Source organism: Odocoileus virginianus, chromosome X, assembly GCF_023699985.2.
Source record: "Odocoileus virginianus isolate 20LAN1187 ecotype Illinois chromosome X, Ovbor_1.2, whole genome shotgun sequence".
Classification (NCBI taxonomy): domain Eukaryota; kingdom Metazoa; phylum Chordata; class Mammalia; order Artiodactyla; family Cervidae; genus Odocoileus; species Odocoileus virginianus.
The window spans coordinates 11,257,953-11,546,310 of NC_069708.1; the positions used below are offsets into that span (position 1 = coordinate 11,257,953).

A 288,358-nucleotide genomic window follows, 5' to 3' on the forward strand; every position below is an offset into this window, starting at 1 on the left:
CTGCTATCCCTGGCCTAAAATCAAGGCAAGCCCAAAGCTAGGAATGGATACTAGGCAGGGACAGAGAAAAGCCCTCTAGTTCTGTCTGGAAGGCCAGGAAAGAGATCTCCTGAGGCTCAGAGAGAAACAGAGGAAATCTCCTGGAGGAAACCATAATTCAAAAAGATACATGCACCTCCACCTCACTGTTTATTGCAGCACTATTTACAATAGCCAGGACATGGAAACAATCTAGATGTCCACTGACAGAGGAGTGGATAATGAATGTGGTACATGTATACAATGGAATATTACTCAGTCATAAGAAAAAGAACAAAATAATGCCATTTGCAGCAACATGGATGGACTTATAGTTGATTATACTAAGTCAGAGAAAGACAAATATCATATGATATCACCTATATGTGGAATCTAAAATATGGCAGAGATGAATTTATTTACAAAACAGAAACAGACTCACATTTTGAAAACAAACTATGCTTACCAAACGTGAAAGGGAGGGATAAATTAGGAGTTTGGGACTAACATGTACACACTACTATATATAAAATAGATAATCAACAAGGACCTATTGTATAGCACAGGGAACTCTAAATACTCTGTAATAACCTATATGAAAAAAGAAGCTGAGAAAGAATAGATGTATGTATATGTATAACTGACTCACTTTGCTGTTACACCTGAAACTAACACAACACTGGAGTCAACTATACTCCAGTATAGAATAAAAAGTAAGAACAGTTCTTTAGAAGAATAATTTTCTACCTTTTATATATCACAGCACACATAGATAAGTGATAAAATTTGTAAGACATTTTGGGACAAGAACAGTAGAGTGCTCCTGGCCAGAGGGGTTTTAGTTCTTCTATGTTGCACTGAGCTAACCTGAAGGCCATGGGGAACCAATATATTTCCACACCTGTAACTCACTTGTGGAAAGCTGCAATAAGAAGGATGGGAACGATTTTACACAAAATGTAAGTTCTTGTTATAGCAGACACTGTGAGTTTTCCTTTGAGTTTCTATAATTCTCTGCTTAATTGTACTTAATCCCTTTCACTTTTTAACACTTCAAAAATGTAAAGTAAAAGCAAATATTATATACAGGGATTTACTCACAAATAAATATCAGTATAGAGCTATGTATTTTAACTTCCCATAGGAATGATAGACAGAGAAATGATATGGATTTGGGACCCAGTTTCCAAAATTTTCGAAAGTTACAGACCCTTTATGACTTCGGTTTTCCCTTATATAATGGAGATAATATCACCTATGTGATATGGTTGTTGTGAATATTAAGATACCTTATGAAGATGCAAACTTGTACATATAGGATGGATAAACAACAAAGTCCTACTGTATAGCAGAGGGAACTATATTCAATATCCAGTGATAAACTATAATGGAAAATAATATGAAAAAGAATATATATGTGTACAACTGAGTCACTTTGCTGTACAACAGAAATTAACACAACATTGTAAATCAACTATATACTTCAATTAAATTTTTAAAAAAAGATACCTTATGAGATGTGCTTAGCATAGTGCCTGGCCCATAGTGAGTACTCAATGAACATAGGTTGCTTCCTCTTCATTTTCATTCCTTAGAGTTATTTTTCCTAAAGAAATTGAGAGTAAGGAGATACCATGTCAGCTTTGAAGTTCCAGGGAAGGCTTTATGGTGGGTATGTAATGATCTTGGCTTTGAGGGGAAGCTGAGATTTGACAGACAGTAAAAAAGAAGAAAGGCCTCCCAGGGCCTGGTAATAAGATGGGATGAAGATAATCTTTGAAGTCTCAGGCAACCAAAGGTAGGATTAATGAATAAAGAACACTGGATAAGGAGGAGAGATACTGATTTGAAACCTAGCCTTAAGGAAACACAATGAAAACATCTTACTTGTGTTGGTGTGAGAGCTGACTTCAGGTTAGCCCACAACTACGTGGTGAAGCAGGCAGAATTTTCCTTTGGTGATTTTCCAACATGGCATTTCTGCCTCTCCTTCCCTTTCAGCATCACACCTTCCAAAGACTCCATTATACTAGTTATGCTCACCTATTTGGGAAGGAAGTAGGTTACAAAAGACCCAATTCATACTTAAGGGTTTTTGACCTAATGGGTTAATCCTCCTAGGTCATCATTAATAGAGAGTCTTGGATTGCCTTAGGATTAATCAAGAGAAAAGCTCTCCAGTGATTGAATTTCCAGCACTTTTCCTGAGTAGGGAAGATAGCTTTGATTACTGAGGCTACTCACTCAAATCATACCACAAAGATAACGTCCCACTCCATCTATGAGTGATAAGGACCCTAATTAATAGACCTGGGCATGCACAGTCTAGACATAATCATGCTTTAATGTCAACATTCTAAACGAAGCTCTGGAAGAATTTCTCTGAATCACCCCCTATTTGAATATCAGGGTTGAATAACAGGGAGAAGCACTGCAGGGATTCTGGGCCAAAGCAGCCCTTGGGGACAAAGAAATGAAGGCACAAGTAAGGGAAAAAAGGCCAAGTCTCAACGTAACAATATTAAATCCAAGCTATGGCTCAAATGGTAAAGCGTCTGTCTGCAGTGCGATAGACCGGGGTTCCATCCCTGGGTTGGGAAGATCCCCTGGAGAAGGAAATGGCAGGCTACTTCAGTTCTCTTGCCTGGAAAATCCCATGGATGGAGGAGCCTGATCCTTTACAGTCCACGGGGTTGCAAAGAGTTGGATACAGCTGAGTGACATCATTTCTATAAGGATGTGAGAGTCAGACCATCAAGAAAGCTGAGCACCAAAGAATTGATGCTTTCAAACTGTGGTGCTGGAGAAGACTCTTGAGAGTCCCTTGGACTGCAGGGAGATCCAATCAGTCAATCCTAAAGGAAATCAACCCTGAATATTCATTGGAAGGACTGATGCTGAAGATCCAATACTTTGGCCACCTGATGTGAAGAACTGACTCATTGGAAAAGACCCTGATGCTGGAAAGATTGAGGGCAGGAGGAGAAGGGAGTGGCAGAGGATGAGATGGTTAGATAGCATCACCGACTCAATGGACATGAGTTTGAGCAAGCTCCGGGAAATAGTGGAGGACAGAAGAGCCTGGTGTGCTGCAGTCCACGGGGCTGCAATAAGTCAAACTCGACTTAGCGACTGAGCAACAACAATTGAATCCAAAGGGCCGGATGCATGATTGCCAATTATCCTCCAAGTTTTGGGAGTTAGCGGAGGTGGGGTGCAAAAATGGGAACTGGTCAGGAACAAATATTAAGTCCAAGGGGATTGTGGTGACCAGTCTGTCCATAACATCCATGGCTCATGTTTCTTATTCAGTAGCTGCCAGCTGTGATTGGCTACTGGATGAGCTTAAAAGGTTAAAAGCATAATGAGTATAGAGGATGCAGCAATGGACTTGTGATGCTATGGGACAATTTTTAAATAAATATTAGAGAAGAATTAGTAGCTATTAAAATACAGAAGCTAAGAAGCTATTAGAATACAGAAGTTATAGCACATGCATCCAGAGAAGGTAGTAAAATCACTACTTAAAGACTCATTAGATGCCCATTTATTTTTAAGACAGGATTTAAGAAAAATAATGAGATCTATCTTCTGGTTGTGCTGAGATATGAGCTAAATGACCCATGAGAGGTTTCTTCAAACCCAAGAGATTCTGTTTAAACGTTAGAATCCATCTGCTGGAATGGAAATTAAATCCGATAAGCATTCTCCTCGGAAAAACATTGCTTTATATGAGCAGTGCTCTATTTGCTCTTCCCTTTCTTTCTTTTCATCCCTTCCAAATTAAAAACTGGCTCAAACCTATCTCAAAAGTAATTTTCTTGACATTAACCCCAAAGAACAGGATTCATAGCTTAATATACCAAGAATGGCAAATAGACTTCATCTTGATAGAGGTTTCCTGAACTTTGTGTTGGGAAATATTCTGAAGCTGCATTCAGAGGGCTGCATCTGATTAGCAATGCCTGCCCTGTGCAGGAAGCAGGGATTAGAGCATGCTTTCCAAGTGTTTGCTACTCCTGCTTTATAACAACCCAAGCAATCTTTATAATTAAAAGCAATAAAAAGGCAATCTAATATTTTAATATTCAAGGCATATACAATCTCACAGGTATCAGTGAGATTTAGTGCATGATATTAATATAATGGACCCCTTCCAAGAATATGGAAATAAGGGGCTAGTTATTGTTCAAAAGAAAAAGACCTGGCAGAAGAGGGAAAGACCTAATACTGGTACATTAAGAATAGGTAGTTTGTTTGCTTTTTTCAAATCCACTGGCCTAAGGTTAGAACCCTAAGGAAAATATTTAGGTGTGATTTAAAGGAGAGAGGAAACAGAATTGATATTGTTATGACCATAATGAACACATAGGTAATATTCTCCTAATATTGATTACAAAGCCGATTTTATAAGCAAAGAGATGAACTGCAAGTATCATTCACTTCCAGAGCCATCTTGTTAACCAGAACTATACTGCCTAAATTGTTGCTGCAACTCTGATCCCTTCGCCATGCTTAATAACTTTTATTTCTTTTGATAGCCAAACTTACTCAGCTGCCTAATAGCCTTTAGGGTCCAGAAGGTAAATCTTTCTGGTGAAATCACTTTGGTTTCCTGAAAGAGTTCTTTCAAGGGATTCAACCCAGAATTTCACAACCCTGGAGTCAATCCCTACCGTACCATCTTAAGTTGTGGCAATCTGTCATGTGGTCTGGTAGCTGGGGTAACATGGAAGATCCCAGCACAGTACATACATTCCTCCAGCCTTCTATCAGCTTTACCTGAGGTGAGTCAAAGGGATATGTGTGTGGTAGTTGGGGGTGTTGGGACAGGGGGACTTGAGGGAATATTGCCTGATATATTGTTGGAACTCAAAGATTTATCAAATGAATAAACACAATGAATGAATGGAATTTGGGGGGAAAGTGTCTTCTGGCTTTGGAAAAATAAATACAGCAAGCCAGAAAAATAAATGCAGGCCACTGTATTTAAGATCAGTGTTTTCTTATCCTGCTATCACGAAACATTCTCTTCCTAATAAAGGAAAACTAGGATAGCTTTGCACTGAAGGCTTGTCTGTCAGTGGGAGAATCCCAAGACAGGAGGTTAACCTTCCAATGAGCAGGGGGAGGTTCATGCAGGCATGATGAAATCTGGCAGCACTTAATCTTCGAGTTCTCTAGAAATATAAGGGTCATGCACAGGATCATTAAAGTGTACAGTTTGTTCTAATTTCAAATCTGGGAATGGATAAATAGGCTTTTCCCTCTTTAACAATACACTGGTATGCTGGGAGATAAACAACATCTAAAATTCTGCACCCTTTAACAAGTCTATTGAAGGAAACAATTGTGCTTAGTTTTAGTAAGCAGAGATGAACTTGAAATAGTTTCTCAATAAAAACTTGAGTTTTGTTTTCAATTTCAATCTTTTCTGAATGGTTTGTTTTGGATTTTAAGCCGTGCTGCTATTGTCACTTTTAAAGAGAGAGAGTTTGGTGATGTTTGACCATCTAAGAAAATTAGTGCATAAGGCTATATGGGATTGGCTATGAAAAGTTAGTGCATAGAGTCGTATGAAATTGGTATGTTTAGGCTTCATTTTATATATAAATATACATATTTATATAATATATTTATTAAGTAAGTAAGTGAAAGTTGCTCAGTCATGTCTGACTCTTTGTGACCCTATGGACTATACAGTCTATGGAAATCTCTAGGCTAGAATACTGGATTGGGTAGCCTTTCCTTTCTCCAGGGGATATTTCCAACCCAGGAATCGAACCCAGGTCTCCCACATTGCAGGTGGATTCTTTACCAGCTGAGCCACAAGGGAAGCCCATAATATTTATTACATTATATATATCTATAGCAACTTTGCAGAGGATATACAGGACAGTCTTGGTAAAATTGGTGCCTAGAATCCAAGTTTTACCTTGACAAGAGCAAGTTTTGCTTTACGACTACTTGGACAATGCTTCTTCCTTTTACGTTTCATCAGTTTCAGTTATTTACAAGCAAAATATTAATTATGGAGTTAAATATATACCTTAATCTCCATTTAGGTTTTCATACCATTCTAACTGAAATAACTAGCTACTTGGTGGGGGTGTATAGAAGAAAAACGCATTCTCAGCTCCAACTTACCCATTAGCATGAGTTGTTGTCAACTGAGAAAACCACTTCATGCCCCCAGCTCTGTTCCACAAAGACAACGTATTTTGAGCCTAATGCTCTCCTATATAACTTAGATTATATAGACTGCTTCATTCAATCCATTGGAACAGAGGTAGAAACATTTCATTTATTCTGCACTCTTGGGCTCAAAATGGAACTGAGTTTTCTCATGAATATAGAAAACTAGGAATTGGTAAAATCAGGAAACTATGTACTTATGTCATTTGGAGTTGAGAATGAACTAGCACAGAATTCTGAACACTTGAATGTTCTGCAGGGCAGGATATAGGTGCTGGGAAATGAAAGCCCTGCAAGATCAGCCCTTGTGCACTGACAGTGGGACTTGGTGGATAAGGATGCCAGCTCTCAAGCCTCTGAGGTGAGATACCTCAGAGGTGCTTTCTACATCATGGGTAGCAAACCACTTCTGTAAAGAGCCAGAGAGTAAACATTTTAGACTTGGCCACCACATGGTTTCTACTGCAACTATTTTTATTTTTAAACATTTTAATTTATGTATTTATGTTTCTTTTTGGCTGTGCTGCGTCTTCATTGCTGCGTGGGCTTTCCTCTAGTTGCAGAGAGTAGGGGGCTACTCTCTAGTGGCGGCGCACAGGCTTCTTGATGCAGTAGCTTCTCTTGCTGTGGACCGCGGACTCTAGGGTGTGTGGGCTTCAGCAGTTGTGGCTCCTGGGCTCTAGAGCATGGTTGTGGTGCATGGGCTTAGTTGCTCCATGGCATGTGGGACCTTCCAGATCAGGAACCGAACCCGTGTCTCCTGCTTTGGCAGGCAGATTCTTTACCACTGAGCCAGCAGGGAGGCCCCCTCTACGGCAGCTATTCAACTCTGCTCTTGTGGAGTGAAAGCAGTCATAAACAATTCGTAAATGAATGAGCATGGCTATGTTCCACTAAAACTTTACTTATGGACACAGAAATTTGAATTTCACAATATTTTATGTGTCTTCTTTTGATGCTTGTGACCATTAAAACACATAAAAAACCATTTGGAGCTCATGGGCTGTATAAAACCAGGCTGGATTTGGCTCATGGGTTATAGAGTGCTAATCCCTGGTGCTATAGTTGTTGCAGTTTCCCTTGGGGATTCCATAGTGACATCTTGCTGGGAAATTCACCCTATATTGCTTTCCTTATCTTCCCTGTCTCACTCCTGCATTCACTTAACCGTCTTCCCAGGAATCATCTCCAAATGAGCTACTTGCATTTGGATACTTGTCTGCAGGTTTGCTTCTGGGGGAAGCAAAACTGAGACAACCAGCTTGGCCGATTAATCACTGACTTGAACACTCATTGCTTTGACATCATGAAGATCCTGCAGAAAGACTCCTGGGATCCTAAGAGTAGAGTCAATAAAAGGCTCATTTCATTATATTCTCAGACTGACAGTGCAGTGGGTTAAATGTGTAAACTTTACCATTCCAGTCTTCTGACTTGCACCAGGGTAAAACCAAGAGTGGTAACACCTGCAGTGAGCCCAAGGTAGCCATTCTGTCTCAGATCCATCACTCTCGAAGCCTCATGTATCTACAACGAGGACATCAAGATGCTTTACGGCAGTGTGTGCTGGGGAATCAGAGTCAACTGAACCATGTAACAGTGCACAGGGCGGATTCATGTCAATGTATGACAAGAACCACTACAATATTGTAAAGTAATTAGCCTCCAACTAATAAAAATAAATGAAAAAAAAAACTAAAACAGTCCACAGGAACCCAGAGGCATGGGGAGGGGGTGGTGGGTGGTGATGAGCAATCTTTGTAGCCATGTGGATTTGTGAAATGGGTTTTCTTCCCAATGCTCCTTGACAATAACCAAAGGACTGCATAATTTCTAGATCAAGAACAGTAGGTGTGTAGACGCGGCATTCGTTTTTTGGTCCCATCTTGCTCATTTTACGCAGTCATTTCTTTCTTGGCAAATTGAAAAAGCTTTCCTCACTCTGTTCCAAGCTGTCCCAGGTGGCTGTGCCCTCTCAACCCGGCAGGTGCCTGTACATTGGCAGTGAGGCGGTGAACTAAGTACAGCAATTTCTGATCTTCAGACACAAATGATGCAAAGTAGATTCATTATGAATGACAAGCTTTTCTAATAGAAGGCTAGGCCCTGATATGTGGGCTACAAAGAAATTGTGTTTCCCTGTCTGGCTCTGATGTGCTAGAGTCTTATGCACTGTCCCAAAATTGATTAATAGACAGAGGGTTCTCCAGCCCTACTTGGTATGCAACATGCAATAAAAACATAATTGTAAACTTAAAAGGGAAAAAAAAAGCTGACATTCTAGAACTAGCTCTGGGATGTTTATAAGTTCTAACAAAATCCTTCAAAAATGTGTTTTAATTGGGTTCCTATTAGCAAGTCTGATCCATTGGGACTCCCTAATTAATAAGGTAAGTCTTAACTTGTTTTTATCATTATTTTCTCTCTTTCAGTCCAAAACAGAAAGGAAGACGTTTTCTTTATTAACATGTGAATTTTAAATTGAACTTGAGTCCAGCAAAGTAAGCCATCACTGTTTTTTTCTGACCTAACCCTCTGGAGGGCTTCATTTTAAATTTCAAATACGGGGAGATTATTTATCACTGTGGTTTTTGCACTAACATAATTGCCCCTTGAAGAACACAAATTGGCAGACTTGCAAAAGAGGAAGTGATTTTTATTTATTTATTTATTTTGTACAGGAATTAAGTTCTGCAAACAAATACCTCTGGCTACTGGGGCTTAAAACATGCTGTATGGTGTTCAAATAAAAAAGCAACATGAAGCCAGTAAATGCCTATGGTCACAGGGTGTGGGAGGTGTTACCATACTAATAATAACCAGGTGTCAGGGAGTAGCAAACCAATGCCCGGATCTATAAGCCAGCTGAAATTTCTACCCCAGGCGCCACATTCTTGCTTGAAAAAAAAAATCTTCATTTAAAAAAAAATTGTATCTCATATTTTATTTGTATATTGAGAAATACTAAAATTAAATTAAAAGGACTCAAGTAATTATTCAGATATTTGAATATATCCAGACTTAGAACTATCCAAAGAGAATTAGCAGCATTTTTATGATATTCCTTACCTTGTAAACATGTCCCTAGAGGCTGCCTTTACATTAAATTAATGAAACAAATTAAAGCAGCACAGATATTTAAGGCGTTATAATTTTAAATGGTTGTAGTGGCTGGATTTTAATAATTAAAGATTTCCCATCAGAAACCTTTCCTAAAAGATTTCAACAAAAATGAATCAACACTGAGCATCACACGTTCCTGAAGGGACACAGGAAGGCCTGTGTTTCTGTGATGTAAGATTCAGCTAGGGTAGAAAAGAGGGAGAACTGGCTTCTTTCTGTCCATCATAGCCTCTCCATCCATATGCTGCAGGCTAAGCTGGAGGAGAGAGAGGAGCTATTTCTTACCATCCACCAGCTTCCCAGCTCTGGCCTTTTTTCATCAATTTGCATAACTAGGAACAGCAGGTATATTTCAGAAGCATATGGGCCACTGCCCCACTTCCCCATTGCACACATACCTTCACCTAGGTCTCCCTCCAGGCACACTCTATCATGTACACTCCCATCTGCTTTTTAATGCTGAAAAGTTCACAACTAGGGATCTATTCCTTGGATGTAAGGCCGTGTTTCTTAGCAATATGCATATAATCCTGGGATGTATCACCCCTTAACCCCTTAGTTTTGGAATTTAAACAAACCCATGATGTTACTTGAAATTACTTTAAAATAATCACAAAATTAAAATGAGTAAGGTCTATTAATTGCTTACATGTTACTGAACACACACACAGGGAGGATTAGGCAAAGAAGGATACAGAAAGGGGAGATTGTGTGACCTTCATCATGATCAGGTAAATGGAAATGAAAACTGCCGTTATTCCATTCAATCCAACCTCTCACTGACATAAGGAAAGAAGATTCTATATAGGTGTTCACTTTTTATACTTTCTAAGGTGTACTCTCTTCTGTGGATGAAATACATAGTAAATATACATTAAAAATAAAATTCTGCTCAAATCCCCTGTTTGGAAGCTAGAAATGAAATTCATTGGAAAAACTCTTCATGATTTGATTTTATCCATTTGGCTAACAGAGATATTGTTATATGGCATTTCTCCAACTCCCCAAGCTTATTTATATCACTGTGCTATCCTCATAACACCTGTGCTCTTAGGAGAGTAGGCATATACTTCCCTGAATATGTTTCTGTGCAGCTGGGAGAAGCAGCAGTAAAAATGTGGAAACCTCATAAACAGTTGGTGAGAGCATAAGTTGGAGGAGAAATTTGACCATTTCATCAAACCATCATGTGATATAATTTAATGTAGTGGTATTTTTTTTCCAGAAAGTTATTGTATAGAAACACCCTAACAAACAAGTGAACCAAGGTATAAAATATATGTGAGAATAAGAAATATTCACTGTAACATTGTAAATGAGGCAAAGGCTGGAAACATCCTAACTGTTTGCTAGTAGGTTAAATAAACTATGGTTTATTCACACAATGGAATATTATGCAGCCAAAGTGCTCGGGCCTGGTGCACTGGGAAGACCCAGAGGGATCGGGTGGAGAGGGAGGTGGGAGGGGGGACTGGGATGGGGAATACATGTATATCCATGGCTGATTCATGTCAATGTATGCCAAAAACCACTGCAATGTTGTAATTAGCCTCCAACTAATAAAAATAAATGAAAAATAAATAAATAAAAGCACATGGAAAAAAAAAGTTAATAATGCTAAAAGTAAACTGTATACACACACACACACACACACTCTTTGGCTACATGATGTGAAGAGCTGACTCATTGGAAAAGACCCTGATGCTGGGAAAACTTGAAGGCAAAGGAAGAAGGGAGTGGCAAAGGATAAGATGGTTAGATAGCATCACTGACTCAATGGACATGAATTTGAGCAAACTCTGGGAGATAGTGGAGGACAGAGTAGCCATGGGGTCACAAAAAGTCAGACACGACTTAGCAACTGAACAACATATATATATACACACACACACACTATCACTATATATATGCATATGTATATATATATTTTTTAACAAGGGGAAATGGACTGACAGCTATTCATGTGATTGCTTGTAAGGAGAAGGATGTTGGCAGGAGAAATTTTACTTTACTTTTCATAGTCTTCTGAACTGTTTGAATTTCCTTTTTGAAAGTGCCCATTCATTACTTCTCTAAAACAATTACAACAAAATAGTGAAAATTAAAAAAGGGAAAAAAGATGAAGTGAATTGTCCTTCTGGAAGCCTATCTCTGTGTCATTTGAGCTTACATTCTCTGTGTGACAGTGGCCATACTGGGTTAGAAGAGGTCAGACTTTACTTGCCATGTGTAGCTTGAGTATCAGTGTTCTACATAGGTTATAGATTTGTTACCAGGAAAGAATACCTATCCTGCTTGAATCAATATAAATTGCTCATAGCACTGCTTGGGAGTGACATGTTTCATAAACTCATCACTCCCACTTTACATTCCTAGCATGGGTACAGAGGGGAGAGGCCTCTAAATTTAGTCCTTTGAATCTTCAAGAGCTGCTTAGAATAGGTTTGATGAATAAGCTGGTGTTCATCACTCCATGTCTCAGAAATGTATAGATTTTGACTCTATCTCCCCCTCCAGCTTGCTTTTCCAGGCAGAAGAGTAAGAAATCTTTTCATTTGCCTTCAAATAGACCTTCTGTTCTTCTGGTCATTTTAGCTGCTGTTTTCCGGGCACTTTCTAGCTCCAGTATGAATTTTTTTGAGAAGTTTCAGAATGAGAATTGCAAATGGTTTACTCAGCAGGGTTGTTCAGGGATCTTTTCCAGTGTTCACTGTGTCATTCCCACTGCTAGGCCAGCCTTCTGGAACAAGCTATCCAACTCCTTTTAGCCATTCTTCTCCCCCTGCAAGACCCCAGACCTCTAAGATGAAAATCGAAAACATTCAGATGTTTCTAAATCATAGAATCCCAGAATAGAACTCAAAGGGTCATTAGCTATAGTCTTGGCTACACTGCCCATTTCATAAATGGGGGAAACTGAGGCTCAGAGAGGTTAAGCAAGGACCCTGCCTGAAATCTCCCAATGTCGATGTCAGCCCCCTCTCCATTCCATCTGTGTGCATGAGAGATACTAGAAAGATTTCACAGCTGTACATACTTCAGGCACCAGACTGAAAGCCCACCCAAGTGTTTGCATTGAGTCCTGAAGATACCCGATTGTGGTGGGTGATAATCCCTTATTTGCTGCATCAATGAATGGTGTTTAGGGTTCTGGAGGGTTCTGGACAGAGGTGACTGGGGTGGCAGGTAGGGGGAGCTTGTGGAGCTCAGAACAGCATCTCTTCACTAACCAATATGGAAGTTTTTTAATATGTTAACAACTGGGACAGTCATCCAAGTATGTCCCACTTGTGTAGCACTTGCATTTATACAGTTCTTTGGTCTAATTTAGATAAAATGAAGGTATAGTTCTTTTCTTTATTGGAATCCTCTGATGTGTGAAAACTCATGAGTCTCTGGCAAAGTGATGTGCTTTAAATCTTTAAATTTAGGCATCACGAAATTACTTCCAGGTATACTCATAATTAACCAAATTCTAGGGGTCTCACACCTCCAGTGGCATTACAGCACTTTTAATATCAGTCATAAAAATGAAATATTTAAATTGCAAAATAGAAATATCAACACAGAAATGCGAGCTCTCTAAAAATGCATGTATCAACACAGAAATGTGAGCTCTGTAAAAATGCATGAGCTGATGCTTATCCATCTTCAAGGAAAAATGAGTCACTGTAATGTTTCCCTCTGTGCAACAGATTTTAAATTGTGATTTATGCAGTTGAAAAGCAGCTAAGTATACCTTGTCAGGAAGACTCTCACGAGGTTGTTTGATGGAGACCACTTTGTACAAATTACCTAATCAACTCAATTCCCCTTCCTCAGAGCAGAAGAGTAAAGAATATCCAACCCCAGGAGTGGGTGAGGGGGGCTGTGTGTATGAAGAGGCTTTTTGTTCTCTTACTCTGTTTTTCTCCCTCAAGCTCCTCAGGAGGTAGTGCCTGAGACACAGCATATGTGAAAGCTAAACAATACAATGTATAGAAGTGTTCCTCCCCTGATCCCTAAGACCAAAACATCTCTCCTACAGCTTGAAATCCCAACATTCCTTTTTGTCTTTAAGAGTCTCCAAATAAACAACATTATTGCTGATGAGCCATAAATACTTCTTTCTCTGGTAACCTTTTCCCCTACAAAAAAAAAAAAAAAAAAAGGAGATCTGGGTTCTCACAAGAATTTATTTTCTCATCTATTTATTTAACAGGTCTTTCCAGAACGTCAAACGTTTAATTTTACTTAGTCATACTTTTAAAGAAATAGTCTTTGTTGAAAATAAAAAGATTAGATGAATAGCAGTATAGAAGAGGCTCAACAGAATATCCGTTGAATGCTGGATGAGTGAAAAACGAATATGTTTGTCAATTACACCTCAATATACCATTTAAAGCTTCCCTGGTGGCCCAGACGGTAAAGAATCCACCTGCAATGCAGGAGACCTGGGTTTAATCCCTGGGTTGGGAAAATCCCCTGCAGGAGGGCATGGCAAGCCATTCCAGTATTCTTGTCTGAAGAATTCCATGGACAGAGGAGCCTGGCGGGCTACAGTCCATGGGGTCGCAAAGAGTCAGACATGACTGAGTGACTAAGCACACACATATTGTTTAAAAGATCAATTCATAGGAACTTGCATGTTTGAACTGGAAATTTCTGATTTCAAATTCTGTATCATATAGGTTTCAATCAGAGAAGCAAAACCACTACACACACAAAAGGGATTTGTTAGAGGGATCTGACCTTACACAATTGTGGAAGCTAGTTAAGCAGTCTCTGTAAGGATGTTGTCTTTGCTTCTGATGCTGGAGCTTAAAGCCCACAGAGCAGGCAGTGGGGGTAGGGAAAGGGAAGAAAAGCAAGAATGAACTGGAACCCACAAGCACCAGCTGAAGACCACAAGGATGGGTTGAAACCCGTTGCCTCTGACCTTGTAGGGTGGTTGTCTTATAGAATCTTGGGACAGTTCATCACAGAGCTAAACCCCACACACCTAGCCAAGGAGAAGAAGCAGCTGGAGGAGGAGCTGGGGGAAGGTAGAGCAGGAAAACCCAGCTGCTGTCTCACTCCCAGGAGGCAAGAGAACAAATGAGTGACAATATGTGTGAGCTACAAAATGACTGCTGTTTTCTTCTCCCTCCAAGTCTCATATCAAAATCTCTCTTGTGTTCCACCATAATCAGAGACATAAAGGAAAGGAATATGGAGCTCAGCCTAGGCAGGTTGACACATTGCAAAGCCATCATTGTTGTTGTTTAGTTGCTCAGTCATGTCCAACTCTTTGTGACTCTATGGACTGTAGCCAGCCAGGTTCCTCTGTCCATGAAGTTCTCCAGTCAAGAATACCGGAGTGGATAGTTTGCTAAGAATCTACAGGAAACTAATGACCTCAGTATGTTCAACACTTGCAATCTCCATTCCCTCCATCATTTTTATCCTAGTGATTAGAAAAACAGACTAACTTCAGCTTTATCACCATTAGTTTTACTTACCTATTTTTTTGGCAAGCAGCTAATGAAAGTGTTTTTTTGAATAAGTCAGCAAATTGCTTCAATCCCCAAAGGAGCCTCTCAAACCCAGGAAAGAGAATTAAGTGTACTCTTCATAGAAAAAACAGGTTAGAAAATAATTGAGAACCTAAGAATTTGTATTTACTTGCTTATAAAACTAATTATTATTATTAGCATTACTTTAAAGATGCCAGAATACAATTTAATAAAATAGTTTGTCTTGGGCAAATTCTGTTTTTATGTTTTTGTTTAGTCACTAATTCATGTCCAACTCTTTGCAACTCCATGGAGTGTAGCCCTCCAGGCTCCTCTGTCCATGGCATTTCCCAGGCAAGAATACTGGAACAGGTTGCTATTTCCTACTCCAGGGGATCTTCCCGACCTAGGGAGCAAACCCACATCTCCTGCATTGCAGGTGGATTCTTTACCGTTGAGCCACCTGGGAAGCCCTTAGTCTTCAAGTATCATCCCCCAAATTGATGCCAAAATGGAGCAGAGAGATGAATCTCACTCAAATTGCAGATTTGAGGCAAAATAAATGTCATTATTTCAAGCCACCCATGATTGGGGGTAATTTGTTATACAGCCTTAGTAACCGAAACAGGCTCTGTGCCAGACCGATAGGGGATATGATTACATTATTATATCCTAAATCCTTTTGCTATAATATCAGATCCATCAGCTTGAAGCTAAGTTTTTAATCAGTGAAAAGTGAAAGTGTTAGTAGCTCAGTCGTGTCTGAATCTTTGCAACCCTATGGACTGTAGCCCACCAGGCTTCTCTGTCAATGGAATTCTCCAGGCAAGAATACTGAAGTGGGTAGCCATTCCCTTTCTCCAGGGGATCTTCGTGACCCAGGGATCAAAGCCAGGTTTCCTGCATTGCAGGCAGACTCTTTACCATCTGAGCCGCCAGAAAAGCCCCTTGTAATCAGTTCAGTTCAGTCCAGTCCAGTCACTCAGAGTGTCTGACTTTTTGCGACCCCATGAATCGCAGCACGCCAGGCCTCCCTGTCCATCACAAACTCCCAGAGTTTACTCAAACTCATGTCCATCGAGTCAGTGAATAAATAAGGGTATGTTTTAAACTTTTTATCCTGAAGTAATTGTATATTTGCCTGAAATTTTAAGAAATAATACAGAGGGATCACAGATACTCTTCATCTAGTTTATCCCAATGGTGGTAACATTTTCCCTAACTAGAGTACAATATCACAACCAGGAAATTGAGATTGATGCAACTGACTGATTTTCTTCAGGTTTCACCAGTTTTATACATAATGTGTGTGTGTATTTAGTTCCATGCAATTTTATCACACATATAGTTCCATGTGACACTCATTAGAGTCAAGATACAGAACAACTTCATCACAGGAATCTCTTCCCCACCCTTCATAGCAACAACCACCTCCCTCCTACCCCACCACCCCACTCAATCCCTGGCAACCATTAATCTGTTCTCCATTTCTATGATTTTTGTCATTTCAAGAATGTTATATAAATTAAATCATATAGTATGTAAACTTTTGAGATTATCTTTTTTTCACTCAGCATAATTCCCTAGAAATCCATCCAGCTTGTTATGCATATCATTAGCTTATTCCTTTTTGTAGCCAAGTTGTGTTTCATGGTATGGATGTCACTTTAAGTTCTTTAAGCATTCACTCATTAAAGAACAATTGGGGAGATTATGTTTGGGGAAATTATAGTTCTTGAACATCAACGTACAGTTTTTTTATGTGAACATACATTTTCATTGTTCTGGGATGAACGTACAAGAATGAAACTGGTGGGTTGTATGGTAAGCATATGTTTAGTTTTGTAAGAGACTGTCAGACTCTTTTCTAGAGTGGCTCTATCATACATTTCCATCAGCAGTCTGAGTGATCCAGTTCCTTTGCATCCTCACTAGAATTTGGTGTTATCACTATTTTGAATTTTAGTTATTCGATAGGTGTGATATAGTGATATAATAACATATTTTATAATATGATTTGGCCAGATGTACATGAACTCTTGTCCCCTCCTGTTTACACCCATGTTAAATGGTGGGAGAAGACTCTCTTTTTTCACTACCACTTCTTCCCTCTTGATCATCCTCTCTGAAATGGACAGAACAATGAGTTACTTGGGGTCTGTAGCTAATGGCTGGTTTTATTTTCTTAGAAGTCATCCCTAATACCAATGCAGAGGCGGAATTCATCACTTAAAAAAAAAGATTTAAATAAACTTTCTACAACAAGATATTTTAAGTTGCTGAGGAAAGTGAAAGTGAAGTCACTAAGTCGTGTCCAACTCTTTGTGACCCCATGGACTGTAGCCTACCCGGCTCCTCCGTTCAGGGATTATCCAGGCAAGAATACTGGAGTGGGTTGCCATTTCCTTCTCCAGGAGATCTTCCCAACCCAGGGATTGAACCTGGGTCTCCCACATTGTAGACAGATGCTTTACCATCTGAGCCACCAGGGAAGTTAAAGATAAAGAAAGATAAGCTTGGGAAAAGAGTACATCTGGAATAAGGTTAAATATACAAAGTGCATAAGGTTCCTTGAAACTGAGCCACAGGTTCGCCTGTGCATTTACAGAGGGAGATGCATTTAGAGGGAGACGCAGGAAGTGATCTAGTTTACAACAATCCTAAGGAATTAATAAACTGGTAGCTCAGAAGAGGCAAGCCTGGTTCTGAGGCCAGGATGAAAATTCACCCATGCTTACAGAGGCCACATAGGTGCTGTAAGTGAGTGAAACAACTTGGGACTAAGATAACAAGGGAGGATGGTGCTGAGGCTGTGCTAAACTGGAAAGCACGTGCTTCATCTAAGAGGGCAGCTACTGCTCAGTTTTAGCTGTTGTTTGCCAAAAGGGTAAAGTCCCAATGTACTCAGATTTTCCAATTTCTTAAGAGAGGCAATAAAGTCAGATTTTCTGGAGTTATCGCCTCATAAAAAATTAGCAACTGTGTCAGTTAAAATACTGGCTTAGCAAGCAGTTCTGCTTGTTAAAATTGGCCTACCACTGTCAATTGAAAACCTGTGGCCTTGATACATAGGCAGGAACATGTAATGCGAGATAATCTTTATAAATATGACTTTTCTCTATATCAAAGCTCAGCTTTGTCACTTTTGGGTAAACAGTGAATGTCACTGAGTTGGTGGTTATGTTCTCTGACATGGGTATAGAATCACAGATTTTCTGTGTAGTCAGTCAAGTATGGTGTCACAGATTTTCATAGTCAGCCAACAACAATAAAGTGAACAAAAGACTTAATAGGCACTTCACAAAAGGTATCCAAATTGCCAACAAGCATTTGAAAAGGTTCTCAACATTATTAATCATTGGGGAAAGAGATAAAACTATATACCCACTAGAATGGAAAAGATAAAAAATACCAAGTGTGGGTGAATATGTGGAACTGAAACTCTCAAACATTACTGATAGAATGCAAAATTGTACATCCTAGTTTCTAATAAAATTTAGTATATTCCTTCCTCATGACCCAGCCATTCCACTTCTAAATATATGTTTACTGTAAGAAAGGAATGCATACATCTATAGAAAGACCTGTACAAGAATGTTCAGAACACCTTTATTCAGACTAGCCATTAACAAAATATCCTGACAGGAAAATGAATCAGCGAAAAACTTCATGGTATATTCATATAGTTAATGAGCAATAAAAGAATGAATTAGGATGTATCTAATAAAATGGATTAATCTCAAAAACATTAGGCTGAGTAAAAGGAGACTTAAACAAATAGCATAGATTCAAATTCTGGCTCCCCCACATATTACCTGGTGGTGGTGGTTTAGTCGCTAAGCCATGTCCGACTCTTGCGACCTCATGGACTGTAGCCCTCCAGGCCCCTCTGTCCTTGAGATTTTCTAGGCAAGAATACTGGAGTGGTTGCCATTTCTTTCTCCAGGGGATCCTCCCAACCCAAGGATTGAACCCAGGTCTCCTGCACTGCAGGCAGATTCTTTACTGACCGAGCTACCAGGGAAGCCCAAATATTACCTGGTGACCTTAGATTCATTTACTGTTCTAACCTTTCATTTCACATCTATAAAACAGGCATAATAATATCTTCTTGGAGGTGTTGTCATGGGGATTCTTTATAAGGTGCTTACCTAGCACAATGATACGCACATGGCAAAGTATTCAATAAACAGTAGCATTTCATTCTATACTGCTACTGCTGCTAAGTCACTTCAGTCATGTCCGACTCTGTGCGACCCCATCCCTGGGATTCTCCAGGCTAGAACACTGGAGTGGGTTGCCATTCCTTCTCCAATGCATAAAAGTGAAAAGTGAAAGTGAAGTCGCTCAGTCATGTCTGACTCTTCGCGACCCCATGGACTGCAGCCTACCAGGCTCTTCCGTCCATGGGATTTTCCAGGCAAGAGTACTGGAGTGGGGTGCCATTGCCTTCTGCAATAGGCTTACAGAAATCGAATGTCAGAACATCTATCCTTCAAGGCTTGTCTACTGCCTTCTCCGTAAAGATCCTTTCACCATTCTGAGACTCTTAGGAAGAGTAACACACTAAGTCCTTAACACCTTCATGCAAATTACCTTTAGGAAGAAATGTCTTCCTTACAGACAAGCAGGGTGGGCAGGTTATAGAGTAATTCACTTGCAGTGGATATAAGAAAAAGCATTGCTAAAGGAGGATGTGTCCATCAGAGTTCTCTGCTGACTAGTAACCCACACAAACTCTGCTTAACTGAAGATAGAGGTTGGAAAGTCAGGTCTGGGAGTCTGTAGAAACCAGGGTCACTATAGACACAGGCCTTGCATTCTATAGCCACTGACACAAAGCAGGAAGTGGCTAATTAGTGGATGATCTCAAATTGTTTTTGTGCATCATTTGTTCAAGATTCAAGTTTAGGAGACAACATCATGTTAGCCAAGCTCAGATCAACTTCTCCATCCTGGCTGTTAAAAGTAGGCAAGACAAGGAAGGATCAGATGCCTTTGGTTTCCAAACAGTGAGGCAGAAACCTGGAATTATATTACACCAAGACCACCTTGGGCTTCTCTGGTGGCTCAGTGCCAAATAATCCACCTGCCAATGCAGGAGATGAGGATTCAATCCCTGGCTTGGGAAGATCCCTTGGAGAAGGAAATGGCAACCTATTCCAGTATTCTTGCCTGGGAATCTCATGGACAGAGGAGCCTGGTGGGCTAGAATCCATGGAGTCACCAAGAGTCGGACACAGTTTAGTGACTAAAAACAAAGACCAAACAAAACAAAACAAACAAAACAAAAAAACAAAGGGAGAGATATTCCCCAAAAGAAAACTGGGGAACTCTTGGGAATTGGCAGTGGATATTGGGCATTGAAAACAACAAATGTCTACCAGAGAGAACACAGGACAGAGTAGTGAAGGGCCAGGAGAGGTCCCATTTCCCTTCTTGGCAGATTCTTAATTGAGTGTATTTGGAGCTTAATGACCTTTTCAGTGATCCCATTGTTAAATTCATATCAACAACAGCTCTGAGCAGCAGAGAGGGACCACTAATTTCTCTTATTACTGACCTGTTCAGTATCTCACTGTATTTCTTAAGAGTCTAAGTGCTTTGTGTGGAGATTAGCAAGATACCTAGAACAATGTTGAAGAGTGTTACATTGTGGTACATATTTTACACATATGAATGTTAAAAAATAGGGCAACTTCTTGCCCAAATTACAGGAAAGCAAGGTACTAGTAAGATACACATTTTAGTCATCAGTAGAAAGAAATACAGAGAAATTTAATTTTCAGTTCACGTACATGTCACAAATAAATGTTTTACTTCCATAGAAATATTACTTTGGTGTTGCCTACTACTTGAATGGTCTAGTGGTTTTCCATACTTTCTTCAATTTAAGTCTGAATTTGGCAGTAAGGAGTTCATGATCTGAGCCACAGTCAGCTCCCGGTCTTGTTTTTGCTAATTGTATAGAGCTTCTCCATCTTTGGCTGCAAAGAATATAATCAATCTGATTTCAGTGTTGGCCATCTGATGATGTCCATGTGTAGAGTCTTCTCTTGTGTTGTTGGAAGAGGGTGTTTGCTATGACCAGTGCATTCTCTCGGCAGAACTCTATTAACCTTTGCCCTGTTTCATTCTGCTCTCCAAGGCCAAATTTGCCTTTTACTCTAGGTGTCTCTTGACTTCCTACTTTTCCATTCCAGACCCCTATAATGAAAAGGACATCTTTTTGGGGTGTTAGTTCTAGAAGGTCTTGTAGGTCTTCATGGAACCATTCAACTTCAGCTTCTTCAGCATTAGTGGTTGGGGCATAAGACTTGGATTACCGTGATACTGAATGGTTTGCCTTGGAAATGAACAGAGATCATTCTGTCATTTTTGAGATTGCATCCAAGTACTGCATTTCAGACACTTTTGTTGACTATCATGGCTACTCCATTTCTTCTAAGGGATTCTTGCCCTCAGTAGTAGATATAATGGTCATCTGAGTTAAATTCACCCATTCCAGTCCATTTTAGTTCACTGATTTCTAAAATGTCAATGTCACTCTTGCCATCACCTGTTTGACCACTTCCAGTTTGCCTTGATTCACGGACCTAACATTCCAGGTTCCTATGCAATATTGCTCTTTACAGCATTGAACCTTGCTTCTATCACCAGTCACATCCACAACTGAGTGGTGTTGTTGCTTTGGCTCCATCTCTTCATTCTTTCTGGAGTTATTTCTCCACTGATCTCCAGTAGCATATTGGGCACCTACCGACCTGGGGAGTTCATCTTTCTATGTCCCATCTTTTTGCCTTTTCATACTGTTCATGGGATTCTCAAGGCAAGAATACTGAAGTGGTTTGCCATTCCCTTCTCTAGTGGACCACATTTTGTCAACTTGCCACCATGATCCATCCATCTTGGGTGGCCCTGCATGGCATGGCTCAGTTTCACTGAGTTAGACAAGGCTGTGGTCCATGTGATCAGATTGATTAGTTTTCTATGATTGTGGTTTTCAGTTTGTCTGCCCTCTGATGGAGAAGGATAGGAGGCTTATGGAAGCTTCCTGATGGGAGAGACTGACTGAGGGGGAAACTGGGTCTTCTTCTGATGTGCAGGGCCATGCTCAGTAAATCTTTAATCCAATTTTCTGTTGATGGGCAGGGCTGTGTTCCCTTCCTGTTATTTCAGTTCAGTTCAGTTCAGTTCAGTCGCTCAGTCCTGTCCAAATCTTTGTGACCCCATGAATTGCAACACGCCAGGCCTCCCTGTACATCACGAACTCCCAGAGTTGACTCAAACTCATGCCCATCGAGTTGGTGATGCCATCCAGCCATCTCATCCTCTGTCATTCCCTCCTCCTCCTGCCCCCAATCCCTCCCAGCATCAGGGTCTTTTCCAATGAGTCAACTCTTCGCATGAGGTGGCCAAAGTATTGGAGTTTTAGCTTCAGCATCAGTCCTTCCAATGAATACCCAGGACTGATCTCCTTTAGGATGGACTGGTTGGATCTCCTTGCAGTCCAAGGGACTCTCAAGAGTCTTCTCCAACACCACAGTTCAAAAGCATCAATTTTTCGGTGCTCAGCTTTCTTTATAGTCCAACTCTCACATCCATACCTGACCACTGGAAAAACCATAGCCTTGACTAGATGGACCTTTGTTGGCAAAGTAATGTCTCTGCTTTTCAATATGCTATCTAGGTTGGTCATAACTTTCCTTCCAAGGAGTAAGCGTCTTTTAATTTCATGGCTGCAATAACCATATGCAGTAATTTTGGAGCCCGGAAAAATAAAAGTCAGCCACTGTTTCCACTGTTTCCCCATCTATTTGCCATGGATGTGAGAGTTGGACTATATAGAAAGCTGAGCGCCGAAGAATTGATGCTTTTGAACTGTGGTGTTGGAGAAGATTCTTGAGAGTCTCTTGGACTGCAAGGAGATCCAACCAGTCCATCCTAAAGGAGATCAGTCCTGAATATTCATTGGAAGGACTGATGCTGAAGCTGAAACTCCAATACTTTGGCCACCTGATGTGAAGAACTGACTCATTGGAAAAGACCCTGATGCTGGGAAAGATTGAAGGTGGGAGGAGAAGAGGATGACAGAGGATGAGATGGTTGGATGGCATCACCGACTCAATGGACATGAGTTTGAGCAATCTCCAGGAGTTGGTGATGGACAGGGAGGCCTGGCGTGCTGTAGTCCATGGGGTCACAAAGAGTCAGACACGAATGAGCAACTGAACTAACTGAACTGATGCCCACTACAGCCTTCTAAGGAAAGAGACCAAAATATCAGTTTGAAAATTGCAATATATCCAAAGTTTATTTTAATTAAAAAAATTTTACCAGTCTTTCCTATATGAATTTTCCTCAGCTTGAGAAAAACCATGTACAGCCATGCTAAAATATTTTTATATTCAGTATGAACTTAATTGCAATAGTTTTTTTTAGTTCAGTTAATGTGTGCATGTATAAAGTCTTTGTGAATTTTGACAAATGCCTTTTAATTTTTGAAGATTATAATATCACAGCTTTTTAGGCTCAGTTTTGTGTCATTCGTGCATGTCAACCAATTCCAAGTACACTTCTGCTCCATCTTCACTTTGTAAAAATCTTTTTGCCATGACACTGAGCTTCACAAAGTGTTGTTTTCATTCTGTATCATAAAAGAGAACCATGTCGTCAATGCTGAACTTTTAAACTGAATTTTCAATTGAATTAATAATAATGCCATATTTTCCCCTTTGACAGAATGAACTTCTAAAAGCTTCACTTTGATTCCATGAACTGAGTAAAAAGAAAATTAAACCATCATTGAGATTACCAGATTTTCCATTTGAAATTTCCAATATTACTGATGTAAAACTGACCTCATTTAATTCTTTTCTGCAGTTCTTCTTTCTGCTAATGGTGTTAACACAGTAGTATCTATCATTTCACTTTTAATATGTGCACATGAAAACTTGGAGTAGAAATGAATGGCATTAATTTAGTAAATGACTGATCAAAATTAAAAGTCATACTTCACAGTGTGTGTAGAAATACACCTTCTGACATGATGCACATGTTAAACTGCTGACCTCAGGCTCAGGCTTTTTAAATAAATTGCTAAGTTTCAAAACAGATATGTATTCCTCACAGATTTATGTCTCAGGATTTTACATAATTGATTATATTATTTTGGCTCCCAGGGTGGATGGTAAATGTCTCCAAAAATTTTGTGCAATTTACATGTCCATGATCAACTTTCTTGAGAAGTGGAAATTCAATAGTTCATCTGCCATTAATAATCACACTTTATTTTTTAAAGCTTATTATAACTGAAAGGATTTATTACAAAATAAAAAGCATCACTAAACAAGAGAGCTGTTGATCAGCATCATAAAATAAAGGACAAAACAACTGTAGCTGTAATGTTTAGGCTATTCCTCTGTATCTGTGGACCAAATCCAACTTACAACCTGTTTGTGAAATAAAGCTGTATTGGAACATAGACTTTCCCTTTCATTTCTGAGTATTGTCTACGGTTGAAACAGAGACTATGTGATCCACAAAGCCTAAAATATTTACTACCTGGCCCGCTAAAGAAAATGTTTACCAATCTCTATACACAACACAGCAGAGTTAGTTTGTATTTCCTGTACATATTTTAAGTATTTGTTGTTGTTCAGTCAGTCAGTGGTGTCCAACTCTTTGTGGACACCCCCATGGACTGCAGCATGCCAGGCTTCCTTGTCCTTTACCATCTCCTGGAGCTTGCTCAAACTTATGTCAGTGATGCCATCCAACCATCTCGTCCTCTGTCCCCTTCTCCTCCTGCCTTCAATCTTTCCCAGCATCAGGGTCTTTTCCAATGAATCAGCTCTAGCATCAGGTGGCCAAAGTATTGATGCTTCAGCTTCAGCATCAATCCTTCCAATGAATATTTAGGATTGATTTCCTTTAGGACTTACTGGTTTGATCTCTTTGCTGTCCAAGGGACTCTCAAGAGTCTTCTTCAACACCATAGTTTGAAAGCATTGGCGCTTTGGCACTCAGCCTTCTTTATGGTTCAACTCTCACACCCATACATGACTACTGGAAAAACCAAAGCTTTGACTTTATGGACTTGTTGTTGGCAAAGTAATATCTCTGCTTTATATATATATTCTAAGTGTACCTAACCCCAAGTTTCTCAACCTTGAGACTATTGCTATTTGTGGCTGGATAATACTTTGTTGAGGAAGTGGGGATTGTCTTGTATGCTATGGGATGTTTAGCTGCATCCTTGGTCTCCCTGGATGCCAGTAGCACCCTCCCATTTGCAGCAACCCAAAATATCTATAGACATTGCCAAATACCCTCTAGTGGGCAAAAATCACTGACCTAACCTATAATTTCCCACTGATTAGGACCTGCCAGTTTCCTGCACCTTGCAAGGTATGGATTAACACATACCACAACTGGCTGGTACTCCTAGTGGCCACCAGGGGCAAAGCAGTGTCAAATACTTTTCCCACCGCCACCCAAGACCAGTGGGCATTAGCTGTCTACTCACTGATGAAGCACACTTCTTCAGTGTGTGAGTTCTGTTCTTGGAAAGGATGTGTTAGTTACTTTGTGTATGAAAAAGGTCAGAAAAATGAGTCCTGGGTTATTGCTAATCATTTTTCAAATTTAACATTGAATGTTAAACCGAGAATATGGTGTACTTCCTATGTTTGTATGGTTCAGTTCACTTCTCACACTACTGGAAGAAAATATGGCAGAAGTTCTAAGTGTAAAGTACCAAGAATGAGGTGAATAGGTAATGTATAACCAATCCACTACAAAATTTCTACCTTCCTATCTTTGGATTCCTTCATCTGTATCAAACTAACAAACTTTTAGCATCTCAGCTTCTTTTACTTGTGCGTGTGTGCTAAGTCACTCAGTCATGTCAGACTCTTTGCGACCCTATGGACTACAGCCTGCCTGGCTCCTCTGTTCATGGGATTCTCCAGGCAAGTACTCCAGGCACCTTGAGTCCAGCTGAACAAACCACTGAATTCCCTTCCAGCATCCTAAGCTGGCACAATGAAATCAGAATCTCCTCATAGTGTAGCACTCAGTGAACCTATTCCGATTTTTGCCAATATACATTAGTAAATTCGCAGTTTGCCAACTGGAGCCTGTCATGACTTGATTCTAGTTTAGGTGTGGCAATAGTCAGAAGGAGTGGGCTAAGAGTCAGAAGAATTTTCTCTCCTTTTCAAACACTCTCCCAAGGCTGTTGCATTCTCTTCAAGGGATGAACAGCCTCATCAACCAGGAGAGGAAAGAAAACTCTATGGGGTTTCAAGTACTGAGTTACCTGAGTCCCACCTGTTTCCATTCCAATGATTTTTTAGAGTATTTTTAATGTGGACCATTTTTAAAGTCTTTGTTGAGTTTGTTACAATATTACTTTTGTTTTATATTCCGTTTTTTTGGCTGTGAGGCATATAGGATCTTAGCTCCCCGACCAGGTATTGAACCCTCACCCTGTCCATTGGAAGGCAAAGTCCTAACCACTGGACTGCCAGGGAAGTCCCTCCATTCCCATTCTTGGGATCCCAATCTCTCTCAATGAAATCTACCTTTTATGTAAAATATCTGGTAAATCAATGTTTTTATACAACAGCCTGAGAATCAAAATTTGAGTTTTGTTTTAGCTATGTCAGACCAGTGGCTACAAGTGATAGGAGATTCTTTGAGTAAAATCATAGAAATTCCACAAATTTCTGCTTTTTCTTTGATATGAGCTCTCATCTTGTTTTAAACTGTGACGTTCAGGTAGAAGCAATTACCTTCCACCACAAATTTTGCATTTCTTAAGCTTTGCATATTATTCTATGACAACTGCCTCTGCATACCTTAGAACCTTACCCCAAATGAGCATGTTATCCCTAGTGAGAACAGGTAATAGTTTAATTAGCTATTTGATTGATGCATGCCTTGGACTGACTCAGTACCAGTCAGGTTTTCAGAGACATCAGCAACAACAAAAAGAGATAATCAACCTGAGATTTCCCCCTACTTTCCTGAGGATCCTTTGCTGGAACCATTTCTTGTACCATTTTCTTGATCAAGTTGATTATTAAGCATAAAAGTCACTCATCCACAGTTATCCCAGTTGCCTGGAGGGCTGCAGAATTGTCCAGGAAAAGAACTTGCAACTATACCTCAAAGCAGACTTGGTAAACTACTGCCACTGATCCCTAGAGGAAGTTCTCATTGCTGCTATCCTGATGCCAGATCTGTGGCAGGAACTCAATTTTGCAACCACCAAGAAACTACTGTCGTTGCCACCGCTAGAGGCTAGACATGTCTCCAGAAGAAATGGAAGCATCAGATTGTTCACTTCTAAACAGATGTCTCACATGGGTGCCTCTGATTGAAGGGGTCTAGGTCCCATCTCTATATCCTAGATACAAATAGGGTTGTAAACTTGAGTGTTTACTCCTATGTTGGAAAAGTTGGGCTCAGATATGGTAATTTCCTCATTCTGGTTATGCTTGGGTACGTGTAAACCATCCAAAAATTCAGTGGTTTAAAGCAACAACATTTATTTTGCTCACAAATCTGCAACGTGGGTAAGGTCTGTTTGACTCAGTGTAACTGTAGGCTAGAATCATCTGATGGCTCACTCACAAGTCTCTTGACTGATGATGGCTTTCAGGCTGTGACTTTACCTGGGGCACTGGCCAGACAGCTACATATCTCCTCTCCATAAAGAACCAAACTATTTACCCCTACACAGCTTACTTTCTACATTCAACTGATTTTGCTATTCCATTGTAATTGTTAGCTTAACTTCCTGTTACTCAGGAAGATAAAAGTTGCAGATAAAATCACTGTTCTTTATAGGAACTTCCTGAAAGACTTACCACTTTTCAGTGGAAGAGTTTACATGCCAAGAGTCTTTGAGCCTCTAACCTCAAAATACTCAGCTTGTGGCCACCAATCCTAAGATCCTTACCCAAACAGAATCAAGCCCCTATATGGAAAGATCCAGTTTAACACCAACCTGTCAACTCTCAAGATAGTACCAGACGTATTGTGTTCGTTCTGAGGCTCTCTCAGATTCCATGAGGCAGTGTTTTAAGCAAATACTCAGCTTTCTCTTATCAATGTGATACCTAGAAAGCTAGTATTTGATATGATGGAGCTTGGGCTTGGTTATAACATGATGATTAGGTTTCAGGTGTGAGCATCCCCAAAGAGAGAGTTATGTAGAAGTGATATGGCCTTTTATAATATAGGTCCAAAATCACACAGCATCATTTCTGCCACATTCTAGTCATTGAGATAACTATAAATGCTCACCCAGGTTCAAGAATCAGGGGGAGAGACTCCATCTTTTGATGGGAGAGAGGAATCAAAAACTTTCAGGTAGGTTTTAAAATCATCATATTCTCCAACTATAGAAAGACTATCCAGCCTGCATCCCTATGTTCACAGCAGCACTATTCGCAGTAGCCAAGACATGGCAACAACCTAAATGTCCATTGACAGATGAGTGAATAAAGAAGCTGTGGTACATACAATATATACAATAGAATACTACTCAGCCATGAAAAAGAATGAAATAATGCCATTTGCAGCAACATGGTTGGATCTAGAGATAATCATACTAAGTGAAATAAGTTGACAGAGAAAGACAAATATCATTTTGTAGTTGTACTTTGGTAGAGCTCTTTTTCTAAGGCTTGAAATTGAAAAGGCCTTGTTGTCCAATAGCTGGCAATAATTTAGTTACTTTAGAAACCTTGTAAATTACATCCTGACCACCAACTTGGATCAGGAGAAAAAGAAACAACATACAAGAGGACTAAATATATTCTGGGGAAAAAAACAAATCAATACATTTAATACATGTCTTTACCACTGGTTTAAATTCCAGTAGCATTGAATACTGTTTGCCTCAATTATCTAGGGATTGGGAATCAAGGTACAAGAGCATATTTTCCAAAATGATAGACAAAGGGTTTTTATGAGATAAGCAATTTGTATTTCAAAAGGAAGGTCATGGTTTTGGATTTTAATTTCACAACCAAAATGCAAGTCATTTTAACATTTTCCCTGCATGTGGGTGATTTTATCAATGTAAAATAAAACAGGTGGCTTAATTCAGCAAACATTTACTGAGCATCTGTTAAATGAGGCCCTGTGCTAGGTGAGGCAGGGAATATCAGGACAAGAATAATTGTTCAATTGTGGTTTATTAAATAAGGTAACAGATAGCACAAGTGTTGAGACATGCAGGAAAATTTTAGGAGTTACTACTGATAAGCTCAATTCTGTATTCTGCTGGTGAAGAGTAAAATTGTATAAGAAGATATAAAAATGAAAGTCTTTCTGCCTCAGTTTCGGCTGAGTCCCCAAAGGAGGAGAAAAACAATATTCCAAATACATTCCTGTGCCCGAGGACTTGCAAAGAGGATGGAACAAAAACAACATTTTTCGATCCTTAGCACATCATCTTTTTTGAAGACATATAAGTGCTTCGAGGGGCCCACTTGGCTTCACACTTGCCTCTGGGTTTGGGAGACTGATGTCTGACCCTCTCAGAGACAAGTTCAAATGCTGAGAAACCATTTTTTCAATTATTGGTACATTTCCTTATGCAAAGGGGAGGACTGAACATATGCATTTTATCTCTACTTTTGAGAAAGTGGGTATTCTGTTTGCTTGTTTATCCTACCAGTGTTTGAACATAAATAATAATATTTCTTCCATTTTTACATAAAAGTTAGCATATGTACTGCATTGCATCTTGACATTTTTACTTAATGATATATTTTAGAATTTGTACTACATCAGCACATAAAAAGCAACCTCAGTCTTTTCATAATGGCATAGCATTTTACCATGTGGGTGTATCATAATTTCTTAAACCAATCCTAAATTGACAGACATTGGATGGCTTCCAAACTTTCATCTATTACCAAAGTTTAAAAAAAACACTATAATGAACAACATCGCATATAAATTTTCTTATATATGTGTGTGCACACAAACGGTAAGTAAATGTTCATTTTGATGCCTGTAAAAATTTTCTAAGTCTCCCTAGGTCTGTTTAGAGATCCTGTATTATCTATATAATCTATTCAACTACAAAAGAAACACTTGACAGAATAAGTGACACATATGTGCACACATGTACATGCCCAGAAGAATTTCCAGGTCCAAACTGCATATGGAATTTTGATGAATACTGCCAAATTGCCTTTCATAAAAGATATACTATTTTCCACAAGAAAGTACATGAGTGCTTATTTCTTTACAGAGAAGGCCACAGTTTTCAATGAACTCAGTTGTTTTTTTTTTTAACTAAAAAAAATTAAAATAAAAACTAGGTTTACAGTCCCTTGGCCAGAATCAGGCTTTATTTTTTCCCTATGTAGGCAAATTCATTCTTCTAATCTACAGAGAGGCTAACCCAAGTGAAAATAGGTTCTTTTCTAAATATAGGCTTCAAGTTTTTATATTTTAAAACATCCTTTCTTCTGGTTTCTGCTAAAATTTCTGTTTACATGATCCATTTAACTGTTTCTCCTTAAAATTTTGAAATATTTGATCCATCAAGACAGAGTGGTAGCAGCTCCAAATGGAGATACAGACTCATGTTAATACAGACTATAAAGTCACTACACTTCTCTCCTCAAAGAAGAAATGTCCCTGGAGGCTAAACATCATCAAATTCTCCCTTACTGTCAGAAATATTACCAGATTGTGACATACAAAGAACTAAAACCTCTCACTTATTTATAATTTATCTTTTTATGTTTTTCCACATACCTAAAAGTTACTTAAAAATATTAAATCACTCATTTAGAAAAAGATCTTTCGATAATTTTCCCACAAGGAAAAATCGATTTTTTTCAGAGGAAAAAAAATAAAAACAAGCCTGGTGATACTATTAATTTTAAAATAATGACATGAGGTTGATCAAAAATTCATAATGCTTTGATATATAACCCTATATGAATAAGCAGGTCCTAATAATAATAAGGTCCTATTAATGTGTAGTGCTAAAACAATAGCCACAATGGCTCACATTTTTATGGTTTACAAAGCACTTCCATGTACATGACAGTGATTCCAGCTGCTGTTGATCATATGGGTGCTCAGTTGCTCAGTCATGTCCGACTCTTTGCGACCCCATGGACTGTAGCCCGCCAGGCTCCTCTGTCCATGGGATTCTCCAAGCAAGAATACTGGAGTGGGTTGCCATACCCTCCCCTTCAGGGGATCTTTCCAACCCAGGGATTGAAACCAGGTCTCCCGAATTGCAAGTGGATTCTTTCCCATCTGCGCCACCAGGGAAGCCCACTGATGATTATATAAACCAGGTATTTTGATAAACTGTACCCTAGAATGGGACCTCCCTAGCTTCCCAGGTGGCGCTAGGGGTAAAGAACCTGCCTGTCAATGCAGGATATGTAAGAGACATGAGTTCAATCCCTGGGTTGGGAAGATTCCCTGGAGGAGGGCATGGCAACCTACTCTAGTATTCTTGCCTGGAGAATCCCATGGACAGAAGAGCCTGGCTGGCTACAGTCCATAGGATCACAAAGAATCAGACATGACTGAAGTGACTTAACACGCACGTACACTAGAAAGTATTAGTTTCTTTTCATTCAAGATGAGGGAAATGAAAATGCATTGTTTGCTCAAGGTCAAAAAGCCAATGAGTGGTAAATCTTAGAGATGGGAAGTTGAATGGTGATTCTGAGCAGCTAGGTAGGGAGGAGATGGGGAACTATTGTTTAATGGGCACAGAATTTTATTTTTGCAAAGCTGTAGAGTTCTTTAGATGGATGGTGGTGATGGTTGCACAACGTTATGAATGTACCTAATACTACGGAGGGCTTCCCATGTGGCTCAGCAGTAAAGAATCCACCTGCCAATGCAGGAGATGTGAGTTCGATCCCTGGGTTTGGAAGACCCCCTGGGAAAGGAAACAGCAACCCACTCTAGTGTTCTTGCCTGGAAAATCCCATAGGGAGAGGAGCCTGGCGGCCTACAGTCCACGGGGTTGTAAAGAGTAGAGCATGCCCACGTGCTCATGAACTATACTTAAAATGGTTAAGGTGGTACATTGTTATTTGTATTTCATCACACACACACAAAAAAAAACTGCAGGGAAAAAGCCAGTGAATTGTGAAGCCTGAATTTGATTTCATTTTGATCCAACCTTTTTTTATGACTCAGAGCCATTATTACTCTCATGTTGCAGATCAGGGGACTAAAGCCCAGAAGGACTGAACTGTCTTATGTCACACAATTATCAAGTAGCAGAGTTGAAGTTCAATCCAATGGAAGTGATTTTATAGCCAGAGGGCTAAGCATAGGAATAAATAAAACTAAGGGCTCATCTAACTGCTAAGAGTTGGGTAATACTGAGTTAATGACTTTACCTGCTTGGGCTATAGTTTACTCAGTTGTAAAATGAAGGAATGGATATAGATCAAACTTAAAAAATTTCAACATTTTTGACCATGACTTACAGTAAGAAATGTTTTATATTGACCCATTCTGCAAACACACATACACACATACATACACCATGGTTTCCCAGAATCACACCTTGAGATAAGGATTTGAGTGTGAGTGATTAATTAAAGATGCTTTCAGGAGAAAGTGGTATGGGACTAGAAGAAGCAGAGCAAGAAAGGTGCAGAAATCAACCAAGGGTCAGATTTCAGGTAAAGTCTCAGCCCCAGTCTAATCTCATGGGGAGCTCTGAAGCATAAAATACACCTAAGACTGACTCGCCCTGAGGCAAGAGAGCTGATTACAGGCCACCCCAGCAGGTGTAACCTCCCAGGAACTGAAGCTCATGGTACCTATGGTAGCCAGTCCTCAAAGATGGCCTCCAGTGATCCCTGCCTTGTACAATTCACGCCTTTGTGTAGTTTCCACCTATGCTGTTCCATGGTTGGTCACTGCAACCAATGAAATACAGCAGAAGTAATGGTATGTCACTTCTCAGATTAAAATATGAAAGACTGTGGCCTCCATCTCGGACTCTCTCTTCCCTGTCTCTGGAGAAAGCAAGGTCTCATTTTATGAGCAATCCTATAAAGAGCCCCATGACATGGACTCTTAATAACAAGGACCTGAGGCCATCAGCTGACAGCCAGCAAGGAACTGAGGCCTGCCAACAAGCACAGGAGTGAATCTGAAGGCAGATCCCGCAGCCCTAGCTAGCAACTTTACTTAAATCTTATGAAACTCCCTGAGCCAGAATCACTCAGATAAGTTACTTCTGGATTCCTGACCCTCAGAAATCGTGTAACATAACAAATGCTGTCATTTTAAGTCACTAGGTTTTTGAAAAATTTGCCATGCGGCAACAGATAGACAATACAAATACATTAGGCTACGGTGTTTCCAGTAGCTGAAGGGAAGTTTTATGAAAAACTACAGGGAAGATTCTTTAGGAGAGCAGTGCAAAAACACTGGAGGATGGGCAGAACCAGCAAGAGACCTGAAGGTGATGTGAGCAGGGGATCAATCATGTCTGCTCTCTCTCCAAAACAAATGTTTCATGAAACAACACTTACTCTTACTACAGGCAATGCACTTTGATAATTTCTATTTGATTACACTCTTATTTGGTTTATGAAGTGCTGGAAATGAGCCCTTAAACTGATTTCACAATTCACTAACAAGTTGTGACCTGCAGTTGAAAAATAGTGAACTTAATCATCTTTGAGGTTCCTTTTAGATCAAAACTTTTGTAACTAGGAGACTGCACAGTGTTATTACAATGATAACTAACATTTACTGAACACCCACTATGCCATAACTATTCCAAATAAGTTAGTAACTATTGATAGTCCCATTTTACAGATGTGAAGACTGGTAAGTGGCAGAGGCCAGGAGGAAACCCAGGCAGTCTGACTTCAAAACCAGTTGTCAAGAGTGCAGGCTTCTAAGTGTGACTGGCTTCAAATCCTGATGCCAGTGGTTGATCAATAATACTTGCAATGATGATCATGATATACTACAATCATTGGCAGCCATCAGCTCACTGATAGGGATAGTTTTAACAAAAGGAAGTTTAGGATCAAGGTCCTGTATATTGACTGAATTTAGAAGTTAGTCATTGATAATCAGCTCAATATTCTGCTCTGTTTCAGCCACACTGGCCTAGTCTTCATCTTAAATTTAGCCACTTATACCAGATGGGGCTCTGGCCTGGGTTATATAACATCTGCATACTTGAATGTCTAGAGTTTATCTCCCTGTAACTAGATAGAAGGAATTTCAACATACTCATTTTTATGTTTTATTAAAGTACTCCTCTAATAAATGAATCTAACTAAAACACATTAGTCACCATTATGTATAGGATATTCCTACTGAAGTCAGTGAACAGTAATCAATCTCTGGATTTTAAAAATAGGGTCAATAAACGTTATGATATAAATGATTAAAATGGTAAAAAAAAAAAAAGAAAGAAAGAAAAAAAACTGCACAGAATCTGGATACCTGCAACTATTATCTTTTTGGCTGAATTCCTCTGAGCCATGTCTCCATCAATCATATCTTTCATGTCACAGGATAAATACAGCATTTATCACAGGTAGCGAAGTCAGTATAGAAGCATAGCATCCTTTTAATAAAAGATTATCAGTGATCAAAGATTTATACACCTGCTGAGTGAATTATCTAGAGCTGGACACATGTAGAGGATACATGTCAGGAAGGTATTTCAGCAGCTGCTTTGTTGTCAGGTGACTTACAGGATTTAAAAAGAAAGAAGCAAGAAAAATTGGTTTATGCTCCAATTCATATGCCACTATGTGATGAGAAATTACAGGGCAATAACAGTGACTGCAACCTAGCTTGGGATACTGTTAGCAGATATTAAACACTGTTCTCCTGCCACCTATTTTTTAAAAGTCATTTTGTATATATTGCTAAACAGAGAGTTACATAAAACACCATGACTCCTCCAAACCAAATATCAATCCAGATGTCCTTAAAAATTAACAATCTAAGATTATTTCTGGACAGAAGACCTAGGTAGATGTTTCTTCAAAGAAAACATACAGATAGCCAACAGGCACATGAAAGGATGCTCAACATTGCTAATTATTAGAGAAATGCAAATCAAGGGCCATGAGGTACGACCTCACACCAGTCAGAATGGTCATCATTTAAAAATCTACAAATAACAAATGATGGAGAGGGTGTGGAGAAAAAAGAACCCTCCTACATTGTTGGTGGGGATGTAAATTGGTACAGTCACTGTGGAAAACAGTATGGAGGTATCTCAAAAAACTAAAAATACAGTTGCCATATGACCCAGCAATCCCAATCATGGGAATCTACCCAGACAAAACTACAATTTGAAAAGGTAAATGCACCCCTATGTTCACAGCATCACTATTTACAATAATAGCCAAGACAAGGGAACAACCTAAGTGTCAACTGACAGAGGAATGGATAAAGAAGATATAGTACCTATATATATATAATGAAATACTACTGAACCATCAAAAGAATGAAATAATGCCATTTGCGGCAACGTGGATGCAACTAGAGATTATCATACTAAGTGAAGTAAGTCAGAAAGAGAAAGACGAATATCATATATTATTTCTATGTGGAATCTAAAATATGGCACAAATGAACCTGTCTACAAAAACAGAAGGCGACTCACAGACATAGAGCAGAGACTTGTGGTTGCTGGTGCAGGGGGAGTGGGAGAGGGATAGACTGGGAGTTTGGGATTGGTAGATGCAAACGATTACATTTAGAATGGATAAACAACAAGGTCCTAATCCATAGCATAGGGAACTATATGGAGTATCCTGTGATAAATCATAATGGAAAAGATATTAAAAAGAATGTATATATGTGCATAACTGAGTTACTTTGCTGTACAACAAATCAAGACAACATTGTATATCAAGTATACTTCAATTAAAATTTTTTAAAAAGGTCTACAAATAACCAACACTGGAGAGGCTATGGAGAAAAGGGAACCCTCACACTCTTGGTAGGAATGTAAATTGGTGCAGCCACTGTGAAAAACAGTATGGAGGTTCCTCAGAAAACTAAAAATAGAGTTGCTTTTTATACTAAGCAAAGCAAGTCAGAAAGAGAAAGACAAATACCCTATGATGTCACTTATATGTGGACTCTAAAATAGGACACAAATGAATCTATTTATGAAACAGAAACAGTCTCACATACATAGAGAACAGACTTGTGGTTGTCAAGGGGTGGGGGATGCAGTGGAAGTTTGGGATTAGCAGAAGTTTGGGATTTTAGATGGATAAACAGCAAGGTCCTATTGTATAGCACAGGGAACTATATTCAATATCCTGTGATAAACCATAATGGAAAAGAATAGGAAAAAGAATATATATATATATATATATAACTGAATCACTTTGCTATACAGCAGAAATTAACATTGTAAATCAATGATATTTCAATAATGGAAATTAAAATGAAAATTTTTTCTAATTATAAAGGAAACAGACGCTTTTATAAAACATTTAGTAAATGCAGAAAATGTAAGAGTAAAGGGAAAGAAATCACAAAGTGATCAGATATCAGATCACGTGAGGTAATAATGATCACTATTAATATGTGATATGTTATCTTTAAATTAGCATCATACTATATGTACTTTTTATAATTTCATATTTTCACTTAAAAATATACTACAGGAATTTTCCTGTGTCAACATATTCTACTTGAACATTACTCTGATGACTGCACAGAATTCCAGTCTATGGACACAGCATTTTAACAGTCACTATCCAGCAGGCAAACAGAAACCACTCTATACATTTAATACAGAAACAGACTTAATGCTAGTATTTGCTATAAAGTTATAAAAAGTGCTGAAGAAGAAAAAAGGAGAAAGGTGTGTCTTAGTGAGCTATCACTGTGTGACAAACCACTTCAAACTTACTTGTGTAAAACCAGAATTTAAGAAAAATTCTGTGGCTAACAATTTAGGCTGGGTTCATCTCAGCACTTCTGTAGTCTCAGTTGAGGGCTCTCATGAATCTATGGTTGGCTGTGGGCTGGCTTTGCTGATCTTGGCTGGGCTCCTTTTACATGTTTGGGGATTTCAGCTGGCACAAGGTGACTGGCTAGACTCAGACCCACATGGTTTGTCATTCTCTGGCAGGCCAGCGTGGGCTTATTCCATGGCAGTCAAGGGGCTCCAAGAGAAAGAGCAGAAGCCAGAGGGTCCTTCTGGGGCCTAGGCTTGGGACTACCACAGTGCCTTTTTCTCTGCCTTCTATTATTCCAAGTAAGGAACAAGGCCAACCCAGATTCGAAGAGTAGAGAAATAGATTCCACTTTTTATGTGGAAAGTTGCATTGCACAAGGGCATGGAAACGGGGAGAGAAAGAGTTCAGGCCAGTTTTGCAAATGACTAATGACTGTGTCTTACCTAGGAAACCTGAAAGCTGCCACCATCCCTGGGGCTGGAGCCCATAAGTGGGTGATGGCACTTGTGGCACTTAATATTGATCTGTGAGAGGTACTGCTATCACTGAGTACAAAGTTAAAAGTGCCACAGATGTTTTGGGGACAAACAGTTGCCTGTAGTTGTTGTTGCTGCCTCTAGAGGACCCCTTGAGACAGACTAAAAGGCTATTCTCTTTTTCACCTTACAGTCTCCCCACCAGTGCCTCCCAGTAGCAAGCCTAATGGGACGCAAGCTGAAAGGGACCCTGCAAAATGGAGTTTACTGGTTTCTAACCACCTGTGATACAGAGAAGAGCATCAAAAGTATAGCTGAGACTCAAGTGAAAAGTGACTGTACAATAATATCATCCATTTAATGAATCCCCCATTGCTGGATATTTAGATTATTTCTTTGGAAATACAATATAAACGTGGAGAGCAAAGCCATCAATGGGATAGTTTCTGAACCCAATGGACAATGATATTTAATTTCTAAGAAAGGCATTCAAGAAAGGATGTATCCTCCTTGAGATCAGCAATAAACAAATGATACATAAAACAGAATGGCTCAAAGTAGCTCTGCTCTGTCCCTCCAAGGGTAGATTTATGTCTTCGAGACAGGATGAACACCAGAGTTCTGTCCATGTGGAGCTATCATCACACAATTTACCTCCAAAATTATTTCCTTCACATTGCATTGCCATTTGGTTGAGGTATAAAGGAAATATTCTGAAGTTATAATTATAATTTTTGTGTCCAAAAAACACCATTGTATGCAAAAGCTTTACCTGCATTTCCCTATGTCCAATAGTCACAGGATAAACATAAAATCCCAATGGCAATGTTGCAAACAGCATTTCTAAGGTTTAGCCTCTGTACACAGTGTTTCATTTTACTAACTTATTTTTTTTATTATAAATGTAATACTGCTTGTAAAAAAAATCAAACATTTTCAGGGGTGAAGTTCCATCCTAATAGCATTCAAAGATTTATCATATATATTTCATCTTGAGTCTTTCCTATGAACACTCTAATACATTTTATTATTATAGTCATAGGTTACAATTCTCTTCTACAAATTGCCTTTGTAAGTAAAAGATTATATATTATGTATTATATTTTGATGAACCTTTTGTTTTAATACAGTTAAATATACATAATATATAAAAACCATATCACAGCATTCTATAGGATGGATATGCTAAAATTCATGTTATTGTTCATTTTCCTCAGTAGACTACAAGCTCCCTGAGGACAGGAACCTGGTTTGGCTTGGTCGCTGAATCTCTAATGCTTAGACAAGCACCTGGCAAATAGCAGATGTTTCAGAATTGTATAGAACGAATGACTAAATGGCAAAACACTACAGATGAGTATTAGTATTGTTCTCCATCTTTCACTATTCCAATAATGAATTTGGCAATTAGCAATCTTATATGTTGAATGCATTGCCAAGACCAAAACAAACAAACAAACAAACAAAAACAAAAAAAAACTGAAGCACTTCAACCCCTCTCAAATTCATCCCAATATTTTCAGGAAGTCCCCACTGAGAAGGGAGATGGCACTTGTATTTACAAGTCTGGTCTTCCTAGCTATTACTTAGACCTGCCAGTATGATTTCACAAATGTTAGTCCTGTTACAAAGTAGCATGGGCCTCTTCCTTCTTCTTAAATTGTGTTGCTTGGGGAAGTCATCTGGGTCTCTTATGTTTCTACCCCATGTTCTGAGACATCCAGCTGTCATTCTGTGAAAATGAGAACAGTACCCTTTGTCCCTGCAATTTTTTGTTAAGCAGGCTATACTGGCTGTAAAACTTTGTGATCTCGATATCTCTATGAAATTTTTTTCTTATCTAGTTTTTATTTTTTTTAATTTTTGGAACATTTGCTTTCCCCCAAGGCTCAGGGGTAAATTCCCAATGAAGACATACAAGGGCCTGCCTCATTCATTCCGTGTATAATACATATTGAGCTGTCCTCAGAACAACCCTCTGATGCTCACATTAAAGCTCCTTAGACTAAATTTGCAAACCTTAGTTCTCTCCTCTCTTTGGTTGCGTGCTTTCCTGAGTGACTTTCACAGACATACCTTCAGCAGGTCCAGTCTCTGTTCTGTAGACGTTTCTGAATCCCAGGGTAAAAGTCATCTGTGGTGTTCAGGTGGGAATTCCTGGAAACACACAGATATATTAATAAATACAGAAATTTAGATGAATGGACAAATGCTCAAAATTCACTTCAGCAAATTCTCAAAAACAGTTAGATGAATGGACAAATGCTCAAAATTCACTTCAGCAAATTCTCAAAACAAAATCCCTCTAAGCCCTCAAATTTTTAATACTTTAACCTTTTATGTAGAGGGCTTCCTTTATAAAAATATCCTTTTTATGATAATTGTTATATATGATCATTTAGAAATTTGGGGAAAGGAAGTAAATACAAAACATAAGAAATAAAATCACCTATAACCCCCGAGCCCAGAGTTACCAGTGTGAAAATTTTATACATATGTTCTTCCAATTTCTTTTCTATATGTTCTTACCTGGTTCAGATCATAGTACATATATATTTTTCTACTTTTATATTTTTCCTTAATATTATAACAAAAATGTCCCTTTGCTACTAAAAAATTTCTTCATCTACATACCTGTTAACAACCGTAAACAAGTCCCTTGTTTGGATGTACGATTTATTGAGATCATGTAAAAGCCGTCCTCCAAGTTTACCCATACCAGAAGCCAGTCACATTCAATTCCTCCTTTTCCTTCATTACCCAAAGCCACTTAGTCTCGAGGGCTGTCTATTCTATTACTGAACAATTTCTTTTACCTGTCCCAGTGGTTTCAATCCCAGCTAGAACATATAGGGAGCTTTAAAAAATAATGATTGCTGGAGCCCCACCAAAGACTGAGCTAATCAGAATCTCTGGGGGATGGAGACCAGGTATCCACAAGTCTAAAAGCTTCCCAGTGAATTTTTAGAGGAGGACAACACATTTAGTTTTATTTCAATCAAACCACACTTTCTTTTCCAACTATTGCAAAGTGTATCTACAATTTTCTATTACAGATCCACTTTTAAAGGGTTTTTTGTGACATTACAGCAAGCTTTTCTTTTTCTTTTTTTTTTTTCTTCAAGCTTTTCTTTTTCAAACTGAGGAATATTCCCAAATTTTTCCTCAAGTAAAAATAAAAACTCCATTCTAGTAAATGGCAATACATGAAATTACAGTAAACCAGACACTTGAAAGGATAGCCAAGAAGTCTTCCAACAGTTTATTAGAAAGAATGTAGACATTTTTTAAAAATTCCCCACTGCCAAAACATATATTGAGGTTTTCAGCCCAGGTACAAGCTGAATTGAAAAAAAAAAGAAAGAAAGGAATGAAAAAAATTCAATAGTGCATTAACATTTTTTCCCACTCATTTGTCTTAATGACAGGACAAATACAAATTTGGTCTAAAACTACAGACTGTCAAGCCACAATGTACAGCCTTTCTTCATCCTCTGTGCTAAGAAATGTAGAAGTTTAAGGATCAAGCAATACCAAATGTATAGGCTTCAAAACCATCTAAGTTACAGCATTCGCTAGTTTTAGTCAAGATACATCTGGAACACTGACAAATGGTCACTTATGTACAATAATGTGAAGGAAATTTTTTGAAAAATAAAACTTTAGTGAAATAATTCTGAAAGATATACCAGAGGAACAACATATTACTAGTTTAAAGTATCAACCAATTGTTTCAGCCACTTTGAGTCCATGTTCTAAAATCTAAAATTTAGTTCCTTTCCCTAAGCTAAGTGCTTCCTATCATGTCAGTATCTAGGTTGTGAAGTAAAGGAGACTTTGGTGAAATGTTTTTATCACAACTGCTTTATCAATTGCCTAGGACCTCAACAGCATCATGGAAAAAATGGTGGTGGCGGTTTAGTCACTCGTTGTCTCCGACTCTTGCGACCTCACGGACTGCTGCCAGGATCACCTGTCAATGGGATTCTCCAGGCAAGAATACTGGAGTGGGTTCCCACGCCCTCCTCCAGGGGATCTTCCTGATCCAGGGATCGAACCCAAGTCTCCTGCATTGCAGGCAGATGCTTTACCAACTGAGTCACCAGGAATGCCCCCAAATTGCCCAGTACAATGTTACATATCGATCCTTAGTGAAACCTTTAAAAAAGCAAACAGGTTGAAAAATGGGTTATAGGAGGTAAATATAGTATCTGCCTTTAGAGCTGTCAACTCAGGAATTCTCTCAATTACAGAATCTTGCAGAGAAGTGGTTTTTCTTTCTCAAAATCCAGTGATGACAACATTCCTTACTCCAGATCAGGCATTTTTTCTTCATCACTGTCTTGTGAATCATCACCTGCTCCATCTACTTCTGGTAAATCTACATTCTCATCACCACTCATGTTGTTCATCATCTCAGAGGAACAATCAAAATTAGACATGTCTGCAACTGAATCATCTTCACAGTCTATCCAATTATTGAAGTTCGCACTAAGCCAATTAAGCTCTGCCCTCTCTTTTGTTAACCTTGGCCATAACTGGCCAGATTCTCCTTTTCATAAACAATATAAAATTGATCTGTCCATTCTTTTATGCTTGGAATCATTTGGATCAATACAGTGAAGAAGATCAATGTCATTTAAATGTTTAAAATGATCAATTCCTCCAAGACAACTGAATGTAAGTTTGGAGTTCTCAAAATTTACATTAACATCTTGACTGTCTTCAAGACAAAATTCAGTGAAGACATAGTCCCTTTGATGTTACCATTTTGCAGGAGCAGGCTGTATTGTGAACGGGGCAGGGGGCCTGGCTAAAGGATGGGTGGACCTCTCCAGTGGCCTGGATGTGGAGGTTTTTCTCCTCAGTGAATTTTAATACATCCAGAGTTGAGATGCACTACCCCAGCCCCTCCTCCAGCCCCATGCCACTTCCCAAGGCCCAGCCCTGATCAACTCCCAATCAGGTTATTGCAGTTACCTTCTAACTCTTTTCTTGTTTCTGTTTTGTACATTATTTTCTTTATTTATCTAGGCTGTGCTGGGTCTTCATCGCTGTGCAGGCTTTTCTTCTTTTTTTTTTGCTAATGGCAAAATGGTATATTCTTAGCTTCCTCGAGTTGTAGTGCATGAGCCTCTCATTGCAGTGGCTTCTCGTGTTGAGGATCACCGGCCCTAGGGTGTGTGAACTCAGTAGCTGCAGCACATGGGGTCGATAGTTGAGGTTCCTGGGCTCTATAGCATGGGCTCAGTAGTTGTGGCGCATGGGCCTAGTTGTTCCATGGCATGTGAGAGATTCTTCCTGGACCAGGGATCGAACCCTTATCTGCTACACTGGCAGACAGATTCTTTACCATCGAGCCACCCGGGAAGTCCCTCTCTTCCTGTTTCTAGTCTCTCTTCTGCAACCTCCACTCCTGCATACTGCTTCCCAAATTTCTTTGGGAAGTAACTGCTAAAACATGGGTCAGATCACGTCATTCCCCAACTGCCTAAACAAGAGAGTCAAACTTGGCCTGAGCAAGATCCTCCTCCGACCAACATTTCTGCATCCTTTCCTTCTCTGGGTCTTCCACTGCTCAAAGACCACCACTATCCTCTTCTTACTTCAAGGTTTATTTCACATACCAAATCCTTCTTCTATCAGTCAACAATTGTCTATTGAGTGGCTACTATGCACCTATCTACTCAGTAGGTTTTTTGAAATGCTACTGTATCTAGGTATTGGGGATATGGCAGTGAATAAGACAGACAAAATTACCTGCTTGGTGGAGCTTAGTGGGAGAGGCAGACAACAGAACAAGTGCACAAATAAGAAAATGTTAGGTAAGTGTGTTGCAGAGAATTGGAATATATAGTGACTAGGTGGCTATTTTTGACTGGGTGGCTATTTCCATCTGAAATGGCCTTTCCGAGGAGGTGACATCTATACTGAGATCTAAATGACAGGAAGGGAGGGACCAGCTATTCAGAGTTTAAGGGGCAAAGCATTCTAAAGATAGGACCAGCCACTGTGAAGGCTTTCAGGCGAAATGAAGTCTGATTGAAGGGCCAGAAGAAGGCAGGGGTGAAGGGGGAGCCATGGGAGATGAAGTTGGAGTCAGCTCACATATGCTTTCTAAGTCAGGGTGTAGAGTTGGAATTTGATTCTTTGGGCAATGGATGGGAAGCCACTGGAGGGCTTTAAATGAGAGAGTGACATGATCTCACTTGTGTTTGAACAAGATCACTCTGGTTGCTGTGGGAACAACACATTGGGGGTGACAGTTAGAGCAGGGACCAGATAGGTGCTTTGGTGGCAGTCTGGTTTTCCTTGAAGTACTTGCTCCCGACAAATAACAAATCGAAAGCTCCCCTTGTTTTTAAGCAAAATATTAAAATTCTTATTATCATCTAACAGGACCTGGATGGGCTGACCTCTCTCCAGCCTCCTGTACACCATCTTTGCCCCTGCTATTGAGCCTTGCTGACCTTCTGTCAGTTCTTCAAATGTAGCGGGCCACAGGACCTTTGGACTTGCTGTGGTTATATGTTATTTGCATGTGTGACAAAATATACATACCATAAAATTTACCATGTTAACCATTTAAAAGTATACAACTCAGTGGCATTAAGGATATTCACAATGTTGTCATCATCGCTCTCTAGCTCCAGAATTTTTCATCATCTCAGGAGGAAACACTGGACTATTAAGCAGTCACCTCTCATTCCCTCCTGCCTCAGCCCCTGGGAGACCATAAATCTGCTGTCTCTATGGATTTGCCTGTTCTGGACAGTTCACAAAAATGAGTACAATATGTGGTATTTGTGTGGCTTCTTTCACTCAGTATAAAGTTTCCAAGATTCATTCATATGGTAGCATGTGTCAGTACTTCATTCCTTTTTATGACTGAATAATATTCCATTGCATGGATTTATCACATTTTGTTTATCCATTCCTTAGTTGATGGACATTTGTTTAGGTTGTCTCCACCCTTCAATTAATGTGACTAGTGCTGCTGTGAACACTCACGTACACGTTTTTGTTAGAATCCCTGCTTTCAATTCTTGGGGGTGTATACCTAGCAGTGAACTGCTACGTGATATGGTAGCTGTGGTCATATTTTGAGGAACAAGATCAGTGAATCTTTGACATGGATTAGTTTCCTGTGGCTGTGGTAACAAAGTACAATTAAAATAATTGCAGAAAATTTCTTTTCTCCCAGTTCTGAAGGCCAGAAGTCTGAAATCAAAGTGTCAGGAGGGCCAGGCTTCCTCTGAGACCAGGTATAATCCTTGTTTGCTTCTTCCTAGCTTCTAGTGGTGACAATCAATCCTTGGCACTTTTGGTTTGCAGCTACATCATTTCAATCAGTCTTATGGCCTTTACCCTGTGTGTGTTTGCATCTTCACGTGGCCCTCTTCCTGGGTCTTATCTTCTTTTAAGGACACCAGTCATATTGGACTAAGGGCCACCTTACTCCAGTATGATCTCCTCTTAAATAATTACATCTGCAACAACACTATTTCCAAATAAAGTCACATTCTGAGGTAAAGGGGGTAAGGACTTCAACATATCGTTTTGGGGGACACAGTTCAATCCATGTCAAACTGACAGACATTACTGTGCTTCTGAATCCCCTGGGGGATCTTGTTAACACGGGCTTGGTGTGAGGCCTGAGGTTATGCATTTTCAATCAGCTCTCCCAGCTGCTAGCAGTGCTGCTGGTTCACTGATATGGTGGCCAGCTAGTCTGGGTTTTACCAATAAAACTCCAGAGTGAAAGGAAACCTTTCAGTCCTGGGAAAACTAGAATGTTTGTCACCCTATTATATCACAGACCATATTTTGAGTAGCAAGTCTCTAGTTATGAAATATGGTGATTTACCCACTAATTACATTACTGAATACTCTTATCTTTACATTTAAATAAATTATTTTTTTGCTAGAATAGCCCAAGATTTCAAGAATCTTACCCCAGAAAGCTTCAGACAAACTGTGAAATGGTGACTTAGTTGAGTTCATGGGCGCCATATGTGAATATCATATATTAACTCATGAAATTATCTATGATGCTCAGCCTTGGCCCAGTTGGGTTGAAAACTGAGATTTTTGACCCCTTTACAGAGTAATTATGCATGGGAAAGATCTTTTTGGATAAGAACACTCACTGGGTTTGAAGTCTTCAGTATCCTTTTCTTGTGCCGCCCAGGGACTGTGAAAGTGGAGGTGAAGGTGCCTTTCTGAGGGTGGGTTTGAGCATGTTGTGGTTTGAGCTCTTGATTCCCATTAGGACCACCTGAAAAACTTTGAAAACTGCCATGCCCTCACTCCAAATCAAATGATTCAGGCTACCTGGGATTGGGCACAGGCAGTCAAGGCTTTGTTGTTAGTGATTAAGCTCTCCAGGTGATGCAAATAAGCAACCAGAGTAGAAAATCACTCTGCAAGATCTTCCTTTATAAGAGAAACACTGCCAAGCTGTCCCTAGTCTTTTTTTCCACCTGTATCCATATTCCGCTCCACTCCCCTCTATGCCCGCTTACCTCTCTTCCTCACGTTTGTGTCCTGTTTCTACAATGACCTCACTGACCTGGGACCAAGTAGAACCCACTGGCGGTAATAATTACTCTTGCAACTGACTTGGCAGGCTTTCTTCAAGCTTTATTGACTTTGTTTTTCATTCTTTCACAAAAGGCATCCTTAGCATCATCCACAATTAAGTTAGCCTGTGATATTGTCGCTGTTTTGACTGCAGAGTCTCTTAGGAATCCAGCGAAATCTCCCACAGAATCTGTACTGTGTGTTCCTCTGCAAACCAGCCACAGGAAATCTGGGTGGAGTGTACATTGCTTTTTTATTGGGATATAATTCATGTACTATAAAATTCACCCTTTTAAAGTGTCCAATTCGGTGGTTTTTAGTATATTCATGAAATTATGCAGCCATCACCACAATATAATTCCAGAGCATTTTTGTCACTCCCCAAAGAAACCCCCTACTCATCAACAGTCCCTCCTCATTCCTGTTGCCCCCTGCAACTACTAATCTATTTCTGTCTCTATGGATCTGTCTATTCTGGACATTGCCTATAAATGGAACATTCAGTATGTGGTCTTTTGTGTCTGGCTTCTTTCACTTAGCATATTTTCAAGGCTCAAACATATTACAGCAAATATCAGTGCTTTGTTGTTTTTGTGTGTGTGTGTGACCAAATAATTTTCCATTGTATGGATGTGCTACATTATGTTCATCTATTCACAAGTGATGGACATTGGGGTGCTGTGAACATTCATGGGCAGGCTTTTGTGTGGACATGTTTTCATTTCTCTTGGGAGCGGAACCACTGGGTCATATGGTAACTTTGTGTTTAATGTTTTGAGGAACTTCTGAATTGTTTTCCAACCTTATTTTTTGACCTTAAAACAGTTCTTTCCTGAGTGTGAGCTGGTCTGTACTTGTTAGGGTGGGGAATATGAGTCTCAGGGACTTTAAACATTTTTTTTTCCTGTTACACATTTTATGTGAAGAATGAATGGTACTTTCATATAGAACCTTGTCATTCGGCTTCATCATTTCAAAATGTCAAGAAAGCATGGACTGCCTGTGGTGGCAAGGATTGGGGGTGTCTGTCTGAGCTCCCGTGTTCCTAACCATCCCTCCAGCTGTATCTCCGGCCACCTGTCACAGTCTGTTACTGGCACAGACAAGGCCAGCTTGTTCCAAGGACACGACTACTGGGCCACTTCCATCTCAGATGGCCTTGTGGGCCGTCCAAATGTAGGAATCCGATTGCTTTCCGGGGATGGCAATAAACCAGGTGCAGACGATCCTGCCAATGGAAAGCCCTACTGCGTACAAAGCAGAAACTCTCCTACTCACTCCCGGAGGCCCTGCCCCACTCCTCGGCTGGCTGGCTGAGCCGGTGCGGACTCGCGCATGCGCAGTTTCCGCCGCTCGGTTCCTTAAGTGGGCGCTCTGCCGGGTGCGCGCTCAAGCACGCGCGCAGTCTCGCGTGCACGCGCGCACGGGGCCTCTAGCCGCACGCGCGCACGGGGCCTCTAGCCGCACGCGCCCCTGCCCCGCCCCGCCCCGCCCCCTCCCCCTCCCCCCTCCCGCGCGCCCGCCCGCCTCCAGCCGCCGCCGCCGCCGCCGGAGCTCTGTAGTATGGCATCGAGGAGAATGGAGACCAAACCTGTGATAACCTGTCTCAAAACCCTCCTCATCATCTACTCCTTCGTCTTCTGGGTGAGTGGCCACGCCGGACCGGCGGCTGCGCTGCCGTCCATCGGTCAGTGGAGTGATGCTCCGGGAAGAAAAGGGGGAGGAAAAAAGCCAAAGCAAAAATCAAATCTTGTGAGCCCTCCTTACGGAGACAGGCGCAGGGCTGGGGCTGTAGGATGGCAGGGTGCAGCCTTGGGGCTGCTCGGACCCTGCACCCCGCCCGGTGTAGGTTGCAAGGGGCTGCGTGGTGGCGATGACTGCAGGTTGTCGACCTTTCCAAAATATTTTAATGTATTGACTTGTTCTTTTAAGCTCGCGGGTTAGGGTCAGCCTCTGGGGAAAGTTGCGGTTTTATTCGGCGGTTTTCCTCTCTGGATCCCCCTCCCCATCCTCCCTTACCAGCCGGTTCGCGGCGCCTCTTGGCGCTAACCTGTGGCCGGCTGGGAGCAGGCGCGAGAGCGCAGGGTTTGATCCCAGATTCCCGGTTATCCCCGCGGGGCTGCGAGAGGCAGGCGCCGGGAGCCGTGAGCTGCTTGGCTGGGCAAGGGAGATCAAAGGCCCCCCCAAGCGCACTGAGAGTGGGTGGGCGCCGCCGCCGCGCCGAAACGCACGAAGGGAAGAGGGTCTTACATAAACCAGTGGCATCTTTGCGCTTTCTCGGAGACCCAGGTCTTAGGACCTTTTGCCCACTCGCCTGCACCCTTACACTCATCTTTCTGTCGTTGCGTGAACCCATTCCGCAGAGCCCCAGGGAAGGACCCCCACCACTTGGCGACAGCAATAGCGCCCCAACTCTACTCCCCATCTAACTGGTGCTGCTCTCGGTCCTTGAACCTCAATGCAGAAGGGTGACGTCAGCCCCTCAGCAGAAGCCTCTGCGCGCTGGAGGAGTGGGGGGGCGGACTCCAGGCTTGTGCCTTACCTCATCCTGTTTGGCAATTCGTGGAATCAGTGCAGGGCTGACACTGCAGTGATTCATTTGAAGTAGGTGGTACCTAAAGACCATTCCCCGTTATTTCTCTATCCGTGTAGATGACTCCCTTCTCCCCAAGTTTTCCTTTCCTGAACCAAGCCACAGCCACCCTACAGGAGAGTGAATGTCACTACCCACCCCCCCAATAATCTGGGTCACTTCAGCTTTCAAGGCAGTCGTTTTGAAACCTGAGGCTTTGCAGAAAAAGCCAATCCCCGTCTTTGGTGGTTTTTCTCTTTGCCTTTCCCCCCGCCCCCCCAATTAGCCCTAATTTTGGTTTGAAAGTGGGGCACAGTGCTTTATGAGGTACTCAGACTCGGCCTGATGGTGAAACAGGCTGTTTGTAATGACCAAGGCAGGAACTGAGATTTATTAAGGATAAAAAAAAAAATTCCTAATGCGCCCCCCCGCCCCCCGCGGACATTCCTTGTCATTGGCGATTCTTCAGGTCGGGAAACTGGACTCTGGGGATCAGGCATACCAAGAACTCTGCAATGAGATAAGATAGATTAACTGGTATATCACACAGGCAACCACAGAAATGGACTTTACTTGGGCTGAAATTTCAGTAGTGGAATTGTGAGCTCTGCCCAGATCCTATATTATGTTCTTGGAAAAAGCAAGAATGCATGCTGGTTGCTGAAACTTCCCAGTAAGCTTTCCTGGTAACTGGTTTAGCTTTTTTGTTTGTTTGTTTCATTATATCTCTTTGCGTTTGGCCCTTCCTATTTACTTGACTTCCTATTTGTTCCTGGAGTAAATCATATGGGTAATTATTTTTAGCTTCCTGAAAAATCTTCCAGCATCTCTGCTTGCTGGTAAAGAAGGGAGCCTTCTAGAGGAAGACTTTTCATGGGAGCTTTTTAACTCTTCTTGTTTACTCCCTCCCCTCCCCAACCTCCTGAATCCAATTACTTAATGCACCCTAATACATCTTAAGCACAACATTTTATGCCCTCTGAAGTTCCTTGATGCCTGCATTTTCATTTTTTTCCTACTTTCAAGATTTCTGTAGTCTCTTAAATGTTTACCTGATGAATTTAATAGTTTAAATAGCATTCAGTAATCACTTCATACTTCACAACCAACGAATGAGATCTCTCCAGATGCAAGGGTATTTTTAAATGAGACATTTTCGTGAATAAACCATGGTACAAATGCTGTGTTTTCCATTATACCTTAAATGGCAAGGAAAAAAAAAACAGCTTTATTGAGATCTAATTCACATACTTCACCCCTTTTAAAGTGTACAAATTAATGGTTTTTAGTGTATTCACAGATACGTGTAACCGTCACCCAGTCAATTTTAGAACATTTTCATTACCTGAAAAAGAAACCCCATACCTTTTAGCTATCATTCTCTTTTCTGCTCTCAATAACCCTCACCACCCTAACCAGTCACTAACCTACTTTTTGTATAGATTTCCCTTTTCTGGACATTTCATCTAAATGAAATCATATAGTATGTGGTCTTTTGTGAATGGCTTCTTTTGCTTAGCATAATGTTCTCATTCATGTTTATTCCTTTTAATGGCCAAATAATACTCCACTGCATGCTTTTATACACTGTATTGCATTTTGTTCATTCACTTGTCCACTGATAGACATTTGGGTTATTTCTATCTTGTGGCTATTATGAGTCAGTGCTGTAAACATTTATGTGCAAGTTTTTGTGTGAACATATGTCTTCGTTTCTCTTGGTTATACACCTAGGAGTGGATTTGCTGGGTCATATGGTAACTCTGATTAATCATTTGAAGACCTGCCAGACTGTTTACCAAAGTGACTGCACCATTTTACATTCCTTCCAGCAGTGTATGAGTACTGTGATTTAAAGTATTTCTTTACTTTCTTGCCAACATTTGTTATTATCTGACTTTTAAAATTCTAGCCATGCTAGTAGATATCTCATTGTGGTTTTGATTTGAATTTCCTTGATGAGCAGTGATACCCAGAATCTTTTTATGTACTTATTGGTCATTTGTATATCTGCCTTAAAGAAATGTCTGTTTATGTCTTTTGCCCAATTATTATTTCAGTTATTTTTTAAACATTGTTGTATGTGTTGTATGTGTCCTTTATATATTCTTGATTCAAGTCTCTTATCAGATACATCATTTGCAAATATTTTCTCCTGTTGTTCAGTTGCCCAGTCATGTCCAATTATTCGTGACCCCATGGACTGCAGCGCGCCAGGTCTCCCTGATTCTATGGGTTGTTTATTCACTTTTCTTGGTGGTGTCCCTTGATGTACAAAGGTTTTTTTTTTATTTTGATAAAGTCCAATCTACCTATTTTTTGTTGCTTGTGCTTTTAGTATATTTAAGAATTTTTCACCAAATGAAGAGTTTATGAAGAAAATACTGTCTATAAGAGTGATTTCTCTGTTCAGTAAATGCAGTTGATAAATGTATCTTTCTCTGGCATGTAGTAGGTACTCAAATACTTGTCAAAATTTCTGGGATTATGTTAGGTAATTTACAAGAAGGATGATCTTGGTGTTCTTTTAAGTGGAAGATGGACAAAAGATTAGGCAGAATTTTTTCCTTCCTGTTTTCTTTGAATCATTTTAATGTGACTGCTTCTCTTCCCATACCTCGGATTTAGGACTAGAAGACATTTGAGCTTAAAACAGTGGTAGACCAGTAGCATCAAGAGATGGATGTACCTACAGATATGAGAGATCTCATATATGCATTAATATACTCTATTGGTATTTTCTTTCTGACTTACTTTAGAAAGGTGGTAATGATGAGCCTATATGCGAGACAGCAAAAGAGACACAGATGTAAAGAACAGACTTTTGGACTCTGTGGGAGAAGGCAAGGGTGGGATGATTTGAGAGAGTAGCATTGAAACATGTATATTATCATATATGAAATAGATCGCCAGTCCAGGTTCGATGCATGAGACAGGGCGCTCAGGGCTGGTGCACTGGGATGATCCAGAGGGATGGGATGGGGAGGGAGGGGGGTTCAGGATGGGGAACACATGTATACCCATGGCTGATTCATGTCAATGTATGGCAAAAACCACTACAATATTGTAAAGTAATTGGCCTTCAATTAAAATAAATAAAAAAAAGAAAGATCTTATTTTATCTGGCCTCCTCTTCTATCTATAGTCACTCTCCCTCTCTGAGATGTTCCTCTAAAGCAGTGGTTCTCAGCAGCAAACAGTTTTGCCTCTCCCCCCACCAGTATTGGGCCATGTCTGCAGACATATTTTGGTCACAGCTGGGAGTGGGGTGCTACTGGTATCTCGTTGGTAGAGGTCACAGGTGCTGCTAAGCATAGTATAAGGCACAGGACAACCCTTCACAAGAAAGAATTATCTGGCTCAAAATGTCAACAGGGCCCACAACCTCTGCACTAGTGGACTTTACATAGTAATAAGTTAATATGTAGAAAAAGAGAATCTTATGCAAAACTCCCTGTATTTACTATTGTTTGGAACCACCATACCCAAGCACTCACAACACAATCGCAAGTAAGAAGAGAAACATTCTCCTTTTTATTTGGAGATAAAGGTAGGTGGTCCTTTATGTAATAGTATTGAAATAGATGGGATGATCCTCCAGTTAAATAGTACCACCTGAATGTTAGGTAAGTGGCTCCATTATGGTCCTTGATTTGTATGTTTCATTTTCAGAGGAGGAAAAAACACGCCTAGTACTAAGTTATCCTGAGCTTTGAGACTAGCAAACAGTGCCTGACACATAGAAGGTTTACTCTGGAAGTATTTAACAAATGAATGAATAAATGAAATTTTATTAACTACTCTTGGGCTCATGTATTTATTTCAACTCACCTCAATTGGGAGGGTTTTTAAAAGTGATATTTTCTGTCTACCTGTGGTGGTTTAAACGTGTTCCTGACAGTGATGTGTGAAAAGATGGAGTAGAGAACGTTACGAGAGTTGATCTTCTAATGATAGTTCGGTTATTATATTTTTATGATCAGCTAGTTTGCCAGCCACTGGACTTATCTAAAATTTTAATTGGAATTTAATTTGTTAAGCTTGAATAAAAATGATATCTTACTCTTAATACAAAAAAAAAAAACCTCCATGACAAATACAGTTTTTTCAACAACAAACAGGAAAACTATAAATGTGATGCTTACAAGGTAAATTATTTTGATTTGGAAAATTTTTTAATGTATTTTAAACACTCATCTGAGTTCTAAGCTAAGATTGAAATCCACTATAGTTACATCCACTAAATAATATGGTAAGAGAAACATCCTTGCTTCATTCCAGTGTATATTGGATTTGGTTTCTTCTTGGATGTTCCAAAGAGGAAATTAGCTTGATCAATTCTGATACCAAATTCTCTTATGGTGAAATATCAGTAGTTGTTTTTTTAAATTTTGGAAGCATCTCTAATCTTTTTAGGGAGAAGATTAAGAGAAATCATGGTCAGAATATTTCTTTTTTTTTTTGTCATCCAGAAAGTTTAGGTACTTGGATTAAATAGAGGGGGAAAAGCCTTAAAGAACAGCCCCTAACGTTTTACAAAGTGTTTGAATTTGGGCGCACACTTAAGGCTACACTTATCCTTTTGCATATCTTTGGAATTCAACAAACATTCATTGAATATCTTGTATGCTAGGTATTTCAATAGAATGTTTACCAACTTTTACTAGCTGCTGCTTTTACGGTGTTACCTTCGTTTCAAAACAAAGCAGTTAATCTATTACTTTTCAGTATTAGGTGTTATATATTGTCTTCTTACTATGGAAGATCACGATCTAGTTCTCTTACCCCTTTCTCCCTCCCTTACATCTTTCCTAAATTGGGTAGATCCCAATATATCTTTTATCAGTATCATATCAACTTGGTTAGAGCAGTAGTCAGCGATCATATTAATTAGGTAAGCTGATTCACAGTTGAACCTTGTAGTGTCTATTATGATTGCTTGCACAGCTTTTCCCCTTCAGTTAAAAGTTGCCTTATTTTATCCTTTACTTGTTAATTTTCTTCTTTCACCACTAAATTATCCCCATATTCTCCCCCAAGAACAGCATATCTTCACTTAGTGTATTGAAACACGTCGTGTATCCTGTCAGTTTCCTATTCTTAAAAAACAATCATTAATATTGTTAGAGATGTTTCTCCCAGAGTAGGCTAGTGTTCACTGGGCCTTTGAAACAGCTGACATCATTATAATCTCCCTTTACCATTATCCTGGGGAATCTTGTCTCCTTTTATGTCGAGTCTTCAGTTTCCTAGATGTCCTGTTTTCCTCTTTTTTTGTTCATCCATTTTGGTGGAGCAAACCTTCTAGTAACTTTATGGAAAAGAGTTCATGAGAGGTTAATTTGTTGAGGCTTTGCAGGTATGAACATTTTACTATGCTCTTGCACATAATTTGATAGTTTGGCTGAGTATAGAATTCTAGTTGATACATCATTTACCCTCAGAATTTTTCTGTCACTTTCTCTTCTCCCCCAGGTCTCTTGCTCTTGTTGCCGTGGAGAAATCCAAATGAGTTTTTAAAAATATTCTTCTTCTTAAATTCTGCTTTTCTTTGAAAGTATCTGGAATCTTTCTAGTTCCTAGTGCTCTGAACTTTCACAATACTACCTCTTGCCACATGTTTATTTCTATCTTTCCTCTGTACCCTTTCAATGTGCAAACTCAGGTCCTTCCATTTGAGGAAGTTTTCTTGTTTTGTTTTGCTTTATTTTAAATTTCCTTTCATTTTCTCTGTTGTGTCTGTTTCAGTGTTGGACCTCTTAGATCCTCTAATTTTCCTCCCTTCTGTTTTCTAATTCTTTGTCTTTTTGTTATGCCTTCTGGAAGATCCCAGTTTACCTTGCCTGCTACTGCATTTTTCATGTGTTTTATATGTTGATTTTTAGGAGCTCCCTGTTGAGGTCTGAGCATTTCTTTTTCTAGCATCCCACTCTTGTTTCATAAATGTAATATTTTAAGATCCTCTGACAATATTAATGATGGTTTTTAAAAAAAAAAGTTTGCTTCTTTCTGCAGTTTCCTTCCAGCTTCTGTGTTATCTGGCATACTACAGACTGACCTCAAATTTCTGGTAACCATTTGCTCTCTGTTCTGTATATGTTTAAGAGTGGAGCTCTAGAAATGCTGACTGGAACCTCTTAGCATGAAATGAGAGTTTGTAAGTTGGGTGATTTAGCTGGGCTGTTGAGTTTTGGAACTGAGTCTTTTCCTTTGGTCTAATCAGATTTCCTATAGAAGAATCTTCCGATCTTCTCTCTGGATGAACAAGGTTAGGTTTGTAGATGTTTCCACGTGCAATATAAATACACCTTTGTTTAAGCTCCTGTCTCAAGTGTAGAATCCAGTGTCCACTGTGCTTATGTTCTCTAGTTCATTCTCCCTAGATAGCAAATCTCTGAACCCATGATAGAATGGGGGAGAAGGCAGAGACTGGAAGTTGGAGGGGATCTAATTGCTTTTCCAAAAGCTTTTCCCAGATTCTCCATATTTTAGCTCCCTTTTGTGCCTGGTCCCAAGAGTGCATGGAGTTGCCTTCTGGGGGTGCTTGATTTTATTCTTGGATTTGCTCACAGCTGCCATAAGATTTGGCTTTTTCTCAGCTTCCAAAATGTCACTGTGGTTGTCTCCTCTTCCATTCTCTTTGTTATTGTGGGTTTTTAAAAAAAAATCCAGTCATTTCAGTGGACTTCTGGGAGCTAGCCAAGGTAAATGAATGTGTTCAATCCATCATCTTTAACTGGAAGTCCTTTATATCTGTATCTCTACCTTGCATGTAACTAATTAAATACGGAGTTGATTGTGAGTGATTGAATAGAGCATCTGAGATGGCAACAGTTGGGATCTTCTAATAGATATTGGTACCTACTTTTCAACTTTTAAAGAGCTTTTGTGTTAAGGGGGGTGTTCTAGGTTGGAACAGGCTTACTAAACTACATCCTCTTCAAGGTTATCTGGTCATCAGGGAATGGAGTTGGATAAATGGGAACGAAGTTCTGAAGGTTGCTGCTGTTTTTTTTTTCTGCTCATCGAATTTCTTCCCATCAAGTGGAGGCCCATGTGTCTTCTGATCTAATTCAGACCTTGCTGGATTAATTTAATGTGGAAGCAGCAGAGTTTCAAAGTATGGTGGGGAACTTGATGTTACATGGGTCAGGGCTCTTCTGTTTTTCTGTTACCACAATGATAACCCTCCATGTTTATTATACAACTTGTGCATTATAATCTGAAGGGTTTTTTTTTTTCTTATTTAATTCACTTTACTTCCTGTATGAACGTGCAGTTAGGCCACTTGCACTACTGTTTATAGCATTTGTGGAACATTAAGTTTTTCCCACTTCATAGTTGCTTAGAAACAAGCTGACTTTTTATCCAGATAGATTGAAACACTCTGCTTAATTTTAATTACAGCTGGAGTTCTTGATTTGACCCTACCATGGACTCCATTCCTGATGATTCATTGACTGTTCAGCATTATGTACTGTTTTAAGGAAGCACTTAAAAAGGTGCTTTGAATGGAAAGTCATCTGTGACTATGTTTCTCTGTTTAAACATGTTAAACCTTTGACATAGGTGACTAATGCACCACTAAAGCAATTTGAAGTGAACTGTAAAAAATATATTCTTAGGTCTTTTTCTCCTTTGAACCCATTACAGCAGCTTCCAATTTGGCTTATCTCCACATGACAGGCAGATCGTTGGATTACTGCTCTTAAATTTCCTTTTTTGGCTGTTATCCTACTTGCCTTGACAGAATGCTTTTCATTCTTGGCTGAACATTTTTGTACCTTTTGATGTAGAGTCTCAATATTCATCAAGAAAATGACATAAAGGGGGGAAGATAGGAAAGAGCTTTTCTTTGTCTTGATTTCCCTTTGGTTATTTGATCACTTGAACTTGTAAGCCTGTGAAAGAGTTTGGTAATAGAATTAAGGATCCCAGTTCTACTGTGGAAGATTTTCTTTATGCTTTTTGTAAGGTGTGATAGGCTTTTTCATCATCATTTGTTGTAGGGAAAATTGCAGTTGCTTTATACTGAAATAAAAGATGGGCTGGGTCAGGTGACCAATCTACATTTATGGTGGTCAATCCTATTTGCCCATCAGGGTTGCCTAAGGAGCCCTAAAATACTATATGCTTAGACTTCATGGTAAGAGGTTCTGATTCATTTGGCCTGGAGGAGGGTGCCTGCTTTCATAGTTTTAAAATAATCTTCCAGGTGATTCAGCTGTGCAAATAGGATTGAGAGCCACTGATTCAGAGAGAACTGTGTAATAGCAGGCCTGGTTCATCTTGGATCTGGAGCTAGCTAGGGAATATCTAGCTATTGAGTAGCTTGTTATTGTTTAGTTGCTAAGTCATGTCCAACTCTTTTGCAACCTCATGGACTGTAGCCTGCCAGGCTTCTTCTGCCCATGGGATTTCCCAGGCAAGAATACTGGAGCGAGTTGCCATTTCCTTCTCCAGGGGATCTTCCCGACTCAGGAATTGAACCATCTCCTGCTTGGCAAGCGGATTCTTTACCACTGAACCACCAGGGAAACCCTATTGAGTATCTAGCATGGGCCTGTTAATTTGGTCTGCTTTGCTCAAAAGTCTGAGGCTAGGTGTCCAGTATCTCTTAGTAAACCAAAATGGCCTTGTCACTCTTAGGAGACCTTGCTAATCATTCCTAACTAGAGGAGTGCTCATCAGACTCACTAAGGGGCTTTGAAAACAGTTGTTTGGCCCTATCTCATAAAGTTTCTGTTTTAATCGATCTGGAGAGGGACCTGGGTATGTATTTTTTTAAACCATTCCTAAGGTGATTCTGATTTCTGGGATATGACTCTGGCCTGTGATAGTTTGTTATAAATAAATTCTTAACATATGCTTTCGTGTGATCTGTAGTACCATGAGGCTAGTTTGGGGAGAAGGTTCCATGAGCAAGATGCAGCCAATCTAGTATTTTTCTCACCCACTGAATTGGTGTCTTCCATGTGTCTGCAATTGGATGCTTGGAGTTTGGAATAGTTTCCATTCCTTAGGGGGAATGTATTTGTTTATAGTTGCACTTAGAAGTTAGGAAGTCTTAGTTTTCCCTCTATCAAGATTAGACTATTATTCATTATGTAAAGAGAAGGCAATGGCACCCCACTCCAGTACTCTTGCCTGGAAAATCCCATGGACGGAGGAGCCTGGTGGGCTGCAGTTCATGGGGTCTTGAAGAGTGACTTCACTTCACGACTGAGCAACTTCACTTTCACTTTTCACTTTCATGCGTTGGAGAAGGGAATGGCTACCCACTCCAGTGTTCTTGCCTGGAGAATCCCAGGGACAGGGGAGCCTGGTGGGCTGCCGTCTATGGGGTCGCACAGACTTGGACACAACTGTAGTGACTTAGCAGCAGCAGCAGTATGTAAAACACAACCCTGAATTTATTACTTAACAAAGTAAGAGAGCAGTACTAGTCGAGCAGAATTTATGAGTGAAACAGATTGCTGATCTTTTGGGGAAGCATGGTGGTGTTTGATGGTTGCTTTGGTTACAGAAGAAGGAGTGGTTGCCCTTGGCCTTAGAATCATGGCTGTTTGGGTGAGACTGTTGTTGATTGCCTCTGGGAAGCATAGTCACTGCTGTGCTGTTGATTGATTGACCTTGAGTTGTGTGAGGCTGTCACTGTAATTAGCTTCTAGAGGTATGTTCCCTGAAACAAGGTGAGTTGTCACTGATGATCAGACTAAGCTGAATTGCCACTGATCAAATCAGTTTAGAAGTGGGTGCTGGTAGTTACCATGCCTACTGAATAATCAATCTTCTTCCCCCCAGGAGTATAGAGACTTTTATTCTTGTCTCAGATTACCAATGCTTATTTCTCAGTGAGATGAGTTTATCTCTTCACAGGTGCAATTGTTGTATCAGAAGAAACCTAATAGAGTCTAAAGATAAACTAATATGAGAATTTGGTAAAGTGGTTAGATGCAAGATAAAAATACAAAAATTAATTGCTTTTCATTATTTTGCATAAGCCTTAGAAAAGAAAAGGGAGAAAAAATTTCAGTCTCAGTAGCAGCAGAAATCATAACTACTTCAGAATAGTTTAAAAAAAAGTAAGGCTCTTATATGAAGAAAACTAAAATCTTATTGAAGATTATAAGATCTGAATAGATTAAAGAACATTGTGTTCTTCAGTGGGGAGATTTAGTACTATAAAATTATCAGTTTAAAATGTGTTTAATGTAATTCCAAAGAGAGTCCCAATGGAATTTTTTGGGGGAGTTAGTGGCACTTGATAAAAGCAATGTTTATGTAGAAGAATAAATGCCAGAGAAGGCAAGAGGCATATGGGACAGGGGGAAGGAAGTGTATGCCTTACCAGTGTTATCAGAATATACTATTATATATAAGATGGCCACCGTTGTCATCCTCGTTTCTGATATTTATGTTCTTGTGTAATCTCCTTCATTTGTGTTTGGGCAGGACCTGTGACTAGTTTCTAACTAAGAGAATACAACAAAGGTGTTTCTTTTTTTTTTTTTTTAACAAAGGTGTTTCAATGTGTTTGAATACATGTACATGATTATATTAGATAAGATTGTAATGTCTTCCTGAGAGACTTTGTCCCTGGCTGGCTTTGAAGAAACAAGTTTCTTTTGTTGTGATCTACCCTATGGAGAAGACCACGTGACAAGAACTGAAGGCAGTCTTCTGCTGACAGAAAGAAACTGAGGCCCTCAGTTTGACAGTGCCCAAGCAACAAAATGATTCCATCAGTCAAGTGATCTTGGAAGCACATCCTTCCCCATTTTGGCTTCAGATGAGACTGCAACCACCCAACAACTTGATTGAAGCTTAATGAGATCTTGAAACAGAAGACAGAGTAAAGTTGTGCCCAGACTCCTGACCCCACCGAAACTCTGAGATAGTAACTGTGTGCTGTTTTAAGTCTCTACGTTGATTGTAATATTGTTACATAGCAATGCATAGTTAATAAAACTATAAGTGAAGTCGCTCAGTCGTGTCCGACTCTTTGCGACCCCATGGACTGCAGCCTCTCAGGCTCCTCCGTCCATGGGATTTTCCAGGCAAGAGTACTAGAGTGGGTTGCCATTAGTAAAACTATAAAGTCCCTGGTTAATTCAGTATGATGTTGACTTATAAAGAGACAAATGGGTCAGTGGAATAATAGAGAATCCAGTTATAAATTCTAGTGTATATAATTTATTTATTTTTAGTATATATAATTTAGTATATGAAAAGGGACATTCATTTTAGAGAAGGCTAGGTTTAAATGATTCCAATACTACTGTATATTTGGAAAAAATAAAATTGGAGCCCTTGAATTTTATTAAAAAGTCTAGTTGACTTAAATGCTTAGATATGAACACAAAACAAAATTCTGTAAGAAAGTATAGAGATCATATATAAATACAGGAATCGGAGAAACTTCTTTATCCAAGTTAGAGCCTCAGAAGCAATGAAGTTTAAAAATTGGACTTCCCTAGTAGTCCAGTGACTAAGAATCTGCCTGCCAGTGCAGGCGACACAGGTTCAATCCCTAGTCTGGGAAGATTCCACAGGCCATGGAGCAACTAAGCTTATGTGCCACAACTACCTTGCCAGTGCTCTGGAACCCGTGAGCCACAACTACTGATGTCTCTGTACCCTAGAGCCTGTGCACCACAGCTAGAGAGTTATCCCCTGCTCACTGCAACTAGAGAAAAGCCCAGGCACAGCAATGAAGACCCAGTGCAGCCATAAATAAATAAATGTATTATTTACAAAAAAAAAAATCACTGTATTTGCCTATACAGTTTTTTAAATTATGTGACATAAGTACAATCAAATCAATTAAATAATTATGGTGAGATGCAGACCGAGTGCCAGACTATTAGCTAATATACTGCTTTCTTCATTAAGAAGATCTTCTTGTAGAAAAAAAAAATCTACATTCTGATGGAACCTCCTTCTCATTCGAGACTGATAATGGCTTGCTGACCAGCTCTGGCCTACTGACCACACTTGTGAATTACTGCTCTGTGGAAGGAATCAGCAAACTGTAAGGGCCAGATAGTGAATATTTTAGGCTTTGTGGGCCATGCGGTCTCTGTTGCATCTACTCAGCTCTGCCATTGTCCTGTGAAAGCAGCATAGACTAACATAAATGAATAAGCAAAGATATTAAAACTTTTATTTACAATAAGAGGTAGCCAGCTAGATTTGACTCTTAGGCCTTAGTTTGCTGACTTCTGCTCTAGAGGATACCAATATAAGGAAGGTATAATAGCCTGAAAAACTAAAGTTTAGAAGACATCCAGATGGCCGACAGACACATGAAAAGATGCTTAACATTGCTAATTATTAGAGAAATGCAAATCAAAACTACCTTGAGGTAGCATCTCACACCAGTCAGAATGGCCATCATCAGAAACTCTACAAATGACAAATACTGGAGAGGGTGTAGAGAAAAGGGAACCGTCCTGCACTGTTGATGGGAATGTGAATTGGTGCAGCCACTATGGGGAACAGCATGGGGGTTCCTTAAAAGACTACAAATAGAGCTACCATATGATCTAACAATCCCACTCCTGGGCATATACCCAGAAAAGATGAAAACTTTAATTTGAAAAGGTCCATGTGCCCCAGCATTCATAACCGCACTGCTTACAGTAGCAAAGATATGGAAGCAACCTAAATATCTATGAACAGACGAATAGGTAAAGATGTGGTGTGTGTATATTGATACAACACAGATGAACCTAGAGATTATCATGCTAAGTGAAGTAAGTTAAAGACAAATATCATATGATACCACATATGTGGAATCTAAAAAAAAAATACAAACGAACTTATTTACAAAACAGAAACAGACTCACAGACCTAGAAAACAAATTTATGGTTACCAAAGGGGAAAGAGGAGGAGTGATAAATTAGAAGCTTGGGACTAAAAAAAAATTAGTCTTAACATGGGCTTATGGAGTGGGAATGAAGGAAGCAACACCATCTTTAGCTTGAAAGAGCTGGTCATGCCTTATCCAGAAAGACAGCCACTTGAGCACTTCCAATATGGCTTGTTCACAATGGAGATATGCTCTAAGTGTAAAATACATATCAGATTTTGAAGATGTAATATGGAAACATATAAAGTGTCTCACTTTTTATATTGATTACATGTTGACATGGTAGTATTTTTGACATTGTGTTCAATATTATTAAATTTCATCTTTTCAGTTTGAATGTAGCTGCTAGAACATTTAGACACATCTCTACTGGACAGCACTGGACTAGAAGTAATAGAAGTTTCAATTAAGTGCTATAAGACCAAGGGAGAAGCTCATTTGCTGGGGAGTTTGGAAAGGCCATGTGTTCAGAATTGACCTTGGAGAATGACAGGATTTTGGCAAGTGGTGCCCTAGGAGGGTAATAAATGCTATCAGATGGAGGAAGTGTTATCCAGAGAGGTCTGGAGACCACAGAATGGTTTGTGTGTTGGGACAGAAGTGAGTTTAGCTGTAATAAGGGATAAAGCATGTGATGAGTCTGGGAAGTAGGCATAAGCCTTATTGTGGGTCGTCTGCATGGGATAGCGTTTGGACCTATTTTGGCTGCCAGCAGGGGAGGGAACGGGGATGAGATGACTAGACCATAGCTTTGAGCAGGGAGTGGTAACTTTGAAAGTTGTTTATAGATCTAATCTAGGAAAAAATAAACAGATTGGGTTGGAATAAGAAAGGCAATAAACAGTGAAACCAGGTTAACTAAGAAAGACCAAAGGTCTAATACAGGGTGAAATGGGAATGGAGAATAGAGGACAGTGAAAAGCCACTTTATATTGTGGCAAGGATATCTGTGAATGAATGAGAACCCCAGTATTATCATGCTTGATGAACTGGATATTGGTAATGCCTTCATGGAAATGCAGACCTTAGAAGAAGTTGGTTTGAGACTAATATATGTTTAGCATGAGATACCAGTAGCTTTAAAAGACCAGCCAGCTCTCAGAAGCTTGCTCACTTTAGTCTTCTGCTGGCAAAAGTGGCCGGGGCAGTTCTTTAGATTTGGCTGTCTCTGTACTTCTGACCTTTCCCGCCATCCACCACGGTTGCAGTTAATTGATCGAGGAAAAGGATCTGAACTTGGCTATTTGCTTGTTGGCTGGTCAGTGGAACTTGAGATGATTAGACTTGCAAGATCCAAATGGAGCAGTTCTTTCTTAGGCATTTGAACTTGAGATAAAAGAGAGACAGCTGGTGTAGGGACAAGAGAAAGAAACAGGGAGAAGTCACAGGGAAAAAGTTTAAAGTACGTCAGTGGGAGTGATGGAGGGGTGAGTGGGATCAGTGAACTCCTGGCCACTAGATTACATAGATTCCTGGACATATCTGCTGCATCTCATACTTTTCCTTTCCAGCCTGGAAGAGTGCCTTTTCTAGGTTCTGGTGAGGCATGGCCAAGTGGGTATGATTCCTTTCCTCCTTATTCCCCCCTCCTCCTTTTTTTTTTTTTTTTCCTAACAGTAATGTTCCATGGCCAAGCAAGAAGGGTGATTAGGTGGATGTTTGGAGTTGTTAGAAAGGCAGATTTGGGATGAAAAGAGGAGGTTTTTGTGAAGATGCCAAGTTGAGAAAAGCTCAATTTGTTCATGGAAGAGGCATGAGATTATAAACAATAATCTTTCCAGCTTCCCAGGAGGCTCAGTGCAGTTGGTGCTAAATTACTTGCTGATAAGAAGTGTAGTAGATGTAGCACAGCCTTCAGCCAGCAGCCATTAACTCTGGCTTAATGGAACCCTGAGTTTCCAGTAAATCTTGTTCAAGGGATGAAGGTTCTGCTATAGGGTAGGAGCAAGCTATTTGAGCAAGTTACTTATTAATCTCCTAACAGCAGCTGCTGTTGTTTGCAAAGTAAGGTTGGCAGTTGTTTTAGTTTTTATCCTTCAGAGATGTTTTCACGATCAACAAGCAATAGTTTTGTAGGTTGTATTTTTCATTAGATAGTCCTGGTCTACAGCAGTGGGAGCTAACCTGACACTTTTTATAAACAGCTTAGAATAAGCAGCTCTGAGTGGTGACTCAGTGAGGGCTTTGAGGAAGCTTCCATTTGGTCTAGATGACAAATGGAGGTGAAATGCACTTCTCCACTTGGCTGACAAGTCCGATCAAAGTCTTTTAAGCTGTCAGGACTGAAGTCTGTGTATATAGCATGGGTACTATTTTGAGATAAAAATCCAGGAAAAGAGAGGTGCATCCGTGAATATTCTAATAAAAAAGCTGTTCAAATAAACTGTCTACAAAACAGAATGTATATATGGTATACCATTTTTGTAAGTAAAAAAAAATGCACATAACAAATCCTAGACAGCTACTCCCATCAGAATGTTAATAATTATGGTTGGGTGATAGGGTAATTCATGGGTGACATTTTTCTTTGTTTTTTTTTTCCCCAGAGTTTTTCTTCTCCTCTTACACATAGCACGAATTCTTTTATAATTAAGAAAACAGTGAATGCTGTTTTAAAAACAACTTTTTTCTAGGTGTTTTATAGTACATAGTTTTCTTTCTCAGAGTGCTTGTTTTTACACCTGGTCTCCTTTATAATGTAGCAGTTCTTTACTCCTCTGTTTTAGTGATTGGATTAGATTAATGCAGAGCAAAAACACATTTAACTTGATTCTTAAGCCTTGTCTCCTCAAAATAAAGGGAAATGCCTGTTCTTCCTAAACATTTAAAAATAAATTTTTGATATGTATTTCAAGTATAATCCTAAGACAGGGAATAATGTGATAATTAGCTGTGTCTCCCACCCAGCTTTATCAGGTCTTGGCATTATGCCTTATTTGCTTTGGAGTTGGATATGTGGATTTTAAAGAAATATTAAAAAAAATTGCAGTTGATTCTCCTACATCTCTATGTCATGAACTCAAGAGTTTATCAGTTGAGCCTGTTTTTATACATTTACTAATATGCACATATACACAAATATTAGCAAGTAGTTAGTGCCTTCAGATATTTAAACTTTGTGTTAATGAATCATGCCATGCATATTGTCTTGAAACTTGCATATTTGGCTCTACACTGCTTGACGTGTGTACGTTTTGATGGATGTGGCTCAAGTTCAGGGGTTAACAAACTGTGGCCTCTGGGCCAAACCTCTTTTTGTAAATAAACTTCATGTATTATTTACAGCTGTTTTCACACCAAGCAGCAGAGTTTGTGACAGAGGCTGTACTGCCTGAAAAGTCTAAAATATTTACTATCTGGCCCTTTGCAGAAAAAGTTTGCTGACCCATTATCTAGTCCATTCTTTGTATGGATATATCATTATTTATCCATTTTCCTGCCTGTGGACACTTATTTCCTGTTTACTTGTAAGAAATGGTGTTTTGGTGAACAGTAATATATATAGTTATCTTCTTACCATGTGACTTGAGAGGGTTTCTAGTGTGGCATATGGATCATGAAACAACTCAGCTTTTACTATATTTTGGTGCGTTTTTCATACTTAGCAAAACAAACAAACAATAATCCAAGGCGGATTGGATTACCAGCCCTGTAACTGATGAGTATGTTATGTAGTGGTTTAAGATGGAAAAGATATTTTAATTCTTGATTTAAATGGTTTTTCTAAAAGTGAATTTTTATTGCTGGAAGAGAGAAAAGTGCTGAGTGGTCCAGATGGAGCAAAGCAAGATTTACAAAATGGTCGTGGTAGCAACACGGGACTACCAACTGTATGCACTTAAGTGTATTCAGATTGTGGTGATGTTGTTATTATTGTTGGTACTATTAATAGTTGCTACATGATTATTGAGCATTTCTTAAAGGATAAGGATAAACACTTCACGTGCATTATCTTATTTAATCCTCTTAACAGCCTGTTGAGGTAGTAATTGCCATGCCTCATTTTGAGAAGAGGCAGCTGAGATTCAGAGTTTAGCCCAAGGTCATGTTCACATGAGGCTTTGGTTTAGACCTCACCACCTGCCCTGGCCTGATGCTCAATGTCCAGGGGCACAGTTCTCCAAGGTCGACCTTGGTAGATGGGTTAGAGGGTATTTTTTGGGAACCCACACTGCTGTGAAGTAAACGCCTCATTGGTTTCAGCCTTGGCTCCCACAGGCTGGTCAAGGCTTCATACACAAAGGAGTCTAGGTTTTCCAGAAGGGTCAACGTTTACAACTTCAGTGGGAGTAGTTATCCCACATGATTCCTTTGTAGAAAATGGAAGCCAGGGCCATCTTGTCACATTTTTTCCTGTCCTACCACCTCAAAACTTCAGTTTCCCAAGTGAGACTTATGCTGTTTTACAGATAGTGGATGCTCAAGACTGTCTAAGGGATCCTAATGTCAGGCTCAGGTTTCCTCCTAGACAGCTGGGCGACTGCCCATTCACTTCCAAAGGTTTGAACCTGTAAATGTCTTTCCCCTTTATAGTTGGTGGCTTGTGTGGTCAAGACATAAGAAATCCTGAGAGTCCACTCTCATTTAAAAAAAAATCATATGCCTGAAAGGCTCCAAATTACTGGCCCAAACTGCAGGGATATAATTTCTCCTGCTGCTGGTAAGAATGGCAAGGGTGTGAACTTGTCTTTTATGTTCCCAACCACTTTGAACAAGATGGAAGCCAAGGCGTTAAAAACTGATGGAGATGCAGTTTCTCTTTGCTTTAAGGAAACAAAGCTGAAAGTAGTGGGCATCATCAGGCATTTTCCTGTGGCACTGACACCAGCTTAAATACAGTTATCTAATCCACAAATAGACACACAGATAAAGCTCACAGGCACCAAGTAAAAGTTTGTTAGCTACAGTGATCTTGCTTCCTCCTTTGAACTTGCTTTCAGGCAGCAACCTGACTGGTCATTTTTACTTCCTATGGGTGGCAAAAGGAATTCTTGTCTATACGAGGGTAATTAGCTATCTTCGCTCCAATGAAAAGAATTTAAGACATTGGAGTGCACTGGAGAAGATCTAGTTTTTAAAAGGAAAAGGAAGTCCCTTCCAGGCTGCTAAAACCACATCCAGTAGATGGACCTCCTTTTCTGCTTGTAAGATCAGCCATACACAGACACCAGTGATAATAACCTGTCATACATTACAAAGATAATTAACAGAAATTAGCCCTTGAACTCTATTAGTTAACACACATGTGTTCTACTACCATCATCCAAACTGGGATACTGTTCTCCCATCCCAGATCACCGTCCCAGATCCATCAGGTGGCAGAAGAAATGATTTGAACCTTGGGGCCTGGGGCCTGTTGACTTGGGGCCCAGCTTCAAAGGACCTGTCTTCAGTCTAGTGTTCCTGTGTAACCGTGGCAACATTTTCTGACCCTGCTCTGGGGCCCTCTCACTTCCCTCTGCATCAGGTCCCTACAGTTGTAAAGTTTAATGAAGATTCTGGAGGACTTTAAAAAAAAAAATCTGTTTGTAGATGGGGCCATTGATCAGAGAGACAGAAAAAGCTGCATTCAGGTTAAGTCCAGGTTGAGCAGCTTATACCAAGTCTTTTGTATATGAGCCTCCCAACAACCCCCTCCAGTAATTAATGAATGGAGTTAGTCTTGTTTTCCCCCCTTTCATTCCTACCTCTCCCAAATCTTCTTTGCTTATATATGTATTTGTTATTTCCAGTTGGCTAAGTTATAAATGCTGGATTTTTGCTTGGCCTCACCTTCAGTCTTATCCTGTGGATCACTATGCTCTGATTCTCCCATAGCTCACGTGTCACTTTCCTTTTCTCCATCTTACTACTGCTGTCTTTTCTCTTCTGTCACCTTTGCAGCATTTTCCTGTTTTCCCTATCCCCTCATTACATCCCATCTCTTCCGTTGAGGCAGTTGTTCTGAAACAAAACAATCTGCTGAAAACTGGTAGTTCTTTCATGTTACCTGCCTAAGTTAGATTTATCTGTCTGTGTGTGTTTGCTGATAGCACTCATATGATAATCATTTACCTGCTTACCTGCCAGCCTTCCCTATTTATTCATTGCATTTGCTCAAGGAATTTTCTAGGAATATTGGGTGCCTGTTCTATGTCAGTTTCTGGGATTTAACAGAATGAACAAGATACTCTGTTAGGAAGGGAGGAAAATGGACAATAAAAAGAAAGCAGAGATGACATTTTCAGTGATATGTTCTCTGAAGGACAGAATTCATGGGACAGTGGCATGGGGGCTTACTTGATACAGTGATCGCAGAAAGCCTCCCTAAGTAGGTGACGTTTGAACTGAATCCCAAAGAAAAAGGAGGACCCAGAATTTTGCATTTGGGTGATGCAAAATTCAGTGTGTTATTTGCTGTTTGCTGACCATTGTTAATTTGATCAGTCCAGTTATCTGTGCTGAAGTAGGTAACTTAGCAAATTTATTCTTTTGAGTGACTGACACTGCCCCCCAGCAGTACCAGATTTGTATTCCCAATTATTCTTTTAGCATGGAAAAACACAAACCTGATTTTTAACAGAGGTATATAAACCATGGAGTAGAAATGGAAAAGGACTGTCTTGGTTAATTTACACCTGGGAAATTAAGAGATGGTAATCCCATGGACAGAGGAGCCTGGAGCCTAGTCCATGGGGTCGCAAAAGAGTCAGACACCACTTAGCAACTAAACAACAACAAGCAACATGATATAAAGCACTCTGGTGTTAAATATAATTGTGATTGGAGTGAGCGAATAAAATTAGGGTGAGCCTGCCTCCCATTTCCTGAAACTTCCCTTTTGGTTTTCATTCAATGTGTAGTGTGAAAAAAAATAAATACACCAAACCAAACAAAATGAACTCTTTTTAAAAGTGATTGTAAGTTGGTGGGACTTCTAATTATTTTGCATCTTCTCTAGCACTTGATCTTGTTCAACTCTTCAACATTTTCCCAATCTGCTGGATGTTTAATAGCATCACTGTGCTTTTAATTTGTGTTCCCCTGGTTAATAATGAGCAAGTCTATATTCTCATGTTTCTTGCTGATTCTTATATCGATTCTGGGGCCATATTTTATTTCCCTATAAAAAGGCATCTCATTTTTTCCCTAACTCTGTAATCTGAAAGATTTTTTTTGACTAACAAATTATACTTTGTTTCTATAGATCTAATTGTTCATGTTTATATACAGTATATTATATAGTATTTGCATACAAGTAATAATTTGTATGCAGTACAAAAATATGTAATGGCTAACCAGGTCATTTATCCATGTGACTGTACTTGTTTCTTTGTTTTTCTGAATCTTGCAGCTTAGCACCACTACCTGGATGGTAGTGGTGATACTACTTAAAAAAAAAAAAGTTCTGGAAATGGCCAGTAAGCCCTCTTTTGTACCTTCAGGTCTCCTCAGTGGTTTGGAGACCAGACACTGAACTAGAAACTCAGGTTTCTTTCAACCGTCATCTGTGTGTCTGATGAAGTATTATGTTTGTTGCTTTGCCTTAGTTTGCAGCACTGGGAGTTGTGCAATAATTGCTATCAGTAATGCTTTGAATGTTTGTGATCTAACTTCTTTTGGGGATTATCTTCTTGGAACATATTTCCAAACATGGAATTATGAAGCAGTTTATTTCTTTTAACCTTGTTCTCTCTTGTGTTAGGAGGTGAACAGTTCAAACTAGTTATTTACTAGTGTGTCTCACATATGGCCTTATTTAATAGGGATTTTGTTCGCTTCATTTGTGGGCAGAGGTGGTGTCAGTTTTTTTTTCTTTTTTAAAATGCATTTATTTTTAATTGGAGGATAGTGGCTTTACAATAGTGTGTTGGTTTCTGCCATAGAGCAACATGAATCAACCATAGGTATGCATATGTCCCCTCTCTCTTGAACCTCCGTCCCATCCTATCCCTCCCCTCTAGGCTGTCACAGATCACTGGTTTGAGCTTCCTACATCGTACAACAAATTTCTGCTGGCTATCTAATTTTACATATGGTAATGTATATGCTTCAATTCTACTCTCTTAATTTGTTCCACCTTCTCTTTCCCCCACTGTGTCCACAAGTTTGATCTCTATGTATGCATTTCCTTTGCTGCCCTATAGATAGGTGCATCAGTACCATCTTTCTAGATTGAATATATATGCGTTAATATACCTTGTCTTTCTTTTTCTGACTTACTTCACTCTGTATAACAGGCTCTGGGTTCATCCACTTCATTAGAACTGAGTCAAGTGTGTTCAATGTTTCTGGCTGAGTAATATTCCATTGTGTATATGCACTACAACTTCTTTGTCCGTTCATCTGTCGATGGACATCTCAGGCTTTGAATGTCACCAAATGTTGAATTTAAGGACTTGAGTGCTAAAATGTCATTTTCATTGAAAGTCTGGGTCTTATTTGCATTCTGTCCTCAGAGTGTGTAATCAGTTCTTCAATTACTTTATGTTCCACTAGAACAAATGACCACTTTACAAAGTTATTGAGAGAGTTGGTCCATGGTGATGATGTATAGCTATGAAACCTTAACAACAACTCCTGGAAAAATGGACTTGAAGCGTTTTCAGATTTACTGGTCTTCTTTAGCTATGGAGGAGGGCATTGGTTGTATTCATTTCCTATATTTGAAAGTGTCCTGTATAACTCCTAAGTCATCATCATTCACCATTTTTTTTTCTTTTTCTGTGATTGTTACCTTTCACCTCTAGCTTTAGCTGAATTTACATAATAGATCTTGTAAAAAGGAGCTATGCAGAGTTCTCAAACAGGCGGTGGTTTTCCTCCCAGGGGACATTTGGCCATGTCTGGAAACATTTTCAGTTGTCACAATCAAAAGGGGAAAGATGCAACTGGTATCCAGTGGGTGGAGGCCCCTGATGCTGTTAAACATCCTACAAGATTACTCCCCCACAGCAAAGGAGCATCTGGCCCCAAATGTCAGTAATACTGGGGCTGAGAAGTCCTGCTGTAGTATAAATTAGTTTTTCTCTTTCCCTCTTAGTCACTGTTATATCCATATTTTATGAGTGAGTTATCAGTTGACATTCACGTTCCATGGAGCTCTAATATGATTCATATTGTTGGAGAGATTTTATACACACACACACACACTTATACAATAAAACTTGCCAATTTTAAGTGTAACGTTTGGGGAATTTTGACAAATGTATACAGTTGTGCAACCACCGCTGCAATCATGGTTAATGTGTTTAAGTTTTAATTCTGTAGCTTCAAATATACATTTATTATATGATACTGTATTCCAGGGCAGAAGGAAACTTAAAGTAATTCAAGTACTAATGAGTAGCTCCTTGCTAATGGGTGGAATGTATACGGTAGTTTGTGAAGGATAATGCCCTTGAGCTGAGTTCTGAATTTCACTCTATTTTAATATGAATCTAGTAGGTGCTTTATTTTTACAGGAGGAGGAGTCACTTTCAGACCTCCGAAAGACTGGCTTAGATAATAGTTGCTTCAGTGTAAAACAGAAAACCTATATTAGCTTCTATCTTTAGTACTGAGTTTTATGGTCTACAATTTTCTGGATTCCCTTTGCACTTTGTAGTGTTTTTTTTTTTTTTTTGTTCATGCAGGTTAAAATAAAACTGGTGTTTGAAAGCAAACACAGAATATGCATTTTTCTCCTAGAGGCTAATTTCCAGGATGTTGGTTCTTTTGGTGGTTTACTTTAACCTTGGTAAGTAGTAGCAGTTGTCTGCGGTAAAGTGAATGGAAACCCTTGCTTATTTTGCTGAACCACATTCTTAGAGGGGGAGTTTTGCCTTGACCACTAATTGCTGTAATTGGAGTTTGGGAGATGGTTTGAGATGCGACTTAGAGTGATAAGTGAGTCTGAGTGCTTAGTTAGTGTTTTCACTTTTCCCATTTAGTTCGCTTTCTAGTAAAGGTGGTATTCATATTTCAGGTTTCATGGGGAGTTTGTCCACATGTCTCAAAGAGAAAAATGGAAAAGTTAGGTGGAAAGGTGGTGTAAGCAGTTACTCTTAATTTATGGTCATATTGTGCTCTAATGAGAATATAACAATTGTTGTATAATAAAAAATGAGGTAAGGATTGGAGCATTGCAACATCTAGTAGGTATTTAACTTTATTTTAATGCTATAGGCTATGGCTTGGAACGACCATAGGAATCTTGCTGGTTTTATTTGTGGGTTTGTTTTAGGCAAACTATCAACAGCACTGAAATGATACTCTGTGAAAAGGAAAGAAATGTACACCCAAGTTGAAAATGCTGTGTTTGCTAATTTCCCTTTCTTGGTCTTATGTGCCCATCAAGAATTGTTGGATAAAGTCATATTGAATAATTCTGCCAATTCCACTGTGTAATCTGGGGATCATTTCTGTCATCCCTTACGGTGATCTTAGTATTTCAGAATATTCAGGATGAGAAGGCTTCCGACTTGAGAAAATCAGGACTCTTTGAGGCAACATTTCTAATGCTAAGAAAAGATTTTTCTGTGGGAATGTTTGTCCTCAGTCCTTTATTCCTTAGCCTCTCAGCCCAAGGTGGTGCCATCTTGGCAACTGAGTTCCAAGAGTGAATTTTTATCACTCTTGGAAATGTATGATATTCACTTGGAAGAAGTGATATTATATTTTAGAATGACCTTACCTTTGTTTGAAATAGGGTATTAATATTACAGAATGATCCCAGATTATTCTTGATAATGGACTAGAGTCTGGGCAAAAATCTCAGGCATTTGAATTTCCCATTTGCCCCTATTTTTCTTCACTGCTTATTTCCTGTCCCTCTTGACACGGAGGGTGTTTTGTTAATGGATCTGTGGTTATTTAACCCCTAGACTGACGCCAGGTTAGCATTAGAAGGATGGATTGGATTTTCTGAGTTCAGAATTTTTGTTTGATTATGCTCAGGCCTTTAGTTGGTTAGTCATATGGTTGGCAGTAAGCCACTGAAATATCATAATTTGATGAAAGTACTTAAAGAACAGGGTAAAACTTTCAAAATCTGGAGGAGTGAGAGATTTGGAATCATGCTGTTCTAAACAGATTTGTGTGCAGATATTTCTCATTCAATCAGAATTTTCCCATGTTTAAAAAAAAATCCTTTAAAAATAGCTTTAAATGGCCATGTATTTTTCCATCCTGAGGTTCATTTATTTAGAAGTTTCCCTGCTGTTGCATTTATAGGTTGTTTCTAGTTTTTTGCTAATAGAAGATGGTGATTAGTAACTTTCCATTTAAATCTTTTGGTTTACATTTCATTACTTGCTTAAGCTAATTTATTTATGGTAGAAGTAAATATAAATGCTTTTAAATATTAAAAACTTTGACTTGAAGAGCTTTCAGGAAAAATGTTTGCCAATATCCCTCTGCTAAATGTGTAAGAAAATGTCAATTACAGTACTCTTTTGCCATTGATAAATATTTCCAAAAATTTAGAATTCATAGATTAAAAATGGTAAATTATATATAAATATATTAAATTATAAAGTGACACTGAAAATATATTCTTCATGAGTTGTCTGTTCTTTTATCTGACTGTCTTTCTGTTAGTAGCATATTATTTTATAAGAGTGTTTATAGAGTAAGCTATCAATCCATTTTGTTATTGTTGTTGCAGATTACCTAATTTGTCATTCCTTTCTAACTTATGAGGTAGTAGCCATATAAGTTATGAATTTGATAAAATAAAAAGTAAACTCATATATAGCTATAATGCTGTATTGTATATTGGCATAAATGTCCATTTACTTCTCTGTGATCCAACTGGTCATAGTCCTAAGTCGTTATAGCTGAGCACTTCTGGTCTGGTCTGGATTCTCCTTTTCTCAAGCCATTTTATGCCCCTCTCACCCATTTTTTCCTAATTGTCTCATACCTCATGAGCTGGATTAAAATTTTACTCTATTGTATTAAAGTCATTACTTTTAATTGCATAAAGTTATTAATCTTTGCTACTTGAGTCATTGATTGAAGTTACCTAATAAATGCTGTCTTTTAATTTAAAAAAAAATTCCCTTTAGTTTTTACAGTGTCATGGGCTTTGGAGATGGTTCATGTCTTTTAGCCTGGACATGAATGTCTAACATACTCATTGCTCTTAAAAGAGTTTATATTCCATTGGTGGGTGGCATGAAATAAACATGGAAATAAAACATAGGATTTTGTTTGTTTGATTGTCAATTATATCATTAAAAACATACAGTTAACTAAACATATTTAAAGAGTACAATTTAAATTTTGGTGTATATGTGTGTGTGTGTGTGTATACATACATACCTGGGAATCACCACAGTTAAGAAAGTGAGCATATTTATCGTACCACTCCCCATTCCCAGGCAACTACTGATATGTTTTCCCTTACTATAATATACATTTTTCCAGAATTTTATATACTTGGAACATGCAGTATGTATTTTTTAATCTGGCTTTTTTCACTCAGCAAAATTATTTTGAGATTCATCTTGAGGCAATGTGTATTTATTTCATTTCTTTTTAAATTTCAAGTTTATTCATTTTTATTCCTGAGTAGTTTTTCATTAAAAGGTTGTATCTCAGTTTGTTTACTCGTTCATTTGTTGATGGACAGACATTTGTGTTTTTTCCAATTTTTGGCAGTCAGCAATAAAGCTGCTATGTATATTTATGTACAAGTGTTTCTCTGGACATATGCTTTCATTTCTCTTGGGTAAATACCAGGAGTGGAATCACTGGATCATATGGTAGGTATCTGTTTAACTTTTCTAGAAACTGCCAAACTGATCTCCAAAATGATTATAATGTTTTATATTCACACCTAAATTTCCAGTTTCTCCATGTCCTCACCAATGCTTGGCATGGTAAGTTTTAAAATTTTTATATATTTTAAAGATGTGTAGTGATATCTCATTGTAGTTTTCCTTTGTATTTCCCTAATGGTTAATGATATTGAGCGTTTTTCCATGTGCTTATTTGCATCTACATATATTCTTTGGTGAGATGTCTATTCAAATATTTTTCCCATTAGTTTTTGAAGGGTTATTTTCTTTAAGTTGAGTGTTGAGAGTTCTTTATATTTTTTCCATACAAGTCCTTTATTAGATATGTGAATTACAAATATTTTCCCCCAGTCTGTGGCTTATTTTTCATTCTCTTAACAGTGTCTTTGAAAGAGCTTATGTTTTTGATCTTTATCAGTTTATCCCTCTAAGGATCATGTATTTGGTTTCATATGTAAGAAATCTCTGCCTAACCCAAGGTCACTAAAGTTTTCTCCTGTGTTCTCTTCTAGCTGTTCTATACTTTTATGTTCTGTATTCAGTCAGGTCTATAATCAACTTTGGTTTGATTTTTTTGTATAATACAAAGTGTGGATCCAAGTACATTTATATATTTTTTGCATATGTGCATCCAGCTAGCTGTTTGAACATCGTTTGTTGAAAAGACTTTTTTCTACTAAACGGACTATGCACCCTTGTTGATAATCGGTTCTCTATTTGTATAGGTCCATGTCTATACTCTCTATTGTGCTCCATCCATTTTTCTATAGTCTACCCCAATACTGCCTTGATTACTGAAGCTTTATAATAATGCTTAATATCAAGCGGTGTTATAATCAACCTCCTGATTGCTCTTCCTTTTTATTCCATTTTCTGAAAGTGATCATACAAAATTGGTATTAATTCCTCCTGAAATATTTGATAGAATTCACCAGTGAAGCCATCTGGGCCTAGAGTTTTCTTTACAGGAAGGTATTAAACTATAAATTCAATTTCTTTAAAAGACATAAATCTATTCAGTTTATCTAATTTTTTTTTTGAGTGAGCTGTGATGGTTTGTATCTTTCAAGGAATTAGTCCATTTCATGTAGGTTATCAAATTTATCAGCATAAAGCTTTTTAATACTATTCCATGATTATGCTTTCAATATTTGTAGAATCTATAGTGATGTTTCCTTTTCTTATCTTCATGTTGTGATTTGTATCTTCTCTTTTTCTAGATCAGTCTGCTAGAGGTTTATCAACTTTATTGCTCTTCTGAAAGAGCAAGTTTTTGTCTTATTGATTTTTCTCTGTTGTTTAACTTTTTCAAATTCTATTGATTTGGCTCTGATCTTATTTCTTGCCTTCTACTGACTTTGGGTTCAATGTTTTTTCCCCAAGTTTCTTAAGGTAGAAGATGAAATCATGGATTTGAGACCTGAGATCTTTTCCTTTCTAATAGAGGCATTGAATGCTGTAGCTTTCCCCCTAAATACTGTTTTAGCTGCATTCCCAAATTTGTAATATCTTATATTTTCATTCAGTTCAAAATTTCTTCTAAAATGTCTCTGATTTTCTTCTTTAACTCATGGATGATTTAGAATTGTGTTACTTTGTTTCCAGATAGTTGGAATGTGTTTTATTGATTTCTAAATTCATTTCTTTGTGGGAAAAGACATACTCGATATGACTTGAAACCATTTAAAATTTATTGAAAGTCGTTAAAATGCCCAGAATAAGGTCTTGGCAAATGTTTCATGTGTGCTAGAAAATAATATGTATTATTCTCTTGTGTGGAATGTTCTATGTATGTCAACATTGATAATGGTCAAATTTATCCTTAACTAGTCTTCTCAGTACTTGTTTTATCAATTGAAATATTCTTTTGAAATCTCCAACTATAATTCTGGATTTGTCTAATTCTCCTTGAAGTTCTATCAGTTTTGCTTCATGTATTTTGAAGCTCTGTTCTTAAGTGTCCTTGTGATAAATCGAGCACTTTTTCCATTATGAAATGGACATTTTTTATCCCTAGTAATATTCTTTACTTTGAAATGTACTTTGTCTGATAGTAATATAGCTATTCCAGTTCTCTTTTGACTGTGATTGTATGATATATATTTTCTATTCTTTTACTTTTAACCTATTTGTGACTTTATATTTAAAGTATGTATCTTGTATTCAGCATATAGTTGGATACAAGATACACACTTTGCTTTTTTATCCAAATTGACAATCTCTCCCTTTTTATTGGGGTGTTTAAACTACTTACATTTAATATGATTATTCATATGATTAGGTTTAAATCTATATATTATATTGCAGTGTTTCCTGTTTGTCCTGCCTTTTCTTTATTCCTTGATTCTGCCTTACTTTTGATTATTTCTTAATTATTCTGTTTTATTTCATCTGTTGGCTTATTAGCCAATATTTCTAGAAATCTTTTTTCTGTCCCCACCCTTTCTTGTTTCCTTTTATTGCAGAATGGTATTTAGAAGTTAGGGCCAGGGTCCTAGTGTCCATATGTGGTACTGGAATGTTACTGCTTCTAGGCCCTCCCAAGGGTTAAGACATAACTAACCATGCAAACACATGTGTCTATATCCATCTTCTTTCATTCTTTTGTGTGTCTGTTCTATCTATTATTCAGTCACGAGCTCATTCTGATACCTCTGATTCTAATCCATGGCTTATTCTAGCCTTCTTTCTCTGATGTGAGAACTAAGACTCTCATTATCTATAATATATGTAAATATATTTGCTAACTTCCTTAATCCTAGTATACAAATGTAGTTTGAGAATTTCTAACCCAAACTCTTGTGGGAAACACATTTACTAGTTAGAGTACAGTTCTAGGCACAGTTTCTTTTTGGTCTTAACAGTTTCAAGTTAAGATACTATTTCCAGTTACTAAGACTAATTCTTTTTTTTCCTCATCCTCTTCAGTGTGGTTACATTATTCACTTGTGATACAGTTGAATTCTTAGTGTTTGCATTCCATTTTGCTCTCTCCCCCTAAAGCACACACATGCTGGTTGATTTTAATTATCTATATTTTTGGTATGTCAACATCACCATGGTTCTCAAAGTCAGAGCTACATAAGGGTGAACTCACAAGTGTCAGTCCCTCCTCATCTCTACTATTTCTTCCCATTGCTCCCCTTTCCATCCCTTCCTGTCCATCTCATTAGATAACCAATTTCTTTAGTTTCTGGGTTAGCCTTACTGTATTTTTTGGCACAAATGAGCAGCTACATGAGTGTTTTCTTATAGCCTCTTTTTTCTTACATGAAGTGTAGTGTAACCACAGATACATTTTTTTTTTTTTGCATTTTGCCTTTTCACTTAATAGTCTATCCTGCAAACCATTCCATGTCAATTTATGGAGATCTTCCTTATTCTTTTTTATGGTAGCAAAACACTCTGCTGTGTGGCTGTTTCATAGTTTATTTAACCACTCAACTGTGTATTGATGTTTAGGTTGCTTCCGATATTTTGTAACTACAATGATTTTACAATGAGTAATCTTTGCCTAAGTGTTTTTGTATTGGAGATGTCTCCTTAGTATAGATTCCTAGAAGTGGGATTCATGTAACACAGTATCCCTTTTTGTCCTTCTGTCTTCTTGAAGAATTTCTCATTAATATCAGAAAATAGTAGCCTGACTTTGCATTTCCTTCCTCTCATGGTTTTGAGTGAACCAAAAATAAATTTGTATAGGAGTGTAGATGAGAACTTTCTCTAATATGTCTGGTATTTCAAATAGGGCTTCCCTGGTGGCTGAGTCAGCAAATAGTCTGCCTGCAATGCGGGAGAGCCAGGTTGGATCCCTGGGTTAGGAAGATCCCCTGGAGAAGGAAATGGTAACCTACTCCAGTATTCTTGCCTGGAGAATCCCAGGGGCAGAGGAGCCTGGTGGGCTACATAGAGTCCATGGGGTCACAAAGAGTTGGTATTTCAGATATACCACTTGTAATATCTAATCTTCATCCCTTGAGCATTAGATTCCTGCAGTCATTCCTCCCTCTTTGTTTAAATATCTGTTTGCCTAGAACTCTCTTATGTATGTTCTGAAATGTCCTTAATTCGTAGCCAAAGCTGGGATTGACTCCTAGAAGTATAATTATCTGCATTTTGTCAAGTTTAAAAATACAACAAAACTGGGGTTGCCATCATGATAGTCAATTGAAGATAGTAATTTTTTTTTCTTAGTTGCATCTGGTGCCATGTGTGCCGAAAGAAACTTGGTTTAAAGGGAAAAGACTGCTATGGATAGTTTTCAAGTGGCATGGAAAATCAGACTTGCTTACCTGATGGAGAACCCTAAGCTTGGTCTCAAATGGAACTTGGAATTTTTAAATTTTTAAACACGAAGTATCAAGTTAAAATCAGTAGCCTGGAAGGATCAGTCTTGAATAGGCCAAAGGCAGTTCTTACTCTCTGCCTTCCATTAATGTCTGCCCATCTGAAGCAGGCTTCCCTGATAAAAGCTGTTAAAGAATCTGCCTGCAATGCAGGAGACCCTGGTTCGATTCCTGGGTTGAGAAGATCCCCTGGAGAAGGGAAAGGCTACCCACTCCAGTATTCTAGCCTGGAGAATTCCATGGACTCTATAGTCCTTGGGATCACAAAGAGTCGGACATGACGGAGCAATTTTCACTCACTGAAGCACCAGTGAACCCATTCTTCTTTTTATCTGCTGTGCTGTTATTTTTGCAGCTTTGCAAATCTTTGTGGGAGACTAATGTTCCTCTGAACTCTATCTTGGGAACCAAATTTCCACTGGGGCTTTTGCATCACACTGTTCTCCTCACAGGCTCCTTGGTGCCAGATTTCCTTCCACAATGACAGGTCACCAGATATACACTTCTGCTGTCCTTTATTTCACAAAGTCATCTTTGATGGATAGTGTGTATCTGGGGGTAAGAGCTCAAAGGCAAGGAGAAGCAAATGCCTTTATCTGCAGATAACAGCTTCCTAATAATCCTAGCCCTTAGCTGCATGTTAAAATGGTCAAGTGGTACTTTGCCCACTTAAGTCAGCTGCTAGGAGATGAAGCATTCTGTATCTTTCAGATGACTGTTCCTTTACTTCCTTAATGCTGCTAATGGTCTATTGGAAGAAGAGAAAAATACCCCCAAATCCGAGGTCTTATTTGGAAAGCAACATTGAGATTCTAATATGTGTGCTCAGTTGCTCAGTTGTGTCAGACTCTGCGATGCTGTGGACTGTAGCCTGCCAGGCTCCTCTGTCCATGGGATTCTCCAGGATAGAATACTTGAGTGGGTTGCCATTCCCTTCTCCGGGAGAGTTTCCTGAGCCGGGGATCAAACCCGTGTCTGTTAGGTTTCCCAAAATAGCAGGTGGGTTCTTTACTACTAGCGCCACCTGAGAAGCACTTCAGAGATTCTAATACTCTTTTAATTTCCCTACAACACTGATAGACTTGGGTAGGAAATTGAATGCCATTGTTTAGACCATTTTGCATATAGCACTGTTGATATACTGAAAGCTTAGTTACATTTTACTATGTAATCATAATCTTAAACTGAAGTGCTTTTTTTTTAATCTAAATTATGATTGTTGAATGTAGGTCCATGGTGGGGCTGATGAATTTCTTGAGTAGAAAGAAATTTTGCTGCTCAAAGTATGTGCAACCTTGGCATCATCTGGGAGTTGTTAGAAATAAAGAATTCAGACCTCCTGAATCAAAATTTACATTATTTACAAGATTCCCAGGGAATTCATGAGCGCAGAAAAGTTCAAGAAGCACTAACTTAGAAGATGCACAATTTGTTGCGGCATCAGGGCATCAAGAATTTCTTCTTAGTTCTTTTCATTTTTCTTTTTCTGAAACAAGAACATCTTTCTTAATTCTCCAGAGTTTTGCTTTTTCTGACATTTAAAAAGTGATTTATAGGGACTTCCCTGGCAGTCCAGTGGTTATAATTCTTCACTTCCAATGCAGAGGGCATGGATTCTATCCCTAGTTGGGGAAATAAGGTCCCACATGCCATGCAATGTCGCCAAAAATATAAAAAAAAAAAAAACCTGATTTACAATTGGTTTTTTCCTGGCTCACAGGAGATGAACAAAAGGGTCATTTTTATATAATGTCTAAAGAGACACATTTGAACTCATTGGGGGAAAGTACATAGCTAAAGATTTGGCATTGTGAAGGAAATTTAAAAAAAAAAACCAATAAATCCAAAAAAGGATTATATATATATAGTTGATTCACTTTGCTGTACATCAGAAACAAACACAACATTGTAAAGCAACTATATATACTCCAATAAAAATTAAAGGAAAGAAAATAAAATTACTTGGGAAATGGTGAAAAAATAAAGATTTCACATTGTTCCTGAATCTCTGTTGATACCTTAAGGTTGAGAATGATCCCTTGGAGATGTAGTCAGCCCTCATTTTTCATGGATTCTGTATTTTTGAATTTTTCCTAAAATCCATTTGTAATCCCCAAATCAGTACTCACCGCGCTTCTACAGTCATTCATGGACATGCAGAGTTGCAAAAAGTTTGAGTCACTTGACACACATACTCCCATTGGAGGCTGAAGGATGCAGTGCTTGGCTTTGTTTCAGCTCTCATATTTTAAGTAAGTGTCCTCTTTACAGTCTACTAAGTACCACTTTGTTCCCATTTTTGTGCTTTTTGTTGGTGATGTTACTTCTTAAAAATGGCCCCCAAGTATAGTGCTGAAGTGCTGACTAGTGTTCCCTCAGCATAAGAAGGCTGTGATGTGCCTTCCAGAGAAAATGTGTGTGTTAGATAAGCTTCCTTCAGGCATGGGCCCTAGTGATTTTGGCAATGAGTTAATGTTAGTGAACCAACAGTATATTTTAAAATAAGTGTCTTTAAGCAGAAACACAAGAGTTTGGGATGGACATGTACACAGTGCTATATTTAAAATGGATAACCAACAAGTTCTTACAGTATAGCACAGGGAACTCTGCTCAATGTTATGTGGCAGCCTGGATGGAGGGGAGTTTGGGGGAGAATGGCTACATGTATGTGTATGGCTGAGTCCCTTTGCTGTTCACCTAAAACTGTCATAACATTGTTAATTGGCTATACTCCAATACAAAATAAGATGTTAAAAACCAGGAACACACATAAATCAAGATGATATGTTGATTGGTTGTTCAAATTGTTGTGACCCAAGTTCTTAGGAAGCAAACTCTATATTTCCATTAGAAGTGACAGGTCAGTATTTGTTAAATTCGGTGTTTATGGTGACTTAGTAGAACATAACTGCTGCAAATAATGGGCATCAAGTGTATGTTGAAAAATCAATTAGGCTAGGCTTCCAGCTGAGCATCATTTTCTCTTGTATGGATGGTGTCAAGACTAACTTGTTATAATAAATTTTTAATTGTATTCTGGGAGTGTAATTTCACATAAAGACACCTGGTAGTTTACAGAAACCCACTTCATCAGTATTTGGAGGGTTTCTTGGGACAGAGGCAATGTGATAAGGAGGCTTCGGTCTTCCTGTGAGTGTGGGTGCCTTCTTTGAGGCGTGGCATGTGAAGCCAATTGTACTACAGCTACTTTCAGACCACCAATTTGTGTGTTAAGCTCATTTTGTTTTGGGTCTGTGTTGTTTTTTTCAAAATCCATATCTTCCTTCCTGCATCCATGATCTATGTGGCTGCCTCAGTCCAGATCCACATTTTTTATTGCCTGGACCCTAGACTAATTTCCAAATGCGCTTACTTACAGTCCAGTTTCCAATGCAGCCCACTTGCTACTCCAGTCAAACGGATCCTTTCCCTTCTCCCTGTGAAATCTCTCAGTGGCTCCCAGTTACCTTGGGATAATGCTCAAGATTCTCTGAGAGATGACCTCTATGTCTCTGCTTCCCTTTCTTCTTCATCTACCAGGAAGTCGCCTTTGAGTCTAAGATGCTGAAAAGTACCTCTCGTGTTGGGATTGTAGAAATTAAAAAAAATTCGCTTCTCTGTTAGAGCCTTGATGGAAAGGAATGTTCAGCTAGGTGTCACTTTCCCTTTCATAAGAGTATCTGGCCATGAAGTCTCTCTCAGTAGTGAATAAATGAGAATTTAGGAGTCTGATCTGATTAGTATCATAATAAACTAGTTTTGTATCAGCAGCCCATTTCTCCTATCACTTATCTTCAAGGAAACCCAGCACAGAATAAATCCACAATGAGCATTCAATCCTGGAAAATAAAGAAAAAAGAGGGTGGAGAGATTAGCTATAAAGTAAAATTAAAACAGTAGCAAGTTGTTTTATGTGATCAGTTGTTTTAAAACATGTGATGGATGTTTAGTGTAGCAGCTGTTCAAGAAGAATATAGAGTGAATTAATGTAACAGAGCATTGATACACTCTAGATTTTAATTCCTCCTTTCCCTGATTCACACAATGAGTAATATATGGCAGTCAAAATGAACGAACTATTGCTATATAGAACACCATGGATGAATCTTATTGATGTAATAAATGAAAATAAGTCCCTCAAGATTACATGATATATGTGTGTGTGTGTGTGTGTAGCAGTGTTCAATATAAGATTGCAGATAGTGGTTACCTTGGGAGGAGGGAGGCGTGGGGAGGGGAGAGGAACAAGTATGTAGAAAGAGATAAGTTAATGTCTATGTTCTAGTTTCTGTGTTAAGTAGTAGATTTGTGTGTGTGTGTGTGTGTGTGTGTGTGTGTGTGTGTGATTATAATAAACGCTAATAAACAAGAAGGCCATGATGAGTGGTCAGGAACTAAAGACTTTGATTAATATGACTTATCCAGTTCTCTTTACCTGAGTTCTACAGTGAAAAAAATCCCTGTTTGGAAATGTTAGGGAAGCTTCCACCTTTTTACCCTATCTAGAAGGTGAATCAAGCACATACGTAAGAATTTTAAGTATTGCATATGGGGAAGAAGGTGAATAAATGATGATTATAAAATGGAATATTAACAAGACAATAAGCATTATGAAAATGAGTAAGTAGAGGGAACAGGGCACAAAGACCCTGTCTTATTTGAGTCAATCAAGTCCTGGAGGTGTGGAGATGAATTGCAATCAGCTTTAATGCCGCCCCTCATTTTGTGGCGTTTGTATTAGCTTGTCCTACATTTTCTTGGCAGCAGGAAGCAAGCAAAGGGCACTATTCAAAGAAAAGCAACTGTGTGAGGCTTGTAACAAAAATACACATCCTATCTTTTGCCCATTGCAGACCACAGAAAAAGAGCCTTGTCTTCCAGTTTTCTGAGAAATGTCCTTCCTTTGAAAATGATTTGGCTTTACATTTCTCCCACCAGTACTTGCTCTCGTGTGCAATTTCTCGTCACTCTTACATTCCCTTTTCTGCTACAATCCTTGAAATCTCTTTCTAGTAGCAGTTGGTACAAGACAATGCGCATTTATTTTGGTGGCAGCCTTTTCGAGTTTTCCTGCCAGAATGTCTGCCTTCACAATGAGCTCATTTTAAGGCCCTTTAGATTTCAGCTGATTCCCAGGATCTGATGCTAACAGACAAAATTCTATCTGAATTCTCTCTCTCTCTTTCAGCAGGAGCTTTCGTTAGTCCTCTTGGCGGAATCCAGAGGGAGGAACTGAGCGTTGCTTGGATTCCAAAGTCATTTGTAAAACTATATCATGAGGGTCTTCCTGTCTCCTTGGTGACTTGTGACCATTTTCCTCCCGGAATAGCTCATCCATGTATTTTTAGTAACAGCAGGAGAGGATAGATATTTGGGTGAGTTGTGTACCCAGCTGGGAAGCCTAAGCAGACAAAGGGTCTTAAGTTTCCCTTGATCTTGTTTTTCTCCCCAACCCCCTACCTTCTTCTTCTTCTTCTTTTTTTTGTAAAGCACAGAAATGGAAGGCCCTCTTGTGAAAAGCACCTCAGCTTACTGACTGCCGATCTCTTCTTTCGTCCTTTGTTCTGTTTCTTCCCTCTTGTAAGGGAAGCTCTTAAGCTCTGCCAGCTGTTTGTCACCTCCAGAGATATTATGCTGTTTCTGTCCTGTCTGTCCAGCCCAGCTAAAAGGGGAATCTTAACTGTTTGCCTCTCTATAAATAGGAGGCCCGAGAGAGCATAATTTAGCAATGGTTTTGTGTTTTCCAAGCCTCATTACTCTTGTTTGGGCAGCGAGCAAGTGTCATAGACTTATTGCCTGATTGAATTCGGGTAAGTTCTAACTTAAAGGGATTTTTCCCCCCCTAATTAGCAGGAAAGCTGCTCTATGTTCTTTCTAATAACAATAGGCATTATCTCCTCATTCTCTCCTGTCCTCCAGGGGACCAGCTTGAGCTTTTTCACATCTTAGCAGGAGAGTTCCTGGCAGTAACATATCAGCACTCTTCACGCCTGGATCTACCTCATGTTTATCAGAGTCCCACTCACCCTAGCAAATCCCATCACCACACTCAGAGGCCTTGTGGGAGGGAACCTTACACAGGGGCTTGGATAGGGGAGGTGTGACTTGTTGGGGGTGTGAATGTCATTATCTCCCACAGTGGACTTTGGGAAGGATTTTGAGCCAAAAGCTTTCGGTGAAATGGAAGCAGATCTTCTCATTGCTGTGATGAAGGATGAGAGCTGAGGAGAGAGGAAGATGAAGTTTCTTGGGTGATGTGACACTCTGGCAAATGGATTTATTTGGAAAGTCTCTGAAATATAAAACCAAATCCTTTGGCTTATTCTTGAAAATAAGGCCCCCAAAGCAATGAATAAATGTAAGGACTCATAGATTCTCTACATAAAAATGAAGAACTCTTATATGGCAAGCGCTGTGAATGAATAAGGAAAATACAGCTGGGAAAATTATAGACAATAGACAAAGGGATAATAATTCTAAAAATAAGAAAGACAAGTCTGTCCATAGAAAAAATCAGCAAAAGTCATGAAGAGGATGTTTACACAAGAAGAAATATAAATATACACATGGCTGGCAGCATACAGATAAGAAAACATTCATGTCAACCAGTAATCAAAGAAAGGCAGACAAATTTAAGGTTCTGACAAATATCAATTCCTGAAGTCTTTTCAGAGCACCTGTATAAAGGAGGGGTTCAATGCCTGGGTCGAGTAGATCCCCTGGAGAAGGAATTGGCAACCCATTCCAGTATTCTTGCCTGGGAAATCCCATGGACAGAGGAACCTGGCAGACTACAGTCTATAGGGTCGCAAAAAATCAGACATGACTGAGCAACTAAACAACATATAAAGGAGGTGAAGGGAATGGAGAGCTTGGGGTGGGGAGTTGCAATTCTAGGGCAGGCCTCTCTGAGCTGGTGCCATTGGATCAGAGGCCTGAATGAGCTGAGGGCACAGCCCATGTGCTCTAGAAGCATGTCAAGCTGAGGTCAGAGCCCGATAAGGTCCTGAGCTAACACCAAGCAATGGGAAAGCCGGCTGTATGACTTGAACTGGAAAGCAGTAGAAGATATTTTGATATTGGCTTAGCCAAAAAGTTCATTCAGTTTTAAATAAAAAGACATTTTCACCAAGAACTTTATTTTTATTTATTTAAATAATAGCAGCTTTATTGTAAATCTATTGTGATTAGATAGCTAAGTCCATGCATAACATTGTATGAGGAAACGTGTCCAGGTTTCAAATAACTGGTTTAGAAACGATCTTTTGGGAACCCGGCTTTTTTGTGAGACAGAACCTCCTACCGCACCAGCTCCTCTCTGGGGCTTGGTGTGGATCCAGAGGAGGACAGCCTGAGAAAATAAGATAAGGAGCTGCCGTTCTTTTGGTAGATTCGTGCATCATCAAATTCCTGTTCTGCTGTTTGCTGGTCCGACGTTCTGGGAGCTAATGTAGAAGTCGGCTCTTTAGCTTGTTAAATGTGATTTCCTTGCAGTCACCATCCACCAGCGATTTGTAAAAAGAGTTTGAATTAAATGCTTCTTCACGCCCCAGAGACGGCATTGGGCTGCTCTGTCATGGATACCTCAGTTTCTCTTAAGTGTAGTGATGGAAAAGGGAAAAGATCGCTAGGATGCAAAGATAATCTAGAGACCTGTAGGTACAATATTTGTGAATCTTGAACTGGGATTATAGCTTTATTTGGATGTCTCACTTAGAACAACTGCTTTTTCTCTCTTAGTTTTGTGAAGACAAACAATTATACCCTCACTGTGCTTCTGTTTCTTACTCTGTAATGGTGCTTTTCCCTTGTGCATATGCTCAGTCATATCTGATTCTTTGTGACCCCATGGACTGTAGCCCACCAGGCTCCTCTGTCCATGGGATTTCCCAGGCAAGAATATTGGAGTGGGTTGCCATGGCCTCCTCCAGGGGATCTTCCCGACCCAGGGATCGAACCTGCATCTCCTGTACTGCAGATTCTTTACCTGCTGAGCCAAGTAGGAAGCCCCTTGCCCTTCATTTTACCCTAGATGATCCTTAAGCACATGGAGAGCTCGTAAACTTGCAGACGTCTGGACCCCCCCACCCCAAAGTTTCGGGTTCAAAAGGCCTGTAGTGAAGTCCGTGAATTCATACCCAAGCAATGCTGCTGAACTCCCACACTTTCGGTCACATTCACCTGTAGAATTGAGAAGGCCCAGTTCAGCTCTACAGTTCTATAAGTTGTTGTTTCAACACAGGAGGCGTGAGAACTGCCTGATCATTGAATTGCTCAACCATCTTTAGGACTCACTTGCTGACCCTGCGGAAACCAAATCATGGCCATGCTCAGGGTATATAGACAGACTGGTTTCCGGTCTTATTTTAGCCTTGAGAGATAAAGAGGGGACAAGCCAATTCTGACTTGGAATTAAGATTACCATGTGAGTCTTGAATGGTTTCCGTGTTCTATCTTTTTGCCTCCCAGGCATCCCCCAATTCTGGCATTACCTGAATCTTCCCTGACTTAAGTTCCTGGTCCTTGGTAAGAAAGGATCCCGCCTATGGGAAAATATGAGAGAATTGGATAAATAAAAGGGAAGATGAAGAGGGCAAAGAGTTTAATAAGTCAAAGTAAGTTGAGGACACTAAGCTTTTAGTTCCTTTAAATATTTGTTTCTTATAGACAGTTCACACCCCCGGGAGAGTTCTTGAGATGCCATTTAAAGAAAAGAAAGCAAGGGTAGCTGAACTGTTAGCATTTGTCACAGCTAGGGTCTTGAGAACTTGACATTCCAGAAAAACTTGGCTGCTAACCACCCCAGCAGCAAAATCCAGTGTGGAAAGACCTCACTTGAGAAGATAGTATTTGGTTTGAAATGTTCATTCCAACTGTCTGTCTTTTCTGGCCTTTTCTTGTGAATAAGAGTCATGTGATATTTTCCTTTCCTAGGTGTTATTCCTGAGGCTTATCGTATAAGAGCACTTGTGAAATGGGAGAAAAGTTAAAAAGTGGTCTACTCTCTTCTTTATTATATTATTTTATTCACCATTGTTTAAAATGTTTCATATTCTATTCATTTATTTAATTGAAAAGCCATACATAATAAAATAGTCAGAAATTACTTCTCAAAAGAAAAATTCCCACAATCCTATTTATCAGAACTTACTGTAACATTTTGGTGTAAAGCCTTTCATACTTTTTTGAAATTTCTTTTTTTTAAGGTTTTATTCAAATATGGTTGATTTACAGCATTGTGTTAATGTCTGCTATACAGCAAAGTGACTTTTCAGATTCTTTTCCATTATGGTTTATCACGGGATATTGAATATAGTTCTCTGTGCTATACCGTAGGACCTTGTTATTCATTCATTCTATATACAGTAGTTTGTATCTGCTAACCCCAAACTCCCAATCCTTCCCTCTCTTATTTCCCTTCCCCTTGGCAACCACGAGTCAGTTCTCTGTTTCATATACAGGTTCATTTGTGTTCTATTTTATATTCCACATTTAAGTGATATATGATATTTTTCTTCCTCTTTCTGACTCACTTCACTTAGTATGATAATATCTAGGTCCACCATGTTTTTTTCTATGACTTGTTGCCATATTTTCTACAAAATGAAGTTGCCATATTTTCTAGAGAAATGGAGTTTGACTACTCAAATACTTTAACCACTTCTTTTTGCTAAGTTTATTGCAGATATTTTTCTGTCTAGCTCAATGCATGTCTATGCCCCATGACTCTATTGTGAATATATCATTCTCTAGGTAACCAGTGCTCTATGATACTTTTGCACCCTTTTTGCTATTAAGCAATGTGATAACCTTCCCGGCATGTGCATTTTTACATGTGTGTCCAGTTAGTTCCCAAGGATAAATCCTTAGAAGCTGAATCCTGGATCACAGGATGTACAGTCTTTCAATGCTTTTGATTCCCAGTGCCTAATTGCACAGTAGAGATGTTGGCTCCCTTTACACATACTCTCAGCAGTGTCTTGTTAGTAATGTGCATGTTTCAAAATGAGTTTTTAAATTATTTTTAAGAAGCTACTTCATGGCATTAGAGAATTTAAGTGATGGTTCTTGAATGAAAGCTTTAGCGAGCTGAACGCGTTTGAAGTATTGCTGGTGAATAACATTTGGAGCTTTCTGTTCACAGTCTTTCTGCAGCATTTTTGCACTGCCTTGATGAAGCAGTCTTGATTAATTAGTAGAAGCCAGTGGGCAAGACTCTGAGATGTTTACTCATCAGGCTTTCTCTGTATTTAGGAGCTGCATGTATGAAAATATCTTTCCTTAAATACTATTTTATATTTATTTGTGAAGTTAAAAAGCTTGTGCAGCCCAATATCTGTTCACACATACATTTTAAGACTATATTCAGTCTTGATCTCCTGTTTTAAATATATTTTTAGAATGAATGGTTTCCTGTGCAAGGTGCTTGGCATACAGCTTAAAAAAAATTGAAGATAGAAAAAATTCAGGGACCTGTTTTCCTACAGCAGTGCAGAGAACCCTTTGGAAAAAATACTGCTTTATCTTTTGAGTGAGGCAGGGATGTATTCCTTTTGAAAAGACAAACTTGGAATTCTAAAGCCCCTCTTGCCAAGTCCTGCAAATACAGAGCTCAGATTTCACACCAGCTTATTAACAAAGACATGGATGTCTGAAACGATGAAGAGAAGGGTGGACATGGCAAGAGAGAATCTTGCCATGTTATGTTAAAGTTCCCGCTTGACCTCAGAAATGCCTCTTTCACCAGAGCTGAATAAAGTTCTTTGTAAAGGTAAGAGGAGACAACTTTAGGAATTTTTGTCCCCTGAATGTGCAGTTGGCATCCCAAAGAAAGTTTTATCTGATTCTGAATTATTTCAGTTAACACAATTGCCAGTTTCTTTTTTAGTTTCTCTTGAGGAGGCCTTGACAGAAACCTGGCTTGATATTTTATTAAACAAACATTTCTTTGGTATAGAAGGATCATTTTACTTTATTATTAGAGTATAATTGGCTTACAATGCTGTGTTAGTTTCTGCTGTTACAGCAAAGTGAATCAGATATATGTATACATATATACCCTCCCTCTTGAGTCTCCCTCACACACCTCACCCCACCTTTCTAGGCCACCAAACTGAGCTCTCTGTGCTCTACCCCAGCCTTTTCTGTGTCATAACTAGCACTGTAAATATTCTGTAAAAAAAAAAAAAAAATCAACTAATTTATTGGGCTGGCCAAAAAGTTCAGTCGGATTCATCTGTAAGATGGTATGGAAAATCCGAACGAACTTTTTTGGCCAACCCAATGCTACCCATCCTCCTATGAGATCTGGGTACTAACATTAGTTCATTTCACAAGTGAGGAAACTGAGGCACAGAGCAGCCTAATAGATTGCCCAAGAATACTGAGTGATACAGCCAGGAGGCAAAGCCAGGCAACCTGACTCCTGGTCCCTTAGCTGTGCTGCCTGGCAGGTAAACAACAGTGGTGGGTTTTAGGAAATGTTAGCCTCTATTATTGACGGGAAGAAACTGGTCACCATTATTCTCTAATAGACTAGTATTTCTCACCTTTGGCTGCACACTTCAGTCACCAGGGGAGCTTTTCAAATTCAAGGAGCCCCCGGCCACACCTCTGACCCAGGAAATCAGTGGGACCCAGGCCTGGGAGTTTTTAAAGCTCACCAGGTGATTCCAATAGTGCAGCGAAAGTTGAGAAGCCCGGGTCTAGGAGAAGATACATTACTGATGGCCATGGCTTTCACGAAACATCTCATGAAAGAAGCACTGCAGCCACGTCTTGATTTACTCCAGAGGTGAGCTTATTCACAAAAGAGCAGTCTTGTTTCAAGCAGAGGTAGTTTGAGCATGGGAAAGAATGATTCCTTCTGAAGATTCTGGTTCTGACACTATTTGAGACAAGTCTGGGGACAGGGCTGTGAATCCATCTGTGGTTGTATAATTCAGCCAGCTGTTTCACTTTATTACCTGGGTGAGTGGGATCGATGCCCTTACTTGAATCCGAGCCCAGTTGGTTTTGATCTCCTCCAGCTGAATCTCACAAGAAGGAACAAAATCAGTGGCAGTCAGGAAGGAAGGCCAGGTCTCAGGCAGATGGCAGAACAGCAAGAGGCTCAGGCTGTGGCCTCTTCTGCTCTCTGTGAAAAGCTGGAGTACTCTTTCTTTAACTGGCCAGAAGAGGGAAGGTGAGAAATCGGAAAGAGGTTTTCTGTTGGAGTGACATTGTAAAATTGAATAGCCTTTCAGGAATAATGCCTTTCAGCCATGGCGGGGTGAGCGGAGCATCCATAGCATTTAAGGAAATCTACCAACGCTGGGTCAGTAGTTAATGGTTAACATGGCTGCCGTTCCATCTGAATCATGCTGGGAAAGTGAACCTGTGGGTCGGGGCATTTATTTTAGAATTGGCAGCCTGTTCAAACAAGACTAAAATCTGTCGAGGAAATGGTGAGCACAGTCATTTCGCCTGGACACTCGAGTTTGTCTCATAAGTCCATCAGCCACGCTGGGAATCGCAGTGGTAGAGGCGCGCTAGGGCATTTCTCGTTATGGCTATACACAAAAGCTAATTACACGGGGGCCTTTTTCTCTTTGTTCCTGTTGTCCAAATGTCTTCGAAAATTGCATTTGTGTGACAGCTGTCTCAGAGCATGTAAAAGGGATGCTGGTGATGGGAATAGACGCTGTCTACCACTGTTTAGCAGAGACAAATGGTACAGATTCTCTGGGATTTGTCATATAATCTGTGACCTGAATCATTTCCCAAATGGCAAAGATTGGTGCATGTGAGCTCAGTTGTGTCTGACTCGTTGCGACCCCATGGACTGTAGCCCGCCAGGCTCCTCTGTCCATGGGATTTCCCAGACAAGAATACTGGAGTGGGTTGCCATTTCCTCCTCCAGGGGATCTTCCCAACCTGGGGGTCAAACCCACATCTCCTGCATTAAAGGCAGACTCTTTACCCCTGAGCCATTGGGGAGTTCCCTAAATGGCAAGATATATGCTAAATACAGAAGACGATTTCATAGCTGGAACTGGAGTATAATCTGCCACATGCCCACCCACCCTCCAGTTTAAGAAATGGGACCCTAGCAGCTACCTAGAGACCTCTCCCCTCTGCCCTGCTGCAGCTGCATGGTACCCCCTTCCTTCCAGAGATAACCATTGTCCTGCCTTTTCTTATTTTTTAGTATCTGTGTGTGTACCTCCTTCCTTCCAGAGATAACCAGGGGGTACCAGCTGCATGTACCCCCTTCCTTCCAGAGATAACCATTGTCCTGCCATTTTCTTATTTTTTAGTATCTGTGTGTGTGTGTCTCCCTATACACTGTATTGCTTTGAAAACCAAGTAGTGTGCACACACCTAGCTGTGGAAGGAAAGGGAGACCACCCTTCTTGTCACTGAAGGTCCCAAGGCGGGGGTGAGGGTGAGGGTCAGTTGAGCCAGGCCTCCGTGAGAAGTTGGGCTTTAGGTTCCATGAAGTTATTCTGGGGGAGTTGACGGGCAAGGCCACGAGTGAATCTGAGGAATAATGGGGGCTTCTCCACATCAGGACCCCTGACGGTGCTGTGGTATAGGGCCTGGTACTAGGTGCCCAGTAGGAAGTTGGGGGGAGATAGGCACCTCGGCATTTTCTTCTTTTTAGCTCACTGGGGCCTGTTCCCAATGCACAGTAATAGGTCAAAGCAGAACGCTACTGGGGAGTGCCCAATGGGTAGAGTGGGGCTGACATCAGCCAGTGGTCCAGAAGAGAAACACAGGATCTGAGGATTTGAGCCCTGCTGGGTCACTCTGTCAGGTTTAACGGCAGCAAGGGTCTAGTGAGGACAGCCCTCAGCGTGCCAATCTCTGGAGTCTCCTTGCTCCTGTCTGGACTTCTTTCGATGCCTGGCTATCATCCTGGGCGCCTCTTTCTCTCTCATCTTGGGTTCCCTTGACCTTTCCTGGGTTAGAGTTGCTTTCTTAAATCTGCTTATTTTTATATTATGGCCATGCTGCACAGCATGTGGGATGATTCAGTCCTATGAGGGATTGGACCTGGGCCTCCATACTAAAAGCGCCAAATCCTAACCACGAGGCCACTGGGAAGTCCCCTAGAGTTGCTTTTCCTTCGATCTTGTCTTCCTCTTATTCTGGTAATGCACATCCTCCAGTAACTTTGTGAGGAAAGGTTCATGGGAAGTAAATGTTTTGAAGGCCAGCTGGCCTAAAAATGTCTGTCCTACCATCACACTTGATTAGCAGTTTGGAAATAGAATTGCAAGTTTGAAATCCAAGTCCTGAAGGGAAATTAACACATTGCTGTTTGTTCTCTGGTTCCATTATTTCTGTTGCAAAGTACGAAGTTCTTCTGATTTCTGATAGGCTACTTGTGACCTGATTTTTTTCCTCTCTGGAAGCTTGTAATGTCTTTTTTGTCCCCAAGGATCTGAAATGTCACACTCATGGGCCAAGACGTGGGTTTCTTTTCATTCACTGTGCTAGATGGTCTCTGACATACTATGTGCTATTTCCCTCTGACACCTCAATTCCTTCCATTTTGCGAATCTTTCTTGAATCCAAAAGTCTACAAGCAATAAATGCTGGAGAGGGTGTGGAGAAAAGGGAACCCTCTTACACTGTTGATGGGAATGTTCTTTTTGTTCTCCATGTTCTCTTTTCATCCTGCAGGTAGCATTCAGGAGCTGGACTCTCCATAACAGTTATTTGATTTTTCATTTTCTCCTCTTTTCAATCTCTTTATACTTGAATTTTTAGAAGATACCTTCTAATACTTCTTTTTTAAATTTCTCATAATATTCTTTAAATTCTGAACATTTTTTGGTTTTTAATTTTCTGGATTTTGTTATTTTTCACTTTTTTATTTTCTCTTTTTATCTTCTCTAAGCATATCATTAATACACATTTGCTGACATTTGCTTGAAGCTCAGGCTTTCTCCAGCTTGCTCCCTTCTTTTTTGCTTGTTTTGATCTTTACCATCTTTGTAGAGGGTTTTGCCTGCAATGCAGGAGACCTGGGTTTGATCCCTGGGTTGGGAAGATCTCCTGGAGAAGGGAAAGGCTACCCACTCCAGTATTCTAGCCTGGAGAATTCCATAGACTGTGTAGTCCATGGGGTTGCAAAGAGTCTGACACGACTGACTGACTTTCACTTTCAGAAGGTTTTCACAAGTGTTTGATAATCCTTGGTTGCTTGGGGACTAGAACGCTGTTGTGAAGTTCTGAGCAGGTGGGTGGACCTTGTCAAATTTATTTCCCCATAGAATGATCCAGGTTGGGTATTTGGTGGAAAACCTCAATGTTGGTCTCTTTAGGTCTTCCCCCTTGGTCTGCTTTGATGTCCTAGAGAACCTTCCAGTCTCCTCCCGGGAGTGGTGGATCTGGAGTTCAGCCTGGCAGCTTCTTGGGGGGGAAGAGATCTGGGGTGGGTGCTATCTTTGTTCAGGGTTCAGTGTGCATGTCTGCTCATGTGACACCCCTCTTTTCACCAGACTACGCATGGCCTCATGATGTCTCCCAGGCCAGATGGCCCTATATTTTACCCTCTTCAGGAAATAAATCTCTCTGAATGTTTGCCTTGGTGGGGAAGGGGCAGCCGCTCCGTGGAATGGGATGAGAAGCTAGAAGTTAACAGCTTCTAAAACAGCTTTCTTTCCAGCCTTTTGCACTTTTGCTGCCCTCTGTTTCCCCAGCTCTGGAGGAGCAGGGTGCCCATTTTCAGCTTTCCTCCCTAATGGCTTGAGATCATTTTCTTTTCCTCGCCTCCTCAATCGCTTAGCCCTCCTCTCTCTGCTTTGCAGATTCTGAAACGTTATTGCTCCTTACTCCTCTTTTCTCCTAAACTTGTATTTTTAAAATAGCAGTTCCTTTATGTGGTCTTGATGGGGTTATAGGAGAGTGAAATTAGATGCATGTGTTTACCAATTTATCAACTTAAGCTGGAACTTCTTGTCATTTTTTTTTTTAACATCATTGGATCCAGTACACATCTTGCCAAAGGCCAAGTCCGCTAACAAGGTTTCTGACCATTCAGCCAACACCTTTGTGCCAGGTGCCATCCAGCTCTTGGCATGTGTAGACATCCAAGTAGGAATGGCTGTCATCCTTAGTTTACAAAAGACAAAACTGACCTCAGCTTCAGCCCGTGCACCCAAGGTCACTGCTAAAAGAGTGGCAGTGCTAGGATCTGAATGTAGTCCAAGATTTGCTTTTTGAAACCCTGTGAAAGTTTTTAACAAGCCCAGTAATTTCCTTATCCTAGGAGCTGATAGGAACGAATGCCTGTGAATTCTATGAGGAGCTCTGAGTTCATTGGACTTTGAAGGAGCAAAAGATTTTGACATGTATGGGGCTGAGTAACCTAGCCTGGGCTTTTGAAAAGTGAAGGGGGGCACCCACAAAGCCTGAGAAGCATCTGCTTTCCCCAGCCGTAGCACCTCATGCCTCCTGGGTAGCTGGGCATACGGCTGAAGGTCTTTCATGGGCACTGTTGTACCATCTGTCTGTAGAACAAAGTATACATGATTTTCTGGCCCACCCAGGAGAAGGTGTGTCCTCTGGTGAGACTCTGTGGTGACCAAGGGCTTCTTCTCTGTCTAGCCCCAAGTCTGGGTAACTCTATTGTCCATTCAGCGTCCTGAGCACCAGCATCTCATTTTCCTATTGACAATTTTGCTACTGCTCTGCAACATTATGAAGGCATTGATTTGGAAAAGACATGCAGCCAGAAATAGAAGCTTTAAAGTCTGTACAGATTTAATTATTTATTGTGGTTTTTTGCAACCCCTATTCCAACCAGAATTTTCAGACCAAATTATGTGTCCCAAAGAAGTGTACTTCAGAGCTGAAGTGTTGCCTAAAGCTTTAAGGTGGGACTTCATAGGTTTGCATATTAGAGTATTAGAAATATTGGTAAACAATGAGACTTTTTTCCCAAATGTGGAGAGTGTTGTCATTCTTGTAGCTGGTTTCAGCTTCAGTGAGCTTTCTAAACATGGCTGCTTGCTTGTTAAGAATACGATTCTGTTTGTATTCTTTCCCCTCACTAAAGGTAGTCCTTTGTCTAGAAGAATGTAATATAAAACACAAATGGTCGGAAATAGGTTTTTTAAAAAATACAAAGCACTATTAACCTGCCTCTGCCTATGAACCCTTGAAATTAGCTGGGGTTACATTTTAATACAGCATTTTGAGCCAAATTATTTTTAGTCTCTGTGGAGAGAACCCTTTTCATTTAAAGGGATTAAAAGAATGCTGGACCAATTTCAGTTGCTTTAAAATGCACATTTGGGGCCTTTTTTATGTTCTCTCAAGTTCTAAAGAAAAGAACATTTTAAGGGCACTCTGTAAACTGCTTTACAGTATTGGCTTTCAAATGTAAGTACAACTTTACCTAGGAGAGAAAATGATGGATAACATACGCCTTGAATATTTTCTTTGGGAGTAATAAAGTTTTACCTTTATATTTTAATTTCTTCTTTTAAACATTTTTCATCATGGGATTATCATCTCCTCTGTTCTTATTACCCAAAGGAAAATATTTAGATGTCTCATATTAGAAACATCTGTTATACCATAGCCAAACTTTGAATCAGAAGAGAAATTTAGAACATCTTGTCAGCATAGACCTGCAATCCTGAGGTCATCATCTCTTTAGACCTTGCAGGAGGGAGCTTCTACTGAAAAAAGCCTAGACTTCAGAATTGTAGGTTTCAATTCTGCCCATACCTTGCATTCTGGGAAATGTCATTTGACCTCTCTGGGCTTGTTTCTGCAGCAGTAAAATGGAAATAAATCTCAACTTGCATGGTTACTGTACAGTTTAGAGAGAATGCACATGGGGATTCTCCTGTAACAACTGGCATATAACTGGGAGCTCTAGTCATAATATAGCAGTAATTGACAGTGTTTACTGCCTACTAGCCTCTGTTCTAAGGGTTTTATATGTAACTCATTAAAGCCTCATGAAAACCTCCAAAGATAGATATTATGTTAATATCCCCATTTTATGAGAAAACTGAGGCACACACATTAACATCCACCTTTTACAGATGAGAAAACTGAGGCCCGGAGAGTTTTGTGTGCTCTGGGTTATAGAGCTAGTAAATGCGTGCTGTATGCAACAACAGTAGGTGCCCCATAAGTGCTTGTTGAATGAATATGTGAAGGAATTTCCATAACTTACTAAGATGGGAATTTTTTCTGGAGGTCCACGCTTCCTCCACAAAATGTGTTTTCTTCAGAGCCCCGTACTCAATTTTCCTGTGCACCTCCTTTCACCTTAGAGAGCTGGTGCCAAACCCCGCATCAGCATTTCTGCTGAGTTTTCTGCAGCACAGCTGATCCCCATAGTCAACCTGAATCTAATCGCCTTGAAGGGACTATGAAAGATTCACTTGGTAAATACAGATCTTTGAAAGCAACACCCTCAAGCAAGAGCTGGCCCTGTGTTTCTATAAAGGACCAGACAGTAAAGATGTTCAATTCTGCAGACCATAGCGTCTCTGTCACAACTTCCCTGTTGTAGGTTGAAAGCAGCCACAGACAATAAATAAATGGATGGGCGCAGCCGTGTTCCAAGAAGGCTTTATTTACAGAAAGAAGCTGGCTGGCCACATTTGACAGGAGAGCTGTCTTTTGTCAACCCTGCTACATAGCAGCGCTTTTCCCTGCTTTGCAGTGCCTAGGCATACATTTTTAGATAGAGATGCCTGGGTGCTACCCCAATAAAAGGCTGATATTCAGAAAAAGTAAAATGATTTCTCTCACGCAGTTGTGAAAAGGAACACAGGCTAACGATTCTGTTTTACTTGGGTTAAGGAATTCGGCAGAAACTGTAAGCAATTCAAAGGGAAAAAATCAAAAAGCATACGCATATATTGAGTGAAGGGATTGAATTGCATAATGGCGGTAAATCTGATTTTTTTCCTGCAGGGTGGGGAGGGAAGTCAGTCAAAACTGGACAATGACCATTGTAATGTCTACCAGTCACCTATCATTTAAAGAGTTGCATATGTGGCTGAGTGATAAACAATCTGCGTGCAATGCAGGAGACGCAGGAGATTTGAGTTTGATTCCTGGGTCAGGAAGATCCACTGGAGGAGGAAATGGCAACCCACTCCAGTATTTTTGCCTGGGAAATCCCATGGACAGAGGAGCCTGGTGGGCTACAGTCCATGGGGTTGCAAAAGAGTCAGACACAACTGAGAGACAGAGTGACTGAGCACCCACACACCCCTAAAAGCTCAAGGGCAGTGAGAGCTTGGAACATGATGATCTGGAGGGGTGTGCCATGTGTAGACAATGCAGCACTCTCCTTTGAAACACATATTTCATACACCTCCAGGAGACTGGTCCTGTAGGTTCTGTGTTATGCTTAGAAATCTGCATGCTCAAAGCGATGGTCCAGCAGGAAGACTTCCTACCACACTTTGAGTAACATCCTATGAAGGTTCGTTGTTCGCCTGCTCTTTTTCCTTCTTTCTGCTCCATGCTCCTCTCCTCTGATTTAGGGAAACCAACCCCATCTTGTGAGGTTCTCCCATACAGTTGACCAGACAGGTGACAAATAGTTTTTTTTGTTGTTGTTGTTGGATGCAGTGGGGCAGGGGAAGTTTGGATATTGAGCAACATTCATTCTCATCTTTTATGTTTACTGTTTGCTCATGTCAGGGAGAGGGACTGAAAGGATGGAGGGGGAAACTTAACCTGAATTGATAATAAAAATAGTTTAGAGGAACTAAGGAAAGGATGCTTGCCACAGAGGATGAGTGAGCCTTGAATGCTCTTGGTATAGTTGGAGGAGGGTAGAGAGAGACTGGGAGAAAGGCCAGTGCTGGAAGGGGCTGTAGGGTGGACACAGACTGGGAAAGTAGGAAGCATGAGTTTTAAACAATCAGGGGTACAGAGACTTCAATAAACACATTAGGGAACTCAGAACTCATTAAGTTGGCCTTCGTTTATACGTTTGCTTTCCCGCACATCTTTAACCGCCAGCCCTGTCTTGGTCCATCAGATGCTGTTCCTCTTTGGCCAGACCAGTGAACCTGTCTTGTGAGTTTCCGGAGGATGGGGAAGTCCAGAAAAATCTGACTGTCAGCAAGCTGACTTCCTTTTGGCTAAGTTTTCTCCCTGTCTGAAAAAGCAAAGGGGCGGATGGGTGGGTGTCCTTGATACAGAGTATCTGGAAATTATCGGCAAGTCTGGGTGGTTGAGATGGAATTTCCCTCTGACTTGCTTTCCAGTGTATCAGAGTGAAGGTGGGAGAGAGAAGAGTTCAGTACCCCCTGCCCCTTCAAAGTCTTTCATTCAAACAGTTCAAGCTTCTCAGACTGGAGCCCTAGTCCCAGAGCCACCTTGGAAATGATATCGTTTCATGCTAGTGGGAGAGCCTTCTTGTGAATTCCTTAGCTTGGTGAGTTCAGCATTTAAAGGGCAGACATTTTCTCATCCCCTCATTCTCCAAAAGATGATGTGCAGGGGCTTTCAGGGAAAAGGGCCACAGGGATACCAGGGAACACAAGGGAAAAATGGCTGTGTGGAGTTGGGAGTTGGTGGTGGCAGATGGGAGGTGGGAGGCATTCCTGGTGGCAGACACTGTGGACAAGGGGTTGGTGATACTTCAAGCTGAATGGCTTTACTTCCTGGTATCTAAATGCTGGCTTTGAACACAGTATGCTCCTTCAACACCTGCATCTTACTGAGAGTTTCATCCCTATCTTGTCTTCTCCTTGAGAGTAAATCTCAGAACTTGTCTGTGTTGCTGGCAATGTCGAGTTATTATTCAGTCTGAAGTCTAAGCCAAAGATATGAGTGTCAAGAGCTTAAGTGATAAGAATGCCCTGGCTGTAGACACTGCTGCCCCTGGGCTATCCCAGGTCTCCTGCTTGAGCAGGAGGCAGAGGTGGCAGCAGCCATGGCAGCTGTCTGGGCCCTGTTTCCACCAGGAATGTCGCACTAGGGCCTGCCCTGCCTGGATCAGGGATGCCCGTGTGTGCCCCGCAGGCTGCCACCCAGCACCTGCTATGTTCGCTCTGCTCACAGTATTTGGTGCCTCCTGAAAGAACCCAGCAAGCGTGCTGTTCCCTTTTTTCAGGGGTTATTCTGCCTGCCCTCACTTTGTTTCCACTCCAGGGCACCTGGGATGGGAAGGGTGATCAGTGTTATTCACCTCAGTAAGGCATGCCCTCTGCCTTGAGTCCCTCTCAGCAAGTGACTCAAAAGGTCTTTGAGTTGTTTCTGAAATGATCCTTGGCCACTTAATTTTAGAGTTAACCACAGAAGTTGAGAAGGAGCTGATAGCTGTGGGAAAGGCAGGAGCTTGTTTCCAGGCAGGACAGATTGTCCTTTGAGATTCGGAACCCTTACTTCCTAGTTTGGACTGGAAATCCAAGCAGCTCTGTGACTTCCACCTTCTGTGTTCTTATTCTCTGTTCTGTATTCATGGACTGCCGGCTCAGCATACTGAGACTCAACTGCAAAATTGTATATAGTTGAAGAATGGAAGTTTAGGATTGTTTGGGGCTGTCCTGCATTGTATACATCATCTTTTTATTGGGGGGTTGTAGATACCAATGGGCTTCCCTGGTGGCTCAGATGGTAAAGAATCTGCCTGCAGTGCAGGAGACCTGGGTTCAATCCCTGGGTCAGGAAGATCCCCTGGAGAAGGGACTGCCAACCCACTCCAGTAGTCTTACCTGGAGAGTCCCATGGATAGAGGAACCTGGTGGGCTACAGTCCATGGGGTTGCAAAGATTCGGACATGCTCAACTTAGTGACTAAACAACAAACAGATGTAGTACTCTGCTTCTAGATCTTTGAAGCGAATCCTAAAATTTTTAGGCTGCAGGCCTTGGCCAGTATATCGATTATCAGTCTTGAAATTAGTTTTTTAAAAGAATTTGAAGTTTTTCCTGCTTACTTCTAGGATCTAAACTTTCTTTACTTTGCCTGGGACTGAAAGGCTACAAGTAACTGAATTTCCGTGATACTAAATAAAAAGCTGTAACTTTGGTTAAGACTCTGCTAGTACATGATATCTTGCTTTAGATCAGGATTGAGTCCTACTTGGAAAGGTAGAAGTGAAGTGTTTAGTTGCTCAGTCATGTCTGACTCTTTGCGACCCCATGGACTGGGGCTCACCAAGCTCCTCTGTCCATGGAATTCTCCAGGCCAGAATACTAGAATGGGTAGCCATTCCCTTCTCCAGGAGATCTTTCTGACCCAGGGATCGACCCCACGTCTCCTGCATTGCAGGCAGAGTCTTTACCATGTGAACCACCAGGGAAGCCCTGGAAAAGTAGAGGAGATGATAATCATGTTGGCAGTTCACCTTTAGTAGAGTGTAATGTAAGATGATGGCGAGGCAAAGAAAAACAGCCATATTTCTTGCATCTGTTTAATTTTGCTTTCAATAACTCATTCAGTTGAGGCTTGGTTCTTTTTCTTTCTTTCTTTCTTTCTTTCTTTGGTAATGAGCACATGATAGCATGATCCATTAAGCAGTGTGCAAATATTAGTTGTGTACTTCTCTGTTTCTGGGAGAAACTTGCCTACTGAGATTTAGAAGAAGCTGGTTTTTTCCTCATTTACACAGCAAGCAATGTGATTTGGGAGGTGGAATCCAGAGATCTGAGGTCAGAGGAGTCAAATTCTCATCAAGATTTTCTACAGTCTTAAATGGCTGACTTTGAACAAATTGCAATGGAATTAGTTTTTTCTTTTTTTTTTTTTAATTTCAATCTACACGTTTGGGGACAACCCCTTATGTTGTAGGGTTCTACGAGGAGCCTGTGTGAGACAGCACTTTGTAAATATTGAAGTGTGATCCTGGTCATTCAGAAATTTAAAAAAAAATTTTATTCATTCATTTTTCAATTGAAGTATACTTGATGAAAGTGAAGGAGGAGAATGAAAAAGCTGGCTTAAAACTCAGCATTCAAAAAACTAAGATCATGGCATCTGGTCCCACCACTTCATGGCAAATAGATGGGAAAACAGTGGAAACAGTGGCAGATTTTATTTTCTCGGGCTCCAAAATCACTGCAGATGGTGACTGTAGCCATGAAATTAAAAGATGCTTTCTCATTGGAAGAAACGCAATGACAAACCTAGACAGCATATTAAAAAGCAGAGACATTACTGACAAAGGTCCATCTATTCAAAGCTATGGTTTTTCCAGTAGTCATGTATGGATGTGGGAGTTGGACCATAAAGAAAGCTGAGAGCTGAAGAATTGATGCTTTTGAACTGTGATGTTGGAGAAGACTCTTGAGAGTCCCTTGGACGGCAAGGAAATCAAATCAATTAATCCTAAAGGAAATCAGTCCTGAATATTCATTGGAAGGACTGGTGCTGAAGCTGCAATACTTTGGCACCTGATGCGAAGAATTGACTCATTGGGAAAGACCCTGATGCTGGGAAAGACTGAAGGCAGTAGGAGAAGGGGATGACAGAGAATGAGATGGTTGGATGGCATCACTGACTCGATGGACATGAGTTTGAGTAAGCTCTGGGAGTTGGTGATGGACAGGGAAGCCTGGAGTGCTGCAGTCCATGGGGTTGCAAAGAGTCGGACATGATTGAGCAACTGAACTGATAGTTGATGTACAATACTGTCTAAGTTTCAGATGTACAAGACAGCGATTCACAGTTTTTAAAGGTTATATTCCACTTATAGTCATTATAGAATATTGGCTGAATTCCCTTGTTGTACAAGATCACGGTTCATTTTATTTATTCCCCTTCATAAGTGTGACTGGCAGACCCGATGATTTCTGAGAAGCTTGGCTTTCACTGGAATGATGAGATAAGTTACTGGAGCGAAGGGCATGTGGTGAGTAAGATCAAAGGCCTTCCTGGAGCCCAACTTCCTTTCCCCCAATTAAGCAAGAATAGGACTGAACTTCAGTGGCTGAGAGTTTTAAAGCTTGCCATACGTTTTAGGAATTTTTCTTAACTTGGCTTCCAAAGCACCCCATTCTCTGGCTTTCCCTTATAACTCACTGGTTTGCTCAGCCTCCTTTTGTAGGTCATCTTCTCCTCAATCTGTATGTAGCTGGGTCCCAGATCTCAGTGTGTGCCCCTTTTCTTGAAAGTAGTGCCCTCAGTGACCTTATTCTATGTCACGACTTTTTAAATACTAAGTAAATCCCCCAAACTCCCAGACTTTCTCCAGAAATCCAAACCCCTGCCCTGCTGCCTTATCTGTTTCGATGTCTCCAACTCAATGTGTCCCCAGTCTAACCTGATACTCTTCTTTCAACAACAACAACAAAGACCCACCAAGAACCAGTTCTACTTGCAGTTGTACCCTTCCTTAAGCTCCTACTTCTTTCTTTCCCAAATTATTTTCTAGCTATTTCTTCATGTTCTTCCCCTTCCTCACCAAGGGTGACATGAAGGAGAAATAGGTATCCCAGTTTTAGAATTGAAACACGTTGTCACCCACTTATTTGAAGGCTGAGGCCACAAGTCCAGGGTCTCCCAGCCAGGTATCATGGATTCTTGTTTTCTCAGCAAACAGCTGTGTGAACTTTGGGGTGGTACCTTTCCCAGCCATCTCAATGGAATTATTTATAAAGTCATAATAGCCCAGGCTGGCTCCAGGAAAGAGGTACAACCAAATAATATATCAGCCATAATTTTCCATTCAGCATTTCCATTTTCTCTCCAGTCAACCACAATCCTCAGCCCTCAAGAGTGCTGTTATTTAAAACTGTGAATCATAAAGCTGTATCAAGCCTACCAGCCAGAGGAAATGTTGCCAGATGGTTTCTGACCAGGTACATCTCTTGAGACCCTGAAAACCAGCTTCATGATGCAAGGTGCTTTGGAAGGGCAAATTATTATATTTATTTTCAGGTTATTAAATTATTTATTCATGCTAGCAGTGGAGATATTTCTCTGCTTTCCAACTAATAAATGTTGACTGCTCTTACTAGGGTCTCAATAGGACTGAGTAAGCTCACAGTAACCTGTGAGCTCTGAGTAACCTTAGAAGTAGATTTCAGTATTAATGGCCTCTGAACTAAAAATTGTTGCCTAGAAATATTTCCTAGACCCTAAAAGATTAAGATGAGAAGAAACAAATCAAGGCAGAATCTGGCTTGATTATAAGTACTGTATTTAATCTTTCTGTAGCTTGCTTACTCAAATTAAAAAGCAAAAATATAATAAGTGGCCAGTCATTGCAGGTGATGGTTCTCAACCTTGGGTGCACATTGCTGTCCCCAGGGTGCTTGGGGAACCCTGCTGCCTAGGTTCCACCCCCCAGAGAGTCTAATTGAATTGGTTTTGGGTGGTAACCAGTCATCCAAGATTTTTGAAAACTCCCCATGTGCTCAGATGCTCAATCATGTCCCACTCTTTGTGACCATGTGGATTGTAGCCTGTCAGGCTCGTCTATCCATGGGATTCTCCAGACAAGAATACTGGAGTGGGTTGCCATTTCCTCCTCCAGGGGATCTTCCAGACCCAGGGATTGAACCTGCGTCTCTTATATCACCTGCATTGGCAGGTGTATTCTTTACCACTAGCGCCACCTGGGGAGCCCTATGTAATGCTAATGTGCAACCAAGGGTTGAGAATTCTACTTAGAGGGACTTAAAAATACTTTGTAGACATCTGTCCTAATTTTTTGTTTTTGGGAGGAGACAGAGCCTCCTTGGGATTTTCCAGATCTTTTACTTATTTGTGGAAGATATGAAAATGAAAAAGTTCCCTGTCGCCTGTAAACATGATACTTTTGTAGACTTTGGAGCACTAGCCACATGTCCATCACCAGTTCCCATGGCATGGAGCAGATACATTTCATGCCCTGTTCAGTGTAAGAGGTTCTTATTAGCATCTCCCATAATGTGTGTAAGTCCTGAGACCAGCTCACCATCGCCTAGTTGGTAAGTGGCAGACTTGACATTTGAACCCTGATCCCATATCATCCTCCGTTGTTCCCCATCTGCTGGCTGCAAGAGAGGATGTCTTTGCTAGATAGCCACCATATAATTCCACATGAACAAGAAAAATAATGTTAAAGGAGACATTTGTGGGGTTTAACTGTATGAGCAGCTAGGTCTACATGAAGGCAGCTACTGTGCATTGATGACTCAGTGAAAGACTGAAGATTAAGTGGATGGGAGAAAGAATGGAGTAGACAGCCCGGGACAGGGGACTCAGAGCACAGGTGGAAGTGTTAGTCTTGAACAGTTGGAAGGACACATCTTAGGGAGGAAGGAGCAGTGTGGTTACAAGAACTTTTATTAGAGGTCTGGAAGGAAGTTAAGGTGAGCTTTATTTCTGATGACTTCCATTATTCTTTGTGAAGTCCCCTACATAGGCACGACTTCTATTCTGAGAGCATGTTCGGAAGTCCAATTTATAAGTCCAACAGAGTTAACGGAGGTACCCAAGTAACACAATCAGCCATATAGTACTGTACTGTAATAGGTTTATAATACTTGTCACACAAATAATACATAAAAAGCAAACAAAAAATAAACATATTTAATCTTACAGTGTGATATCTTGAAAGGTACAGAAGTACCAGCTACACCACAGCTTTTACACTTGCTTCCAGACATCCTGGCCTTGAAATAGACTGCTACTGTAGGGATAACCACTAGATCATTCAGGTATGACCTAAATCAAATCCCTTATGAATATACAGTGGAAGTGAGAAATAGGTATAAGGGCCTAGATCTGATAGACAGAGAGCCTGATGAACTATGGACGGAGGTTCGTGACATTGTACAGGAGACAGGGATCAAGACCATCCCCATGGAAAAGAAATGCAAAAAGGCAAAATGGTTGTCTGAGGAGGTCTTACAAATAGCTGTGAAAAGAAGAGAAGCAAAAAGCAAAGGAGAAAAGGAAAGATATTCCCATTTGAATGCAGAGTTCCAAAGAATAGCCAGGAGAGGTAAGAAAGCCTTCCTCAGCGATCAATGCAAAGAAATAGACGAAAACAACAGAATGGGAAAGACTAGAGATCTCTTCAAGAAAATTAGAGATACCAAGGGAACATTTCATGCAAAGATGGGCTCAATAAAGGACAGAAATGGTATGGACCTAACAGAAGCAGAAGATATTAAGAAGAGGTGGCAAGAATACACAGAAGAACTGTACAAAAACGATCATGATAATCATGATGGTGTGATCACTCACCTAGAGACAGACATCCTGGAATGTGAAGTCAAGTGGGCCTTAGAAAGCATCACTACGAACAAAGCTAGTGGATGTGATGGAATTCAAGTTGAGCTATTTCAAATCCTGAAAGATGATGCTGTGAAAGTGCTGCACTCAATATGCCAGCAAATTTGGAAAACTCAGCAGTGGCCACAGGACTGGAAAAGGTCCTTTTTCATTCCACTCCCTAAGAAAGGCAATGCCAAAGAATGCTCAAACTACTGCACAATTGTGCTCATCTCACACGCTAGTAAAGTAATGCTCAAAATTCTCCAAGCCAGGCTTCAGCAATACGTCAACCGAGAACTTCCAGATGTTCAAGCTGGTTTTAGAAAAAGCAAAGGAACTAGAGATCAAATTGCCAATATCTGCTGGATCATCAAAAAAGCAAGAGAGTTCCAGAAAAACATCTATTTCTGCTTTATTGACTATGCCAAAGCCTTCAACTGTGTGGATCACAATAAACTGTGGAAAATCCTGAAGGAGATTGGAATACCAGACCACCTGACCTGTCTCTTGAGAAACCTGTATGCAGGTCAGGAAGCAACAGTTAGAACTGGACATGGAACAACAGACTGGTTCCAAATAGGAAAAGGAGTACGCCAAGGCTGTATATTGTCACCCTGCTTATTTAACTTATATGCAGAGTACATCATGAGAAATGCTGGGCTGGAGGAAGCACAAGCTGGAATCAAGATTGCCGGGAGAAATATCAATAACCTCAGATATGCAGATGACACCACCCTTATGGCAGAAAGTGAAGAGGAACTAAAAAGCCTCTTGATGAAAGTGAAAGAGGAGAGTGAAAAAGTTGGCTTAAAGCTCAACATTCAGAAAACTAAGATCATGGCATCTGGTCCCATCACCTCATGGGAACTAGATGGGGAGACAGTGGAAACAGTGTCAGACTTTATTGTTTTGGGCTCCGAAATCACTGCAGATGGTGACTGCAGCCATGAAATTAAAAGACGCTTACTCCTTGGAAGGAAAGTTATGACCAACCTAGATAGCATATTAAAAAGCAGAGACATTACTTTGCCAACAAAGGTCCATCTGGTCAAGTCTATGGTTTTTCCAGTGATCATGTATGGATGTGAGAGTTGGACTGTGAAGAAAGCTGAGTGCCGAAAAATTGATGCTTTTGAACTGTGGTGTTGGAGAAGACTCTTGAGAGTCCCTTGGACTGCAAGGAGATCCAACCAGTCCATCCTAAAGGAGATCAGTCCTGGGTATTCATTGGAAGGACTGATGCTGAAGCTGAAACTCCAATACTTTGGCCACCTCATGTGAAGAGTTGACTCATTAGAAAAGACCCTGATGCTGGGAGGGATTGGGGGCAGGAGGAGGAGGGGACGACAGAGGATGAGATGGCTGGATGGCATCACCGACTCGATGGGCATGAGTTTGAGTAAACTCCGGGAGTTGGTGATGGACAGGGAGGCCTGGCCTGCTGTGGTCCATGGGGTCGCAAAGAGTCGGACACGACTGAGCAACTGAACTGACTGTACTCTACTCTATGGAGTAATGTCCAGTAAAGTCCATAAAAGCACAACCACTTGTAGAGGATGCATGCACGTGACAGTGTTCACCAGATATGTGACCTTATGTGATTGGACATGTGAACACACGTTTGCATCTTTGAACGTTTGCAACTTGAAGGTTCATATATAGGGGACTTGCTCTATTAAGAAATAAGTTATCTTTGGGAACTTCATGAGGCGGGGTGGGTGGTTTGAGGGGATGCTTGAAAAAAAAAACCTTGTGGAGAGTGGGAAAGAGATACTAGGGAGGTAATAGAGGTAGTGTCAAGAATTCATGAAGGATGGAAAGTATGTGAAAGTGTCACTGCACACTGTGTTTCTTGTTCACTACTAGTTTTTCTTTCAGTGTTCAGCATTGTGCCTGGCAGATTTTGAATAAATGGCTGACTTACCAATGAATAAATTAGTAACACTAAGGAAGTGAGAGATGGGAAAATGGGAGGGTATGGACACAGAGTGGGATATTAACTTAGTCTTCTGGATGGTGAGTGTTTCCAGGTGCTGACAAATTTTGGGTTGTGGCCACAGGAGTAGATGGCAGCAGTGACATGGAGGTAAAGACCATTGCCATTGGGGGATACCTCAGGCCTGAGATGCTAAAAGTAAGAATCCACCCTGGATGATAGGGAATGGGTGGGTGGATGTTAGTTACGCAGTCGAGTCTGACTTTTTGCGACCCATGAACTAGAGCCTGTGTCCATGGGATGTCCCAGGCAAGAATACTAGAGTATTTTTCTCTAGGGGATCTTCTCGACCCAGGGGTGGAACCTGGGTTTCCTACATTGTAGGTGGATTCTTTACCATCTGAGCCACCAGGAAGCCCCCTTAGGGCATGGAGTGGAGAGTAAAACTGCCAACCACTTGTCAATCTTCAAAAACATACAGAGACTGGTACTTTATAGGAAGAGGTAGAATGTGGTCTGAGCATCGGCTCTTCACAAGTGGAAGGACAATGGTCCGGAAGTGGCGTTGGGTCATAATAAAGATTGTAAAAAGCTTCATGGCCATGAGTGTGTTGGGTAGCAGTGTGTTGAGGAGCAGAGGCCACAGAAGACATGGCATCCTCAGAGGAGAGCTGGGTTCTGCAGAGGGCAGGAATTGAAAGGGACATTCCAGGGAGAGGAGCTTATTCCTCAACAAAGGAGCTGAGTTTCACTGAGAAGACTCCCCCCCCCCCCCAGGAGACCTGCAGTTGGAATCACTAAAGCATTGGTATATGTTTGAGACATCCAGACTTTACATGATAATCTGGCCCTAACATTCCTCAACATGTCTCTGAGAATCTTGGCTGCATTTACTCATATGCAGGTGGTTAGCCGGTTAGCCGGTGATCTATGCACACCTATCGCCACACCATAAGTTCATCATTCACAAGATGTTTTCAGCTGTATTACCTCATTGTGATTTTGACAATCTGAAAAATGTTAACATCTCCAAGATGCATAGATTGAGAACTCTGACCCAGTATGCTTTCTTCTTCCTAAATTCTGTACATTATTGCTAAATTCTGTCCCCACTTGCTTTTCTAGACCACCTGCCAAAGTGGCTTTCTTGGGTGCATGCATGCTAAGTCGCTTCAGTCGTCTCTCACTCTTTGCAACCCCATGGATTGTAGCCCACCAGGCTTTTCTGTCCATGGGAGTTCTCCAGGCAAGAATACTGGATTGGGTTGCTGTGCTGGATTGGGTTGCTGTATTGTTGTTGTCCTTCTCCAAGGGATCTTCCTGGACCAGAGATCAAACTCACATCTCTTACATCTCCTGCATTGGCAGCTTCTTTACCACTAGCACCACCTGGGAAGCCTGGCTTTCTTGGGAGACAGGACTAACAGCAGGGGAGGGGGGTTATGAGAGCCTTACTGAGAGAGACCCAGAGCACCTCTGCCTGTGGCCGAATACAAATGAGAACCTCTGACCTAAGAAAATTAGTGGAATGAGGGATGTTTTGCATTTTTATAGCTGTTTTTGATGGCCATTCACTTTTAGGTTATAGATAATCTTTGGCTTGGGCTAAGAAGCCTAAATATAGACAAGAACTATGTTGTGTATTTCAAATTTTTCTCTTTTATATTCTTACTAAAGTTTGCAACAGTTTTGTTCAATAGAAATAGAACGTGAAAATACTAATAAATAACCAACAAGGACCTACCTACTGTATAGCACAGGACACTATAGTCAATATTTTCTAATAACCTATAAGGGAAAACAAACTGAAAAATAATATATATAATTGAATATATATATATTCAGTGATTCAGATATATGTGTGTGTGTATATATATATCTGTGCTGTATCACTGTGCTGTATACCCAAAACTAACACAACGTTGTAAATCAGCTGTACTTTGATTTTTAAAAATGTCAAAAGATGGTACTTCCTTGGTGGTCTAGTGGTTAAGATTCCATGCTTCCACTTGCAGGGGGCATGGATTCTATCCTTGGTCTGGGAACTGAGATCCTATATGCCACACAGCATGGCCAAAAATAAGCAAAATAAAATTTGTTCAAAAACATTTAAAAAGTAAAAAAATATATATATAATGTGAGCCTCATTTTTCTGGTACCCACATTGAAAGATAAAAAGAGGTAAAATGCATGAAATGTTTTTCATTCTTATTTTGCAGTCTGTCTTTGAAGCCCGGTGTGTAGGTTGCACTTGTGGCCCATCTCTGTTTGCATTAGCCATGTTTCAAGTGCGTGGTGGCCACGGTGGCTGGTGTTTCTTCCTATAATGGGTAGTGCAGACCTGACAGTATTAAGAGGGTGGTGTGTCATGTGGAGAACCTTTTACCACAGCTCTCATATTTTGTTATTGTTAACTGAATCATTTTGATTAAATTTGGGGTGATAAATTTCAAGTGTCTCAATTACGTCCGTAGTCATCACACTGTTCATTTGATTATCCTTCAGCACCTTGTTGCTTTTTGAGTAGGTTTGGAGGAGACCTTGTGGAGAACCACTGCAGTTTCTGAAAGAGCCTTGGAGTGGCAAAGCTAATCAGAAATAATTCAGCCTGACTGTGATGCAGGACTGCATTCATGTGGCCGCATATGCATGATTACAGATTCAAGGCTATAGTTACTCCTCTTAGGAAATTGGGCAGGAGGTGTGATACTCAGCACAAAAATATCTAAGAGCACTAGAACTTGTGGTAGCTTAATGTTGCTCTGACCTAAGGGCCTGCAGTGCCCTGAAGCTAGTAGTACATGTGTAGGTAGGACTTTCAGAAATCTGGCCCTTCTCAAATGGCCACTTTCCCACCCAGACTTGTTTCATCTTCAGATCTCTGCTCAATTTAGTATTTGTTGTTGTACAGTGGTGGTAGAGTTTCCTCTAGAGCTGGAAACCAGGCCGTTCTCCTCTAAATGGCATTGGTGGGGGGAGGAATAGTTTGGGATTAACATATACTACACTCTTGCATATAAAGTAAATGAACAATGAGGACCTACCATCTAGCACAAGGAACTAGAGGAAAAAATAAATGTCCCTGGCGCTTTTTTTTTTGGTAAAGGGAGAGGCCAGAGGAACTCAGGAATTGGTCTAACTATATAGTTATGGCCAAATGAGTCTGGCTTCTAGCTTCTGCAATATTGTACTATGGTAGGTTTAGGATTCTTGCGGTGGTGCTTGAGAAAAAGAATGAGGCATTTTCAAGCTTTGGATTGTTTGTTACGAAGGAGAAAAGAGCAAAAAGCGATCATTTTAGTTTAGCTAGTTAATGTCCAGTTACAATCCACAAGGGCTTCCCAGGTGGCACTAGTGGTAAAGAACCTGCCTGCCGATGGAGGAGACATAAGAGGCCCAGGTTTGATCCCTGGGTTGAAAAGATCCCCTGGAGGAGGGCATGGAAGCCCATTCCAATATTCTTGCCTGGAGAATCCCATGCACAGAGGAGCCTGGCGGGCTACAGTCCATAGGGTCACAAGGTGTTAGACATGACTGAAGTGACTTAGCACGTCCACACACACAATCCACAATGTCCAAGTCAGTTTAGAAAATGGTTGTGTCCTTTCTCTAGTCTAAAATGTGTTACGTTTGTGATTTTGATTTATGGTCGAACGTGTACTTGTTTCTAGGAGAAAATAGGTATCAGATATACCTCTCTGGTCTATAGCTATTTTATATTCATGATTTTTAAAAATCAACAGACTGTGGGTTTAAAGGGTGGTAAATGCACGGGCTTGCCTAAGAAATATTATTATAAATGAGTTTGGTGTTTTTGTTTTGTTTTGTTTTTAGTTTGTGTTTCCATTTCCTGTGGTAGGACCACATTTACCCTAATTTAGACTCAAAGTTGGGCCCAATAGTGAGGGTTATGCCACAGTGGTATGCTTGGGTAAAGACTGTTTCTGGCTGTAGCAATATCCTTAATATAATGTGATTTAAAACCAAAATATGTCTTCAAATGGGGACTTAATATATATAGGGCAGTTTTTGCACATAGTTCAACAGTTCTGATAAAACGGTTATCTTATGTTTATAATATACCTTTAGACCATTTAGGAGGCCAGCATTTCTGTCCTTCTAAATCCCCCTGATTTTTTCCTTCTGCTTTTTATAGTTTTCTTTTTCGTATAATCTAGGATAGATTTGAAGCTGAAACTCCAATATTTTGACCACCTGATGCAAAGAGCTGACTCATTTAAAAAGACCCTGATGCTGGGAAAGATTGAGGGCAAGAGGAGAAGGGGACGACAGAGGATAAGATGGTTGGATGGTACCACTGACTCGATGGACATGGGTTTGGGTGGACTCCGGGAGTTGGTGATGGACAGGGAGGCCTGGCGTGCTGCGGTTCATGGGGTCGCAAAGAGTCGGACACGACTGAGCGACTGAACTGAGGATAGATTTGGGCTTCTGTGGTGGCTCAGATGGTAAAGAATCTGCCTGCAATGTGGGAGACCCGAGTTCGATCTCTAGGTCAAGAAGATCCCTTGGAGAAGGGAATGGCAACCCACTCCAGTATTCGTGCCTGGAGAATCCCATGGACAGAGGACCCTGGTAGGCCACAGTCCATGGGATCGCAAAGAGTCAGGTATGACTGAGCAACTAACACACACACAGAGTAGATTGAGATGATCTATTATTATTCCTGAGTCACCTGGAGAAGACAACTATAACACTGCATCGCTATCATGCAGAAATGTCCCATCTGTGACAAGTGAGTAGTGCTCCTGTCCATAAGTACACAGTGCAAGAGCAGGAGAACCAAGAGCTGAATTCATCTTCATTTATACCTTTCTTAGGGGCAAAGTGAGACAGCTAGACTCCCCCTCACCCCGGCATTTTTGCTTCTGAATTTTACGATTTTTTTTCCCTTTAAATCAAGTAAGTGATCAGTTTGCTAGATTCTTTATTAATCATAGGTGTAGGAACTATTTAAACACAAACTGATTTAAATTTTCTTATTTTTTTAATCCACTGATCTTAGAAGTATCTTCCATCTGAGTCTTTAAACATCAATTATGAGTTTATTTTTTATTCTAACCTCCTAATGGTGGTGGTCTCAGGGCATTTTGTGGCAGGAAGCTTGAGTGAACGTATTAAAGGTGAACTGGTGAGGATCAGCCTTTGAATTGCCTTAGTCCTTTTGAAAATTTCACTTCCCCACCTATTTGCATAGAGATCATTCAGTGAGCATTGTTTCTTTGTTTGGAAGTTTCCCCAAAATGGGGAGGTTTTAAGACATCACCTCTATTGCTCTCCTAACTTGGAAGATGCAGGTTGAAGAAAGAGCAGTTACTTCTTGGCTGTATGATCTATTTGTCATTGTTATTTAGTCACTCAGTGTCTGACTCTGTGATGCTATGGACTGTAGCTTGCCAGGCTCCTCTGTCCATGGAATTTTCCAGGCAAGAATACTGGAGTGGGTTGCCATTTCCTTCTCCAGAGGATCTTCCCGACTCGGGGATTGAACCAGCTTCTCCTGCATTGGCAGGTGAATTCTTTACCACTGAACCACCAGGGAAGCCCACGTGATCTGTTATACCTTAGGATAAAGTTGAATGTTTTTTGCCTAAACTCTCAGCTTTCATTGGTGTTATGACGTTACTTGTCCAGGACAATGGTTCCAATAGGTGTTAAACTTCCAAAGGCTTTTGCAGATCTAATAAATCTGTGCTGTATCTTAAGCAATGAAATCTGTAGTCTTAGGACTGTGTAGAAGATACATCAGTTAGAGAACATTCTCTAGTGAATTGGTTCTAAAATTACACCTACCTTAATTGGTGTAAACTGCTTGCCATCTAATTGAGCTAATACCATTAAGGTTTCATCAGTCTGGCATTCTGAAGTCACCCCAGACAATTGATCTTCATTTTGTACCTGTAGCAGTGATGATGCTAATTGGTAAAATTCCACAGCACGGAGTTGTAGGATTCCAGGATAGTGTTTCATTGGTTGGTTTGTATAAGACTCTCCTTTTACATTCAAATCAGTGGCTATTAACCCTTTTTAGACCATTTTATTTCTGAGCAATGCTGCTACAAGATAATCTACAAAGTAGAATCATCAGAATATTAAGTTTGAGCTGGGGGCAAAGAAAATTGTGTTAACAGGAAGAGCCAGAGTTCATTTTAGCTGTTAATTCTGTTGAGTTACTGTACTTTCCAGAGTTCACTTCCATTTGCCCGCTGGCAGCTAGAAAGGAAGGTTTGAAATGGTTGACCTTCTGGCATTTAATTAATCTTGGAAAAGGTTGAAGTCCGGTTTGATTTCATGACTGAATGCCGTAATAGTCGTTGACTGTCATTTGTCAGTGTTACACTGTCAGGAAGCTATCTCTACCAAGTGTGACACTTGTGAATGGCTCTTATCAGGGAGGGGACACTTTGAAGATTTGAATATTGAGTGATTTCATTATTGTCATCACTATTAGTGAGAAAAAACTTTGCTCTACTATTCAAGAATGTAAACCAGATTGTTAACTGATAAAGAGGAAGAAAAATCATCTGTAGGAGGGCAAACCTCAGGGGGGTATTCAGCCACATAGGGAGAGAAGACTAGAGTCATTTGGTTTAGATTTTCTTTTTAACTGAAGAAGTCTTTCCCACTGTTTCCTGGATCAAGGAAAATCCAACCTCCAGAGATGGGGCACATATAACCTCACGAAGTAGTCTAAGGCAGTGTACTATAGGTTTATTTACAAAGACATTTTATTGTTTTGTTCTTTTAAAAAGAGTTTATTGATGTATAGTTGATTTATTATACAATGTTTTGTTAATTTCTGCTGTATAGCAAAAATTCTTTTTCATATTCTTTCCTATTATGGTTTATCACAGAATATTGAATATAGTTCTCTGTGCTATATAGTAGGACCTTGTTGTTTATCCATCCTATATATAATAGTTTGCAGCTGCTAAATCCAAACTCCCAATCCTTCCTTCCCCTCCCCTCCCCCTTGGCAACCACAAGTCTGTTCTCTCTATCTATGAGTCTGTTTGTGTTTCATAGATAGGTTCATTTGTATTGTAGTTTTAGATTCCACATATAAGTGATATCATATGATATTTGTCTTTCTCTTTCTGACTTGCTTCACTTAGTGTGATAAGCTCTAGTTGCATTCATGTTGCTGCAAAGCATTATTTCATTCTTTTTTATGGCTGAGCAATATTCCATTGTCTATATATATATGTGTGTGTGTGTGTGTGTGTACACATCTTTATCCATTCATCTGTCAATGGACATTTAGATTGTTTCCATGTCTTAGCTTTTGTTATTTAGTGCTACTATGAACATAGGGGTGCATGTATCTTTTTGAATTAGAATTTTGCAAAGACATTTTCTTGAACATGCCTTCTTAAAACATTTATATTTTTGGTCTTGATTTTGTTTTGGGGAGCAAAGCAGAATAAGTTCACTTGTATTTGCATGTGATAAAAAAATTTTTAAAAGAGGTCTTTAACGATTTCCTGATGCTAAAGCCAGCTCAGTTTAAACTGTTAAGGAGAAGATGTATTTTAGTTTTCTAAGAAGCAGGTCATCCTCATTCATTCAACCATCAGCTAGTTATTGAGTACATCCTTTGAATAAGACCTTACTACAAAGTTAAATAATACCTGAATTTGGCTTTAAGAGCCATAGTCCAATAATAGAAGCTATGTACACAAATGGTGGTTACAAAGTGGACCAGTACTCCTATGCTGCTGCTGCTGCTAAGTCACTTCAGTCATGTCCGACTCTGTGCGACCCCATAGACGGCAGCCCACCAGGCTCCCCCGTCCCTGGGATTCTCCAGGCAAGAACACTGGAGTGGGTTGCCATTTCCTTCTCCAATGCATGAAAGTAAAAAGGGAAAGTGAAGTCACTCAGTTGTGTCCAACTCTTAGTGACCCCGTGGACCGAAGCCCACCAGGCTCCTCCATCCATGGGATTTTCCAGGCAAGAGGACTGGAGTGGGTTGCCATTGCCTTCTCCTATAGATGGTAATAAATTTAAATTTAAAAAATGCTTCTGATGTTTTTCAGTGAAGTAATTTTTACATCAGAAAACTTTTGTTAACTGATTAGTATAGAATTTATAGTGTTGACTGAGGTAGAGATTCAGCTACTTCTCCAAGTAAATCTAGATGGTGAATTTCATCATGAGAAATTTCTTCAACATTCACAAAGAAAGTATGTTCTCTGACTTTTTAAAAAAAACTTTTTTCTTTTTATCCATTTGTTATGGAATTTGAAATTTGGATATTTTGTTCATGCCATTGTGAACTAATTATTGGGTCATATAGTTAATGGAGCATTTTATTTATTAGTTAGTGTCATCCAATCTCTTAGGTTTTGTTTTCCTTTTATATTTCCAAATACTTTCTCAATTTGGATAAAGTAGTCTTCCCTGGGGGCTCAGACGGTAAAGAATCTGCCTACAATGCAGGAGACTGTGTTCAATCCCTGGGTTAGGAAGACCCCCTGGAGAAGTGAATGGCAACCCACTCCAGTGTTCTTGCCTGGGATAATCCTCAGGACAAAGGAGCCTGGCGGGCTACAGTTTATGGGGTTGCCAAGAGTTGGACATGACTGAGACACTAACACTTTCACTTTCATGCAGACCATAGAAAACATGTGTTTAATACCTATGGTTTGTATTGCTGTTTTGTTTTTAAAATGCGTATCATTTTTGAGGATCTTTTATTCTGGGTCTTTAGATATCTACCTCTTTGCTAATAAATATATTTTTAAATTTTGTGACCTAACTCCTTCCTTCAAATTTTATTATATTTGAGATGACTTACAGATGTCTAGTTCTGAACTAGTCAGAACTAGTTCAGTTATATTAGGAAAAGATTGATGTCAGATAGCACTATTATCCTAGTTCATGGTGGTTAATACTTGGAAAGTATGCTAATCAAAATATTTAGAATGAGTCATTCTCACTTTTTTACTTTTATTTAAAATTATCTTTTGGCCACGGATCGTGGCATGTGGGATCATAGTTCCCTGACCAGGGATGGAACCTGTGCCCCCTACATCGGAAGTGCAGAGTCTTAACCACTGGACCACCAGGGAAGTCCCTTGGCTGGCTTTTAGGAATGGGCAGGAGAGAGTCACCATGATAGCAGCATTCCTAATTCCTCTGTCTGCTTGGGGTCTTATTCTCAGCATCCAGAGTTTTTGCCTTCTTGCCCTCTTTCCTTCATGAGGGGCCTCACATTTATTGACACAGCTCTTTATAGTATCCAGAGGGTCCTCATAGAACTTCTTTCCGGCCTCTTGGTGCCTTGTGAGAGAGGCCAGCAACATCACAAAACTGAGACTCAGAGGTGTAAAATCTAGCACTTGAATGCCAGCTGTCTGATGCTGCTAACCCTCGGCTGCCTGTTATATAAGCTGATAAGAAGCTGTGGTCAGGAGGGGTCTGGGAAGTGAGCCCTTGTGATCACTTGAACAAAGGTGAGGACACTTAGCTCAGACAAAGGCCACAAGAGAAGCGGGGTGTGGTCCAGCAGGCAGGGCCATAGCCCTGGTTCTGACTCCGCCGTGAACATGCAGGCAGGGGTCATGGTCTGGTCCTGGAACTTTGATATCTGCTGACTGGATTCCATGCAGCTTCTATTACTGCCCTCTCTGATCCTCCTGGTTTGATAGCAACCTTCCACAGAGGGTCCTTCTATGATTTCTGGGGCTTCCTTGATGGCTCAAGCATTACAGAATCTGCCTGCAATGCAGGAGACTCAGGGTCGATCCCTGGGTCCGGAAGATCTCCTGAAGGAGGAAATGGCAACCTACTATGATTTATGATTTCCCACTACGAAAATAAAGGACATCTTTACCCTGAACCCCAAAGTTTGGAAAAGAGCTAATTAATCTAGTCAGTGAAATTGATTTGAGGTTAATTTTATTTATTTTATTTTTACTTGGCAATGCCATGCAGCATGCAGGATCTTAGTTCCCTGACCAGGGATCGAACCTGTGCCCTCTTTATTGGATGTGCAACATCTTAACCACTGGGCCACTAAGGAAGTCCCAATTTTAGATTAATTTTAAAGGAAACATGCCCCAAGACCTACTTTGACTTTTGTACTCAAACTTGAGTGGAGGAAGGATTTTCTAGCAGAGGCACCTTTAAAGAAAGTAAACTGTCACGGACTATCTCTTCTGTTAAATTTTGTTGAATTTTGGCATGACTTTTGGGGGCAGAGGCAATGTCAGAAAAAGATGTTGCTTCTGAACTATTTCCATTTCCCTGAGAAAGATGGTGTAGGTCTGGTTAAATCACTTGTGAAACTGACACCACTTCCCATCCTTTATTGATGAAAATTAATGATATTTCACTTTTAGAAATGTCCTTGCCAGAAAGAGAAGAAAAATAAAGCAGGCTTAGGAAACCTTGAGAAAAGTGATACTGATAATGTTTGTTGAAAACTTACTGTATGCTCCACACTGTGTCATCTCATTTAATCCTTTGTAGAACCTTGCATTATACTACCTTTTTAGATAGTAATTTAACAGAAAAGGAAACTGAGGTAGAGAGTGTGTGGCTCCCCCATTGCAAACTCCAGAGAGGGGCTATACAGACCTTAGATGGTGACTGGTACCCCCACAAATTTCACTGCCAAGCTTCCTATTTCTGGTCAAGGATTCAATTAGTCATTTCCGGATAAAACTTTGAAAATTCCTTGCTAAAAGCTCCACTAATGTGTGTGTGTGTGTGTGTGTGTGCGTGCATGCATGTGTTTAGTCATTCAGTTGCGACCAACTCTTTGCAACTCCATGGAATATAGCCTGCCAGGCTCCTCTGTCCATGGGATTTCCCAGCAAGAATACTGGAGTGGGTTGCTGTTTCCTTCAGGGGATCTTCCTGACCCAGGAATCAAACCCATCTCTTCTGCATTTGCAGGCAGATTCTTTACCACTGAGCCACCAGGGAAGCCCTACTATTGTGTACACGCTTGCTAATTAGGTTATTTTCCAAACTTCTACAGATTGTACTCTAGCCTCAGACAGGCCACATTTGAGCCAAATAGTGCAAAACCCTCTTGCTGTTGATTAGAATAGCTAAGAATATCTGCCCTCTTCACACTTGAATAAGTCAAGCCACTTAACCATAAGACAGAAACTGGGTTTTTTTTTTTGTTTGTTTTCTTTTCCGCTTGCTCAAATTGTTTCATAACCAGTACTCTGAGTGAATAGCTATTATTCACCCTTTCCTGGTAGAGAAACATTTAACATTGCAGATTAAGCTCTGTTCCAAAGAGTTGTCGCTGTTCCCAGTCAAATGTCTTAACACACTTAGGATCAGTGAGACCACCAGGCTAATCTCCAAGGTTGTGTTTGGATGAGAATTAACACAGAGACAGTAGAACAATGTGGAAAAAGATGAAACTCTAGCCCCAAGGCCATTGATGACACCAATATTGAGGTCAATGCTGAGGTACCTGTTGGAATGCGCCAGGCCGGGGATCTCCCAGGCCTTGTACCCCCTTGTGACCAGCAGTCAGGATGAGGGCCAGGCAGGGTTTTTTTTCCCACATTCCTTCTCTCATCAGACTATTGTCCTATTATAGAAATATCACAGGGCACATTGCCAAGCTGTCACAAAGCGTGTGCCTGTGAGAAATTACCCCTTCATAACTCAACATCATTGTTGCATCCTGACTTTCTTTCTGAGAGGATTTTCCTTAGCTGGCCACACTGGGAGTTCCTGTGTCCTGGCTGTGATTTCAGCTTACTGCTGCTTTGTCCTGCCAACTGGCCTTTGGGTATCCTAATGGGCAGATTTCCTTCCTGTCAAATTCCAAAAGTGCTTGTAAGTCTCTTATACTTCAACTAAAACAAACAAACCAACAAAAAAACCCCCAAAGTGCAGTTTTTAATTCCTATGACCCATGAGTTCCTGTGAATCCACTTACTCTCATGTGGCTTTAAACCTCATACACTATGGCACATATTTGCTTCTGCTAAGATTTCCCCTGGAGAAGGCAATGGCACCCCACTCCAGTACTCTTGCCTGGAAAATCCCATGGACGGAGGAGCCTGGTGGGCTGCAGTCCATGGGGTCGCTGAGTTGGACACGACTGAGCGACTTCACTTTCACTCTTCACTTTCATGCATTGGAGAAGGAAATGGCAACCCACTCCAGTGTTCTTGCCTGGAGAATCCCAGGGATGGGGTCGCACAGAGTCGGACACGACTGAAGTGACTTAGCAGTAGCAAGATTTCCCCAGTTGGCTTCCATTTTACATGTTCAAGGCGGTGTCTATATCTAAGAGATATGTAATCTTGCACCTTTGGTCCTGGACTTAGAAACATCATGACAGGCATTGCGTTTCCATTCTGAGTCCCTAGGGTGGCCCAGTTCAGTAGAGCTTGTTTTCCTTCATGCACTGCTTTATGATTGTTATGGTTGAGGACACTGAACTCAGATTTTCCTTCCCGGTTGCCTCTTGAAGCACTGCCATCTTTCCCCACAGGAGAGCAAGCCCCTGCTGATAGGAAATCTCTCCGTGTGCACGTGGCATTGTGCCAGCATCGATGGCTGCCAATGGTTTAGTCTAGTTGTGAGCAGCTGATTTTCCCTGGATGGTGGACTGGGCCACACAGGGGGCCCGCGGCACAGTAGGCTCTTCACTGAGAGATGCTTCTTTGTGGAGAAGTTCCTCTGCTGTGCTTGGGGTTCCCACACACATTTGTGACAGTTGAGTGATGCAGAAAAAAAAAAAAAACTTTACATGTTGCTGTGGTTTGGGGCTTATTGTGAGGCAGAGGACATGTCAAGATTAGGGTATGCTGCAAGCCCCTCAAGAGGTAATGGATTGCCCCAGCCCCAAGTGGGCCAGCTGGCTGTTATATCAGTGCTGGACACCCCACCAGGAAACCACTCCCCCCACTCTCTAGAGCCTGTTGAAGATAAGTATTAAGGATTCCGCACTGTGTGCCCTGACTTGGCTGGACATGGCGTAGGGCCCTGGCTAATAACTCTGTGAGGGCGAAAACACGGCAGCTCTCTAGAACTGGGCACCTTTGGGGGCTGAATCTCTCTCCCCTCTCACTCCCCAGTTCTGGAAAAATGCTGCAGCCTCTGATCTTCTAGTTTTTGATCGAAATTGTATGGATTTTTGTCCTTAACTCTATGTGGTGCACTCTCTAAAAACACAGAGGGCAGGACGCCCTCTGGGGTACAAGGAGTGCTTCTTATAAAAAAGTTTTTCAGTAGAATAGAAAACACTAGGATACATGCTCAGAGCGAGGGTAAGTATTGTTTTGAGAAACCCTCATTTACATTGTATATACAGGGTTTTGACATAAATCTTATTTCTTACATAGATTGATCATGGTCAAGTCTGAAGCCCTTGACTGTGAGATGAATCTCAAATTGTCTCCCATTCCCATAAACAGAGTGCCTGGTGGCTCAGATGGTAAAGAATCTACCTGAAATGCAGGAGACCCGGGTTCGATCTCTGGGTTGCGAAGATCCCCTGGAGAAGGAATTGACAACCCACTCCAGTATTCTTGTCTGGAGAATTCCATGGACGGAGAAGTCTTGGTGAGCTATAGTCCATACAGTTGCAAAGAATTGGACATAACTGAGCAACTAACACTTTGACTCTCCCATCAACTTGCTTTTCCAAGTGGCCCAGCTTCTATCCTGCAAAACCTCCACTGTGCAGAACCAGTCTTAGTTATATAACCTGGGGCACTGCTAGGTCTTAAATCATCAAAGACAGATTAAATCATGGCCACACTGTACTCTCTGAAGCGAAAGATATACTCATGGACTTAAGATTTTATGAGTTACAACACATTGGTTTTTCTATTAATTCTCAGTTAATAAGAAAACTGGGCCCCAACACAACACTGTAAGCACTTTGGTTCATTGGCGCTTCTCCCTAGAACCCAGGAGGAGGGCAGCAGGCCGGGACCTTCTCTGGGGAAAGGGCAGGCCTTGGCGCCTTTGGTGTTCATGCTGTGATAGGCGGGGCCTTCCAGTGGGAGTGGTACGATACCCTGGGCCTCTGACCCAGAACATAGGTAAGGAATTGTTCTAGCAAGCTCCTCTGAGCCACATCTAAAAAGTATCCTCAAAGACATATTTGTTTAGTCTTTAGAAGGAGAATGAAATGAGAACAGTGGCAGTTGCAGTTGCTTGGGTGTTGATTGTTAGGCATGGGCCTAAGTGACTTAGTTCATATTATCTCATCTGATCCGCTTAACAACGCTCCTTGGTGGCTGTCATCAACCCCCTTTGAGGAAAAAGAAAACTGGGTGTTAGAGAAATTGAGTAACATCCAAGGTTGCACGCCTGAGTGCCAGAGCAGGGAGCCCAGCACATTAAGCCAGCACTCACATGCCATGGGGAGCAGGGTGGCCTCTTTATACTGATTGTATAGTCCCTTCTGTCTGGAATGTTCTCTCCTGCTTATCCCTTGCTGTCAGAATCTATTCCATCTGGCAGGCACCAGCCTGAATGTTAACTGTTGTGAAGCGATTTCCTGTTCTCTGTACCCACAGGGGCATGTGTTTGTCCTTCTCGTGGCATGGCACATTCTGCTGCATGTTTGACTTACTGTTGTCAGACATAGTACCCGCGCTTACAATGCAGTTCTCCGTGGATGGTTCTCTGGCTGCTGCTTTGGTTTCAGTGAGGAAGTACCCACTCTCCTCCTCAGTGGGGCCTGCTTTGACAATTTCAACTTCAGGCTCCACCTTTCCTTCATCTCTGAGCAATGATCCTTGTTTTCTTTTTTTTAATTTTTATTGGAGCATAGTTGCTTTACAATGTTAGTTTCTGCTATACAGAAAAATGAATCAGCTATATGCATGCCTATATCGCCTATTTTTTGAATTCCCCTCCTATTTAGGTGACCAGAGAATGCTGAGTAGGGGTCCCTGTGCTATATAGTAGGTTCTCATTGTGCTCACGCTCAGTCGTGTCTGACCCTTTGTGATTCCATGTGAGCCTAGCCCACTAGGCTCCTCTGTCCAGGCAAGAATACTGGAGTGGGTAGTCATTCTCTTCTCCGGGGGATCTTCCTGACCTAGGGATTGAACCCAGGTCTCCTGCATTGCAGGCAGATTCTTTACCATCTGAGCCACCAGAGAAGGCCCTCATGTTCTCATTACTTATCTATTTTATTCATGGTATCAATAGTATGTATATACTAATCCCAACCTCTCACTTCCTCTCACATGATTCTTGTTCTTGAGGGATGAGAATATTTCACCTCACAGGAATCACTATGAAGTGATTTTATATGACAGTCATTGATTTTCTGATTGTATTTGTTGGACCAGTTCTTTTAGGAACTTCAGCTGTACTGGGATTTTTTTTTTTTAAATATATACCCAAGCGAAAATGAACAGATCTGGTCCACTTTTTGCTGTTAACATACCTTCATGAGTTTTGAAAGGGAATGGGGAGGAAGGCAGGAAAAATAGGAGTAGGTTTAAATATGCCAGTATCAAAACTGGATTTTCTTTGCATTTTGAAAGTCTGAAAGGTAATTGAAACTCGGTTTACCGGGCTTGGATGTCTAGAGAGCTTTCTTTGTGAGGTAAGGAAAGCTATAATTTCTTGAGCCCCTGCTCTGTGCTGGCTCCACATTCAATGTGTTTCTGCTCCTTCTGGCTTCCCCCCCACCCACCTTTGAAAACTCATAAGCAGCATTAAGACCAAAATATGGGAACAAATGGGCCATTCCCAAGATCACATCTTGTCACTGTTTTTAGAGTGATGGAAGCTGGCTCTGTGAGGTGGTGCGCAAGGGTACATTGGCCCCAATCTGATAAAGCTGGCTTGACTCCAGGCCCACCTTCCCCTGGGCTTCCCAGGTGGCCCAGCGGAAAAGTCTGCCTGTAATGCAGAAGACCTGGGTTCGATCCCTGGGTCAGGAAGATCCCCTGGAGAAGTGAATGGCTACCCACTCCAGTATTCTTGCCTGGAGAAGCCCGTGGACAGAGGAGCCTAGCAGACTCCTCAGGTTGCAAAGAGTCAGACGTGACTGAGCACTGCACACACACGCATACCCCCCCATCCCCAAAGCTCTTTGTCCACAGCATTTGTTGTTCAGGGAGAAGCCCTGGAATTTTCTGTGTGGGATAAGAGAGAGACTCGTTCAGTGAGTCTCTCCTGAACAAGCTCTCTCCACCCCCTTGCCAAGGCTGACTTGATCAAATCACTTGCACTTTGAGATGAATTGCTGTTTTATTGCCTGTTAAGGGTATTTTTTTCTCCTTTAATGCCAAAATTTAACTATGAAATATGCCTTTTAAAGTGACATTTCAGGGACTCTGACATTTATCTGGGAAGGAAAGATTAGAGCAGGATCCCACCTCATGCTTCTCAGATTACATTAAGCAGAAGATCTGCCTGAGAGTTGAGACAGACTCGGCTCTGGAGGTTAAGTCACAACAGTGAGCAGTACCTTTCTTGACCACTTTCTAGCTTTTCTGTAGGGTCCCAAGCCTGTGAGCCTGTATTTCACATCATCCTGACTATCCCTCCATGAGCTAAGTCTGTGATTCCCAACTGACATATGAGAGATGGCGGGCTTTGCCCAAGGTCACACGTTAGGGCATCGCATGCATGCATGTTAAGTCGCTTCAGTCATGTCCAACTCTTTGCAACCCCATGGACCGTAGCTCACCAGGCTCCTCTGCCCATGGGATTCTCTAGACAAGAATACTGGAGTGGGTTGCTGTGCCCTCCTCCAGGGGATCTTCCCACAGAGGGGTAGAACCCACCTCTCTTGCCTATCCTGAATTGGCAGGCAGATTCTTTACCACTAGCACCACCTGGGAAGTGACACTGTGACAGAGTGATGCAAAAAAACTCAAAAAGCAACAACCCACCGCTTTTCATGTTGCCGTGGTTTGAGTCTTATCATGAGGCAGAGGACATGTCAAGACTGGGTATGCTGCAGGCCCCTCAAGAGGTAATGGATTGCCCCAGCCCCAAGTGGGCCAGATGGCTGTTATGTCAGTCCTGGGGGCCCCAGGAAACCACTCCCCCCACTCTCTAGGGCCTGTTGAAGAAAAGTATTAAGGATTCCCCACTGTGTGCCCTGACTTGGTTGGACATGGCATGCAGCCCTGGCTAATAACTCTGTGAGGGCGAAAACAGGGCAGCTCCCTAGAACTTAAACGTCAGATTTAAATGTAGGGGATTTAAACCCTAGGAGAAATTATGACCCAAGTTGGGCTTTAAAGGATGGCTAGAATATTGATAGGCAGGAAGGAGTGCTTTTCCAGTTGCAGAGAGTGTATGAGCCAAGGTATAGAGTTGAGGCTGTTGGCTCAAACAAATACAAAAGAAAATACAAAAAAGATCGCAAGTGAGGGTCATTTCCAGCCACGTGGTTGGTTGCTAAGTCTCAGGAGAGAGGACTTCATGCTAAAACGTGGAATTGAGATGTTCAGTCGCTCAGTTGTGTCTGACTCTTTGTGACATCTTTGGAATTGAGATGTAGCTTTCCCCGATTTTACTAAGGAAAGGAAAATTGTTGGGAAGGAGTTTGGGTATGAGAGGAAAGAATTTGGTGACAAGAAGACAAAGCACAGGTTAAGGAGGGAAAATTGGGAATTTAAGCCAGTTTTGCTTTCCTGGTAATGAATGAAAGGTTAGAAGTAAGGGCAGAGGCTGGTTGGTATCTTTGCTATAAAAGACCAAAGAGGTAATTCGCCAGAGTTCACAGTATCCCAGGAATGCTCCACGCTTCTCTCACTCCAGTGGTATGAATTTTGCTCTTGGTGTAGGATGGATGCCTCCAGTGGGTGTGATAAAATGAGTGGAGCCCAGACTACCCCCTGTTTCTTCTCAGACTGTGCTGACCTCAGTAAACTATGCACAGGAGAGAGATTTGGATTCAATAGGGTTACGCATAGGTTAAAATTATTCTGAGTCACCTGTTTAGGGGATCATTTTGCTGAGAAACTCTGATGCTTCTGACCTTGAGTTTAAGCAGCAGCAGCACTGTTGCTCTGGTGGTGCTCTGTGATACCATGGGCTTTCCTGGTCGCTCAGATGGTAAAGAATCCGCTTGCAATGTGGGAGACCTGGGTTCAATCTGTGGGTTGGGAAGATCCCCTAGAGAAGGGAACTCCAGTATCCTTGCCTGGCGATTTCCATGGACAGAGGAACCTGGCAGGCTACAGTCCATGGGGTTGCAAAGAGTGGGACACGATATATAATGACTTGGATTCTGAGATATATAATCTCTTTGTACAACCTTCTGTGACTACAGGACAGTGATTGGGAATGGGGAGAAATCACACTGACATCAAAAGAAATCTTTGTACAGTATGCCCATAGCTTGGTTTTGACTAATTCAATGTGTCTTTTTTAAAAATTTATTAATTTAATTGGAAGATAATTACTTTACAATATTATGATGGCCTCTGCCTTACATCAACATGAATCAGCCCTAGGTATACATGTGATCCCTCCCACCTGCCTCCCCACCCCATCCCTCCTGGTTGTCACAGGGCACCGGTTTTGGGTTCCTTGTGTCATATATCAGACTCCCACTGGCCACCTATTTACATATGGTAATCCTTTTCAAATTTGTGATGTTTTCAATTTTTAATGAATTTTTAATTTCAGAGTAAATGAAATAGTATCACTGTACACAGTCCTGATATTTTGTGACATTTGCAATTTCTTGGTGATTTTTTAATTTCAGAGTAAATGAAATATTACTATACACAGTCCTGATAAATCTACCCATGTTCTCCAGAAACTCTCTTACACCCACCTCTGTAAAAGAAATTTTTTAGAGGCCTTTAAAGGAGACACTTTGAAGGTGTCTGGATGGATTGATGAATGACTTGGATTCTAGTCTTGGCTCTGGGTTTTGTTTTTTGGTGTCAGTCTCTAACTAGCTGTGTGATCTTGGGCAAACATTTTGGTTCTCTGGGCCTCAGTCTTCTCATTTATCAAATTGTGGGAGTTAGAGTAGGTGATGATGTTGATGAAGTTAATGGATCACATCAATTGAAAGTTTCTGATGCAGCAGGTAAGTACATCAAGTACTTTATACATCTTAACTCAATCCTCCCATCAGCGCAGTCAAGGAGGTACTATCACCGCTCACCTCACAGGTAACTTGCCACACACTTGGGTAACTTGAAACAGATCTCTCAGATGGTAAGTGGTGTAGACATGATTATTCTAACCCAGGAAAGCTGCCCCTGAGCCTGTTCTCATGGCCATCACTACCTCCAGCCTCTCACTGCTTCCCTGCTGACATAGATGACTTCTAATGTGGTATCCGGTGGGCAGAGGGCTAGGAAACATCCTGACCTCAAGTGTTTGTAGTGAAGCCACCCCACTCATCTGCACTCATCCTCTGACAATCCCAGGTTGAATCCGCTCTGGCAGGTCATTGCTCCCCTGATGTGTGGCATCTCTTGAGATGCTGGTTCTTTCAGGAACTTTTAGTCCTGCTGCCCTAGAAGCCCATTGCTGCCTGGCTGAATCCAACCCCTCTTGACCAGAATCCCCGTGGAAGAATCCCAAGCAGACCTGCTGTGGAAGGAGCTTCCAGACCCTGTGTCTGTTCCAAGAGCTCAGGTTAAAACAACTTGTTAGCACAGATTTGAAATTGAATGAAAACAAGCCTGTTCTCGAGAAGGCAGAAATTTGGCCATGCAGAAAATGGGGAGATGGGTATTCTCTAGCTGCAAAAACCATATTTTTTTTCCCCTAAAAGCCAGAGCAGACTTCTGGATTTATAACTATCTAGATGCTTAACAGAATGAAAGACTCTTCCAAGAGGCAATTCGAAACATAAAAGGATTTTAGGCAGTCCAGGTTCTTGGTAGCATTCATGGCTGCAGAAATATTTGAAAGAGTTAAGAAGATCAATATTAATAGAATACCAATGGAATAGATGTGATTTTTCTTTAATATTTCCTGCTTATCAGGCGTGAATGGCCGCTGAGTACATTAGCAATATTGTCTGTTTCAGCCACTCATCAGCCTTATGAAATAATAGAGCCATTGTACATGTGAAGAGCTCGGAAGTGTAGGGTTGTGTTTTTTGGTGTCTGCCCAATTTTTGTTCAACTTAGAGTACTGCGTGTCTGTCACCTGGCAGCGAGTTACTGAACTGACAAGTTTCAGACTTTTTACTAGCCAAATGGACTTAAAACTATGGACTTTAAAATTATTTTTTAATTAAAATCTTTTTTGTAATGAAGTATAGTTGATTAACAATGTTGTGTTAGTTTCAGATGTACAGTAAAGTGACTCAGTTATACATATACATGTATCTATTCTTTTTCAAATTCTTTTCCCATTTAGGTTGTTACATAACACTGAGCAGAATCCCGTGTGCTATACAGTAGGTCCTTGTTCGTTATCCATTTTAAATATAGCAGTGTGTACGTGTCAATCCCAAACTCCCTAACTATCCTTTTCTCCTGCCTGCCCCCTCCCATAACCATAAGTTAGTTCTCTAAGCCTGTGAGTCTGTGTGTGTTTTGTAAATAAATTCATTTGTATCATTTTCAATAAATTCTGCATACAGGCGATATCATATGATATTTCTCTTTGTCTGACTTACTTCACTCAGTATAACACTCTCTAAGTCCATCCATGTTGCTTCCAGTGGCATCATTTCATTCATTTAATGACTGAATAATATTCCATTGTGTTATGTGTACCACATCTTGGCAGAAAACTCTGACATAAATCACAACAATTATCTTTTCTGATCCATCTCCCAGAGTAATGGGAGTAAAAACAAACAAATGAGACCTAATTAAACCCAAAACCTTTTGCACAGCAAAGGGTACCATAAACAAAATGAAAAGACAGTCCACAGAATGGGAGAAAATATTTGCAAATGATATGACCAATAAGGGATTGATTAGTCTCCAAAATTCACGAACAGCTCATGCAGCTTATAACTATTGGTCATTCATCTGGCCATCGGTGATGCGTTTTCAAATGAAGCCTGTAAAGCTTTGGGGAAAGTCTTCTGGCAAAAAATATAGATACAGGACCATAGAGCTTTTGCTCTAATAGCATTTGTATTGCATGTTCACTAATGAAAGAAAAAGCCCCACAATTTTGTGGAGAATGGAATGTGGCTGTGGATCTTATTAGTAAACTTGGTGTGACCAGTTGGCTCATAGAAATTAACATATAGATCTGTGTGGTTTTGTGAAGATGGCATTTGTTTTTGGGCTTCCCAAGTGGTACAGTTGGTAAGAACCCTCCTGCCAAAGCAGGAGATGCAAGAGACGTGGGTTCAATGCCTGGGTTGGGAAGATTCCCCTGGAGAAGGAAATGGCAACCCATTTCAGTATTCTTGCCTGAGAAATCCCATGGACAGAGGAGCCTGGTGGGCTACAGTCCATAGGGTCACAAAGAATCAGACACGACTGAGCGACTGAGCACTCATTTGTTTTTACTCTTTCGCTAAGGTGGCAGTGGCTTGAAGTGGAAGGATTGGGAAGGATGGGTGTGTGTAAAATAGGAGTCCTCAACCAGAGATGTCAGAAACCAGACGCGAGTGATGGGTATAGCTGAAGAAAAGGAGTTCACACTTACCATTGCTTGGAAGAGTTTTTGAAATTCCAGATTGTCTTAAAGGAGGGCATGAGCTTTTTTGTGTTTGCCAAAAGGAGTATAATTTTAAAAGATCAGATGCTCCAGTGGCTTCACAGTTTAAGCACATAATGATGTGATTTATATGCTGTAATTATTTGCATTCCTATGGACTGAAATGTCTGTAAATTTTAAATATTGCATTCAAGTGCAATTTGAATGGGATGTTACTCGATTTTAAAAATTTCACCTTTCAGAGAGAGCGAGTGAGCTGGCACCTTTGCAACATCCTTGCTCTCTTTACTTCCAGAATATTCGTTGCCAGAGATTGGTACCCATGGGAGAGCAGGTTGTTGCAACTCAGAGTTCTTTACTAGGGTCACTTACATCCCTGTGTGCTCCACTTAGAAAGAACAAAACTGATGTGTGTCTTAAAGATAACTCAACCCCAAAGCCATCTGCTCTTCAGAGAGAATTAAGATGCTCTGAGGAAAAGATAGGCATTGAAGTTTGGAAAGGGCTGTCCTGACTAGAGCTTTTCTTCTGATGATGCTCAGCTAGAAATGCAAACATTTGGAAAATTATCCTCACTGCTGTTCTAACACAGAAATTTTGACAGGTTAATTTCACCAGCTAGAGTCCTTTGGTTATACTCTGTCAATTATTCTCCCACCTGGATTAAAGGGAGAGGACACACACAGTTAACACACAAACCATCATAGTAAATTTGTCCTAAGTTTTACTGAAGTACATTTCTGTGATACAGAATTTTGTGTTACAAGATTCTGTTTTTAACACTGTTAATTTCAAAAATATACCAAATCTATTGATAGAACAAGCATTTCTTCAGTGGGTACTGTAAGTAGGGTGCCATAGTGGGGGCTATGGGAAATGTAAAACACAGTGGCTCAGTTCCTGACCACCACTGCTTGCATGCTATTAAGATGACAAAGTGTTGGGATTGACGTACACACGCTACTATATATCAAATGGATAACCGACATGAACCTACCTTGAAGCACAGGAAAGTATACTCAATATTTTGTGATAACCTATAAAGGAAAAGAATCTGAAAAGAAGCATATATGTCTGTGTGTGTGTGTGTGTGTACACATACATATGTAAAACTGGCTTCCCTGGTAGCACAGTAGCTAAAGAATCTGCCTGCAATGCAGGAGACCCAGGTTTGATCTCTGGGTTGAGAAGATCCCCTGAAGAAGGAAATGGCAACCCACTCCGGTATTCTTGCCTGGAAAATCCCATGGAGAGAGGAGCCTGCGAGCTACAGTCCATGGGTCGAAAGAGTTGGACACGACTTAGCGACTTAAACCACTACCATATGTAAAACTGAATCACTTTACACCTGAAATTAACATGATATTGTAAATCATTATACTTTGATATAAAAAAAGAAAAGAGAAAAGAATAAAATTATATGGCATGATAAAAAAATGACAAGATGGACACTTGGAAACTTTCAAGACAGATCGAAACTACGGTTTATGAACTGACATGGTTGTAGCAGTGTTCATCGAATAGGTTTTATTTTAACTTTTTGCTTTGGAGTCTTTATTCTCAGGGTTTGACTACTCAAGAGCCCTAGACACTGGATTTCAGCACAGATGGAGTTCTGTAGTTGGCAGCAGGTTGTCAACCCTGATTCCTGTACATTAGGTGATGTTAATAAACTCACTTCAGAGGAACTTCACGTTTGGAGAACCAACTCAGGCCCAAGTCAGATACACAAAATAAAATAAACTAAGTGTCAGGCAAGTTAGTTTATAAAAGTTACTAATATGGTATAATCAAAAGGACTTGGCCTCTGAACCAGGGCATTGGGTTTTAGTTCTGTCTTGGGGTCGCAAAGAGTTGGACATGACTGAGCGACGGAGCTGGTCCCTTACAGAACATGGGACTTTGGTGAACAGTTAATTCTCTCTGCACCTGATCCTTCATCTTGCAAATAGCAGTGTGAATTGTGTGTGCCTCAGGGGGTTATTACAAGTATTCAGTGGAATTTTCTGAATGAAAATACTTTCGAGATGGCAAAGCACATTTCAGACATGAGGTGATATTTTAATGTTACTACTTACATAAGATCCAAGAGCCATTTTCTTCCTCCTGCTGTCTCTAATGATTATATAACACCATTTCTTTCCCTACTCTTCTTCTCCTTGTGTTTTGCAGTCCTTCCTCAAAATACATCTCAATCAAGATAAAGATCATCTCTATCACCCCCTTGTGCCCCCTCCTGTTAGTCTCATCCCTACTGTGGATAATCACTCTTATGATCACTATCAATGTAGGTTAGTTTAGGCTCTTGTGATTTAAATGACTGAAGAATCAACAGATGTCAATATTATGTTATCCCTGTGGCCTAATGGGGGTCCCTGGTGCAATCTCAGACTTGTTTGCCTTTTTTTTTTTACTGTATCATTTACTTAAATTTTAAAAAATTAATACCCTCTAGCACTTTGGAAGGTGCTTGTTTCACATGTACTTGATCCTCAGGCTCTTGCATCTTCCCAAATGGTTGTGTTAACGGATTGTGACACAGCGGGATGCCTTTTCCTATACAGTATTCTCCACAGTTACCCATTTCTCTCCCAGCAGCCAAGCTCTCATCCTCGTGTCGGTAGAGTCCCGGCTGCAGAAGCGGGAGCCACTGTCAGCTGAACTGGCAAGTCAGATGAGGGTTGGGTTTTAACCCGATGTGGTGATAGGGGCAGTGTAGACGTGAGGGTGTCCGAAGGATCCTGCCAGCCCCATTGGAAGATTTAATAGAGAATGGCTTCGGTCCATAGAGTGGAGTCTGTTCTGGAACCTACAGGTTACATTAGGGTTGTGTCTTCATTTATTTGAGGTCCCTTGGCAGTGAGCCTCAGGTGTGGTCAAGGACCCAAGCCACATTTTGAGGGAGGAGCTTAGGGCAGCATCTGACCTCCTGGGAGTTGCCAACGGTGTATTCTTCCCACCAGGCACCTCAGTTCGGGGGTCAGGACTTAACGCTTATGTAAGCTGGTTCTGGCTGCCTGACTGAGGTTACCCCAGGGCCTCTTCTGGGCAAAGGCTTGTGCTGGCGATGGCACCCTCTTAAGAGGCAGTGACTTGGTTTTTCTTCCACCAGTGGGTTGCCCAGCTCACAGGGGGTGCAGATTTGATTCCTGGTTGGGGAACTAAGATCCTGCATGCTGTGTGGTGTGGTCACAAAAAAAAAAGAGTAAGCACCGTTCAAAGGAGATAAGTACAGTGGAGAAAAATAAAGCAGGGAAAGAAGGAAGTGAGGAATGCTGGAGGACCAGGGTTCTCATTTTAAAGATTCATTAGGGAAGGGCCCACGGAGGAGCAGAGACTTGAATGAGGGATCTTGGAAGTCCAAGCAGAGGGAAAAGCAAGTTCAAAGTCTCAGATAAGATGAGGCATGGGGCCATGGTCTTGCCTCCATCACAGCTGGTTGTGTCAGAGGTGACCTGACCTGATTCTGGGCCCCTCACATTCTCTCCTCCACAGATTTGAAATCAGCGTCCTTCGATCTCTGTTGGATGTTTGCATTAGGTGGTGTTCTCAAGGGAAGCTTTTGTCACTGTGTGGAGAGACCCAGTCTACACACATGGAGAAGAATGTGGCAAATGTACAATGGAGGCACAAGCCAGAGTGCTTGCTTCTAGAGAAGGGAAAGGGTACCTCCCTGGTACCTGTCCCCAGAGCTGCCCCCTCCCAGGGCCCTCAAAGAAACCTCCCCTTTTGCTCCAAGTGGCTGGTAACACTTTTCCCTGCAACCTCGTGTTCCAGGGTTGTGATACTTTCTGGTTGAACAACACAAGGTCAGATGAGTTGAAAGAAGGGTTTAGCAAAAACAACAATAGCCATTGGTTTCAGAGGTCACAATATACCCATGGTGCCTGCTGACCCATGCGGGCAGCAAGGTAGTCACTCACAGTGTGTGCCAAGCCTTCAATGGCTCTTGACGTTGAGTGCCAACATAGAAGGTCTGACAGCTTCCCCTGCGCCCAGGAAGGAGTGTCATTGGTCCTTAGCTCATGTGGAGTACGGGGGCCTCAGCTGATCTTGTCCCTTACACGTTCCTTGCAGTCATTTTCAGCCAGTACTCTGTCAGTGGGGAAGAATCTCTGCTTTTTGCTGGGAAGCCTTTACATTTTTTTTTATTTTTTAATTTTTATTGGCGTGTGTACCGTGTTATTGTTCATTTCAGGTGTATAGCAAAGTGAATCAGTTATACATATATCTACTCTTTTTAAAGAGTCTTTTCCCATATATGGGAAGCCTAGTTTTCAAAAGAAGGTAGATGGTGACAGGGAAAGAGGGGACTTAGATTAGTGACCCCTGAGTTTGCGGTGCCTGGTGACTTTTTGGAACGGCTCATTTGCCAGAGCCCACGGCAGTCGTGTTTGTTTCTAAGCACAACATGGAGGCAAGCATTAACATCTGATGCAGGTACCACACCCGACTGTCAGTGTGTGTTCAGTCCTTTTTATTTGTCCAGACCCCCACCCACCTCACCCATCCCAGGTCCTCTCAGCAACCTCAGGGCCTAAGGTCAGGTGCCTGTTGATCTGTCCTCCATGAGGCTTGTGCTATGAAAGCACTCTCTCTGATCACATTTAGTCATCGAAAGCAGGTGTTCAATGCCATAGTTACTAACACACGAGGGACACATCTGGGGTTGGGCTGGAAATGGGGCAGTGACTTGGTCACCAGCAGAATGTTCTGATGCCGCAAGGTCCACAGAGTGTTTAAAGTAAGGCTGACCCAGGTAGCCTTCTCACAGCCCCTCCTTCCAGTGGGAAGGGGTTCCCACCTTCAGTGGGAAGGAATTCACAGAAGCTTAGGATGCAGGCTACTGGGTTGGCCAGAAAAATTGGTTTATTTCTTACCATGGTATAGAAAACCCAAATGAACTTTTTGGCCAACCCAGTGAAATGGCAGTCATATGATATAGGTGGTGAATCCTAATCCTGTTAAGGAAATGATTACTATCTTGGAGCATCAGGGAAGGCCTCTGGGTGCAACGGGCAATTTAGTTGTGTTTGAAGGGCCCGGAGGGCCTGGCTGGGCAATGATGGGGCAGAAGGATCAAGCACACAGCAGCAGCCTTTGACAGGCAAGGGTGAGCTTCAGGTAAATAGTGGAGCTGTATTTGTCCGCACGTAACCAAGTCCTAATCACACAGCTCTTCTGAGGAGCTTTGTGCTTATTTTAGAGAGAAAAGATTTCTGATGTAATACACCATTACTAGTAACATTTTATTGGATACCTTCTTTTTTTACTTTCAATGTCAGGTTTTTGAAAGAATCTTTGCCTCTATGTGAAAAGTATGAGGATTGCCTCCTCTGCAGCTTTTATACATTTATCTTTAAACCAGCTTCATTGATGCTGAAAACCAGCCAGGAATGCCTGGCTGAGAAATTGTGGAGAGAGTGCCTGTTTGCCTGGGGAAGATGGTGGGATTAGAATAATTGAGCAAACCTTCCTTCAACTGCCATTTCCCCTTTTTAAAGAACACAGCTCATGTTAGTTGTGATGTCATTTCACTGAGCAGGTATTGCTTTTGCTCTTCATGTGACAGAAGTATGTGGCCTAGCATTTATGCTTGCAGATCAAAGGACATGTTGTGGGACTTCCCTGGTGGTCCGGTGGTTAAGACTTCACCTTCCAATGCTGGGGGTGAGGGTTCGATCCCTAATTGGGGAACTGAGATCCCACATACCTTGTGGCCAAGAAACCAAAACATTAAACAGAAGCAACATTGTAACCAATTCAATAAAGATTTTAAAAATGGTTGAGGTGATCTCACTTCATTTCCAAGGCAAACCATTCAATATCACAATAAATCCAAGTCTCTGCCCCAACCACTAATGCTGAAGAAGCTGAAGTTGAATGCTTCTGTGAAGACCTACAGGATCTTCTAGAACTAACACCAAAAAAAAAAAGAAAAAGGTCCACACACAAAAAAGACTTCTTTAAAAAAAAAAAGGAAGGAAGGAAAGGTTGCTTGGAGTCTGGGAAAGTGGTTGCCCTGGTTCCTGTGTTGCTGCAGGTACTGTTCATTCGTGTATGAAAATCTAGGGAGGTAACCAGCCAGGAAAAGCACAAGGCTTCCAGGGCACCAGGCAGGCTCAGAATGACTCTTCAGACAATTCTGCATTTGCTGCTGGCTTCCCATCCATAGGACTTCCTTGTATGGAGACAACAGTCTGTTTCTCTCTAACTTTCCCCCTTACTGGCTTAAATAGAGACCTTTGAGGACTGGCCTGCAAACACAGGCACCAGGTCTAACACAGTTTCCAACAGAAAATGCATTCTGAGTTGCACACAAGTAGTGTATCAATAATCTTCTGGAATGCAACCCCATTCATCCACTGGAACATGCTCAGCAGGGGACTTAGGGGATGGAGGCCCAGGCCCTAAGAAAGAAGAAAGGGGAAGACCATTGCTTCCAGGGGCAGTCTGTAAGCTCCATCTCTTCCCATCCCTGCCTTTCCGCATATTTCCTGTATGTTGAACATTAGAAATTGCCTAAAAAGCTCATGGAAATTGGTTCAGAAAGCTGATTTTCTCATCATGCCCTCTTAAGGTGCACTGGTTTGCCTTGGAAACAAACAGAGATCATTCTGTCGTTTTTGAGACTGCATCCAAGTACTGCATTTCAGACTCTTTTGTTGACTATGATGGCTACTCCATTTCTTCTAAGGGATTCTTGCCCACAGTAGTAAATATAATGGTCATCTGAGTTAAATTCACCCATTCCAGTCCATCTTAGTTCGCTGATTGCTAGAATGTCGACGTTCACTCTTGCCATCTCCTGTTTGACCACTTCCAATTTGCCTTGATTCATGGACCTAACATTCCAGGTTCCTATGCAATATTGCTCTTTACCACATCAGACCTTGCTTGTATCACCAGTCACATCCACAACTGGGTGTTGTTTTTGCTTTGGCTCCATCCCTTCGTTCTTTCTGGAGTTATTGCTCCACTGATCTCCAGTAGCATATTGGACAGCTACCTACCTGGGGCAGTGTAAAGAAAACCAGGCTTCTCTTTCCATCACCCACTCACAGGAGGCAGAGATGGTGATGATTGGGGAAACTGCCTTGAGGTAGGACAGAGATGAATTTAACTCAGGCCTGTACCACTTAGCTTTGTGGCTTTGAGCACATTGTTGAACCTTTCAGAGCCTCAGTTTTCACAGCCTGCTGTTTATCTGCAGAACAGATGAGTAGTAAATGTGACAACCCTTTACAGTTGTCACAGTGTGTGTGTGCTTAGTCGCTCAGTCCTGTCCAACTCTTTGCGACCCCATGGACTGTAGCCCTCCAGGCTCCTCTGTCCATGGGATTTCCCAGGCAAGAAGATTTGAATGGGTTGCCATCTCCTCCTCCGGGGGATCTTCCCCACCCAGGGATCAAACCCATGCCTCCTATGTTTCCTGCCTTAGCAGGCAGATTTTCTACCACTGCACTACCTACTCAGCAAATGCCATTCATCACAGGCCTGTACACACAGTTAAGTGTGTTTCTGGACTGTGCCCTTAGTTCGTGAAGGACTGATCACATCCCCCTTCTGGGCTGTGGGGCAGTCAGATATGATACCGCTGCCTCAGTTGGTGACTCAGCCCATCACTTTGGGTCACGCCTACTTTGAAAATCAGATGACTCCGCAGTTCTAGAGTGGTTCTCCTCATGTGTGTTTCAGCCATGGTCTCTCATTCCTCTTCTCTGGGGGAAAACCCAAACCCAAAAGCACCTTAACTTTCCCCAGAACATGCTATGGTTCTCTGTTTGCATGTTAAGCTTTACTGATTCTTCAGATTGTTCAGCATGTAGATTTGTATCTGATGTTTGTGAGTGTTAACCTTTATGGCTTATTCCCATATACACATCTGTTTTTCCCCCCTCCTGATTTTTAAAGTATCAAGCTGTAGCTGGAACAGAACATGTTTCCATTTCTCTAGCTTTTCCTGATTGAAATGGGAGAAATAATGGACAGCATTTTTTAGATAAATAAATTGGAAACCAGCCTGCGGACTTGAGTTTTTAATTGTAGCAGCCAAATTCTCAGGGTTGAGAATCCAACCTGGCCTCTGTGCCAGGATGCAGGATACTGGCTTGTGAGCTTTTCTTTGTTAAGTGTGGAGGGTTTGGGAGAAAGAAACTTAAGCAGGCCGCTTAAGAGGATGTGCAGGGAAGGCAATGGTTGAGGGCCAGGACTGTGAGTACCTATTCTGCCACTTGGTGGTGACCACCTCAGGCTAGTTTCATAGAGTTATTAGGAGGATTGAGCTAGATAAAGCATTAAAGCACTTAGCCTCGTGCCTGTGCCTAGCACATAGTAAGCGCTCGTCTCTCCCACCCCCCTGCCGTAGTACATTTTTTTTTAAAGAGAGTGAAATCTTGCTGGTATAAGCATTGCTCATTCTTTCGACTCCCAACCATCAATTACAGACCTCATGGAGTTACAGGATGTTAAAGCTTTGATTTATGTTTCCATTAGTGGTGATGGATTTAGGTGGGACTATTCCATGCTTTCTCACTTAGGCCCCCTTGTGGTCAAAAGCCGACATGGATGAAGCAATGTGCTGGATAAGAAGCCAATGGGCCAAAGACTTGAATTGTATCTCACTTAACTATTTACTGAGCACCTACTATGAGCAGGCATTTGTTTTGGCTCTGGGGCTACATGAATAAAACAGGGCCCAATTCCCAGCGCTCACGGAGCTTGCATTCGTTTTGGGGAGACAGACTAAGAAAGTAAATTAAGGGACTTCCCTGGAGGTCCAGTGTTTAAGACTCCACGCTTCCACTGCAGGGGGTGCAGGTTTGATTCCTGGTTGGGGAACTAAGATCCCACGTGCCATGCGGTGTGACCAAAAAAAAAAAAAAAGAGTAAATTAATCAGTGTTCAAAGGAGATTAGTACAGTGGAGAAAAATAAAGCCGGGAAAGGAGGAAGTGAGGAACACGGGAAGGCCAGGGTTCTCGCTTTAAGAGTCATCAGGGAAGGGCCTCCAAGGAGCAGAGACTTGAATGAGAGATCTTGGAAGTCCAGGCAGAGGGAAGAGCAAGTTCAAAGTCTCAGAGGCAGGAACCAGGTCAGGAGTGGTGAGAGGTGCAAAGAGGTCTGTGGAGCTGAAGTGTGGTAAGCATGGGGAAGCCAGTGGCGGTCCTGTCAGAGGAGTATCAAGGGGTGCAGGTCAAGTAGGGCCTTGCTGGTCAGGCTGAGAACATGGGCTTTGGTTCTGAAACCTGGAATGTCTGGAAGAATTTTTTTGTTGTTGAATTTTTTAAAAATTATTTTTAATTGGAAGGGGAGGAGTTTTGAATAAAGGACTTCGGTTTGAACAGATCACCCCGACTGGGTTGAAAAGAGAGCATGGGGCAAAGCTGGAGGCAAGGAGAGACAGCAGAGATGGTGGCTTAGCCTAATACTGCTGGAGATGGCAAAGTGTCTTCTTTGTACTTTTCTGAGATGACTGAGGTTAATCCCCCTCCCCCACAATACTCTGCTCCACTTCTGAAGTTTTCCTGTGTTTTTTAAAAAAATATTTATTTATTTGGTTGCCTGTGTCTTCGTTGTGGCATGTAAACTCTTGGTTGCAGCATACAGCATTTAGTTACCTGGCCAGGGATTGAACCCCAGCCCCCTGTGTTGGGAGTGTGGAGTCTTAGTCACTGGACCACCAAGGGAAGTCCTCTCTCTGTGTGTCTTATTTGGTGTGTGCAGTGTAGATATTTGATGTTGAAAGTTACTGAAATCACTTATAGGAGTGGGTTTTTTCTTCCCCCATAAATCATCTCAGGAGGACGTTAGGACCACTAAAAGAACACCACCATCTCATCGTTGATGTAAGAATCTTGTTATTGAATACCACACGCACATTTCTCCCACAGATGATGTTTTTACTCATTTAATACTAGGTCCTCTGGCATGGTGTCTTATCCAATTTCACCTGCAAAGAGGCATGAGTTCCCTCTAACACCCCACCCCCTCCACCCCCATCAACACATAGCCAGATAGAGCACAGGCTTTCAGGGATTTCTTCACTGACTGACTTCCAGCTTCTTCTGTTTCCTTTTTACCTGTATGTATAAGGCACATGCGGAGAAGGCAATGGCACCCCACTCCAGTACTCTTGCCTGGCAAATCCCATGGATGGAGGAGCCTGGTAGGCTGCAGTCCATGGGGTCGCTAAGAGTCAGACACGACTGAGCGACTTCACTTTCACTTTTCACTTTCATGCATTGGAGAAGGAAATGGCAACCCACTCCAGTGTTCTTGCCTGGAGAATCCCAGGGACGGGGAGCCTGGTGGGCTGCCGTCGAAGGGGTCGCACAGAGTCGGACACGACTGAAGCGACTTAGCAGCAGCAGCAGCAGCATAAGGCACATGGATAGGTGTAGATGTTTGAAAGATGATGATTCCATATAGAAATTATGCAAAGAATGTTTTCACTTTTGAAAAAAAAAAACAAAAGGAACTCCCACAAAGCTAAATCTGCTCAACAACATAATCCTGAGAGAGACGTGCTCTGTGCTCTTTGGTCACAGATTGGCATTCTGGGTTGTGTTTAAGGAATCATTGTTAGGACTAGTTTAGCCGGCTTCATTCCCATGCGGTGACTCCCAAGGCCTTGGGACAGAATGTCTGATTGACCTGTTGTCTGGGAAAATCAGGCGCAGGATGTGGGTGAGACTTTGGTGGAGACAAAGGAGGTGAAGGACCTTATTTCCTCCCATAAGACCCTTCGAATCTTGATGGACACACAGTTAACAATACAGGGCAATACAACAAGATACAAAGCAATACAGGGCAATACAATACAACAAGATAAATGCGTGGTCAGCACCAACTGTCTGTCAACACGCATCAGTAATAGACTTGTAGCTCTTGTTTATACGGTTAACCCTACGTGAACTTCTTTTAACATACCTTGTCTTATTAGCGTGGAATTTGATCCCTATTTTCAGAGCACTGATCCAGTCCTAGATCACCTGAGGAATGGAAGTAAGGGACGTGGTGTCTGCCCACAGCTTTTCCTTTGGTTGGTTGGCCCTTGCTAAGGAGGCTAAGGTTTGGGACTCCTGCCACTCTCTCGCCTTTCTGTGTGTGAACTGGCCCAGCAGATTTTAAATATGAGTGAGATCAACTGGGGGTTCCATGGAGGAGGCGTGGCATAAAGGGAGTCCCCCCCAACATTGAACTTCTGTTACTTTAGCCACTGCAGCTGGTCCTGATTTCTAAGCACATAAATCTCCTTGTAAGTACTGGCTCCCATTCTTAACAGGCATTCACCTATGTGCCATCTATTTAAATATCTGAGTCATTGGCGAAACCAGAGGTGCGAACTACATCCAGACAGTCTTAACCTCTGGTTTGCTCACTTCTTTTTACATGCTGCTGGCTACTGGAAGTCCGAGTGAGATGCTTCCTATTAGTGTAAATAAAAAACTTGTTTGTTTTAAACATTTGCAGGAACAGTAATACTTAACAATAAAAAGCCACGCCAAGAGGCTCAGGAAAAGTTGCCTGATATAATAGAATGTTTCTCAATGTGCTAATAAACATGGAGGGTTTTTTTTAAAATTCTGGGGCCTTCCTTAAGAGATTTGTTTAAGAGGGTGGAGACCTAAAGTCCAGAATCTTTTAGAATAATATCCAGGAAATGTGAAACCAATTCAGGGCTGCCCATTCTTTCTCATTTCCTAATGGGATATACAGAGTCCCTAATAACATGTTTGCAAATTTCCCATGACCCTTTGTTGAATAATGGAAGTAAGTATCAGGTGGACCTGCTTGGGCTGAATTAGAAGGGGGTGAGTTTTTCAGCTAGTAAGAGGCTGTATTTTGATAAAGTGGTCTTTATTATGATTTGAGCAGCGGCAGAGCCCTGATTTTCTGTAATAGGCCTATTTCAGGTGTCTCTAATGTGTTCAGACCCAGTTTTTAATTCAGAAATCACTGTGACCCTATTGATCCATTTCCACCACTTTCTGGGCCTCTAGGACATTAGAGAGATGGTTCAGTCTCCAGCCAGCCACCTGCATGAACCAGTCCCCGGCTGGACTCCCCCGGGCTGAGCACAAAGCCCACACACACCGGCCCCTGGTAAAAGCTATTGAACAGTGTGGTCTGCTTCCACTTCCTGAGATATACCCCTCCCTCACTGTCACTTCTAGCCTCAGCCCTCACCTACATCTCAGACTCCCTCCCGAACTCCAGTCCCACATCCACGACTGCCTTCTGAACCTGTTACCCGCATGGCTTTTGGTCACCTCAAACACCACAGAAAACAGGACTTGGCCATATGGTCTTCGGGTTTCCTGTTGATTCGCAAACTCAGTCTTAACAAGTCAGCATTTAAGAGCATCTCAATTCTCTTATCTTCCCCTTCACAACTTCCCTAAATCTTTTTACTGGTACCACTGACCTCCCTGCCATGGAATGAGTGTCCTCTTCCTTACATATACACATTCACCCATGCACATATAAACTTAGAAGTGACAGATCAGAAGGGTTGAATTGGCTAACATACTTGCCTAGGAAGAAATTGTTGTTCAGTCACTAAGTCCATGGGACCCCGTGGACTGTAGCCCACTGGGCTCCGAAATGGCATAATGCATGTGTCTTATTGCTCTTAAGATGACAGTGTCATCTTTGTATAAAAAGTAAAGCTTGTTGATATGCTGGTGGCCTTACGCATTCTTGGATGTCTGGGTATAACTACAGTGCGTGACCCTCTTTCTCTTTCCCAGCAAGCACTTGTCACCTTGGAAAGCTGGCAGAACAGTCGACTGGCCTTGAATCAAGAAATGAGTTGACCTTCCTGTCCCCACAGCTCACAGTCACAGGGAGGAACTAATAAACTTCCTGGTGTTTATTTGCCCAGTGGCACATGTGAAAATGCATTTCAGAGAGAATAGGCATGTCAAGTTTGAAATTCGGACTTGTTGTATCAGAGTGTAGTTGCTGGAGGAAGCCCTGGAAATCAGGTTTTCCCACCTCCTGATCTTACTGAAGGGGGAACTGAGGCCCAGAAAGGTTAGGCAGTCTGCCCAAAGTCACAGAGCTTATTAGTGACAAAACTGCGTCTGAAGTGCTAGTATTGTATAACCCCAAGTCTAGAGCTCTTGCATTCACCTGCCTTTTAAATATGTTGAATCTCTTTCTGCTGCTCATCTGATGTGAGTCCTCAAGTCCACTGAAAACCCCAATAAATCCTGGTCCTTAGGCTATTTGAACATATTAAACATTTACATAAATAACTCATAATAATAGCGTAAGTTGTAAATATGACAGCTTCGCACTGTTACTTCTTCACACTTAAGAAGTAAACTTCCATCAGCTCATGGGTGGAAGCTGCTGGCTTCTCTTTCTGATTGCTTTATCCATCTCTCTGAAATCAGGTCAGCAAACTGCAAAGGCTTGCTCTCCCCCTCCGTCCTCTCATCACACACAGACGTAAGAATGAACTGAAAGCAGGGTTGGATGGATACTTTTCCTTTTAAACTCTAACTTCCAAGGACCTGGGTTTTCATTATTGATGATGTGTATGGCGTTTCTGTGTCAGGCATTTTTTCCTCAGTTACAGAATCATCTGGAATGGGGGAAGAACATGTCCCCATATCTGGGTGTCGTGTAGAGTGAATTAACCTATAAACCTCTGGGATAATTGAATTGTGGCTTTCACTTAAAATGGCTACCTAGCTGAGCTTTCTGCCCACAGTTTCTTCTGCCTGTTCATTTCTGTTAGTTGCAGATCCTCTGTTTTCTATCCCATATAGCTTCTTAGGGAAGGGTGCATCTTCTAGATAGCTTGTGCTTCTATAGTTCAATTTTCGGTTATCTTTTCCCCCTTAATTTCATAATACATGGCTCATGAGCCCCACCTTCTACATGAGCATCTTCACATTATCCTAATGATGCCACAAACTCCTATTTAGTATATTTTATAGTCAAAGAAAAAGAAAATATGTGGGCTTTGCTCTGTCAAACCCAAACCTGGCACAGCCTTTCATGGGCACAAGAGGAGTGGCTACAGTTTAATCAGGAGGTCTGTGGTCTGCATGCAGAAAGGGAGTAGGCTCAAGAAAATGCCTCTGGATAAAGAAGATGTGGTGTATACATACAATGAAATACTACTCAGCCATAAAAAGAACAAAATAATGCCATTTGCAGCAACATGGATGAACCTAGAGATGGTCATACTGAGTGAAGTAAGTCAGACCGAGAAAGACAAATATATGATATCACTTACATGTGGAATCTAATAAAAGTCCAAATGAACTTATCAAAAAAACAGAAATAGATTGGATGCATGAGACAAGTGCTCGGGCCTGGTGCACTGGGAAGACCCAGAGGAATCGGGTGGAGAGGGAGGTGGGAGGGGGGATCGGGATGGGGAATACATGTAACTCCATGGTTGATTCATGTCAATGTATGACAAAACCCACTACAATATTGTAAAGTAATTAGCCTCCAACTAATAAAAATAAATGAAAAAAAAAACCAGAAATAGAGTTATGGATGCAGAAAATAAACTTATAGTTATTTGGGGGTAAGGAGTAGAGGAGAGATAAAATGGGAGATCATATACATCTGGGCATATAAATTGAGATTGACATATACACAATCCTATATATAAAATAGATAATAAGGACCTACCGTATAGCACAGAGAACTCTACTCAATACTCTGTGATGACCTATATAGGAAAAGAAGTTTAAAGAAAAGAGTAGATATATGTATAAGAGACTCACTTTGCCGTACACCTGAAATTAACACAATATTGTAAATCAACTATGCCCCAATACAAATCTTAAAAATAAAACAATTAAAAAAGAAAAAATGCCTCTGGGTGTGTGAGATGGACGGCACTGCTATGTCCCTGTCCGCTCTCTGAGGATGAGGATGCTGTGAGGAAACTTCCCAATGTTCACAGTGCTGACCTGTCAGGAGCAAGGGGGCTCATTCCTCCCTGCTACCTGTTCTCCCTCTGTATCCACTTCAAGATGAACATAAACCTCAGGAAATTTCTTCCAGAGCATTTCAGACACCCCTTGGTACAGTGGCAAATCCGTCTATGGTTTTCTTGCAGTATAATTTTCAAGTAATGTGGATGATCACACCAAACCTTTCCTAGCTCTGATCTACCTTCTCTGATGCTACCATTACAGTTTTCTCAGTCTCCTCACCAAGCCTAAACTAGTAGTAGCAGGAGGTGTTCGGCTCCCCATACATTTTGAGCTGTGTTGCAGGCATGCAGAAAATATTGAGCCAGCATGAGATGCTGGGAGTTAAAAAACACCAAGATTCAGCCTGGCTGCTGCTGGTGGGTACCAGGCCTGCCCTCGTTGTTTGTGGTCAGTGTAGGAGCATGGAAGGTGGCGGGGCCTTCACCAGGCCATTCAGCATGGTTTCGGCTCTAATCTGTCCCCTCCTTGGCCGCGCTACTGGCTGCTTGCAAATTGATTCTTCTGAGAAGGAAGCAAAACTTCCATGAGAAAGCCAAGTCAGTGACACGCTGCTTGATTTCAGAATTTAAGGTCTCTTAAGAGCTGAGACTCAACATTGCATTGGTGAGCTTTGAAGCCACTTATTCACTGCAGCCCAGTGCATAAGAGAGAGGTCAAGAGAACCTGTTCTTTACTTTGCACTCTGTGGGTGCTCATCAAGGCACATGTAGGGGTGAGTGTTGCTGTGTGTGTTAGCAGAATCCAAGGAAAGAAAATCCTGGGACTTCCCTGGTGGTGCAGTGGTTAAGATGCCACACTTCCAATGCAGAGGGCGCAGGTTCTATCCTTGGTCGGGGAACTACGATCCCACATGCCCAGTGGTGTGGTCAAAAAAAAAAAAGGAAAGAAAGAAAATCCTATAGCATGTTTCTTTTTCTTGCTAAGAAGCATTATTATAGTAGGAAAGATGTGAGTAAGTGCTCATTTGCTGTGTTTTATGGAGCTTCCCAGGTGGTACAGTGGTAAAGAATCCACCTGCCAATGCAGGAGACACAGGTTCAATCCCTGGACCAGGAAGATCCCATGAAGAAGGAAATGGCAGCCCATTCCAGTATTCTTGCCTGGGAAATCTCACAGACAGAGGCACCTAACAGGCTACAGTCCAAGGGGCTGCAAAGAGTTGGACATGACTGAACACACACACACACTCACATGCACATTGCCTCTTTAGCCCTTTGCTTGTGTTTTTTTTTCCCCTTCAACTACCTGGCAATTTTCTTCCAAGGTTCATCCCAAGTCCATCACCACTATTTCTAGTAAATACAGTTTTACTCACTTCAGGGTCCATTTCGACCTAACCCCATTCCCCCCTTGTCTGCTTATTCTTTTCTTCTTGTTTCTGCCCAGCGGCAGTCTTTAAGAGGTACCCTTGGAGATCTGCAAAAATAGTCCTTTTGCAAAAAAATTTAAAAGAGGAATATTTTATAATTTACATTATATGAACATTCTAACAAGTTGATATTATATTAGGAGACATTTTATACTCAAAGCAATGACTGCATTTGCAGAAATTATTTTTTTGAAAGAAAAGGAATAGAAATGTTAATACTTTTTGCCTTAAAATCGGGATTTGTGTTAACTTTGACATACTGCATATAATCTTTGTTAGGATATTAAGTGAACTTCATGAAATCACTGGCCACAGAAGTAAAAGATAATATCAAACTCTTATACTTGGTGAGTAGTATACAGTTGCATGAAAGCCATCATGTTCCAATAATAACTGGCAATAACAGTATATAGAATACAGCTACTCAGTGTACGTATGAAAGGTAACTAAATCTTTGGGGGCAATCGCATGAAATCACAGGTGTCTGGATGAGACATATTCAGTCTAAAGAGTGCCTAGTTTAATGGGATTTTTGGTTTTGTTCATTACACTTACATTATAATATTAATATTTACATCTTTAGGCAGTTAATGCCAAAGAGGGAAGTAGGGGAGAAAGATTCTCTTTAGTTTCATTTTAAGTTACCTCTCAGTATTTACTTGATGGAAAAGTTTTGTAACTGTTTGGCATGTGAAAGGCTCTTCTAAAATGAATTGTAAGACCCAGAAAAATGAAATGTGTTTGTCACTGAATATTAAGCATTTGTTCTGTGCCTGGCACTGTGCTAAGCGTTGAGTAATAAAAGATGGCACTGTCCTTACTACCTACTGTTCACTGAATTCTTACCCCTAAGGAGTAGGGTTGAATCTTCCATTTTGATTCTAGTGAATGAAAAGCATTCTGTTCCCCTTTGGATTAGAGTGACAGAAAAGGTGTTCAAGGGAGGTACTTCCTTTAGCAACCACCAGGTGTCAGTAGAGGACTTGGAACTCTTGACAACAAATGGGTTCTTGGCTTTCCTAACTCACTAAGGCCATCCCCCTTTTGACTTTTCAAAGGCGGTAGACCTCCATTGGGCCGCTGTCTCCCAAATATTAGTGTCAAACACTTTCTCCTCAAAATTGCATCACATTCCTTCACCTTATAAAAGTAGCACAAATTTCTTGACCTTTTTCTACTTTAAAGATTTTATTTCTGTCTTTCACAGTGATGGTTCTCCAGAGTAGGGGTAGGGGAGATTCAAACAAGCTCCTGTTGTTTCCACTGATCCCGTTCCCCAAACTGCTGGAGCCCACTGTCAGCTGATATGGGGAAAGGTGGAGGGTCTGTTCTTTTTCCTGCACAAGGAAACAATTTGATGGTGGAGCTTGATGGCTCCAAACTGTAGAAGGAAGTGTCAAGAGAGAAAGTCTCGGAGATCCACTGGTCCAGGCATTTGATTCCTTGTGTAGCCCGTGTTCACTTACGGACATTAAGGAATGGTGTGTTAATTGACAGGGGAAACCTTGGAGAGGCTGGTATTGATTTATTTCATACAGATTTTCTTCAGTTTCTCGTCTTGCCTCCTCACTCTATATTTATCTGTTTGTCTATCTATCTACCTATCTGTGCTTGCTTGCCTGCTAAGTCATTTCAGTCATGTCCGACTCTTTGTGACCCCATGGACGGTAGCCCACCAGACTCCTCTGTCCATGGGATTCTCCAGGCAAGAATACTGGAGTGGGTTGCCATTTCCTTCCCCAGGGGATCTTCCTGACCCAGGGATCGAACCCAGGCCTCCTGCATTGCAGGCAGATTTCTCTATCTGACTTACTTCACTCCATATGATCATCTCTACTTCCATCCATTAGTTCATTCGTTTTATTATTTGCCTCCTCACTTGGCAAGTGGTAATAGACTTAGTAAAGTGAAGAATCTGTATGTTGCCGTGCCCTCCTTCAGTCCCAACCCAGGGATCGAACCCGCATCTCCTGGGGAGCACTTGTGGGTCATCAGGGGCTAGGGTGGGAGAAAAGGTGCAGAAGGGCTACCTTGGACACTCAGGCCTCTTTTCAAGCCTTATAAGATGTCAGAAGTGGTGGCACTTGGAGGGATGTCAGTTCAAATGAGCTGCTCAGCTGTTGGTAAACTGAGGGAGAGACAGACTGGGAAGCTGGAGACACAAAGTCAGCAGCTGGCTTCAGTAGCTAAGGCTGCCAGGGTGCGTGGCCTGCAGGGGTTGGAGAGTCAGACATGATGCACAGCCCCAAGTCTATGCCCTGAAGTAAGTAAGGGCCCGACTGATGGACGGTTCTGTGGTTTAGTACACTGTGGTGATTTCCTTTGGGCCAATCAGAGCAATTTGACAAATCATATTATAGCTAACTCCAGGAACTATTCAGATTCTTCCGACGTTTTATAGTGAATGAAATATCACAAAGAAGGCAGCACATCAATAGGGATTCAAAAATACTTACAGGATTTTGCTTCTGTAGAGATTTTTGTCATGATAGTCAAAGAAGGTCACCTTGTTCTCGAAAACATCATGTAGGATATCCTTAAAATATTCCATAAACACATGTGCCATTGAAGAGGTCAGCTGATGTTCTTACTGCGGCCGTGCCCAGCTATGTATTGGGCAGAAGCTCTCAGATCAGACCTGGGAAGGTGCTCAGACCTGTATTAGGATGTACTTTCAAACACATCATTAACCTGACCCAGAGATTTTTACAGAAGGTAATGCCTGTGGCATCAATAATGTGTTGTTGTTTTTTAGTCACTCAGTTGTGTCCAACACTTTGCGACCCTATGGACTGTAGTCCGCCAGGCTCCTCTGTTCATAGGATTTCCCAGGCAAGAATACTGGAGTGGGTTGCCATTTCCTCCTCCAGGGGATCTTCCCAACCCAGGGATCAAACCCACACCACCTGCATTGGCAAGAGGATTCTTTACCACTGAATTACCGGGGAAGTCCAATAATGTGTTAAGCAACTTTTTTTTTTTTAAGTTCTTTAATGTTGGCTTGGAGATCCAACCAGTCCATCCTAAAGGAGATCAGTCCTGGGTATTCATTGGAAGGACTGATGCTGAAGCTGAAACTCCAGTACTTTGGCCACCTCATGCGAAAAGTTGACTCATTGGAAAAGACCCTGATGCTGGGAGGGATTGGGGGCAGGAAGAGAAGGGGATGACAGAGGATGAGATAGCTGGATGGCATCATTGACTTGGTGGACATGAGTTTGAGTAAACTCTGGGAGTTGGTGATGGACAGGGAAGCCTGGCGTGCTGCGATTCATGGGGTTGCAAAGAGTCGGACACAACTGAGTGAACTGAACTGAACTGAAACTGAATGTTGGCTTGACTTCCAGTTAATGTGGTACCTACCTATGGGATTGTGTAAGGGGCATATCTAATTGTACAATCAGAGTGTCTTTCCTGTATGATGGCTTTGGCTCATGGCCTCTGGCCTTTCCCAGTGCTTCAGGGACTCCTATAGCAAGTGTCTGCTTGTTCCCAGAAACTGGAGTCTGCAGATTCTGGCCACGTTGCTCGGTGTCGATTCTCATGTCTCTCAGCAGCAGTCTTACCATCCCTTCTCCCTCCTGCCCTTTTCAGATCACTGGGGTGATCCTGCTGGCCGTTGGAGTCTGGGGCAAACTTACTCTGGGCACCTACATCTCCCTTATCGCCGAGAACTCCACAAATGCTCCCTATGTGCTCATCGGCACTGGCACCACCATCGTCGTGTTTGGCCTGTTTGGATGCTTTGCCACATGCCGTGGTAGCCCATGGATGCTGAAACTGGTGAGTAGGTCACAGTGGAATACTGCTTTCAGGTTCTGTTTTGTAAAAATGCAAATCACGTGAAAGCGAAGTGGCCCTTCTTGAAGCCACAGACGAGAGCTTGATATTCATTGACTCTAATTTTAGTCCAGACTCTTACCTAACCTACCCTTTAGTCCCCTAGAGGGACAGACAAGCCCAGACACAGCCTGGCACAAAAAATCCAGTCCTGGTCCCTCGAGATAGATGATGACAAAGCAGTGGCCAGCAGTTCCAATAAGCCATTTATAGCCATTTATAGCAAGATGGCCTGTTCTAGTTTTGAATTCAGTCTTAGAAATCTCCTGAAGCATGTGATGTGCAGCCTTGGTAGGTGAGGCAGCACCTTAAACATAAGCAGCCTTTCATGCCCAAGTTCCCAGTGGAGAAATACTTTTCTGCCTCCTTGAGCTTGGCCGTGCTCAGATGCACGGGCATGCTCTCCTCTACATCTGCATCCCCTGGCTCCATGTGGTGGGAGCTAAACTAAGCCAGAGCTTCCCCACTCAATACAGGGTTGATATGGGACCAAATATCAGCTACCAGGATCTGGTAATAGGACAAACACAGCAGTGATGTTTCCCAAAGAGTAAGGCAGGCTGTTGAAAGACTGTTACTGCAAGTCTCCACTTTTTGGTAGACCAGTTGCCTAATTCTCTACTCTCTTGTCTGTTAATATGGAAGGTTTTCATAGATAAAAGTGACTTCCCTGGTGGTTCCAATGGTGAAGAGTCTGCCTGCAATGTAGGAGACACAGGTTCAGTCCCTGGGTTGGGAAGAGCCCCTGGAGGAGGGCATGGCAACCCACTCCAGTATTCTTGCCTGGAAAATCTCGTGGACAGAGGAGCCTGGTAGGCTGCAGTCCATGGGATTGCAGAGTTGGACACAACTGAGTGACTAACACTTTCAATACTTTTCATAGATAAAAGGCCGCAAGGGGCTCTCCTCAAAAGACAACTTTATTTAAAGGGATTTCTCTCAGACTTCTTGTTCTCTGAAAGGGGAGAGTGGAGATTCCATGAGTGCTATGTTGCCTGTCCTTTCTTGTTTAGCCCTAGATTGTAGTAACCCTTAATACCATCTAGTGACAGATATGGTGTGAAGATGATTCACTCCATAGGACCCATTTTCCCGGTCTCTTTGTTGACAGCCTCATGGAGGTTGTGCTTGATTTGGCCACTTTCTGCCCTGCAGACCATGCAGGAAGCTGATACTTGGCCACCACTCATCCTCCAGGTTGGTGGAAAAGCCGTAGTGAGGCACTTCTGCTGCTGTCACCTCCACTAGCACCCCGAGTCAACCTTCACTTCTTACAGGCACTAGTGTTTCCTTTGGTCTAGGGTTGGTAGTCTTCAACTTTGATCCATATCTAAGTCACCTGGGCAGCTTTTAAAAAACACCTCTGCCAGGGACCCACCCCCAGCCAATGGAACCAGAATCTCTGGTGGTGAGGGTCTGGCCACATATTTTCTGAAAGCTCTCCAGGGGGCGCTATTGCACAGCCAGGGCTGAGACCCTCTTCCTGGGTACAGTGATTAGCAAGGGGAGAATTAACTTCAGAGGCACAGAAAAGAGAGACCTCTGCAATTCCACCTGTCCAGACAAGAAGGGAAGAGACCTGGAGACCCTGACAGGCCCTGACACTAACTGGCTTAAGTCTTGACAGCAAGGATGTAACCCCTTAGGGCCTCTGTCCCCATTTATGAAAGAACACTATAGGACTAAATCACCAAGGTTTCTTCCAGCTTAAAGGCTATGACTGAAGCAGAACATGGCATGCAACAATGGAACAGTTGCACTCTGGCCTCTTCTGAAGGTGGTTTCACAGCACGCTTCCATTTTCTCCTAACACTTGTGAACTTACTGACAAGCAAGCCTTTTGGGGAGTAGAGAAGTTTGGGGGTGGGGATTGGTCTTGATTCCAGTTCCCTGCTGTGTTGTCCTGTGGACGTACTACATTTTATTTATTCTTCACCACCACTGTGAAGTGCAGGTTGTATTTTCATATTATGTGGTAAAGACTTGGAGGTGTGTGTGAACCTTGTTCAGGTTTACACAACTAATGTGCACAGACCTGGGTTTGGAACCCAGAAAAGCTTCTTTCCAAAGCCAGGACTGTTTCTACTGCAGTATTTTTCATTTGGAGAAAACTTGAACCCTACCACCTGAATGTGATACAGGCTATCCCCAGTAGACCTTTTGAAGGAGCAACAGCTCTTCTCTGGAAGCTTCCAGAAGCAGAGAACCTCCCAGGGATGCGAAACTGCTGATCTAGCTGAGCAGAGCAGAAGTCACTCGATTAACTGTCTCTCTAGAATGTTACAGTCCTCATTTAACCTCATTAATTGCAAAACAACTAAAAATAACTATTTTCATTTTATGGAAGCTCAGAGAAGTGGCCTGTTGCCTAACAGTTACTCCACAACATGGCCAGGACTCCAATCCAGGAGGATTTCTGACCACAGAGTCTGAAGTTCTTCTTCCCACCTGCCTCCTAACAATTACTCTCTCACAGTACTGTCTCGTGGAGTCTAGGCCTGGGTAAGACTCTCCCTAGAGTAAAGGGTGTTTCTGATTGTGCACTGTACCAAGTTGGAGAGGAGGTTGTATACATGGAGCCTTCATTTCATTACTGTGTTTTTGGTAGTGCCTGTGTTTTCAATGTGCAGAGAGACTCACTGGAGTTTTAAGGCTGTATTTCCTCCTTTGAATATAGATGCCCCTAGCAGAGAAAAATAATTTATGATCCTGTGCACAGATGTGTACTTTACAAGTAAGCAATATGGCCATGTGCAGGGTACCCAAATTCCAAGGCATCACCAAGGACCATTCCCAACATTTGGGACTGGTGTATTTCATTTCAGGATGAGAAGAAGCAGATTGTAAGACATATGCCTCATAGGAAAGGAATCAATTCTCTTTCCTTTTATCTGCTTTTCAAAGTCACAAAAATGGAAAGCTTTAATGTCTTGTAAGTACCGTGTAATATCCCTGAACTTGGGCACGCATGCTCACGTGCATGCACACACATACACACACACATACACACAATCGCCTTGGAAAGTACAAGAAGCATGAAATGTATAAGAAGCAGTGAGGGTTTTCGATGCTTGCAAACATTATTTGTCAGTAGCGTAGCCGATTTGCTTTTCAAAAGGCTATGGAGTCCGCAGAACACAGAGGTAAGAGGCCTATCGCTGCAGGGGCTGCATTCAGGGCAGAGAGAGGAAGGATGTCATGTCGCCTGTGCATTTTCCAGCCGCCCTGACAAAGGAAGGGGGTTTGAAGCCACTTGGTAGGAGATGTGCTTAAGGAAATGGGAGGGGATGCCCGAAGGAAGTGAAGCAGCTGGGTCCCTCCATGACTGGGTTCTAACACAAAGGGCTGTAGCATAGAAGAGAAGTTGGGCTGCTTCTGGTGTCTCCTGAAGGCAGATTTGACTCCAACCCGGTGGAAGTTGCAAGGAGGCCCACTGTGGCCAAGGGGAAGAAGGCTTTCTAGCAATCGAAACAGTTTAAAACCTGAATGCGCTGCCAGCAATGGGCAGGTGGTGGGAGTGTTCTCAACTTGCAGACTCCAAGTGACCTTGATGAAGAACGTGGTATAAAGGGCTCATGCCCCCCTCCCCCAGCACTCTACCTTGAGGAGCCTAACATGAAGAACAGCAGATGAGAAAAGTGAACGTGTTCATCGCTCAGTCATGTCTGACTCTTTATGACCCCACTGACTGTAGCCCACCAGGCTCCTCTGTCCATGGGATTCTCCAGGCAAGAATACTGGAGTGGGTTGCCATTTCCTTCTCTGGGGGATCTTCCTTACCCAGGGATTGAACCCAAGTCTCCTGCATTGCAGGTGGATTCTTTGCTATCTGAGTCACAGTAATGGATACTTAGTTGTAAAAAGCCCTTCCAGATTTCTCCTGGTGGAGCCAACCTGAGAGGCCTGATGTTGGTCCCTGGATGCACTGTCTTCGGCCCATGTGCCCCCAAATGCTTATATGTATTGAATAGATGCAAGCTAACATGGAGGGTCGTATGGGGACATCTGGAGAAGGGGATTTTCCCACTTTTCCACCTAGGGAATAGAATAACTTGTCTAATTCCCTCTGACAAGAAGGAACTTAGTCCAAGGAGGCAGTCTCCTCCCTCCCACCATATCTGACGGTGTCCATGTCCACTTGCCTTGCAGTACGCCATGTTTCTGTCTCTGGTGTTTCTGGCTGAGCTCGTGGCTGGCATTTCAGGGTTCGTGTTTCGTCATGAGGTGAGTATACACCAAGTGGAGAACTCAGTTCTCTCTGGGGGGAGACTTTTGAAACCTCTTGGAATGTGTAAAGGGTACAGAGAGGCTAGCTGACATCTCCAGTGATATTTGCTATTTTCCAAATGCCACCTACTGTGAGCTGAAACACCCAGAAAATTCTACATGCAGAAATTTCACCAAATCTGAAACCTTACTTGTTGACCCTCACTGTTTCTTTATTTAGCTGCGACATAAAAGGATTCTCTGGCTTGTTTTAAAACAGTGACCTTCCATTTAGGTTAAATACCTTAAAAGCCACTGCAGTGAGGCATGAATGTGTGTCTGTATATCAGGATTTCTCAGAGGGCAAAGGCAAACCAGATGAGTTGTTTGCCAAAGACAAAGTGCGCCATTTCCCCAAAGCAGCCTGTGCTCTCCTGTCTGCTCCCCAGAGTCCCTGCATGGCGCCCCCTGCCCACCGGGATAAAATCTACACCCCAGTGGTGAGGAGCCCTGTGGCTTTGCTTGGTGGTATGGGGAAAAGGAGAGAAGACAGTCATGATTGAAAACCCCTACAGCTGCACTTTGTTTTCCATTTACATGTAAAATTTGAGATTCTGCAGCTGGTGGAAAATCATTTTGAATCCTGTTTGGTGATCATAACTGCCCGTTTCAAGGATACTGCCAGCTGTCCTGTGTCACGTGTGGCCATCTTTCCATGTACCATCGCTGAGGCTGCTCTAGACAATGTAGAGATGCTAATGCAGAGACAGGATGTTCTCATACGATCTGTAGCCACTGCAGTATCACTTTTCAGGTGTATATACTGATGAGAGGTCAGAAAGTGTATATGCTACAAGAAATTCTGGTTCTAACCCCCCTTCCCAAATTCATTATTGTCCCGTCTCAACCAGCTGTCCCCAACATTTTTGGCACCAAGGACTGATTTTGTGGAAGACAATTCTTCCGTGGACCGAGGGTAGGGGGGTGGTTTCAGGATGATTCAAGCACATGACATTTATTGTGCACTTTATTTCTCATCTCATGCTGCCACTGATCTGACAGGAGGTGCCGGTCCACAGCCCAGAGGTTGGGGACCCCTGCTGTAGATAACAGTAAAGGTAGAAGCAGTTATACCTGTGTTAGGATGGAAAGAAATAGCAAGAGGGAGGTGAGAAAGACAGTGAGGTGGCATGTTTCTGGGGCTCCTGAATTCTGGCATCACCTGCTTACAGGCCCTGCCTTTGTGCTTGGCCGAGTCTGGTGAGCCTGCCTTAGGCACTGCCCATGCCTTTCCCCTACTGCCCTGCTTTCACCTTTACCAGACATGGCCTCTCAGATGCCAAGGTGGACTTCTAGAACTGTTTCATGTGGGTGCTGCATCCAAAGTTCGACCCCCCATTCTTATTCTCAGCTGAGGTAAAACCTGATGAAGCCTTGACAGCCCAAGAGGTGCCCCCATTGCCTGTGTGAACCCCAGGCCCAGCTCCCTCCCATGTGCTGTTGGGACTGGGCTCCATGTAGGGGTTTACCCCTCATGGTTCCTGATATGTAGGACCTGAACCTGCTCAGCTGCCTAAATTCTTTTCACTGAAAAAAAAATACAGTGGGAAGGGGTGGCTGGGGGTTGCAACACCACTCTTTGGTCACCAGTAGTGGTCTTCAGTTGGGCAAACACATATGATGAATGTGAAATACACATGATGAACACATAGGCAAACACATGATGAGAATAGGTCACAACCTGCGGTGTTGACTGAGAAGGGTATAGTAAAGGAAATACAATGTGCAGGCAGGGCAGTAGTGGGTTGTTTCTTCATCAGGAGTCCTCAGAATGGTCCAGGCTCAAGCCTGTGTAGACATGCCCATGCCTCAGAGACAATGCACATGCAGTAAAACAAGAGGACACAACTGGATGTGGCGACCATCTTGACTTAGGAACTCCCTGTGGAGTTTTTTTTTTTATCTCTTGTAACTGTCCCATGGGCATAGTGTCCAGTATTTCAGCAAGGAACATGCCTTGTTAGAAGAGTCTCCATGTTTAGCCCTAAACTTCCTTCCAGGTAATAATTGTCATTTCCTCTCCTCCAGGCCTGAGTCATTTCACCAATCAGGAGGCAGTTTTTTTTTTTACCATAAGCAAGGTTGCTTGGTAACACAGTCTGATGCTCCGCCTTCCCTGTTTCCAGGGAAACAGAACATGAAAGTTAACCCAAGGTCAAATGTGTTCACAGAGGAGAAAGGGTTTGGTTAACTATTTATTAACAAGTAAAGTCCATGTCCTTTAGCCTTTATTTTTTATTTCAGTAAAGACAGGTAAGTGAAAGCTGGTTTTGCCTCACTCCTGTATGGTAGACCAGGGGTCTGATTTGAGTCAAAACATCAGTCTTTCTGTCTCCCCTTAACCCCTTCCCTGCCAATGGCTTGTTCTTTGTCATTCTTCTGAGAAAGGGCAGAAAAAAGTTATAGAAAGAAGGATAGTCATTAACCAATTCAAGGAAATAACTAAAAAACCATCAGAGCCCTTTCTGAATCTGACTGACCACTTTCAGTGGCTCATTTAACTAGGCAGGGTTCCTCTGAATTGGGGGTAATGGAAACAATTTGTTTAAACTCCTGAGCTGATAAACCTCTTGGTGAATTTTCTGAGCTCTTCTATCTCAGAAAAAGGCATCCCCTTCCTGGCCTACTTTTATTCAGAAGAAGCTATTTTGAGGGTGTAAGTTGGTATAAATCTGTGTCCACCTGGGCCACAGTAGACTGGAACCCCATCCCCCTCATTGTCTTCCCTAGATCAAGGACACCTTCCTGAGGACTTACACGGACGCCATGCAGAATTACAATGGCAATGACGAGAGGAGCCGGGCTGTGGACCACGTGCAGCGCAGTGTAAGTTCCAGCAAGGAAGTGGGGCTTGCAACTGCCTACGAGGTTGGGGGACTTGTGGGCTGCCGGTGACACTGGACTGGCAGTGTTTGCGGTTGATCCCCACTCCCCACCTCTTGGCTCACTTCCCTTTCCAAGAGTGGACATCCAGTACTTGTTCAGGGTCCAGTGATCCAGGTAATTAATGCTAAGGAGCACTCCTATCTGGTTTGCTTTTCAGCCGTAAGGATGTGAGCATCCCAAGGAGAGCAGAGCTAGTTTGCCCTTAAAATTGCCATATGTAAAATAGATAACCAATGGGAATTTGCCGTATGACTCAGGGAACTCAAACAGGGGGTCTGAAATAACTTAGAGGGTGCAATGAGATGGGAGGTGGGAGGGATGTTCAAGAGGGAGGGGACATATGTATACTTATGGCTGATTCAAGTTGATGTTCGGCAGAAACCAACACAATTCTGTAAAGCAATTGTTGTTCAGTCACTCAGTTGTGTCCGACTCTTTGCAGCCCCATGGACTGCAGCACGCCAGGCCTCTCTGTCCATCACCAACTCCCAGAACCTGCCCAAACTCATGTCCATTGAGTCGGTGATGCCATCCAACCATCTCATCCTCTCTTGTCCCCTTCTGATCCTGCCTTCAATCTTTCCCAGCATCAGGGTCTTTTCTAATCAGTCAGCTCTTCGCATCAGGTGGCCAAAGTATTGGAGCTTCAGCTTCAACATCAGTAAGGCAATTATCCTTCAATTAAAAAATAAATTTAAAAAAATCTTGGTGAATTTTCTGAGCTCTTCTATCTCAGAAAAAAGGCATCCCCTTCCTGGCCTACATTTATTCAGAAGAAGCTATTTTGAGGGTGTAAGTTGGTATAAATCTATGTCCACCTGGGCTGCAGTAGACTGGAAACCCATCCCTCAAAGCCTTGGAAAGGAGGTAGGCAGTGAGTGTAGGACAACCTTACTTTGAGTTGCCTCCCTAAGACCAGCCTTCTGGAAATGGTGTCTTGAGGCTGGGCAGAGAACTCAGTTGAGCTGCATTCATGGGCTTGGGGGCTACCGTGGGCATGGGGTGGGGACATCTCAGAGAAACTGGGGATCTGGCATGCATGTGAATGGCTTAGGCTGAGTGGTGATCTTTACAGAGGCTATGAGGAAAGTAGGTGTTTCTTGTCTGGAAACAAGCCTGGCTTGTTTCAAGCCTGACTCCCATCAGGATCACCTAGAGAAGTTCTTATTTTTTATGTTTCTGGCTATTTATTTTGGTAGGATTTCAAATCTACCCAGAAAAATTGCAAGGATAGTACAAGGAGCTGAACACCTTTTACCCCAATTCACCAACTGATGATATGTTTTGCCCCATGTGCTTCCCTATCTTCTGTGTCAGCAGTTGGCACATCTTTGCTGTAAAGGGTCAAGCAGGAATTATTTTAGGCTTTGAAGGCCATGCAGCCCATCACAGCCACTCACTCCTGCTTTTGGAGCACAAAAGCCTCCCCAGAAAACATGTAACACATAGGCATGTCTGTGTCCCAATAAAACTTGATTTACAAAACCAGGTAGCTGGGGGGTTGTGGTTTACCCACACCAGCTCTCTTCCCTCATGTGCATCTTTTTCTTCTCAAAACCACTTATGTACCTGTTAGTGCAGATCCTGGGGGAGAGCTTTGTAAAAGATTTTTGTCTCAGCTCCCCATCGACCATCTCGATTCAGTTGATCTCTATATCAGTCTCTTTAGCAGCGCCCAGTCACACGCTAGCTCATTTTGGTGCTTAGCCAGGCCAGAGAACAGCTCTTTGGCTTTGTGGAGGTCATAAGGAAACCAACATGACATATCATCTAGAACTCACTTCCTTCACTGAGTTCACACGGGCTGGTCAGTAAGTAGAATTGTCAGCGGCATTTCAGCACATCTTGGCTCATCAAAGCTGTGCCTGTCGCCTCAGAGCCTGGGCCCATGTTTTTCTTTTAAAAGCTGCAAGGCGCTAAGTGCGGAGACCACAGTGCCTTTGATGTGCCACCCTTAATTCTTTTCCTTTCCCTGTTAACAGCTGAGCTGCTGTGGCGTGCAGAACTATACCAACTGGAGCACCAGCCCCTACTTCCTGGAGCACGGCATCCCCCCGAGCTGCTGCATGAATGACACCGATTGCAACCCCCAGGATCTGCACAACCTGACTGTCGCCACCACTAAAGTGAACCAGAAGGTACCCGCTCCCTCTCGGCCTCAGTGGGACTCAGTGGTGAACATCTGCAGAGGGCTTTTTTGTCTCTGTGAAATGATGACAAATAGGTTAGAAATGGTCATCTTGGAGAGAGTCAAGAATCTTCCTCTGTGGTTCTTTCTGGGCAAGGAGAGGCCCTGGGTGCCCCACTTCTGAAGGAGAAAGCTGTGCCTCTGCTCGCCTCGCATTCCTGTCCCTCAGCAAGACTCTCCGAGGCATAGTTAGGAAGGGTTTGCAAGTGGTTCCTGTTAACCCTGATGCTGATGTCAGGGAACACTGCCTTTCTTCTTTCTGGTGTCTGTCTTCTGCTTAATATACCTTCAAAACATGAAATTGTTCCCAGCTGGGTGCCAGTCCTCAGCGGAAAGAGGGAGTCGAGTTGACAGACAGCATGTGGTTCTGCGAGGATGGGAGGGGGGGGCTTGATTTTAGGGACGTCACTGCTATAGGAAAAGAAATCAACGACTTCAATTCAGCTCACTGTCAACATCCTGACTCCTAAAGAAATTAGAGAGAGGAAAAAGCTGTCTAAGAGAAATCTGAAAGTTAGTACATAGTAGAAATGAGGGAAATGAAATTTAGGTAGTCAGAGGAAAAGGAAAATCAATTCTGTATTCCATTCTGAGGACATGGTACAGCTGTGTGTGAGGGCCACCTCTGTTTTTAAAGATTTAGAGAAATGCCACATAGAAAATATGTTTTGGTGAAACAAAAGGGAGAAAAACCCTACTGTTGAGTTTATCCATGGTTATGCCACCATCAGGTAAATTTTTTCTTTTCTTACTAAGGTCAAGTGAAGATCTTCAAAATCCTGTGGGATCTGGGCCAACTACTGAATAATTCACAGAAAATAGCCATCCTTTCAAGATTTGAATGTAGAAAGATAGTTTCTATAATTTACCCATGTAATGTCGATACTTGTAGCAGAAGTGCTACAAGGCATTGTTGCCATTCTAGAAGCTCAATTTGTCATTCTGGGCTTATTACTTTCTGTCAGTGTGGTGAGGTAAGATGTTCAGTACAGACAGCTGCTTGTCTGAGCTAAGAGGACATCTGTTCTGACTGGAATTTTTGAGGCTTTCCTCACCTCTTGACAGTGAGGTGACTCCTGGTTTCTTCCTGGATGCCTCCACTAATCACCTATCTGTCATTATGCTGCCATTGTATGCAGTGCTGAGCTGACCCAGCCCTCAGTGGATGCTCCAATGTATAAAAGGCCAGATGTGCTTTATGGCCATGAGATATTGGTACAGCAGAGCCTCAGGAGATCCTTTGGAGATACAGCAGCCATCACTCTTGAGAAAAGCCTTTTTAAAAAAAAAAATTCACTCAAACTACTTCCTTTGTGAAAGTTGAGGACTTCGAAGTCAGGACCACAGGGCTGGCATCAGACTGCAGTTAAGTTCTGTCTCAGCCACTTGCTGTTCATGTGATCTTGATCAAGTTACTACAGCCTTGCTTTTCTCATCTGTAAAATGGAGAGAATAATTCTTGCCCCTTAGGATTGATAGGATTGACTGAGATAAAGTGTCTAAAGCACAGTTCATGGTAGAGAGTAAGGACAAGAACATTTTAACTGTCATGTTAAATGGTAGTTGTGGTGTCCATGTCATGACAATGACAGTGACATCTGTCTTGCACTCTACCACACTGTGCCTTTCATTAGAAATGATGTAGCAGGTCCTCGGAGCCAGGGTCTTTTGTTTGTATTCAAAAGCAAGTTTAGAGGCAGCTTCTATAGTGCATTTCTCTAATCCTGACAGTGATTTCCAGAAAGAAAGATTGGGGAGCATTTTTTTCACTCTAGTGACAACCTACAAACTGACCTCGCTCTCAGCACCATCCCCCCAATCGTACTTTACATTTTCCTGAACATCTCAAAGATACCTCGAAGAGGTACTTTTCCCTCACTTCCTGTTTAGTCTCCTATCTGGCTCCGTCTCTGGAGAAAAAGTGAGTGACAACTGAAATTGGCCTAGTTTAAGTTTCATTAGGTATTCTCATTGAACGCCCAGCTGAACTTTGAACTTCTCAGACAAATTACTTCCCAGGTCTGAGTCTCTTGACACCTTATCTATAAGAGGTAGGCAAGGGACCTCCCTGGTGGTCCAGTGGTTAAGAATCTGCCTTCCAATGCAGGACACAGGCATTTGATCCCTGGTTGGGGAACTGAGAGGAACTAAGACCCCACATGCCATGGAGCATCTAAGCCTGCACATCACAGCTAACGACCATGTGCTGCAATGAAGTCAATGGCGCAAATAAACATATAAGTATTTTTTTAAAGGTGATGCATATGGGGTGGGATAGTCTTGTCCAAATCACTGGAAGAGAGCAAGCAAGAGGTGAGAACAGTTAAGCAGGATATTAACTGTTTTGAGGACAGTGTTGGTTTTGCTACACATGATGATGAAATGTCCAACAGGTTCAGTTAGCTAATAGCACTGACCAAGCTCCTCCCACCTAGGAATTCCTTTCCAGTTTTTAAAGCTGCCAGGGCAAAAGGAAGACAGAAAGGTATTCTGAGATGCCTCCTCCCAGAGCCTACCTGGTAGCAGCTGTCTACTCTTGCTACCGAAATGCCTTTTACTTCCAGGTGTTTCCCATCAGAGACCCTGTTGATTTAGACTTGCTGAGAGGCTGAGCAAATTACCTGTGCTGTTTCTGGGTGTTTCTTAGGACACTTAGCAGGTCTCTGTGGCTGGATCTCACACTGGACAACCAGTCTTTCATTTTAGGACATGAAATGAGATCGTTATGGGCAGATAAGATCGTGGTTTCCCGGAGAATTTAAGGTGGAAGGCAAACATGCACTGGGGTTGTAGGATCAAAGCAGTTTGGGCAGAGCTAGGCCAAGTCCTGGGAACTGGGCTTGTGGGTCCACAGAGTGAATGACGAGAAAAACTGGAGGCAGAAAGCATTTACTGCAACCTGGGACTTGTATTGTTTAAACAACAAAGAAGCTCATCACTTTCATCTTCTCATCTTAACTAACTCTCTTACTGCTATAACTTAATTGGTTCTTTCTTTGGAGTGAAAAGTAGTGGGGGAACTTAGAGAAGAGTGCTTCTCCAACTTTAATGGGCATGTGAAACATCTAGAGGTATTGTTAACATTTGTGAAAAGTTATTAAAAATGAGTGACCCCAGGATCTGATTCTGATTCAGTAGGTCTGGAGTGAAGCCTCAGATTCTGCATTTCTAACAAATTCCCCAGGAATACTGCTGCTGCTCATAGAAAACCCCACTTTGAGGAGCCAGATTTAAAAGGAATGATTTTGCCACAGTTGTGCTAATGCAAAGCCCTTACTTCCTTTTTCTGGTTTCTCTTACTGGTTGGAATGGGCTTTTCAAAAATAATGTAACTGACTGAATGGAGAAGAAATCATACTTTCAGTTCAGTCGCTCAGTCGTGTCCGACTCTTTGCGACCCCGTGAATCACAGCACGCCAGGCCTCCCTGTCCACCACCAACTTCTGGAGTTTACTCAAACCCATGTCCATCGAGTTGATGATGCCATCCAGCCATCTCATCCTCTGTCGTCCCCTTCTCCTCCTGCCCCCAATCCTTCCCAGCATTAGGGTCTTTTCCAATGAGTCAACTCTTAGCATGAGGTGGCCAAAGTATTGGAGTTTCAGCTTCAACATCAGTCCTTCCAATGAACACCAGGACTGATCTCCTTTAGGATGGACTGCTTAGATCTCCTTGCAGTCCAAGGGACTCTCAAGAGTCTTCTCCAACACCACAGTTCAAAAGCATCAATTCTTCAGTGCTCAGCTTTCTTCACTGTCCAACTCTCACATCCATACATGACTACTGCAAAAACCATAGCCTCGACTAGACGGACCTTTGTTGGCAAAGTAATGTCTCTGCTTTAAAATATGCTATCTAGGTTGGTCATAACTTTCCTTCCAAGGAAAACATATTCACCTTATGTGTAGAACTGAAGTTCACAGCAAAAAAACAAAACAAAACTCTATTCTAAAAACAAACCTTTTCCAAACTATTTTGCAGAGTAAGAAAATAGACCACTTGACTTCTCTCTGGTTTCTATTATTGGGCTTGTGCTTCTATATTTTGAGCTCATGTAACACTGGTGGTCTGAACTTCATCTCCCCACCTCCCCCACATCACTGTGGGGAGGAGATACAGCAGTGAATAATGACCAGCACAGAAAAACACTATCTTAGCTGTTGCCATTTGAGAAAGTGCTATTAGTGCTATTATGAATAGAATATCTACCTCTCTTCTTGCTTTGACTTCTTCTTAACCCAAACCAACCTCCTTTCTGATACCTGTTGGAAAAGAGTGCTATGTATAATTTCATTAGTAGAAATGAAATTAGTGAGCAAGCTTCTCTTACAAAGAGAGAATCATAGTTCAAAACTCCCCATGAGCAATAATACACTTCCTTTACCCCCCCGCCCCTGCCCTGGCCTTCAAATTTGCACCAGGTAACTGAGGAGCATAGTTTATTCATTGCATTGAAAACATGTGTCAAAGCACTGCTGCTAAAGAAATGCATCTTTCTTTGCAAACAGAATATGAGTGCATAAAATATCATTTGCTAGAAGATACAGCATTGGTGGGATTTTCCTAGGCTCCATGAGAAATGTTAAACCATTACATTTTGAATTAAAAAATGGGAGTTATGTTTTTCGTTGTTCTTTGTTCTTCAGATGTTATTACAATTCAGTGGGCTTTTCTTGATAAACTACAATCCTCTCCACCCTGCTTTTGAAATGAATGTCTTGATTTTTCACGGGCTTCATGCATTCAAGTTTGAAGCCCTTTTCCAGAGAACTGGAAAAAGACCATGTTTTCCAAAGCTGAATACATCACTTCAGAAGTCTTGGTTGATTTGGCCCAGTTCCAGAGAAAATCAAAATCATATCATTTGTTTTAAAGAAATTGAATTTTATCCATTTTAAACTAAACAATTGAAATTGGTAAAATTGGTGTTGGTTTTAATCATAACATGGGCTCTGCCTGCAATGCAGGAGACCCAGGTTCAATCCCTGGGTCAGGAAGAGCCCCTGGAGCAGGAAATGGCCAACCACTCTAGTACTCTTGCCTGGAGAATCCCATGGACAGAGGAGCCTAGCAGGCTACAGTCCATAGAGTTGTAAAAGAGTTGGACATGACTGAGCACAGCAGAGTTGGGGAATGCAGCAGCTAAATCACAACATGTAGAGATTTCACAGGATGGTAAATGGACACTCATTTCATTTTACAAATGAGGTTATTGACAGAGAGGGAAAGTGACTTGTTCAAGGTCACATAGTAAATCTGTGAAAAAGTGACTCTAGAACATGGGTTTTTCCCTACTAAAAAAAAAGTAGCAGTCTTTGTATGAAGAACCCTAAAGTGCCATAAAGTTGGCAGGCATTCAACCACCTCCTTCTAACCAGATTTCACTTTATCTGCGATTTTGTCATTTGTTGTGAAAATGCTAGTAACTGTTTATCATGCTGAGCTTTCCTGATCAAGGATTCGAGATAGTTTTTCATCTGTTCAAATCTGCCTCTGGATCCTACAGCATTGGTCTCATAGATCTTACAGCCTTCTTGTTCAATTTCATCCTATGATGGAAACATTAGTGAATGAAAGCATATATCTTGGATTTGCTTTTAGATACTCCAGCCAGGGGATGAGTTTTGAAGCAATTGAAGTGAAACAAGACTGACTATATGTTCATTGTGATATTAGAGGCAGGGTCACTTGGGAGTTTGTTGTACCACCCTCTGTTTCTTTTGTTTGTTTGAAATTTTTCATTGTATTTGTGAAATGAAGATTGGGGTGTATGTGTGAGTGTGGCAAGGTAACCCAGGCCCATTTGGCCTGGATAAAAGATGTCTCTGAGACTGTGTCTCTGTGTTTTCAGGGTTGTTATGATCTGGTGACCAGTTTCATGGAGACCAACATGGGAATCATCGCTGGAGTGGCTTTTGGGATTGCATTCTCCCAGGTAATCCTGTGGTCGGGTCTAGTCTTTCCTCTGTCTCCTGCTCACTTTTCCTGGTCTGCAGATTCTCTGGCCGCCTCCCTGTGCCTAGGGAAAGGCTGATGGATGGGGTCTGAACTCCTTGCTCATTAGTCCTCAGGTCATCTGTTTATTGATTTTCCTTTTTCAACTTAAATGAAGTTTTGCCATCAAGGGAATATCGGTTACAGTTCAACTAATGACTAGCTCCAGAAAAACAACTCGTTTCTTCTGTAGGTCAAATGGAGGTTAGCTGAACAAAGTGCTGCCTTAATTGGAGCATAAACAACTCCAAACATCAAATGGCTGATTTGGATTTGGGGGGAGAGAGGAGAGGCTCTTTTCCTGGTTGACCTGTCCCTTTTTGATTTCTTAGTTCCTGGGAATTGTGCATGAGATCTCGTCCTAAAAAAAAAAAATGTAGCCAACTTCATCTTGTGATCATTATTTTGATCTGAAGGTCTGATTGTTGTTTCTTAAGAGGAAACTGAATTTGTGTATAGGAAATGTTATATCCCTTTATCTCCACGTGGCCTCCAGAAAAGAATGAGAGAAGCAATTATGCAAATCAAGCAGACCATATATACTCAAGGATGGAACATGATTAAGTGAAATCCAAAATTTTGCCCACCTCCACCAGGCAGTGTGTTTGTCCCATGGGCTTCTGATCTCCTGGTCAAATGATAGAGCATATATACCTAACAGCAACAACAACAAAAAATACAATGCAGAATTTTTTCAGATGAACAGATCATTTTTTTTCCAGCAAAGCCCAATTAATGTCACCTCAGTCATGTTGCTATGGCTCTGGTCTTACCTGCCTGAATTCTACATCAGCCCTCCCAGACTATAATTACTATCCACCTGCCCCGCAGTCCCCAGACCTCTTTCCTTCTTGCCGAACCAATACAGATCCACTTTAATCCTATTTAAATGTGTTCCTAAAACTTCACTATTGAAATATGGCATGTACAGAAAAGTGCAGACATTGTAAGTATACAGCTTAATAAGTTATCACAAGATGAGCCTATCTGTATACTTACCATCAAGGAATAGCACATTAGCCTGGCAGTTTTTGCATATGGAGGGCCTGGCCTGAGGTAAGTCGAAAAGTTTTTCTGTGCTGCCTAGGAGAAACCCTTGATGCGGGGCTCACTGAGTTGGCTCTGTGGCCCTGTGGGCAGTGAGAGAGGGAAGCCCCAAGGAAGCCTGAAACAGACTCTCTCCACAGAGACTTTAGGTCTCATCAAGGTACTCCAGAGTCGTTGGGATAAAAAAACAAACCCAAAGCCCAGGAGCATCACAGAGGCAGTAGCATTCACCCACGTGGCTGGTCAAGTGCAGAGATTTGAGATCTGCCGTGTTCACCTTGGGGCAGGGAGAGGAATGGCCATGGGTGGCTCTTGGTAGTCAGATGCACTGGGAGCTGCAGCTTTGAATGGTGCCAGGAGCCTCAGGGAACCTGGAAGCTGAGGCAGGCTTCCAGATGCCAGTAGATCCAGGGCCTCTCTGGGACCATGGTGGCCACTTAGCAGATGCCTGTTCAAGAAGAACCAGCCCTGCTGATCCTGGTCACTGACCTGGCACCAAAGCTTCAGCCACACGTGTTCAGAAATTTTAGGACAAGTGTCATAGTGACACTTAGCAAATAAATGTTGGCTAAATCAATCACATTTGCCTATGTCTTGAGCTTCCAGTAATAAAATGAACTTTGCTAAGTAGAGGCCACAGGGAGATCAAAATAAGTAGAAAAGAATAGAGCCCCCGCCCCCTGACTGCTCACTTGCCCCCACCTTCTCCTTACCCTTCTCCTCAGCTGCTCTCATGACATCCATGCTGTCCTTGGTTGGAACAAACCAGTCTTGCATACCTTTTGTCTTAGAAATTAAACAGAAGTGTGGTATAATATACCTAAATGTGGTATAGTGGACAAGCTGAAGTCTAGCCTTTTAGTAGACTTGTGTGTGCTCGGTCCCCTATTAAATAACTTAGCTAACTTAAAGACCTTGAGTGCTGGTTTTGGGCAGTAGGGGTTTGGCAGGCATTAACTACTTCTCTCCATAAATTCCCAGGTGCCTTTACCCTCTCAAGGCAAAGCCTGTTTGTCCAGACTTGATGGGCAGGTCCTGCTGCCCTGTTAATTTATAGCAGGTAGTTGAGTGTGTTTTGATAGGGTACCTCCTCCCTTGCATCTTTGGCAGCTACTCTTTTATTCGAGGGGGTTTGGGGATGGATGGACACACACACAGACACACCCCGCCTCCCTCACCCCTAACATGAACTGGCTGTCTGTATTTAGCACTTCTGTCTCCGATGTAATCAACTTCACTAGACTTGGAAACTGTTAGGCTGGATTAATCCCCCCAAAGCACAATGTTACAGTCCTGAGTAAGGATGGGAGAGCTGTTTTCCAGAAGGGAGAGTTGAGTGGCTTGCTTGAGGTTGGGTGACTAGTGTAGATCCACTACAATTCTGATGATCTCATCTGGTCCATAGCATTCAACATTTAGGCCAAATATAACCCTTGTTCTTGACTTACGTAGCACCTAAATGGAAGGCAGTTTGTGCCTTTATAATGAAAGTGTTTGAGTCTGTGAAATTGCAAGGAGAAAGGTACTCATCAAAAAATACCCATCCCTGTCCTGCCCATCCATCCCCTGTCCTGCCCAACCCTCTCCTCTGCAGGGCCTCCTCCAGGGCCCACAGGCTGCTGCCACGATTTGTTATGGACCAGGGGTTCTTTTCCAGGACTTGTTTATCTTTTCTGTATCTAGGACAAGACAAAGCTGTCAGTAGCCTCGATGAGACATGGCCAAATAAGTCTAACAGAATTTTCACCTATTCCTCTACTATTTTCAGGCTCTGAAACAGTCCCTAAAAGTATTTATATGGTTTTGTTTTAAATCAGATTCCTTGGCATGTTCCTAAAGATGTGGAAGTTTTATTTACTTTCCCAGTTAGGCCATCAACATAAAATCTCTACAGGCATTATGAAAAGTGGAAGTGTTAGCTGTTCAGTTGTGTCCAACTCTTTGGGACCCGATGGACTATAGCCCACCAGACTCCTCTGTCCATGGAATTTCCCAGGCAAGCATACTGGAGTGGGTTCCCATTCCCTTCTCCAGGAGATCTTTCCGACCCAGGGATTGAACCCAGGTTTCCTGCATTGCAGGCAAATTCTTTACTATTTGAGCCACCAGGGGAGGCACTGAGAAGATTGAAATTTTAGACCTATTGTTAAGCAAGTTGTCTTTTATAGCTTTGTTACCTGGCTTCTTTTTGCCCCTCAGGGATCAGGGACTGGCCCATGTGGTGGCCATAGTGATTGCAGGGGAAGATACCCCTGCCCCATTGCCTCTGACAGCCCTGGTCTTGGTTGAGCTAGACTCCACCCTCTCTCAGCCCCTCTCCCCTACCACTTGGCCTCCACCCTGTTCCTGGGGATCTGCAGAACCCCATTGATGTGATCCCTGTTACTGGAGCTCTCTCTGTGGGAAAGCTTCGATAAGGCTAGAGTTGGCCTTCTGTAAGTCTAGGGGCTTTTTTCTCTCCTTCCCTCTGTAGCTTCTCAGTTCTTCAAGGTCCTCCCAGAGGCTTTTGTGACCCAAAAGAAAGCAGAACATAGTACAAACAAGGCTGAGTGGTAGAAATAAAATGTTACTTCCAACAATTAGATGAAGGCTAATTACAAAGTCTTTTAGATGACCAAATACCAGTAATCTGATCTCAAACTCCCTAGGCTGTATGGGATTTGGCATTTCACCAGCCCTGAGAAGAGGGAGAGGCAGCTCTGCGATCTCCATCCTGAAGGCTTTTTAGCAGAAGAGGCAAGCTCTCTTCTTCCTGTCTCTCTGGGGTTTAAAGCAGAAGTTTGTCCCTGTGCCCACATACTCCAGCCTTAACACATCAGCCCCAGAGCATACCTCTGGTCTTGAGGGATTTACATATATTTAACCTAAAGAAAGGTTTCATCTAAATAAGAATGGATTTTTCTATCTACAGAATAATTGGGTCTAGTGGCAAGCGTTTGGTCCTGATTCAGACTGAGGAAGAGCCTGTGTGTTTACCTTTAATAGGCTTTCAGTTACGTACCTAGAAATAATCTGTTAATAAATGGTATTAAATATAGCATGTTCCCCCTCCCCACTTTCCTTTAATTTGGTGATAAAGGGAAATGAGAGATCAAAGTTCTCTCTCAAATATGATGAAACACTATAGCAAATGTGAAATCAGTAACCCTGCAAATAATTCAGAACACCCACCATATCCCAGATTCTAGTTTTTCTTGCACCAAAATTAACTAAACTAAAAGCCAATATATGTAAACTACTGTTCTCACAAAGTCTGTATATACCCCAGCTCAGGACTTTTTTAAGGAACAGTTTCTTAGTAGATGTTAAAAAATAATTTTTAAACACCTGTCTTCTCCCATGGACAAACAGAAGAAGGTATGTTCTTGCCCTAGAAATACAAAATACAGTTTGAAAGCAAATAGCTTTTATTTTTCCTTATATTTTTAAAATTATTATTTCTGTGAGAAAGTCTGTCCACTGCTTTAAAAATGATACTGTTTCTGTTTGGGGGTAAAAAGGTGGAGGGACATACTATATTCCCCTGAAAACAGGCATTTTAGATACAAGAAATATTGATACATACTACAGAATGTTTTGGCTGTGTGGCTTGTGAACTGCCATGGGGGCCGAGAGCACTGCAAACCACTCAATACAGGAGCATTGCAAATTGTGAAGTGGCATGGTGACTACTGTAAGTGCTAAAACATACTAGAGGTCAATGAAAAACAAACCTGAAGTGCTAATAAGCTTTACAAAGAAAGGAGTGTCTAGGAACTTGAGATCAAATAAAGACATGCCCACTGAAAGCCCTCTCCCTGAAGTTTCCAATGTAAGGCAGGAAGGGAGCCCTGATGGTGAGAGGCAGAGGAGTTATTCTGGAGAGGAAAGGGTCTAGGCTAGAAAGGGGGCTCTTCTTGGTTAGAAGAAGAGGCTGGAGCCATAAACTCTGTGTGGGCTTCCTGTATGGTTTGAGGGGGGTTCTTTAACCTCTCCTGAATCTGGGTGTTCATTGGAAGGACTGATGTTGAAGCTGAAACTCCAATACTGTGGCCACCTGATGTGAAGAACCGACTCATTGGAAAAGACCCTGTTGCTGGGAAAGATTGAGGACAGGAGGAGAAGGGGACGACAGAGGATGAGATGGCTGGATGGCTTCACTGACACAATGGACATGGGTTTGGGTAAACTCCAGGAGTTGATGATGGACAGGGAGGCCTGGCGTGCTGCGGTTCATGAGGTCTCAAAGAGTCGGACACGACTGAGTGACTGAACTGAACTGAACTGAACCCATTTACTTATCTGGAAAATTGGGATGGTAGTACTGCCCAGGTGTGTAGTAGGGATTAAGTAACTCGGTATTCCCAAGTGTTCAGTGTGCCTCTGGTTTTTGGCTGGCATCTGATTTTTGAGAGTATCGAAAGTGTGATCTGGTGTATCTTGGTCCTGAAAAATAGCAGATATAATGAAAAGAGAAAAACTATACGGCTCAAAATCCTTGTACTCATGGAGGGGATTTTATTTTCTCATTTGGCACAATATTCTGGTAGCTCAGAGGGTAAGGAATCTTTCTGCAATGCAGGAGACCTGGGTTTGATCCCTGGGTCAGGAAGATCCCCTGGAGAAGGAAATGGCAGCCCACTCCAGTATTCTTGCCTGGAGAATCCCCATGGACAGAGGAGCCTGGCGGGCTACAGTCTATGTGGTTGCAAAGAGTCAGACATGACTGACAACTAACACTTTTCTGGAGGTTACAGCCATGGTTACTTTGGCCACTTGGTATAGGCACAGTACTGTGTATTTTGTGGCACAAAATGATGGCTAGAGCCTTGATAGGAAATGAGTCCAATAGGATGGTGACTTTTCCTTACCTGACAGAGGTTATAATCTGCATGTTTCATAGCACAATTTCCATTGATAAAGGAAGAGAGGAATCTAGGATTTGACCAACAGAGGTAATCAGGTGGGCTGCAGCCTGCAAAGTTGAGCAGAGAGGAAGAAGAACAGAGTTCAGGTGTTGCCTTGATCAGTAGTAGGACCCAATGTGTAATCTGTAAGATAAGGGTGACCAGATAGACTGGGTGAGTGGTTCTGTCACCTAGAAGGCTGGTTAAAACATCATTGTCTGGGCCCCACTCCTAGATGATGCTGATTTCGCTGGTCCTGGGGCCACCGAAGTGTATGAAAGTCACTAAGTTGTGTCCGACTCTTTGTGACCCCATGGACTATATAGTCCATGGAATACTCCAGGCCAGAATACTGGAGTGGGTAGCCTTTCCCTTCTCCAGGGGATCTTCCCAACCCAGGGATTGAACCCAGGTCTCCTGAATTACAAGTGGATTCTTTACCAGCTGAGCCACCAGGGAAGTTATACTAGACTTTATACTAGATATTATACTAGACTGTCTCTCAAGGTCATTGCCACCTCTGAATCAATAACACATGGCCAGTTGCTTAAGAAGAAGTGACCCTCACCTGGCCAAGAGAAGCTGTAGACATTCAGACTCAAGTACATAGTCAGAGTCCTGTCCAAAAAGTGCTTATCTTCCTGAGTCAGGAATGAGAACTGTGGTCTCCAGTGAGCAGAACAGATACAGTGAAGTAACAACTTTTTATCAGATTCACTTGTGTTAGAAATTAAGTCAAAGCACAAAGTAGGTAGGAGATTGGGAAGGTGGATACTGGTTGTGCTGAAAACCCAGGGGGTAGACACTGGGTGTAGATTGGCCCATTTAGGCCTAAAATATCTACATGGTTTAGAGATAAAGAGAAGTTCAAACCTGCCCCCACCCCACCTCACAAACCATGACTTACTTCATGTCTTACTTACTTGGCAAACTCTCCAAGTCCAGAATAGCATCCCATTGTCTCAGGGAAAGAACTATCATCTTGTCAGCCAGGTATGACTGGAGTATCAGCCTATGCTGAGATAGCTTCCCAATGCATGTGGTTATGGTTCTAAATTCAATTCTGACATTCAGTTCTACCATACTAATACCGGGTAGTTACTACTACCTTGCTGTAGTAACTTAATTGTTTTCATTATGCTCAGAACATAGGAACACATTTTAATATTACTTACGTCAAAAGTCATTTTTCAATGGCCAGAGTGAACTAGAACTGTAACCTTATGGCCAGTTCGAGATTTTCTAGCTGTCCTCCACCGGCACTTAGACTTCCTAAGTCTTTGCTCCCACTACTGAAATCAGGCTTGACTGTTTTTCCTAGTGCCCTTTCCCCATTCATGTACAAAAGCCCTCAGCTGATAAAAATTATATCTGGGTGGAGGGGGGCAGGTCAAAGAAATGTGTTCCCTCAGTGACTTGAGAGCCTGTTGTCTTTTTCCTTCTGCCAACAGCTGATTGGCATGCTGCTGGCCTGCTGTTTGTCCCGGTTCATCACGGCCAACCAGTATGAGATGGTGTAAGGAGGTGAGTGGCGGTGGGGAGGGCTCTCCCTTTGGGGCCTGGACTCCCCCCTTCAAAGGGATGAAGGTACTGCTTGGTCACTTCACTACTTGTTCTCGGTGGCACTTGGCCATGTGCCAAAGCCTCATTTCTCTGGTGCTGGGCAAGAGATGTGATTATTGCTATTGTGGCAAACATCAAAATGTTCTCTTCCACTTGTTACCTTAAGTCCTTATTAATGGTGAGTCACTTACGTGTTTTAATTTCTCTCTTAGTCTTTCAAGAATGATGGAATAAGAGACCTGTTTGCAAAAGGAACTGCAGCAGTCTTTGAAAGACTTCCAAAGAATGTTAGAGCACAGTACATCATACACCTGTCCTAACCCCCACCCAACCCCGTGAGCAACTGCAACTGACGCTCCCACACAGCCTCTGCTCCACCTTTCAGCCTGCATCATGCTTAGCGTTCCATTTTGTGAAGCCCTGTTGTGCCAGAGTGTAGCCAGGTTCCCTGCATCTAGTCCTAGGGGACCCCACCCAAGGCCCTGTGCGTGCCAGCTCCTCCATCTGTACTTGGTCCAACTGCAGCTCATTGTAGGTGACTGGTTCTCCACACCATCACTGGCCCTGCTGGGCCCTGCATGTAGTGTGGGAGGCTCCTGTTAGCCCTTGATCATGATTGATAAACGCTGCACACCCCCTAGATATAGATAAGCAGATAGCTATCAGTTCTTTTGGCTTAATCTCCTTTGGTTGGGTTTTCCCTTTTACTAAGGCTCTTTCCTACCTTCTTCAGGCTGCCTAGGGCACGTAATACTTTGTAATTGTCCTTGAGGAGAAAAGGGCATGTGTCATGCACGGAGGAGATTATCAAGCTTTGGGTGGCCTCCTTGCTCCTTGCTGTTACATGCTTGGGAACGTATAGAGGGTTTAGTGCGCCTGTATAACCCTGTTACAAAGCTGTATTGTTGCTTCCTGTGAAGGAAATAATGACTTCTGTTTTTCCCCAATTAATTGCTATTGTGTTATTTTACTTCTTTCTATATTTTTTCTTTGCATTGACATTACAGACATCGAGGACCTCATCAAAGTCAATTTAAAAATGAGTGTGAAGGGGGAACAAAAGTCAAGATATTTTTAAAAGATCTTAAAAAAATGCCTCTGTCTCGCATGCCAAGAATGCATTGATATTGTGAACATTTGTGATACATGTATTAATAAATAGTCATTACAAATTACTGTGTTCTGGTCTTGTTCTTAAAATTTTTAAACACATTTCTATTCCATTTTGTTCATAGGACAGGGGTCCTCAACCCTCGGGATCTAATGCCTGATGATCTGAGGTGGAGGCTGATGTAATGATAATAGAAATAAAGTATGCAATAAATGTAATGCGTTTAAATCATCCCAGAACCATCCCCCCCGTCTTCCCCCTGGTCTGTGGAAAAACTGTCTTCCATGAAATTGGTCCCTGGTATAAAAAAGGTTGGGGACCACTACCATAGCGGATTGGAGGTGGACCACCTTACACACTAACACATCCTCCCTTACAAGCTCCAACTCCACTAAATAGCACTAAACAGTATAAAAATTGAAGGGGTAGATTTTTTCTTAATGGACATTCCAGGAACTTGAATCATTTATCATAAACAGGATGTACTGTTGGCTGCAAAAATAGAATCTTCATATTTCAGGCTAGAAACAGAAAGATTTCAGAGTTTTTAAGTCTGAATGTCACCTTAAAAAGGGAAATGAACATCTACTTTCCCCCTTATTGTTCCTAATGATCATGTATTCTTCCCTTCCTTCGTTCTTCTCTGGATTGAATAAACTCAATCTAGAGAAGAGATGACATCATACCATTCAGTTGTCCCAATGCCATGGCTTTTATTAATACTAAAGTATGAAATCCTTATACTTGATTTAAAGAGCATTTTAGCAATAGGTACAGTATATATTTTCTGCAATCTATTTTTTTCCTTAATATGTGTGCATGTGTGTTAGTCACTCAGTCATATCTGACGCTTTATGACCCCATGGACTATATAACTCTCCAGGCTTCTCTGTCCATGGAATTTTCCAGGCAAAAATCCTGGAGTGCATTGCCATTCCCTTCTCCATTCCTTCTTAATGGATCATCCTTAAAAACTAGTAGAAGCATTTATTGATCTTTCCCCAAATAAGTGGATCTAAAAAGCTCCATTTTCTCTGATGTAGATGGTGTTCTAACTATATCCACATATTACTCTACAGAACTCTACAGGAAGTAAACCCTAAAAGGCTTACAATATCTGACCTACACCCTCAGATATTCCCTCTTCAAAAGGTCAGCATTTTTAGAGAATTAGAGATCTCTTCTCTATAGCCCAAAACTTTTCAAAGTTTCATTTACATTTCTCTTTTGTTATATAATAAAAGGAGGCTTTTCTGTAAAATTCTAAATAGAGCCCCATCCATGGTTCACCTTTTTGCAAACTATGCATTCACTAGTATACTAATACTGTTATACTTTGGTAAACAAGAAATCTATACACTTTCTAAATTGAATTTGTATCTCACCATTATATAATTTCAGTGTGAAACATTTAACTAAGATTTATTTGAACTTTAAAGTATTGGTGTTTCAACCTTACTCAGAAATAAAGTATATTTAGCTTTAAAAGGTATTGCCTCACATTATTCCAAAGTCATTATACTAATTCATACTCCCACCACAGAGTAGAAAAGTTCCAGTTTGTTCACATCAACACTTGTTATCCTCAGACTTAGTTTTTTTGCCATTCTGAATGTATGGAGGTATCTCAGTTTGACTTCACATTATTATTGGTAATACTGAACATTCACTTTGTCATTGACTACTTTGATATCTTTATTTATTTATTTATTGGCCAGGCTGTGTGGCATGTGGAATCTTAGTTCCCTGGCCAGGGATTGAATCTGTGCCCCCTGCAGTGGAAGCATGAAGTCTTAACCACTGGACTGCCAGGGAATTCCCGATATCTTCTTTTATGAGGTGTTCAAGTCTTGTGTGTTTTTTGAAAACTCAGTTATTTTAATTGATTTGTAGGAATTCTTTATGTATTCTGGATGCAAATCCTCACTTGGATGTATCAATATTTATTGCAAATATTTTCTCTCAGCCTATCATTTGATTTTTCACATACAGTCAATTAGTTTTTTCCAGCTTTATGGACTTCCCAGTGGCTCAAGTGGTAAAGAATCTTCCTGCAGTGTAGGAGACACGGGTTTAATTCCTGGGTTGGGAAGATGCCCTGAAGGAGGAAATGCAACCCCTCCAGTATTCTTGTCTGGGAAGTCCCATGAACAGAGGAGCCTGGAAGGCTACAAATAGTCAGACATGACTGAGCATGCATACACTACTGAGATGTATTTGATATAATATTGTATAGGCTTGAAGTGTACAAGTTGATGACTTAATCCACTGATGTATTGTTAATTGCTACTAAACAACTAGTGGATCACTGAAGGAATCAAACAGTAGATCAAAAAAATACCTAGAGACAAATGAAAATGAGAGCACAAGTATCCAAAACCTATGGGACACAGCAAAAGCTGTTTTAAGAGGGAAGTTTATAGTGATGCAATCTTACCTCAGCAAATAAAAGTCTCAAATAAACAACCCAACCTTATGCCTAAAGCAACTAGACAAAGAAAATCAAATTCCAAAGTTAGTAGGAAATAACTTATAAACATCAGAGCAGAAATAAATGCAATAGACTAAAAAAATAGAAAAGATCAATGAGACTAAAAGATGGTCCTTTGAAAGGATAAAATTGATAAACCTTTTGCAAGACACATCAAGAAAAAAAGGGAAAAGGCCCAAATCATTAAAATCAGAAATGAAAAAGAAGTTACAACTGACACCACAGAAATAAAGGATCTTAGATTACTACTAACAACTATATAACAATAAAATGAAAATATATAAGAAATACACAAATTCTTAGAAAGGTACAATCTCCAAGACTGAACCAGAAGAAAATAGAAAATATGAATAGGCCAATTACCAGTACTGAAATTGAAACTAATTTAAAAACTCCGAACAAACAGAAGTCCAGAACCATATGGCTTCACAGGTGAATTCTATCAAACATTCAGAGAACAGTTAACATCTATCCTCCTGAAACTATTCCAAAATATTGCAGAGGAAGGGACACTCCCAAACTCATTTTATGAGGACATCATTACCCTGATGCCAAAACCAAAGATACCACAAATTAAAAAAATTATAGGCCAATATCACTGACGAACATAGACGCAAAATTTCTCAACAAAAGACTAGCAAACTGGATCCAATATATTAAAAGGATCATTCACTGTGATCAAGTGGGATTTATCCCAGGGATGCAAGGATTTTTTTCAATATTCACAAATCAATTAGTGTGATACACCACATTAACAAAATGAAGAATTAAAACCATATGACCATCTCAATAGATGCAGAAAATGCTTTTGGTAAAATTCAGCATCTATTTATGGTTAAAAATACCTCTCCAGAAAGTGAGCCTAGAAAGAACATTGTCAATATAATAAAGGCCATATATGACAGACCCACAGCTAATATACTCAACAGTGAAAAGCTGAAAACTTTTCCTTTAAGATGAGAAACAGGACAAGGATGTCCACTCTTGCCACTATTCAAAATAGTTTTGGAAGTCCTAGCCATGGCAATCAGAGAACAAAAAACAAAAGGAATTCAAATTGGAAAAGAAGTAAAACTGTTACTTTGCTGATGACATGATACTATACATAGAAGATCCTAAACATGCTACCAGAAAACTACAAGAGCTCATCAATGAATGTGGTAAAGTTGAAGTATCCAAAAGTAAAACACAGAAATCTTGCATTTCTATACAGTAACAATGAAAGACCAGAAAGAGAAGAAAACAATCCCATTGACCATTACATCAAAAAGAAGAAAACACCTAGGAATAAATCTACCTAAGAAGGCAAAAGGTCTGTAATCTGAAAACTATTAAGACGGTGATGAAAGAAATCAAAGATGACACAAACACATGGAAAGATACAGTATGTTTTTGGACTGGAAGTATCAATATTGTCAAAATGACTCTACTACCCAAGGCAATCTATAGAATCAATGCAATCCCTATCAAATTACTAATGGCATTTCCCAGAACTAGAACAAAAAAAATCTTACAATTTTTATGGAGACACAAAAGAACCTGAATTGCCAAAACAATATTAAGAAAGAAAAGCAGAGCTGGAGGAATCGGGCTCCCTGACTTCAGACTATACTGCAAAGCTACAGTCATCAAAGAATAAGATACTGGCACAAAATCAGAAATACAGATCAGTGGAATAGGGTAGAAAGCCCAGAAATAAACCCACTCACATATGGTCAATTAATCTATGACAAAGGAGGCAAGACTATACAATGGAGAAAAGACAATCTCCTAAATAAATGGTGCTAGGAAAACCGGACAACTACATGTAAAAAACATGAAATTAGAACATTCTTTAACACCATCCAGTCAACTCAGTTCAGTTGCTCAGTTGTGTCTGACTGTGACTCCATGGATGGCAGCATGCCCGGCCTCCTTGTCCATCACCAACTCCCAGAGTTTACTCAAATGCATGTCCATTGAGTTGGTGATGCCATCCAACCATCTCATCCTCTGTCATCCCCTTTCCCTCCCACCTTCAATCTTTCCCAGCATCAGGGTCTTTTCAAATGAGGCAGTTCTTCACATCAGGTGGCCAAATTATTGGAGTTTCAGCTTCAGCATCAGTCCTTCCAATGAATATTCAGGACTGATTTCCTTTAGGATGGACTGGTTGGATCCCCTTGCAGTCCAAGTTACGCTCAAGAGTCTTCTCCAACACCACAGTTGAAAAGCATCAATTCTTTGGTGCTCAGCTTTCTTTATAGTCCATCTCTCACATCCATACATGACTCCTGGAAAAACCATAGCTTTGACTAGATGGACCTTTGTTGGTAAAGTAATGTCTCTGCTTTTTAATATGCTGTCTAGGTTGATCATAGCCTTTCTTCCAAGGAGCAAGCGTCTTTTAATTTCATGGCTGCAGTCATCATCTGCAGTGATTTTGGAGGCCAGAAAAATAAAGTCTGTCACTGTTTCCACTGTTTCTCCATCTATTTGCCATGAAGTGATGGGACCAGATGCCATGATCTTAGTTTTCTGAATGTTGAGTTTTAAGCCAACTTTTTCACTCTCCTCTTTCATTTTCATCAAGAGGCTCTTTAGTTCTTCTTCACTTTCTGCCATCAGTGTGGTGTCATCTGCATATCTGAGGTTAACACCATACACACACATAAACTCAAAATGGATTAAAGATCTAAATGTAAAACCACATACTATATAACTCTCAGAGGAAAACAGGCAGAACACTTTGACATATATTGCCACAAGATCCTTTTTGATACATCTCCTAGACTAATGGGAATAAAAACAAAAATAAACAAATGGTATCTAATTAAACTCAAAAGCTTTTGCATAGCAAAGGAAACCATAGGCAAAAGGACAACCCACAGAATAGGAGAAAATATTTACAAATAATGTGACTGACAAGGGATTAATCTCCAGAATTTACAAACAGCTCATATGGCTCAATATCAAATAAACAAACAACCCAATCAAAAGTGGCAGAAGACCTAACTACATTTCTCCAAAGAAGACATACAGATTGCCAAAAGGCATATAAAAAGATGTTCCACATCATTAATTAGAGAAATGCAAATCAAAACTACAATAGGACATCACCTCACACTAGTTAGAATGGCCATTATCAAAAAGTGTACAAACAAATGCTAGAGAGGGTGTGGGGAAAAGAGAACCCTCCTACATTGTTGGTGGGAATGGAAACTGGCACAGCCACTATGGAGAACAACGCAGAGGTTCTTTAACTAAAAATAGAAATACCATGTGATCCAGCAATCACACTACTGGGTATATCCAGAGAAAACCATGGTTCAAATTGATACATGCACCCCAGTGTATATTGCAGTGCTATTTACAATAGCCAAGACATGGAAGCAACCTAAATGTCCATTAATAGATGAATGGATAAAGATGATGTGGTACATATATATAATGGAATATTACTCAGCCATTAAAAAGAATGAAATAAATAGCCAAGACATGGAAGCAACCTAAATGTCCATTAATTGATGAATGGATAAAGATGATATGGTACATGTATACAATGGAATATTACTCAGCCATTAAAAAGAATGAAATAATGCCATTTGCAACAACACAGATGTACCTGGAGTTTATAATACTAAGTTAGAGAAAGACAAATATCATATGATATCACTTACATGCAGAATCTAAAAACAATGATATAAATAAACTTATTTAAAAAACAGAAACAGACTCACAGACTTAGAGAATTAACTTATGGTTACTAGTAGGGAGAGAGAAGATGGGAGGGGCAAGACAGGGGTAGGGAATTCAGAGGTACAAACCACTACGTATAAAATAAATAGGCTACAAGGATATATTGTGCAACACAGGGAATATAGCCAATATTTTATAATAACTATAAAGGCAGTACAACCTTTAAAACTGTGAATCACTATATTGTGTACTTGAACCTTATATAATATTTACAACTATACCTCAAAAAAAAAAAAAAACTATGGTAATCAAAATAGTGTGGAACTGACAGACCAATAGAACAGAATAGAGAGCCAAGAAATAAACTCATACACTTATGGTCAACTAATATTGGACAAAGGTACCAAGTGTATAAAATGGGGATAGAATGTCTCAAAAAATGGTGTTGAGCAAACTGTGTATCTATATGCACAGGTATGAAAACTGGGCTGTTATACTTTACTCAAAAGTCAAATAAAAATGGATTAAAGACTTACATATAAGACCTAAAATAGTAAAATTCCTAGAAGAAAACAGAAAAAAGCTTCTTGACATTGGCTTCAGCAATAATTTCTTGAATATGATACCAGCAGTACAAGCAACAAAAGCAAAAATAAACAAGTGGAAGTACATCAAAGCAACAAGAAAAGGCAATCGATGAAATGGTAGAAAATGCCTGCAACTCATAAATCTGATGAAGGGTTAATATCCAAATATATAATATATAAGCACACCAAACAACTCAATAGCAAAAAACAAAATACTTGATTTAAAAATTGACAGAGGAGCTCAATAGAAATTTTTCCAATGAAGACATACCCATGACCAAAGATATATGAAAAGGTGTTCAATATCACCAATCACCCAAGAAATGCAAATCAAACCACAATGAGATATCATCTCAGCTATTAGGATGGCTATTATTTTTAAAGACGTAATTTTTGCCAGGGGTGTGGAGAAAAATGAACCCTCACCTATTATTGGTAGCAATGTAAACTGGTACAGTCACTATGGGAAAAAGTACGAATGTTCCTAAAAAACTTAAAAATAGAACTACCATGACACAGCAGTCCTACTTCTAGGTTTGTATTGAAAGGGATTGAAATCAGGATCTCAATGAGCTATCTGTACTCCCGTGTTCATTGCAGCATTACTCCCAATAGCCAATTCGTGGAAACAACCCAAATGTCTATCATTGGATGCCTGGATTTTAAAATGTGATGTATACAAACAGTGTAATATTTTTTAGCCTTAAGAAAGAAAGAAATTCTACCATTTGCAACAACATGGATGAACCTGGAGGACAATATACTAAGTGAAATAAGCCAGATACAGAAGGGCAAATACTCCATGATACCACTGCTATTGTGAATTTAAAGTAGTCAAACTCACAGAAGCAAAGTAGAATGGTGGTTGCCAGGGTCTAGGGTAAGGAGGAAACAAGGAGGGATTAGTCAAAAGATAAAAAGTTTCAGTTAGATGAGATGAATAACTCCTAGAATAACAGCATAGAGACTACAGTTAACAATATTGCATAGACTACTTAAAATTTTGCTAAGGGTAGATCTTATTTTAAATGTTCTTATCACAAAAATTAAGTAAGTAAATAAGTCAGTAAGTTAATAATAGAGTGCAGGAGGGAAAAAAGTATCTTCCCACAAAGAAAACTCCAGGTCCAGATGACTTCACTGGTGAATTTTGCAAAACTTTCAAGAAAGAGATAATACTAGTTCTACACAAAATATTCCATAAAGCTGAAAAAAAAATGGGGGGGGGGGGCATAATTCCCAAATCATTCTGCAAGACAACATTACTCTTATACCAAAATCTAAACAAGATATTAAAGAAAACTACAGACCAATATCCCAATGAACATGGAAAAAAATTCTAAACAAAACAGTAGCAAAGCGAATCCAACAATATGTAAAAACAATGTTTTAACTCATAGTGCTTTATCCCAGGAATTAGCACTTCTCTTCTACCTTGTTCAGAAAGTTCTAGCCAGAACAATCACACAAGAAATGTGTCTGCAACATGGTTGAATCTCAAAATCATTACACTAAGAAACCAGTCAGAAAAGATCATATGTTGTATGATTCTCTTTATATAAACGTAAATAACAGGCATATTTAGAGAGACAGAAATTAGATTAGTGGTTGCCTATGGGTGGATGGACAGGGGCGTGGATGTTGGGGAGAAATTGAGAGTGTTAAAAGATACAGGGTTTCTTTTCGAGGTGATGAAAATGTTCTACAATTGATTGTGGCGATGGTCGCACAACTCTGAATATACTAAAATCACTGAATTGTGCACTTTAAATAGGCACATTTTATCATAAGTGCTTGTTTGTTATTTTAAAAAAGGTATATTTTGTGTCACTGAGTTCTTCTGAGTCTTCCCCTAAGTATGGGTGACTGGAAAAGTGAATAAAATCCTTGTACAGATTAGCAAGAATTCTTTCTCCATTTCTTTGTGTCACGTTTTCTTAAGTTTCTTCTGGCTATAACATTATACAAAGATTTTTTTTTATTCTTTGAATTCTGAGCTTACCTACTTTGCCAAACAGTCATTTCTATTTGACTGAATAGCCATTTCTGTATATGTTAGTATTTTAAAACTCTGTTCCGATAAGCAATTGTTTGCTTTGCCTGGCTGTGAGATTGCAAGCTTAAGTCTCTGAAGGGAGTATCCTTGTTTTCAACTTTTCATAGAAGTGTAAGGCACAAACAGGAAGTACTCCTATCATAAACATGTTTTTGATGATTTTTGACTAAGTAAACACACTCATATCACTGGCACCAAGATCAAGACATAGAACTTTCCCAACTTCTTGGAAAATCACTCATGTTCAGAAGAGAATTTTTTTTAAACTGTGGTAGAAAACCACATAAAAATTATCATCTTAACTATTAAGTGTACATTTCATTAGTGTTAAGTACATTCACCCTGTAGTGCAATCAATCTACAGAAATTTTCATCTTGTAAATCTGAAATGCTATATGCATTAAATAAATCTTTCCATTTTTCTCTTCCCCCCAACCATTCTACTTTCTGTTTCTGTAAATTTGATTATTTTAGATATTTAATGTAAGTGGATTCATGCAGTATTTGTCTTTTTGTGACTGGCTTCCCTTAGTATGATGTCTTCAATGTTCATCCATCTTGTAGCATGAAACAGGATTTCCCTCCTTTATAAGGCTGAATAATATTCCATTGTATGGGTAGACCACATTTTGTTTATCCATTTGTCTCATGATGGACATCTGGATCACATCCACCTTTTGGCTATTGTGAATAGGGCTTCAGTGAACATGGGCATGCAAAAGGAGAAAGTCTTTTAGTACTAAAATATCTAATGTTGATTGATAACATTCATGTCAGGAACTGTTCTAAAGGCTTTATCCCATTTAATTTTCACAGCAACAATATGAATTAGAAAGCACTCTCATTATCTCCATTTTACAGATTAATAAACTAAGCAATGAGAAGGTTAAGCAACTTTCCCAAGGTCACCCAGTAGAGTTGGGACTCTCACTCAATCAGTCTGGAACCAGTACCACACACTTAGCCACGATGCTATGCTATGCAGCGGTCTCCAACCTTTTCAGCACCAGGGACCAGTTTCATGGAAGACAATTTTTCCATGGACTGGGGAGGGGATGGTGTCTTCAGGATGATTCAAGCACATTGTTTGTTGTGCACTTTATTTCTATTTTCGTTATATCAGCTTTACTTCAGATCATCAGGCATTAGATCCCAGAGGTTGGGGTCCCCTGTGGTAAGTATCTCCTATGAAGTTTTGCTCATATGTGTGCTCATAAAATGTTCAAATCTCCTGATTACATGCCCCTTTAATTAAAAACATGAGCATTCTCCCTTGAAGCCCCAAATTTCTTTCAATTTGGACTCATTTACAAACTGCAGTATCATAAGGCATATTTATTAAGTACTCGACCTTCTAGAGCTTCTTTTCTTGTTCTGGCCAAGCATTTCCGATATGCTGCACATTGAAAAGAAGTAATCGAAATTAGCTTCATGTACTCCATTCTATTAAAAGTTATTAGCAATTAATACAGATTTAAGGGAGAGTGGAGTTATTAGCCCTCTTGCCCTGAAAATTAATGCGTCCTTTTCATTATACTCCTAAGGGGTATTTTACCCAATAACATTCCATTTCAGATTAATATAAAATGAAAACTACATTATTTGAGAATGCTGGCTACAAAACGATTACAAACCACAAATCTCACAAAGATTAACAGGGAAGGAAGATCAAGCAGAACAATGAACTATTAATAATTCTAGACAAGATGAAGGTAATAAAATCAATGTGTCAATCATTCTACGAGAATCAAGAAGCCACAGTACTTTTTGAGGGCATGGCCAGGCTTATGTAAAGTAAGGGTTGATAATGTTTGTTCTATAGATTAAACTAGGCTTTTAGGAGTGGGTGATTTCTGGATAGTTACAAAAGAAATGAAATATACTCTATAAATTCTAATTTTAAAAATGCAAGGGTCTATATACAGAGATACTCTTTTCTTCATTTCTAGGCAAAACTGTCTTCCTTTTCCTGCACAAGGGGCCCCAACTGCTCAAGGTTAAGCGTGCCAACAACTCCAAATGTACCACTAGGGGGCAGAAGCAGACAGAAGCTGACCAACAAGTTCCCCTGAGAACCCATTCACACTTGGAGTGACTTGAAAGATTGCTGATAATTGCATCCTATATGTTAAGCTGAATCTGAAATTTTATCATATTTCCTTACTAAGAACTAGAAACCAAGATAAGATTGCCTAAGTCTTTTTTTTCTATCCTGACGCTAGAGTTACCATTTGATAAGAAATACTGACCCAGGAGCCCTGATAGCAGCCACATGAATACAAGGCACTACTGTTTTGCTTCCTTTTCCTCTCCGTTTTCCTCTCCTCTTTCATTTCCTCTCCAGTTTTCTAGTTTTATAGTCCGCTTTATCCTGACAGCCACTTTATTTATTCTGGCTTATGCTCGTGGTTACCCCCTCAACATTTGGCAACTTGCTCTTATCCCAGAAACAACGTCCAGACAAATTTGATTATATAAGCAATCTATTGCCACACGCATTTAACCTATACCACAGTCATTTCATAACAGGCAGAGTTCATGCCTCTCACTCTGTCATGATGTGTTGAAGTGTAGCCAGAAAAAGTTGCACAAGAACAAACAAGTACCCAATATATGTAATAAAACATGGCATTGACACCAATTCTAAAATCTTTCTCCCACATAAACCCACAGACATATGTTCTGTAAGGCAGTAGAAGGTGGATTATAAAGCACCATAAACAATTTCATCCATATATCACTCATGGCAATTGTTTATATCCTGAGGAGGAATAAACACTGTTGTTTTTTCATTCAGCAGACTGGGTGCTTAATGTGTGTCAGACTAAAGAGGCATAAAATACAAACCCTGTCCTCAGGAGCTCACAATCAAGTGGGAAGCCAGATACAGAAAAAGAAAGATCACGTGAATAAACAGAAAGTTGCATTTCACTTGAAATCACAGTGATTTGGACGGGGTATTGCTTAGCTGGGAGTAGGGGGCTGAAACACAAGGGGTAAGATATAAACAAATGCTGCACTTCCTGAAGAAGAGTGCCAAGAGACCAGTGCTAAAGAACAAATAGAGCTGGCCAGGTCAAGGGGAAGTGGAAGAAGGTTGGCGCCAAGGCAGGCATTTGAAGCAAGAGATGAGCTAAGAATAGCATGGGTGTGGTGTGGGTGAGCAGATAGCATCAGCTGTGTGTGCAGCGGGAGTCTGAGGGACAGAGCTCTCTGGGCCTTATACAACCGTTTGAGAATTGAGAACTTCACCTTGTAGGCAACAGAGAGCTGGGGAACTGTTTTGAATGGGGGAAATTTGATCATTCTGGAAGAAATTGAGAAGCAGGAGATTGAGGTCAGACAGACTAGTTAAGAGGCTACAATTCTCCAGAGCTAAGGCACTGAGAGTTGGGGTGGAAAGAGGTGATACTGGCGGATTCAAATGGGCAGGGTTTGATATGTGAGGAAGAATCATGGATGACACTTAGATTTCCAGCTTGGATGACGAGGAGGGCAGTGGGGCCACCAGCAGAGATAGGGAACACAGGATCAGGGCTGGGAGACAGCAAGGAGTCTGGTTTTAGATAGGCTGAGTTGGAGGTGCCTCAGCGCTATCCACCTGCAGATGTCTGACAAACACGTGACTATAACCCAGGTGAGCCTGAGTTGAACTCCAGAGGTTGGCTAGGCCTCTTGTCACTGCTGGCAGAAAATATGGAGTCAATGAGATTTTTCCTGAGGATGAGTAGACCAGAAGAGCAAGGACTGAGTGGTCAGAGAACCCCAAGTTTGAAGGACAGGTGGAGGACATGGGTCACCAGGCTGAGGCAGAGAAGAAATGGTCAGAAGAAACCATCTGTGGTAGGAAGCTCTGACAAGGACCTCAGATTACAGGCTAGAAGCACCCAAGTTCCTCCTCATATCTAGTCAATAATTATTTGAAAGCTCAGCAGTGTGACAGGCTCCATGCAGGAGGGGGCCACTAAGAAATCAACCACAGGACTCTTGACTTCAGGAGCCTCATAATCTAGTTGGGAAAACAAAACGCACTTCCTAAGTGCATGAAGTGAAAGCCTAAGGAAGAGGCAAACAGCTGCGAAGGGCAAGATCTAGAGGGACCCAGTGGGACTGAGGGAACCAAGATTTCTAAAAGAAGCAAGAGCTGGCTGACCTTGGGGGCCAGGGTAGAGATTCTCCTAAGAAAGGAAAGTTGACCACAAAGGCCAAGAAGACAACAAGGTAATGTCTACTGTGGATGGAGCAGCCACTTCACATTCAAGAAGAGAGACAGATCCTGCTGGAAATGTGGCTCAAAGCCAGGGCTGAAAGATGCCTGAATGACCACCTGGGTCATGCAGATTGTGTACAGGGGAAATGAAAGTTCAGAGCAGGAAAACATTGCCTTCATTGAGAAGCAGCTACCAAGTATGCATTCTCCAAAGAGGAGAAAGAAGAAATGTTTCCAACCCTCATAGAGAAAGGAAAGCAGTGTTTTTATGAAATTAATACAATACTGATGTATCTCTTCTTTTCTACTTTTGAATAGTCTGACAAATCAAATTCTTATTTTCCGAAGGTATCAGTTCAGTCGCTCAGTGTCTGACTCTTTGAGACCCCATGGACTGCAGCATGCCAGGCCTCCCTGTCCATCACCAACTCCTGGAGTTTACTCAAACTCATGTCCATTGAGTCAGTGATGCCATCCAACCATATCATTCTCTGTCATCCCCTTCTCTTCCCGCCTTCAATCTTTCCCAGCATTGGGGTCTTTTCAAATGAGTCAGTTCTTTGCATCAGGTGGCCAAAGTATTGGAGTTTCAGCTTCAGCATCAGTCCTTCCAATGAATATTCAGGACTGATTTCCTTTAGGATGGACTGGTTGGATCTCCTTGCAGTCCAAGGGACTCTCAAGAGTCTTCTCCAACACCACAGTTCAAAAGCATCAGTTCTTCAGCGCTAAGTTTCTTTACGGTCCAACTCTCACATCCATACATGACTCCTGGAAAAACCATAGCTTTGACTAGATGGACCTTTGTTGGCAAAGTAATGTCTCTGCTTTTTAATATGCTGTCTAGGTTGGTCATAGCTTTTCTTCCAAAGAATAAGCGTCTTTTAACTTCATGGCTGCAGTCACCATCTGCAGTGATTTTGGAGCCCCAAAAAATAAAGTTTCTCACTGTTTCCATTGTTTCCTCGTCTATTTGCCAGAAGATATAGTTCCTAATTCTTTTGGTTATCAAGTTTCCTGGTTATTGTTATTTTCTGCCTAAACATCAGGCTTGAAGAAAAAAAAAAGAGTAGTATTTCAGTGAGCTTGAGCCTGTGAGATTTTATAAACGTCATGCTTTTAATAGTAGTTTTTCCCCATCAGACAGCCTCAGAGAAATCTATGCTCATAATCTTCAGAAATCACTAAATATGTGTACTTTATCATTCACCTGACTAAACTGTGATAATGGGGTGCTTTACAGCCGAAGAACTTTCTAAAATATGATTGTATTTTAATCCTTAAGCCTCACAATTCAAGAAAGGCTAACAAGTTAATGAAAAAGTGGGGGAAGGGCATGACAAGGCAATTCAAAGAAAACAATTGCAAATAGCCATAAGCACATGAAAGATGCTTCTCATTCATTCTTATACTTCACTAACATTTAAAGAAATGCATATAAAAACAGGTACTTTCATATCTGAAAGTATTTGCTATCATCCTCTTGTCGATGTTAATGGCAGTTTAAGATTGTTGCATCTTCTGGGAAGGACAACTTGGCATTGGCTTTCACATTGTAAATGCAAACACTCTTTGACCCAGCAATTCTACTCCCAGATGTCTCCTAAGGATATTATTGCTCAAGGGTTTTAATACGTGTGTAAAATTTCTCTGTTGCAGCATTTTTTGTAGACTTTTTTTAAAAAATAAAAATCTAGATCATCTAGTAAGGCAGGGGGTGGGGGGTTGGTTAGGGACTTCCCTGGCAGTCCAGTGGTTAAGACTTAACCTTCCAATGCAGGGGTTACAGGTTTGATCCCTGGTAGGGGAGCTAAGATTCATCTGCCTTGTGGCCAAAAAAACAAAACATAAAACAGAAGCAATATTGTAACAAACTCAGTAGACTTCTTTTTCTTAAAAAGGTCCATATTAAAAAAATATCTTAAAAGAGGGGGCTGGTCCGAGTCACTATGCTATCTGCAGACACTGTGCTGTGCTTAGTCACTCAGTCGTGTCTGACTCTTTGCAACCCCATGGACTGTAGCCCACCAGGCTCCCTCTGTCCACGGGGATTCTCCAGGCAAGAATACTGGAGTGGGTTACCATGCCCTCCTCCAGGGGATATCCCCAACGCAGGGATTGAACCCAGGTCTCCTGCATTGCATGTGGATTCTTTACCGTCTGAGGCACCAGGAAAGCCCAAGAATACTGGAGTGGGTAACCTATCCTTTTTCCAGGGGATCTTCCCAACCCAGGAATTGAACCAGGGTCTCCTGGATTGCAGGCCAATTCTTTACCAGCTGGGCTACCAGGGATGCCCTGGAGAGTCATAAACCAAACTGTACAGATCAGGACGTGCTGTTGTGACCTTGGCTGTGATCTACAGTCTTGGAGACCCATCACATCCTCCCTCCTAGACTATGATTTTTTCCTAAAAGCCTGGCCACTAAGTGAAGAGCTGTTTCATGAAAGAGTATCTAGGTTAATTGTACTGGGGTAAACTGTGTTGTACTCTAATCTAACTTTAAATACCCCCAAACGTTTTGTGAATTAAAAGAAGAAATCAATGGAACTATGAAAACAAGTTTGTGGAAACAATACACATCCTTTTGGAAGCGTGCACATAATTAAGGTTTATCATTCTTACCCATAGTGGATGGTGAGTGGTGGAGGGGGCACAAGGAAGCTATTCCTATTAAAAATTCTGCTTTCTGTGCCATTTTCTTCACTTTTCTGTGGCTCAGTTACCTTGCCCTGAGACTGTTCTTAAAAATAAAGTCATAGCACAAAAAAAACATAGTGGGAGTGAACTAAAGGCTAAAACACAGAGTGCTTGGATCACATGGAAATAGACCACCTGAAGATGGTGCAGACCAGACTGAACAGACATCTTCAGACCAGACTGAAGATGTGCGGGAGGTGCCACTGCTTCATCCCCTTCTCTGGGTCCCCATACACAAAATGAGATGCTTTTGGCTTCATCCAAACACAGTACACAGTTTAAAGTAGTTCATTTCCAACTAGTAACTGCTGTTATTCAAGTAAATTGGTGAGTATGTCTTTGAAACCACAGTGTCAAAATTCTCATTATATTGCATTTATTTAGTATGTTTTGTGGAGGAAAATCATTATTTTATACCAATTGTAAAAAGGTAGTGTTCCCTAAATGGTGTGGCTTTTCAAGGGCAGTTATAGAAAAGACTAGTAATTAAGTGAAGAAGAAGAAAAACCAAATTGCAGTATAATATAATACAATCTCCTTTTAAAAAGGACATATACCCATAATGCTTACATGTTTCTGAAAAGAAAACTCAGAAAATACATACAAGAAATTGCAGCACTGGTCTTTTTGGAAGAGAGGAGTGTGGCAAGAAAGAGTTATGGGCACTATTTTTAGTATGAAAGTAAGATTTTTTAATAGCTGCTGCTGCTAAGTCGCTTCAGTCGTGTCTGACTCTGTGTGAACCTATGGATAGCAGTCCACCAGGCTCCTCTGTCTATGGGATTCTCTAGGCAAGAATACTGGAGTGGGTTGCCATTTCCTTCTCCATTTTTAATAGCAAAACAGCAAAATAACAAATCTTTCAGTGGTTTCCCACAGACTAAAGAAAGGAATTAGATTTCGGGCTCAGGCATTGACATAGAGGACCCTGCAGGATCTATCTGGCCACATAGGCCTCACCGATGCCCCCAGGTATCTCCTTACTGCTCCACCAAATTACTCGCCACTCCCAGAATGCACTAGGCAGCCCTGAACTTCTGTGTTTTTGTGCTAGGTGTCTCCCCTGTCACCAGAATGCCCTTTCCAATCTCACCTGTCAGAAAACTCCCTCTCATTCTTCAAAATCAAGGTCAAGCACACTGTCCTATTGTTATGTCTTTCCTGATCACCCCGAACCCCGATCCCTCCCCAGTCAGGTATGCCCAGACGTGTTTTCTTCGGGTTGAAAGCTTGTGATTCACATGATATGCTATGAATGGGCTCCTCCTGGGCCTGCCCAGCTGCTTGGGTCACCATTTTCCAGTCAAAGGAAGCAATGGCTGATGGTAGGGTATGAGATGCATGCGACACCCACCCCAGCCTGGGTGGAGCATTCACTCACAAATGTCAAGGCATCTCGCCCAGCTTTCACTCAGAGCCAGAAAACTGCTTCCTGAACCCTTTCCCTTAAGACTGTTAGACCTAAAGCCAGGGTCTTATTGGCTTAATCCATTCTAGGACTGGGGAAGATGGTACTCTGACTACCTATGCTATTTTTACTTGGTAAGACAAGTTAATTCTTCATAACAAGCTTCCTTGGGGATATGTTAGCCAATGCAAACTTAACCTTAGATTCAAAAGAAAACTCCCCATCAAAACATCCAGCCTCAGTTTTTTAAAAAAAACCAAGGAGAGAAAAATAATCTATGTAAAGAAGTTTCTATGACATATGCAGAAGTTTGCTTCATCTTTCATGTCCTCACACCCAAAGTTAAATGATCACAAACAAAACTATAAGAAACACTCACTTAAAAATAAGCAAGAGCAGCCAGTGAAATTCTGAAAGAGAAAGACCATACAAGGACACTGACCCTATCAGAATTAAAACATACTGGGATGTCTCAGCAACTTAAAAAGTACTTGCGAACTTCCCTAGTGGTCCAGTGACCAAGACTCCATGCTCCCAATGCAGAGGGCCTGGGTTCAATCCCTGGTCAGAGAACTAGATCCCTCATGCCTCAACTTAAAGATCCCGCACACAGCAATGAGGATCTCGCATGCCACAAGTAAGACGCAGCACAGCCAAATAAGAAAAAAAAAAATGCTTGAATGAAGAATGAGACCAATGGAAGAGAATTAGGAAATCCAGAAATTAAATCATGTACTTGATGTTAGTATTTGCTAAAGATGTCATCTCTAGTAGGTAGACTTATAAAGGACTTTATACTACTGGGTTGTGAACTGAAAAAAAAGCACAAAGTTGTATCTATATTTCAAACTGTACAACTAAATAAGTTTCAAATGAATTGAGCATTTAAATGTAAGCAAGAAACAAGAAAACCATAAAAGCATGTCAAGAAACATGGTAAATAGACAAAGAATATACACAGTTAACACATACCAAAAAAAAAAAACCCAATATAAATGGCCCTAAAACATGTAAAAATATACTGAACCTCAGTCATCATTTTAGAAATGCAAGTTAAAATTACACTGAGGTATTATTTCTCACCTGTCAGGTGGACAAAACTCTAAATGTTTGACAACACATTCTACGGGTAAAGTTGTGGGGCAGCAGATACGCCCACACAGTACATGTGGAAATATAAATGTTATAACCTGAATCGAGGGCAAATTGACAATATCACAATTACCAACATATTTACCTTTTGCACCTATTACACAGATGCAATTGCTCATGTAAGAAATGATACATGTTCATGATTATTTATTGCAGCACTGTTCGTAATCGCAAAAGATTGAACACAACCCAATTGTCCAATAATAGGGTATTGGTTAAATAAATATTGCCACATCCACACAATGGAATACTATGCCATTGCTCAAATTGAATGAAAGTATTATTTTCTATGTACCAATATGGAAAAAAATTTCTAGCTTATATTGTGAAAAAAGAGAGGCAGAACAACATCTAGAGTATGCTTCCTTTTCTATAAGAAATGAAGACTATAGGAATAATTACTCATATTTGCTTGTGATTGCATAAAGAAGAACTGCAACACAATTAAGTAGGATGACTGATTGCCTAAAAAGGACTGGTGAGAAAGAAGTGGATGAAGACAGCAGAAGGGATGTGCTTTAATATATGTCTTTCCATATTACTTTAACTTTTGGCTACTGTGAATGCATTTCCTTTTCAAAAATAGAAATAACATTTAAAAACATACTCTACAAAAAATTTTTGTCAAAGTCAGAGCTAAATAACACAAAGGCAGAGTATATTTCTTCTAAAGCATAAGCTCCAAGTAAAATGTGTTTCATTGTATTTATTAACTTTGCTTCCTTATTAAGATCTATTGTGATCCTTTGCTTGGTGTGATAGCTCTGACATATGTCAAACGACAATGTCAATATTGGCTGGATAAGTGTGAGGAATACTACAGTACATTATTAGGTCCAAGATTATAAAAAGTTACCTATAAAATGTATAACATAGATTTTCATTAATTATTCATTGAGAATTTATATGGCATAGGACGGCTGAGTACTTTGTGGGTAAATAAAAATGTGACTCTTGGCTTCAAGAAAGTGACATTTGATGGTCAAAAAGCAATTAATCATTTCCAAGTGTGAACTTAAAACCAGGATTTCCTCTCTAAGATTAAGCCACTGAACATCATGATTGTTAGCAAAACATACTTTGAAATCTTTTTCAGGCTATGTGGCCCTGAGGCTGATTTTATCCTCCACTGTTCCAACCCAGGTTTTACAATGGTGTTCTGGATCAGAGGGGTATCATAAGTCAAGCTTTCCTTTTCACATCTCTATTAGCATCTTTTTCTCCATCTTCAGCAGTGGGGCTTGCTTGGTCCTCACTCTGTTTTTTGCCAGCATGTCTCTGTCTCCCATTCTCTTTGACGTTGTTCAGTCACCTAGAAAGATGTGCAGTGGCATTCACAGGCAATGATTGGCATCAGATTTTCCTCATTATTCTGCCATAGAGTCAGCATTGAAATCGATGGGAAACCAAGTGCAATCACATAAAATTGATTGCCATTTGGGTCCTATTGATTATCCTGCCAAATCTATGACAAGAAGAATAGCTGTGCTGGATGGCAAAAAGGTAGTGACTACACATGCTTCAGCTGCCATTTGAGGTTGGCTAACATAGCATCTGCCCATTGATCTAGATCAGAAAGTAAGAAAGAGATGCCTTTACAGAAAAGCAGGCTAGTGGAGGGAAAATGCTTATTCTTGTCCACTAGTGATGACCTCTTAAACAAGGACAATCATTCAACAATGCTCCTTTTTTCTAACCTTGAAATTTGTTTGAGAACTGAGGACCTCTGGGGACCATCTTGGACTGAGGTACTATAGATTACCCTCTCACTACAGACACACAGAGATTCTGGACAATGAATGATAAATGAACAATAACTTGCAAATATGTAGCTTAGTTCAAATAAAGGAAAGCAAATCCTTACAATGCAAAACTAAGAGGAAATCGAAAACAAGGCTCCACAGGTTTGGGCTGGGGATAGGGTACAGCATCTGATCCAGCTAAAGCTCCTTGTGGCCAAGTATTGGGATTTAATGGCCATATAGGGACAGAAGATATGGCCTTGGGTCAATGAAAGATGAGATGGAATGTCTTTTGTTTTCTGAAACCAGATTTCCAAAAGAGTGGTCCCTTCACTGAGGGTAGAAGAACCCTGATCAGTTCAAGGATTTAACAAGGAGGTGGTCTCCACCCACAACTTTAAATGGATTTAAAGTTTCTAAGAAAATGAAGCCACAGGTTTCTGCTAGATATGTAGTATGAATTTTCACTACTTATATGGTATGAGAATCCCTGAGCTGAAAAATCAATATTTGTTTCAGACCAATAAAATCCAAGCCACCTGGCTGAAAGAAATGGAAACACATCCTGTAGGGATCCTTCTACAGTCCAGGACACATGGGTCTTCAGAAATGTGATGGCTTGAAAAATATTGGTCAAAATATTCTTGATATTCCACTTAATTTGGGCAGGCTCATGACTGCATTGACCAGAGTACAGCTGAAGTGACGCTACATTATTTTTTTTTCATTCTTAAAAAAAAATTAATTTTATACTGGAGTATAGTTGATTTACAATGTTGTGCTATTTTCAGGTATACAGCTAAGTGATTCAGTTATACATATACAAGTGTCTATTCTTTTTCAAATTCTTTCCCCATTTAGGTTATTACAGAATATTGAGCAGAGTTCCCTCGGCTATATAGCAGGTCATCATTGCTTATCTATGTTAAATATAAGCAGTGTGAAATGTCAATCCCAAACTCCCAGTCTATCCTTCCCTCCCCCCATCCTTTCCCTCAGTAACCATAAATTCATTTTCTAAGTCTGTGCTTTTGTTTTTATAAATAAGTTCATTTATATCATTTTTTATATTCTACCTATGAGTATTTCTTTCTCTGACTTACTTCACTCAGTATGGCAATCTATAGACCCATTCATGTTGCTGCAAATGGCATTATTTCATTCTTTTTTATGGCTGAGTAATATTTGTGTGTGTGTGTGTGTGTGTGTGTGTGTGTGTGTGTGTGTGTGTATACAAGGCTTCCCTCGTGGCTCAGTGGTAAAGAATCTGCCTCCATCTGTTTGTGTCATCTTTGATTTCTTTCATTAGTGTTTTATAGTTTTCTGCATACAGGTCTTTTGTCTCTTTAGGTAGATTTATTCCTAGGCATTTTTTTTTCTTTTCATTGCAATGGTGAATGGGATTGTTTCCTTAATTTCTATAATTTTTCATTGGTAGTGTATAGGAATGCTAGGGATTTCTGTGTATTAATTTTATATCCTGTGACTTTACTATATTGATTAGTTCTAGTAATTTTCTGGTGGTATCCTTAGGGTTTTCTACGTATAGCATCATGTCATCTACAAACAGTGAGAGTTTTACTTCTTTTCCAATCTGGATTCCTTTTATTTCTTTTCCTTCTCTGATTGCTATGGCTAGGTGGGATGGGATGGGAGGTGGCAGGGAGGTTCAAGAGGGAGGAGACATATGTAAATCTGTGGCTGATCTCATGTGGATGTATGGCAGAAACCAACACAATATTGTAAAGTAATTATCCTCCAATTAAAAACAAATAAATTAACAAAAAGAAGTCTTGAACCTACCACCTTGTTTGCTGAACCACTTATGCTAGAGCCCTAAACCTCCATATAAAGAAGTATCACCATTCTGAGACTGCCATGTTGGACAGTTCACATGTAGGTGCTCCCACACTACATGTCAGCTGAGCTGTTAACTGATAGCCAGAATCCAGAACCAACTGCCAGCCCTGAATGTGAGCCATCTTGGATGTCTAACCCAGTAAAGCCTTCAGATGACTCTAGGCTCAGTTGGCATCTAACTGCCAAACCATGAAAGAATTCAAGTAAGAGCTACTTAGTCAAGTCCTTCCTGAATTTCTGACCCACAAAAACATGAGCAACATAGTCTTTTTAAACCACTATGCACTATGCTCTGGAGTAATTTGTTTGTAGCAATAGATAATCAGAAAAGGTCGGGGAGAAAATCTGAGGAAGAGATGCTCCCTAACACAAATTATGAACATGAGAAGAAAGGATTCTCAATGAGGGAGAGGTCCACAAACAATATTCAGGAAGATACTAAGAACTAGAGACATTGTAATAATCTAAAAGAGATAATGTGATGTATGTTAAAATGATTAAAGATGAGATCAGGCATTCAGGGTGGTAAAGAATATATACGTATAACTGAATTACTTTGCTATACACCTGAAACAAACACAGCATTATTAAATCAACTATAATATAAAATGAAAAAAAAATTAATCATTAAAGAAATTTGACACCCACTCTGCTAGTGATATGGGCTTCCCTGGTGGCTCAGACAGTAAAGAATCTGCCTGCAGTGTGGGAGACCTGGGTTTAACCCTTGCATCAGGAATATCCCCTTGAGAAGGGAATGGGAACCCACTCCAGTATTCTAGCCCGGGGATTCCCATGGACAGAGGAGCCTGGTGGGCTACAGTACATGGGATCGCAAAGAGTCGGACATGACTGAGAGATTAACCCTTTCATTACTAGTGATACTGTGGAGAATCAGGAAGGCACTTTCATGATTATTGGTGGGGCACAAGATGTTCTAACCACTATGAAGAACAATTGAGTTATATCTATTAAAATTACAAATATAGTTACACTTTGACCCAGCAATCCCACTCTGTGACTCTATCCCATATAGTTCAGTGCTCTTAAAATGACATTCACTACAATATTATCTTTAAGTGTAAAACAACAACAACAAAAACTAAAAACAATCCAAGTGTAGGGTATTGGTTAAATTAAACGGTTTTTCCAGTCATGTATGGATGTGAGAGTTGGACTATAAAGAAAACTGAGCATTTTTTTTTTTTTGAGCATATTTTGGAGGGCACTAAAATCACTGCAGATGATGGTTGCAGCCATGAAATTAAAAGATGCTTACTCCTTGGAAGGAAAGTTATGACCAACCTAGATAGCATATTAAAAAGCAGAGATATTACTTTGCCAACAAAGGTCCATCTAGTCAAGGCTATGGTTTTTCCAGTGGTCATGTATGGATGTGAGAGTTGGACTGTGAAGAAAGCTGAGCACCAAAAAATTGATGCTTTTGAACTGTGGTGTTGGAGAAGACTCTTGAGAGTCCCTTGGACTGCAAGCAGATCCAACCAGTCCATCCTAAAGGAGATCAGTCCTGGGTGTTCATTGGAAGGACTGATGCTGAAGCTGAAACTCCAGTACTTTGGCCACCTGATGCGAAGAGTTGACTCATTGGAAAATATCCTGATGCTGAGAGGGATTGGCGGCAGGAGGAGAAGGGGACGACAGAGGATGAGATGGCTGGATGGCATCACCGACTCAATGGACATGGGTTTGGGTGGACTCTGGGAGTTGGTGATGGACAGAGAGGCCTAGCATGCTGCAGTTCATGGAGTCGCAAAGAGTCGGACACAACTGAGTAACTGAACTGAACTGAACTGAATCATAATATATCCACACAATGGAATGCTATGTAAAGGCATAAAGGAGTAAGGTCATGTTTTTACATACAAAAAGCAAAACAGATCAATGTTAATACAGTATATAAAGTTGGCTTATGGTAAACAAGGGAGAAAAATCAATACACATTTAAAAATTCTTATATTTGTATAAAGAAATACTAGAAGGATACATAGCAAACTACTTAATGAAGTTATTATTGAGGGAGTAATGCATTGACTTTTAAGCTATAGATAAAAGGAGACTTTAAAGCGAGACATTTTAAAATAGGAGTTAAAACAATAATGAAAACATGAAAAAAATAGTATCTGAAGAGGGTTATTTGAAAAAGAGTAATAAAAATTGAAATTTAATGTCTATGTTAAAGACAGCTGAAAAAAAACCTGTGAAAATTACATATAATCCAGCAAAGAGAAATGAAGAGTTGGAAAATATAGTCAAAAAAAAAACCCACAAAGAAACATGGAGGCAAGAATAAGAAGGTATGATACACATCTAATAAGATTCCAATAGGAGAGATTAGAGAGAATGGGGTAGAGGTCAACACAGTGAAACTGCAAAATACCAAAAATATGGTAAAACAGGAAAAAAGACCAAAGAACAAAAATTAGACTGAGACTTAGCAATAACGTCAAAAGATAACTGAATACTATCTTCAACTGTTAACTTCAATTCTATTGTCAGCAAGATTGAGTTCATTCAAGACTGAGTCAAAACAAAGATAATTTTAGAAAAACAAAGAATGAGAGAGTTGGCATGCATAGAACTTTGCTGAAAAAACTCTAAAGGATATATTTCAATAAGAAGGAAACTGAACCCAAGATAAAGAACTGGGATGTAAGAGTAATATGAGTTGTCATTGCTCAACATGGAGTCCAAATCTACATAAATATTAACTATAAAAACAATAACAATAGAGGTTAAGAAACAAGGGGCGACTAAATACTAGACAACAAAAACATAGAAGATAGGAGGATTATGCTTAGAGTTTGTGTTCCCAGATCTTCTCTTGTTCAGGTGGAGGGTAAAGATACTTTTTAGGTCAAGTATGCATGTTAAGCATTTAAGGGTTTGCATTAAAAGAAAGAAATGGAACAATAACTTAAAAATGGAAAAAAAGAAAGAAATTTTAAAAAATCAGTAAAAAATAGAAACCACAAGAAGGCATGATACACAGAAAATGAAAAAGATGTTAGAAATAAAGATATTAGTAATCACAAATATATGTAGTTATTCAACTCAGCTACAGTTTCTCACCTCAGATTTTTTTCTATTGAGAATACTTTTTATTACACAGGGTTCATATATACAACAATTATTTAGGGAACACTGAGAGGCAAGGAGTTCAGTTCTAAAACTCCTTGCTCACCCACACACACATCTTTGGGTTCAGCCCAACAGAAATGAGACAAAGTTATTGCTTTGTGAACTGAAAGCTTCAATTAAATAGGTCTTTCAGAGTCAAGAACAAAGCCCAGGATCCTCTTAACTCTTAATAGGAGTGTACACATGAATAAAACCTAAAGATGTACCTTAGATTACCCTGTCACCTTTAAAAATTAATATTAAAACCAAATCCCATTTCTCAAAACATCATGAGAAGTACACCCGTATTTACAGACCCCATTAAATTATACATAAATAAAATCTGTACATTCAATGCAGTTTCTTAAAACACAGAGCCTCCTCTGGGACTTGGGCATGACAGACAGCAAAAAACAATGCTTCATGCCTCCCTTTTCAAGTTTCTTCGAAACACCAAGCTGTGAAATAAATATGCAGAATAAAGCTTCTGTACCTTAAAAAAAATAACATGTCATTTCAAAGAGTCTCCTATTTGAAGAGTTAACTTTCAAAGTTTTTTTTTTGAAGGAAAACATAAAATCATCAGCAGGCTTTGTTTCTACAAGTTTCAAAAACCCAAAGGGCCCTTTTGAACAAGGGGCTTAAAGAGTGTCCAATACCACCTATTAACCACTTGTTATGTGGATAGGATCCTTGCCTTCTATGGTATGTAAGATGAGACTGAAGAAGCTATATACTTTTACCTTAACACTGAAAGTTATTGTTGATCTGAATCATATCAATTTGATATTTCAACAGCCGAGTGTGTGTGGGTTTTTGCTAGCCTGGGGAATTTATTTAAAAGGTTCTAAAACGTGTACCACCACTTTCAGAGAAAGGAAGAATGGAGTTCCACAAAAAATAAAACATAAGCTTAATGGGTAAAGAACCAGCACTTATCACCTTCTGACATCTCGTCCAGAGTTATGGAGACATGTCAGCACTCCTTAATTACTAAGGAATCCAGGTGGGCATGTGAAGACCTGGAAATCAACTGAGGCCTTTTTCACAGGAAGGTGGATAACAACTCTGTCCCCCAGGCAAGCGAGGTGCCAGTCTGCCCTGGTGGAAATGGTTTGGGAGTCCTTTTCCTTCTAGACTGTTTGGCCCTTGGTTCACCACCATGTTACTTCTTGTGCTTCCCCATCTTCTCCAGGGTTGTGCTAGAATTGGCTGGACTGTGGTCTCCAGGATGGTCTCTGACTCTCAGGGCTTCTTTTATGTAGTTCTGCAGGGTAGACACAGCAGCACAGATGGCCTGGTTGCCAAATCCATGGGTAATCAAGCTGAAATGAGACAAGCAGTTCTGGATGTTGGTCTCTAGGAATGGGCTGGGCTGGTTGTTCCCACTGGGAGTTCAGTCTTGATTGAGAAGGTCTGTGAATCCTTTATACACTTGATGTGCAGCCAGCAGCATATTCTTCCTAGCTGCCATCACATGCTGTCCTCCGAGATGAGGTCTGGTTAAATACTACAGCCACGGATTTACTAGGAAATTCTGCTTTGCAGACACGGGCAAACTCCTAGGCCAAACGAACAGCCTCACCTTCTACTAAAGATGTCAGGAGGGTGACATGAGGGGTGATATGAGTAGTTTTCTGTCCCTTGGCTGGAAGATTCAACTCATTTTGTCCAACTTCTCCTGCAAGGACTGGCCAACATTTTTACACTTGGCTTTACTAAGAATGCCTACTGGGGCTTCCCAGGTGGTGCTAGTGGTAAAGAACCTGCCCATTAAAGCATAAGATTTAAGAGATGCGGGTTAGATCCTTGGGTGGGGAAGATCTCCTGGAGAAGGAAATGACAACCCACTCCAGTATTCTTGCTTGGAAAATCCCATGAGCAGAGGAACTTGGCGAGCTACAGTCCATAGGGTCACAAAGAGTTGGACATGACAGAAGTGACTTCACATGCACGTGCAAGAATACCTACTAGTAATGATGCATCTAAGTCCTCAAGTGGGGACAGTCACTCAGGACTTCAGCAACTGTCACTTGGTATTTCCATGCAGAGCTGCAGATGGACAATCTCCCAGGGACCAAGCAGAAGACCTTACTGAGATTCATCAGAGCCCCCACCAGCTCCTCCTGACAAGGCAGAGTCAAGGGGTTCTTGGTCATTGAAACAGGACCTTTGCTGAGTAATTGTCTGGTCATGCAGAAATAGATGCTGGTTGTGGACACACTGCACTTGTCAACATCCTGCATCTCCTCCACCCGGGGTCCCAGTTCTCAGCCAAGCCCATGGTGTCCAGGGTGTGCATCACCTTAGATTTTTTTTTAATCAATAAAAATTCTTTAAATATGATGACAAAAGAGATGAAGAAAATAGGCCAACCCAGGAACAGAAAGAAATGAGATATCCACAATATGCATGTCAAATGAAATAATCCTCAAGTCAAAAAGGCATTATTTGGGATAAAGTAACTTGTTACATAGTATTAAAAAGGAAATATATGTATATATCTATAACAGTCATGAGTTGGAACACATCTAACAGATCTTCTAAATATATAAAGCAAAAAAAGAAAAAACCAATACTGCATAGAGAATTTTAAAACTATTTTTTAAATTAAAAAAATTCTAAAACTATTCAATTAGTGGAGAATTTTAACATACCTCATTCAGAGAGCTATAGATTAAGAAGAGAAAAACTTAAGTGTATAGAAGAGTCAAACAACACAATTGACAAGCTTGAGCTAATGGATTATGTAGAACCAAACCCAACAGCTTGTGAATACGTACTTTTCTCAAACACTGGAGACTGCTTACAAAAATTGACTACATACTTAATTATAAAAAAATCTCTCTAAAGTATTTTTTAAAAGTCTCAGAAATGTCAAATAGGACTTTCCATGGTGGTCCAGTGGTTGAGAACCCGCCTGCCAGTGCAGGAGACAGGGGGTTTGATCCCTGGTCTAGGAAGATTCCACATGCTGCAAAGCAAGTAAGTCCATGTGCCACAACTACTGAGCCCACATGTCAGAACTCCTGAAGCCTGAGCACCCTAGAGCCAATGTTTCACAACAAGATAAGCCACTGCAATGAAAGGTAGCCCCCATTCGCCACAACTAGAGAAAGACCTCAAGCAGCAAGGAAGACCCAGTGTAACCAAAAAAGAAATATAATAATTTAAAATGTCAAATAGTATCTCACTACCAGGCAAAAATTGATATAGCAATCATTACACTATCTTACATCATCTACCGTTTGACTTATTTAGTGTTTGTTCACACATGCATGTGTATATACACCAAATGCACATATCTTTGGAGAACAGATGGAAAGCTTTCTAAAAAGAAAGGTTATTTTTTCCTGTTTGCTCGAGATACTGTCTTGTATGATTCACCATCCATGTGTTGCTATTTTCATTGTGTTTTTCAGCTGTTCATCAGAAGGGTGGTGTTGGAAACATTTGTTCTACATATCTATGAATGAAATTTGTGAGCTCTCAGTTTGACCTCAACTGAAAGTTTTGGTAGCAGGATGAAATGGAGGATAGAAGACAAAAATTAGAGTTCTTAAAAATATTTTTTCTTTCTTGTCAACATATTTAAATAGCCTCATTAGCTTTGTAGTCTAAGAAGAAAATAGCTGGAAAAGAGAAACTGATTTCTTTATTAAATACTCTCTTGATATTAGAACTGTTAACTTGATGGCCTAAGAGAACCTGTATTGGCAGAATGAGGGCAAACAAATAATGAATTGAATCTGACCTCTTTCTTTATCATAGGATGAGTTGCTGTATTGATATGGTAGGAAGACGCTTCTGCTCCTTTTTACATCAAACTCCGAACAAAATTCTACAGTTCTGAAGCCTATAATTACTGCTTTGCATGTATGACACGTTTAAAAATTAGGACCATGTTTTTAAAAAAGTTTCAGTTGTTACAGTTTTCAAACAATATTCTAATGGTACGTGATGGGGGCTTGGGAGGAAAGACCTCATCTATGTGACTGGAAGCTAAAGACATTCTCTAGATCTGTCCCATAACTATAGAAACTTCGGGGGCCCTAACACAATTTTAGAACATCAACGCAAAGCTTGTATAATAGTATCAATTGATACACAATGCTGAGACTTATAAACCTATTATATTGAGCTGAGTTGAGAACATAAAAAGAATGCAAACATGTAATTGTACACAAAATACATATAAAGACATGAGGCAGATTGAGTGATTCTCATTAACTTCTCCAAGACCACCTAGTTGGTGAATGACATCTCAGCATTTGATTCTAGGTGCCCCTTCTTCCAAGGCTTATATTTTTCCTACTTCACAATTTTGCTATATGCTCTACAAGCTGTATATTCTGAGGTAGGAATTTAACTCACTTGATACATTTTGTATCAGTATCAGAATCCTTATTTACCTTGCAAAAGAAAACCAATATGGGCCAATATGATAGTATTATTTAAATCTCAGAAGCAGTTCCACTCTCCCACGTTTGGAAATATGTGCGAACAATTTAACCAAATTTCAGGTAGCAAACCAAACTTAATTGAACATAAACTAACCTTACTTTTTAGTTTGCAGCAATTGAGCTCTCTAACTTCATTTACTCACTTATTTCTTCCCTTTTTAACAAGTACTTATTAGATGTCCATTGTGTGCCCAGTGTCACATTCTATGTTAGAGAAGATAGAAGTTACATCTTAAACTGTCTTTTCTTGTGGAAATGCTTACAGTTCAGTTGGAGAAAAGCAATATACAAGTAAACACTCAAAACAACTGTAGACTGGTTCTACAATCATATATAGACAAATGAAACTGTGTGTTGTGTGTGTGGACTTCAGAACTCAAAGAAAGGGCAATGTTGCTATAAAATGGTATTGAGGAGGTAAGGCTTAACTAGTAAGTAGAATCACTAAGACCTGATGAAGAGTATGATTTAATTCAGCTTGGAGGGCAGCTTGAGTTTAGAAAATAGGAGAAACCAAAGTCAGAGTGTGGACCCGAGCTCTCTCTGACCTCCCAAACTAATACAGCTTTCCTTCTTTTGGTCCCTGATTGAGCAACAGACTGATTCCAAATTGGGAAAGGAGTACATCAAGGCTGTATATTGTCATCCTGCTTATTTAACTTACATACAGAGTAAATCATGCAAAATGTTGGGCTGGATGAAGCACAAGCTGGAATCAAGATTGCCAGGAGAAATATCAATAACCTCAGATATGCAGATGCCACCACCCTTATGGCAGAAAGCAAAGAACTAAAGAGCCTCTTGATGACAGTGAAAGAAGAGAGTGAAATAGTTGGCTTAAAGCTCAACATTCAGAAAACTAAGATCTGGTCCCATCACTTCATGGCAAATAGATGGGTAAACAATGGAAACAGTGAGAGACTTTATTTTTGGGGGCTCCAAAATCACTGCAGATGGTGACTGTGGCCATGAAATTAAAAGACACTTGCTCCTTGGAAGAAAAGCTATGACCAACCTAGACAGCATATTAAAAAGCAGAGACATTACTTTGCCAACAAAGGTCCATCTAGTCAAAGCTATGGTTTTTCCAGCAGTCATGTGTAGATGTGAGAGCTGGACTACAAAGAAAGTTGAGTGCCAAAGAATTGATGCTTTTGAACTGTGGTATTGGAGAAGACTCTTGAAAGTCCCTTGAACTGCAAGAAGATCCAACCAGTCCATCCCAAAGGAAATCAGCCCTGAATATTCATTGGAAGGACTGATGCTGAAGCTGAAACTCCAATATTTTGGCCACCTGATGGGAAGAACTGACTCATTTGAAAAGACCCCAATGCTGGGAAGGAATGAAGGTGGGAAGAGAAGGAGATGACAGAGAATGAGATGGTTGGATGGCATCACTGATGTGATGGACATGACTTTGAGTAGGCTCCGAGAGTTGGTAATGGACAGGGAAGCCTGGCATGCTGCAGTTCCTGGGGTCGCAAAAAATGGGACATGACTGAGTGACTGAACTGAACTAAGCATACATCACATTTTCTGAGCACTTACCAGACTACCTGCCTGGTTTCTAATAAGCAGAGGCTCTGTCTTCTTATCTAAGCATCTCTGGCACACGGTACACATTTCACATTTATCAGTGAATGAATAAATGGCAGTTGAATTTTGGTTGAAGAAGGACTTTGTTGGGATATCATGTATTCTGATTTTAAATACTTTCTGTCAAGTATCTATTTTACAGTCCTACTCTGCCAAAATACCATTGTATATACTAAGTGAAAATTATATATTACTGCCTCATTTTGTTTGTGATATAATTTTTAAAAAATAATGCTGTGTCCTCCTGGGCACATTTCTGGAGAAAACCATAATTTGAAAAGATACATGCACCCCATGTTCATTACAGCACTGTTTACAATAGCCGAGATATGGAAACAACCAAAATGCCCATCGATGGATGAATGGATAAATATGATATGGTACACACACACACTGGAATACTACTCAGCCATAAAAAAGAATCAAATAATTTCATTTGCAGCTATATGGATGGACCTAGAGATTATCACTAGGTGAAGATAGGCAGAGAAAGACAAACATCATGTGATATTGCTTATATGTGAAATCTAAAAGAAAAAGCACAAATGAATTTATTTCTAAAACACAAAGTGACTCACAGATACAGAAATCAAACTTGTGGTTACCAAAGGGGAAAGAGGGGTGGAGAGAGATATAAGTTAGTAGGCTGGGATTAACAGATACTACTATGATAAATAACAAGGTCCTACTGTATAGCACTGGAAATTATACTCAATATTATATAATAACCTATAAGGGATAAGAATCTGAAAGTGTGTGTATATGTATATATGTGCTGTGCTTAGTCGCTCAGTCATATCCGACTCTTTGTGATGCCATGGACTGTAGCCCGCCAGGCTCCTCTGTCCATGGGGATTCTCCAGGCAAGAATACTGGAGTGGGTTGCCATGCCCTCCTCCAGGGGATCTTCCCAACCCAGGGACTGAACCCAGGTCTCCCGCATTGCAGAATTGCAGGCAGATTCTTTTCTCTCTGAGCCACCAGGGAAGCCTGTGTATGTTTATATGTATATATGTATGTGTGTGTGTATATGTGTGTGTGTGTGTGTGTGTGTATTGAATTGCTGTGCTGTATACCTGAAACTTACACGATATTATAAATCAACTATATGTCAATTAAAAAATTAAAACAATGGTGTGTCTTTTTCTAGGTGTTGATTGGGTGGCTTTTTATCTGCTTTAGTTATCCCAGGGTTTACTACTTTGCCAGATTTGGAGACTGTAATGGACATATTTATGTTCTCAGCTAACAAGACCCATAAATGGAAGCTTTAATGAGGTTTTTATTTTTTAAACCAAATTTTAAAATTGTAATGTTCAGTATATAAATCAGAGCACATGTGCCCTGCCAGTTACAATAACACTAGTTTTCCTATTGTTTACTTCAGCCTCTTAGATAATATATGCCTGGATAAAGACAGTTTGAGAAAGCAGTCCTTGGAAATTTGGTGTAATACTTACCTAATGGTTAATGATCCTGTAATAAATACATCAAACCTGAACATTCTTATCAAAGCTTCTAGTTGGGGGCAAGATCATGATGCCAATATAGTTTTTTAATCTCTCCAAGTCACCTCATAGCAACTAGGATAGCAAAAGAAACAGTCCACAGGCAACATCTTCAAGCAAAGCAAGTGACTGGTACACCCATGAATTCCAGAATATGGGGGAGTGAGTCCAAACTCTGACATCATCAGGATCCCTATGGGTTTAATAGCTATGTGTGTTTAATAGAGGGAAGATAAAGTGGCGTTCTGATCATCTTAGCAGACCCAGGACACAGAAATTGTCAACAAATTCTTCCAAAAGAAGTACTCCACTTTGAGTGGAATGTTCAGTAGGCAAATCTGAGAACAACCTGAGAAACATCTTCATAGTTTCCATTTGCAAGTCCAGAAAGAACTACAAGAACCCACTAAGGGCTGTCATAGAGTACTAAGGTAAATTAAACCTATAAGAACTTCAAAAATACACAATAACATCTCCCATCCAGAAGAACTGAGACTCTCTCTGAAAAAGAAGCTTGTTGGGAGTGGAATCTGAATTAAGCAAGCTAGAAACACTGGTGGGAGACAGAAAGTTTTCACACACTGGCCAGGAGAGGTTCTGAACTGGGCAGGTGGCTACAGAAAGGCCATGGTTTTTAACAGTCCCTGGCAGGATCAGTTACGTAATTTGCAGAGCACAGTGCAAAGTGAAAAGCCAGAGCTCCTTGTTCACAAGTGATTAAAAATTTCAAGATGGTAACGGGAGAGCATGAAATCTGGAGCAGGACCTTGTTTGGCTACACAGGCCACATATCCATGAAGCCAGCCCTGCTCTGGAGCCAAAGCAGAAAGGGAACCCTCGAGCAGGGAAGCTAGAAAAGCAGCTCTGGTTTGCCTCTTCCCTATTTAGCACCCATCTCCTAAACACACAGGAAAACCCATCTACTTTAAACATGACCAGTGATTATGATCAAACCTTTTACAATGATATAATAAGGAAAAAGAGGTGAATTTCCCTCGTGGTCCAGTGGATGAGAGTCTGTCTGCCAAGGCAGGGGACAGGGGTTTGATCCCTGGTCTGGGAAATTTGCACATGCCGCAGGGACTGATCCTGCAACTCAACTACTGAGCCAGCACACCCTTGAGCCCGTGCTCCACAACAAAAGAAAGCCATCACAATGAGAAGCCTGCACATGCAACTAGCGAGGAGCCCCGCCCCGCTCCACAACTAGAGAAAGCCTGTGTGCAGCAACAAAGACTCAGCGCAGCCAAAAGAATAATAATTACTTTTATTATTAAAAAAAAGAAACAAAGGAAAAAAGAATCAAATAACATGCCAACAGATAATGAAGGCACAGCAGAAAATTATGATACAAAACCTTTCAGGTAATAATACAAAATGAGGTTAAAAGAAAGTAATAAAGCTATGGAAAAGTGTTACTCAATGGAAGTTCTTTTGCCCCTCGCCCCGTGAGACCAAACAAACCAAAACGTCAGAGTTTGGAGCAGGAGACTGAGTGGTTTGTGCTCAAAAAAAAACTCCAACTTCCAGAAGGTTGCAGCTAAGCATTTTCAAAGGTCAGGTGACAGTGGGGGGTCCCAGGGTAGTGATCAGTTGGGGCACAATTCTCTGATTGGTTGATGGCGATCACTTAGGTGTCAGAAGGCCTGGGGGCCAGCAGCTCAGGATCGTCAACTAGTCAATTAGTTCCACGTGGTGATGGTATTAGCATCTGAAAAACTCAGACAATATGCATCAGATACTATTACCCAGGCACTTCAGAGAGGAGCTACAGAAGAGGGTGGGTGTGTGTGTGTGTTGGGGGGGGGGTCTGTCCTAGGAAGGGCCTGTAGGGTTCTGCTCAGTTATAATTCCTCCCTTTACTTTGTACCCCTCAGTCTTGAGGAGAACAGGTGTTGGACAAGAAAGGGAGTAATGTGAGAATTCCCTGGTGGTCCAGTGATTAGGAGCCTGCCTTGCAATGTAGGGGACACAGGTTCAGTGCCGCGGGGGTAACTAAGGGTGTGCGCCACAACGAAAGATCCTGCATGATTCAGTGAAGATTCACTGAAGTGCTGCAGCTAAGTCCTGATGCGGCCAAGTACATAAATAAATAAATATATATATAAAGAAAGGGAATAATACTTTGGATAGAAGTTCATCGTAAACTTGGCAGAGAAACTCGGTTTCAATCTCCAATCCTGTTTCATCCTTCCCCAAATCTTTCAGGGGATGGGGAGAGAACTCCTCTGGCTACTCCCTGCTCAAATGGGGTGTAGTCCTGTCTCAACTTGGGGAAGGGATGTAACCAAGCAGAACCCTATGGGGCCTTCCCCAACAGACCCCTCCCCTACACCCTCTGTTTTTAGTTCCTATCTGAGGTACCTAGATAATAGTATCTGATGCATATTTCCTGAGTTTTTCAGATGCTAAAACCACCACCAAATGGAAGAAATGAACTGCTTGATGATTTGAGCAGTAGCCCCCAGACCTTCTGGAACCTAAGGATAGATCACCATCAACCAATCAGAATTGTGCATGAGTTGATCACATACCATGGGACACCCCTCCTCACCTGACCTTTAAAAATGTTTTGCTGAAACCCTTTGGGGAATTTGGGGGTTTAGAGGACCAGCTGCTTGTCCTCCTAGTATTGGCACCTTTACAATAAATGCTCCTTTTTTCCTCACCACAACCTGATTAGATTGGCTTCACTGCATGGGGGTGAGTGGACCCAAGTTTGGTGCAGTAACATGGAGACAGAATTGGAAACATTTCCGAGTTTCAGGTCCTAGATCCACTTCTCGTATAACTAAAATCTCAGTCCCTTGCTGCTGCTACTGCTGCTGCTGCTAAGTCGCTTCAGTCGGGTCCGACTCTGTGCGACCCCAATGACGGCAGCCCACCAGGCTCCCCTGTCCCTGGGATTCTCCAGGCAAGAACACTGGAGTGGGTTGCCAGTTCCTTCTCCAATGCATGAAAGTGAAAAGTGAAAGTGAAGTCGTTCAGTTGTGTCCGACTCTTTGCGACCCCATGGACTGCAGCCTACCAGGCTCCTCCATCCATGGGATTTTCCAGGCAAGAGGACTGGAGTGGGGTGCCATTGCCTTCTCCCCTTAGTCCCTTAGTCCACACTTTTGGAGCCAGCCGACTCAATTAGAAGTAGCTGAAGGAGTGACAACTGAAACTTAACAGACAAGTGTTGGGCTGCATCCCACAGGCCTACAAAGCCTGTACTTGCCCAGTTTTAAGACTGAAGAAAGGGCCTGGAGACAGCACCAGAGACATCAGTGGGTTAATGGGTGGGGGAGCTCACACGTCTGAGGCAAGATCCTGGAGCAACACCCCACCATGTGAAGCAGATGGTGGGCAGGGCATGGTGGTAGTTTTTGCTCCCAGGGAGAAGGGTAACTTACCAGTTACAGGGTAATTGACTTCAGTTGGGCTCATCACTTACCAGGAAAACCAGTATAAGAACAGTCAGTAGTTGGGGTCTGGGACAGGTATGCAGGAACGTCAGTCATGTGGGTCTAATATAGGTGAAGCAGGCACTGGTTGGGCAGGGAATGTACAGAGAGCAAGACAGCAGCCATTTTGAGTAGCCTGACCTTACACCAAGATAGATGTCATTTCCTGAAGACTTCAAGAGAATAAGTCTGAAAACCAGTCTGGACCTGGCAGTTTGGGGGAGACTTGTAGTCGAGGAGCCAGTTGTCTACTTTTATCTAAGCTGATTTTAACTTCTGATGTGGTATTAACATATACATAACAGGAGCTGATGGTCACTACACATGTCTCCTTTTTTCTGCTAACATCTGATCCGAAACAATTTTATTGTCTAAAAATTTAAGAGTTACAAGAGAAGACCTTAGATTGTAAGCTTGCAGCTGCCATCTGCCATCAGACACTGCTTTGAGAATGGCTGGTGGGGTCCTAAGTATGACACAACTCAGAAAATTTGAGTTCTCAACAATATAGGAACATGCCAGAAATCATGTCCGTAATGGCAACCTCGTTTTACCTTGGATGTCTGAACCACAGCTACTCCATTTTGATTTTCAAATGCATTCCCCATCTCAAGACCCAAAAGCAGATGTACAGTGCATGTTCAAAAGACTATAAAACAGGCTACTTTGATCAGCAAAGTTTAAGTTAAACCAGGTATAAGCCAGAATTACTTCCCCACACCTCAAAATGTGTGGATTTTCCCATCATTTTCCCTTTTGATTGCAAGTCTCTGAAGGGTTTCAGCAAAACATTTTTAAAGGCAAGGTGCTCACGATCATTAAGTAGTTAATTTCTTCCATTTGGTGGTAGTTTTAGCATCTGAAAAATCAGGGAATAAGCGTCAGATACAAATGAATCAGGCTGCCAAGGTGACTCAGTGGTAAAGAATCTCCCTGTCAACGCAGAGCCATGGGTTGGATCCCATCCCTGGGTTGGGAAGATCCCCTGGGGGAGGAAATGGCAGCCCACTCCAGTATTCTTGCCTGAAAAATCCCATGGACAGAGGAGCCTGGTAGCATATAGTCCATGGGGTCGAAAAAGAGTTGGACATGACTTAGCAACTGAACAACACAACAGTAACTAATCTATTATCTGGGTACTTCAGAGAGGAGCTAAAGCAGAGGATTAGGGGAGAGGTCTGTCCCAGGAAGACCCTCATAGGGTCCTGCTCAGTTACAAAAGCAGTGTAAATCAGAAATAACAAAGCTCTGAAATGCTGTGGTTAACCAAAAGGAGGGTCTGAAAAGAGCTTTCAGGACTTAGGGGCGTATGAGCAGATAAAGAAAAAATAAATTTCAGAAAACAAAGACTCAAAGTAACACAGGAGCAGACTCCATGTGAAATACAGTAAGAGAAATAGGGGATAAGAAAACAAAATGAAACAAACAGAAATAAAATCCTTCTGTGAAAAGCAAATTTCACACCCTCTAACCACTTGAATCCTACTTGACAAAAAACATGAAGTTTGTTTTTCCTCCTTTATTTGTTGAAGTTTGATTAATCTTACCCAAAGAGGTTATAGTTAATTAATTTTTTAAAAATCCAGTTTCAAGGAGATATTCCAGCAACCAATTCTGCATCCATATTCTTTGCAATTCATTAGATAATTTGAAAACATTAACAAAAACATTTTTAATCTGCTTTTCAAAGGGAACATCTGTGTGTTATTGTTTGTGGCAGTAGCTTTGTTATAGCAAGTGAAACATCTGGAGAGACTTGATTACTTGTTGACAGAAACTCCAATGCAAAATGTAGGTAAACGGCAGTATATTCTCACTGGCTCAAATAAATAAGCCCATCCAATGGGATTGTCCTAAGCTAATGCATTTTGGAACATGGGAGTGCTTGGGATATTTATCTCTGAGCCATTTCTTGTAGTGGGTCTAGATCTGGGGCCAACATTGGTTTGGACCCAATTTAAAAGAATTAGAATTAAGACCTTTTAGCTTCTGACTTTTACTCTGGATGTTAGGAGTGGCTTGTTCAGTCTCTTTAGCTTAACTCCCTGCTAGAAACAAAGAAAATCCAAGTCTTAACAATCTAGGTTGTTTGAACCCATGTTAATGGAAATTTTTAGTCTTTCTTTTTAATACTGATTTTTAGCTCACTTGATTATTAGAATAGGTTGGATAGTATTCTCATTCACCAGTGAACAGCTTAGGGGTTCAGAGATAAACAGATGAACAAGTGGCCTCTAAGACCCCAACAGGTAATTTATTGACTATTCTAACTTGATTACAGCTTAACTAGGTAAGTAATGTAAGGTACTTAGCAGCGTGTGAAGCCTGGGCTAAGACCTCAATAAAAGTTGAATCTAAGTGTAGAATAACACTGCTGATTATCAGCACAAAGGCCATCTCCTCCTCCTTTCTTGATGGAAGAGAACCTCTCATCCCAGAGACTGAAAATGCCAGCTTCTCACTTTCCAGCCTCCCTTGCAACTAAGACAGGGACATGTGACTCAATTCTGGCCAATGATAGCTGAGGAAGGGGGCTTCTGGGGAAGACTTCCTCCCTAATAAGAAATACTTCATAAGTCGAAACATCTCTTTTCTTTAGTTGGGCATTATTATGTTTGCACTCAATGCTTGGGACCATGACAGCCACTTTGCAACCATGAGGGGACATGCCTAGGTACCCTGAGGGGGACAGAGCAGAAAGATGAAGGGAGTCTGAGTTCTTGGTGCCGTTGTAGAGCCACTGAACTGACTGTGATCCCACCTATCTCTGGATTTTTTGTGTGTATTAAATAAGTCAAAGCTATAATTTTTCTAGTAGTCATGTATGGATGTGAGAGTTGGACTATAAAGAAAGCTGAGTGCCGAAGAATTGATGCTTTTGAACTGTGGTGTTGGAGAAGACTCTTGAGAGTCCCTTGGACTGCAAGAAGATCCAACCAGTCCATCCTAAAGGAAATCAGTCCTGGGTGTTCATTGGAAGGACTGATGCTGAAGCTGAAACTCTAATACTTTGGCTACCTGATGTGAAGAACTGACCCTGATGCTGGGGAAGATTGAAGGTGAGAGGAGAAGGGGACAACAGAGGATGAGATGGTTGGATGGTATCACCAACTCAATGGACATGAGTTTGAGTAAACTCCAGGAGTTGGTGATGGACAGGGAATCCCAGTGTGCTGCAGTCCATGGGGTCGCAAAGAGTTGGACACGACTGAGTGACTGAACTGAGCTGAACTGATTAAATAAGAAGTATCCTAGTGGTGAAGCAATTTTAGTTGGGTATATAATTATCTACAGCCAAAGGCTTAACTAACACATATAAAAGGAGCTCTCTCCTTTTCAAGTATCTCAATAGAACCTAAGCCCAGTTTTACTTTAATGTGCTGGACAAAATATGCAGAAGTTGCCACTGAAGGGAACGGGCCCTTTCCAAACCCCCACCCATTTCCACATTCACCACTGAGGGTCCTCAAGTCTTCTTCATCCACAAAATTGAGATGGTTCCTCTTTCTCAACTAATTAAGTGTTTATGTGACTAATTGATTTGTGCCCCCCCCAATTAAGGCATTAGACAATACTTTTTTAAATGGTATTTTTCCATATGAGCTCTGCACATGCTGTGTTGTAATTTATGGATGTGTTAACAGGGGAAAGGACAAAGTGATCTGTAATTCACTGGCAGAGCCCTGAGAGGCTGTATAATGTCCGCCCCTCCCCATCATCACACGAGTAATAACCATCCAGCCCACTGGTGGGCACTGAGGGAATTCCTTGCTTGTGAGCTTGTATCCTCATTGGATCTGAGCCCCCTGCCCAACAGCCTTTGGTGATGACATCCTGAAGAAATCAGCACAGTGTCTCACTGAATCCAACCCAGATTGAAAAGTAATGAACAATTACAGGATACCAAATTAATATTTAATGAAGATGTAAATGATTAGAGTCAATACTGAATTGCTCAGTGAAATCTATTCCAGCCAGAGAGAGCAGCAGCAGTCTGTAGAGGCAGGAACTGTCTTTCTTATGAGCCATTGTTCTCTAACTTCTCCCCAGCTCTAGCTGAGGCCTTGGCTCAGATTCCCCTAACAGCTGACAGTTGCAGCTCGATTGAAATCAATCTTAGAATCCTCCTAGCCATTTTATTCCTAATTTCCTTCTTTGTCCACTCTTTCTCTCTGTTCTCTCTGTGCACGCTGAGACAAACTCCATGGAGGGTTTCTGACATTAGACTTGCCAACTGCCAACACTCTGTCCCTGTGTTACCTGGGTGTCTGCCCCGTTGAGAGGGACCTGATGACTCCAGGGCAATTCCACACCTTTGCAGAGTGGGAAGGGTGGCTGAGTCCGCTGTGTCAAAAGAACCTGCAAATTCCTCAGTCAGAGGTGGGGGTGGGTGTGAAGGTGCTGGTCCATGAAACTACACGGGACACAGGGGGAAGAGGCAGGGGGGAGAGAATCCCGGGCTGCAGGGTGTATGGAGAATGACAGCTGGTTGTGCAGGACACTGAACCCCTGAAGGGCCAAAAGATGCTCAGGGCTGTGTCTGTTGCTCAGTTTACTCTCAAGCCCCCATTCAGAAGACGTGATAACAGCACTAGGGGCTGGAGGCAAAAATAGTCTCCCAGGAAAACAGTTTGCCAGCCAAGAGCCCCTGCACTCGACCAAGCTAGGGACTGAGAGATGAGGAAGTTAGCCCAAAGGCTTCTCTGCTGTTTTCCCGGTTGGTCTGGCCAAGAGCCGCTTCTTTGTCCAGTAGGGATAAAGAAGACAGCACCTTTGCCAGGGCACAAGTCCTCCAGCAGTCTGGAGAAACTGTTTCAACACGTTGCAGGCTGAACTCCATCCCCAGGGCAGCTGGGCCACGTGTAAGCAGTATGGAGCCCACAGTGAAGCCATCTAAGTCCCAGAGGAGGTGGACTCTGCTTCCTAGGATCATGATTGATTGTGTCCACAGCTGTGAGACCTCCTCTCGCCCTACTGGAGCCTCAGGGAGCCTCGGTAAAGGGGAATCCCCAGGATAGCTGCAGCCACTGGGGAATACATGCTTCGGCTCACATACCCTCTCTCCCCGGCCGAGAATGCTCACTGCAGACTGGAATGTGAGAAGGGCTGCTCCGTCACTCTGTCATCACCTTTCAGAGCTGTTACTGTGCTATCTGGTAGCTCAGCAGGTGGCTTTCTGTCTTAACCTATTTTACTCATGAAGACTGATTCTAGGACCTACAAGGCTCTCAGTCCCACACTAATTTCTTTCTCTCTCTAAACAGCCTTGTGAAGGCTCAAGTGAGCCTGTGTGTCACAGAAGATAAAATGTTTTCCCCTGCAATGCTAGAAACCACTCTAGGTATTTCAAACAGAGAGGGGTTAAAACCAGTAGCTGATTATGTGGGTCACAGAAGAGTAAGAAGCCAGAGTGGTCCATCAAGCAACACAGAGATTGTTGTTGTTTAGTTGCTAAGTTGTTTCCAATTCTTTGCAACCCCATGGACTGTAGCCTGCCAGGCTACTCTGTCCATGGGATTCTCCAGGCAAGAATACTGGAGTGGGTTGCCATTTCCTTCTCCAGGGGATCTTCCCAACCCAAGGATCAAACCTGCCTCTCCTGCATTGGCAAAACTTTAGCCATATTCTATCTGTAAGAAGGGGGTCATTAGGTATAGCCCACACTCAAGAAGAAGGGATCACCAAGGGCATGAATGGCAGGAGGCAAGATCTTAGAGGCTGCCCATCACAGGATTGTAGCCACAGAGGCACAGGCAGCTTTGGTTTGGGGGTCCACAGCTTATGCAATCTGGGGAGCCCTTGAAATATAAAGCATTAAAAATTACAAATATAAAATCACGGTCAGGTCCAGTAACTGGTGAAAGAATAAACAAAGCGGGGAAGAGCCATAAAATAGAATACTATTTGGCAATGAAAAGGAATGAAGTACTGATTCATACTACACCATGGATGAACCCCGAAAACAGTGAAGGAAATCAGTCACAAAAGACCACATACTATTTGACTCCATTTATATGAAAATGTCCAGAATAGGCAAATACAGAGAGATAGAAAGTAGATTAGTGGTTTCCAGGGCCTGGAACCAGAATTGACTGAAAAGTCACAAGGGAAATTGCGGGTGGACAGTGGTGACACTTGCGGAACTCACTAAATTTACTAAAAACCATTGAACTGTACACTGACAATGGGTGATTTTCATGGTTTATAAATGATATTTCGATAAAGCTGTTAAAAAATTATACACACAGGGCATTGGAAGAGGCCTGTGCAAGGGAGAGGCCCTGGAGCTTAGGCTTCATTAACTTTTTAGAAAATGTATCTCTGTGGAGGAGATAGAGCTATTGCAGAGACACTGCCTGAGGTGGAAAGGGGAGGAGGCGATCACTGGGCTTCTTCCTTCCTTTCTCCCTGCAGTCTCCTGCCTGGGTCTCCTATTGCCCCGACCTGCCCAGAAGCCAGGGAAGTGGAGCGCTTCATGATACTGAGTGGAGATACCGAAGGCTGGGAGGAGATCTGAGAGCAAAGAGGCAAATGACAGACTCGTGGGCCCCATCCTGAAAGGCTGCCTCCACACCCCAATGCCAAGGCAACTTGGACCAACTCTATCTTTTGACGTTGAGACATGTCTCAAGAGGAAACCCATAGAAGGCCCATGTTTACAAATGAAGACCTAAGCTGTTGATTATTTATCATCAAACAGTATAGGCCACTGGGTTGGTTGGTTCACTTGAGCTAAAGGCTCAAAATCATGCACATATATATGGAAGGATGGAGGGCAGGCTTTGGGTGGGTAGGAGGAAGGGAACAAGGAGATAACTCGTGGAAGGAGAATATTGGATGTGTTAAATACTCAATATTGGATGTATTGTCCTGGCTGCTTTTCTCATTTAGTGGTTGCAGGCAATGGGTAACAAGAGCAGGGCTGTGGGAGCAGTCAGCCCCAGATGCAGGCCAGAAGAGAATTCATTGTTTGTAGAGAACTTAAAAAAAAATAATAAAACCTACTAAAAGTTGGCGTCTTTTATTATCAACATGTCCAAGAAATTCTAAACAATGTAAGTCATAATATTCCTCCCCTCATATCCCAAACACCTTATTAAAGTTTTAAAATTGCTAAAGTTACTGTTGAACTTTAAATAATAATATATAAGCTTCACATGAGCACATTTTCATTATTTATCCTGTAAGAAACATTGTTTTCTGCATGGGAGGTGATGCAGAGAACCCCAATTATATAGTAGGTGATGGACACAGTGATCTCAGCTATACACACATTTGATTCTAGAGTAAGATTGTGGTGGTTTGAAATTGTGTGGGCTTACCTGGGCTGAAGTTTGTGTCTCCAGTACTGGTGGTACTACAGATTCCTTCATTCAAATGGGGGATTCAGAAACACGATACTACAGTGACTGTGAACATGAAGAAAATAAGTTGAGTTGCTTCAATCTGTCATTCTAGGGGCAGTGACTCTGAACCATGAGGGACTTACTCTATTGGACATGTTTTTTCATGTGGTTTCCCCCTCCTTCAAAAAGACATTAACGTATGACAACCTATATGAGAAAGCAATCTGAAAAAGAATGAATATATGTGCATGTCTAACTGAATCACTTTGTTATACACCTGAAACTAACACATTGTTGTAGGTCAACTATATTCCAATAAAATTGTTAAAAATACATTAACATAAATAAAACATTAATCCAATTAATTGTTTCTTTTTCCTTTTGGCACTATTTATTTTTATTTTACTTGTATCTTTATTCATTTAATAATTTATTTTTTATTTTTATTCAATTTGCTATTTCTATCAGAAAGAAAGTTCAACAAAAGCTAGATTTTCACTCTCTGTGTTTCTTTGTTGGCCATTATAATCATTTGTTTTATTTCATAATTATTGCTGAAAAAGATTTTATCATATAGAGGAAGTGTATGCTCAGTTGCTTCAGCTGTGTTCAATTCTTTGCAACCCTATGGGCTATAGGGCACCAGGCTCCTTTGTCTATGGGATTTCCCAGGCAAGAATACTGGAGTGGGTTGCCATGCCCTCCTCCAGGGGATCTTCCTGGCCCAGGAATCAAACCCACATCTCTTATGTCTCCTGCATTGGCAAGCAGGTTCTTTACCACTAGCACCATCCGGGAAACCCGTAGAGGAAGGGAGATTTAAAAATAATGTGCTCTGGGTGTCAAGTATTGATAGGTATGTGATGCATAGAACCGAAAGGTATCCTCCCCATAAATAAGGAAACTGAGACTCAAAGAGGTGAAGAAATTTGCTGAAATCCACAAAAGTAGCAAGTAAGAGACCAAAGATTCAAACTAGATTATATAGTCAGCGGGAAACATGTATTCTTTACATGTATGAACTAATTTGGTACTAACCACAACCAGTATCATTGTTCCCAATTGACAGAGGAGGGACAAATGACTTGTCCAAAGGCAGAACAAGGATTTGAACCCTGGTAGCACTGCTGACTCAATGGACATGAATCTGAGCAAACTCCAGGAGATAGTGGAAGACAGAGGGACTTGGTTTGCCATCACAAAGTGCTGGACACGACTTAGCGACTGAACGACAGCAACAAAGCATTGCCTGGAAGCAACCTGTGTAAACCCTTACTCCAGGCTTCCTCATCAACCGAGGTTCCCTTCCAAAGCCATGCTCAGTTCCCATGGCTGCCGCGCTGTCCTCTCCACCATCAAGTCCCATCAAGAAGGAAATCTAGCAGACGCATGTGGGTGATTTCTAAGGACACAACTGCCATCTGGTCTGAAGTTAGCTCAGCCTGGCTGTTCACTTGGTTTACTTTGAGAAGGGAAGGATGAGAAAGAAGACTGACTTTTTAGACATCGATACTTGGGGTTCTAAGATATATTTACCTCCTACAGACTCAGACGTCTTGGCAAGCTTTCATAAAGGCTGAAGCAAAGTACATGGTGCTTCCATCACAGGTAATACTGACCTGCAACACTAGATGGCAAAATGGTGCTATGTTACTGTGTTGTGATCTGAAAAAGCTTGGTATAAAAGTGTTCCCCCAAATCCAAATCTATTGAACTGTCCTTTGAAAAAACGATGTTTATTTTTGGAAAATAAAGTTCTATGTGGAGTTAATATCTTATTTTTAAAAAATCATTGTTTAGAAATGCCCTATTTTGGACAGTCTCAGTCGCCTAGGCTCTATCAAGTAGGTAAATATATGTCTCTTTGCCTAATGGCCAGCTGGTCAAAAGCTACCTCCTAATTGATCAGATAAAAACGGGAGGATAACAGAAGATAATGGAGATAGTACGAAATGTACTTTCAAAAGCTGCATGTTAACATAAATGTGACATAAATGTGACAAATGTATATGGCACAGATGTCATCTGTCATGGCCTCTTTTGCTGAAATAAACATAGAAGCCAATAACAAATTGGACACACTGCTCTTTCTCATTTCATTCATTCAAGAATAAGCACTTCTTATGTACAAGGCAGTTGTAGGCAGTGCAGAATACAAAGAGAATTTTCTTCTGGCATTTAAGAAATCTGTGTTCTAGAGGGAGACAAAAGACAAATGTGCCACTACTGTCAACCATCAGACCCTGAATCATTCATTCTCTGGAGCCTTACAGTTAGAGCTGCTAGTCCCTTCTTCCTCCCTCACCCCCTGCAAGCCGTGGGACCACCCAGGGTCCTGACCTGGGCAGGCAGCACATCAGCATAACAAGACTGGCTCCATCCAGGGGCTCTGGGCTGAGTTGGTATTGCTCCGTGATTTGCCTGGGAAGATCAAATCTAGCAAAGTCCCTGTTTGTCAGAAATGCAGAATAACTATCAGCAGGAGGGAGGGAGGAATCAAAGTGTTCAGCTGTTGAGGAGAATTGGTCCAGGAAGTTTTCTAGAACATTGCAATGGGCAATGAAGAGAAGATGAAACTGTTGTTTAGTTGGTAAGCTGTGTCTGACTCTTTGTGACCCTATGGACTGTAGCTTGCCAGTCTCCTCTGTCCATGGGATTCTCCAGGCAAGAATACTAGGGTGGGTTGCCATTTCCTCCTCCAGCGGATCTGCCCGACCCAGGGATTGAATCCGTGTCTGCATTGCAGGCAGATTCTTTACCACTGAGCCACTTAGGAAGCCCCTGAAGGTGGAATTATAGGTCCAGAATACTATCCACACAGAGGCAGAGAGCTCTGTCTCGGCCAGGGGAACCTACAGGGATTAAAGCAATGGTCCTTAAAAGTATGGTCCAGTCACCAGCCTTAGCATCTCTAGGAAATTGTTAGAAATGTATATTCTCAGGCTCCACCCTAGAGCTACTGACCGAGAAACTTCGGGGGTAGGGCTGAGCTGTCCCTGTGTTAACAAGTCCTTCCTGCCATGTGATTCTGATGCATGTTTAAGGTCCAGATCCACTGGGTTAGAAGATGGCCCCTGCCAGGGAGGGGTGATAGCCAAGAGAAGCTAAGCAGGGATTAGACCTTGAAGCGCTTTGTGCTAAGGAGATATTTTTTTTCTGTTTGTTTTATCTTGTAGGCCACATGGGAGCCACTGAGGGTTTCTAAGGAAGGAAACGGTCAGAACAAATCTGTGCTTCCAATCCATCATTCTCAGGATGGCGTGGAGGAGGATGTGGAGAGAGAGGAGATACCTCCCCACCACCACCCCCTTCAGAGCATCACTAGTTTGTCTTCTGCCTTCACCACAAAGCCCCACCCCTGGCTCTCTTTGCTTCTTCTGTAGCCCTGTCTCCCAATGATCTCACCAGCTCTCCTGGTGTCAGCCATCCCCTCAGCAGGTGACAACCAAACCTACTTCTTTAGTCTGTATCTTGCACCAGGTGGACTGGTTCGACTTCCTGAATGTCCAGCTGCCATCTCACACTCAGCACAGCTGAACCTGAACTCACCATCCACAAACTACAGCTTCTCTCCTGCCTTCCCACTTCTGTTAGTGGCATGGCTGTCTATACTGCCATTTAGTCAACAGCTGCCCTGGGGGGGGTCATCCCCCAAACTTCTTCAAACCCAGGCTGACAATCACAGCCTATTCAGCATTCTAGGCATCCTCGGCACATACTTTTATTTCAACACATTGATACGAGTGTTGGGGTCTGAGGGCGAGCACCTTAAGGTTAAAAGAGGCTCATTTGCATATGCATCAGGCTGGCATGCTGCAGAGAAGCTGGACAGGGTAGAACTAGGATTTTTAGTGAACAAAGGAGTGAATTCCACCCCTTAAAGCTGAGGGTAGAGACAGATTAGAGAACAGTAGGGAGATGCATGTGACGCCAATTCGTATGGTGACAGCAAACCCATAGAGGGTCCCTGGTAAGCCCTGAAAGAATGCACAGCTCAGGGGCATGAGGAAAGATTGGTTATGAGGAAATGGGAGGAAGTTACAAGAAATGACAGAGGGAGGGGGTATGGAAGCAGAAGCAGCAGGTATAGATGAAACTTTCTAGAAGACTGGGGAGGAAAGAAAGGGAGATGGGCTAGCATTTCATAGGAGAAGGAAGAGAAAGGGAATGGTGTTTGGGCTGGGTCTTGTTTCAAAAGGTAGGGAAAACTTTGAATATGCAATTCAACAAAAAGCAAAAACAAAAAATCAGTGGAGTAGGAAAGACTTAAGATGACAGACAGGATTGAGGGAGTGCTCAAAAATCACAACGGCCAGGGTAAATGACATCATGGACACAGAGGAAGGGGCTGGTCTTGGAGCAGAGGATACCTCTCCACGGTGGAGAGCAGGCCGGCTGAGTCGAGGCTTTCTGAACATGTCATCGCTGAGGTTGCTGAGGAGAGGTGGAAAAAGATCCGGAGATGTTGAAGTGGTGAGAAAGACAAGTCAGCAAGTTCACAGAGCTGTCTTGTGATGCTGGGGAGAGAAAAATGGAGGCAGGAAGAAGTGGGTGGTCTTGAGAGAATGGAAAATGTTTAGAACTTGCAGAATTTGATTGGCAGTCAGTAAGAGGCCCCAGATACAAGCTTCCCAGCAGCATCCACACTGGGCCCACACCCTGAACTACCTCCGTTTCTCCCTTGCCTGTTGGAAGCCTTCTCCTCTTCAAGCCCCGGCACCAAAGTCACTGTGGTTCTGAAATCTTCTTTGGGAGCCCATCCCCAGGCACAGCTGTTCTCAATAATAATAACGTTTATGTAGTGCTTTACAGCTTAAAAGCAATTACGCATACCTTTTCTTACATACATTATCTTAATTAACTACTCTCTCCTCTGTAGTTATATAGCACTGTGTTCCTTACAGGAATGTTAACACTTTATCAGTTCATATGCCCCCAAAAACTAGATGTTCATTTTGTCTACTAGATTGTGAGTTTATTGAAAGCTGCACCTGACTTACCTTTGGAACCCTGTGTCTAACAGTACCTGGTCCTGATTAGCAACACAAAGGCATGGGTTGAACTAAATGAATGAATCTCTACTGAAAATATATGTTTACAACAATCCTATGGATCCTTCAAGACCTAGTTTGATGACAATTTACTCTTCTATCCCATTAGGAGTATCTTCTTCAGAGTAAGTAAACATGCATGTATGCATGCTCAGTTGCTAAGTAGGATCTGACTCTTTCTGGCCCCATGGATCACAGTCCGCCAGGCCCCTCTGTCCATGGGATTTCCCAGCAGGAGTATTGAAGTGGGTTGCCATGCCCTCCTCCAGGGGATCTTCCCAACCCAGGGATCAAACCCGTGTCTCCTGCATTGTAGGCAGATTCTTTGCTGCTGAGCCACATGGGAAGCCCTAAATAAACATAATTCCTTCTATTTTTTTCTCAGAAACTATATTTTCATTCTTTAGGTTACACAGTGATTTTGTTCAGACTTCTTGAAATTACTTTAAAACCTTTAGTGTTAAGGAGTCAGGAAAGACCTCAGCGAGTTCTGAACCATCAGTGCTTCATTGCTCCTGAATGGAGTTTGGCACAGACTTGGGGGCAGCTTTGGGTAACTTTTCCTACTGGTTACTAAAAGATATTAACAGGCACAATGAGGTTCTTGCCCCTAAATTCAGTTAGCATTACTCTTCACTGTTAAGTAGTAAGGGCTTTTACCTTGAAAGACAGAGTAGAAAACCATCCTGCTTCTTGAGGTGAACCAGAGTAAATTCTAAACATGCAGTTCAGTTTTAAGACATCCCAGTGATTTTGGTCTGTAGGCAACTCAGAACCTTCTACTTAACCTATGGCATCCAAGTGGAAACGAAAGTCTTAAAAAATACAAGGGCAGGTTTCCCCAATCCAAATTTCACCTATAGTTCCCTAGAGTTTGTGGGATTCCTAGCAGGAAGAAGGTGGTGGAAGCCATATTTTACCACTGTGAGTACAGCTCCATTGATGGCTGCTATGTTCTGGAAGCCGTTCCTAGCTTCCCTTCTCACTGTTGAGATCTGCTGGGAGACGGGGATTGTGGTGAACAGATGTAGTGTTTCCCAAACTGGGTTACACATGAGGATCACTTATATGTGTTAAAAATAAGGATTTATTGCAACTGACTTTCCTGAGATACAGATGCAGTTGATTTGAGGTTAAACCAGATTATATTTACATATATATATATACATATATACACACATATATATACATATTTTTAGTTGTCTAAGGTTGGATTCTCTTAGAATCAGACCTTGAGATAAATGGGAAAGCAAGGAGTTTTTCTGAGCAAGAATTCCAGGGGGTAAAAATAGGGAAGTGGGGGAGGGGAAACGTCCAATAAGACATGTGTGATTGAGCAGTCATCTTTGTTGATGGTTGTTGTCCAAGGATGGAGTGTGGTCAGCAAGATCATGGAAAACAAATGGTTAATAAAAACTATTGAGTATTCACATAAAATCCTAGTGAGGTTTCCCACATCTGGTCTCGTGAGCCTTGGCTGTATCCAAAACACCAGGACACTTGTTGTAGCTGACACTTTTAGGGCCCACCTGTATCCCTTGGGCATTCAACATTCCTGTGCAAGCCAATCAGATGGCCTTCAACTGATCACATCTGCAACTCTTTGCCTTTGGGCAAGGGAGCCAGAGCCTCCTTGGTTCACCTGTCAGTCAGACTGCCAGTGCCAGGAAGTCAACAATGGAAACTGACTAATACCCCAGCTGATACCTACATTGGGTGGAATATTTCTAAGATGTGATCCATGATTTTTCACAAAGATGACTCCAACCTTTTACACTGAAATGGATTTCAATCCATATGAAATTTTAACAAGAATACTTATTACCAAACAACTCAGGTGAACAACACACAGCTGACAAGAAATGGATTAGACAAAGGGAAAGATGAAAGCACAGTGTCTCATCTATTCCTGAAGAGGAGGGAAAAAGGGTCCCAGTCCACATCGAGGTGTCTCAATTGTCTCAGCAGCTATGAAGCCAAGGACGTTGACATTTTCTATGCATCAAGACTGCCTGGGATGCCTTCCAGCTGCAGCATTGGGACCTTAATAAACGAGCCATATTATGTTTATACTTTACTGTTTAAGTAATGCTATTTCACTCTGTGTAAAGCCACTTAAAACACCAGTGGAAACACATGCATGGACCATGAAACAACTTTAAATGGATAATCAATTTTTATCACATATTGAGGGTTAGACTGCTATATCTGAGTGAATTATGAAAGTATGTGCTCTGGCTAGGCATGTTTGCATACCAAATCTTCTTCTTTGTCACAGAACCAATCTATTGTAAGCACACCGGGAGTTTTGAAACTCTAACACTGAAAAGCTTCCATTCTAAAAGAATTTTTCAGAACTCTGAAGCCATGGATGTATTTTATTTGGGCTTAGCTGTGAAACACTGTCTTAGAACATCTTAATTCCCTTGTACAATTCTCCACTAAACCAGAGGGAATAGGATCAACATGTAAGACATCAAGAAAGTATGGCCAGTATGAAGATGAGCTTACGATGGAAGTATAGACTGTACAATGTACCCTAAAACTTATGGGATATGGTTTCGGAACAAACATGGAGAATTTGTTTAGGCAGTGACAAGTAAACACATGGAATTCATTATATCTGCAAAGCAGGGCAGGATGAGAAGGTAAATGTGGTCAAGGAGAATTTGGACCAATTCATGGATAACAGACCTTTAACAGTTCACTAAGGGGAAATTAGGGAAGTTCAAGTTACATCCTTAGCCCCTGAGGTTGATGTCATGGATGCAAATTGCCGTTTTCTTACAAAGGAGTGGTATCACCTTCAGATAGAGAACACAAGATTGGTGGACCACTGATCTGACATGTTGTGACATTTCTTATGTGAACCAGAGGATGTTGAAAATGTCATAAAATCTGAGAGCCCTGAACCACCAAGAAGCTGTCAGCTCTTCAATCTCTTAAGTTTCTTGAAGCACTTGTTGTTCCTTTTCTGGTCCCCAAAGTGAATGGAATGGTCATGATTACTCTTCCCACACACATGATACAATACACACCAACTGTCAACTTCATAAAGCACTCTCAAAATTGATGATCTCCTCTATTTATAAATAAGGATGCAGAATTGTGAAGGGTAATAGGCCAATCCTAATTTTAAAAAAAAATGACCCACACCTCAGACAAACATTAGTTCATTTATTTTGCACATCTGACCATATTCTAAGTACTAAAATAGAATCAGGATCAATACTCCAGCCAAGATAGCCTAATCACCACTTGGCTTCACTTTTTTTTTTTAAATCTTTTGGCCACATTGTGAAGCATGTGGGATCTTAGTTCCCTAACCAGGTATCAAACCTATGCCCCCTGCATTGGCAGTGTAGGAATCTTAACCACTAGACTGCCAGGGAAGCCCCCCAGTTTCAGTTTTTAAAAAAATTTTATTGAAGTACAGTTGATTTACAATGTCATGTTAATTTCTGCTGTAGAGCAGTGACTCAGTTATAAATATATTCTTTTTCATATTCTTTTCCATTATAGTTTATCACAGGATATTGAATATAGTTCTTAGTGCTACACATAGGACCTTGATGTTTATCCATCCTATATATACTAGTTTCCATCTGCTAATCCCAAACTCCCCATCTATCCCTTCCCCAAACCCCTCCCCCTTAGCTGACTTCACATTTAAACCTAGTGTTACATTAAGTTTGACTATGTGACAAATCAAGTGAGACTATTTATTTCAATCAAGTCCCCATTTGATATGTGACCATGTGACATGTTCACACACTTAGGGACAACCACAGAGGCTACACATGTTCCTCAGATCTGAACTGTCACATCATGATAGGTTTACATCAAAAACTCTCATGTTAGAAGATATAATTTTGTGCATGTGATCATTTTCACTTGTATTAATTGATTGTATTAAATCATGGAATATTTTTTTAACCACAGTCTGACCTGTGTGCTGAGATGAATAAACATGTGTCTTAATGTAAAACATTCTTACATGAAAAAGAACATTCTGGTTTTGTTTTAGGTCATTGTTCATATAGGTCTTTTCTAACTCATATTATTTTTCAAAATGTTCATAACCCTCTGAGAATTTATTTCTATTACCTCTGCCCCCTTTATGATTTGCAGGTCAAGAAGCAGGAGGAGAAGGAGGAAGAGGAGGGGGAGAAGGAGAAAGAGGGTGAAATTTAAAGAGATGGAATTTATTACCAAAGAAGAAATGATTTGTGAATAACAAATGTGCATTCAATCAACACATGACATAGGTCAAACCTCTGTTTTAAGTGATAAATACATTAAGTTCATTAAAAAAAGTAAATGATGGTAGTATTCATTTAATCAACATTGAATTCATCAAAATAATTTATAGATTTGGGTTTAAGAGAAAAACCACTAAAAAATTTCCATTTTAAAAAAGTTGTAATCAGAGGCTGGACTTTCTGATACATGACAATGATTCTCACTAAATCAAGGAGTATTTTGAGTATGAAAATAGTGCACGAAAAGCATTTTAAAAATTAAAATGGAAATGACTCTTCCTGCTTAGTAAATGTCATAAAAAAGGAGCAAAATTATATTTTCATTTACTTTCAGTAAAGTCTGAAACATCTAGCTTTCATGCAAAATTGGCATAAAAATGTAACAAAAACACAATTGAAGAAAATATGAAAATGATTGCTGTAACTAAAGCCAGGAAACTATAGTGTTCTAAAGTTTTCTTTTTAATATTCCTGCACCAATTCCTCGAACTCTGAGTATAATCTACTAAGATAACTCAATGGTAAATAACAGCAAAAAAATAAGTCATTCCTTTGTTTAAAAGCAGATTTAAGTACCTACATGTCTTGTGTATTTAGTATTTTATGGGAGTAGCAGATGGGGGGGTTACAAAAGAAGCTTCAAATCATTTCTAAGTTGAAACTAAATTGGGAAGTAATATACATGAAACAACCAGGAAATTATAAAATAATACATTAGTATGGAAATATAAAATAATATAGCATAATCTGTCTATACAAATGTAGAAAAAACATAGATGGAAATGTCTGATCTCAGGTTAGAGAAAGAATTCACAAACCCTAGTAATTAACCAAATTAAAAAAAGATGTATTGTATACATATACACTCTAAACATATACACATACACAAGCACATACATATAATTAGACATTCCTGTTGCTTCCAGATTACACTGATAATCATGTATTTTTCTAGCTAAAACTGTATCCACTGCAGTTTCTATTTTTGAATTCTCTAGTTGGTGTTTGATAGTAATTCGGCAGTATTCAACAAATTGTAAATTAAGAGGAAATAACAGATAATCTTCCTAATGGGGAAATCCCTGTATACCCCTGAAATGAACTTCAGCTCTGCCAAATTCATGTAAAATTCCCCACGTATTTGTTTCCAATTATTCCACATTAGGCAAAAATATGCAACATGACTGTGTTCTGCCCTAATATTCTTCTTTACGTCTCTAAATCCTAACACATCTCTAACATTCATTTGATGAATAATAACATTTTGGTGCACTAGGTAATACATGTGTTTTTTATTTGCCACAAAGAACTGTATTTCCTCAACTGATTTATGTACCACCTGGACAAAATTATTTTTATTACAGTTTATTTCATTTTCTCCAGCATCCACAACTGAAAAACACTTGTAAATAGTCAATGACAATGGCAAGAAAGAAAGAAGGAAAAGAAAGAGAAGACAAACTTGAAATTCAAAATCAAAACTCCACATTTCTTCAGAGAACCCCAATGAAAATTGCAGCTGGAATACTTTTAAACGAACAAATTCAAGGTAAAATCAAACAGTCATCTACGTTTTTTCCCTGTGATTCCTTATGAACAACTAGATAAAATTCACTGGCAGTTCCAAATTTTTCCAAAACAGAAATAATTATTTGGTTTATAGTTTGCAGAAGGGACTTATAAAGAAACTATACAAGCCACGAAAAGTTATCATGACATAATACAAAGAAAGTGAATGATTTTTTTTAATTGCATGACTTCATTTCCTGAATTATATTTCATCGAGGACCTGAGAAAAAGTGCAGGGAGTATTCTACGACTTCTAAGTTAAAAGTACTCCATGGATTATTGTGTCATGTATCATTTTGATGACTCCTATTGAATTTTCTTGATAATTTTTTAACCAACAAAATTGCAACATGTTAAAGTCAGCAATTCACAGAATGTTTGGAAAACATATCCTCTTCTGAGGCCTTTTGCTTAATGAATATAACATGGACTCATTTCATTCCTCCTTTCCTGGAATAGCTTTGAATTTCAAACATTTGTTAGCCATTAACTACACTTTGCATCTAATACTTCGTATGTGTATAATGCAATTTGGAGTCCACATGTAAAACTAACTTATTTGTGATCCTGTAACTCTAGCAATGGCCCTGCCCAGTAACGACTCAGGTCAACCTTCCCTTCCTCCCAAATCTGAACAATTGATTCTGACTGGAGCTAAACAGATTAACAGGGTTTATCATCCAAAGATACTTTATGTGCCTTTCAAAGTTACCCAAGCCCAGTCCTCTAGAATTTTCTCTAAATGATTCATTGCTTTGTTTTTTTTCTGTTTAGCTTTAAGTTCTACCCAAGTCAACATTTGTATCACTACAAGCCTGCCTTCAAAATCTGGTGACATGAGTTATTTTTGCATGATTCTCTGAAGCAATGAAAATAGAGATGCTGGTTTGTTAGTGAACAGGTTCCCAAGTACTGGCCATAACATGTACACATAAACATAAACATACATACTCATAATGTAGGTATTTCTTGACTCAGAAATGCCTAACTTATGAATCTTGTATACATACAAACAGCCAAGCAGGGATGGCATCAACTGCTTTTGTTAGCAGCCTTAAGAGTCTTCTCTGTTGCCCAGTTTCACCCTCTTCTCACACTGATCCACAGACTTTGGGGAGAGGGGCAAGGTGGAGGTCATAGACATTTGGAAGCTGTGATTACCCCCACCCCCAACACACAAAGTGGTGGCTCTTTGTGTGATCTCTAAATGTTCACTCACATGCAGATAAAGTGTCTTAATATATGCATTAGGAATTACCCATTGGCTTCTAGAGCCTTTCAGATGTGTTCCACAAAACTGATTTGGGTCACTTAGCCCAGGACAGGACTTCCCAGCTGGCGCTAGTGGTAAAGAACGCACCTGCCAATGCAGGAGATGTAAGAGACGTGGGTTAGATCCCTGGGTCGGGAAGATCCCCTGGAGGAGGGCGTGGAAGCCCACTCCAGTATTCTTGCCTGGAGAATCCCATGGACAGAGGAGCCTGGAGAGCTACAGTCCATGGGGTCGCAAAGAGTCAAACAAGACTGAAGTGACTTAACACACACACACACACACCCACTCCAGAATGAGCAGCACAGAATGACCTGTGTAACCTAGTTGAGGGCTGAAGGCCAGTTCCCACAATGGTGCAACCCAGCTCACATAATAACCAGTAAAGTCTCCTGCAGGGGTTGAGTTATTCTTCAGTGTACCCATAACAAACAATGACTTTTTTTTTCCTGTTGACAAGCTTCTGTTTTAAGTCCCAAATAGCCAAATGGATAATCATTCATCTATTGAAGAATGAATTTATTCTACATTTATTGACCCCCTACTGTGCTCAAACTCAAAACCATTTCGCTTGTGAACAAAGAGGGCACACACACACACACACACCCCACCAGAACAACAAGAATATAGTAGTTTTTGTAACAGAGGCTCAAATGGAAATGAGAACTCAAAAGAAGACACTACTTTGGCCAAGAATTCAGGGACGCTTTCCTTAAGGAAGTCTTGGTTTGACTATGCCTTGAGAGATGGGTGTGAATTCAATTGGTGGGAATGGGGTTGGGAAAAGGAGTCCACTTAGGCACAGAAGTGGAAAAAGTACAAAGTCACTGAAGAGCATAATATGAGCAGAACATGAATTACATGATGAGGAGAAGAGGGGACCCGACAAGGCCAGGAACCGGGAGCAGATGAGGAGCTCTGATGAATAAGACAAGGCAATGTGTGGGCAGTGGAGACACATAGCAGGGTTATTTGTCTTTAAACTCTTTTTGTAATTGTGAAACATAAAACTTCAGAGAAGTGTATAAATCATAAGTTTAGCTAAGGGAATTACTATAAGGCGAACATCTCTCAAGGGCTTCCCAGGTGGCTCAGTGGCAAAGACTCCACCTGCCAATGCAAGAGACTCAGGTTTGCTCCCTGGGTCAGGAAGATCCCCTGGAGGAGACGGCAACCCACTCTAGTATTCCTGCCTGGAGAATCCTGTGGACGGAGGAGCCTGGCGGGCTACAGTCCATGGGATCGCAAAGAGTCGGACATGACTTAGCGACTAAACAACAACAACAACAACAAACACCTCTCAAATCACCACCCAGGAAACAGAATGTTCCCAGTGCCTCAGAGTCCTCTCTTCATGAGCCCTTCTAGTCATTCTCTCACCCCCTTTAGGGTAACCACTAATCTGACTTTTATGAAAATGACACCTTTTGCTTTTAAAATAATTTTACTACCTAGGCATGCACTCCTTAAACATGGTTTAATTTTACTTGTTTTGTGAACTGTATATAAATGCTATAAGTTAGTATATATTCTTTCCTGTGTCTGGCTTCTTACATGGGGTATTTTTGAGCTTCACCTGTGTTGCTGTGGTAGCTGTAATTCATTGATTTTCATTGCTCTGGAGTATGCCTGTGTGTAAATATATCACATTTATCCACCTTACTGTTGATGGCTATCTGGATTATTTCTAGTTTGGGGCCATCACGAATGGTGCTTCTAGGAACCTTTTGTGCCTGTCTCTTGATGCACATACCATCTCCTAATGTTGGCAGCATCACAGCAACACCTGAATGAGGAGTAGCCTATGTAGACACTAGTGACAAAGAAACTCCTTGGAAGATCAAGAAACTAGTTGGGCTACTCCTAACTAGTTTTGAGTATCTGATTCAGGATGTTGCCTCACTTGTCAAAATCTTACTAGGCAGAAAGTCTTCAGTTTCTAATATTCAAACCAAAGTAGGAATATTTTCTTTTATTTTCACAATGGATTATGGGAACAAGAAACTGGATTTATCATAATCCTTGGTCCGCAACGGACTCTATTATTTGTCCATTCCTGGTCTGCTTCAATTAGTTTTTTTAAAAATTGTTTACTTGGTTAGTTTGAAAAATAATCACCTGTGCATCCACAGTTCCAAACAAAAGCCAGGACCCTGGTAATAACTACAGCTCACTCTATGTTTTCCCCATCATTCCATCCTCCGGCCTCTCCCTACCTGGAGTAGAGGTATTTTTGAACATTACGTAAAACTCTCAAAAAGGACTATTGACCCCAAGTAAGTATCCATTTGTGCTAGGCAAGTAGAAAAGAATATTGATTTCATTCTCTTTATGTCCTGCTATTTCCAGGGAGGTAGATAAATGATAAAACAATAAGTTGTGTGAATCATGTGAACACATTCTCCCCAGACAAAGCAATTGCAAGGGCTCCACAATTTTTTTTCATAGGTAACTACTCACTCTTTTTAGAAAGGTAGCAGAAATATAGCTTATGACACAACAGACTGAAAGACAAGCAAGATGTGAGAAATGTATTACTTGATGATAAAACTGCACAGTGCCATGAAGTCTAAATTCCTTTTTATAAAAATATGGTTATACACCATTGACATTCCTTGATAATAAAATGCAACTGGATTATTAAAACTCATTTTAATGGCAAAAATTCCTTTTTATATGTTTTGCCAGCCAATTGCTTGCTTTTCAGTTTAACCATGAATACACACCTTTGGTGGACTGAGGATTGCCAGGACAGAGTAAAGGAATCTGAATATCATGGTTTTGAGAAAAGAACGATAAATCCAGTATTACAAAGTTACAGTAGATGGTGCTAGACGGGTGCAAAAGATGCAACAACCATTTGTGCCACCTTCAAGATTTCTCCTGAGCTTAGCAGTTTAGAAAATGTGCAATTTAGATTATATCAATTCAAGAGAGGCACTCAGATAAAACAGTTGAATTAGTGAGATCAATGAATGCAGAACCCTATAATTAGACAAATGTTAAGGTTTTTATGGAAATTAACAATGAAGACAACTTTAAAGTTAAGGTCAGATAGTCTATCTTTCTGGAGTATTGGTGCCAATGTTAAACTACTAAAAGAATGATTTTCTATTCATTTAAAATAATGTCAGCTATAAAGTTAATTTTTAAGCTACTTTGCTCTGGTATTGGTTATTTATCACTTATAAGGTATTGGTACACTGACGTAGGTTGGCTTGGAGATTTAAATGTCCCATATAAAGCATACAAAGTGACTTACAAAGCATGACCTACTATAAATTCTTCTATAGACGTAAATTATTATTTTTATTACTATTTACTAAGTTTTTAAAAATATTTGTTCATTACTTTTTAATAATTTTATTTATTTATTTTTGGCTGTGCTGGGTCTTCATTGCTGCACATGGACTTTCTCTAGTTGTGGTGAGTGGAGGCTACTCTCTAGCAGTGGTGAGCAAGCTTCTCATTATGGGAGCTTCTCTTGTTGCAGAGCACAGGCTCTAGGGCACAGGGTTAGTAGTTGTGGCTCATGGGCTAAGCTGCTCCATGGCATGTGGGAATCTTCCTGGACCAAGGATCAAACCTGTGTCTCCTGCATTGGTAGGCGGACTCTTTATCATTGAGGCACCAAGGGAGCCCTCATTACTTTTTAATAGCCACTTTGGGCTGGGTATTCTTCCTCTGATTTTTCTTCTTCTTCTTTTTTTTTTTTTAGCTTTTCAGGTGAAATGGCTGAGTCATAGGATAATGAAGTGAATAACTTGGAACATGTCTCTTTTCTCCTTGTGGCCACAGTACAAAATGACTTTTAAATCAATGAGCCGGAGATCAGGCAAGCACCAGCCCTTAATGCGAGAGTGATCTAGGGTTAAGAAGAGAGGTTCCAAACCATCTCTACTGGGTGCATCTCTGTAACAGATGCTTCCTTCCCATGATCTGCTGAATGCTCAGTGGATGCTGGCCCTTGGCTTCCCTGAAGAAAGGAGCAACACGCCAGTGCTAGCCACACTCTGGCTGTGACTTATCTTAGAATCTGTCAGTGACTGCAGGAAAATGTCACATGGAGGGTAAGTCACCCCTGTCTCTTGCCAGAGCCATGTTCAGTCTAGGTTCATTTGTCGGACAGGGCATGGAGGAAATTCCTTTTCTGAAAGGTAACCCACATCCTCTAGCATTCAATCATACATCCAGCTCCAAATACTCTCTTAAATGTATACTTGTGTTGCATATTCTTGGAACTCAGAAGGCTTTTTCAGAGGTTGGGAGGTCCTTTCTCAGTGAACTTTCTATTTATGAATCATCATGGCCTATTGATTGAATGTGTGGGCTGTAGTTCTAACACATCTGTCTGCTTTATCTAAACAGAACAGAAAATGTCCTATGGGCAGGGATACTGTGTAAAGTGATAGGGTTTTGCTAGAGTTTTGCTTTTTATAGAATTTAGAACCTAAATGGTTAAAGAAATATAATATTAGTAATAGTACTAAATAATGATAGTAATATGAATATTTCTTTCATTTTTTCCCCAATATGTGTTTATTGTCCCTAGAAGAACGTGTCCCATCCCAGCTGCAATCAATAATGACAGAAGTCACAGTGGCCATGGCTTCTTCAGGCGCATTGATGGTATATCCAGAAACTAATATGCGATAAGCCTGTCCGGTAGGAAGGAGGAGAAAAATCCATATTTTTAAATGTCATACGAGCGATTCGTGCAGTTGCCCAGCAGCTGACTTTCAGATGTTAATAATTAGGCTGCAGGCCAGGCCCACGGCTCAGTGGCTAACGTACTGTGTGTGCTGCACACGGGAGACCTCAATCTGATGCTCCTTGGATGCTCTATCTCCCCCCTGGGAGGAGGAGCCCCGTGGAGGTGACACCCGGCGCCTTCAGAGGAGTGATTGGCGTGATGTATCACCACTCACCGGAGACCTGTTTAGAGCGAGATTACAGTCTCTGCAGAGCTTCTCATTTCTCCTGGTCACAGGGTGACGGAGCACTTCACAACTTGCACTCCAGGAAGGCAGGGAGGGATTTAAACGCGAGGCTACAAGGGCCCCTCCATAAACCTCAGCCAGATCAGCTCTGATTCATAAGAGGTTTCTGCTTCCTCTGCCTTCTAGCCAGCCAGATCAACGTTTATGGAAAAATGTAAACTTGAAACGTGGAATGGAATATGAGTCACCCATATTTCATCTGATAACAAATTTAACAGACAACTGGGGAAGCCTCTGAAGTTCTGGAAGGAAAATGGCTCTTTCTCAGAATTGAGGTATCTTTACTACCCATCTCTATGGAGCCCCTACTACCACTAATGGGAGAACAACCCCTATAAGGTCAACAAAAATGTTCTTGTAATAGTGTTCATTAACAGAGCTGCTCAGTGACTGTTTAAAATCGTTCCTGCTACGATCTTTCCCAGGGATGAAATCATTTGTTTCATTTTTAACCATTGCTTGTAATTCTGGGATTTCCAAATCTTCCCCTATGCTCCTTATCTTGAAGACATGATCTAACATTATTATTTTTATTATTTGAGGCTTACTATTTCTGGGGATGGTCTCTCAGTGGTTGTTTGAAAGTTAATCCATCACAATGATTAATGAGATAATATTCTTTTCTTGAGATTGCTATCAAAGGGCCCATCAGCTTCCCAAATTCAGAACTTCATCCCTTTTGTTTCTGTCTTACCCTTTGCTTCCCACATATAATTTACTACAAAGCCCAGCTGTTTAATTTTTTCCTCTACAATATCTCTAATATCTATTTGTTAAGTCACTAAATATATATTAGGTGACAGGAACAATTCTACAAATGGGGGTTTTGTGCTTGAGCTAGGCCTGGGATCTGCTTATTTTCATAGTCATTATCCTGGACCAAGTCTGTGGTGGATTAAAGATGGCCACACATTCTTTGACAGTTCTCACACTGAGAGGTTTTATATATCTAATGAGATTATAAGCTTTTTAAGGTATAGACTTCATGTTCTATACATGGACTAAATTGGTGACACACAACTGACATTTAACAAACCAGAAATATTCATGTCAATTAGAACCTGACAGAATCCCATCAGTGTTGATGTAATCTTTGAGGTCTTCCAGAAAGTCTGAAAAGACTAGAATCAGAAACTCTTTACAGGATTGTCTTAATTTTTATAAAATTCCCTTGAAAGCGCTCATTATAATGCTTTCTTATTATGCTTAATAAAATTTGAGGATTCTTTTCTTACAACAGAGAGAAGTTAATCAAATATTTCCAAGGATTTTCTAGTGGATTCTCAGAGATTAGATCTGTATACCTTTTAAAGAGACCCCATAAATGATCTGACTCATTGGAAAAGACCCTGATGCTGGGAAAGATTGAGGGCAGGAGGAGAAGGGTGCAACAGATGATGAGAAGGTTGGATGACATCACCGACTCAGTGGACATGAATTTGAGCAAATTCCAGGAGATGGTGAAGAACAGGGAAGCCTGGTGTGCTGCAGTTCATGTAGTCACAAAGAGTTGAACACAACTTGGCAATGCAACTGAACAACAACAATAAATGGTTTGAATCTGCAGTATCAATTTCATTGGGAAATAGTAATTCATGTCCTTAAATTTAAGTGTTGATTTTCAGTTATCAGTAAACCACTTGAACTCTACAAGTGCTTGGCAGTCATTCTGGATAGAACCTAACTAACTTAATTTGAAATTTAGTGTAGCTGGCAAAAAGCTATTAAGAAGAAGGTTGATGTGTCAAAGCATGGTAATTTTAAAACTACATTAATATGCTGTACAAACAAAAATAACAACCTTCAGTTGTTCCGAGAATCCTTATTCTTCAGGAACTGCTTTGGGTCCTCACCTGACCACCCAGTAGAGTAAAACAAAGCAAGCAAAAGGATGAGTTAGATTCATTTGTTTTTCAAAGCCATAAGCTATGTTGGCTTTAGTTATTATGTGTGCTTTATTTTTACAGACATTTAATAAAAACAAACAATTCAATGAGTATGTATTGAGTACCTAACTATGTAAAAGCTCTATGTAGGAATGGCTTTTTCCATAATCTACTGGTAAGGGGGTGAGCATGGGGGGAGAACTATACATAAATAACCAGAAAACACTGCATGATGTAAATGATAAAAAGTGAAATATAAAAATACATGCACAATGCTTTGGAAAGACCATGGTGAAGAGATTAATTTCATTTGGGGAAAGGTGTGGGTGGGGACAGGAATCAGTGAAGAAGTCCCAGAGAGATGTTTTCCTTCTAGGGATTGAGAAAAAATTCCAACCAATGTGCAGGGGAGAGGTGGAGAGGGAGGGGCAGTAGGGAAGGGTAGTTTCAGTTGAGGGCACTGCATGAACAATGCTCAGTGCAGCACATTTGGAGAATGGAGTGGGCAGGTTCCACTGTGGCTGCCACACAGAATTACAAGGTGGATTGGGGAGAAACAAGTTAGGGAAGGTAGATTGTGATAGACTTGAGAAAGCCTCCTAGAGCATTTGACTTTTGCAAGCAATGGAAAGCCATAAAGGTTTCTGAGCAGGGAGTGACGTGACTACCAATTGTATTTTTATTAAATTTGTTGTCAGTAAAAGGATTTGAAATAACCCAAATGTTCAATACGGAGACTGGTTGGAAAAAGAACAGTTCATCCCCACAATGGAATATTAAGCCACCATAAAAACGAATGAAGACAATTTCTATACATAATACACCTCCAGATTTTTTCATTAAGGAATAAAGATACAAAGCAGTGTATTTACTATGTTATCTTATATTTTAAAAAGGGAGAAAATACGACTAAACATATGTCCAGATACACAATTTTGCTGTATTTGCCAAAAAAAGAAATCACTGGAAAGACAAATGAGAAACCAAGAAAAATATTTACCTATAGAGGAGAGGAAGGAAGCAGGGTGGAGGAAATAGTAACTGAAGTGAAACTTTCTGAACACAGCTTGTTAAATTACTTTGACTTTGAAAATAGAAATATATTTTAGATCATTAAAATCAGTTTAATGAAGGAACCAAATTGGTGGCAAATATAGCCAAGAGACTGGAAACAAGGATGCTGCTTAACAGGTTATTGAAAGAATTCAGCCCAGATATAAATGGGCTTTCCAGGTGGCTCAGTGGTAAAGATCCCACCTGCCAATGCAGGAGACTTGGGTTTGATCCCTGGGTTGGGGAGATTCCCCTGGAGAAGGAAATGGCAACCCACTCCAGTATTCTTGTCTGGGACATCCCATGGACAGAGGAGCCTGGTGGGCTACAGTCCGTAGGGTTGCAAAAGAGTCAGATATAACTTAGCGACTACACAACAACAATCTATTCAATATTTAATCAATGTTCAAAAGACTATTCTACTGACACCTCAGGAGAATTTTGAGATTTTCTTTACCTTCATTCAGATCCCAGCTCCAACACTTACCAGCTATGTGAGTCTGAGCAAGTTATGTAACCTCTCTCAGCCCTTATTTCCTTCTCTGTGAAATGGGAACATCCTAGTACCTCACAGATGGTTCCAAGGATTAAATGAGAAAATTCATGTCAAGCACTTAGCCAAGCAGTACTGGGTACAGAGTAAATGCTTATTAATATTCACTAGAACTTAAAATATAATGATGATGGCAAATGATAGCACAGGAACATGCTTATAACAAAGTATAGAGTGAAATAAGAAGTCCAAAAGACTCTAATTGCCTTAAAATTTTATACCATATATGTATATATAATATAACATAAAAATAATATCTGGATGTTATGCATAGGAATAACACTGGAATAAAATAAGACAAAATGTTATCAGTGATATCTTTTAGGAAGCATGATTAAAGGTGATTTTCTTTTCTGTTTTATACTTCTCTGTATTTCCAATTCACTACCACAGGATGCAGTTCCTCTAATCATTTGAAAAAGAACAGTAAAAGTTATCTTAAAAGGAAAAAAGAATGACTGGGGTATCCTAGATGTGGGGGACTAGCAGCGAGATGACACTGGAGAGCTAAGTAGAAGGCAAGCCTTACACGTCAAGCCTTGTAAGCTATCTCAGAGCTTTGAGACTCTACCTTTGGCACTGGGAGGCCAGTCAAAGGCTTTTGCCATGGGAGGGGCAGTGCCAAATCTGGATTTCTAAAAGCTCACACCAGATTCAGAGTTTTCAACAAAAGATGGTGAAGTAAATGTATATTTGTTACACCCTTTTGCTCCAAGCCGACAGATTTGAATGAAGGAAAACAAAAGAAAATTCCACCCATGCTGAAAGTAAGACATGATTACTATGTCCCCATACAGCACAGTGAAGGATATTTGCCAAGTAAAGGGAACCTTGGGCAAAATTATGGGCCAATGCCAGGGGTGTGAGGGGAGCTAAGAAATAACTCTTCAGATCTCAGGCAGGGTTCTGCACATAAGTGAGAGGGTTTTGAGGCATCTACAGGCAATGGGTTGGTTGAGAATGAGCTGAGGGGGTGAGTGAGCCATGATGGACTAGAGACCATCATTGAGTAGACTTATTTCCATGCTGAAGAATTACAGGGAAGGCAGCAGTAAAGAAAAGACAGCGTGGACTTCCCTGGTGGTTAATGATTAAAATTCTGTGCTCTCACTGCAGGGGGCACAGGTTCTATCCCTGGATCCCTGGTCAGGAAAGATCCAGCATGCCATGCAACATGGCCAAAAACAAAAAACACCATGGATATGCCATTTTTGTTTCCCCCAAACCAGATAAATTTTCACTAGATGAGGCAGGAGTCATAACAGCTTGCCATAAGGCAGCTGGTAGCCAGAGTTGTATAGCAAAGAAAAGTCAAACCAAACCAAATCAAACAAGACGAAAAACATAAATTGATGAAAGAAAAAATTCTAATGAGCTGAAAAGTTAAACCAACCAATCTCTCTAGTAAACAGTATCTACCCCTTATCCTATAGAAGAAAGAGAGATTTGGTCAGTTTTTTCGAAGCCAACATACCCGATTTAAAGCTGCAGGCTACCACAGCATACTTCCTTTTATTGTTCTCACAATATTCCTTTTGTTTGTTTGAAGTAAAATTTACCTACAATAAAAGGCACAAATCTTAAATTTACAATTCAATGAGTTCTGGCAAATGTATACACCTCTGTAATTCCCATCCTGATCAAGAATACAATAGTACATTTTCATCTTGCAAGAAAGCATTCTTCTGCCCCCTTGCAGTCAACTTCTACTTCTCTTTCCCCTCCCTCCAATACAATCAATCACTGTTCTGATTTCTATCACTATCAATTAGTTTTGCCTATTCTTCTACTTCATATCAACATAATCATTGAGTATGTACTTGCTTGTATTTGGCTTCTCTTGCTCAACATAATGTCTTGAAGATTCATTCATGTTGTTCCATGTATAAGCAATTCATTCATTTTTATTGCTAACTGGTATTCCATCATGTGAATATACCACATTTATTTATCCAATCTTCTGTCAACAGACATTTGTATGGTTTTCAATTTTCGGTCATTATGAATAAAAAGGGCTGTAAATGGTCTTCAACAAATCTTTTTGTGGACATAAGTTATTTCTTTAAATGAACTAGAGTAGAATCAATGGTCATAGTACAGGTGTGTATTTCACATTACAAGAAACAGTTTTTCAAAGTGGTTGTACTATTTTGTACTCCAGCTGTAATGCTGGATTTCAATTATTCCACATTTTCACCAAAATTTAGTGTTTTCAGACTTTTAGATTTGAGCCATTTTAGTGGGTATGAAGAAGTATCATATTGTGATTTAATTTCCATTTCTCTGATGACTGATGATGTTGAATATCTTTTCATATGCTTATTGGTCTTCATATATTTTCTTTTGCAAAGTGTCTTTTCAAGTATTTTATGCATTTTAAAATTGGGCTGCTTCTTCGTTTAATATTGAAGGCATTCTTTATGAATTCTGGATATAAATCCCTTGTGAGACATATACATTATGAATAATTTCTTCTAGACCATAGCTTGCCTTTTCATTTTCTTAACTTACTTTGGATGAGAAGTTTTTACTTTCAATGAAACTAAATTTACAATTTTTAATGATTAGTTTCTTTTGTGTCCTGATTTGGAAATCCCTGCTTCTTTAAATTCATAGTTTCCTACATTTAATTCCAAAAGTTTATAGTTTTAGCTTGTTTGCTTAGGTCTATGTTTCATCTAGAGGCAAAAAAAAAATAGTTGGATGAATAGCTGTTCTGGAAAACTTTTTGAAAAGACTTTCCTTCTTTCCATTGAATTGTCTTGGCCTCTTTATCATAGGGTTTATCTTAGGGCTTCCCCGTGGTTCAGCGGTAAAAAATCTGCCTGCAATGCAGGATCCCCAGGAGACACGTGTTCAATCCCTGGGTTGGGAAGATCCCCTGGAGGGGGAAATGGCAACCCACTCCAGTATTCTTGCCTGGAAAATCCCATGGGCAGAGGAGCTTGGTGGGCTACAGTCCACAGGGTCTCAAAGAGTCAGACACAACTGAAACAACTTAGCACACAGCACACTTTATCATAAATGATTTGGCTGGGTATCTATATATATTTATGTATTATACTTTGTTTTATCAATCTATTTATTAATGGATTTATTAATCTATTTATTAATTTATTATTGTCTTTATGCCTTGATTTCTGTCTTGATTTTGTAGCTTTATATTAATCCTTGAACTTGAATAGTTTGAGTACTACAACTCTTTTTTTTAATTCCATTTATTTTTATTAGTTGGAGGCTAATTACTTTACAATATTGTAGTGGTTTTTGACATACATTGACATGAATCAGCCATGGATTTACATGTATTCCCCATCCTGATGCCCCCTCCCACCTCCCTCTCCACCCGATCCCTCTGGGTCTTCCCAATTCACCAGCCCCGAGCACTTGTCTCATGCATCCAACCTGGGCTGGTGATCTGTTTCACCCTTGATAATACACATGTTTCAATGCTATTCCCTCTAAACATCCCACCCTCGCCTTCTCCCACTGAGTCCAAACGTCTGTTCTGTACATCTGTGTCTCTTTTTCTGTTTTGCATATAGGGTTATCATTATCATCTTTCTAAATTCCATATATATGCATTAGTATACTGTATTGGTCTTTATCTTTCTTGCTTACTTCACTCTGTATAATGGGCTCCAGTTTCATCCATCTCATTAGAACTGATTCAAATGAATTCTTTTAAATGGCTGAGTAATATTCCATGGTGTATATGTACCACAGCTTCCTTATACAGTCGTCTGCTGATGGGCATCTAGGTTGCTTCCATGTCCTGGCTATTATAAACAGTGCTGCAATGAACATTGGGGTGCACATGTCTCTTTCAGATCTGGTTTCCTCGGTGTTTATGCCCATTGCTGGGTCATATGGCAGTTCTATTTCCAGTTTTTTTTAAGAAATCTCCACACTGTTCTCCATAACAGCTGTACTAGTTTGCATTCCCACCAACAGTGTAAGAGGGTTCCCTTTTCTCCATACCCTCTCCAGCATTTACTGTTTGTAGACTTTTGGATAGCAGCCATCCTGACTGGCATGTAATGGTACCTCGTTGTGGTTTTGATTTGCATTTCTCTAATAATGAGTGATGTTGAGCTTCTTTTCATGTGTTTGTTAGCCATCTGTATGTCTTCTTTGGAGAAATGTCTGTTTAGTTCTTTGGCCCATTTTTTGATTGGGTCATTTATTTTTCTGGAATTGAGCTGCAGGAGTTGCTTGTATATTTTTGAGATTAATCCTTTGTCTGTTTGAATTTGAACTTGAATAGTTTGAGTACTACAACTCTTTTTTTTTTAATCCCAAGACTATATTGGCTATTCTAGGTCCTGTTCTGCTCTGATCTCTCTTTAGTACTCTGTCAGAAAATTCCATAAGCTCCAGCTGCCCCACACTCTGACCTCCTGAACTCAGTAACATGGGCATCTTCTGCTTGGTCTGCACCATGATCAAAAAAGTACTCTTAAGTCAGAAAGGAGACGTGAATTTGAGGCTCCCTTCCTGTGTTTCCATCCTCTCAAGGATCATCCATCTCTACCACCTGTGGTCTTAAGTCAGCAAACTCTTGTCTCCTATATATTGTCCAGTTTTTTTAGTGTTTTATGATGGGTGTTAAGTTCATTTCCAGTTAGTCTGGCATGGATGAAAACCTAAAGCTCTGTCACGCTTTTATTAAGTAGTGGTCTTTTTCAGAACTGCCACCATGTAAAGATAAGCAAAAGGAAGGAAGGACCCTGCATGGCCTATATCAATATTAGTACCTCTACACCCCCACCTGAAAAACTAGAAAAAAAAGAAGAAAATAAACATAAAACACAAGTTGGAAGAAGAATTTACATCAGAAGAAACAGCCTCAAAAACAAAAAAAGTCAGATACTCTAGAGCAGCACTGTCCAATAGGACTTTCTGCAATGATGGAAATGCCCTATTTCTGAGCTGCTCAGTATGATAACATGTGGCTGTGGAGGACTTGAAATGTGACAGTGCAACTGAGGGACTTTTTTTTAATGATATGTAATTAATTTAAGTTTCTGCTGCTGCTAAGTTGCTTCAGTCATGTCTGACTCTGTGCAACCCCATGGACAGCAGCCCACCAGGCTCCTCTGTCCACGCGATTCTCTAGGCAAGAATACTGGAGTGGGTTGCCATTTCCTTCTCCAGAATTTAAGTTTCAGTTAATTTTAATTAGTTTTATATTAATTAATTTAATTTTGGCTAGTGGTTACCCAAATATTTGGTGTCACTAAATTACTGGGGAAGTCCCAAGATTTTGAACTTTTTGAATTGATAATATTTGTGTGATATTTTGGATTTAGAGTCAATGCTGAAATGTGACAAGACTTTTGGGTGTGTATTTGCACATAAGACTGATGTGATATTTTTAGAAGAGGGTGCAGGCAGAGGATAGATTTTTCTGGGATGAGTGGTGGCCCTGAAAAATTCATGTCCACCCAGAACCTCAGAATGGGACTTTATTGAGAAATATGGTCTTTGCAGATATAACTGGTTAGGTTAACATGTGATCATAATGCACTATCACTTCAGTTCAGTTCAGTCACTCAGTCATGTCCGACTCTTTGCAACCCCATGACTCGCAGCATGCCAGGCCTCCCTGTCCATCACAAACTCCCGGAGTTTACTCAAATGCATGCCCATCAAGTCGGTGATGCCATCCAGCCACCATCCTCTGTCGTCCCCTTCTCCTCCTGCCGCCAATCCCTCTCAGCATCAGGGTCTTTTCCAATGAGTCAACTCTTCACATCAGGTGGCCAAAGTATTGGAGTTTCAGCTTCAGCATCAGTCCTTCCAATGAACACCCAGGACTGATCTCCTTTAGGATGGACTGGTTGGATCTGCTTGCAGTCCAAGGGACTCTCAAGAGTCTTCTCCAACACCACAGTTCAAAAGCATCAATTTTTTGGCGCTCAGCTTTATTCACAGTCCAACTCTCACATCCACACATGACCACTGGAAAAACCATAGCCTTGACCAGACGGACCTTTGTTGGCAAAGTAATGTCTCTGCTTTTTAATATGCTATCTAGGTTGGTCATAACTTTCCTTCCAAGGAGTAAGCGTCTTTTAATTTCATGGCTGCAATCACCATCTGCGTGATTTTAGTGCCCCCAAAAATAAAGGCCGAAACTGCTTCCACTGTCTCCCCATCTATTTCCCATGAGGTGATGGTACTGGATGCCATGATCTTAGTTTTCTGAATATTAAGCTTTAAGCCAACTTTTTCACTCTCCTCTTTCACTTTCATCAAGAGGCTTTTTAGTTCCTCTTCACTTTCTGGCATAAGGGTGGTGTCATCTGCGTGTCTGAGGTTATTGATATTTCTCCCGGCAATCTTGATTCCAGCTTGTGCTTCTTCCAGCCCAGCGTTTCTCATGATGTACTCTGCATACAAGTTAAATAAGCAGGGTGACAATATACAGCCTTGATGTACTCCTTTTCCTATTTGGAACCAGTCTGTTGTTCCATGTCCAGTTCTAACTGTTGCTTCCTGACCTGCATACAGGTTTCTCAAGAGGTGGGTCAGGTGGTCTGGTATTCCCATCTCTTTCAGAATTTTCCACAGTTTATTGTGAATCACACAGTGGAAGGCTTTGGCATAGTCAATAAAGCAGAAATAGATGTTTTCCTGGAACTCTCTTGCTTTTTCGATGATCCAGCGGATATTGGCATTATAGTGGGCCCTAAATCCAATGACTGGCGTTTTTATAAGACGGCCATGTGAAGACACACAGGGAGGAAAGCCAGGCAATAATGGAGGCAGAGACTGAAGTCATGTGTTTACATGCTAAGGAAAGCCAAGGATTGCCAGCTACCACTAGAAGCTAGGAGAGAGGCAAGAGAGCCTCCCACTCAGAGCCTCCAGAAAAAAAACAGCCTTGCTAACACCTTGATTTCAGATGTTTAGAATTGTGAGACAATAAATTCCTGTTGCTTGAAACCATCCCATTTGTGGTACTTTGCTACAGCAGCCCCAGGAAATGAATACAGTGCTCTAGCTGAGCCCCTCCTTCAGGTCTAGTTAACCCAAGTGGGCTTTCTTCCATTAAATAACACTTGTTGGGGCTTCAGTCACATGTCCTTTGCCTGTGACTTCTCATTTATCTCTCTCCTTTTTCAATTTTGTAGAGGTATAATTGAAATGCCCTATTTCACTTCTCTTTTGCACGCACTGAGAATTTGGGGGAAGCTCTGCACAGTGTCAAGAGATGATCCACCTCCCCCACTCAGCCTTCTAATGATTACACTGGCTTAGTGAGCACAGCACTGTTTCTAGAACCATTTAGTTCAATAAGTATTTAAACAGTAAAAGCAGCCTCAGACAAAACTTTTGCATGACAAAGGATACCAAAAACTAAGTGAATAAACAAAGAGCCAGAAAAATACTATATGGCGTAAGACAATCAAAGGTATAGTTTCTATAATATACAAAGCATTCTTATAAATTGATAAGAAAATGAAAAACAACTCAATAGAAAGTTGAGGAAAGGATATAAACAGACTAGTAACAGAAGTGCAAATTCAAATGGTGAAATCATATGAAAAGATGCTCAAATTTATAACCAGTTAGAGAACGGAAAAATGAAGCAGTAGTCATTTTATATACAACAATGTGGTAAAGATTAATAAAGAGCAATGCCCCCACTTCTTAAGGGTAATGTAGGAAAGAATGACATAAATTGTTGATTAAACTGAAGCACTGCAGCTTTATTTAAAAAGTAACCTGGAAATTTCTATTAAAATTAGCAATACAAATAAACTTTTACCCAGAAGAGACTTTTTTTCTGTATCATTCAAAATGAATAACCAGAAAAAAGGAAATAATTGAATATCCATCAGGAGAGAAATGGTTAAATAATTATAGACATCTACAAAATGGAATAATATGCAGCATTTAAAAATTGAATCAGAGAGACTTCTCTGGCAGTCCAGTAGTTAGGACTCCACACTTCCACTGCAGGGGGCATGGGTTTGATCCCTGGTTGGGGAACAAAAACCCCACAAACTGCTCGTGGGATGCAGCCAAAACAATTGAATCAGAGAAAGGAAAATGACTTGGAGGTATTTCCATGAGCATCATTGAGAAAAGAAAGATGCAAACAAGTTAGTGTAAACCTATGTTTGCAAGGGCTTCCCTGGTAGCTCAGCAGTAAAGAATCCACCTGCCAATACAGGAGACATGGTTTTGACCCTTGGGGTGGGGAAATGGCACCCCATTCCAGTATTCTTGCCTGGAGAATTCCATGGACAGAGGAGCCTGGCGGACCACAGTCCATGGGGTTGCAAAGAGTCAGACAAGATTTAGCAACTAAACAACAACATCATTTGTAAAGCAAACACTCACCAGATGAAGGCATGTATGTTTGTTTACCATAGCTGTGTATAAGATAGATAGCATGGTTCCAATTTTGTGCTCCTTCCTGTATGCATGCCCTTGCCATGTAACTTCACAATTTCTTCCATCAAGAGATGAAATACATATGTATACCTATGGCTGATTCATGCTTATGTTTGGCAGAAAATAACAAAATTCTGTAAGGTCATTATCCTTCAATTAAAAAATAAATAAGTTAAAAAAAATTTTTTAAACCCCAAAACTTCAAAAAAAAAAAAAAAAGAGATAAACAGATTTCCCTGCCCACTGATTATGACATAAGCCAAAGGGATGTTTGCTGATGTGACACAAGCAGACGCTTGAAAAAGTGCCTGGGTGACTGAACTTGTCTGCCTATATTTCTCCTATCTCAATGGGAAGGATATTCCTGGGTGAGCTCACTGATTCCAGGAGGATGATGAGGGATCCTTGAATCAGAGCAACTCTAGCAAAGATAAAAGCCAGGCAAACCGAACCTAGAGTCCCTAGCTGATCCTGAGATGTTTGAGAGAACCTACCCAAGAGGAACCAAATCCCAATCTCATGAGCTATGAACTACAATATTATGTAGCTGCCATATTGAATTACTGAGTTTTGGGGTAGTTCATTATGCAGTAGCTGACCAATACTGTGTGTGTGCATTTATCTGTGTATATACATTGTGTTTGCATAGGATTAGATCTCTGTGAATAAAATAAAAGTATTTATAATAGGCTAACCTGATTTATGGATTATCAGTATGATGAAGTTTAATGTCAGAAGAGAGAAAGGGAGAATTAAGCAAAAAGTAAAATATAAAGAAATAAATTAAAAAATGAAAGGACTGCTCTAAAACAAACAATACATGTATATTATCCCATCTACACACACACACACACACACACATACACACATATAGTGAGTTAGATAGTACCCCTCATCAAATATATATCCACTCTGTATCTCAGGATATGGCCTTATTTGGAATAAAGGTCTTTATAATTAAGTTAAGGATCTGTAAGATAATGTCATCCTGGATTAGGATGGACTTTAAATCTAAAGACTGGTGTCTGTATGAGAGACAGCAAAGGACAATACAGAAAAACAGAGGAAGGCCACATGAAGAAGTAGAGATCAAAGTAACGCACATACAAGCCAAGAACTGCTGGAAGCTGGTAGACACCACGAGAAAATCCTGGAACAGATTCTCCATCAGAACGTCCAGAAGAAAACAACCTTGCTGACACCTTGATTTTGGACTTCTGACCACTAAGACGGTGAAAGAATAGATTTCTGTTTTAAACCACCAAGCCTGTGGTACTTTGTGATGGCAGCCACAGGAAACTAACATACACTCCATCCATGATGTTCATCATTCAGGATGGTGCTCATCTGGACATATCATAACACTGACCACACACCTTTCTTACAGAGTCATGCTTTATTATAGGCATATATGGTTATCTTCCTTGTGGTGACAGATGGATGCTGCATCTGAGACAGGAAGCTGCTATTCCAATGGTAAGAAGGGAGGAAGGGCAAATAGAAAAAGGTGAAAGGCAGATGTCAGTATGGTCTGTTTTCTTTTAAAAAGTTTTACCCGAGAGCCACTGAGAAACTTCATCTTTTGTGTCATTGGCCAGACCTCACCTCACCTAGCTGCAAGGGGGCATAAAATCATATCCTGGAGATACGTTGAACTTTCAGCCAGAGTGATTTATTGATGAGTTCAATGGGAAGTTAGGAGAGATGTAAAGAAGTAAAAAACACGCAACTGGAAAAATGCAACTGTTCTCAATTAAGAAGAAATGTATAATTATAAATAATTTACATGTTTAGCTACAAGGAGGTATCACCTCACATTGGTCAGAATGGCCATCATCAAAAAATTTACAAACAATAAACGCTGGAGAGGTGTGGAGAAAAGGGAGCCGTCCTACACTGTTGGTGGCAACGTAAATTGGTACAGCCACTATGGAGAACAGTATGGTGGTTCCTTAAAAACTAAAAATAGAGCTATCATATGACCCAGCAATCCACTCCTAGGTACATACCCAGAGAAAACCATAATTCAAAAAGATGCATGCACCCAAATTTTCACTAAAGCACTATTTACAATAGCCAAGATATGGAAGCAGCTTAAATGTTCATTGACAGAGGAATAAATAAAGAATATGTGGTACATATATACAATGGAACATTGCTGCTACTGCTGCTAAGTCGCTTCAGTCGTGTCTGACTCTGTGCGACCCCATAGATGGCAGCCCACCAGGCTACCCCGTCCCTGGGATTCTCCAGGCAAGAACACTGGAGTGGGTTGCCATTTCCTTCTCCAATGCATGAAAGTGAAAAGTGAAAGTGAAGTCGCTCAGTTGTGTCTGACTCTCTGCCACCCCATGGACTGTAGCCTACCAGGCTCCTCCGTCCATGGGATTTTCCAGGCAAGAGTACTGGAGTGGGGTGCCATTGCCTTCTCCCAATGGAACATTACTCAGCCATAAAAAAGAACAAATAATGCCATTTGCAGCAACATGGTTGGACCTAGAGACTGTCATAATGAATGAAACAAGTCAGATAGAGAAAGAAAAATATCACATGATATTGCTTATATGTGGAATCTAAAAAAAAGAGTAAAAATGAACTTATTAACAAAACAGAAGTAGAGTCACAGATACAGAAAACAAACTTACAGTGACCATGGGGTATGGCAGGGAGGGACAAATTGGGAGACGCGTTGACATCTCCACAATACTATATATAAAACAGGTAACTAATAAGGACCTACTTTATAGTACAGTGTGTAATAGCCTATATGGGGAAAGAATCTAAAAGGAGAGTGGACATGTGTATATGTGTAACTGATTGACTTTGCTGTACACCGTTTCAGCTGGTACAACACTGTAAATAAAATATATTCCAAAAAAATGTTTTTTTAAAAAGTTACATGTCTTTAAAGAGGAAAAGGAAAGGGGCTCAAGGAAGAGATAGTAAGGGATGATAAGGTCCTGAGTAAGAAATATAATATACTGGCAGGACTCAGGAAATATGAATAATAACAAAAACAATTATAGAAATAACAACTATATTTGTAATGTAAACTATGAACTTTGGTCAATGTATTGTCATTGATTGTAACAAATGTGCCACTCTGGTGAAGGATGCTGAGAGTGGAGGAGACAATGGGTGTGCAGAGGCAGGGAATATATGAGAAATCTCTATACTTTCCTTTCAATTTTGCTGTGAACCTAAAACTGCTCTTAAAAAGTCTGTTTTCTAGAATTGATTAATTAATTAATTACAATATTTAATTACAATAGGCTAATTACAATATTGTTGTGGTTTTTGCCATACATCGACATCAATCAGCCACAGGTGTATATGTGGACACATATATATCCCAAACCCCCCTCCCACCTCCCTCCCCATCCCATCCCTCTGGGTTGTCCCAGAGCACCGGCTTTGAGTGCCCTATTTCATGCATCGGACTTGGACTGGTCATCTATTTCACATATGGTAATATACATGTTTCAATGCTATTCTCTCAAATCATCCCACCCTCGCCTCCCCCGACAGAGTCCAAAAGTCTATTCTTTACATCTCTGTCTCTTTTGCTGTCTTGCATACAGGGTCATTATTACCATCTTTCTAAATTCCATATGTATGTGTTAATATACTGTATTGGTGTTTTTTTTTCTGACTGACTTCACCCTGTATAATAGGCTCCAGTTTCATCACCTCATTAGAACTGACTCAAATGTGTTCTTTTTAATTGCTGAGTAATATTCCATTGTGTATATGTACTACAACTTTCTTATCCATTCATCTGTGGATGGCATCTAGGTTACTTCCATGTCCTAGTTACTGTAAACAGTGCTGCAATGAACATTGGGGTACACATGTCTCTTTCAATTCTGGTTTCCTCGGTGTGTATGCCCAGCAGTGGGATTGCTGGATTGTATGGCAGTTCTATTTCCAATTTTTTAAGGAATCTCCACACTGTTCTCCATAGCTGTACTAGTTTGCATTCCCACCAACAGTGTAAGAGGGTTCCCTTTTCTCCACACCCTCTCTGGTTTGTGGACATTTTAATGGCAGCCATTCTGACCAGCATGAGATGGTACCTCGCTGTGGTTTTGATTTGGATTTCTCATGTACCTCCAACCCAATTTTATCAAATATTGACATATTCACCATGATTTTTAAAAATTTTTCTTTAAATGAAGTATTTCAGAATGCAATCACATTTGAAAGACACAATGTAGAATAGATGTTACTGATATCAGAAGAAAGTAATATGTAGATGCCTGAAAACAAACTGTCCAATTTGAATTGAAAAAGGGGAAATAAATGAAACTAAATAGGGGAAAAAAGTGACAACTATGAAATGGAGACAAAAGAATACTGATAATCACCAGAAGAAAAGGATAGAAAACCTAGAGGAGAAAAAAATATTCAGTGATAAAATTAAAGGAAATTCATTTGAAATTAAAGAAGACATGAATCTGTGGATTGAGTATTATACTAAATTCAAGGGAAAAGGTGATATAGAATAGCAAACAGTGAGACATATACAAGTAAAGTTACTGAACCTCAGTGAATACATAGAATCTTACATGTGTGTTAGTCACTCTGTTGTGTCTGACTCTTGCGACCCCATGGACTGTAGCCCACCAGGCTCCTCTGTCCATGGGATTTCCCAGGCAAGAATACTGGAACGGGTTGCCATTTCCTTCTCCGGGGGATCTTCCCGATGCCAGGATCAAACCAGGGTCTCCTGCATTGCTGGCAGATTCTTTACCATTTGAGCCACCAGGGAAGCCCTCGAATCTAATGGGCATCCATGAATAAAGCTAGAATATAATCAGGGAGACTTCAAACTTCTCCACAGCAATGCTCAGAGTTCTGGGGCAGGGAGTGAGACCCCATAATGTTATAGTCAGTCTGTTGTCCAGATATAAAAAAAGAAAGGTATTTTAAAACATACAAAAACTCAGAGAATATTGCACCCACAAGCTCTTATTGGGAAAAAAAATCACCTGATGACAAAATCAAGTCAACCAAGAGATGAATTGAAATTAAAAAACCAAGGACTGGGGAAGCTGGTAAAATTCAATTACTACAAAAACATTCAATATACAGAGATTTAAATTAAAACAATGGGCAAAAACATCAGGCAAATGGAGCCAAAATGAAAAATTGGTCACCAAAATTAATATCCTGTAAGGTTGAATTTTTAAAAACACATTAAAATGACAAAGAGAATCAATTTTTAATGATAAAAAGTACGATTCAAATAATGAACTAACATTTATTTGTGCAACAAATAATGTATATTCAACATGCATACATTTAAATCCTGAAGGAACTACAATGAGAAATAAACAAGTCCAAAAATTGGAAATTTTGACTTACTCTGCAGTACAACAGATTGAGTATATCAACTCCCCATGTACCACTATCATCAAAATCTAAGTAAGATTTTCCTAAGGATTTAAATAACATAATTAAGATAATTGATTAAATAGATATATATTGAACTTTATACCCTGAAAAGAGGTAGTACTTCCTTTTTTTTTCATATATCCATAGAACTATAAGACTTTGTCTTTCATTGTAAGATTTCATCAACAATAAGATACACCAATGATTCAGTAATAGCTGTAGGGAAAAAACCTAATAGCTGTCAAATTTCTTTTCGTAGAGATTTTGAGGCATGTTACAATTTTTGAGTGATTTAAACAAAATATATTCATTAAATTTAAGATGTCATCAGACTGTAAAATCTAATACTATTTTATGTCTCACTAAGAAAGTAAAAACACTACCAATAGATACCATTCATTGTTGGTAAGATGTCACATTTCATAAATATTAAAATGTCTTAGAATCAATAAAAAGAGCAGTAAAATTAAAGTTTATATTAGAATTGAAGGAATAAGGCATAAGCAAAGAAAACTTCAGTAAGTCCTCCCAAGTACATTAATGGAGATTATATTTGTTGACCCCAAATAATGAAACTTAAGTTAATAACAAGTATAGAAACTAAAACAACTTAATTATATAGAACTTAGGGCTTCCCCTGTGGGTCAGCTGGAAAAGAATCTGCCTGCAATGCTGGAGACCTGGGTTCGATCCCTGGGTTGGGAAGATCCCCTGGAGAAGGGAAAGGCTACCCACTCCAGTATTCTGGCCTGGAGAATTCCGTGAACTGTATAGTCCACGGGGTTGCAAAGAGTCAGACAGGACTGAGCAAATTTCACTTTAAAAAAAATCTCAAGTAACTTTTGGGCCAAAGAAGGTATCAAAGCCACAAACAGAGTCTATCTAAAGAAGGGCTTCCCTGCTGGCTTAGACGGTAAAGCGTCTGCTTACAATGTGGGAGCCCTGGGTCAGGAAGATCCCCTGGAGAAGGAAACAGCAACCCACTCCAGTATTCTTGCCTGGAGAATCCCATGGACTGAGGATCCTGGTAGGCTACAGTCCATGGGGTCGCAAAGAGTCAGACACGACTGAGCAACTTCAGTATACTATACTCACTATAAAGCAGGAATCAAAGAAAAATCCATACACTTAAACAGTTTCATTACTAGATAGGAAAGATGAAAACAAATGAATTAAATAGCCAACTTAATGGTTTTAAAAACAGGAAAACAACTGATAAAAGCAGGAAAATACATTCATAAGATAAAAAATATAGTGAATTATAAAAAATGACAGGATTCACAAATCAATCAAATGCAGTTGTTTCTTCAGAAAGGGGACAAAAACCTAAAATGCCCTAAATGAGAAAATAAGGAAGAATATGAGAATGAATAAAAAATTCTATGAATGAGATTAGGTTTATTATCATAAAAGCAGAGGATTTTAAAAGAACTAGAAGAAAATACTTGGCACAACTCTGCTGATAACATGGATAATTCTCTAGGGAGATAAAAAGTATTGAAAATGACTTAAGAAAAGATGAAAAAACTCCAAATAGACTCATAACCAAAGTTGTTGTATCAGTAAGGGCCCATTTGAGAAAACAGAAACTGCCCTAAGTATTTTAATAGAGAGGTTTTAATATTGGGATTTAATTATATAGGTGGTGGAGGGCTGAAAGGACAAAAAGGCAAAACTGAGGCAAGGCCCAGAAAAGAACTGTAAGAAGCCACTACCACTCATAGGGTGTTGCATATGAGCTGCCACTCATATGTGTTACAGTATTGCTTCTGTTTTATGCTTCATTTTTTTTGGCCCCAAGGCATTATAGGATCTTAGATCCCTGACCAGGAATCAAACTTGCACCCCCTCCATTGGAAGGCAAAGTCTAAACCAGTGGACCGCCCTGGAAATTCCTAGAGACACATATTTTTGAGTCAAACACATATGGATGATATTTGATACCATGAATGGATGACACTGCCCAGGGCTAAAGAACAAGGGGAAAAGAGTGTCTAAGAGGGAATCTTTATGAACTCCAACATTTAAAGACTGGGAAGAGAAGGATAAACTAGCAATGGAGGCTAAGCAAGAGAGAAAGGAGAAAAACTTGGAAGGTGAGGAAGAGCACATCCCAGTGAGGATATCATTGGTCGGCAGTGCCAAGTATTGACAACATCAAGTAGCAGAACTGAAAACTTGATCTGCACTATGGACAGTAACTAGTAGCGTCAGAGAAAACAATATCTATAGAGTGACAGCACTAGAAGCCAGAGTAGAGTGGGTTGAGGAGTGAAGACAGGGTGACAGAGATGCTTAGACAACTCTGGGGAAGGCAGCTTGTGCAGGGGACAAAAGAGATGGTGTGGCTAGTGAAGGGGTCAGGGATATTTGCTGTTGGTGGTGGATGTTTTTTTTATCATCAAAACCTTTTGGATCCACTGCACTCTTACGAAAATAAAAATCTGGGACAGCACTTACTATGATTCAACACTGATATGTGACCACCTATGCAGAGTCCCTGTTTGATGTATAATAGGTATCTTGAAATTAACATGTTTAAAATTGGATTCTTGATCTTCTCACTCAAACATGCTCTGCCAGCAGCCTTTCCCGTTTCAGTGTTAGCTCTTTTTGGTTGCCTAGATCAAAAACCTGTCTTCCTTGATTATCTTCTTTTTTTCTGACACCTAAATGCAATCCATCAGCAGATTTTACTGGCTCAACTTTTTAAATGTACCTAGAACACAACCACTTATCACCACTGCCATCTTTGTCTAAGCCACTTTCATCTCTCCTGGATGATTTCAATGGTCTTCTGACTGCTCATCTAGCTTCCACTCTTGCTCCTCTGGAGATTATTCTCAACCCGGAGAATAACAGAAGGTTCTTTTTATATGTAAATCAAATCATGTCATGCTTTTGCTCAAAACACTCCAATGACACTTCTTCCTCCAGTAAGAGTGAGTCTTTAAAATAGCTTACAAATCCCTCTGTGATCTGACCCCATCGCCTTTTGAATTTCATCACCCAATACTCTCCCCTTTACTCTATCTGCTACTGCCACACCAGCCTCTTTGTCATTCCTTGACTATTTCAAGCACATCTTTGCCTCAAGACCTTTGCACTGGCTGTTTCCCCTGTCTGACCTGCTTTCCCCCCAGCTATTCACATGGCTAACTTCCTCTCCTTCTTTCATTTATGACTTCTCTCTAAATTCCTGCTTCAAATGTTTCCTTTCTTGGCTAAATAAGTTTGAGAGATTTAAATCACGAGTGTTGTCAATATTCACATTATGTACAATTAGGAATTTGTGAATTGTTTTAAGAATGCGTGCTGAGAGCATAGTGAGAGAGCTGAAAAGAGAGAGAGGGGAGAGAAGGAAAGAGGGAGGAGAAAAGAAAAAAGGCATCATGTAATCCCCAAATTTGCAAATGGAAGAGGTCTAAGACTTCCCAAAATGCTTCACATTACAAAAGATAGATGAGCTACAAGAAAGTACAGGTATTTACTGTCATTAACAGTCCTCATATACAGCCTCATGATATAGACTAATACAATATACTGTTAAAAAAATATATATATATATATATCATAGCCAGGTGACATATTTATTACCTACCATATGCTTGATATTCTATAAGGTGCATACTTCACCTTTAATCTTTTCATTAACTCTTGGTGAGGAAACTGAGACTTATGGAGGGTATGTGTCTTCTCTGAGCCCACAAGCTAGGAAGTGGCAGAGAGGTGATTGACACCTGGGGGTTGTGGGGTGGGAGATAGGGACAGGTCTGACTCCGGAAGCTTTGCTCTTTTCATTACATTATGTGATCTGACACCCCCACCCTCTCAAGTAAATACAATGTTTGTTAGAAAAACTTGTTTCTACCTAATTTTGGTATTATATCACAAATTTACATGGACATTTCTATGGCCTTAATAAGATTGCAGTCATAATTTTGGAAATAATCACTTTGCAATGTGCGGTGGGTTTAATTTTTTGTTTGCTTAATTTATTATACCATCTTATATAGTATCTGTGAGTGAACTTGACCTCCATGCACATCTTGTTTTGTTGAATGGATTACAGGCTTCCAAAATAGTGCAAGACTTGGGAGTATATCATACTCTTCTTAAGCATTCCTCCCATTTTAATTTCTGTCCGTTTGGTGGGGAGAGAGAGAAGAGGAGAGAGGAGGATGAGCAGGAGGGGGAGGAGGAGGGGGAACAAGGTGAGCAGACTCTGGAAGACAGGTCAAGGGTTTTGTTCTAGAAGAAGGGCAAATTAATATCTTATGCTTGAATCAATAAAAAGTAGAATTTTGAGTAAATATAACATTAGGTAGTAATAACCCAAGCACTCTATTTTCTAGCCTCGGAGGAATTACACAAATGGCACAAAGAAATGCGAAGTATTTGAATCAACTGGTTGAATATACAGAAGGTCTAGTCCCTAGAATAAGTAAAGAATGACATTTATAGAAGCAGCTGAACTGGCCATTCTTAGAGACATCAGTTTGCTTCAATCTTAATCTAACAAAACTGAATGTGGAGTCAAATTAAATGAAAAAACAGGAGGGAATGAACAAACCCTAAACTCACACTAGAATTTCTTAATTTAATATTTCATAGATTCTGAAGAATCTTCAATTTGGAATATTCTGGATTCTGAATCCAAAGCACAATGATTCCAATGATTTAGTTAATCTGCTAGTGAAGGAGACTAAATGAGAGAGATAAGTTTTCATACATAGCAACTCTGTTCAATTTTTTTCTCTTACAGACATTTTGTTAAGTAAATGAAAGTTGTTCTTTCTAAAACCCAAAATCTAATTACTATGTGAATTACGTCAGCATTTCCACTTACAGTTTAAATCAGGATTGGAATGATGTTTGAGCCCCTCCAACAGAAACCAAAGAAGTCATTTCTAAAGACACCATGTAGCCCAAAATAAACATTTTTGGTAAATATTGCTGACTGAACTCTATGCCACAAACAAACACTTTCTACTTCCAGCCAAGGTAATCACCCACCGGGCACAAAACGAAATTACACAAGACATTCTGTGTCTTAAAGATGGAGATCGTTTCCCTGTCTAATATTCTTCCAGAAACAAAATGACAATTATAACAATGATAATTATGACAAAGTCGCTTATTAATGGTGTGTACACATGAATTAATTTCCAAATTTCTACTAATTGTGAAACCATTTAGAAAAAAAGGAAATTGATTATGTGTCCCAGTTGAATTTTGGATTACCCAGGACCAATGTTGATCTAGAGCCCAATCTCTGCAGGCCAAAGTGGCCAACAGTATACAGTTGACCCTTTAACAATGTGTGTTTGAACTGCCAGGGTCTACTTATATGTGGATTGTTTTCAATAGTAAATACTATAGCACTACATAATGGTTGAATCTGAAGATACAAAACCTCAGATACTAAGGGTCCACTATGGGACTCGAGCATCCAAGGATTTTGGTATCTGCAGGGGCTCTTGGAAGCAGACCCCACAGATAACGAGTGATGACTGTATATACTATAGATAAATAACATATTCTTCTGGCCAGGTTCAGGATGTAGATGAGTGGGTTAGAGACTCTTAGAACTCCACTAACATGAACTTTTCTATTTTTAGGGTTAAAAAAGTGCAGACTTCACAAACAGAATAGTAGATATCAGATTTCCAGATATGTCAAATCATCTTAACAGGTGAACAATAGAATAGTGTAACAGAGGCAGATGCCTATTCATAAATGTGCTGTACAAATGTAGTTTTAGAAACAATATTTAGGGGGTTTCTAGAAAAATACTGTTTTAATGGAATTGCCTCAGAGAATAGCATCTCTCTAAGACCAAGACTTGGAAGCTCCCAAAACTGGATTTCTTAAATTGCAAGTTGACAGGAGCAGACAGCAAGAACAGTAGTTTTTACCCAAAGTTCAGAGGGCTTACTGCTTTTTTATTTCCACTTAATATTTGGGTTCACAAATGTTTTTACCAAAACAATAGAGAGCATTTAATTCCAAACCAGATCCCTATATCAGACTATTGTCTCTCTCACACACACTCTCACTCTTAGAGATTTTTATATTAATAGAATTTCAAAAAATATATTCAAGTATAATATATATGAAGAAAAAAGTTCAAATGTGTCAGTTTAATAAATTTCTGCAAATTGAACACACCTCTATTACTAGCAGCTAGCACTCAGATGAAGCAATAGAACGTTATTGTGCATGCTACTTTAAATGAAATGTGAAAATTAATTTTACTTGAATTTTGAGTAGTGAGATGACACTGAAATACTGAACTTTAGAAGAGATTCTTGCTACAGAATATATTGGTTCCTAAAAGATTCCTATAGGCTTCCCAGGTGGCTCAATGGTAAAGAATCTGTCTGCCAATGCAAGAGATGTGGGTTTGATGCCTGGGTGGGGAGGATCCCCCGGAGAAGGAAATGGCAACCCACACCAGTATTTTTGCATGGGAAAAATCTCATGGACAGAGGAACCTGGCGGGGCTACAGTTCATGGGGTCACAAAAGAGTCAGATGCAACTTAGCGATTAAGCAACAGCAAAAAGATTCCTATAAGTCAAGAAAAAATATCCTGAAAATTACTAAGATGTTGGTGTCTTCATCTTTTAAATGGCACAATTTGGTTTTAGATTCATTGATAGACCTGTTTTTATGATGAAAGCTCTGCCACCCTTTATTCCCTCATCTACCAATTTTGTTGCTAGCATAATTTTTACACTGTCAGTGTTTAAAATATTTATTCTGTTCTGAAATCATAGTACCCTCACTGGTTAATCTTATTTCTATATTTCAGTGGATTCAAGTTCACCATGAATCTCTTCATCAGAGTTTTCTATTCCTGAGTTATTTATTTTGATTCCTTTTTTTTGTTGGCAGAATTTTATCACTGAGTATTCTTTTTCAAGAAAAGCTCTGAGTTCACATTTGAGAATGTCTGAGTATTGTTTTCACTTGAGTAATATCATATTCTTGAGTTGCACTTCTTACTTATAGTTCCACTGTCTCCTGTCATTGAATGTTTCCGTGAAGCTGGTTTGATTCTATCCTCTCCTGTAACCACCATCTTTTTGACGACTTCTATTACTGCTTAGATACTTGAAGACTTTTTTCTTCTTCCTTGAAGTTGAAAAATATAACTAGCTTGTTTTTCAATGTCAGCTTTTCTGAATAATTTTACCTGGTATACAGTGTGCTTATTAAATCTGCAGAGGAACATGTTTGTAAAGTTTTCTATATCATGTCCATATTATTTTTTCTAATTTTGATTGTTGAAATCTCTACCTCAGTGATGTCAATTAGGTTTATATCATGTTGTTTTTGTTTCTATATCCAACATTTCCTCTCTATTTTCTTTATTCTCTGTGATTATCCAAACCCTCTCTCTATGCCAGTAATTTAACTTTTTGTCATGACTGCTTTGTTTATAGTTCATTTATTAACTTTCTACTAGTTTGTTTGCCTTTGAGGGGAGGTGTATAAATTTTGTTCCTTTGCTCTGCCATTTCCTTTTTAAAATCTTCCTAATGGTTTACTGTTTTTCATATTCTTACTAAGGTCTTCTAGAGCTGGAAGGGTCTATGTGTTGTACTTACTTCCAGACTTATATCTTCCGCACACTATCTTTTTTTGTTTGTTTTAGTTTGCCATACTACTCTTTTCTTCCAGCTCATAATTATGAGACTAGCCTAAATACTCTACCTGGACCTAATATGATGTAGATGGATTCCCCTCATCTCTAGTACATCTTGTCGTGGTCCAATTTCCTTTATTGTTAGGATTAAAAGAGGAAATTATGGCATAGAACTATTGAAGTTTTGTATCAGATAGTATTGCATTAATGACATTGTAGCTTCAATTAAATGGGTTGTATATATAAGCCTGTATAAAAATGTTATATAAAAACAATAAAGTATAACATATATATACACATATATATGACTCAGGACTTGAACATATGAAATATTGATAATTATATCTTCTCTCTCAATGTTACTTTAGTGCTATAAATTGTAAACTTTGAATTTAAGAATTCAAACTAAGCAAATTGACACAAACAGAAGAGAGGAAAGGAAGACCACTTCCATTGTCCCTTCTATGCTGATGGTGTAAGAAAAGTCTTAGAATGCTAAGAGATCTAGGGATAATCAGATGGAGAAAAGCCTATATGGTAGGTAAGCAAACCTATAAATTGATAAAAAATATATAGTGAATTATAAAAAATTATAGAATTCACATATCGATCTTCTTATTTACCACATGCAAATTAAGTGCCTCATTTTCCATGTGGTTTAAAATTCCCAAAGATGCAGAAATACTAAGAGCAATAAAAGATAGTCTTTAGTAGTCTCAGTTTTTCCTTTGTCCTACTCCTCCTGGATTCAAGTCTAAAAAGGCTTCTTAAAAATAAGATTGGGACAAAGTGCTAACCACAATATATTCGGACATGCCAGAACCTGCAAGATCAAGGTTGGAGGCCAGCAGACTCACTACTGCCATGTTCCCAGGTTTTAGCATCTTCTTATCTTTTCCCAACTAAATCTTCATGAGGGTGTTTCCTATGATGAAAATTACACTGAGATTAATACCACCCACTTACAAACTTAACTCAGAATATTATGATGCCATTTCTGCATTTTTGTATCATGTGACAGTGGTTCCTCCATGGCAGATGACAAAAATACCCAACTTCCCAATTCCATAAAAGAAAAACTGGCCATTAATTTGGAATTCTAGCAAGGCACTTAGCAGGGCCTCTCATAATATTCTGTGGTCAAGAAGAAAAATAGAGGCTAGATGATTGTACAATTAACATGATTCATAGCTGGCTGAACAACATATGACAAAACATGCTAATTAATTAATTATTTAAAGATGCTAATTAATCGGTTGATATCAAGCTGAAGAAACTTTCCAAGTGTTCCAAAGTACTTTGCCCTTTGCCCAGCCAGTGTTCCCTGTAAATTATCAATAACTTGGATCAATATATAGTTATGAAACATATGGGTAAGATCCAAACACATTAGAACATTCTCTAACACCATATACAAAAATAAACTCAAAACGGATTAAAGACCTAATGTAAGACCACATATTACAAAACTCTTAGATGAAAACATAGGCAGAACACTCTTTGACACAGATCGCAGCAAGATCTTTTTGGATCTGTATCCTAGAGTAATGGAAATAAAAACAATGGGACCTAATTAAACTTAAAAGCTTTTGCACGGAAAAGGAAATCATAAAATGAAAAGACAACCTATAGAATGACAGATAACATTTGTAAATAATGAAACCAACAGGGGATTAATTTCCAAAATACATAAATAGCTCATATAGCTCAACATCAAAAAATGGGTAGAAGATCTAAATAGACATTTCTCCAAAGGAGACATATAGATGGCTAATAGGCACATGAAAAGATGCTCAATATCACTAATTATTAGAGAAATCAAAACTACAATGAAGTATCACCTCACACTTATCAGAATGGCCATCATCAAAAAGTCTACAAATAATAAATTCTGGAGAGTGTGGGGAGAAAGGAACCCTCCTACACTGTTAGTGGGAATGTAAACTGGTACAGCCACTATTAAGTATAGTATGGAGGTTTCTCAAAAAAACTAAAAATAGATCATTGCCATATGATCTAGCAATACCCTTCCTGGGCATATATCTGGAGAAAACCATAATTTGAAAAGATACATGCACCTCAATATTCATTGCAGCACTACTTACAATAGCCAAGGCATGGAAAAAACCTAAACATCCATCAACAGATGGATAAAGAAGATGCAGTATGTGTGTGTGTGTGTGTGTGTGTGTGTGTGTGTGTGTGTGTAAAAGCCATAAAAAAGAATGAAATAATGCCATTTGCAGCAACATGGATGGATCCAGAGATTATTATACTAAAGGCCACCTCATGCGAAGAGTTGACTCATTGGAAAAGACCCTAATGCTGGGAAGGATTGGGGGCAGGAGGAGAAGGGGACGACAGAGGATGAGATGGCTGGATAGCATCACCGACTTGATGGAAATGGATTTGGGTAAACTCTGGGAGTCGGTAGTGGACAGGGAGGCCTGGCGTGCTGTGATTCATGGGGTCGCAAAGAGTCGGACACGACTGAGTGATTGAACTGAACTGAAAGTTAGCCAGAGAAAGACAAATATCTTATGATATCACTTATATGTGGAATCTAAAAAAGAAATGATACAAATGAACTTATTAACAAAACAGAAATAGACCCACAGACATAGAAAACAATGTTACCAAAAGGGAAAGGACGGAGGAGGGATAAATTAGGAAGCTGGGATTAACAGATACACACTACTGTAGATAAAACAGATAATCAATGAGGGCCTCCTGCAGAGAACAGAGAACTATACTCAGTATTTTGTAATAACCTAGAAGGGAAAAGAATCTGAAAAAGAACTGAATCATTTTGCTGTACACCTGAAACTAACACATTTTAAATTAACTATACTTCGATTAAAAAAAAAACAAAATGGGATACACAGAATTTTGTTAATCAGCTACATATGGATGTAGCAGCTAAAAGAAGTCCATTTAAATGGTAGGTGGCATTGTAAAGAAATAGATATTTGTTGGGTAGTGGAAGAAACATTGGTTCTTGCACCAGCAAACTAGGTCAAATCCCAGTTCTGCTACTTTGGCCACTCAAATTCTGTGATCCTTAATTTTTTCTCAGAGTTGTCGTGATGTTTAAATGTGTTAACATGTCTAAGTTCCAAGTACTTGTGGGCAATAAATATGATCTAGAAAAGCTACCATTTAAAGTTAAATGGGTGGCCATGCCATTCCATTTTTCCCTAAAAAAGATGGTGCTTGAATTAATTCCAGGTGCCACACTTACAAGCAAAGTGGAACTACTTCCAAAGACGGTGGCCAGGATGGATGAGCAACTCCAGAGAGACCATGAAGAACTGCTGCAGGAACTTGGAATAGCTGGCTTGAAGAATAGTGAATTGGAGACCCTATCTACCTTCAAATACCTGACAGTCCTCCATGGCTTCCTGGAGGGCTGCTCCAAGACAGGAGAACTAACCTAGAAGATGGAAATTACAAGAATGTGGGCCAGGGTGACCACTTGGTGGGGATGTTGTGAGCAATTTCAGCACAAGTGAATGGTTGGACTACATGGCCTTAAACAAGACAGTCTGATTATCATCTTTCTAGGACACTTAGCATAAAGTGGTTCCTTCTACATTCTGCCTCATAGTAACCTAGAGTCTCCACTTTCTTGAGTTGAGCTGGTTTCTAGCTTTACAAGGATACCACCTTCACATCAACTCTAGGCCAAATCTCTTCTTTCTCCAATCTGTCTTCTTTGACCAGTTTACTGTTGTTGACCAGTTTATTGCATTTGTTTATAAATTTCTGGTTACTTGAAATGCCATCTTTCCCCAAACTATCCAAAGGACACAGAAAGGGGCATTTGTGAACATTTATTGGGAGATAGACCAGCAAAATGTGACTTTCTGGTTGCTGAAGAAGGTAAACGTGGGAATTAAGAACCTGAATTGAGCTCCAGAGTTGGAGCTGTGGATCAAGAAGTCAGGTGGGCGCCAGATTCCAGACGAAGCTTTTACAGAAAATTTAGCGTATTTGGGAGGAAGCAGAGACCAGAGGCCTTGAGCCTGCCAGCCTGCAAAAAGTACTCAAAAGTTGTCTGCTCACTAGATGACTGCTGTTTTCCAGAGGCAAAATAAGGCCTGGGCAGGTTGTTCAGTATCTCCAGCCTGTTCCAGATTGCAACTGGTAAAGTGCCTGAGGCAACGGAGAGGCTGTTCGCCTCTGGCCTGGCCAGGCCCATCCGCTCCCCTCCCAGGTGACCACAAGGAACCATTTTAATGTTTTTTTTTTCCGGCCTCTGTGCAGGGGAAAATTGGCGGCGCTCCGGTTGCCAGGGACGCCGCCGCCAGTTCGGCGCGGCTGGGGTGAAAGAGGATGCTGGAGGGAGGGGGCCGTCTCTCCTGACTGGCTAGGGCACGAAGGGTTATTTGCATAATACTCCCTGACAGCACCTGATTGGCTGAAGCTGGAGGGGCGGTGGTGGGGTGATTCCAAGGGCCGGGAGCTCTGGATCCCGACCTTTCTGTTCCGGAGTTACCCCTGTGGGCGTGAGTTCTTGTTCTGTCCCTGGGGGGACCGAGAAGGTCCGGTTTGGGAAGTTTTGCAGGCAGGTGCAAACTTACAGTGTTTAAGAAATGTGAAAGAAAAGGAGTCAAGAAACTGGGGGAATGGAGTGTGACCTCAACTCCAGAAGAAGGAAGGAAACAGCTCAGAGTGGGGAGTGGAGACCGAAAAGAAGGCATTAGAGGCTTTCTCTCAAGCTGGGAGGGGTTTTGCTGGGATTCCTTTGCTAGATCACTTGAATTTCCGTTTTCTGAGTTAATATCACACTTTGCTGAAACTGGGAAGAAAAGAGGCAGGATTCCAGCATTTAGTAACTCAAATCTGAATACTAAATTTTCATCCAGAGGCATATGTACTTAAAATATCAAGCCGGTCTGTCATAGGGGACAGAATGCGTTTTAATTTGTAGATAATCAGTTATTGAAAACTGGATGTGTGTCTTTTTGTTTTTTGAGATTTCTTGTTGCAATGTTTTTTGTCTGTCATTGTGCATAAGGGCTTAAATTCAAGCTGGAGTATTTTGTACTCGCCAGTTGCCTAAGCATCCGGGGGCAGTGTGGAAGGGTCTGTGAATCATCATGAACCATTTTCACATGTTTAAGGTTTCTGACCCTTCATATAAAAACCTTTAGACTATGAAAAGATCCTATACTAAGTACAATTTCACCTTTATACTTTACAGTTTACATAATAATTTTTATATCTATTATCTTATTCACCATTAACCAAAATTTGGCACAGTCCATGGGAGAAGCTCCATTTTATTGAGGAGGAAATTGGGGCTGGAAGAGTTTGTAAGTTTCCACATGTGTAAACAGAGGATGAGATTATTTTAATGCTTGAAATTTACATAATGCTTCTTTGGTCTACATTTTTCTTTCCACTGATTCTCCCAAAGACCCTGATAGGTTGAGCTGGTAACATGATTCCAGTTTTACAGATAAAAAACAAGGGCTATGATCTGGCAGAACTAATAAGCCCTGGGAGGGGGGCTCCCAGGGCTGGGCTCTGTCTCCTCTGTCCCAGCCTTGTAGCACCAGGTCAGATTTTCATTCAAAAGACAATTAGGAAGATGGTTTGCCGTGGGAAAAAATTAAATATAGATTATTAAAGTGAAAGGGGAAAAAATAAACTTATTTTGTGCTTCTCCCTTTTGGCACTTTTGTCCTGTGAAAAAACAGTACTAAAAGCACCCTTAAAAGGTTTTAGAGAAAAGAGATTAAAAATTAGAAACTTGAGTCTTCTTGGATTATCTGTAGGACTGTTGGAGAACACTGTTGGATGAAGGACATGGCATGGGAATTGAGATGGGAAAAACAAAACTGAAAACGGGCTGTGGTTTAGAGTCTCAAACTGAAATTTAAGGTGCAAGACAGAAAAGTTAAATCCAACAATTTGGTACATAGTTTTAGGCCCTATTGAATGACCTTGCGTTTTAAGAACTATTTTTGGAAAGGAACATTTCAAACTGAGCGGCGGGATTTGGGCAAAAGTCAGGAATTTGGCTACTTCCCATCGCCACATCTGATCTCCTGGAAGGCTGTGCAGATACAAGGATGGGTCGCTCTTCATCCCTTGGCAACGGATGTTACTGGAAATATTGCGAAAGACCCAGCCAGGAGGTAGGCAAAAGCCTCTGAGGCTCATCTCCCTGCCCCCACAGTAGGCCAAGGCCAGGGCCATGGCGGGAGCACCAAGCGTCCACGTGCAGCCGGCATGCCCCGTCACTCTTCTTTCACCCTTCTTACGTAAGAGTCTCGGGATGGAGTTGCTGCTACTGCGGGTCCCTTTCCCCCGACGGCTATTAATAAACCGGACTGGTAGTTTCCGGGCTACTGCCAGCATAGATGCGGGGTTGGAGGGGGGGGGGCTCACTTTTCGACCAGGGCACAAGCAACTCGGTCTTCCCACCCCCGGAACATGAGCAAGGCCCACCCATCCCCCGCACTCCTGCCCGCCCACTGGCCAGAGGGGACGCCGGCCCCTCCTTTACCCACACAGCGCCTGACCTCCCCCCCCCAACACTGGCCTGCTCTGCACTCGGCGCTGGCGGGTGCGGCTGGCTGCTCCATCTCTCCTCTGCCCTGCCCTGCCACGGCGCCCTCCCTCCGCCCGGGTATCAGGCGAGAGGCGGGGCTGGCCCAGCACGCCCCGCCCCCGCTGTAGAAAGGGCCCAGAGAGTGTTACTCCCGGTCATCCTCAGCTTGGGCCTTTTATCTCGGCGCTGCCGGGGAGGCGGGAGGAGGAGACTCAAGGGGTGGCCCTGAGCGTCGGCGACACCTTTCCAGGGCTCTATAAATTGAGCACCTGGGATGGGTAGGGGGCCCACGACACCACCACCGCCCGCAGACACAGTTCGGCCACTGACCGCCGCAGCAGCCGCAAGCAGCAGCCGCCGGGAGCGGGAACACTGAGCTACCCAGCAGCAGGGGATCTCGAGGCGCCGGAGGAAGTGCGTGCCCTCTCCCCATTTCTGCCCGGTCTTCGGGGGTGCTTGGACTCCGGCTTTGCGGAGGGAGACGGGAGTGGGGAGCCCACTTTCTTTCTCTCGGAGGCACTGGGCGCGCTAGGAGGTGGGACCGCCTGATTGCTGGGAGCCACCCGGGCGCCGTCCCAGAGAAGCAGTAACCGGGGGGATGTGGGGGAGGGGCGGTGCGCGCAGGCGGGGGTACCGGGCACCCTAGCTGGGTGAATAATCTTCTCTTTCGTCCCCGTCTTCCAAGCAGGCAAGGGCTCGACCCAGGGACCACGAGCTGATATCGCGAGCTTCCGGACGCCTAAGCCAGAAGTCGCGCATCCCGCGGGGCCGGGCTGCGATCGAGACGAGTTGGAGAAGGCGGAGGAGGAGCCGGGAATCCCGCCGCACCGGCAGTAGCCAGGCTCCCGGCGCGGGCCTCACAGAGCGCGTGAAGGCGGGCAGCCCCTCGCCCTAGCCGGCCATCCCGTGCCCCTGCGTCCCTGTGCTTCGGCGCCCACGCGGCCACCATGATGCAAATTTGCGACACCTACAACCAGAAGCACTCGCTCTTTAACGCCATGAATCGCTTCATCGGCGCCGTGAACAACATGGACCAGACGGTGATGGTGCCCAGTCTGCTGCGCGACGTGCCGCTGGCCGAGCCCGAGCTGGACAACGACGTCGGCGTGGAGGTAGGCGGCAGCGGCGGCTGCCTGGAGGAGCGCACGCCCCCGGCCCCCAGCCCGGGCAGCGCCAATGGCAGCTTTTTCGCGCCCACCCGGGACATGTACAGCCACTACGTGCTGCTCAAGTCCATCCGCAACGACATCGAGTGGGGAGTCCTACACCAGCCGCCGGCGGCGGGGAGCGAGGAGGGGAGCGCCTGGAAGTCCAAGGACATCCTGGTGGACCTGAGCAACCTGGAGGGCGCGGACGCCGGCGAGGAGGACCTGGAACAGCAGTTCCACTACCACCTGCGAGGGCTGCACACTGTGCTCTCCAAACTCACGCGCAAAGCCAACATCCTCACTAACAGATACAAGCAGGAGATCGGCTTCAGCAATTGGGGGCACTGAGGCGGGTCGCCCGCGGCTGTCCCGCACCCTTCCTGGTCCCATCTCTCACCCTCTCTCTTTCCTTAAAGCTATTTTCTTTCTGGCTCTAGGGCGCGATGGGCGGACTGCAAAGTTGGGGGGCTGCGTACATGCTGGGGGCGCAGCAGGGCAGCATGGAGGAAGGGGCTTCTTTGGCGAGAGCAGAGAGGAAAGTGGTGGCCAAAGAGGTGGGATAGTGCTCAAGGACTTCCTTCTCTCCCCCGGCGGGGTCGGGCGGAGGTGGGGGAATGAGGGGGCTGTGTTCTACTTTGGTGGGAATGGGCCTGAGTTGACGCCCTGCATTCAGTCTGTGCCTTTCCTGGAGTTTCTTTTCTTTCCGGAGGAGAAGGGCCGAGAATAGGCCATTCCGGGGCGCGGCGCTGGGTTGCCACACTTGGGAGCGCTGCCCGGAGCTGAGCGCTGGGGAAGGCGGGGCGATTGCGCAGCCTCCCGCCGCCCTGCCGTTGGGCTGGTGGAGGCAGCAGTGTTGCTAAGGTTGCATCAGTTTTCCGGTAACAGTGGCCCCGTCCTAAGTATTTCGAATCTCCTCCTTGCTCTGAAACTTCGGCGATTCCATTGTGATAGGCGCACAAACAGCACTGTGTCGGTAACCGGTACTAGTTTATTAATGATTTTCTGTTACACTGTATAGTTGTCCTGTGGCACCTCTATCCCATCCCTTTCACACCACCCCCACCCCAGTATGTGTAAGCTGGCACGGTGCCAGCTTGTAGGAAGCTTGCCACTTGGTGAAAATAATAACATTGTTATGAGAAAGTGGACTTACCCAAGATGGAACCAACTGACATTCTATCCATGTTGTACATAGAATGATGAAGGGTTCCACTGTTGTTATATGTCTTAAATTTATTTAAAACTTTTTTAATCCAGATGTAGACTATATTCTAAAAAATAAAAAAAAGCAAATGTGTTAACGAAACTTGACAAAAGTTTGTTGCTTTCTAATCTGCCAATGAATGGCTTAGTCATTAAATAAAAATAAACTTTTTTTTTTTAGCAAAAGCTAATTTTATTTTTCTCTGGTATTTCAAAGTGGTAGATAATCACCTTTGTAAGTATTCAGCTTTGTTTGGGAGGAAGCTACCAACAAGATTTACTTCCAAGCTTTTTTCTAATTCAATACCAAGGTAAGTCTCAACAAAAAGTTCATAAATACCCAGAGTATTTATGGGAAGGTACATATATTAGAGTTTTCAACCAACTTGACTAGCTTATCAGAGTGCTTAGTTAACATTTTGAATTTTTCTAGAGACTCAAGCACACATTGTGCATTTTGAGGCCTAGCTACTTATCTTAAAGGTAGAAATTTCACTTGGCTACTGAGAGGTAAAAATTGGAAGAACAACACTAGCTAATACTAGTGCACACACCTTTCAGGTCTTGTATTTACCAGTCTTCTATGTTAATCTTAGGAGAGACTTAAATGTTTTATAACACTCGCTGTGGCCTCTTGGACTATTCCCAGTGAAGTGCTAAGCTTTGTGAAGCTGTGTCCAGCAATGCTTCCAGTTTTTCAGGGAGTCAGTCTGTGGCTGTGGACAGCAGATCTGAGCAAGACTGCAGCAGGGCCCTTCCGAACACTTAGATGCCATTATGCTGCTCTTCTAGGATGGTGGAATAGGCCAAACAATGCTCTGTGTTTTATATTTCATGATTTGTTTAGGCGGGCATAAGTATTAGATCAACTTCAGTTTTCGATCTTGGGAGTCATGAGACATTCTCTAAGCTCACAGAGCTTGAATTTAAAACACATGTAACTTTGAAGTTAAAAAAAAAAGCAAGTTTTTTCGTGCTGTGGGTAGCTCAAGCCTATTATCAGTTTTTAGCAGCCGTGAAAAAATGGGGAAGTGTCAAGGCTGGTTCCTGTGTTGCCAGAGAAAGTTAATGGTTAATACATAAAGATAAGCTAAGCAGCACCAGAAGGAAGGTATATGGCCTCTTAACCTTGTATCCCCTTAAAAATATCAAAGTGCAAGCAAAAAACACAAAAAAAGGAAACTACAGAAGCCAAGTGGTAGAAATACCAAGACTTGGAGCCAGGTATTTGTGTGTTCAAGTCCTCTTGTTATCATATTTAACCCTCCAAGCTTGTTGCCACATTTGAAATTAGACATAATACAAGATTTATTTCATGGAGTTGTAGCGAGAAAGAAAGGAGATTGTATATGGAATGTGTGCTGCTTGGAAGTTTCTGTAGGCACTACAGAAGGGCACTAGAGGTTCTTTCCAGCTCTCTGAATGTTGCTTCGTATCTTCGTCTCCCTCCTTGCCCTTCTCAAAGAATATATGAACCTTAGAACAATATGTTCACTTTAAGGAAAAGCATAATTTCCATTACATACATGAAACCACAGGTAAACTCTTTCCCTTCTCAAAGTCTCAGGGAAGAGACTGAATTAAAATCAAATTGTCATGGTTTAGGCAAGGGATAGCAAGAACTTTATGAGATGTTAAAATGTTTTCAGAACATTCTTGTATTCAGAATACAGAAAGGCAGATGTTGATAGGAAAACTAAACTATAAATAAAGCTGTTAATTTTATTTTTGAAAATATTCATGGAGAGTATTTTTTATATAAATAGTGATTCTGACCTAGGAGTAGTGATGATCACTGTTAAAAGAGGATTGGATTTTTTTCATGAACCAGTAAGGTTTCCCAGGCCCAATAAGTGTTATTCCATTGATATAACTATTCAAGTTTGGTTTATGCAATAATGCAAGATCAAATCCCTTTGACCAGATTTACCTGTTAAATTTTCTCAAGCCATTTAAATTTTTGTTTAACTTCTAAGGTCAAGTGATAAGTGAATATATTTTTAGGTCTTTCCTGAGGAAGCTCAAAGTACTTTATAGATTTTAAAAGTTGCAAACACTGCATGGCCCCTCCTTCAAAGAGCTCTCAGAGATCTGAGAGCTGTTGTCTACTAGTGCCCATCTCGGTGGCAATTTGGGACTAAAGGGAAGGCAGGGGGTAGATGAACTGGGCAAAAAGGAACAGCTTAGGTAGGAATTGATTACCCTCCAGATATTTACATTTGATAAGCATTTTCTACATCAAAAGCTCACACCAAAGCCTTTGAGAAGGCCTGTTTTTACCTCTCAAAACAGCTTTCTGCTTTGCTCACACGGGGCTTTTGGGGTTTTACATTTACACAGTGTTCCTTAGTGGTCTGGTCTGATTTAATCTTTCTCTGAACCTGAACCCACTGTTAGCATGTCACCGCTACAGGGATTATCCTTCTTTGGACCAACTTGAAAACTAGTCTACTGTTAACAATTGTTTTAAAAAATGAAAGTCATTTGCATATGCCTCCTCATTTTTAGCTGCTGAACAAAAATCTTTTGGGAGATGGCAGTTCATCTTCTTCCCCCCTCACCCCACTCCTTCTCTTATTCTGTGAGTCTCAGATGTTTGCAAATTTTACACAGTCCTAATGGACTGAGAGCTCAAATTTTATATACCTTTCCCCCCCACCAGAGGTAATTATCTTTCTATGGGACATCTAGTACATTTATACCAATCCTTGTGAGATATATTTTGAAGAATTCTGAACAACATGACAGAAAGCATGTTTTGTTTAAAATTCTAAAGGTAATTTTCACCCCAACAAATAAAAAAATTCTGGATCAGAAACATATGAAAATTATAAACATGCGGACGATTGGTCTCATGAGTATTAATCTTTTTAAAATTTCAAACATTTTGTAGTTTCTGATCAAGGCTAAGTTGCTTTAATTAGCAAGATAATTTCAACTTAAAATTATTAAAAAAAATTTTTTTTTTTGTTTCAAGGCCATGTTCAATTTTTTTTAATCATTAAAGGAATTTTAGAGGTGTTCTTGAGTTACTCTAAACATTAGGCCTCCAGTTAGTTCAGCTAAAACTTTGTAGAACTTTCTGATTAGTGGTGGAAATAATGATAGTGTGTGACCAATAAGGGCTTCCCTGGTGGCTCAGTGGTAAAGAATCCACCTGCCAATGCAGGAGACATGGGTTCGATCCCTGGGTCTGATCCCTGGGTTGGGAAGATTCCCTGGAGAAGGAAATGGCAACCCACTCCAGCGTTCTTGCCTGGAAAAATCCCATGGATTTTCCTCTTGGGCTACAGTCCATGGGGTCACAAAAGAGTTGGACACGACTTAGTGACTAAACAACAACATGACCAATGTAACTATTTCTGTATCTGGAAGCCAGTACTGTTTGGCCTTTGCCTCATGCAACCAGGGCTCCTTCCTTGGACCCTCCACTTTAGAGGGCCCCCACGCTGATTCTTTGTAAGGCCTTTCGATTCCCCTTGGGTAAGGAATCTTCAGGACCAACAGAGTGCCCAGAGCTTGTGCCCTTCATCTATAACACACTTGGCCCTGTCCAGCTGGCGCTGAGCCCTTTGCAGGGATTTCATATGCATTTGCCCTAAGTTTATCCTCCCGACAGTGGACATGCTTAGTTGGTGGACAGGGGTTGGCCATGTAAGCTGGGCTATCCAAGGATGGCGCTTAGGTGGAAAGATAAGAAGGTGGAGTGGAGGCTGGAAGTTCCCATTTATTATTCTCTTGTCTTGGCCTCCCTGGGTTTCAGGGTGAACAAGTGTTTTGAAAGCCTGCAGAAAGGAAATAAGAAGTGAAAGCAGCTCAAGCTTTTAGGCCTCTTCCAGTATTGACAAATGGAGATTCCATGGTTCTTCTATTTTCCACATCCCTCAGGAGTCTCCTTGCTCCATTGAGAGAATGTTATTTAATTAATGAAATGCTGGTTAAGGAAAAGGAAAACTACATTGATATACAGGCCTTTCCCAGCTGCTTGCTATTCTGTGCTTGAACTGTGGTAATTATGGTAAAGACCCAGGTGGATACATCTTCCATAAAACCATGAAGACTTCACCTCCTTAAATATTCTTTTTTTTTGTTTTATTATTTTTATTATTGAGTTAGCTGTTTTCTTTTTAGTGTCAAAAGTCTTGGTCAAGTTAAAGCAGAAAACTAATGGTTGTGCATCTGTCTAAACAAAGCCTGCCAAAACCAGAACTATCTCATCAACCCTTCCTGTTTTGGCATTCTCTATTTTTAAGAGGAAAAACTTTTGTATCTTCCCATTCTTTTTTTTATTTTATTACTTCTTTGTCTATTGTTTCAGAATGCTTTGCCTAGCAGTTTTAAAAATAAATCTGCTGGTGTGCCCAACTTTAATAATCCCAAATTGATAAGAATTTTGATTGGAGAAAGTTTTTATCATTTAGTTAAGAACAGAGTTATAGAAGGTCACTGTCTGACTATGAAGTGTCTAGAGAAAGTGCTTTCAAATCCAGTAGACAGGAAGACTGGGAAAATACTAGCAAAACTAGAGCCCAGCTCTTTTATTTTTGTGAGGAAATAAACAATGTTGGGGGTGGGGTGTTTTCTCAAATCTATTTTACTTTTCAATTCCAATCTTACTAGTGTTGATATGTGCACTTTTATCAACAAGCACATTCAGTTAACAGGATGAAACTGAACATGATTCATTTGATGTTTTCAAAGGTAGAAACTAACTTTGTAGTTTTTTTTTTCCTTTTGAATACCACACTGCTGAGGTAAAGAATGTTGTAGCTTGTGGGTGAGCTCAGTAGGACCAATTAAAACCTGACTACTCTTCCGCCATGTTGAAATACCTGACAAGACTTGTTGTGTCCTTGGATAATGGCATTTTTTTTCCTACTTAGCATACATCTAATTGAGGAGATTTCCTGTTTGGTAGTCAAGGAAGGATGAAAACGAAAGTACCACACTGTTAGTTCTGATCAAGGTATTTAAATTGTTCACAATGTGGTGTTAATTTGAAGTCCTGTTTTTTTTTTTTTTAATGAAAGATATATATCGTGGAAAAAACATGGATATGTTCCCTAGCAGTCAAACTATGTGTAGAATGCAAGGAGTGTAGTTAGTGTACATTTGGTCATTCAAAACAAGGTGTAGTATCTCATGACATCTAATTAACATTGCAGCTTGTATGGATGCTTTGGGGTATAATTTAGTTTCTGTTGTGGTAAATACTTATTGACAGTGCTTTAATAGTTTAAATGTTTGAGGCATAAATGCCAGAAACTTGGATGTCTATCTTAGAAACCAGTAGCCCTTTCCATTTAGTGGGTTAGGGAACAGAGGAAAAGGCCAAAATCTCTGCAGCCAGTTTGGCCTCAAGCGAGAAAGTCAAACTGAGCCTGTCTTTCCAAATTTATGAGATGTCACTCCACCATCTCTGCCTGGGTTGATGTGATAGGGGAAGTGATGAAGAAGGGCAAAGTATCTCTCAGGATCCTCCCACCCACTGAACACCTGAGGAGTGGGGAGGTAATCATTGTCTTCTCATAGTAGGTTGTGGTACCTTTTTCTCTGCCTAGACAGGCAGTCAATATTAGGTTGAAGCATATGAAATTGCCATTTCTATCAGTCTCAAATGGTTGAATAATCTCTGATTCCAGCAATTAGATGTCCCTCTGTGGACATGCTATAGTCTTCTTATATCACCTTATGAAATTGCCATTTGCCAACTCGGGGTTGACCTGATTTTGAGACAGAAGGAGTGACGGACAAAAAAAGGGCAAGGTGGGCAATTATATAAAGGGAGATAAATAGAATGGAAGGAAGAGGGGACTTGAAGAGAAGAAATAGAAAAGTGGCAGAGAAGTTGTGGCAAACTGTATTTTCTCAAAGAGATGGCAAAGTTATTTGTGGCCCTAAATGCTCTTCCTCAACCTTGCCACCTTCCATCCAGAGGTAGAATCTCTGTTTCCTCACCTTGAATTTAGGTGGGGCTTTGGTGCTGCCTTGAAAAATCCACGTGGCCATCACTTCCAAGGCCGAATCATAAAGGGTCAGGCATTTTCCTCTTGTATGAGATACATGGCTGTCTCTTAAGAGAGCCTCATCCTTGGAACACAGCTGCAGCACTTGTGAAAAATCCCAAGCCACATGGAGAGGCCACATGTAGGTGTTCCTGCTGACAGCCTCACTGAGGTCCCAGCCAACTGCAGACACGTGAGCGAGCCTTCAGCTGATTCTAGCCCCCAGCCTTGGCCAATGCCAAGTGGAGCAGAGACAAGTTGTCCCCATCCATCACTGCCCAAATTTTAGACTTGTGTGCAAAATATTTTCATTCTTTTAAGCCACTAAGTGGTTTGTTACACAGCAATAGATAATGGGAACAGAGACTTTATTTCCAAATATCAGGAGATGGTAGAACTAAGTGAAAACAATTGAAAGTAGAATGTAATCTATGAAACAGGGTCTGTTTATCACATTTACCTGAGTAACAGCTTGAGATAAACCCAGAACCTTTGGAAACATTCATCTGGTGGCTGATGTAGAGAATAGAAGGCTTAGAAGTGATGGATGATGAGAGAGGTAAGTAGCATTTTACAGTTCTGTTAAAGCTTGACATGGTAGGCAAAATAATGGTCCTCCAAAGATGTCTGTGTCCTAATCCTTGGAACCTGTGAATATGTCACCTACATGGCAAGGGGTGATTAAGGTTGGCTGCACCTGGAATTAAGATTGCTAATCACCTGATCTTCAGATGCTGAGATCCTGGATTATCAGGATGGGTTGAATCTAATCACAAGTCTTTCAAAATGGAAGTAGAAGGCATAAGAGCTGGAGTTAGAGTGATGCAGCATAACAAGGACTCAATTTGCCTTCAATGGCTTTGAAGATGGAGAAAGGGGCCCTGAGCCAAAAACTGCAGGCTGACTCTAGAAGCTGGAAAAGGTGAGGAAACAGAATCTCCCTAAAGCCTCCAGAAGAAACATAGCCATTCCAGCACCTTGATTTTAGCCCCGTGAGACCCATCATAGACTTCTGACTGTCAGAACTGTAAGAGAGTAATTTTACATTGTTTTAAGTCACCAAGTTTGTGGGGATTTGTTATGGAAGCAATAGGTCACTAAAACACTTGGCCTCTAGCCTGTGGGCGGAAAATGAAAGGTTATATACTCTTTGCACTTAATCCATTCATTGCTTTTGGGGCTAACTAAAATATAGAATTTCAAACACAGCAAATTGGTGAAAACAAGTCTGCAAGGTACTTTTAGTCTTCTTTTGTGAAAGAGACTTTATTTTTCTTTTAGGCTCTAGTCCTGGTGACAGTGGCCCTGCCTAAACAGACACGACTTACGGGGCTGCCACTGTCTTACTAAAAGGGTTTGTTTCAAATATAGTGGCATTATTACATATTTTATGGTTAAGATCTTAGATCCACTCTCAAGTTTTTAAATTCTTACTTCTCCCCCTTTAGAAGATATCTTTGGATCTTTATGTGGAGCATTTATTTCTGCTGCTCCCCCATCTCACTATTATTTTTTTTATTGACATTTTACATGCAACAAAATATATAGATCTTAAGTGTATAGTTTGTTAAGTTCTGACAAATGCATACACCCATCTAACTGACACCTCGATAAAGGCACACAGTATTCTCATCATCCTAAGAAGTTTTCCTTGTGTGCTTTTCTGATCATCCCCTCCCCCTCCCCAGGCAACCACTATTCTGATTTCTATCCTTCTATATTAATTTGGCTTGTTATTGATCTTCATATAAATTGAGTCATACAGTATGTATTCCAGGGTCTGACTTTTTTCACTCAATGTATTTCTGAGATTCACCCATGCTTTTGCATAAGTCAGTAGTTCATTACTTTTTACTCCTGAGCAGTATTCCATTTCATAAATTTTCACAATTTATCTAGTTTCCTGTTGATGGACATTTAGGTTGTTTCTATTTCTTTTAGCTTGCAGGAATAACTATATAAATAACATTCTAGTTCAAGTCCTTTGGGGGGGCGATAAAGAGATAAGCTTGGAATTGGTAGTTCATAAGAGGGGTATATATATATATATATATATATATATATATATATAAATTTATAAGAAACTGTGAAAGAGTTTTCCACAGTGGTTATACCATTTACCCTCTTACCTGTAATAGATGAGAGAGATATATACATCTGATTAGTACTAGCTCTCAGTGAATGATGAGCGGTTAGTACTGGGATGGAGCGTAAAGGCTTTTCAAAGGAGAAACATATCAGATGTTGTCTTGGTGAACCTGAGAGCCATAATGAGAGGTGGTTGTGGTGAGGGGAGGTAGAAGGAAAAGTGGTGCCCAGTAGCGAAAGAAAACCAGGATTTAGAGCCAAAGAATCTATTTAGCCCCAGTTCTGTCAGTTCATGCTGTGTATCCTGGTGAGACAGGCTGGGACCAGGGATCCTTTGCTGCAGTGCCTGCACCTGGACATACCTCTCCTCAAACAACAAAATACACAGAAACTACATGGGACTAAAAACAACTGTGTGCATGCGCAGTTGAGGCAAATTCTGGACCAAAAGATACAAAGATAGAAGAATAACCAACTGCCATTTCTGAAGAGCTGGGAGCAAAACAAACAAACAAACAAACAAACCCCAAAACAGGGTGTCAGGAGTAAAAGCGGGTTACTGAGCATGCCCCCTGCACACAACACTGCCTAAGGGGTGGGCAAACCACCTAAGCCACCCATCCAGCTTGACCCCTGGACATGCCCCTACCCTCATCCCATATAAAGAACAAGCTTGCCCCCACCTCGGGGAGTGAGCAAGGGAACCTGTTACTTGTTCTCACTTCCCCCTTGCTACAGCAGGAGCCATGATAAAGCCTCACCCTGAATTTCTTGTCTGGCCTGTAGTCAATTTCTATTGATGGGGATGGCCAAGAACCCTGGTTGGTGTCATTAGGGAAGTTGACTTTTTGGATGTTCATTTTTCAAAATGAGGATACTCCCCACAGGTTTCATAGTAATAGCAATGAACTACCATTCAGTACACACTTATTATATATACTTTCTTCTTTTTATGAAGTCATTATTACCATGAGTGATGCACACCTTTTGCGTTATCTCACTTTCTACCCACAAAGACTCCATGAAGTATGTATTGGTGTTATCCTCATTTTACAGAGAGCAAATTGTGTCAAAGACTGCTTGATGTTTTCCAGCATCTGTTCTCTCCTTATCCCTTTAACTTCAGCTGGGAACTGGGTCACCACAAACAAAAGCTCTAATTCTCAGCTTCCCTTACAGCTAGGAGTGACCACATGACAAGGTTGTAGCCAATGAGCTGAAAGCAGGAGTTTCACATCTGACTTTCAAAAGGTATCTTTAAAGGATAGGAGAGTACCTTTGTTCCTTTCTCCTTCTTGTTGAATGGAATGACATGAGATGGCTGGAGCTCCAGCAGCCATTTTAGCTAATAAGGTAGCAGCAACATGTTCAGAACAAAACAACAGGGGAGAAGGAACCTGGGTTTCTGATTGTCATGGATGACCTACCTCTGAACTTCATTTTCAAAAGCCAGAAGGAAACTTATCTTGTTTAAGCCACTTGCATGTCTGTTGCTCATGGCCCAATCTAATCTTAATACTGAAAGAGGGGTTTAAAGAAGTTGTTACAAGGAAGACCAAATGTTTAAGATATTACAAAGATTAAATTATAACTTGTAAAACCTTAAAGTAAGTGTTTGCTAGTTATTAATTAAATATGAGGGCCAGAGAAAGGAGAAAAAGGAAACTCTTGACTTGAGGAAGAAGTTCCTTATCTTTCATCTGATTAGTTCATTTAGGTTTCACAAGACAATGCAGTCAAATTTTGGATTATTCTATTTAACCTGTGAATATTTCAGGCTTCTGTCTTTCTTCTCTTTTTTCTTCCTTCTTTTACTTCACTGCTCACTAGTATATTCTCATGGTGAGAATTCACACTAGATGCTTCAGAATCTTGTTAAAAACTCTCATAAAGAGCAAAAATTCAATCTCAGAGCAACCATTCCTGAATTGGGGCTGACAGGGAGTTGAGAAGGCAGCTAAAGCAACTGGAATGGCTCCCAGCCCCACCCCTCCCCCAGTGTGATGCTGGAAATCAGAATCAACATGAAGTGGGGTGCGAGGGCAGGGGTGGCTGGGAGAGAAGTTCCAAAACGCTCTGTACCTGCTCAACACAAACTCAGAAGAAACAAATTTCTACAACAAAAGGCCTAGTCTCTCTCCCTCCCTCTTCCCCTCCTTTCTTTCCTTCTGTGTTAAGGTGTACTGGAATCAAATGCAAGAGCTCAGATGTGGTCCCAGGCACTTCCAGTCTAGCAGGGAAAACCATTTGTAGACAAACAATCTAGCAACACCATGAAAGAGATAATGGAGCTATGCAGGGCTCTGGGAACATGCAAGAGGAAATCTGCATCGCAGCAATGCTTCATTCAGTAAATATTTGTTGGGCAACTGCTATGAACCAGATCTTGGGTTATGTGCTGGTGACCATAGTGAGCATTATGCAGTCCCTGCCTTAAATGCTTGCCATCCAGAGGATACAGACAAGGAAACAGGCAATTACTACGCAGCCTAATAAGTGCTATTATAGGTGGGTGCAGGGTGCTATGAGAGCTCAGAGGAGAGGCCCTAAACCAAGTCTGGGGACCCAGAAACAGTCTAGTTTAGGCTGGGATCTGATGGAACAGCATGGATTAGCCAGGAGAAAATGGGGCTGGCATGGATTATCTGAGGCTATGCCTGAGAACTTTGCAGCAAGGATGGATAGAGGGTGAGAGATGAGGATGGCACATAAGCAGAAGCAACATGATGAAGAGATTGCCTCTTGATATGATGCACGGAGAAGGACGTGTCATTTTCATGATCATCCTGCCCAACAGGCACAACCTAAATCTACCCATGAAGAAACATCAGAGAAATCCAAACTGAGGGGCATTATACAAAATAACTGGTTTATACGCTTTGAAAGTGTCTATATCATAAAAGGCAAAGACTGAGAAACTGGTCCAGAATAAAAGAGACAGGAAAACTGAATGCCACATGTGATCCTAGATTAGCTCCTGGGTCAGTAATGCCAACAATGTCTCTATCTACATCTCTATCTCTTTTGCTATAAAGGAGAAAAAGGACAATTTGTTCAACTGAAAAAAATGTAAAGTTTGTATATTACATAGTTGTTTTGTAACAATGTTAATTTTTTGATTGTAATAACTGTGTTACAGTTATTTAAGTGATTGTTCTCATTCCTAGGAAAATATACACTGAAGTATTTAGGGGTAAAAGAGTCAATGTATGACAAAAACCACTACAATATTGTAAAGTAATTAGCCTCCAACTAATAAAAAAAATAATAATAAAAATTAAAAAAAAATTTTTTTAAAAGAGTATTATGTTTACAATGTATTCTCTCTCTCTCTCTCTAAATAGAATTCCATGGTCAGAGGAGCCTGGCTGGCTATAGTCCATGGGGATCACAAAGGGTCGGACATGACTGACTGACTAACACACACACACACACACACATACATCTGTATATGTTGTGTTATATTAACACTTTTAAAATTTAAATTGTGCCCAGAAGGAAATGTTCAGTATAATTATATATATTGTATAACCCACACATACTTTATATATTAGTATGTGTGTGTGTTAGTCATGCAGTCAATGCAGAAGACCCAGGTTCAATCCCTGGGTTGGGAAGATCTCCTGGAGAAGGGAATGGCTACCCACTCCAGTATTCTTGCCTGGAGAATTCCATGGACAGAGGAGCTTGGTGGGCTACAGTCCATGGGGTTGCAAAGAGTCAGACACGACTGAGCAACTAACACTTTCACAGCTCTCTCCATATAGCGATAGTAGTAAAATGGATGTCTGGGTGAGGGGTATATGGAAAAGTTTTTGTACTATTCTTCCAACTTTTCTGTGAGTCAGAAATTATTTCAAAACAAAGAGTTAAAAAATACATTTAGCGCTTTGGGCTGAATCCAAGGACAATAAGAAATGGTGGCCATTGGAGGGGTTTGTGCTTTCAAATGCAGAGAAGTGAATAGTGCAATCTGCAGTGCATGTATCGTCAGCTCAAAGGTTCTTGTGATAATGCAGGTGAGCGATGATGGTGGCCTTGAATAAAGTGATGGCAATGGATGACAGAAGTAGATGGCTAAAGGGAATTTCTAAAGTAGAAATCAGAGGACATAATGGGATGTTATGGAGGTTATGGAGAGGGTTGAGTGAGGGTGGGACTTTTTTGGATTCTTCCTGGAGTCATTGAGTAGATCTTCACTGACTTTGTGAGCTAAGCACCAGAAGCAAAGGAGCAGATTTTGTGTGTGTGTGGGGGGGGGGGGGGGGTGGGGTGGTGATTTTAATTACCTTGTCAACAAGCCAGCTCTAGCTACAGCCTTCCCCATCTAAGTTGACAACAACTCCAACCTTCCAGTTGCTGAGGCCCAAATCTTTGGAGGTACCCTTGATTTTTCTCTTTCTGTCACATCTATCAGGAAATCTTGTTAGCTCTGTCTTCATAAAATACCAGATATCTAACCTCTTCTTAGAGCCTCTTGATGAAAGTGAAAGAGGAGAGTGAAAAAGCTTGCTTAAAGCTCAACATTCAGAAAACTAAGATCATGGCATCAAGTACCATCACTTCATGGCAGATAGATGGGGAAACAGTGGAAACAGAGGCTGACTATTTTTTTGGGCTCCAAAATCACTGCAGATAGTGATTGCAGCCATGAAATTAAAAGACTCTTACTCCTTGGAAGGAAAGTTATGACCAACCTAGACAGCATATTAAAAAGCAGAGACATTACTTTGCCAACAAAGGTCCATCTAGTCAAGGCTATGGTTTTTCCAGTGGTCATGTATGGATGTGAGAGTTGGCCTATAAAGAAAGCTGAGCACCAAAGAATTGATGCTTTTGAACTGTGGTGTTGGAGAAGACTCTTGGGAGTCCCTTGGACTGCAAGGAGATCCAACCAGTCCATCCTAAAGATCAGTCCTGGGTGTTCATTGGAAGGACTGATGTTGAAGCTGAAACTCCAATACTTTGGCCACCTGATGCGAAGAGCTGACTCATTGGAAAAGACCCTAATGCTGGGAAAGATTGAGGACAGGAGGAGAAGGGGACGACAGAGGATGAGATGGTCGGATGGCATCATCAACTCGATGGACATGGGTTTGGGTGGACTCTGGGAGTTGGTGGTGGACAGGGAGGCCTGGCGTGCTGTGGTTCATGGGGTTGCAAAGAGTAGGACATGACTGAGCGACTGAACTGAACTGAACTTCTTCTCACCACCTTTACTAATATTGTGCTGGTTCAAGCCACCATGATATCCCATCTGGATTATGTCATAGCTTCTTAACGAGTTTCTATACACTTTTATGTATTAATACAATAACCAGATAGATAATGAAACATTAATCATATCATGTTACTCCTTTGATCCAAACTCTGCAACAACTCCCAACATCTCTCTATGTAATAGCTGATGTCCTTCTTAAGGCCTTTAAAACTGCATGGAGTACCTTCCAGTACCACTCTGATCTCATCTCCCACTCAGCCCCTTGTTCACTCTGTTCCAGCCACATCAGCCACTTCAATTCTACTTAAACTTGCAAGACACACTCCAGTCTTGAAGCCCTTGTTTTCACTGTCCTCTCTTCTAGAACAGTCTTTTCTCAGATATCAATATAGCTGAACTTACAAGGACTTAGAATCCCTCTGCACAGAGGAAATATGAAGCCAAAGTATCCAGGGATGCTTCTGTGTGACCCCATGGTGTGCCATCAGGCTCCGAGCTCAGAAATTTATGCTTAGGCATCATTCCTTAAGGATACTTCATGGAACAAGGTAGATGGCTGGAGCCCTGGATAGCATATTCGTATTTCACACTCCTAGCAGGAGGGTGGGCAGAAAGAAACTCTCAATTGAGTCAGTTACTTATGAACAGCCATTCTAGCCCTTCCACAAATAATTCTGTGTATAGTTTGTTGGTTACATCTTATTCACAACTTACTTTTAAAGCCTTTGGAAGGACTATGGCTTTACATTGAGAGACATATTTAGTTGCTAAGAATGCTGAAAAATAATGCAGTTGTTTATTTCAGGTGGCAACGTGCCCAGCTAAAAATTAGAGTCGTGTTCCTAAGGAGAAAGGGGAGACTGTATTTTGGCAAAGGTAGCTAGCAGGCTTTGCCGCAGATATCTTATTTCTAATGGTGATGACTTCACCACTACCTTATCCTCTGCCAGCATAGTCACAGGGCCTGAGGCCACACTGCCCATCTTCATTGTGGGTGAGCGGTGGGGAGCCTGGGTTTCGAGCCACACTGGTGAGGGAGTCAGAAGGACAGACAGGCTGACAGAGAGAGAGCGGGGCGGGGGAGGGGGGGAGCCCTGGACACGGAGAAAGGGGAAGGGGAAATACAGGCAGGAATCAGAGCTCTGATCTTTGATGAGTCGAAGACTAAACTGAGGTTTGAGTCTTATGGTTGTGTTTATCCTCGTGCCTCTTTCTGCTGTAATCATTCACACTGTGTAGGATCTGGCATAAAACACAGGTGTTCTGCGAGCCCTGCGGATGAAATGTCCAGTTTCTTGTGTTTCCCGTTCCTTTTGCATTTTCATTTCTGTCTAGGATATTGGTAGTGCTTTTTAGCCACGTGCTATTATTTATTGTGACTTGTAAGAAGAGTCCCAAGTGAAGGTGAAGCTCTGCCAATAAGAGGTAGAAAGGGCTTGCTGCTGCTGCTAAGTCACTTCAGTCGTGTCCGACTCTGTGCGACCCCATAGATGGCAGCCCACCAGGCTCCCCCGTCCCTGGGATTCTCCAGGCAAGAACACTGGAGTGGGTTGCCATTTTCTTCTCCAATGCATGAGAGTGAAAAGTGAAAGTGAAGTCGCTCAGTCGTGTCCAACTCCTAGCGACCCCATGGACTGCAGCCTACCAAGCTCCTCCATCCATGGGATTTTCCAGGCAAGAATACTGGAGTGGGGTGCCATTGCCTTCTCTGGAAAGGGCTTACATTACCATAAATTATATACTTTCTGAGGTGTAAACTTTTTCGTGATGGCATCACTGACTCAATGGACATGAGTTTGAGTAAACTCCAGGAGTTGGTGATGGACAGGGAGGCCTGGCGTGCTGTAGTCCATGGGGTCACAGAGTTGGACATGACTGAGTGACTGAATTGAACTGAACTGAAACTTTTTCGTGAAAGGAATGTATTGATAAATGTATCTGTTTTAATAAACTAGCAGAATTGAGGGGTTGTGGGAGTTAAAAAAAATAAACACCAAGAGATTATTTCATAAAATTTGACATGTTCACATATACCTTTAAAAATCAAGGCAGGCAAAGTATACATCTTGGAGTATATCCCATAGAAAAAAATTCCTTAGGGATAGCGAATATTCTCCAACCATTGGGTATCACTGTGGGAGTGGTAGGAGGAATTCCACTTTTATTATCTCCTTTTAAAATGGTTGGTTTGTATCATCTTTTAAAAATGTACCCCAAATCACACCCTCAAACCCAACGCAGTTGGCCTCTAGCCAAGAGGCCTCTAGATTGGCTCTGTTCAAAATCCCAGGGCACAATAATCAGACTACAGCTAACATAGATGATTTGTTCTAAAATGTTCAACTCATACCAAGATTGACCATGCAAATATCCATTTGGGGGAAGGCTGGGGAAAGACTAGAGAACACCATTTTAGGTGTGGAACAGTGGGAAATGAAGATGGTACCAAACTTTTATGCCAACAGTGTTATGGACACATGGCAAAACATTTCAATGTGTGTTGAATAATAAGGGAAAGAAGAAGGTGGGAGATGGGGGCTGAACCATGGAGAAAAGGAGGCAAAGAAGATGAGCCAGCATGACTGGCATGGAAGGCAGCTCTGCTGATAGCAAGCAGATCATGAGGAAGCCCAGCATCGCTGGGCAGGACACACCTGTTGCTGAGGAGACAGGGGTGGGGCGTCCACATGCAAGGTGAGAGCCAAGGTCTATGTGAAGATGCCTCCCAGAAAGACAGAAAGAAACATCTTGCTATCTAGGATCCAACACATCCCCATCCCAGCAAGCTAATTCCTCCCCTCAAAGATGCATTCGTAAATGTGAAGAAACGGCTTAGTTCTATAGTATGATGCCAGGTAGGAATTCTAGCCTTCTCTTGGCATAGGTTCGTTTCTTACTAACAATTCTTCTGTTATGGAAACACACTATTCTCCAAGGTGGGTTACAGAGATCTGATGATTATTGCCAGGTAAAAATAATTGTCTACATTTGCTCATTTAAATCTTTTGACCAAAGAAACCATTTCTTTTTTCAACTGAGAAAACAATGTAGTCTAAAAAACATTCTTACGTGTGCTTGAAATTCCCTTTTCAGGATAAGCCTATGGCTCTATGCATTCATGGGCACTATGTCCTGACACTTCATGGCATCATGATCAGCAATGTTATATCAGAAAGAAGCCCTGTGGGTAAATTTTACTCTGGACTCAGGTGATAATATTACCTTTATAGCAATGGTGGGGTAATTTGTTTTCTTTGGTCATTTTAACAATATAATTATCTCTACTCATTCTGAACATCATAGTTTTCAAACTATGGTGCATTATATGCCTGCAGCCAATATGTTTGGATTTTCTTCAACTTAAAAGGACAGCACCTTTTGTTTTGTCAACTATGCATATTAAAATGCAGAAAGATAAGCCACTGTGACACTCAAATCTGATATTTTAATCACTTAAGTCAGAGAAGTCAAGGTTCCATTTTCAAGGCGAATATAATTTGCAGATGACCTTATTGTTTATTTGCATTTGTCCCTTAGGTGAATTAGGGGCCTTAAAAAATTCTTCATACCGAGACAGTTACTGTGGTTCACACTATTAGGCTAACATCAGAACTGTCCTCTCCAATAGATTTCCCCCCAGCTGAAAAGCAGATGATTTTATGACTTGAATAAGGGATGTACCTCACTGTGGGGTATTGTGTGGGAAGAAGGTGTCAAATACAGAAAACACAGATATTAAAAAAAATGTGACGCATGGAAAAGTTGTCAAAATGGCAATCCTGACTATATGAAAGGGAAACACTCAAGAGGTGACTTTAGTTATCCGTTAGGAACGGAGGCCATGCACTCTGCAGGAAGCTTGCTCTGACAATAGTGGTACCCCTCTCAGCTTCTCATGATGGTTTCAGATTAAGGTGCCATATATTCCCTTTAAAGTGAACTCCATTTGTACACACTTTCTTCCCGAAGCAATTTCTTTCCATTTAAATAATCCAGACAGCCTTTAAAATGTCTCCCATGAGAACTGACTTGCATATGATACTTAACCACCTAGTAAACATCAAAGTGTCATGTGAATGCTTAACCTTACAATAAGGAGACATAAATCTACCTAAAAATAAAGATGCAAAAGGTAATGTAAATTTTTCATCACATTGTAACTAAAAAAAATTAATGAAGACATTTGGTGTTATAATTCTTGTAAGGTGAATAGTAACTCTATACTAGAAAAGAATTTAACGAATGCTTCAAATCTCATGCTCTACCCCCCATTTCCAGGATTTCTTTGAAGGGAGTTAAAACACTCTGATGAAAAGGTTGTTTATACAAATACATGTAGTCTATTATTTACATGTGTATTGAAAACTAGACAATGGAATTCAAAAAAGGTTAGAGTTGAAATGAAACTTAGAGATCATCTAGCATATTTTCCATTAACTAGTCTGTGACAGAGGCAAGACTAGAATTTAAGCCTCTCAGCTTCTAGATCTTTGTTCCTTTCATTACAGAGTTCTTTATTGTCCTAATTTAAATTATTTAATTTTTTGAGAAAAGTAAAAATTTCACCAATGTGCATTCAAAATTTTATCTTTGGTTGTGAATTTCTAAAATTTGGGGGCTATCACTTACTAGCTGCTAAGAGGAGGGATCATGAATATTATAAACAATTCTTAAGCCTGAAAAATAGCTTTATAGCTTTCTCTACCTTAAACATGGGTTAGGAAGGCTTATTAACAAAATAAATCTTTACTTTTAACCTTGAAAAGATTTCCTTTTTCTTTAGTGAAATCTGTTAACTTTTTCTTCCTTGATGATCATGTTGAGACCTTATTAAATTAAACCAAACATTTAAATCAGAGATTAAATCCCCCAACTGATTGTAGGAAAATAAACATTCAAAGTTTTGGTAGTACAACTTTAAGGAATCTAAAGTCCTTTCTTTGTCGTTGTCTCATTCAGATCATAATAAATATTTAATTCCCAATCTAATGGATTTGGCTTGGAGGTACCTTACATAGCCATATTGTGATGTTAGGGTTTGGTTTGTTTTAAAAATTTATAGCAGTTCCAAGAAGTTAGATCTGTTCTCACAACTGCCAATACCGCAGGCCATTTTCTATAAACATCGTCTCAAAAAAAAAAAATCAAACACACATTACCCAAAGAACCAGAGACACAGCTGTTTCTGGTTCTGAACTTAAGAGACATCAACTTTTTCTTGGCAAAGTGCAAGTGAGAAGGGAATTGATGAAGTCTGATCACCTATTCCAAGCAATTCTGCCTGGGGATGGAAACAATGGAAGAAGATGTCCCTGACACCACTTTCTTATTTAATTCAAAACTTCTTTCCTAGCTGAGATGAGAAAGTGGAAGCAGTGAGAGAATCCATAAAGTCCAAAATAAGATAAAGAAAGATTTATTTTGTCTTTCTTATTTTAAAAATATAAGCCCTTTGAGTTAAATGTACACTTAGCATATGACATAGCAATTCCATTCCTAGGTATTCATCCAAAAGAACTAAAAACATCTGTCCACACAGAGACTTCCTAACCATTTTCCTTTTACTCCTAAAATCCCCAAGCTGGAACCAACTCAAATGCCCATTAATAAAGTATAGTATAGCCATATAATGGAATACTGTTCAATAAAAAGGATCAAACTACTGATACATAAAACAACATGGATGAATCTCAACATTACCCTGAGTGCAAGAAGCCAGAGACAAAAAGAAATTACTCCATCTCCATGATGTTCATGTACAAGCAAAACTACTCAGTGGTAGAAAACTGGAATAGTAGTTTCCAGGGACAGGTAGTGGGGGATTGACTGTAAAAAAACACAAGAGAATTTTGGGGGCTGCCAGGTCTTTATTGGGAACAGTGGTTACATGGCTGCATTTCTCAGCCTTGTTACCACTGACATTTGGGGCTGGATAACTCTTTCGTGAGGAGGGCTGACTTGTGTCTTATAGGATATTTAGCAGTGTCCCTAGCCTTCACTGACTAGATGCCAGTAACACCTCCCCTTACCTCAGATGAAACAACCAAAAATGTCTCCAGACATAGTCAAATGCCTTCTGGGTGACAAAATCACCTTTGTTGAGAACCACTACTGTGGTTTGTCAATTCATGTCAAACTGTACACTTTAAAGTGTGCTCAATTTATTGTATATAAAATATGCTGCATTAAAATAAATAAAAAATAAGTGCTTTGGGGGAAAAAGAGTAATTTTTCCATGGGGAAACCTGACAGACAATACCTCAGTCAGATGAATTCTTTTTGATGGCTGAGTAATATTCCATGGTGTATATGTACCACAGCTTCCTCATCCATTCGTCTATGAGATGGGTGAAACTGGAACCCATTATACAGAGCGAAGTAAGCCAGAAAGATAAAGACCATTACAGTATACTAACACATATATATGGAATTTAGAAAGATGGTAACGATAACCTTATATGCAAAAAAAGAAAAAAGAGACTCAGATGTATAGAACAGACTTGTGGACTCTGTGGGAGAAGGCGAGGGCGGGATGTTTCAAGAGAACAGCATCGAAACATGTATATCTAGGGTGAAACAGATCACCAGCCCAGGTTGGATGCATGAGACAAGTGCTCAGGCCTGGTGCACTGGGAAGACCCAGAGGGATGGGGTGGAGAGGGAGGTGGGAGGGGGGACCGGGATGGGGAATACATGTAAATCCATGGCTAATTCATTTCAATGTATGATAAAAACCACTGCAATGTTGTAAAGTAATTAGCCTCCAACAAATAAAAATAAATGGAAGAAAAAAAAAATACCTCAGTCAGGTGATCATGCTCAACATCAACAGTGGTAAGTCATGTTGATGGTATGTAAGCTAGATACAATGTAATGAGAATGGCAATCTTCCTTCCAAAGGCAAATAACCCCACTCTAATCATGAGAAAAACACCATAAAAATTCCAACAGAGGGGCAATCTATAAAATATCTGACCAGTACTCCTCAAAACGGTCAAAAACAAGGAAATTCTGAGAAACTCTCCCAGCCAAGAGGAGCCTAAGGAGACATGACAACTAAATGTAATGTGGGATCCTGCAACAGTAAAAGGGCAGTATATAAAAATTAAGGAAATCTGAATAGAGCATGGACTTTAGGTGATAGCAATATGTCATTGTTGGTTTATTAATTATGAGAAAGGTAGCACAATAATGTAAGTTGTTAATAATAGTAGAAACTGAATGCAGAGTGTGTGGGAACCCTGGTGTATTATCTATGTATTTTTTAAATAAACCTAAAATTTTTCTTCAAAAAAATCTTTTACTTAAAAAAGTCCCTTTTAATATTTACACTGACTTTAGCATGCGCAGAAATCTACACTGATGATTATTGTTGTTTATTTTATTTTTAA

At 40.8% G+C, this 288,358-nt stretch overlaps 2 protein-coding genes, 1 non-coding gene and 2 pseudogenes across 4 annotated transcripts; 2 read left to right on the forward strand and 3 right to left on the reverse strand.

Moving 5' to 3' along the window:
- Positions 1–41,552: 41,552 nt before the first annotated feature.
- LOC110150644 (prostaglandin E synthase 3-like) lies at positions 41,553–47,192 on the reverse strand (annotated as a pseudogene).
- Positions 47,193–47,346: 154 nt separating this feature from the next.
- On the forward strand, positions 47,347–173,316 carry TSPAN7 (tetraspanin 7). Its single transcript, XM_020913674.2, has 8 exons — positions 47,347–47,499; positions 149,069–149,257; positions 153,464–153,538; positions 156,311–156,406; positions 158,449–158,604; positions 164,506–164,589; positions 172,033–172,105; positions 172,357–173,316. Exons 1-7 carry the CDS (start codon positions 47,419–47,421, stop codon positions 172,099–172,101), a joined length of 750 nt encoding a protein of 249 aa, XP_020769333.1. The 5' UTR covers positions 47,347–47,418; the 3' UTR covers positions 172,102–172,105; positions 172,357–173,316.
- On the reverse strand, positions 116,560–116,632 carry TRNAG-UCC (transfer RNA glycine (anticodon UCC)). The gene has a single exon. It is a non-coding gene; the product is annotated as a tRNA-Gly (tRNA).
- A 26,127-nt stretch (positions 173,317–199,443) lies between the features above and the next one.
- Positions 199,444–200,580, reverse strand: LOC110150646 (transcription factor AP-2 gamma pseudogene; annotated as a pseudogene).
- A 64,833-nt stretch (positions 200,581–265,413) lies between these two features.
- Positions 265,414–267,756, forward strand: MID1IP1 (MID1 interacting protein 1). 2 transcript variants are annotated; one of them, XM_020913684.2, is made up of 2 exons: positions 265,414–265,716; positions 265,988–267,756. In XM_020913684.2, the coding sequence occupies exon 2, from the start codon at positions 266,250–266,252 to the stop codon at positions 266,796–266,798; it is 549 nt and encodes a 182-aa protein (XP_020769343.1). In that variant the 5' UTR covers positions 265,414–265,716; positions 265,988–266,249; the 3' UTR covers positions 266,799–267,756. The 2 variants fall into 2 exon arrangements, with proteins under 2 accessions (XP_020769343.1, XP_020769342.1); XM_020913683.2 differs by having other exon boundaries at positions 265,991–267,756.
- Positions 267,757–288,358: the final 20,602 nt, after the last annotated feature.

Excerpts from the sequence above, each read along its gene's own strand:
- TSPAN7 (XM_020913674.2), top strand. The coding sequence starts at position 47,419 with ATGGCATCGAGGAGAATGGAGACCAAACCTGTGATAACCTGTCTCAAA. Across the intron at positions 47,500-149,068 it reads TCTACTCCTTCGTCTTCTGG|ATCACTGGGGTGATCCTGCT; the intron begins GTGAGTGGCCAC and ends TGCCCTTTTCAG. Across the intron at positions 156,407-158,448 it reads TGGACCACGTGCAGCGCAGT|CTGAGCTGCTGTGGCGTGCA; the intron begins GTAAGTTCCAGC and ends CCCTGTTAACAG.
- MID1IP1 (XM_020913684.2), top strand. The coding sequence starts at position 266,250 with ATGATGCAAATTTGCGACACCTACAACCAGAAGCACTCGCTCTTTAAC.